This window comes from Cetorhinus maximus, chromosome 19 (assembly GCF_964194155.1).
Source record: "Cetorhinus maximus chromosome 19, sCetMax3.hap1.1, whole genome shotgun sequence".
NCBI classification, from domain to species: domain Eukaryota; kingdom Metazoa; phylum Chordata; class Chondrichthyes; order Lamniformes; family Cetorhinidae; genus Cetorhinus; species Cetorhinus maximus.
In genome coordinates, this window is record NC_135897.1 from 35,140,141 (window position 1) to 35,428,498 (window position 288,358).

At 43.6% G+C, this 288,358-nt stretch overlaps 1 protein-coding gene across 3 annotated transcripts; it reads right to left on the minus strand.

Moving 5' to 3' along the window:
• Positions 1-38,759: 38,759 nt before the first annotated feature.
• Positions 38,760-171,759, minus strand: LOC144693737 (ephrin type-A receptor 4). 3 transcript variants are annotated; one of them, XM_078563689.1, is made up of 18 exons: positions 171,554-171,751; positions 169,754-169,821; positions 166,048-166,711; positions 108,201-108,356; positions 100,532-100,867; positions 75,714-75,838; positions 74,930-75,089; positions 71,320-71,431; positions 62,229-62,293; positions 57,422-57,535; positions 56,162-56,347; positions 54,011-54,072; positions 53,673-53,882; positions 53,396-53,545; positions 52,335-52,531; positions 48,779-48,934; positions 44,904-45,753; positions 38,760-39,769 (listed from the first exon to the last, which is right to left on the minus strand). In XM_078563689.1, exons 1-17 carry the CDS (start codon positions 171,642-171,644, stop codon positions 45,639-45,641), a joined length of 2,967 nt encoding a protein of 988 aa, XP_078419815.1. In that variant the 5' UTR covers positions 171,645-171,751; the 3' UTR covers positions 38,760-39,769; positions 44,904-45,638. The 3 variants fall into 3 exon arrangements, with proteins under 3 accessions (XP_078419815.1, XP_078419816.1, XP_078419817.1); XM_078563690.1 differs by lacking the exons at positions 38,760-39,769; positions 44,904-45,753; positions 48,779-48,934; ... (10 more) ...; positions 100,532-100,867; positions 108,201-108,356 and adding an exon at positions 151,842-152,035 and having other exon boundaries at positions 171,554-171,759; XM_078563691.1 differs by lacking the exons at positions 38,760-39,769; positions 44,904-45,753; positions 48,779-48,934; ... (10 more) ...; positions 100,532-100,867; positions 108,201-108,356 and adding an exon at positions 157,998-158,188 and having other exon boundaries at positions 171,554-171,759.
• Between the last annotated feature and the right edge of the window lie 116,599 nt (positions 171,760-288,358).

Genomic DNA, 288,358 nt, shown 5'->3' on the forward strand with positions numbered 1-288,358 from the left:
TAGGGAGGAGGATCAGCAGGGGCACACTCCGGGGCCATCCATCCAGGTGACTCTGGGAGTGACCGGCCCATCCAAATCCCCTCTTCCTGTGACCTCTGGGCTCACGCTTCACAGGCCAAAGGGAGTGCCACTGACACACAGCAGGACCCCAAAAGCAGGCCAGGGCCCTCCAAGTCTCGGCCTTCCAGAGGATGCCCGCCAAAGTCATCACAGACAGGTCATCACAGTCAGCTACCTCCACCTCCACTGTGGATGTCCGGGGAGCACCAAGGCATAGCGGCAGGGTTAGGAAAGTTAAGTAGAAGTAACTCTTTCGAGTTATCAACAGTCACAGATTGCAACTCTTTTGAGTACAATCACAGTTCTTGGTTTCCGGGAGTGCGACATGAACCCACAACCCTCTGATTCAAAGGCGAGGGTGCTATGAACTGAGTCACAGCTGACACCTCCAAGTTAAGTAGAAGTAACTCTTTCGAGTTATCAACAGTCACAGATTGTAACTTTTTGGAGTACATTCACAGTTCTTGGTTTCCGGGAGTGGGACATGAACCCACAACCCTCTGATTCAAAGGCAAGGGTGCTATGAACTGAGCCACAGCTGACACCTCCAAGTTAAGTAGAAGTAGTTGCACAGCCTGGTACAGGTGTTAATCACTTGTACTTACTGTTCACTATTGTCAATAAACTCCTAAGAACATCTCCCTGCCTATAGCTCTTTGTTCTGATGAGCAGTGTTCATGTCACTTAGATGTGAAACCTTTCTGCATGAGATAAAAGGCAGGTGTCTCAGTCCAGGGCCTCTTCCCTGTGCTCTGTGCAGCCTTCAGGCCAAAGTGATGGTTCAGCCTCACACTCCATGGAAACATTACTGATGCCTGCACCTCAGCAGTGCTGGTCATTGCTGCCAGAATGTAGTGGGCAGGTGCCACAGAGTTCTCTCATTCTCTCTGTGTGCTCTCAGCACCTTTAAGGTGGGGCTGGCCCCCATCACACCAGCATCTGCGACCAGTGATGCTGTGCACCAGCTCCTGAAGGGCTGAGGTGCTGAAGGTGGACACAGCAGCAGATGCATCTAAAGTTTCATGGCTGCGTCTCTGAGATGGCCCTGATCACGGAGCGCAAGCGAGCTGCCCTCGGCCAGACAGGAGTCAGACATTCTGAGACACTATGTGAAGCCCTATGCAGTGTCCTCACTGCATGTCGTCATCATCCTCCTGTGATTAAACGACTATTCGGGCCTCCTCTGCGTCTCCATGGCAGGGGCATTCTCACAGAGGGTATTGACGCTGCCATAAGCCAGACTGGAATCAAACATTCACAACTGTGATGTGAGGATCTATGGGGACACCTCGCTGCATGTCGTCATCATCCTTTACAAATCTGGCAGCTATGAGGGCCTCCCTAGCGCACCGGCCTCGTCTAGCCAGCGTAAGAGCCTCATCCCTGTCATCGTCACCATCAATGGGCCTACTTACCCTCAACCCCGTCAGCGTCCTCCTCATCCGAGGAGACTTGCAGCTTCTCCATCTCCACCTCAGCCAGCTCATCTCCCCGTTGGAGTACTAGGTTGTAAAGGGCACAGCAGACGACGATGATGCGTGACACCCTCTGTGAACAGTATTGCAGGGCTCCGCCAGGCCGGTCCAGGCACCAGAACCTCATCTTCAGCATCCTGATGATCTAATCCACCAAACTCTGAGCTGCTGCATGAGCCTCATTATAGCATCGCTCTGCTGCAGTCTGAGGCTGCCGCACGGGTGTCATCAGCCACGGCCTTTGCGGGTAGCCATCGTCCCCAAGGAGACAACCCTGCAGCTTCTGTGGACCCTGGAAGACTGTAGTGATCTGTGAGTGACTCAGGATGTAGACAGCATGCACACTCCCTGGAAATTGTGCACATACCTGCAGGATGCGTTTCTGGTGGTCGCATACCAGCTGCACGTTCAGTGAGTGGAAGCCCTTGCGGTTGATGAAGTCCACTGAGTGTAGCGACGGAGACCTGAGCGCCACATGAGTGCAGTCAATCGCACCCTGCACCTGTGGGAATGCCGAGATCTGGGCAAATCCAGTGGCCCTTGCACCCTGACTGTCCCAGCTCCGAGTGAAATGTACAAAGTTGTGTGCCATGGAGAAGATGGCATCCGTGATCTTACGGATACATTTGTGGGTGGCGGATTGTGAAATCCCACAGAGGTCACCTGTGGAGCCCTGAAAGGAGCCACTGGCATAGAAATCAAGCGCCGCGGTCACTTTCACAGCCTCCATGTCCCATTGGCACCAAGTCCTGCAGTAAGTGGCAGATGTGAGCACTAGTTCCCTAGATATCCACAGTCATCAGCCACACTGGTTTTTAGTCATCTGCAGGAATGGCAGGCGGTGTCTATAGACCCTGGGTGTCACGAGGTGCCACGACTCACTGTCGCTCCTGGGCAGTGTGTGTGGGAGCCCCTGCTGCCCCTTCTTCCTGAGATTGCTGCTCCAGCCTTTGCGCAGCCAGGAGCCTCAGTCACTCTCTCCTCCGTCTTCTATGGTCTCTGTTGTCCATCAGGCATACAGCTAGATCACCACGATCCATGATCCTGACGTGGTCCTCCTGCAGCATGAAAGAGAGAGAGATGTGGTTATCATGGCTGTACATAGCACCTTTCCTGGCCCTGTGTGAATGCCCCTTAATGCTTCCTGGAGAGTGCTGGTCACCCCTTGGATGGCCAGAGATGAGTGCGCTGCATGGCTGCCCTGTCAACCTGCGACATGGGGGAGACAATCCCAACTGGGATGCTGATATTGTAAAGGGCTGTGGAGCGCCTCCAGCAGTGACTGTTACATGGCCAGCGTTGGGGAGGAGATTGTACAATGTGTGCAGCCCAACTGCTCCGCGGTTCAATAAAGCGATGGTGGACTCGAAGTCTGTGCCAGGTAGGGGGCGCGGTGGAGGGTAAGGTATGGAGCACTTGGTGGCCCTTTGGTGCCTCCGTGTTGCTTGCATAGGCGGGCAGACTAGGAGCTTGACCCCAAGCATATCACTGTGGCTGCGCCTGATCTGTCTCAGTTGCAGAGGGATGGTCAGTTTATACAGGTGTCCCTAATGCGTGGTCACTTCCCTCGCTTACCCTGACCCCTGCCTTGATTGCCTGTGCACGAGATACAGCACCAGGGCAGCACTTGACCCACTCCCCCTACTGACAACGGTTGCCTCTGAGGCTAGCCAGCACTTGCCCCCCAGACACACCCCCCACCCCCCCCTCCCCCCCAGCAGTCACCTCTGAGGCTGGCCAGCACTTTTCCTTGGTCACCCTGCCCCACATCAGTCACCTTCAGGGCCAGGCATCAGTTGCCCCCGCTCCTCGGTGCCCCTGAGGCCTGTAAACAATGGGTGAGCTGTGGAGAACGCTGCTGCTCACTCATCTCAGTTCCCCCAAAGTGAAGGCCACCAAGCGCATGTCCCTTGTCCGCTGTTGTGAAACACATCACCGTGCTTTCCCACCGATGTGGACAGACGATACGGTGGGTTCCAAGAGCCTGGTGGGATGGCCTTTTAATTATATGCTGATGTATTACAATTAGCTCCCCGCCGACCCATGGTGGGAAACGAGGTCCGCTATCGGCGGGCTGAGCAGACAATCGCGACCTGTCTTCACGCCGTCGTGAAGTGGGTCCCGCCATATTTTCTGCACACACTACCTATCACACCCGCCGCCAGCAGGCTCAGAAAATTCCGTGCTCTGTTTCTCTCTCCACAGATGCTGCCAGAGCAGCTGAGTTTTTCCAGCACTTTCTGTTTTAATTTCTCCAGCATGCACTGTATTTTGTTTTTGTAACAAAAATGTGGTCAGTTGTCAAAGTCACAAATCAGATATTAATTTTAGCTGCTGTGACAATATTGGCTTGCAAACATCACATAAGATGACTTTACTTAACAATATTCCAGGAAACTAATAATGGAAAAGTACGTGAATTCATTAGTATGGAATTACCTTAAACAGCATTTTTGTGGCAGCAATAATCACTAGTTACACCTGATCTAATTAAAGATACAGATGACACAGGTATTTTCATAATACGGTAATATGAACTGTACACTGAACTGGAGTATGAAGGCATCAAGAATCAATTATCTTTGCAAATTAACAACAACACAAATTTCCCTTGCATTCATGGCACATACAGATATCTCAAGAGTGCTCATCACACACAGAAGAGACTCAGGGTGCACTTTACATTCAGACAGATGTCTCTGAGTACTCATTATGTAAAGATATCTGAGTAACCATTACAGAAAAAAGAGTTGTCATGAGTGTTCATTACATGCCATGAGACAGCTCCAAGTACTCATTACATGCACAAAGATGTCTCAGACTGCTTATTATATAAAGAGAAGTGTGCCACAGTGCTTGTTTTATGCAGAGAAACAGCTCTGGGTGTTCATTGCAGGCAGATAGACATCTCCAGATGGACTTCACATAAAAAGGCAAGTCTCACAGTCCTTGCTACAGGCAGAGACATATCTCAGAGCACTCATTACATCCAGACAGAATTCTTAGACAGTTTATTACAGACAGAGAACACTCCAGATGTTCATTACACACAGAGAGACATCTCCAGGTGTATATTACACAAAAAGAGACATCTCCAGGTGTTTATTGCACACAGAGATCACCTCCAGGTGTTAATTACACTCAGAGGGACATCTCCGGGTGTTCACTACACCCAGAGAGATATCTCCGGGTGTTTATTACATGGAGATAACCCCGGGTGTTTATTACATACAAAGAGAAATCTCCGGGTGTTCATTACACACAGAGACATCTGCAGTTGTTTATTACACATGTTGAGACATCTCCAGATGATTATTACATATAGATAGATAACCCCGGGTGTTTATTACACACAGAGAGACATTTCCGGGTGTATATTACACACAGAGAGACATCTCCAGGTGTTTATTACATGCAGAGAGTCATTGCCGGGTGTTTATTACATGCAGAGAGACATCTCCTCCGAGTGTTTATTACACACAGAGAGACATCTAGGAGTGTTTATTACACAGAATCATCTCCAGGAGTTTGTTACACACAGAGACGCATCTCCGGGTGTTTATTACACACAGACAGACATCTTCAGGTGTTTATTACACGCAGAGATCATTGGATGTTTATTACACACATTGAGACATCGCCGGGTGATCATTACACACAGAGAGACATCTCCGGGTGTTTAATACACAAAGAGAGACATCTCCAGGTGCATATTACACACGTGGAGATATCTCCGGGTATTTATTACACACAGAGAGCCATCGCCAGGTGTTTATTACATCTTGAGACATCTCCGGGTGTTTAATACACACAGAACGACATCTCTGGTTGCATATTGCACACAGAGACGTCTCTGGGTGTTTATTACATACAGTGAGACATCTGCAGGTGTTTATTACATACATTGAGACATCTCCGGGTGCTTATTACACACAGAGAGACATCTCCGCTTTTTTTATTACGCACAGAGACACATCTCCAGGTATTTATTACATGAAAAGATACATTCCCAGGTGTTTATTACACACAGAGACATCTCTGGGTGTTTATTACACATACGGATACATCTCCAGGTGTTCATTACACACAGAGAGACATCTCCGCCTTTTTATTACACACCGGCACATCTCCGGGTGTTTATTACATAGAGAGATATCTCTGGGTGTTTATTACATGAAAAGATACATCACTGGGTGTTTACTGCACACATGGGGACATCACCGGGTGTTTATTACACACAGAGATACATCTCCAGGTGTTTATTACACATACAGAGACATATCCCGGTGTTTATTGCACACAGTGAGACACCTCCGGGTGTTTATTACATACAGATAGACATCTCTGTCTGTTTATTACACACACGGAGATATCTCTGGGTGTTTATTACATACAGAGAGACATCTCTGGGTGTTCATTACACACAGTGAGACATCTCTGGGTGTTCATTACACACAGTGAGACATCTCCAGGCGTTTATTACACACACAGAGACATCTCCGGGTGTTTGTTACGCACAGAGACATCTGCAGGTGTTTGTTACACACATTGAGACATCTCCGGGTGTTTATTACATACAGATCGATAACCCCGGGTATTTACTACACACAGAGAGACAACTTTGGGTGTTTATTGCACACAGGGAGACATTGCAGGGTGTTTATTACATATAATGAGACATCTCCAATTGGATATTACACACAGAGACATCTCCGGGCATTTCTTACACACACTGAGACATCTCTGGGTGTTTATTACCCACGGAAAGATGTCGCCGGCTGTTTATTACACACACACTGATATTGCCAGGTGTTTATTGCATGAAAAGATACACCACCGAGTGTTTATTACACGCAGAAAGGCATCTCCGTGTGGTTTTTACACATAGACAGCTATCCCCAGGCGTTTATTATACACAGAGAGATATTGCCAGCTGTTTATTACACACGGAGAGACATCTCTGGGTGTTTATAACACACAGCGAGGTATCCCTGGGTGTTTATTACATACAGTGAGACATCTTCAGGTGTTTATTACATACATTGAGACATCTCTAGGTGTTTAATACACACTGAGGAACATCTCTGGGTGTTTATTACAGACAGATAGATATCTCTGTCTGTTTATTACACACACAGAGATATCTCCATGTGTTTATTACACACATGGAGACATCTCCAGGCGTTTATTACACACAGAGAGACACCTCCGGTGTTTATTACACACAGAGACATCTGCAGGTGTTTGTTACACACATTGAGACATCTCTGGGTGTTTATTACATACAGTTAGATAATCCCGGGTGTTTACTACACACAGAGAGACAATTGTGGGCGTTTATTACACACACGGAGATATCTCCGGGTGTTTGTTACACACATTGAGACATCTCCGGGTGTTTATTACATACAGTTAGATAATCCCGGGTGTTTACTACACACAGAGAGACATCGCAGGGTGTTTATTACATACAGTGAGATATCTCTGGGTGTTTATTACAAACGCAAACTGGGCAACCGTTTTGCGGAACACCTGCGGTCTGTCCGCAAGAAAGACCCAAACCTCCCTGTCGCTTGCCATTTTAACACTCCACCCTGTTCTCTTGCCCACATGTCTGTCCTTGGCTTGCTGCATTGTTCCAGTGAAGCCCAAAGCAAACTGGAGGAACAGCACCTCATCTTCCGACTAGGCACTTTACAGCCTTCCGGGCTGAATATTGAATTCAACAACTTTAGATCTTAAACTCCCCCTCCCCCCATCCCCACCCCGTTTCTCCCCCCCCACCCCCCCCCCGCTTTTTTTTCAATAATTTATATAGATTCTTCTTTCCCCACCTATTTCCATTATTTTTAAATCTAAAACTAAAACCTCGTTAGTCTTTCCACCCCACCCCCACTAGAGCTGTACTTTGAATATCCTGTCTTCCATTCTTAATTAGCACTTTTCTTAGACAAATATCACCACCTTCAACACCTCTTTGACCCTTTTGTCTGTGACATCTTTTGATTATCTGCTCATCTCCACAATCACCACACCCTCAATGTCTCTCTCCCCCCCACCCACCTTAAACCAGTTTATATATCTCCCTTCTTCTAACTATGCTTCAGTTCTGCCGAAGGGCCATGAAAGCTCGAAACGTTAACTGATTTCTTCTCCGCCGATGCTGCCAGACCTGCTGAGTTTTTCCAGGTAATTCTGTTTTTGTTTCACATCTCCGGTTGTTCATTACACACATGGAGACATCTCCAGGTGTTTATTACAAGCAGGGAGACATTTCCGTGTGGTTCTTACACACAGACAGCTGTCCCCAAGCATTTATTATACACAGAGAGCCATTGCCGGGTGTTTATTACACTGAGAAAGACATCTCTGGGTGTTTATAACACACACGGAGACATCTCCAGGTGTTTATTACACACAGGGAGACATCTCCGTATGGTTCTTACACACAGACAGCTGTCCCCAAGCATTTATTATACACAGAGAGACATTGCCGGGTGTTTATTACACACAGAGAGACATTCCTGGGTGTTTATAACACACACGGAGACATCCCTGGGTATTTATTACATACAGTGAGACATCTGCAGGTGTTTATTACATACATTGAGACATCTCCAGGTGTTCATTACACACAGAGAGACATCTCCGGGTGTTTATTACACACAGACGGACATCTCCAGGTGTTTATTACACACAGAGAGCCATCCCCGGGTGTTTGTTACATATTGAGACTTCTCCGGGTGTTTCATACGCACAGGGAGACATCTCCAGTTGTATATTATACGCAGAGACATTAGCTGGATGTTTATTACACACAGAGAGATATTTCCATGTGTTTGTTACACACAGAGCACCATCCCCGGGTGTTTGTTACGCCTTGGTGTTTATTACATACAGATAGATAACCCCGGGTGTTTACTACACACAGAGAACATCTCCAGGTGTTTAATACACACTGAGAGACATCTGCAGTTGTTTATTACACAGACAGAGATATCTCTAGGTGTTTATTCCTTGCAGATAGATAACCCCAGGTGTTTTTTACACATGGAGACATCTCCAGGTGTTTGTGACATACAGATAGATAGCCCCGGGTGTTTACTACACACGGAGAGACAATTGTGGGTGTTTATTACACACATTGAGACATCTCTGGGTGTTTATTACATACAGATAGATAACCCCGGGTGTTTATTACACACAGAGAGACAATTGTGGGTGTTTATTACACACAGGGAGACATCTCCAGGTATTTATTACACGCTGAGGAACAGCTCTGGATGTTTATTACAGACAGATAGACATCGCTGTCTGTTTATTACACACGCGGAGATATCTCTGGGTGTTCATTGCACACATTGAGACATCTCCATGTGTTTATTACACACATGGAGACTTCTCCAGGTGTTTCATACACACAGAGAGACATCTCCAGTTGTATATTATACGCAGAGACATTAGCTGGGTGTTTATTACACACAGAGAGATATTTCCGTGTGTTTATTACACACAGAGCACCATCCCCGGGTGTTTGTTACATCTTGAGACTTCTCTAAGTGTTTAATACACATGGAGAGACATTTGCAGTTGTTTATTACACACAGAGAGATATCTCCGGGTGTTTATTAGATGCAGATAGATAACCCTGGATGTTTATTACACACACTGAGACATCTCCGGGTGTTTGTTACGCACATTGAGACATCTCCAGGTGTTTATTACATACAGATAGATAACCCCGAGTGTTTACTACACACAGAGAGACATCACAGGGTTTTTATTACATACAGTGAGATATCTCTGGGTGTTTATTACACACATGGAGACATCTCCAGGTGTATATTACACACAGAGACACATCTCCATGTGGTTATTACACACAGAGAGGCATTCCTGGGTGTTTATTACACACAGAGAGACATCTCCGGTTGTTTATTACACACATGGAGACATCTCCAGGTGTTCATTACACGCAGGGAGACATCTCCGTGTGGTTCTTACACACAGATAGCTGTTCCAAAGCGTTTATTTTTCACAGAGAGACATTGCCGGGTTTTTATAACACACACGGAGACAACCCTGGGTATTTATTACATACAGTGAGACACCTGCAAGTGTTTATTACACACACGGAGGCATCTCCAGGTGTTCGTTACACACAGAGAGACATCTCCAGATGTTTATTACACACAGAGAGCCATCCCTGGGTATTTGTTATACCTTGAAATTTCTCCAGGTGTTTCATACACACAGAGAGACATCTCCAGTTGTATATTATACGCAGAGACATTAGCTGGTTGTTTATTACACACAGATAGATATCTCCGTGAGTTTATTACACACAGAGTGCCATCCCCAGGCATTTGTTACACCTTGAGACTTCTCCAGGTGTTTAATTCACATGGAGTCACATCTGCAGTTGTTTATTACACACAGAGAGATATCTCCAGGTGTTTATTACACACAGAGAGCCATCCCTGGAAATGTATTACACCTTGAGAATTCTCTGGCTGTTTAATACGCACAGAGAGACATCTGCAGTTGTTTATTACACCAGAGACATCTCCAGGGGCAGAATATTCTGGATGGCGGGGTTGTGGAGCGGGACTGGGCGCGTACCTGATCGCCACTCGGGAGTGGACGGGCAGCGGGCGCGCTCAGCCCGCCGAGTCCAATGGCAACCCGGTGGCCTGTATAAAGGAAGGCCTGGCTGCCTTGGAAAGGCTGCTCGCAATGGTTGGATGAAGGGCTTTGCAGAGGGGCAATGGAGGTTATGCAAGTCCAAAGGGTAGGCCATGGGGGCAGACCAGGCCGCAGGGTAGGGCAGGGGCCAGCGTGCCCCTCGCTTTTCTGATGACTGACTTGCTGCCCTCCTCGAGGAGGTGGCAGTACGGCGGGAGGTGTTGGTCCCCCAGGATGGGAGGAGGAGGCCCCTCCCCACATGATAAAACGTGCCTGGGGGGAGGTGGCGGAGGTGGTGAGCTACTGCGATATGGTGCGGTGCACCTGGATCCAGTGTCGCAAGCGCTTGAATGACTTTAGCACTCTGGCAGGGTGAGTACCATATTGGCATAGGTCACTTAACCCAACAGGTCAGTTTACCACCCCGCACCCCCCCCCCCCCCCCCCCCACCACTCCCCAAGTCTCAGTGTTGTGACTGCATTAAATCATTGACGGCATGTGTCCTTTGCTGGATGGGCCAGCAGATATTACCCATGCTGAGGTCAGCCTGAGAGGGTGGTGAAGAGATGTGTTTTGTCCGGTAGCATATATTACACCAAGACCCACATAACTGGTTTGGGGCAACTAGGAGGAGCTGCATCCTGGACGCTGTGCTTGAACTGCAGGACATCCAAGTCAGGGTGATGACATGCTGGGAGGGGAGCTTCAAGGTGGCAACGAACCATGTGCTGCCCTCTGCATTCCACGTGCTTGTGGCTAACGTGATGTAGGCAGCATGTGTCCAAGGTGGGTGGGGCGGGTGGGGGGCGGGTGTGGAGCAGGCCTAGCATCTTTGTGTGGGTGTTCGGCAGCAGCGGGGTGAGGAGGCACTGGAGCCCTGATATGTCCCACTCTGGTTGGGTTGGGCCATGCGCGAAGAGAGTCCATGTGCAATTTGTACTAATCAATGTTCGTCTCTCATTTTCAGGAGAAGAATGCACATAACGCGGCAAAGCGTGTGAGGACTGGCGGTGGCCAGGCGCAGATCGCCATTCTAAGCCGGTTTGAGCACAGGAGGCCCTGGATTTGGAGAGGCGCCATGCGCCCAGGTCCACTGGTGTCGGTGAGGCTGGGGTGCCACGGCCAGGTATTTATGCCCAACAGTGAGGTCAGCATTGTTCTCCCAACAGCCATGGCACTGCTGAATGTTAAGCGACTTAATTTTGCAACATGACTTGACCATTGCTTATGGAAGGATGAACATATAATGATCCGGGGGACAGGGACGCACTTTGTCATTGTCTCCATGTTAACTGATCCACTGTCCTTGTTCTTCCTCTCAGCATCATTGGAGCAGGGCCGGGAGGAGGAGCAGCAGAGGCCCCCTCTCACACCTGAGGGTCCTGAAGTCTCACCAGTGTCACACCATCTCTGCGAGGCAGACATCAGTGCAGATACTAGCACTTCGGTGGGAATTTAAACATTGGCTAGTATCCCGGGGCACAGTGGTGAGGGCACTTCACAGTCGCTGGAGGAGCTGGCAGAGACAGAGAGTGCCCATGGTGCCAGCAGTCAGAGGACTGCAGGGGACCAGGCACATGCTCAATCGGTGCCTGATGATGTGTCTCTGGAGTTGTCCGCAATGCAGCAACTGCAGGAAATGTGGCCGGGTGTGCAGGCGCATTTGGGGAGATACATGAGGCTGTGCTTGGCTTGGTCTCCATGGTGGAGGAGTCCATGCGGACGCTCACCGAAGCAATGAGCCTCATGTCCGAGCGCCTTGCGTCCTCCATGGAGAGAGTGGCAACTCTCGTGGAGAGGCTACTCTAGAAGACTAGTCAGGGCTTCCTGGGGATGCGCAATGACCAGCAAGCCCTCACATTGGCATTGACCTCAGCTGGTCAGTGCCAGTGTGGGAGATGGTCTGGGCACCAAGTTTCTCAGCTCAGTGCCCATCCATCCATGGTGAGCAGGGAGGTCGGAAGCAACCTCACATCAGTGTAGCAGCTGCCTGTCGTCTGTGTGGGCACCTCTCAGGGCGTTCTGAATGAGGGCACCAGCTCCTCCGCCCCTCTCCCAGTAACCGTAGCATCTGGTGAGGCTGCGATGACTGGAGAGATGCCAGCTGTGGAACTGGCAGCTCCCTCCCAGGTGGGGCCAGCACAGGCTCCAGGGGCCAGAGGACGACCGCCAAGGTCATCGAGGCCAATAGGACATCAGAGTCAGCAGGCTGTCTCAGAAGCAACTCCGAGCGATGGGGCAGCACCAAGACGTAGCACACGGAAATGTAAATATAAGGCACCTTAGGCACACCACGGATTCATCACTGGTGCTTTTGTGTTGGCCTGAGATGAGGTCTTTATGATTTGCTTTGAATTGGAACACCATTGTCATTTTGTTTCATTAAGTTTCTTTGCCTGTGATATTAAATTCAGACATGTGACCATGGCTGGGGGTGCCTCTTTTCTTCTGCATGTGTAAGGTTTCCAAAAATGTTCCGAGTGCTTTGTGGGACATTCAGCTTTATTAACAAGGTCCTTAGTTACTGTTCATAACTTGGAAGATTTGGCACTTTGGTATCGAGCATGGAGCCTACAGCCCAGGCTTGTCCTGGAGGTCTTTATGTGATGTGCTAGCTGAAGTTTTGTTGGATTAAAGCCTCCCGGGTGTCCCTGCCTCCCTGGAGTATGCCCGGGTCAGCGTCTACCCCCTCAGCATTTCCCTGTGCATGCTCATCCTCAGACTCACTGATGGACTCATCGTGTGCAGCCGCAGCCACTACATCGACATCTTCATCGTCCACTGCGTCCCCCCTTTCCAGCGCAAGATTGTGGAGAGCGTAGCAACCAACCACTATCACCGAGACATGATCTAGGAGGCACCGGAGTGCACCGCCTGAGCGGTCCAGACATCAGAAGCGCATCTTGAGAAGACTGATGGTTCTCTCCACCACAGCCCTTGTGGTGCCATGGCTCCTATTGTACCGCTGCTCAGCTTCTGTTCTTGGATGGCGGAGAGGGCGTCATGAGCCACCTTCTGAGGGAATAGCCCTTGTCACCCAGCAGCCATCCATCAACCCGGACCAGATCACAGAAGAGCCCCGGCACCTGGGAGTGTCTGAGGATGTAGGCGACGTGGGAGCTGCCTGGGTACCTTGCACAGACTTGCAGAATCTGCATCCTGTGATCACACACTATCTGCAGGTTCATGGAGTGGAAGCCCTTCCTGTTGACGAAGGCACCGGGCTCACCTGCTGGCACCTTGATGATCACATGTGTACAGTCTATTGCACCCTGGACACGGGGAAGCCAGCAATGGCCGCGAAGCCTCTGGCTCACTGTGTCTGGCTGGCCTGGTCCCAGCAGAAGTGGATAAATGTCAACGCACAGCTGAACAGAGCAACTGTAACCTGCTTGACACAAGTGCAGACAGCTGATTGGGAGACACCACAAAGATCACCCACCAAGCCCTGGAAGGAGCCAGAGGCATAGAAGTTGAGGGCAGCTGTGACCTTTAGAGCCGCTGGCATGGGGTGTCCACCCACACAGTTAGCGGAGATCTCAGGGCCTATCATCTGACAGATAATGCTGACTGTCTCCCTTGAGAGATGGAGCCTCCTTTGGAACTGCACCTCAGATATATTGAGGTAGCTGCTTCATCGCCTGTATACCCTGGCAGCAGGATAGTGGCATCTTCTGCGGACCCTTCCACCTTGGTCTACCTCCTGGTCCTGCACCCCTTGTGCTCTGCGCCTGCCCTTCCAAAGGTGGCTCCCCTGGAGGCTGAATGTGCACTCCTGGCCTCCTCCCCCTTCTAGCCCTCCCTTCCTCCTCAGTGGAGCTGCCTCCAGTGGGCAGTTCAGCTCCCAATCCCAGGCTAAGGTTTCCTGAAACCTGCAGGCCCAAAAAAGATTCCTCACTGCAGAGTGCTGACCTGAAGGTTGAGTCCAGTCCAAGCAGCTGGTATGTGTTTTGAGGTATTGCAGATCACACAGGCAAATATCAATAACTTTGAAAAAAACAGTACTTGACAGTGCATACTCACAACCCCACTGAACCCTCTTATCCCGCCCATGGATGAGGTCCATAAAAATGTCTCCTACCTGCCTGGCCGTTGCGCCTGTGTGACGACCCAAAGATTGCAAGGGAGCCGATAAATCGGCGTCGATTGGTGCGTCAAGGGCCTTAAGTGTCCCATTAATTAATGGCGGGCGTGCATCGGACATCATCGCACACCCGCCCAGCAAAATATCGCAATGGCGCGCGGTGACATCAGGATGCTCGCCTGACATGACCTTGCGATATTTTACGTGCGCACATGCGGGGCCCGCCCCCACACGCCAACGGGAAAACTCTGCCCCAGATGTTTATTACATTAAAAGATACATCACCGGGTGTTTATTACGCACACCGAGGCATCCCCGGGTGTTGATGACACATGGGGATACATCTCCAGGTGTTTATTAAACAGCGAGAGACATCTCCAGGTGTGTATTACACACAGAGAGACATCGCCAGGTGTTTATTACACACAGAGACATCTCCGGGTGTTTATTATACATAGAGAGACATCTCCGGGTGTTTATTACACATATTGAGACATCTCCGGGTGTTTATTACACATATTGAGACATTTCCAGGTGTTTATTACACACAAAGAGACATCTCCAGGTGTTCCTTAAACACAAAGAGACATCTCCAGGTGTTTATTACACACTGAGATCATCTCCAGGTGGTTATTACACGCAAGGATACTTGTCCTTCTCCAGATTTTTATTACACGCACATGCAGATATTTAGGTTCACTGATCTATAGATAGTTGTCTCAAAGTGTCAGCTTATTTTATTGCCAACATTCTTGCCTCACTGCAGGTCCTAGGGACATGGAAGCAGGAGTAGGCCATTCACGCACCTCAAATCTTTTCACCATTTAATGAGATGAGGGATAATCAGTATCCTATCTCCATCTTCTCGCCTGGAAAAAATCCATCACTCTCAGATTAAAAATGATTAATTGAGCTAACATCTACCAATTCTTGTGGCGGAACTCCACACTTCTACAGCTCTGTGAAAATATTTTCTAACTTCTCTCCTGAATGCTCAGGCTCTGCATTTAATGTTAGATGCTGTGCCACCTGACATACCCTCACACTTGAATCTTCAGAATGTGAAAATGCCTTATGTCAACAGATGATTAGACCTAGTCAAGCTTCTTCTTCCCAACACATGTTGGAACACTAGATCCAATGCCATCACTGAGATATAAGAATACCAAGTTGTAATTCTTCAGAAATGTTTAAATCAAATTATATCATGCTTTCCATGCCACTGCATGGAAGAAGGTATGCCCAGCAATGAACAGCCAGTGTTCCTGACTGACTGTACCCATTAAGATGCCACCAGCTATTTCTGCTGACACCTGGCAATGGGATGTGTCATTTCAGGGTGTGGGCCAGCAGAGAGGCAGTTTCAAAGCTGTGCCATCTGCTGCAAGGACATTTGCAGTTACTAAGCAACATAGCACTTGCACATTCAGTGACAGTATTGGCCAGCTGTAGTATTAACTGGGGCTTCACCTCCTATCGCACATTGCAAATGTATAAAGATGGCGCCATGCAGCAGCACTTGGAGCAAATATTCTCACCATCGATCGCACTGTATCACCTCCACTCCACCAGCCATTCCAGTTGATTATTTTGCTGCTCCATCATGTGACTGCAGAAACACCCCTAAGCAAAAGCTGACAATGGGCTGAGATGCCATCTCATGCTTTCCAAAAGCTATCAGAAATTTGTCCCCTTAGTAAGACATTGTCCTTGAATTATCCTCAACTCCTTTAATGTGCTTGATTTTTATCGGTATGCAAGATTAAACAATCCAATTTCAAAGATAATATAAAACTCACATGCTGCAAAAATTGGAGAGTAATATTACTTTGGCCTGGTAATTGTACATTATGCTGTAGGGACCCAAGTGATCGGCTGGCTCATTGGTTAGTCACTGACCACCTTCCAAGCAGCTTCAATGAAGAAATCAATACATTTGTTCTAGAAGAGATGGCTGTTGGTAACAATTCAGTGTTTTAATCATGTTTGTAAGCAACCACAAAATATGGGAGAGTTGTTAAGGATGCAATTTGGAATTCTAGTAAGACAGCATTAGCAGAAAGGGAGCACTACTTTTACTCCCAAAAACAGCTTATTATAAATCTGCTCAACATTGATGCAGTTAAATCAGGCCATGTTGTCAACTGAATCCTCTCCTATAGTATGTATTCTATCTAAATAAACCAGGTGATTGTCCATCCATTTTATTATGAATTCATGGGCTAAGAAGTGAGATAGCCACTGTCTGTATGATAGCAATCCAAAAACGTGTTCTGGCTAATTTGCCTGCTACAGCGGGAAGGGACTGAGTCAATAGGAAATGTTCAACTCTGGGCAAAAAGCCATAGCAGGCCTTTAGTGAAAGCTCTGCTATAAGGCTGGCCCTTTGGGAAAATTTGTGTTGCAATCAGTGCTTTTATACTGTTCCCCTCCCATTTCCTCCATTTTCTACCCTTGTTGAAGATACTGGAATATGCAGGATTGGGGCTCCATGGGTGTCTGGAGCTCTCTGGGGCGGCACCAAGTGCTCACTCTTCATATATGAGCTTAAAGGAGTAGTGATGGGCTTTTTGGCTGCTGTGAGATATACTGGCTCAGCCACTCAACTTCAGGCCACACGAGGAGTAATTTTAACTTGCAGTAGTGAAGTGGTAGAAGATCAGCTACGTACAGCTTTGTCCAATTTTTCTTTTCCATTTTCTTCAATGGTGTAATTAGGGCCCTGATTTGGAAAATGAAGAAGCTAATTTCTGGACATGGGCAGGCACCATCCCTGCGTGAGGGATGTCCCCTTTCAGATTGGTATTAACTGATGCGACAATGGTAAAAGGGCAGTAAGTCTACAGAGCTCACTTTGAGGCCACTGCTACCCTGTTAGCACTGATTTTTCTGAAGCTTATGTCCTCCTAAGAATAAGAGGAAGTGAGCAGTTTTTATGAGCTAGAACACAAGCTAATTAACAAATGCTAGGAAATAACCACCAGTACAGAGACTTCCATTACCTTGGAATAAGGATTTGCCTGAATGTATTACTCTGCAAAGACTGCCATTTAGCCAGACTTGAGGCTGTGAGTGGATTGTATCTAACTTACACTGAGCCCCATTACACCACACAGCATTCACATCTGCTGTTGCCTCTCTATAGGGAATCTCCAAGCAAAATTATTAATATTTTCTTGGCACAGGAAGTCTTACACATAGATCACAAAGTTAGGAGAGAGTGACAAAGCATTGAGACAGCTCCAGCTTTTTTCCCAGTAAAATGGTTGGTGTATATAACACTGTGTGTACAGAATAGCTTTTATGGTGTAAATCTATGCCTTATAACTTACTGTTATGGACGATATTAAATATAATGGCATAACTGAGCAGACGTGAGAAGTGTTTTCACCTCCCAATCAGTCTTTTTCTTTCCCTTCTTTCTTCAAGGCATGAATTCCTATCTGGGATGCAATTCCACAGAAAAGCTCACTGAAGTGAGCCCTGATAGGGGGCAGGACAGCCGAGCTCAATCCTGTTCTAACCACATGCCCACATGTGAACAGGGTAATAATCAGGAGTAGGAGATTTGGCCAGGTTTGTGTATGAGAGCCACTGAAGCTGCAAATGAAGGGCTCTCAGCTTCAGCTCAGTCGATCAGAGGATCTTTCTGCTGCCTGGATCTCCAGGAGAGTTTCCAGATTGCTTCTTTCACACTCCTTGTTGCCCGATCAACTCAGAAATATGTCTGTGCTTACTCTGGGTTTCTATGCCGTAAATTCGCCGTAAATTATGGTTAGTTTCTTAGGGCAAAAACATTCAGATGGAGGGCAGTCCCAGCAGCAGCTGTACCTATTCGAAGACAGCAGGTGAGAGCGGGCTGCTCGAGCGTGCAACAGCGAAAAACACGAACAAGGAATACAAAATCGCACAAGGAGGTGCACCTCATTGGCCTCGGGTATTGCGCCAGAAATTGTGTGCAGCGAGTGGGGGTTACCTGAATCACAATGTGATCAGGAGGGCCCATCAGTCAAAAGGTAATTAGGACCAGGAGTTAAAATTCCCCGGTCCTCGGGCCAGCAACATCATGGGATCCTCCCACCCCGACCTGTCTGATTCCTGCCTGACTTAAAATTGGCCCTTTGGCAAATCTTTCATTAATAATTTCATTCCAGTGGGGCACTGTGCAAAATTAGACAGTCAGGAAGTAGGAAGAGGTGTATGTATTGTGGTGCTAGTCTGCCTGAAATAGTTTACACATGATGTGAAATCAAGTACTCAAATGCGGACAAGCACTCCAAGTTCATTACCCTGAGATTAGGGCTTTTATGATAACATTTTAAACTTTCTTGCAAAGCAGAGGGTTTCACGCCGACGTTTAAAGTAAGTGTATTGCTTGTGAGCAGATTTTATGTCTACTGGGTCAGTCAGCAAACTTCTGAAAATTAAAACTTTTTCTTTTTGAAGGAGTGGAGACAGAAAGCTGATTTATTTGTTTAATATATTTGAGTCCCTATAGAACGCTCTAACAAGCCAGTTAGGAAAATGAATAAAAGCACACAGGTTTGAATGTTTTAAATCATATTGAAAGCTCTGATTTGATTTGATGCAGAGTAAAGCTCCCACTACTCTGCCCCAATAATTTACCTCAATCCAACTGCAGAACAGCACTCTCTATTGTACCATTGTGATCCTTTCCATTTTTCACACCAGCTATCCTGTGGCTTCAGACTGAGATTGCTAATTTAGTATTAATTAATACTTTCCAGTTTCCTGTCCAACATCAAGTGGATGAACTAAAACTTTCTTTAACTCAATCTTGGGAAACCAGAAGCCATCCTTTGTGTCTCCTATGAGAATTTGCACAGCTCTGGCCCTGATTCAATCAACCTGCCTGGCTGTCTCCTTCAAGCAAAACCCAGTGATTTACAACCTTGACATTCTGTTTTGATACAGTGTTATATTTTCTACCTCATATTCAGTCAATTGCCAAGATCGCTATTTTCCACCTCTGGAACATTGCCTACTTTTGCCTCTACAATTCCCCCATCACCTATGCTGCCCTACATCCCGCCACAGCTGTTGAAATTCTACTCCACGAATGCAACACTCAGGATTCCAAAACTCTCCTCACTGGTCACCATGTTACACACTTCATAAATCCCAGCTACTCTGGAACTCTGACACCCAGTATTCTCTCCCACACAGATTCCCGCATGCTCATCTTTGCCAAGTTCCAAGGCCTCCTTGTAAACTAGGGAATCTATTTTACAATTCCTTTCTTACTTGCAGATTTCTCCATTGCTTCACTCATCCTACCTGAGCAAACCATTCTAGTCGCACTGTAACGTGAGATTAAAGCACACAAACTGTAAGAAGGTTATGAAACAGGGGTTCTTTATTCAGCTAGCATCAAATCATCATAAAATTAATGGAAAAGCTTAACTTAGAGGAACAAACTATTTACAGTGGATATTCACAGTCAACACTCCAGATCCACCAGGATACTCTCGAGAGCTCAACTCCTGATCTTTAATCAGCCGGGTAACAAAGTTCAGTTGATGGAGCTGCTATTGCTAGTTTCCCGTGACCATTTCAACCAGATTACCTTGTCTTCCAGCCAAGAAGGGAATCTCCCTCTCTTTGGGGCTTCTCGGACTCAGGGGTGTTGTCCAGGCAGTCCGCCTAGATCTCCAGCAGCTGTATGCCTGCTGCATTGCCACTTCCCGGCTCTTTAGCCACTGTCAGAAACTTTGAGCTGCCCTATTCGTGGCCTTGGCTCCTGACACATTGTGACTCACAAGTCCTGAGTTTATGTTCCTTGCTGCTTACTGCAGGCCTTGTGTTCTCCTCATGGCCTCTGGCTCCAACCCTCAGCCTGCCAAAGACACTGCTTCCTGCAGGGAGGGGTACACAGGGACGGACCAGTTCCCCTGTTCAGTGGTCTCTCCCACCTACTGGCAGAGGCCCCACTACACATTTTCCTGCCTGGGAGTTACCATCCCGTCACGTGATCAGCAGGTTCAGTTGAGCTACAACAGCTAGAATATCCGAGTCCACATTGGTAGCAGCATTCCCTTCGTTCATCCCCAATTTGGGCAAATGGACGGGATTGGGATGATATCCAGGATTTTCTCGAAATGACTTTCTTAGCCCTACCTGGTATTTTCAACAGAAACCAGGCTGTGTGACAGGCCAGCCACACAGGGGTCTAGATCAGTCATGTCTCCAAGGACTGCATGATCAGCAGCACTGATTACTCCAGTTGCAACATCCCTGCCTGACGCCTTTGTATCTCCTACCAGCATCAGAGTTGGCCTCCTCACACTGGATGCGCCCCTGGAACCCCTGACACACATATTCCAGGATTCCCCATTGCTATCCTCTTCATCGAGACACTTCAGGCTCAGCTGCCTGCCTCCATGTCATCCACCACACTTTTGACCTCGGGTAATTCCCCTCTGTGAACCCTTTTCTGAGGCTGCCCTCCAGCTAGCGGTTCAACAACGTAGGTGTGACCATCAGTGTCAAGCCTTGGTGACTTTGTGGGATTCAGAATCGCAGGCATCCTGTATCTTATTCCAACCCCTGATATTCCTATTCCAGGATACTCTTGTGTTGATTGGAAGGTCCACCTTGTCAGCCTTGTGATCATGTAGCATTTTTCTCCGCAGCACTTCTTTCTCGGTCTCCTTGGACGCCATCTTGGATGCCTGGTTTAGCCTCGTGTGATGCTCAATGATCGACTCGGCAACTTGGCCATCTCCGTATGAATGTGTGGTGAGCCCAAGGAAATGATCCATGGGATTCTTCCAAAGAAGAGGTAGTGTGGAGAGTAACCCATGGAAGAATGTGGGGTACTATTATACTCTCAGGAAACAAGGTGCGCAATCGATCATGCAGAGTACAGTTGAATTGATCACACTGTCCATTAACCTTTGGATGATAGAGGATAGTGAGGCTCTTGTCAATGCCACACACCTTGCACAGCTCCTGTAGGATCTTACTCTCGAAATTGCACCCTTGCTCACTGTGGATCCAACATGGGACACTGAAATAAACAAACCAACCACACACTAACACTCTGGCTACAGCTGTAGACTTTTGGTCACGGGTGGGAATGGTCAGTGCAAACTTGATGAAGACGTTAGTGAGTACGGGAACATGCTCGGTCCTGTTGCTACTACGGTCGAGGACCATGAAGTCCAATGCGAGGACCTCCAATGACCTAGTGGCAATCAGGGATCCCATGCTGGGGTGAAGCTGCTTCCCTTCTTTGGCCACCTCTCACAGTTTCGGCAGTAATCATCAACATCAGCAGTCATCCCAGGCAGTAACACCGCTCTTTGGTCAGCATAGTTGTCTTTTCTGATGATTGGTGCTCACCTGATCATGAACTGCCATCAATACTTGACACTTGAGACTGCCGGGAAGGATGAGTTGCTTCGCCTCTCTCCTGTTGTCATATGCCAGCAGATAGAGAAATCCATCCTCCTCCCTGTATCTCAACAGTTTCCATTCCTGTTTAGACTCCTTCATCAGGTGGTGCCAGGTTGGTGAATGTTGGGTGGTGATGTCTACTGATGTCCTCATCGACCAGTTGAAGCTGCCCAAGGCCCTCTTTTGAGAGGATGGCAAAGGTGAAACCATACATGGCTCTAGCCCTCTAGGTAGGATTTGGATCTCCCTCATAAGCACATCAGAGACACTTTGTTGACTCCCGGCCCAGATTCCATGGGGGGGGTTGGTGGGTGAATGCTGTCACTTGCTTTAGGTGTGGGTATGCATCAGCCAAAATCCCCTCTAAACTGGCACAGATGTGTTCCCTTCAATGGTTATTCTTCCAACTGAGGGTCGCAGCATTTCCAATGCCTTTTCTGGGCCTGTAACTTCTCTGATGAAGGGGAAAGGAATGTAATTGCGCTGGACGGGGCTGCTGTTCCTGCTGGTTGTGGGGTCTGAGGTTGCTGGGGGCAGCCTCGTTTAGAGAGCCCAATCCCATTACAAGCTAAACACTTCTTGGAAGTATCCCTTGGGTGGGCTCAGCCACAAGGCTTGGAGTAGAAATAGGAAAGCAAGGGTTGGATCTGTGCTGGCTGTGCAACAATCTGTTCGCCTATCTCTTCAGCCTAAGGTCTACATCCCCTTCCATGAAGACAGTCACCTCCCCGATGGTGGCCCCTTTCCTGGTCTTTAGGAGTCCAGTCTTTCCCCATGATCCAGATGATGTCATCTTATGCATTAAAGAAGGACAGTCGAGGTTTGTCACTGCTAAGTCTCCTCAGCTCCATCTGAATGTCTTCATCCCTCACCACTTCAATTATGCAAATTTTCAGTTGCATGCCCCTGGTTTGAAAAAGGAGTCCAGGAGGATAATGCAGTCGAACAACTTCATTTGGGCCAGGGTTACGGAGACCAGGTCCTCTCCTTCGGATTGCTTGTACTCATGAAACCTCTGCTGTATCTGTGACAGGCTACTGCTATCCCTTTGTCAGGACCTCAAAGATCCGCTGCAGACTTCTTTGGACATCCGTAACGCTCCCCAGTATTTCCCGATGGGCAATCGCGCTCAGATATTCCATCACAAATGCTGCCTGCTCCCTCTCATTGAGGTCCCTGGATGCCATGGCCAGCTGCACGCCCTTGACCTAGCCCTCCCTGGTATTTCTTCAGATCTGTCCAGCTTCCAACCCATTGGTATATAGAATATCCATGCTGCAATATACTGTCCATCCTCTGCTGCAGTAAGGGAGGGCACCCTGGAATCCACTTCCCGGTCTCAACTTCGAATCTCGGCTTCACCCTGTGAAGCCTGCGCCTCTGCTGGAGCTGCAGCTACTTCAGCCTCCCTCAGTAACAGGCCCAGTTCCAGTTCTTTCACTATCAGCTCCATCTCAGCAAGGCACATCTCCATTGTGTTTGAACCAAGACTGTAATGAAGTCAGGAGCCGAGTGGCCTTGTGGAACACAAGCTGAGCATCAATGAACAGGCTATTTCTAAGAAAGTGTCACTTGATAGCACTGTTGATAACCCCTTCCATCACTTTACTGATGATCGAGAGTAGACTGATGGGGTGGTAATTGGCCGGGTTGATTTGTCCTGCTTTTTGTGTACAGGACAAACCTGGGCAGCTTTTCACATTGCCGGGTAAATGCTAGTATGGTAACTGTACTTGAACAGCTTGGCTAGGGGTGTGGCCAAGTTCTAGAGCACAGGTCTTCAGTACTATTGCTGGAATATTGTCAGGGCTCATAGCCTTTGCAGCATCCAGTACCTTCAGCCGTTTCTTGATATCACGTGGAGTGAATCGAATTGGCTGAAGACTGGGATCTGTGATGCTGGGGACCTTCGGAGGAGGCCAAGACGGATCAACCAAGTGGCACTTCTGGCTCAAGATCATTGCAAATGCTTCAGCCTTATCTTTTGCACTGATGTGCTGGGCTCCCCCACCAATGTGGATGGGGATATTTGTGGAGCCTCCTCCTCCAGTGAGTTTAATTGGCCACCACCATTCACGGCTGGATGTGACAGGACTGCAGAGCTTAGATCTGACTCATAGGTTGTGGTATCGCTTAGCTCTGTCTATCACTTGCTGCTTATGCTGTTTGGCACGTAAGTAGTCCTGTGTTGTAGCTTCACCGGGTTGATACCTCATTTTTAGGTATGCCTGGTGTTGCTCCTGGACTCTTCTGCAGGTTTCATTGAACCAGGGTTGATCTCCTGACTTGGTGGTAATGGTAGGGTGGGGATATGCCAGGCCATGAGGTTACAGGTTGTGGTTGAGTACAATTCTGCTGCTGCTGATGGCCAAAGCGCATCACAGTTACCCAGTCTTGACTTGCTAGATTTGTTCAAAATCCATCCCATTTAGCACCATGGTAGTACCACACAACACAATGGAAGGCATCCTCAATCTAAAGATGGGACTTCATCTCCACAAGGACTGTATGGTGGTCACTCCTGTTGATACTCTCATGAACTGATGCCTCTGTGACATGTTCCCTCACAACCTCCCGCAGACCCAGTCTAGCAGCTATGTCCTTTACGACTCAGCCAGCTCGGTCTGTACTGTTGATACCTAGCCACTCTTGGTGATGGACATTGAGGTCCCCCACCCAGAGTGCATTCTTGCCACCCTCAGTGCTTCCTCCAAGTGTTGTTCAACATGATTCATCAGCTGAGGGGGACGCTTCATGATAATCAGCAGGAGGTTTCCTTGCCCATGTTTGAGACTTCATGTGGTCCAGAGTCGATGTTGAGGACTGCCAGGGCAGTTCCATCCCAACTGTATACCACTGTTCCGCCACCTCTGCTGGGTCTGTCTTGCCGGTGGGACAGGACAAACCCAGGGATGGCGATGGTGGTATCTGGGACATTATCTGTAAGATATGATTCTGTGAGGATGACTATGTCAGGCTGTTGCTTGACTAGTCTGTCAGACAACTCTCCCAATTTTGGCACTAGCCCTCAGATGTTCATAAGGAGGACTTTGCAGTGTCGATGGGGCTGTTGTTGTTTCCGGTGCCTAGGACAATGCGGGTGGTCCATCCTGTTTCATTCCTTTTAAACATTTTAGTCGTTTGGTACAATTGAGTGGCTTGTTAGGACATTTAATTTGAGTCAACCAAATTGCTGTCAGTCTGAAGTCATGTGTAGGCCAGACCAGGTAAGGATGGCTATTTCCTTCTATAAAGAGCATTAGTGAACCAGATGGGTTTTTCTGCTAATAAATTCATGGTTATCATTAAACTTTTAATTCCAGATTTTTATTGAATTCAAATTCCACCACCCAGGTCCCCAGAGTCCTGGGTCCCTGGATAACTAGTCCAGTGACAATACCGCTATGCCATTGCCTCCCCTGACTGCAGCTCCAACAAATCTCAAGAAGTTTAACACCATCCAAGACAAAGCAGCTCGCTTTATTGGCAACCCATCCACAAACACTCACTCCCTCCACCACCGACACACAGTAGCAGCAGTGTGTACCATCTACAAGCCTCCCTAGACAGCACCTTCCAAACCCATGACTACTACCATCTAGAAGGACAAGGGCAGCAGATAGATGGGTACACCACCACCTGGAAGTGCCCCTCCAGGCCACTCACCATCCTAATTTGGAAATATATCACCGTTCCTGCAGTGTCGCTGGGTCAAAATCCTGGTACTCTCTCCCTAACAGCACTGTGGGTGTACCTACACCACATGGGCTGCAATGATTCAAGAAGGCAGCTCACTATTGCCTTGTCAAGGGCAATTAGGGATGGGCAATAAATGCTGGCCTAGCCAGTGATGCCCAAATCCCATGAATGAATAATAAAAACAAATTTGCCCTCCATGATTCGATGCCGGTGTTGTGAAATCCTGAGACTGAGATGTAATGTGCCATTCAAGCACACAAACTGCAAGAAGGTTATAAAACAGGGGTTCTTTATTCCACTGGTGTCAAATCTTCATAAACATTAATGGAAAAGCTTAGCTTAGAGGAACAAACTATTTACCATGGATATTCAGAGCTGACAGGTCCACCAGGATACAGTCGAGAGCTTAACACTGACCTTTAATCAGTCAGGCGGCAGAGTTCAGTTGGTGAAGCTCCTGTGACATGAAGCTTTCCATGACCACGTGAACCAGGTTATCTCGTCTCCTAGACACGAGGGGAACCTTCCTCTCCTTGGGGCTTCTCAGACTCAGGTGTGTTGGTCCAGGTGGTCTGCCTAGATCTCCAGCAGCTGTATGGTCGCTCCACTGCCGCTTCCCCGTTCTCTAGCCACCGTCAGAAACTTTGAGCTGCCCTATTCGTCAGCTTGGTACTTACCATGCTGTGATTCACAAGTCCTGGGCCTCTGCTCTTTGCTGCTTACTGATGCTGACTGCAGCCCTCACTCTCTCCTCATGGCCTCTGGCTCCACCCTCTCAGCCTGGCAAAAGAAACTACTCCCTGCATGGAGGTGTCCAGAGGGGCGGACCAGTTCCCCTCCTCGGTGCTCTCCCCCACTATCGCCATCTGCTAGCAGAGAGCCCACTACAATACTGTTCTGGTAGGATTCTCCACTGACTGCAAGAGATTTCTTGTTCTCTGCACTCTCGGCCTCACCAATGACTATGACCCTGTGATCCTGAATTTGTTCCCGCTTCAACTCATTACCTCTGTATGTGCTTCAAAAACCTCCAAAATCATTCCTATTTGTGCATTCAATTCTCTTCTCTGATACAACTAGAAGTTATTCTGTTTGAATTGTTGAATTAGAAGCAATTCTGTGCTGTGAGTCCAAACCCACAAGAAAACAGATTGTGAATAATCAAACTTATTTTACAGAAGACCCTGACAGCAAAGGAGACTTTCTTTTGAACTAAGAAATAAAAAAAACATTTTTTAACCATTGCACCCCCAATCTCCGTGCGTTTTCAGTTGCCTTGATCCCATCATTGTTATAGTTCTGCAGACCAGTGAAAGGCTTTAAAGCTGAGTAAAACGCAGCATTAAATCATCACAGGTTTAATATTTTACCTGGCAGCAACAGTGAATTGCTTTTGTTGCTGGCAGTAATCAGTTACGGCTGAATTGTCAGAACTGGGTGTGGAGATTGGCAGAATTACCCACCCAGCACTTAGACTTGACAGTTGCTCCATTTTGACGAAAACATAGCCAATAAAACACAAATGAATCCTGCCTTGAAATGAATAAATTATGATTGGAACCAAATTCATATTTTAATGTTACCAGTAATCACTCAACTAAGAATGCTACTGAAGTCTAAAGGAATGAGTGTTATAGTTCCCCTTTTATTGAATGCTGGCAAAGATTTTGTCTGTTCACTAGCTGTGGTGAAACCCTAATTCTGTTTCTCAAATGTATGTTTAGGATTTTACACTTTCCCCAGAGGAAATCTCCTCCATAATAATTATATCTTGTATGTTAATCACTGGATTATTTCCATTGTCAGCATATAGCCAGTTCCATGTATCATGCAAAATTGAATTCTACTACCTTTTAATTTTTCTACCTTTATATCATATACATTGTTTACTATTAAGGCTGCAATATGCTTTCAACTGATGTGTTCATTTATCAAATAATCTCCACAATGAAGCACAAATAATTCAAGATGACTTAAAGATTCAGAAAGAAATGAATTTTAACCTTTAGCTCCTAGCGATTAACAGGCGATAATGTTGACGCCAGGAAATGTTGAGGAACTCAAAAGGGATTACAAAGGTTGGAGAATCATGAAACTCCTCTTTAGCTCCTGATGTACTGGTGGGGAGCGATCAAGGCGAACATGAAGAGGTTCTTTATCCTCACAGGTGTTCAGAAGACGAGACAGAGAGAAGGAGAGAGAGAAAGATGGGGGGTATGTCTCAACTCCTGAAAAACATGCAGAATCTGCTCCTGCTGCAGCCGATAGGGGTCGATGTTAAGGGAGACTTTGAAGAGGTGAGAAGACAGCAGGCCTTGCTCTTTGTCTCGGAGGCCTCCAAGGTCATCTTCCGGCCCAGAGTCCACTCTGGAGCAGGATGAGATGTGTTCATGTTTCTTCTTTCTAAATACACAGAGAGAGATCTGTGATCAGCATGCAGCCTGAAGGAAGGAGATGGCTTGGTAATGTTATCGCAGTCTGACATATTGAGGATCAGAAAATCCTTTTATACTGTGTTGTACAACGCGAAGACCATGGACAGCATGTCCTCTCAGCTCTCTGTCTTCACTCACGAAGGCCTTGGATGACAGCAAGTGAGAGAAGCAGGACAAACCTTTAACTCTGGATGAGCTGACGAAGGCCTTCAGGTCCTTCGAGATGAGTAAAACTCCCAGGAGCAAGGTTAACCGCTGAGTTGTATTCAGCTCTATGGGACTGGATTGGCCTCGACATGCGGGGAGTGTATGAGAGCATGATTCTGGCCACAGCATTCCTGAATCCACGAGGAAAGGCATCATCACCCTCATAAACAAACTGAAGGGGAAAAGGGAAGAAATTAAAAAACAGCTGAATGTGAACTACAAAATTCTGCCCACGGTCCACCCTGACTAGACCTGCGCTGCACTCAGCAGCAAGGTCTCTGATAGCGTTGCACAACTCAGGCGTACAATCACCTATGTGCAGGACAGTGGGGTAGACACCTGCCTCATCAGCCTGGACCAGGGAGAGGCCTTTGACAAAATATCACGCGCCTACATGATGGATGTGCTCTCCAAAATGGGGTTTGGGCAGGGAATCCACAATTGGATCCAACTGCTCTGCACAAACATCAGTAGTGCAGTTTCAATCAATGGGTGAGAATCGGAAAGCTTTGCAATCAAATCTGGAGTCAGGCAAGGCTGCCCTCTCTCCTCTGTCTTGTTTGTGTGTTGTATCTTTTGAGCTTTTTGGCGAGTCCATCAGGAAGGATGCAGATATAAGAAGTGACGATCCCAGGCAGCGAAGGCACTCAGGTCAAAACCTCCCTAGATATGGACGACATTGCCGTCTTCTGCTCGAAACCGCTGTCCGTGCGCAGACTGACAGGATCAGTTTGAACTGGCCCTGGAGCCAAAGTAAATCACTGCAAGAGTAAGGCCATGTTCTTTTGGAACTGGGCCGACTGATCCTTTATCCCTTTAGCCTTCAGGTCAGTCTATCTGAAGGTACTGGGAATATGATTTGGAGACTGGGAGGAGCATATAGCCAAGGTGAGGCAGAAACTGGATTGGAAGCCCCACACTCCCTCCATTGCAGGTAAGAATCTGATCATCAGATGCGAGGTGCTCTCGGTGTTACAGTACATGGCACAGATCTGGTTCATACACTGATCCTGTGCCACAGCAGTTAAGAGAGCCATCTTCCACTTAATATGGAGGTTAAAGATGGATCTTGTCTGCAGGGACACCATGTACAAAGCTCCTGGTAGAGAAGGGGAAAACATGACCTCATCCAGGTGGCCACTTTTGTGTGCAGCTGCATCTAGCTGTGTATAGACCCTTGATACACAAACACCGAGTGTCATTATTTGCTGATGTTCTACCTGCCCCCAGTGTTGTGAAGAATGGGCCTGGCCACATTGCCACGGAATGTTCCAAGCAGTTGGACCATGCCATCCCACCTGCCCCTAATGGAAAGATTTGTGTGGAATAACACCATTGATCACAAGTCGATCAGACAGTGGTTCACATGTAATGTCCTCAATACCCTGTGAGAAAAGGAGATGGTGGATCCTGTCAGATGGTTCCCTGAGCAGACTGTGAAAGCCTTTTGGCAGAATGCCTCATCGCCAAAACTTTCAAAGACCAAGACATAGCTTGGCTGGTGGAGAGGTAGGCCCTCCCCATCAGATCATGCACACCCAAAGTCTCAGTGCCACTGCACGCTGCCCTCAAAGCAGCTGTGGTAAGGAAGACACCGCTGCCCACCCCACTCTGGAATGCGCTTTTGCAAAGAAAGTTTGGAAAGGGATGCAGTGGTTTTCGCTGAGGTTCATCCCAAGCAGTTCCAGGATGCAGGACTCTGTGCTCTACTGGCTGTTCCCAGGGACACTCCCAGGCTGTATGCTTGACATGAAATGTGTAAAATAAGCACCACGTGCAATTGTGCTTTAGGCACCTTGGAGTACAACATGTTGGAGAAAAGTTGAGTTTTATTGCACTTTCTGTAATGTCCAATTTGAAGTGTTTTTGAATGTACTTTTACAAATTTTATGAATAAAGTATAGTTTTGGAAAAAAAAATTGACCACCAAATCCACTTGAGTTTTTTTTCTATTGATTGGATGGGATATAAAATAGGAAACCATATTGCACCCAGTGATAAAAGTTAAAATTTCTCCTCCAAAATTATTTTTGATTTTACATATTTCATACAGGCTTGATAAGTTTCCTGAAAATGAAATAGAAAAGACAAATTTGCCTTTATGGAGCACTTTTCAGGAGTTTGGGACCTTCCAAAATGCTTTACAGCCAGTGAAATACTTTTGAAATGTAGTTACTGTTGTAATGTAGGAAACTGAGCAGCCAATTTGCATGTGGCAGTGATTAAATGTATTACTTTTGAGCAACTTTGGGCAGAATCGTCCGCTCCCGTTTGCGGTGGGCGTCATAGCGGGCGGAAGCGGAAAATATCGGGAGATCACAAAAATCGGTTCCAGGTCATTGTAAAACTAGTTTGTGATTGTCCGTTCCATTCACCAAAGGCGGGCTGTGTTTCCCACCGCCGCACATTGGAAGCCTAATCTCAATACTTTAGCATCTCATTATAAGCCCTGCTCGCCAGAATCATCCACCCATATGGATCACCCAGGCACATTGGCATTATTACACATCAACGTGTTTCACAACTGTACATGAACGTGGTGAGCTGCACTCCACTCAGGACTTTGAGGTTTGTTTGCCTACCTTGCTTCGGGCAGCACTCGGGATCATCAGCGCCAGGTCTCACAGGCAGCACCTCATCACTTTTAGGGGGGCTCAAGTGCAGGCCTCTACCTACCAGACCAGCTGTAAGGCGGGGGTGGCTTTTCAACAGCTGCAGGGCTAGGGCTTGCTTGGGGAAGGTGGAGAAGTGACCTCAGGAAAGGGAAGAGGCTGAAGGGCAAGGGCTGTACTGGTGATGGGGGGGGTATCCCAAGGTGTGTGTGGGCGAGCACAAGTTGACCTGTGTAAGTGGCTTCAAGATGGTGAGGACTGAGGAGGCAGTCTCCAGAGGAGATGAGGCCAAATGGAGATGTGAGGGTGTGTGTGAGTGGTGATGTCCCTTGAGCTGGCAGTGAGTGAGATGCCAGTGAATGTTTGATGGGCTTGTGAGTGTGTGAGCCTAGAGTGGTGAGATGGTTGCCTTACCCTGGCAACATGGATGAGATCATTCATCCTCTTTCTGTACTGGATGGCCAACCTCTTCTGTGCAGTGTTGGCATTGACCACCACTGCCACTGCCTCCCAAGCCGGAGTCGCGAGATTGCTGGACATCTTATGGCCAGGCCAGGGGTGAAGGACTCCAAATGGCATTCCAATGATGGGCTATTGAACTCTTCTTGGCTTTCAGGGCCGTACCTTCACTGGGGCAGTCCTGGGCTGCAATCATTGAGAGCTGTGAGTGCGGCTGCAGTTTAGATATGGCACCTGGAGTGAGGAAACAGTGAAGTAGTGATGTGGTGGGTGATTCAGAGCCTGCCTACTAGTGAGACAGTGTGTATCCTGTGGCTGCATAATTAATTAGGTGGGAAGCAGATGATACGGCGCAAAAACCCGTCATTGCGGCCGGCAGGTAAACATCAGCCAGAATCTTCGGGTCAGCGTGCGGGGGCGGGCCTCGCTCACCGACGCGTAAAATGACGGGCGGTAATGTCGAGCGTGCGTCTCGATGTCACCACATCTCATTCGGATCTTCAGTTCGGCGGGTGGACACCGGAGTCAGCTGTGCTCCCGCCGAACTGTCAAATGCCTATTAAGGCCATTTAAAAACTAATTAAGGTTAGCGGGCAGGCGAAGAGCCCAGGCAGCCTTTGCATTTATCATGAAACCTCATCCATGGGCAGGATGAGGTCTCATGAAGTGTTTATAAATTGAATAAGAACTTTTGGCCAGGATTTCCCACTCGCCAATGCGTAAAATGATGCGGGATGATGTCGGGCGGAACTCCCGATGTCACCACGCCCCATTTAAATCAGCTGTCCACCCGCCGACCTGTCAATGGCCAATTGAGGCCATTGACAGAGTCAATAAATTAATTAATGGACCTGCCCATCCAACCATAAGGTTGGCGGGCAGGCTAGGAGCCCAGGAATTAGAAAAAGCATGAAACCTCATCCACAGGCGGGATGAGGTTTCATGTAGGTTTTTAAAAATGTAATTAAAGTGTGTGCAAAAGTTATGGACATGTCCCAACTCATGTGACAGTGTCATATGAGGGGACATGTCAGGGATTTTTTAAATCTATTTTTCAGATTTTTAAATGCACAGCCGATCTCCCTGAGGCAGCACTTAGCCTCAGGGAGATGAGTGTGCTCTTTTATGTGCATGCGTGAAAGAGCGCACTCTCAGTTTAGGGATTCCCCCACCCGCCCGCACAGGGAGCTTCTGTGTGGACGTGATGCTGGGTGGGCCTTAAGTAGTCCGCCCACGTAAAATGGTGGCACGCCCCTGATTGGGGGCGCCAATCAGAGGCGCACCTCCACGTGCCTGCTCTTCAACTTCCCCCTTGACCGGGGGAAAATTCTGCACTTTATTACAGTTCATTGACATGTCCCAGCTCATGTGACACTGTCACATAAGAGGACATGTCTAAAAAATGTATTTTTTCTTTATAAAAATTTTTGACAATCGAAGTAATCTCCCTGAGGCAGCTCTGTGTCTCAGGGAGATTTCTGCACTCTTTCACGTGCAAGAGCGCAGGCCCTGACTCAGCCTACTCCCCCCACCCGCACAGGGGGCGCACAGCGCTTCCGGATGCACGTCACGCTGGACGGGTCTTAATTGGCCCGCCCACATAAAATGGCAGCACGCAGCCAATTGCGGGTGGCGAACGGTTGCGCGCCCGCCCACACCTGCTCAGCTGCCACGATGGGAAGAAAATTCTCCCCATCGTTTCTCATGCGCGCCACCACACTTAGTGCAATTCTGGGACGATCCTGACCTTTGTCTCTCCATTGTCTCACCCAGGTTGTCATGGACTAACTGAATCATACAGATCTAAATGATCAGGTTTGATTCAAATCCATGTACAAGAACATAAGAACTAGGAGCAGGAGTAGGCAATTCAGCCCCTCGAGCCTGCCCCGCCATTCAATACGATCATGGCTGATCTCATTTCGGCCTCAACTCCAATTTCCCGCCCTCTCCCCATAACCTTTCAACCCGTTACTAATTAAAAATCTGTCTATCTCCTCCTTAAATTTATTCAGCGTCCCGGCATCCACTGCACTCTGAGGTAGTGAATTCCACAGATTCACGATCCTTTGAGAAAAGTAATTCCTCCTCATCTCTGATTTAAATCTACCACTCCTTAGCCTAAAACTATGGCCTCTGGTTCTAGAATGCTCCAGAAGGAGAAACATCCGCTCCTCGTCTACTTTGTCTATCCCCCTTAGCATCTTATATGCCTCAATTAAATCTCCTCTCATCCTTCTAAACTCCAGTGAGTATAGGCCTAAGCTGCTCAATCTCTCCTCATAAGACGAACCCCGCATCTCTGGAATCAATCTAGTGAACCTCCTCTGAACCGCCTCCAATGCAACTACATCCTTCCTCAAGTAAGGGGACCAAAACTGTGCATAGTACTCCAGGTGCGGTCTCACCAATGCCTTGTACAATTGCAACAACACTTCTCTATTTTTATATTCTATTCCTTTAGCAATAAATGCCAAATTTCCATTTGCCTTCCTTATTACCTGCTGTACCTGTATACTAGCTTTCAGCGATTCATGCACGAGGACACCCAGATCCCTCTGCACTGAAGCATTCTGAAGTTTCTCTCCATTTAAATAATAAGCTGCCTTTTTACTCTTCCGACCAAAATAGATAACCTCACACTTATCCACGTTAAAGTCCACCTGCCAAATTTTGGCCCATTCACCTAACCTGTCCATATCCATTTGTAAATGTCTTATTTCTTCATTGCAACTTACTTTCTCACCTATTTTGGTGCCATCTGCAAATTTAGCGATAGTACCTTCTATCCCTGAATCCAAGTCATTAATATAGATTGTAAATAGTTGGGGCCCAAGGACCAAAACCTGTGGCACCCCACTAATTACAGCTTGCCACCCAGAAAAAGATCCATTTATCCTGACTCTCTGCTTTCTGTTGGTTAGCCAATCCTCTATCCAAGCTAATATATTACCGCTAATTCCATGTGATCTTACCTTGTGTATTAATCTTTTGTGCGGCACCTTATCAAAGGCCTTCTGGAAGTCCAGATATACTACATCTACAGGATCCCCACTATCCACTTTGCTTGTCACATCTTAAAAGAACTCTAGCAAATTAGTCAAACACGATTTACTCTTCATAAAACCATGCTGACTCTGCAGGATTGCATTTTGACTTTCCAAATGCCCCATTACTTAATAATGGACTCCAACAATTTCCCAGTGACAGACATTAAACTAACTGGTCTATAGTTTCCTACTTTCTGCCTCCCCCGCTTTTTGAATAAGGGTGTTATTACCATCAGGTCCTGGGGACTTGTCACCCTTTAATCCCAATAGTTTGCTCAGTACTTTTTCTCTAGTGATGGTGATTGTTCTAAGTTCCACCTTCACTATATCCTCTGCACTACCTGTTACTATTGGGGTGGTGCTAGTGTCCTCCACTGTGAAAACTGAGGCAAAATATTGATTAAACGTCTCTGCTATTTCTGCGTTCCCCACTATTAACTCCCCAGTTCTCGTCCTCCAAGGGACCAACATTCACTTTAGCTACTCTCTTTCCTTTTATATACATGTAGAAGCTTTTGCTATCAGTTTTAACATTTTGTGTTAGTTTCCTTTGATAATTTACCTTTGCTCTTTTTATTATTTTTTTAGTAACCCTTTCTTGATCTTTAAAAGTTTCCCAATCTTCCAGCCTGCCACTGACCTTTGCAATTTGGTATGCCTTAGTTTTTGCCTTTAAGTTATCTTTAACTTCCTTGCTTAGCCATGGATGCTTTTTCCCCCTCTTACCATCTTTCTTCCTCATTGGGATATATTTTACTTGGGAGGAATTTAATATCTCCTTAAACATCTGCCACTGTTCATCAACTGTCCGACCTTGTAGTCATCCTGCCCAGTCCACTAGGGCCAAATCTTCCCTCATACCTATGTAGTTACCTTTGTTTAACTCCAGAACACTCGTGTGGGACTTAAGTTTCTCGCTCTCAAACTGAACTTGAAATTCTATCATGCTATGATCACTCTTCCCTAGAGGATCCTTTACAATGAGATCATTAATTAATCCCATCTCATTACACAAAACTAAATCCAGAATAGCCAGCTACCTGGTTGGTTCCACAACATATTGCTCCAAGAAACAATCTCTAATATACTCTATGAACTCTCCCTCGAGGCTACCCTGGCCAATTTGATTAGTCCAGTCTATATGCATATTAAAATCACCCATGATTAGTGCCGTGCCTTTCTTACATGCTCCCAGTATTTCCTGGTTTATACTGTGCCCTACTGCTAAACCACTGTTTGGGGACCTATAGATTACTCCCACCAGGGACTTATTTTCCTTGTTATTTCTTATTTCTACCCAGACTGACTCTATGACTTGCTCTCCAGTGCCTATATCATTCCTCACTAGAGCACTGATCTCTTCCTTTACTAACAAAGCTACACCACCTCCTTTTCTTTCCTGCCTATCCTTCCGAAACACTGAGTACCCTTGGATATTCAAGCCCAAACCTGTTCTGCCTGTAAGCAGGTCTCAGTAATCGCTACGTATTTATCTCTATTTGCACTTTTAACTCATTAGTTTTATTCTGAATGCCACATGCATTTAGATACAAAGCCTTTAAGTTTGCCCTATTGTCAATTTTCCCTACTCTTATGATTCTTTGGCGCAATATGGCGTTCACACTCTGTCCCTTCCTTTCACTTCTTGATAGCAATCAGCCTCGTCACTAACCTGCACTCTTACCCTCTCCTTAAACTTGTACTGCAGGTTAACCTCAGCCAGTGTATTAACAGGGGTTGGAGTACTTCAATCTCCCTCAGAACCCTTTGATTAGTGAGAGGGGATTTATGCAGGGATTTCTTCCCACTTACAGCTTAGCGACTCTTATGAGAAGGTATCACTCTGGAAGGTGGCTGACAAAATTGGGCTTGGCTACGAGACTGCCTGCAAGAAAACAGCCTGCTGACTTAGCCAAGGATCACACACCATTATGGCCACTTGTCAAGGTACTACAGCATGACTAGAGCCTAAAGAAATTGTTTTCCAAGAAGCAGCCAGCACTTCACGAGAGGAGGAAGAATACAGGAAAGTGGAGGAAATACAAATAGAAAAGACAAAAATGCATATACATTTATAAACTATTTAATTTGAATTGTTAGAGATGAGCAAAAATGAAATCAATTCTGAAAAATTGAGTAGAACCCATTGATAATTCACCAAGCCATGATACCTGTACCTGTTGTTGGAAGGAGTAGCAGATGTTCTGACCACATTGTCTCAGTCCCGTTGCAATGCATTCCTTGATGTATCGAAAAGTAGTAACCAGTGCAGTTTTATCCATACAGCTGAAAATGCATTTATCACCAAAAGTAAGCATTTTTAATAAGGGTGTCCAGTCCTCCACTCCTGAGTGACCTGGTTTAAAATCACTGAAAATGGCTTTTTAAAAAAATTGTACTGAATAATTTATTGGCTTCATTGGCATGTACTGGTCATTTTCTTTTTAAATTAAATATTGTTTAGATATGAAATAAAAATGCCTGCTAGTGCCTGTGTGTCTAAGAAAATGAGTGCAATTTGTGTAGCCTCCTCTAACCAGTGCAGTTAGCAGAATTTTGGAATTTCAGCCTAGAACGTGGCCAGGTTTGGGGTTGGTGGTGGCCAACAGATTTGGGTGAATTAAATCTTGAACCAGCATAAAAAGTTTCAGAGAAGATGATGTAAATGGTTTTGGATGTAACTTACTTACAATTAAAATTCTCTCATCTTTTGCTGAAAATTCACTCACCTTTTGCTTTGGTTTGGCTGATTCATCCAGATTATGCTGTATTAACTAATTTGAACAAGCAAAGCTGAACCCTTGAAAATGCGAGTGCGGGTAAAGCCAAATAAAAAATCCATTCGCATTTTGGAATTTTAAAACTAGAATACAAGAGCAATAAAAGTTATGATAAATTTGTGCAAGACAATAGTTAGATCATAGTTACCCTACTATTCAGTGTTGTGTACTCCATCATAGACATTAAAGGGAGATCTTATCATGTAAATTCACCAGGATGTTACCAGGACTATGCCACTGAAGTACAGAAAGCTAAGCAGTGATTTAATAAATTATGAAGAGTTTTGACAGTGATTAAGGAAAAACTATTTCCTCTGATTGGGGAACCAGTGATAACACGTCATCAATTTAAAATTGTCACTGTGAGTGAAGAGAAATGTTAGAGAATAATTTTATATATAAAGCTGTTGGAACGTTTAGTGCTTTCCCATTTAGAGTAGTTGAGGCAGAGGCTACTATATCTTTTAACATTTGAAGCAGGAGAGATACACGACTATGGGATATGGTTTGGATTACGTTACCAAAGTGAGATGATAGGCTGAACAGCCTTTTTCTGTGCTGGAGACTTCAATCGTTCCTTTGTTTACCTGTGACATATGAAGTTCATTGACAAAAGAAATGATCAGGTACACAGGAACAGTAGTAGGCCATTCAGCCCGTTGAGCCTGTTCCACCGTTCAACGAGATTATGGCTGGTCTGTGACTCAACTCCGTTTACCTGCCACAGTTCCACATCCATCAATAGCCTTGACTGTCAAAAATCTATCAATTTCAGATTTGTAATTATGGGCAGGATTTTGCCCTTAATGGGTGGGCGGGTCTGACCAACTCGGTGGCCGGCGGGCTGCCCGCCTGCCGCCAAAACGGGCCCCGCCGCCATTTTAAGTGGGCAGGCCAATTAATGCCCGCCCAGCGTGTTCCCCGATGGGACGCGCTTTGCGTTTCCTGTGCAGGCAGGGAGGGGGATTCCCCAACTGTCAGAGTGCGCTCTTTCATGCATGCGTATGAAAGAGTGTACATCTCCCTGAGGCAAAGTGCTGCCTCAGGGAGATCGCTGAAAGGCAGTGAAACATTAAAACTCGAAAAATAAAAAAATCATTAACATGTCCCCCCTCATGTGAAAATGTCACACAAGATGGGACATGTTAATGAAATACACAAAAAATTTATTACCATTTTTTAATTCCGATATCAAACCTCATCCCACCACTGGATGAGGTTTGTAAAAAAATCACTTACCCGCCTGCCCGTTGGGCCTGTGCGCTGACCCGAAGTTTGCATGGGCCCCTCAAAATCCTGGTCGATTGGTCACTTAATGGCCTTAACAAGGCCTTTAATTAATGGCAGGCGCACGTCGCGCTACATAGCGCGCCCACTGACCGAAATATCGCGATGCTGCGCGCTGACGTCGGGATGCTTGCACGACATTTTAAGCGCTGACGTGCGGGCTCCGCCAATCGCACGTCAGCCAGAAGATTCAGCCCTATGAATTGAGATCATATCTACTGCATTTTGTTGTGGAGTTTCACATTTCTACCATTCTTACCACGAAGAACTATGAACCTTCTCCCTCCTAAATGGCCCCTGACTTTAATATCTTGTCATTTTGACTCCCCTATGAGGGGAAAGGTTTCTTTATGTTGTTTTGCTCCCTCTCTTAACTCAACAATGCCTAAATCCTACCTCCTCCTACCACCACCGCCACTAGCAGCCCAGAAAAGAGTGGAAACCTGCCCTGCAAAGAATCAAAGTGCAGATGCCAATCTGTAATAATAATTCTCCCAGGCCAAGAATTGTGCTGTAACTACTTTATTTGAAATGCACTTCCCGTGCACTTGTTGTAACTATTTATTTTACAATGTACAAACTAGGTACAAAAAGATTCTCAAGACCATAAATAAATGACATAAGTTACATGTACCTAAAATTCAAATAAAAAAAAATAAAAATTAAAACAAAAAATTAATCTATGCCTAACTCATCAAAAGAGGGTACAAAGGAAAAAATATTGGGCTGTTAGAAGAATTCCAGTTTGAACTAAATTAAAATATGCTGTACACTTTTATTCATAAGACCACAGTCTTGCATATACCCAATCAGGTCCAAGCAGGAATACAAAAAATAGATCTATGTCATTTGTTTAAAATTAGCATTTAAGAAGAACACTGCTCAAGACAGAAGGATGTGAAATGTAATTGAAAATATCAGTTGCAGTTTATGATAATGTTGAAAGAATGATGACATATTTTCACATATTATAACAAAAGTGTACACCAAGCTGTTAAGTATCTAGAAAAATGGTCTGAAAAGAAAATGACCAAAACTGTTGAATATGACTGAGAATTTTCTGACATTATCAAATGTATATAAAACAATGGTAAATTCCAATGGCACATTTTGAAATGCTACTTCAATAAAATACACGCACACAGCTCAGTGAAAGGTCCAGGGATCTGTTCCTATATAACAGATTCCATACATTATTCATACCTAATAGTATTTTGAACAGGTTGTCACACTAGGCGCAGCAGTGACATGCAGAAGTCCACAAAGGTTAGTTATCTTACACAGTACATTCCTCTAGTGATTTTCCAGAACAGATGCTGAACTTTATATACTTAAAGCATGAGATCATTTTTTTGCTTTGAATTTGGGCTTGTCTGAAGCCGATGCTTTGAGAGCTGAAGTTCCTTCCTTGGATCTGATCTTTGTGGGACTAGGTCCTGCGGGATTTTCCATGTTCATTGTTGTTCGGGGTTCCCAGTGGCTGCATGCTGAGGTTGCTGAGGCAGTTGAGTCAGTTCTAAAGTAAAGCAATGGATAATTGATTTATTTTAATTGTTTCACAATATAACAATGCTGGTTACATGTCATATAAGAAGATTAAATCAATTTTATTTAGTTTAGCATTAATTTTCTTCCATGCCATTTTGCATTTATAGAATATTGTTTGTTGGAAACACTTATATCAGTTTCATATAATCCCCTAAATTGTCATCAATCAAAGTCACTACAGTTAATCACAATGTGCACAAGTCATGTTTGTCTGTTTTCGTGATTCTGTTATTGCAACAAAAACATTTGTGGATTAATGTAAGCAATTCCTTAAAGGATTTTTTTTACTAATACCTAGTTGTGAAGTAGAAACTGTCTTGTCTCAAATGCAGGTACTAAGCTGCCAGGACTATGGAATCTAGCGAGAGGCTGTGTTATTTAAGGAGGGAATAGACAGCCTCTTTTGTTGGAGATGATGTGGAGTTTATTCAGGTCAGGTACAATAGGACACTGAGGTTGAGTAACATCAAGCCCAGCCTGAGCAAACATCTGGAGAAAGGAATGTAACTGGGGAATGTGATGCAGAGTTTCTAGAACTTCAATTAGGTTAAACGAAAGGTGGGAGATAGAGGGTAGAGAAACATTTTACACGGATCTAATTCCTTTCCTTTCTCTGTCTGCAATAATCTCCAAATTGCAGTTCTATATCTGATATTTTTTAATGCTATATACTGAATGATGCATTTGGTTAAATCAGGGTTTTTACTGTTCAGGTGAGCCATTTACTTTTAAGAAATACATCCAGCCCCAGCTCCTCTGAATGTTTGCATGTTAAAGCTCCTCAGGTATCTTGCTCTCAATGGAAATCCAAGACTTGAGGTCTGTTAAGTGCTTTGTAAGTTATTTCTCCATTGAAAATAGTCAAAGCAGCAGCTCCAATGTTTCTCCTCTCAAATGCAAATAATTGGTTCCACCAATGGCTCAGCTGGTAAAAACAGCAGAGCCATTTGGAACATGTGCTGTGGATTTGATTTCTGATCTGTGCTTTGTTGGTTGACCTCAGCCATGGTGGTAACTGGTCTCTGCTTATTTCAGTTGTGGAGTATAAAAAATCAACTGCTTTTGATTATCATCTAATGAACCCTTCTGGAAAGTATTTGCGTCATCTCCCTGAGTAGCCTGATGCCGCTCACATATGAAGAATGGTCACTTGGGTGTGATGCTGGAAAGCACCAAATAGCAATGGGATACCACAGTAAAGAGTCAATGCCTCTGGGAGAGGAGAACAAAGTCATGTCATGAAGCCATCTTATTTGTTTATCTGGCTTTTTGGTGAGTGACCTAAATTTGTTCACTTGCAAATAATACATCTTGCTCGCAAATATTTTTATGGTGAAGGAAAAGAAAACAAATGTATTTATAAAATTAGGAAAAATTTTGTAACAATTTCATAAATTATCTAACAGCTCCACAAAAGCAAATGGAAATTGATATTGTTACACTAATACAATACGGATTATGAAGAATAAATTCAAAATGGACAATTTAAATAAAATAGCGTTGAGAGGTCAGGTGACCTTTTTCTTTCCTGCCAATATACATGGAACTACAAGACCCCTGAGATAATCTCCATGTATGGACAAGTCATTAAAATGCACATGACCTTTCTGGACATATCTTTGAGAAGTTATTAAAATGCAAAGGAGCTTTCCTGTGCTTAATGGCTACCCTTCTCAAAATAATTAAAGAAACGGTTTTCACAATATTGCTTGCAGACTTTCTGACTTCAGAGTTGAAATCCAGAGAATCGGTGCAAAATAAAACCCTATTCTATCATGATGATATGTGAATGGGCGAAACTCGGACCCCATTATTTGACAATGACCTAGCTATCAGAAATCATTTGTGAGGATGGTGGGCAGAAACACTTTGGATAAAAGCAAAATACTGCAAATGCTGGAAATCTGAAACAAAAACTAAAATTGCTGGAAAAACTCAGCAGGTCTGTCAGCATGTGTGGAGAGGAAGACAGAGTTAACGTTTCGAGTCCGTATGACTCTTCATTAGAACTCGAAACACTTTGGACACTGAAACCATGACTATGAAACTATGGGCTGCCTTTAAGTGCCTCCACCATCTTCCCACCCATCCTCGAGCTCACCCCCTTAATATGGACGGGTGGCGCTGAAATCGGCAGCCCACCCAACCTATTTAAATAAATAATTAGTTAACAAGCCAATTGACCCTGATAATATGCTGCCCACGCCATAAAATGGTTGTCGTGGGCAGTCAGGCAGGAATGAGCAGGCCAGGCCAATTTTTTAGAAAACATTGTTCAAAGGGTGGGAAGGAAGCGGGGTACTATCTTCAGGGCGTGGTTTGGGGTGGGGGGGGTTCCCTTTGCGCTCCAGGGGTCAGTCCCCTAAGATAGCACCCCGCCCCGTCCTTCCTACCCACCTGCCTTTTTAAAAACACACCAGCCCATCTACCTCCCTACCCGCCCAAACCCTTCCCACCCAAGATCCCGGACTTACCTGACTCCAGGATCCATAGGCCTTCTTCTTGTTCCTGGCTGCAGTCCCGACAGTGCCCACTAATATGCTCTTGGTGCTGGCGGGACTAATGGAGCTGCTCGTCAATCGGATTGGTTGACAGCTCCCGAGAAGGGAAATTCCTCCCCAGTGAGGTGCGGAAGTCCCACACTGTTCCAAGTTAGCCTGTGAGCCGCCCGCACCACCCCCCCTCCCCATATAATATGCTGCCCTAGGTTTCCGATACGGAGATATAGTAAGGCACATTTTTGGAACAGTAAAAGAAGAAACATCCAGACCAGTGAAAGAACAAGACCCTGACTAGGAACCAACAGTAGGCAGAGACATAGCGTTGGCCTTGACCCCTCCATTTGAGGAAACAAACCAAGGTTTTGATACAGGGCTTTGATTGCATCTCAACTGGAGGGGACCAAGAGAAATTTGCTGCTGCAAGTGATAAACCACAGTAATTCCATCTTCTGAAACTTCCAGACTTTTCTTCAGTGGACTAAAAGGATTATAGGCTTGCATTGTTTCTCAAGTCTTCACCCCGGGAAAAAGCAAGTGTGACCAAAGAACTCTTGAATGTTAAGATCTAAACGCATGCTACCTCTTGTAATCACAATCTTTCCTTGAATGTATGTGTGTGTGAGTGAGTGGGTGTGGTTGTGTGTATACATTCGGGTGTTGAATAATAAAAAATTTATTTTAAAACTTGCGAGAAAACCTATCATTTGTCCGATCCTGACAGTAACAGCACTCTGGAGTTAAAACATTTTCTTCCTTTCTACAAACATGCTGTCTTCGGTCAATCAAGAGGTGATTGACACTATCATCTCTCCCCTGCCTGTAACAACATAAAAACAGGAAATACTTAGCAGATCTAGCAGCATCCATGGAGAGTGAAACAGAGTTCATGTTTCAGGTACATGACCATTCATCAGAACTGGGAAAAGTTAGAGATGTAACAGGTTTAAAGTAACCGTGCTCAAAGTCTATTACATTTCTAAATTTTCCCAGTTCTGATGAAAGGACCTGAAACGTTAAACTGACTTGCTTAAAAACATAACTAACTTTTCCCAGTTTTGATAAATGGTCATGTATCTGAAACATGGGGAAAATTTTTCCCCCATTGCGGGGGTGGGGGGTGGGGGGAGTGCGGGAGCAGGTGTGGGCAGGCGCACCTCTGATCGGCGCCCCCATTTTACGTGGGCGGGCCAAGCGTGACATCTGCTCGGAAGTGCTATGCACTCCCTGTGCGGGCGGGGGGGGAGGGGAGTGCCGGGGGGGGGGTGGATTCCCTCAGCCGGGAGTGCGCTCATTCGCTCATTTGCAGGTCCCCCTGAGGCTAAGTGCTGCCTCAGGGAGATCGGCTCGGAATTAAAATTTTTAATACAAATGATAAATAATTTCCCTAACATGTCCCCTCATGTGACACTGTCACATGAGTTGGGACATGTCCATAACTTATATTGAAAGATTGGATAAAAATTTAAATACCCTCATGAAACCTCATCCCGCTTGTGGATGAGGTTTCATGCTTTTTCTGATGCCCGCCACGGCTCTCAGCCTGCCTGCCAACCTTAAGGCTGGATGGGCAGGTCTATTAATGACCTTAATTAGTTTTTCAATGGCCTCAACAGGCCGTTGACAGGTCAGCGGGTGCACAGCTGACTCGGCTGCGCCCCCACCGACCTGAAAATGGAAATGACGCAGGGTGACGTCGGGAGTTCCACCCCGCGTCGGCAAGCGGGCCCCGCCCCCGCTCGCTGCCCAGGAGATCCTGCGCATGAACTCTGTTTCTCTCTCCATGAATGCTGCTAGATCTGCTGAGTATTTCCAGCATTTCCTGTTTTCATTTCAGATTTCCAGCATCTGTAGTATTTTACTTTTGTAAATGGGAATTAATGCTGTTATTACATTGGAAATCAAACTTAATTTTGACAAGACATTTAATTTGCAAAAATATAAGGGCTGAGCTCATGTGGCATTCCATTAAATGGAAATAATCACATTTTCACTGTGTTGTGGTTACTGAGAAGTTATTTACATAACACTTAGTTCAGTCTGGTGCGATGCCCAGTTTCACCTGATGAGCTTGCCTGCTGTTGTTAACAAGGTACAACACCCCATAATGTGGAGAGCCTGGCGGGATGCAACTGAATGAGTTCATAGTACAAAAATAGGCTCTTTTTCTAAATATCGTTATGGATATAAAATTGGCTCCAGAAACATGCTACAGCAATTGGCCAAGTCTTGAACGTGGATCTGAGAGCACTCCTTCCAGGGAAAGATTTCAATAGATTTAAATCTTTCCCCTGCCACATTTCCTGTCACCATTTATAAACAGCTCAATGGGCTTTTTTTAGAAATCCTCCTCCCTCGTGGTCAAATAGGCTGCTAATACTTAATGCCACTCAGCTGAGGTATAACAAGGCTGCTGGGAACCTGTCGAACCATATCCAGCATGAATCAGAATTTTTAGCAAAGGAACAGGGGAAGAAAATTGATTTGATGGGAAGGGGGGAATCCATGTTGTGCCATTATTCAAAGCAATCTACCACATAACACTAATTTCAAATGATAATACTTGTGAAGACTCAGTTAGAGTTTGACCAAGTTTCACTTTACCTTGTTATCTTTTGCAGTTGGTTGGAGCGATTTCCCTTCGGCACACAAAGGGACCGTAAATTGGTAGTTCCTTAGCCAAAGTATGGGGGTCTTCCGTTCCAAAAATCTAACTAGACATTTCTTGATGGAAGGAATCTCCATGATGTTTGTGTAGGGAACCACTAGAAGCTACATTACATTAAAGTCATTATAGTTCAAACGGTAATCCACAAGGCTGCCTGCTCATTTCAGCAAATAATTGGAAGAACGTACTGGCAGTTTACAGAAACCTCCGTAGGATGCAGTCATTATAAGGGCTTCATTGTTTATCAATTCATTGCTTAAATCAAGGCTGTCTCGACTGGAATGCCTTGGAGAGCTTCAAATCAGCTTATACGGGTCTTCATTAGCAAGCCCAGAAAATTAAGTAACCTTCAATCCAGTGATTGTTTAAAAAAAACTGAAATCTGATAGTAATTATGAAATTATTAGATTGGCTCCTTCATGAGATTTCATCCAAGAGATGCAGGAATTTGAAAGCAAATATATATGTGATCCAGTTTCCTCTTATTTAGATGAAGGTCTCTATATTTGCCATACAGTGGTCATAAAGTTCAGCACTCTGTCCTCAAATCGGGCAAAACCGCTGACAAAATATCCTTATATCAAAGGGCAATAATGAAGTAAAAAGTGCAGTTTATTCCTGTTAAAGTGCATGGATGAGGTAAAATAATTTCATTTAGTTTTTGCACTGGCTCAGACGGGAACCATTCTTCCCTGCATCTGTTGCATCTGGGCCCTCATTCCCTGGACACTGCTCAGGATCTTGCTCTGATGCACCATTGTTGTGATTCCAATTCGTGCCAGGTCACTGTGGTGACAAATAATTGAAGACAAAAGTCAGAACATTGGCCATGTACAAAGCATATGTCCTATTCATAAAACAAAAACAACACCTGGCTATCCCAATTCCACCCAAACAAATCGGGTCCAGGGTTCCATCATATATTTTTATTTGGAGTTTCAATGCTGATGGTCGTTAAAGGTACGACCAGGAGTTTTGTACTGGTAGACATTGTTGGGAGTTGCGACAAACTTGCAAGTAAACTTAATCTCACAGCATTCTTTAACTCCTAGGTACTGGATTTTCTGCCCAATCATACTCAATAAGAAGCAATTTCAGGCTATTTACTCAGATTCTGCAGCCTATGTACCTGAGGTAACTGAAGGCTGAATGACAATTCTCCTCACCTTACCTCAACAATATAGGAGGTGCCTTCAGCTTGTCAGGTCACTCATTGATTCTGGGGAAGGAGGATAGGACAATACCTTACACCAAGTAACTGTAAGATGGTTGCAGCACAATTGAGATCAGGTCAGTGTACTTTAGGTGAAACTTTGAACTGAGAAGTCAGCCTTGGCTCAGTGGTAATACCCTTGCCTCTGCATACTTGAACACACAATTTAGGCTGACACTTCAAGGCAGTACTGAGAGAGTGTAGCATTGCCAGAAGTATGGTCTTTCAGATGCCATGTTAAACCAAGGCCATGTCTATCCTCTCAGATATACAAGAAATACCACATGGCAGTAGTTAAAGAAGAGCAAGAGTATTGTTCGTGTGTCTTGTGAAAATACTTAACCCTCAACCAACACCACCAAAAGAAGAGTCATTGACAATTGATCTCACTGCTGATTGTGGGACTTTGCTGTGTGCAAATTGGCCGCCCACAATACAAGAATACAAGAACTGCACTGCATCCTGGACAAGCCCTTGGTCTTGTCAACTGTTTAAGGGAGGAAGGGATAAACCAGGGAACTACAAGCCAGTCAGTCTAACCTCAGTGGTGGGGAAACTATTGGAAGCAATTCTGAGGGACAGAATTAATCTACACTTGGAGAGGCAGAGATTAACCAAGGACAGTCAGCATGGTTTTGTTAAGGGGAGGTCATGTCTGACCAATTTGATTGAATTTTTCAAAGAGGTGACTAGATGAGGTATTTGAAGTAGTCTACTTGGACTTCAGCAAGGCTTTTGATAAGGTCCCGCATGGGAGACTGATAACGAAGGTAAGAGCCCATGGGATCCAAGGCAATTTTGCAAATTGGATTCAGAATTGGCTGAGTGGCACGAAGCAGAGGGTGATAAACGAGGGGTGTTTCTGTGACTGGATGCCTGTGTCCAGTGGGGTTCCACAGGGATCGGTGTTGGGTACCTTGCTGTTTGTGGTATATATAAACGATTTAGACTTGAATGGAGGAGGGTTGATCAGTAAGTTCGCGGATGACATGAAAATTGGTGGGGTGGTAAATAGTGAGGAGGATAGCCTTAGATTACAGGAGGATATAGATGGGCTGCTCAGATGGGCCGATCAGTGGCAAATGGAATTTAATCTGGATAAGTGTGAGGTGATGCACTTGGGCAGGACAAACATGGCGTGGGAATACATGATGAATGGTAGGGCCCTGGAAAGTTCCGAGGATCAGAGGGACCTTGGTGTACATATCCACTGGTCCCTTAAGGTAGTGGGACAGGTAGATAAGGTGGTTAAGAAGGCATATGGGATACTTGCCTTTATTAGCTGAGGCATAGAATATAAGAGCAGGGAGGTTATGCTGGAACTGTACAAAACGCTGGTTAGGGCACAGCTAGAGTATTGCATGCAGTTCTGGAATCTGCATTATAGGAAGGATGTGATTGCACTAGAGAGAGTGCAGAGGAGATTCACCAGAATGTTGCCTGGGCTGGAGAGTTTTAGTTATGAGGAGAGATTGGATAGACTGGGGTTATTTTGCCTGAAGCAGAGGAGATTGAGGGGGGACATGAGTGAGGTGTATAAAATTATGAGGGGCATAGATAGGGTAGACAGGAAGGAACTCTTCCCCTTGGTGGAGGGATCAATAACCAGGGGGCATAGCTTTAAGGTAAGGGGCAGGAGGTTTAGAGGGGATGTGAGGAAGAACTTTTTCACCCAGAGGGTGGTGGGAATCTGGAACGCACTGCCTGAAAGGGTGGTAGAGGCAGAAACCCTCATAACACTTAAGAAGTATTTGGATGTGCACTTGCGATGCCATGGCATACAAGGTTATGGGCTTAGTGCTGGAAAATGGGATTAGAATAGTTAGGTACTTGATTGACTGGTGCAGACTTGATGAGCCGAAGGGCCTTTTTCTGTGCTGTGACTTTGGGATGACCCAATAAGATGAAAGATGCTATATAAATGCAGTCCTTCTTAACAAGCTGAGGGGGTATACCAGTTCCAATGAGTAGTCAGCATCAAATGCATTAGGGTAACTGGAAAGAGAAATATGTTCTAATGACTCTGTCCAAAACTCAGAATAACACACACATCTGCCATCCTTATGATCTATGAATGAGATTATCCATTTGCATCCAATTAGGATAGTTTGTGCTCTTAACTTATACCATGATCTGGGTTAAGGCTGCTCAGACATATTTCCAGTGTGATCTTTACCGATATCATTCAAGAGCCTTTCCATTCTATCAGCCTGAACTGGATCCCAAATGCTGTAAACTTGACCACACAATCACAGATACTGAACTCTTATTTGCAACTCTTTTGAGTCAAAACCAAATAAACTAAATTAACAAATCAGGGGACAAATTAAAAGGCAGCCCCTTAAAGGGAAACTGCAAAAACAAAAGACAAAATTTAAAGGAAACATATCAACATTAAATACGTGTACAACAGTAGGAAAGGGTTAAGTGAGCAAAAACATGTTTGTGGATATTCACAGGTGTGATATAAGTGGCTTAATTTTTAGGTATAACCCACTTTCCAGTGTTTAGGTTGTAACATTTTAAAAATCATTAAAACTCTAATGGCAAATACACTTGAAAATCATTCAGATCTGTATTTAACACCTCGGTACTTACTCTTGATTCATGTGTACCACTGCTTCTAGGGAGGTGTATCCTGCTGCTGTAAAGTTATCCTTGTATCTGTCCATCTTGATAACTTGAAGCCAATCACCAACAGATCCCAAAGCTGAGAAGTCAGGTGTGCCTGGGTCTAATAATGCAGTGGAGGGTCTGTATTTAAAAAAAAAGAAATATCTTAAGCAAAAACAGTCAGGGCAAGTACATCCGTGCACAGTATTTATCTATAATCTATACTTTAGTGGATATAAATGTTAAACAGCTGTAGCAAATAGCGAATGTGCTGCTGTGGTAGACCTGTGGAACAAATTGTTGGCTCACACACTGAGAATTGATTTGCTACATGCCTTCAAAAGAGAGCTGGACTAATTTCAGGTGGAATACTAAGTAAATGGGTGCAAATGGTGGCCTTGATTTTTAAACCCCACCAGGGCTACGACTGGGGGCAGGCAGGCATTAACAACAGCATTGCTGGTCTGCGCACCTATTCCCAGGCTTTAACCCGCTCCTGGACCATTTTCATGGAAGTGGGATGATGGCAAGCCTGCACGGCTTGTTAGTGAACTGCTAAGCACAATTAAAGGATGCCAGTTGGGATTTTCCAGATGGACTGCAGGCTTCTGGAGGCAGTGGGGGCCAGTTTAACTGCCAGGAGGCAGTCTCTGGGCAGCAGATGCTCCAGAGGCCAGAGCTTGAGGCATGCCTAGACACCCTCCCTGCCTGCTTTGATGGTTTAGCAACTACAGGCTGCCCTGTAGAGGACCTCCCCTCCGAATTACCCATCTCCATCGCCCCACACCCCTCCTACCCACACTGTTGGCCTCAATGCAAAAAACAACTTTTTTGTTTAAATTTTTAAAACTTGGAGAGGCACCTCCATTTTAAAGCCCCCTCTCCCTAATTTATTTTCTATTACAGCCTACTGCTACTTTGAAGCTGGGAGGCCTCTGATTGGCCCTCCAGCTTCAAGAGCTGCCCGCCATCCTTAATTGATTAGCCGCCTTGAGGAAAATCACATCAAGTGATAGTTTCCCACACAGGGATTGGGCTTTTTAATATACACTTTAGCCTGACAACAGATTTCAGAAGCCTGCAGGAAAAATCCTGTTGATGGTCTCCTGGAGTTTTGATCAGTTAAGGGTGTTGGAGAAGAATTTTATTGATTTTCTTTCCTCCCTAAATTGGCCATTGTTTTTTTTAAATAAACCATTTTTTCCCATTCCCAAGGGATTGCATGGCTTATGGTGGGTCAGAGTATTGTGAATCATGATGCTTGAGGCATGATGATCATGTTGGGTGGACCAGCTGGTCTTTTCTCATTTATCTCTTTTGTAAGTTAGTGTCAGTCTTGTAATCCTGGTTATTTGCCAAGTCATGTTCTGTGAATTGGACTGCACCCTTGCTCCTGTCTCATTGTATACTTCTTGCTGACATTATTATCAAAGAATTGAATATCAAAGCAGATAGCAGAGTGCATTTCGTAATTTTATAACAGTGCATTTCCTGTGATTAATGTTAATGGACACCTACTGTTAATTGTTTTATGACAAAGGATCAGGTCAGAGGACAAAAAGATGGTAGAAGGCATGAAGGAATAGATAATGAAGACAGCAGCAGGCAATAAGCAATTGGAGAATAAAACTTCAATATCCTAAAAAACCCCAATATTTTCTCTATATACACCATGAAAGACTTTGGGGTTGAGATTAAACTTCAGTGAAGGTGCAAAACAAATGCCAGCGTCCATCAGAGGCCAAGTCTCATTTGCCTTTTGATTGAATTTGGTGGAATCATGTGGGGGTTATAACAGGCGACCCATCATCTGTTTGCGCCTCTGCTAAAATCGAATTTCAGTCCTTCTTTAAAAGATTCCACTCTAAGAATGTAGGAAATAGAAGCAGTAGTGGACCATCTGGCCTCTCCACCCTGCTGCATCATTCAGTACAATCATGGCCAATGCCCTGCTCTCCTCTCTGTCCTAAATGATCAACCCTTTATCCTGAGACTGAGGCCCAATTTACACACTCTCTCATCTCAGGGGCCAATCTAGTGAACCTTTGCTGTATTGCCTCCAATTCAAGTATACCCTTCCTTAGATACAGAGACTAAACCAGCACACAGTACTCTTGGTGTGGTTTCACCAAAGCCCTGTACAATTGAGGGAAGACTTCCTTATTTTTCACTCCAATCTCCTTGCAATAAAGGCCAACATGTCATTTGCCTTATTAATTGTTTGCAGTACCCGCATGCTAACTTTGTGTTTTCAGTACACTCAAGTCCCTCTGAATATCAATGTTTTGAAGTTTTACGCCTTTTGAAAAAAATTCTGCTTTTCCATTCTTATTACCAAAGCCAAAATCCAGAAATTGTAACACTAGTATTATATGCATGCATATTATATTGAGCAGCTTTGTTATATTTGTCATTCACTCAAGATTTGTGACTTGCACTAATTACACCAGAAAGTAATTTTAGCAAACACAATTATGACTTTTATATCACTTAACAAAATTATCATTATAATAACTATTCAGTCCACAATCACAACAGGTACCTACCCATATACTCCTAACTGTTGGCAAACTTTAAATGGTTATGTTGAAAGAGAGCACATAAATTTACCCATGCTTCTGTTGATGATATTCTGTCATGTTTAGTGTCTTCTGGAAGCAGAAGTGCAGGAATTCTAAGGCGAAAGTCGATTCAGTTGAATAATGTACTGTGACATTAAATATTTATTATCTGTACTCTGAGTTGGGATTTAGGACAGGCTTACAAGTTTAGGTATTTGACTGGATAACTTCCTTCTTTCTGAATAATTAACTTGCATCATGTGGATGCATGGTGGGCCCCTGCCCTGCCACAATTAAATCAGTTTGAAGGAAGATATGCCAGCTAATGGCCCCAAGGTGGTTGTTACCTGTTCAAATCACGTAAAGGTCAATAATGGCCTCAGTAAGCTAGTAATGTATAACTGCTACACAACATAACAACATCAGCAAGAACAGTCTGCCTAGTGACATTTCTCACTGAGCATTCATGTGCAGTAAGGACATCCATTAAAATCCAAATTGATAATTACCCCAATCATTCATTGGGTATGAGGCACATTTAAGTGATAATGCCCATTGAAATATTAATACAAGACAAACAACTGTTCCTGCACTAATTACATGCTGAATCTTGTTTTTAATTGTTGTATTAATTCTGGATAAAGAAAGTTACCAATATTGTAGCATTTTGTGAATGAAGGATAGAAGAGTATCTGAAGGATTGAGGGGATTAAGAGTGTGGGTGATGGTTGAGCTCACGATAGATTAGTGGCAGTAGGAATGAAAATTACTGGCAATCAAATGAGTCCCGTGACTGAACATATGGATTTATTAGAAATAGTTATAATTTTAAAAATAAGCAGTACACAATGGCAATCTCCATGTACACTGTTGCTGTGAAATAATAATAAACAATTTGCAGAGGGGAATTTAAAATCTACTTTTATACTCAGGTATAGCTATAACATGATAACACTGTCCAAAGCATTTTAAATACTCACCTTGTACTCTCACTCACTGCTGTTCTTTTCAGGCTGCTTGGATTTCGGATCAGTTTGTCCAGCATATTTACAATCTGCACAAATTTGGGTCTGTCATTGCGTTCTTTTTGCCAGCAGTCCAGCATTAACTGATGGAGGGAAACTGGGCAGTCCATGGGTGGAGGTAATCGGTAACCTTCCTCAATCGCTTTAATCACCTGCAATAAGGTGTATGATTTATATCCATCTTTCCCACATTACAGTCATGTTCCTGAATTTCAACTCAGGCTAATTTCATATGAAAACAATTTATTAGATGTCAAGTTACCTACTTCCAATTCAAAGCACCCGTTCTTGGATTTCTCCCATTAACCCTACTTTCCTGAAGGCATTGATACAGAATGCAATATGTCGACCTGAGCACTAACAGATCAGTAATTGTATCTCACCCAAGTACATAAAAACACAGACCAGGCATATCAACAGCATGTTCCAATATGGGGGGCATTACAGTCAAGCCTGGACCTGTCCTCGGATACACAGAGGCATGCACTTTCCAACAAGAGTAACTGGGCAGCAATCAGCATTAAGAATAAGCACAACAACTTGCATTTATACAATGTAGTAAAATCCCTCTCAAGATGTAACCAGACAAAAATGGACACCATGCCAAAGCAGGAGACATTTGGTGAGATGATTAAAAACTGAGTAATGAAGGAAGAAAGGGAGGTGGACAGGTAGAGACGTTTAGATGGGCAATTCCAGAGTGTCCAGGTGGCTGAAGGGCTGGCTGCCAATGATGGGGCAAAAGAAATGGGGATGCACAGCAGAGGTTCTCAGGTGGTTATTGATCTGGAGGAGGTTAAAGAGATAGGAAGAAATGAAAGTGAAGAGAATTTTAAATTTAAAGCCGAATGGGCCAAATGGCCTCCTGTGCTGTAAACCTTTATGAAGGGAGGCTGTAATTTTAAAAGAGTACAATCTAAGGAAAAAAGATAATCAGTGTTAAGCTCTTTAAGCATGTAAATTCATGGACTACTGGGCCCCAATATAAAGAGTAGGACCATAAGAAATAAACTTACATCCTGATTGGACATATCCCAGTATGGCCGTTCTCCGTATGACATTACTTCCCACATAACAATGCCATAACTCCAAACATCACTCGCTGAGGTAAACTTGCGATAAGCAATTGCTTCAGGTGCTGTCCATCTGATTGGGATCTTACCACCCTGTAGATGAGAGTTCAGTTATCAGTTAGGAGAAGAGTTCACAGCTCTGCCTGTGGACTCTGATTATTTTACATGGGCTCCCAGCACTAATTTCTAACTGATGATCTGCGAGTGTATGTTGCCTTACCCGTGTGGTGTAAGCTGCTTCTGGGTCGTCTTCAAGAACTCGGGACATGCCAAAGTCTGAAACTTTACAAACTAAATTACTGTTCACTAGAATATTCCGTGCAGCCAAATCTCGGTGCACATAGCTCATATCAGAGAGATACTTCATTCCCGAACCAATTCCTCGCAGCATTCCCACCAGCTGAATCACTGTAAACTGGCCATCATTCTTCTGTAAACAATACAAATCACATTCACTTTTGACATATAATGCAGTAAACTACCAATTAAGTCCAAACATTTTGGAAAATGACTGTTTCTGAAAAATGCACTTCCTTTGGAGTCTGATGGATGACTTACCCTGAGGAATGCATCCAAAGATCCATTTTCCATGTATTCAGTTATGATCATTACTGGTTTACCTAGAGTTTCAAACAAAAACAAAATTACATGCCAAATGCTTCCATTAATGAGATGAAAATGAGATATGGAGAATTACACTGTCTGTACCATCATTTATCTTGAGGGATCTAATTTAATTAAAAATGCCAAAATCTATGCCCTAGATGCATCGTAGTCTGGATGATTTATTGAACAACATGTTAGACACCATCTGTCAGATTAACCCTTGCTAGCCATATATTTACAAGGTCTCGTGTAATTTGGAGCATGTCTCCAGGGTTTATTTGCCTGAAGAATCTCAGCTTTCCCTCCCTTACTTTAACCCTGGCTCGTGGGATCATAATTGCATCTCTTTAGAACATGACGTGTTGCTAAATTGAATTCACAAGTTCCCTTTGAAGCTGCATCTATTTACCAGGGCTGTTATTCATTTTCTGGTGACGGTGATAAATAGACAGAGATTGGAAGGAATATTGGGCGCGAAGCATGGCCAATCAGTGACTGTCAGTGTACAGTCTATGTCAAAGGAAAAACTGACCACTCTCCCCACCCCCCCGCAAAACACTGAAGAGGAGAATATAGAGTAAACTTATACATGCTAGCAATTTTATTCTATGCTTACTTGCTGAGCCAAACTGCTTGCATTCAGATTTAAATGTGATGTTGAACATTATAAAGATTCATGTAGTTCCTGATACCTTACTGAGGATAACTCTCTTTTAATACACTATTTTTAAAAATACTTTTTCCCTTCATCCCATCCCCTGACTCTAATTTTCTCCCTGCTTTTGAAATTGGGCTTGTTTTGGGGTTCAATAGGTATGAGCAGCCCTCCAGCACCTCATCCAAATAGCCATTCTTCCTGAGTGACAGAAGCCAGTGTGTTTTAGCCGGCTATTTGGCTATGGGAGGTATCACAGGTAAGCATAATCCTATACAAGCCTGATGCTCACAGGCCTGTACTTATTCAGTACAAGTCACTGGATGGCAACTGAAACCAGGAAACTTGACTGAATTAGCTCTCCCTCTGCCGTTTACAGGTGCTAAGACCCACTGGAATATTCTCTATTACCACCCCAGCTAAGGCATCAGAGATGAAGGATTGAACTTGAAACCTTCTGGATCTTTATAGCTCAGTACCACAGCAGACTTTTAGCCCTTATTACAAACTTTATTGTAGGAGTTTTCCAAGGAATGGTTTATGTTACTCCATAAGTAGATGGTTCTTTTCAGGACAGTGAGAAAAAAAAGGTGATTGCAAATTGCAGCCCGGCAATGCAGGCCAGGTTGGTATTCAAGTCAGGAACAAAAGTTGCTGAAGCGACAGCTTGGAATCAAGCTTGAAAACAATGTTTGATGCTTCATTTGCATTTTCATTTTTGTTTACTAAATATTGTCATTTATCGTACCTATCAAAACCCAGACAGGAGCAGCTGATATGAATGCTTTATTAAATGACAGTCATTAGAAAAACCAGAGCTGAGGGAGGCTGGGATCATTACAGTTGGGCACTGCCTGTTGGGAATCAGGCAACAGGACACAATAGGTCAACTTCTACATGTTGCAAATTTAAATGACACTTTTAAAAAAGATTTACTGCCAACTACTTACGCAAATGAATCATTTTCTGTTACAACTCATCTGTAAACATAGCAGTAATGTTTAATTGTTGGTTTTGCTGGTAGGCTCACTGTTTCAATCGCTGAGGAAGAAAGGGCTTCTCATGCAAGAATACTTATAATTTCTCATCCTCTCATGGGCAAGTAATCTTTGGTATTGTTTGCAAAAATAAACAATAGTTTTGCTGCTTAATATCAAATTCCTTGCCATCTGTTTTCACCTATCCTATGACACCCTCAGCCCAGTCTGTCACAGTTTCAAAAATATCCTGGCCCACATAGACCTAGATATTAATTTCACTGCAAATCTTAATACAAGCTGTCTAAGGATAGAATGTCAATTTACACCATAAACTCATTTAAGTCTGCCACAAAGATTAATGACTTGTATTCCAGATCTTCTCCCTTGCTATTTATCAATAGATGCTCCATCTGTCATTTTTAGATGAATGCATGCAACTTTTATGCTCAGTCTCACCACTGGACCTACATTTTGTGACTACCCCCTCCAGGTGGATGATGTTGGGGTGATCAAACTGCCCCATGATGCTTGCTTCACTCAGGAAATCTCGCCTCTGTTTATCAGTGTAGCCAGCTTTCAAGGTCTTGATGGCAACACAGATTTCTCTCTTGCCTGGCATCTTCAAGCGTCCACTACATACTTCACCAAATTCACCTATGAAGAAGGATGGGGAATAAAATGTAATTACTTATCATAGCTACATTATCTCAAATCCAGTGCAGCTTAATGAGACAAATGTATTTTATGCCTGTAAGGGGCCTCTATAGAATGAAGTTGGGCAGTCTAATTCTAGGCATGGGCTCACATCCTAACTGTCCCTAATTTAACATTAATTGACAATCTCACTCAGGTTGGTCGCAAGATGGCTGATGTGAGAGCCAGAAATAAAATGTGACAAGTATATTGAGGTAAGGCTCTTGTGAGATTAGAACAAAGGAAACTTTATATCTAAATGTCATAGCCCTAACCTTGTGGTATTCACTCCTGAAACCAGGGGTTGAATGTTTAGGCCCTGGTGAGGCAAGCATGGAGGCAGGCGGGCGTAACTTCACGCCGCTGTCTTGCGTGCCAGTTCCCCAGCTCCATCCCGTTTCTGGGGAAATTTCCAGTCAGCCTCCAGTCCCCAGAGGAGTCAGGGAACAGTGTAACTGCCAGGAGGCAGCCTCCCAGTGGGAGAACATGGGTGGGGGGAAGCAAGCACTCCTGGTATGCTTAAAGGCCTGGCTTCAACTGCAGCCATACAATGTCCTATGGAGGGGATCCACAACGGTGGCCCGGCTGCTGAGGACAATTTTTAATTCAAAGTTAAAAAGTTTGAGAGCGGCTGTCTCCATTCTGGGGCATCCCCCTCTCTCACTTTCCTGAAAAGGCAGCCTCTTGCTTCTTCAGTACTGTAAGGTCTCCTATTGGCCCTCCTGGTTTGAGAGCCCGCCTGCTGTCCTTAAGTGGACAATTTGAGGAAAACCAGAGCAGGGTGATTGTTCCCCAAGCAGTGCGGGCTTCTGAGCTCCATTTGACCACGACAGTGGGGTTCTGAGGCTCACAGGGAAATCCTGCATCAGATTGTGCTAAATTGACGTTGTTCTGCTCCCTAACACTAACAGCCTCACTTTAATCAACACAAACTTCACAAGAAAACTTTTAAAAAAAAACTTTACACCTACCAGAAAACTGACAATAAATATGCTTTCAAGACCAATTTATAAATAATCTATCTCAATAACTTACCTACACCTATCACCCTTTCAATCTTTATACATGATGCATCAATTTCTTTGGCAAATTCACGGACAGCTTGATTAGGATCCTCATAGGTGAAAGGATCGACATACGTCCTCACTCCTTCAAAATATACAAAGACATTTTTACTTTTAAAAATCACAATTTACATTATCAACACAGAGATATTTCCTGTTGTATACACAACAAACCACCAAAGTACTATTATTTTTGAACTATTTAGAAACAGAAAATAGGAGCAGGAGAAGTCATTCAACAGTTCAAGCCTGCTCCTCCATTCAATGTGATCATGGCTGATCTTCTATCTCAACGTCATACTCCCGCTCTCTCCCCATACCCCTTGACAGCTTTAGAGTCTAGAAATCTAATTCCTTCTCAGTGACTTGGCTCCCGCTACCTTCTGTGGTAGAGAGTTCCAACATTCAACACTCTCTGAGTGAAGAAGTTTTTCCTCATCTCAGTCCTATATGCCTTACCCTATTTTCTGAGTATGTTACCCCTTGTTCTAAACCACCCACCCCCCCCAGCCGGAGGAAACATAATCCCTGAACTAAACCCAGTCTGTCCAGCTCTGTCAGAATTTTATACGTTTCAATGAGATCACCTCTCATTCTTCTTAACTCTAGTGAATGCAGGCCTAAAATCTCTCCTCATACGACAATCTTGTCATTCCAGGAATCAGTCTGATGAACCTTTGCTGCACTCCTTCAATGGCAAGTGTATCCTTTCTTAGGTAAGGAGACCAAAACTGCATACAATACTCCAGGTGTGGTCTCACCAAGGCCCTGTACAACTGCAGTAAGACATCCTTGCTCCCGTACTTAAGTCCTCTTAATAAAGGCCAACATACCATTTGCCTTCTTAACTATTTGCTGCACCTGTATGCTTGCTTTCAGTGATTTCAGTGAACACCCAGGTTCCTTTGTACATCAACATTTCCCAATCTATCACCATTTAAATAATACTCTGCCATTCTGTTTTTTTCTACCAACTTCACACTTATCCCCATTATACTGCATCTGCCATGTATTTGCCCACTCACTCAAGTTGTCTAAATCGCCTTGAAGCTTCTTAACATCCTCCTCACCACTTACATTCCCACCAAGCTTTGTGTCGTGAATGTGAATAGCTGGGGCCCAAGCACAGATCCCTGCAGTACCCCACTAGTCACTGTTTGCCACTCCAAAAAAGACCCATTTAACCCTACTCTCTGTTTCCTGTCTGCTAACCAATTTTCAATCCATGCCAATCCCATGTGCTTTAATTTTGCACACTAACCTCTTATGTGGGACTTCATCAAAAGCTTTCTGAAAATACAAATACACCACATCCACTGGTTCTCCCTTATCTATTCTGTTAGTTACATCCTCAAAAAACTCCAGTGGGTTTGTCAAACATGATTTCTCCTTCATAAATCCATGTTGACTTTGTCTAATCCTGTTGATATTTTCTAAGTGTCTTTTATAATAGACTCAAGCATTTTCCCTACTACTGATGTTAGGCTAACAGGTCTGTAATTCACTGTTTTCTCCCTTCTTTTTTAAATAGTGGGGTTACATTTGCCATCCTCCAATCCGCCATAGCTGCTCCAGGATCTATAACATTTTTGAAGATGACAACCAACGGATCCACTATTTCCATGGCCACCCCCTTTACTACCCTGGGATGTAGATTATCAAACTCTGGGATTTATCGGTTTTCAGTCCTATTACTTTCTCTAACACTATTTCTTTAGTGATACTAATTTCCTTCAATTCCTCCTTCTCACTAACCTTGGTTCCCTCGCATTTCTGCGAAGTTATTTGTGTCTTCCTCCGTGAAGACAAATCTAAAGTAGTTGTTTAATTGCTCTGCCATATCCTTGTTCTCTATTGCAAATTCTTCCATTTTGGACTGTAAGGGACCTACATTTGTCTTCACTGATATTTTTCTTTTTCCATACTTATAAGAAGCTTTTACAGTCCTCTTTTATGTTCCTTGCAAGTTTACTCTCATATTTAAACTTATACATTCTCCAGAACATTGATGGAGGGGAATTTTTCCTCCCTAATCTTTTCTCTTTACCTTGCTATTCTGAAAGCGCTGATTCTTGTTAATGTACACCTGAATAGGTGCCCATGTCTGTAGTACCTCATTCACATGAGAGTCCGGATAGTGAATGTCAGCTAGCTATTCAACCACCGAAGGTTTATAGCAAGCCCAATGCTGTTTTCATATATTTTAGAATATAGGTAACTGCTTAGTAAACTGGAAAGGGGACCCTGATTAATTTTTGTTCAGGGACCTGTGGCAAATTGTACTTCTCTAAGCTGCCTGAGCTGAGGTCAGCTAACTCAAGACAGATCTGGCATATAAACATTATCTAACCAAGCATCTTCTGGTCTATATGGCTTAGTGCTAGGATGGGAGTATTTTTACCTATTATCATTTTGCAGAGCATGAATGTCTATGCTGAAAACATTCTTTTGTGGTTTATTTTCTTCTTTTGTTATTTAATATGACCTGCTTTATTGAATAGATGTTGTGTTACAAAAAAATTCTGTCTGATTACACTTCTACGAGGCACCTTGGGACATTTTTCTACAATAAAGTGCTATACAAGTGCAAGTTGTCACAAAGCAGGCAAACGAGACAGTTGAATTTGAACTAACATCAATAATGAGATAAACTTGGCACCAAGATAGTGTTGCAACACAAGAAACCAATTGGATTTAAAGCAACATTCATACAGCTTTTCTGACTAGACAGTCAAGGACAGTGAGGAACATGCTTTGGTATTGGTGTTGGTTTTGGTGTAACACACCAACCCAGAAACTGGTACACAATGTGCACCCCTCAGACCAGAGAGAAGAATTCAGTGTGTGCTTCCTGAGGAAACAGGCTGATTGCACAGCAGGCTCCAAATTTCTCCTACCCTCACAATACCATTGGATATAGACGACTGTCACAAGGCAGATGCAAGTGAGATGTCACTAACTTTTACACACCTTTAATTCAACTCCTGAGAAAATGATGCTCATGAGCCAGCTCCCAGTGTTTATGGTGCTAAGTGCGCCTGCCTTATCTGGGAGCAGACTCATAAATGTTGCCTAAATGTGGGTTTACAACCTGCCATTGGGGCAAGGAAGTTGGCATTAGCACCAAAAACAATAAGAGGCAGGCATTGGGCATCTCCATGGAATCCAAAATAAAATGGCACCATAAACATATAAAAGTTATAACAAAAAACATATAAAAGCAGCTATTATTCAGTATGTTACTTTTCCCTACTGCCGCAGAATTGGAACATAGGGCTGAATTTTGCCGTCGGTGAGCAGGGGGCGGGGCCCGCTTGCCGACATGCAAATTGACATGGATGACATTGGGTGGAACCCCCGAAGTCATCCCGCCCCAGTAAATTTTCAGGAAGGCGGGCCCGCAGCAAAATCAGCTGCAGGCCCCCCGACCTGTCAATGGCCACTTGAGGCCGTTGACAGGATCATTAAAACAATTGAAGGACCTGCCCATCCAACCTTAAGGTTGGTGGGCAGGCCAGGAGCCCCAGCAGGGAATAGAAAAAACATGAAACCTCATCCACTGGCGGGATGAGGTTTCATTTCCAACAAGCACCAAGACATAGCTTGGCTGGTGGTGAGAAAGGCCCTCCGTCAGATCCTTCCTACATGCCAGGAGTCTCACCCCCTCTGCACGTTGCCCTCGAGGTGGCTGTGGTGGGGAAGAGACCGTTGTTCACCTCCTGGTGGATTGTGCCTTTGCAAAGAAGGTCTGGAGAGAGATGCAGTGGTTTCTGTCGAGGTTTGTCCCGAGCAGTTCTGTGACACAGGACTCTGTGCTCTACGGGCTGTTCCCAGGGACACACACCGAGACAAACATCAGCTGGAGGATCATCAACTCGGTGAAAGACGCTCTTTGGTCTGCCCGAAACTTGTTGGTCTTCCAGCGCAAAGAGTTGTCCCCGACCGAGTGTTGCAGACTGGCACATTCCAAAGTCCAGCACTACGTGCTGAGGGACGCACTAAAGCTTGGGGCAGCCGCCACAAAGGCGCAATGGGTAAGGGTCGCTGCCTAAGACCTTTCTGCCATAGTGCACCGAGGGACTGGGAACTGTTTAAATCCCCTCGGGCTGTACAGCTCAAAATGAATGTAATATTCATTGTATGTATCAATGGATTTCGTGATATGTGTTGTAAAAGTTTGAACCTGTTTGTATTTTTGCGTTGGTGATTTTGAAATGTTTTGGAATGTTGTTTGAAGATATTTTGTGAATAAAGTATATTTTTGCAAAAAAAATTTTAAAAATGTAATAAAGTTTTAGTGTAGATTATGAACATGTCCCCTCTCATGTGACATTGTCACATAAGGGGGACATGTAAGGATTTTTTTTTCTATTTTTAATGTTTTTAGAACGGTCAGTGATCTCTCTGAGGCAGCATTAGCCTCAGGGAGATGTGCGCTCTTTCGTGCGCATGCGCAAAAGCGAGCACTCTCGCTTTTGGGGAATCCCCCCGCCCGCACAGAAAGCGCATAGCGCTTCCCACCGGACGTCACGCTGGGCGGGCCTTAATTGGCCCGCCTACGTAAAATGGCGGCGGGGCCCGCTTCTCCGGCGGGGATCAGCTCCCCGCCCGCCGGAGATTGGGTCGGGTCCGCCCGCCCGACAGGCAGAAAATTCTGCCCATAGAGTTAATCTACATGCTGTGTAAATAACTTTAACATTAACTCCATAAATGCAAAAAGGCTAATACCTGCATCGTCTTTCTACAAATGCAATCAAATTCTGCTTATTATCACATACCTTGTCCATTATGTAAATGCTTCTCCTCATCTGCTTCCTGCTTGGCTTTACTGTATTTTCTACGCCTTCAGGAACAGGAATAAAGCATGAAGATTAATGACAATAGGGGAAAATAAGAATTCAGGACCACCTGCTTAGCTGGGAATGCACCGTATCTTGCTGTTCAAACAGTCAATTGTACCTTATTGCCTCATAATTACAGGTCTGGGTCTCGCTCTCCCCCCCCCCCCCCCGCCCAGTCCATACCTGCATGACTGTCACCTGTTGAAATCTGCCTGGGGCATGACACTGCCGTGTATCATTAACTACTGAGAAAGCTAGAGAACTCATTAGCCAGTCATTGAGCAAGGGAAATGAATGCTAATAGCCAGTTGCAGACTTGGAAAATAAATTGACATTCGGAGATGGCTTACCTGACTAAGCCTAAATGGAATAAGGAAGCCTTTGTAACGGATTGAATTATGTAATTAGAAAAGTTTATGCAGAATGACAGGGCACAGGTAGAGAGTGCTTTGATAAACAGCAGGGGTCAGAGAGGCCAGCAGGTCTGTAGGTGAGACAGAGGGGGGTATTCTCTGCAGGCTACTACAGCACAACACAAAAGGGCATTAACATGGTATTTGTGGATTCACTCAATGTGGCAGGGCTGTTGGTGTTTCAAGCTCTAATGCTTTGTTGTTAGACCCATTATCATTCACAAAAGCAAAGATAATGAACAGAATAAAAGATACTGGGGATGGGTAAACAGTTGATAACATTGTCAAGCCTCCAACTTTCATCTACTCTGCTAAGACAAAAAAAGCTAACTTTGATTACTGCTTCTTTGATTGCTGTAGCACATTGATGTAAGATTCATTACTGGAATATATTCTATAGCAGATAATCGAATAGAATCTGGTGAAAGGAATCAGGAGGTTTAAGCCATTCGTCAAGTTTCTACAAAATGAAGTTTACGTTGTTAGTTTTATGAAGAGGCTTTTCTTTGTTTGGAAATGAAGAACCAAAATAGTTATGCAATATTTTTATGCCCAAAGATGAAAACAAAAGATTTGCATTTATATAGCGCCTTTCAAATCCTCAGGACAACCCAAAGTGCTGTTGAAGGAAGTCACTGTTGTAATTGGGAAAATGCAGCAGTCAAATTGTAGACAGCAAGCTCCCATAAACAGCAATGTGATTGCCAGATTGATGTTAATAAGAAGTGATGTATTTGCATGATGTCTATATTTATATATTCAACAATTTGCTTAGCAAATGCCTCTTCAAGAAGGTGCCACACTTTTCATTTCTGTGAAATCATTTATAATTATCAGACGCTAGATACGCTTCACTGCTGGAACTCGATGCTGATCAGATATTTCAGTGGTTAAGCCGTAAACATGAAGGTAGTAATAGAAAGATAAATAAAAATCACAACATCCAAGGATGTTTTATTTTAACCAGAATCAATTCTCAGTACACACCCTTCTACTGCAATTCAAACAGAGTCTCTCTCTTGAACATAGTTGTGATTTAATTTTTGGCACAGTTCCAAAGACATCAGCAGGCTTTGATAGCTCACTCAACTGGGTGTGAGCAGTATCACAACAAATTATCCAACAGAAATCATTGGATAGAAGCCAGGAGTGAGAAAACCCTAAGATGCTACGGTCAGTTGGGTTAGCTTACTGCCGCATTGGTTGTAAGGGACTAATCGACAGAAGCAAGCAACCAAACATGGAAACTTTGTGGTCTGTTTAGCCAAATGCTACACACATTGCTTTTTAACATTTTGATGACACAGGAAACCATAGAAACATAAAATGAATCAGTATAGAAAAAGCCCATTTGTCCTATTGTGCCTGTGCTGGCTGGCTCTTTGAAAGAGACATTCACTTAGTTCCACTCATCTGCCTTTCCCCCACAGTCCTGCGTTTTTCCTATTCAAGTATTTATCTGGTTCCCTTTTTGAAGTTATTGAATCTGCTTCCGGCACCTTTTCAGGTAGTGCATTCCAGACCATTGTAACTCACTGCATGAAAAGAATATACCTCATCTTGCTTCTAATGCTATTCATGTTAAATCTGTGCTCTCTGACTGAAGGCCCTTCTGCCACTGGAAACAGTTTCCCCTTATTTACTCTATCAAAATCCTTCATGACTTTGAACACCTCTATTAAATCTCCCATTAACCTCAATACAAAAGCGAAATACTGTGGAGGCTGGAAATATGAAATAAGCACAGTTCTGGTGAAAGCTCATCGACCTGAAATGTTAACTCTGTTTCTCTCTCCACAGATGCTGCCTACCCTGCTGAGTATTTCCAGCAATATCTGTTTTCACTCCCTTTAACCTTCTCTACTCTAGAAAGAACATTTTTATTCCTATTAATCAGAAGGAGACAATTGTTCTGTTAACTGTTCTCTGTCAAAAGAAGCCAAACTGAATCATAAACAGATAGTTGCGGGGATATTTTAAATCCTTCACCCCAGATAGGAACAATGTGTATGGGTAATTCAGATGATGGTGGGATCTGAGTTATGTTCCTCCCCCAACCATTTTAACTAGCTTGCAACCAGGCCTGGGGAGATTGTTCACCCCAGAGGGGCAGGGACTAATTTAAATGGCATTGCCATCAGGACAAACACACACACCATTTTAGCTCTGGGCCTGACTAGAATCTTGCAGTGAAGGGTGGAGGGCAACCATGGCTTAGATAAGAGGCTCCTTAATGTGTTATTACTAGCTCAGCTCCAGTACCGCTACTGATTTACTAATGCACAAGGGAGCTGAGTTTCCGTTAGAGTTTAGATTCCAGGAACAAAAAGGCGATGGCTTATATAACTTACACCAGGGATTAAACAGGCACCTTCTTGGCTTGTGTGGTCTAGTATAACACTTGGGGCTGAATTTTACATCCCGCAGGTGGGCACACGCCTAACCCGATCGGGCATAAAATTGCACGAGATGATGTCAGGTGAGTGTCCCAACCTCATTCCGCACTTGCGCGATATTTTGCTTGGCGGGCGTGTGCAAAAGTCAGGAGCGCGCCCGCCGACAATTGAGAGGGCAATTAAGCCCTTAACAGCGCAACTGTCTCCGATTTATCGTGGCTCGTTCAACCTTACGGTTGGCGGACGGGGGAATCGGTCAGGCTAACTTTGTATTTATCATCAAACCTTGTCCAAGGGCGGGATGAGGTTTCCGTTATTAAATAAAATAAAAATCTGTGGACAGCACTTTTATCATCTGTACATTCAGGTGCCTGATTGTGATGCTTGGGCATTTTTTTCCTGATTTTCAAAACTTTATTTCCTGGTTTTCCGGTCTGCAGCTCTCTGCCTTCAGGGAGCTTTCTCTCAGCGCTCACCCGCTCCTGCGGAAAGGTCACCGTCCGCCTTCCTCCCACCCCCACTCCGGCAGCACTGAGCATTTCAGCGGTGCTTTAGTGTGAAATCACGGTCAGCGGGCGATCGCAGTTGGCGGTCTGGTAACCGACCACTCCTGCCGATCGTGCCCGACAGCTGAGCTGAAAACTCAGGCCTTGATGTATTTTACTGACTGATTTATCCATTGGCACCAATACACTGAAAGGAAAAAGAAATGAAATTATACGTAAGTGGCCTAATGACCAATACCCTTTATGTATGGTGTTCTTACTTGATCACCCTTTTATATCTCCTCCCCCTACCTGCAAACACCAGCACTTCACTCTGTTATGTAGATTATATTCATTCATGGGATGAGCTGGCAAGACCAGCATTTATTGTCCAACCTTAACTGGCCATGAGGAGGTGGCGGTGTGAGCTGCCTTCTTGAACCGCTGCAGTCAATATGATGTAGGTACACCCACAGTAGGCGTTTTGTGGTGCAGTGGATAGCGTTCCTGCCTCTGAGCCACCACACCAACACTGCTGTTAGGGGGGGAATTCCAGGAGCTTGAGTCACCCTTTCCAGGAAAATTATACTGTTTGCTGTGTTTCTAGGGTCAAGTGGGAAGTAGTACGAAAATTTCACATACGCGCCATCAGTGTTTCCTCTCATGTCCCTTCGCTGGCCATGGTCCCTTAAAGATTTCTGCGAGGCCATTCATGTAGAGTATTAAAGGGCTGTTGCTTTATGCAGCCTATTAGTCCCTTGCATAGCACATTTGTAATTGCTGTGTGGCCGCACATCCATGTGGCTTAGAGGGAAAGTTGCTCACTATTGCAATCTATTGAAATCATAATGATAAATGATCAATATTTTCCATTAATCCTCAAACCCTAGCCTTCACTAATTTAAACATGAAAAAGCTGCCCAAAAAAAAAAATCAGAACTTAGTTCACACATTTTTCATGCTCAGCTTTTTCAATAACTCACCCTGTGAAATAACAGCCCACAGGACACCTGCCTGTGATTTTTTTTCTTTAAAAATTGAACGCAGCTTTGGTTCACCTCCAGAGTGTCCCTGTCTAATGCTATTACTTATTCCACTTTTGACTTGTCCTGCAGTCTTGCAAACATTTCCCATTTGTTTCTTTCCTGGCTTATTACAGATTAGTTCTGCTGTCAATTTTTGGGTTTCGACAGATTAGTTGGCTGGGCAGTCGGTAAACAACACTGAAGTACTCTAAATACAAGCAATTTTTAAAAGGCAGCATTCAATTGATTTCTATCCTTGATTTATTGCAACCCACAAACATGGCTGTTATCACCAGATTTACGGCTCCTTTGCACTAATATAAACAGTAGTTCACCTTTGAACAGCAAATACGCAATATAACTGAACCCAGTACAAAAATTACTATCAACAATCGCAAATTTGCCCCTGACTTTGGTTCACTGCCAGCTTCCTTTGACAATTTTCTGTCTGACACAAAAAAAACTCAGTGAGGTGCCAAAGGTTGACATTTCATTTTCTAAAAGTGATCCATTGACAGACAATCACCCGAACCTGTTTATCAGAGATTGGAAATGACCATATTTATAGCACAAAATTAAGATCTTCTACACAGTGAATCTCAATGCTTTTAGGTGGCAAGTCATAATTAGAATTCTAATGAATTATGCCATCAATTCTGCCTTAAATAGTAACGTCATCAATATGAATGGATGTGATATTATGCCATCATCCTTGTCATTACTAGTTCCTATTACAGTAGGTTTTAATAAATTTATCTCACTGAATTACGCTGTCAGTTATCTTTTGTTTTTTTTTCCCCAAGAAGTGCTTCAGGTTAGAAGAGCTCTGTAAAATTACTATTCATGATATCATCCTCCAAGTGATAGAACTTCCCAGACGTTTCAAGGTTAACCACAATGATGTACAATCAAAGCTGTACCTTGAAAAACATCCCCTTACCAGAAAGCCGCAGAGTATTTTGGAAATTTTAAGTGATCAATGTAAAACTGCGCTCTGCTTTGAGGTGACTTCCCTCGTGTAGGCATAAAAGTAGATCTTTTTTGGTGTTGTAAGGTTTAGGGAATACAGGGAGATTTACAGAAGACTGAAATCTAGGTTTAGAAAAATACTTTATTGGTAACAGTTCGAAATTTGCTATTGAGAACTTCAACAACCTGGTGCATTCTGGACATAGTGAACTGGATTTTGCAATTAGTGACGAAGCGAGGGTGCTTTCCACTGACCTCGAAGAAATCTACCCGCAAAGATCTAGCAATTTCTCTGACATGAGTCCCCTTTTCCCGGCGCTAGTTTGACTATGGCGCTCAGTCAAGGTGATCTCCAGTCATATAGCAACAGTGAAGACACCTAGCATGGGTAAGCAGCCAATCACATTAAAGTTCCCAAAGAAAGCAAACCAGGAAGTTAAAAATAACACTGAATCCCTTCGCTTTTCATTTGCAAATTTTCCAGAAGACGAAATAAATGATTGGGACATACACATGGGATTAAGGTAGAAGCGAAAATATTATAAACAAACTTTTAAAAAAATATTTCAGAAGGATGTGGAATTTATTTTATCATAATGGAGAAATTCAACAAATATAAAATCACTCTTCGGGCCCGTGAGGCTGTTTGGCAGTAATTATGAACTTACTACGCTGTTGAAAACCAGTTACACCTCATTCAACATGATATAACTTTTTCAAGGGTTTTTAAAGAAAAACTAAGAGTGTAAAAGCTGAAATTTATATCAATTTAATTATTTTTAACTGATTGTGTTCTGGGTTGGGAGCGGGGGTGCGCAACAGATGGGCAGAAAATTGACAAATGGAATTCAATCCGAAGAAATGTGAGATAATGCACTTGGTGAGGGCAAACCAGGTAAAGGAATATCCAATAAACAGCAGGATACTGAGAAGTGTAGAGGAACAGAGGGACCTTGGTGTACATGTCCACAGGTCCTTGAAGGTAGCAGGACTCTGTGGGTAAGGTGCGTAATTTCCTTTATTAGCAGAGACATAGTGCAAAACTGGGATGAATCCGCTGTAAGTACAGTAGCGGGTGGGAAAAATCGATGTTTTTCCCATCAGCCGCAATGGCAGCTTTTCATGCCGTATTGTCCCAAACCCGCCACATTAATTTTGCATCCCTGGGATACACGCTGTTTCGATGGCGGGCGGGCTCCGATTCACCTGCCATGCCATCACCTTGTTGCTTCATCACTCTAGACACCACATTTAAAGTCTAGTCGCGCTCAGTGCTTCCAGCCCAGGGCTGCAGCAAAGAAGACATGGCTCCAAAAAGCAAGAAGACTGCAGCCCTTGAGCACCTTTTGGATGCCACTACATTACCACTATGGCTTGGTAGGCGATGGCAGTGGTGATCAGAGCCAATGCTGCACAGAAGAGATTGGCCATCCAATATAGAAACAGGATGAATGATGTCACCCATGCAGCCAGGGTATGGCAACCATCTCAGCACTCTAAACTCACACACTCAAACCATTCACTGGCATGTCACTCACTGCCAGCTCAAGGGACATCACCACCCATTCTCTCATAGTTGTCCTCTGTTGGTCTTTGTAGGCTTCCCAATCCCCTGGTTCCCCACTGCTCTTCGCCGCATTGTATGCTTTCTCTTTAGCTTTTATGCTGTCCCTGACTTCCCTTGTCAGCCATGGTTGCCTCGTCCTCCCTTTAGTATGCTTCTTCTTCCTAGGGATGAATTTTTGCTGTGTCTCCCAAATTACTCCCAGAAACTCCTGCCATTGCTGTTCCACTGTCTTTCCTGCTAGGCTCATCTCCCAGTCAATTCTGGCCAGCTCCTCCCTCATGCCTCTGTAGTTGCCTTTATTCAACTGTCATACCGTTACATCTGATTCCAGCTTTCTCCTCTCAAATTGCAGGGTAAATTCTATCATATTATGGTCACTTCCTCCTAAGGGTTCCTTCACCTTAAGCTCCCTTATCAAATCTGCCTCATTACACATCACTAAATCTAGAATTGCCTGTTCCCTAGTGGGCTCCACCACAAGCTGCTCCAAAAAGCCATCTCGTAAACATTCCACAAATTCCTTTTCTTTGGATCCACTACCAACCTGATTTTCCCAGTCTACCTGCATATTGAAAACCCCCATGATTACTGTAACCTTGCCTTTCTTACACATCTTTTCATAGACCTATGAGGCTGTTGCCCAGGACTGGAGAATAATAGACCTAAAGTAATAGGGTAGAAGGATTAGAGGGGGGTCAAGGAGAAACGTTTCCACCCAGCGAGTGAGGGGTCTGGAACTCACTCCCTGAAAGAATGGTACAGATGGGAAAATCTCATTGCATTTAATATGGACTTGGATGTGTACTTGAAGTGCTGTAACTTACAAGGCTATGGTCTAAGCTAGAAAGTAACTTTGGCTGGATAGTTATTTTTCAGCGGCCACACACACGGTTAGCTGAATGCTCTTTCAGTGCTGTAGATTTTTATGATTTTATTATTCTATGAACAGCGCACCATCTGAAATAACGTAGAATCACTGATGGAATATTCTGCATTTCCATGTTTAACGGCGCATGTGTGGACTCCAGAGGTCGTTGTCAGTTTCAAAGGAGTAATGATGGCAAACACTGGCAGTTTCATCATCCTTACTACCACAAAATCTGGACCATTTGTTAACTTTCCATCTTCTTGTCTTCTTTTCTCATCTGAAGTACAGCTCCAGAGGCACTAGTACCCCACATCCTTAAACTAATCAACAACGACCACCAATGTTCTCCAATACAGAAGATAAGCCGGCTGATAATAAAATGGACTCCTGATTCGCACTCACATATTTGGCTTTGACATCCAAGATGATCTTACCCACATTATCAATATAAAGTCACTCATGCATGAAGATTGCTGACCTAGCCAGCGACGCCCACATCCCGTCAATGAATTAAAAAAAAGATTGGCCACACAAGGGGTGGAAAGAGGATCACAGCCAAGCACAATCCTGTTTTCGAGGTTTAAACAGGGACATTTCCCAAACAAGTCATTGGATAGCAATCCTATGACTTAAAACCTTTTCCACAATTTTAGTGCATTTATGCTTTACTGGTTGAGATCAGCTACTTAACATAAGCCAGGCAATGAGCATCCCTTGAGGAAACATCCTACAAGTTTTGCAGCTGTTCGTATTAGTCCAATGTACTCTTCATGCTCTGAGATTATTTTCAGTGTGAGTCAATGCAATCTCAAATATAAAAGCAAAAAACTTCGGATGCTGGAAATCCAAAACAAAAATAAAAATACCTGGAAAAACTCAGCAGGTCTGGCAGCATCTGCGGAGAGGAACACAGTTAACGTTTCGAGTCCGTATGACTCTTCAACGATCTCAAATATACACAGCCTTGAGTGTTTTTTATTCACCTCTATCCATGGTGCATTTTGAATAATACTGCATTACTAGACCAACATAAAGACAATGGGCAGCATTGCAAAGCTGCTGAGTTCAAGCACAGTTCAGAAGGCCCATGGGAAATGTACATCTTCTCCACTGCTTGCATCATAACTGTTATAGTTTCTAGCTCTGCTAACAGAGTGGGGGGAAAGGTTCGCTATTGCACAAGTGCCTTATGAACGGTTTCAGTAGTGGGAATGTTTACATCAATAAATCTGTGGCAAATTTGAATTTTCAGCTGAGGTGGATTTTTGTTCCCTGTGCATCTGTTTAAAAAGCATCAAGTCTTACCTCCTGCTTATAATAAAGGCTGAGATCAGTATCACCACTAGCACTGCACTGCCAGCCACAGACACAAGCAAAACCGTGGGGCTGGCACCATCTCCAATGATAGCTGATGGAGCTGGAAATAAACACAAAACAGTACATTAGTGTCTTAATCAACAGATCTGATCTGATCATAGGACACATATCAAAATATTAAAGTAATTAATCTGGAGGGGTGCACTGGTGGTCAGAAATTGAATTTAATTAAATATTAAGGGCAGAATCGTTCCAGATTTGCGCAAAATCCGGAAGCAAGCGGGAAAAAGGATGTTTTACCCGCTGGCTGCAATGGCGGCTTTTTGTGCCATATCGTCCCCTTCCTGGCATGTCCTGCCTCATGAATAATGCACTCACAGGAAACATACCGGATCGCTAGCAGGCAGGCTTGGATTAGGCCGCCATGCTGTGACCTCAGCACTTCCTCGCTCTGGGCACCATATTTAAAACGCACCAAAGCACAGCCTACTTCATGTCTTCAGACCAGTACTGCTCCAGGCAACAAATGGCCCTGAAAGCAAAGAAGATGGCAGCCCCCAAACTTAGTGACACTTCTCTTGGCGCCTGCTGGATGTAGTGGAAGGCGCGATGCCCTCTATCCCCGCTCTGGCCACAGGAGGTCCACCAGAGTCACTAATCCGGCCTGGGAGGCAGTGGCAGTGGTGGTCAGCACCACTGGCGCACAGACGAGGTCACCCATCCAATGCGGGAAGAGGATGAATGCTTTCATCCATTCCGCCAGAGTAAATCAACCACCTCATCACTCTCAACTTACGCACTCTCAAACCCATCACACATCCACAGGGATCTCACACCTCAAGCGACAACACCACTAACTCTCACACACACCTTCACATCTCCATCAGACTCATATCCTCTGGAGTTTACGTCCACATCCCGTCCATTGCTCCACTCACCACACTGGCATTCCAGGCAGTGCCATGCATCCTGCTCACACTCTCTCCCTGTTTTCGTGCAGAAGCTGGTCCACAACAGCAAGGAGAGGTCCCAGGCTGGTGGTGGAGTGGCCCACATTAGGCCCTTCACACTTTGAGGAGAATGTCATTGCGCTGACTGGTGAGGGTGTGGACCGTGGCTACGGCGACAGTGAGGTCATCGGCGAACACTCACATGAGGATCCTGCAGCACAACATCCCTCTCTCAAAGCAACTGTGAGTGCTCTCTCTCCTGCTTTTGACTCTGCTGCCATGCACTAATTATCTCTACTTTGGTTCACAGGGAGCTCTGCCAAGCTACTGACGCCCTCAGCCAGTCAGTCCCTCAGCTCCATCCAGGTCCTCACCTCCAGCCAAGAGGACACCTCCTCCAATGAAGAGCTGGAAATAAGCAGCCTGGAAGATCTGTCACAGCACTTACCAGTGCAGAGACATGCATCTTGGTGGAACCTGGATCTACAGCAGGCTCAGGTTCACCATCTGGCGGTCACCTCTGGACTCAGCCTTCAACTGATCGTGGAGAGTCAGCAGAAGGCGGGGGAATGTCATGCACAGCTGTTGGAAGCGAGTCGGAGGAGTGCGTCTGCCTGCTCTCTGATTAAGTGGTCTGTATATGGAGGTCTCCATGGGAAGGATGGCAGCTGCCATGGAGGGCCTGGTCCAGCAAAATACGGAGATGCACGCAGACCTGCACTCCATCACGGCAGCCCATGGGTGAGTTCCTGCAGTGGCAACGTTAGAGGGAAACGAGGCACCTCAATGTCCCCTCAGGTGTTTCTTCCCTTCAAGGAGTCAGGCCAGGGCTCCCAGGCACCAAAAAGGAGAAATGGCAGCTAGACGCCCCTGGATGATCAGGAATCTCAGAGGCTGTCCACTTCACCCGAGTGCCCTTTGCCTGCGACCACCTCAACCTCTGTCACCGCAGACGGAGCAGCTGGCCCACAGGAGGATGGCCAAAGCAAGCTCAAGGCCTTAGCTCTCCAGAGGACTCATGCCAAAGTCATCAGAGGCAACAGGGCCAACCATTGCACAGGTTGTCTCCACCCCTGCTGCGGATGTCAGGGCAGCACCTAGAAGAAGTGGTAGGCTTAGAAAATTTAAGAAATTCTGGTCACAAGTGCTTGCATGGGTGAACACATTGTGTCACTTTATAATCTGAAAATATATTCGCTTTCACTGAATAATTGCAATGTTGTCTTTCAAGTTTCATTTATGGGCCTAGCGAGTGCTTCCATTGCAACAACCCCCCCGTCTCACCCTCTAGCAGTTCAGCCTCATACTCACCATTCCCTCCTACCACGCCCACCCTCAGTTCACTCCCCAGGAGGCAGTCATTGACTCCACAGACCCTTCCCTTACACCTGGACATCCCCTCACCCCTTACTCCCTCCTCCACCCTTACTCTTTCCTCCCCCCAGACACGCTTCTTCCCTTGGACTCTTTCCCCCCTCCAAACTCCCTCTCCCCCAGTACCCAAACTCCTTCCCTTAAACCTTCCTCCCCCTTACACCTACCTCCTGACTTGCCACATTCTCCCCCAACACATCCTCCCCCTTCCCAACCTCCCCACCCCCTAGACCTTTGTTTCCCCCATTTCCCAAGCTCACCACCCCCCCAGTACACCTTCCTCTCCCAGTCAAACCTAGACCTTCCTCTCCCTCCCCCTCGTCAATCATCCGTAGCAGCCCATGGCCAAGGCCATGGTGTTCCGAAGCAGACCCCAGACATCAACGGAGGCCTCCCAGCTTCCATGAGCTGCTTCATAGTGGACCCAGGTCCATGAGAATCCATCCAGTTGGAGGGCTCCAGCGTCTTCTGCTCCTTGGAGGTCCGCCATCTGAGCAAGCCCTTCACGGTAAGTCCCAACTTCTGCACATCAGACTTGTCCAGGCCAGGGTGTTTTCTTGTCAGCATAACGGTAAATCTGTCACGGGGATTCTGGTCAGTCCTTATTTTGCATCTCATTAGCGGGATGCAAAGTGGGTTCACGCCGGCTTCCAGCGGGATTGGCGTTCCGCCATGGTGGACACCATCGGATAATCCCACTGTGCCTTCACATTGGCGTGAAACCGATTTTTGACCTTCTCACCATATTGTGTGTCCCCCTCCCCCCCACCCAGACCGCCATGACGCCTGACGCCAATGGGGCCAGAAAATTCCGGCCTAATGTTTTAGCTCCTCCCAGGGCCCAACTGAGATAAGAATGTCCACATCTGTCCCTGGTTGGCTCTGGGTCTGTTGTATCAAGCTAAGCTGATCTCATCCAGGGCAAGGTTAGAAGAGTTATGATTGGTCTTGAGCTCTGTCAGCTAAGGAGATGAGCTAAAACAGCCAGTTTAACAACTGTTAGCTATTCACAAATCCCTGCTAAAAGTGCAAGTCTGTCTATTGGTTGATGGCAGTTTCAGCTTCAGCTGTGATGCTGGTGTAGTTGAATAGCCTGCTGATACCCATCGTCTGGGGTCACACGTGATAAAAGGCTCTTCGGCAAGTATCAAAATGGATGCTGTCTACAGATCTGTACCCAGCATGATTCAAAAAATAATATTTTAAATTTTGAAAAACTGAGAAAATCAATGGGACCAGCATTTGGCTGAAAAGATTTCTGAACTGCTTCATACCTGAGTTTGTTATGAACTGAAATGGAGCACTGAACTCGCCATATCCAGCAGCAGTTCGTGCACGGACGTGAAACATGTAGGCTGTTAAGGGGTTCAGGCCCTTGATTTCTGTGCTCCTCAAGAGAGTTTTAACAATCCTGTAACTGCGTTCATTCTGATCCTGTCCAAAGATATAAACCAAAAAGTGTATTAGAAGGGAAATAGTTAAAACAAAGGGCTGGTACTCAAATGGGAGTAAATGGCTTTAGCTTTGTCTTCAGGATGTGCGCATATTAGAGAAGAATGGGGATGTCCTGTGTTTACTGCAGTTAGTGCTCCATTCATTAAGCTAAAGCCAAATGCTTTTGAAGACATGGTCTCTGTAAAGACTGCTTTTACAAGATGTATAGAATGGGCAACACAGGAAAGGCAGCTATAAGAAATTTACATTAGAACTGAAGTTGTCAAGGTGAAAAGCTATTATACTGTAAATTCCAGTCAGAAGTTTACTGACACAATCTTCAGTTTATAGTGGAACTGCAATTGATAGTGAGGTGAGTTTATTAAACACCAATCTATAGTTAGCTGCTACTTTAATTATTAAGTTGTAGCTCTCCCTGGATCTTAACAAGAACTTTGAATGGAAACAAATCACTTAAAGACTGATTTAGATTCAAGATGCACAAGCACAAATGCTCCTCGGAAGAGTCAGAGCAGTCTCGATAGCCAAATTACCTCCTTCTGTGCTGTGCTGTTCTATGATCCTATGAAGTGTTGACAGTTTCAGATGTTGATCACTACTAACCTTTTCATAGTACTTGATCTCGTATTCTAGAATTACACCATTTGGTCGCTCAGGTTCTGGCCAGACCAAAGAAACCCCGTGTCTTGTTATCTCCTTCGCTTGTATTAGACCAACTGAAGATGGAGCTGAGTAGAATAAATATATTAGTTTACTTTTAAAACCTAACTTTTAAACTAAACAAAACATCTCAAATATATTTAATCCTTTATACACTCTATTCATTGAGGAGGCAACTTATTTTTAAATGTAGTGAAGTTTAGTACAGGTAGAGGGTTTAGAAAAATCTTTTATTATCTTGCGGAGTTTCCAGATAGGCTATATTCTTGGACAGGCTGAACTCAAAACTCTACATGCATGACACACAATCAAATCTGACTCATTGGTTTGCCATTTCCCAATATTCATGTTTTGCAATCCATAAAGCTTTGTACATTCTGAATCTACAAATTTTGACAGCAGGCCTCAAAAAGTGAACAAATGACTGGTGCTGCATTAAAAAAGAACACCTGAGCACAATGTGCTAGGCTTTTACTTTTAAGAATGTTGTCTACCCGGGAACCTCATTCACAGGTTAATTGATCAACAGGACTTTCTGTAGCTTGTGGAAATGAATTCTCATTGATTGCAGATTGATTCCTGGCTGTTAGAAGAGGCCTAACCCCTGCTGTTATTCGTCAGCATCCCTAGATGCACTGATGATCTGAGATCAACCAGAAACAACAACATTGGTCTGGTAGAGCCACAGTCTTTTCATCAAAAGCGTGCCAGCATTGATTCCAACTTCTCTGACTGGAAAAAGTCCATCCACTTCCAGACAGAAGTAAACAGAAAGCAATTGTCACAGCTTCCTAAGCCAAGTATTCTTGGCACAGTCTTATCAAAGAGGATGGTGGTGAAAAAAATGGTAGCCTAAGTCAGCAATTGTTAAGTTAATCAACAGGATTCACATTACAAATGGTAATAGAAAACTGCATCTTTTGTTAATTTTTGCTGTGTTTTGGAGGCAGTGTTTTGTAGCTACTGAATTCCATTACAAATATACTTCTAATTTGTCAACTCAAGAACCATCTCCAAGTTCCTTTGGTGGTGACCTTCAAGTAAATTTTAGTCAACAAATCATCAACAGAAGTATCCTGGTTTAGAGAAGGGAAAATCAATTTATGTTCCCAAATCTTGATCGCTATACATGCTGGAACCGTTAAGGACATAATCAGACTGGTCTGAGATGCCTCCATGTTCGAATAACAAGCTGAGGCTCACTGCCAAAAAATGGTCAGCTCGTCCATGTACCAGTACCCAAAATGTCATATCCCAGTCAAAGGTCAATGCCCGGAGAAGGGAATGGGAAAGGTTTGATGAGGAAGAAAAGCAAATCCAGGATGGAGGCATTGAAAACTACATTTTACAACTGCTTGTAACGCAGTACTTTTTTTTTACTCTTCTAGTTTACCCCCTCTGGCCTGCTTGAATACTGCTCTGAAATGGTTTGAAGTAAAATCTAGGCTGATGGAATGTTATAATTACCAGGTGGTTCCAATGTGCCTTTCTCATATTTCATTAAAAAAAATGCAGCACAGAATTTGGAATCTTCACTTTGTTCCATCCAAAGCTCCCCCAAACTGCACTCCCTGCAGATGTGAACAAACTCATTGGACTACATTCACTTCCTCAATGATCTGCTATTCAACACCGTTGATAGGTTTATTGCTCCCCTCCTAACCAGAAGATTTCCATTCCCAAATATAGGAGAGCTGCTTTATTCCATACTGCGAGTGCTGTAAAGTAACTCTTCAAGCAATTCAAGAATCAGAACCAGTTGGAGTTTCCCCAGGGACCAAAGTACAGAAGAAAGAAAACTGATTCAATAAAGAAACCTAAATAAGATAGAAAGCTGGAAATAAACAGCTGCAAACACTGGCTACCTATTGCCTGCCAGCAAATTCCTGGTTTCATAACCCAGTCAAAATTTCTGCAGCCCAATGTATAATAATTCATTTTAAGTTTCTGAAACACGTTTAGCTACTGTTAAGTTTTATTCTTTGTGATTAATCATTCTTGCTATGGAAAGACCATTGGCAACAGTGGGACTGTAGGAAAAGTCAGGGTGCCTTTATGAGAATGTGAGAGATCTCCCAACTGGCCGCATAAATGGTGCCATGATGCTGAATCCCTAAAAATCCTACACGTTTGAGGGAAACTAGTCTACTCCTGATTTTTGGAGAAAGGAGCAGATAAAACATGACCTTTGGGACAATATATTCCAGGATCAGCCTTTTTTGATTTAAATTGGTGAGTCTTAGAACAAGTAAAGCTTGACAGATTTAGGCTCAGAGATGTTTACAGCGCAGAAGGAGGCCATTCGGCCCATCATGTCCGCGCCAGTCAAGAAAGATCTGACTGCACTAATCCCATGTTCTAGCGCTTGGCCCATAGCCCTGTGGTCTATGGCAACGCAAGTGTATATCTAATTTTGTATTATGCCCACGAGGCTTATCTGATAGCTCAGTGGATAAAGGCATCATCTGGTAATATAGTTAGAAATACAAATAAGGAGGATTCAAAAACATTCACAGTTGCTGCCTGACCTGCTGAGTATTTCCAGCATTTTCTGTTTTTATTCCAGATTTCCAGCATCCGCATTGTTTTGCTTTTGTGTGAAGGACAATTCCTAGTTCGATCCCACTTCTGGGGCTGAATATTCATTCAGATGTGGAGGTGAGGCCAGGGGCAAGTGAGACCACAGCTTCCTGCTACCAGCCGGTGTGCCAGTTTGCCATGTTGTCGCCTCAGGGCAATTTTGGGACAGGCTGCTTTGGAGGTTGGGTTCACTGCTACCCACAACAGGTAGATGTCTGAACCAACTAATTGGCCTATTAGGGTCACTCTTGGAATTCTGACTGGAATTTTCCAGTCATCATGCCAGCCCCCACCCCGGTGAGGCTACAAGCCAGTTGATGAACAAAGGCAGCCTGCTGGTGGTCTCGTGAAGTTCCCTGTTCACAATGACAGTCTAATAGTTCTGGCCATTTTAAAATTTTTATCTGTTTGAAGTTTCTTCAGAAAGTGCCTCCATCTTGAGGTGCCCTAACCGGAAGATTTCCATTCCCAAATATAGGAGAGCTGCTTTATTCCATACTGCGAGTGCTGTAAAGTAACTCTTCAAGCAATTCAAGAATCAGAACCAGTTGGAGTTGCCCCAGAGACCAAAGCACAGAAGAAAGAAAACTGATTCAATAAAGAAACCTAAATAAGATAGAAAGCTGGAAATAAACAGGTGCCCTCTCTTTCCCCTGCCTACATTGGTAGCATCCACTTCTGACATGGGGCTGCCATTCTTTGAGTGCCTGGAGGGCCTTCTATTGGGCAATGAGCATGCCACCTGGCTACTAATTGGCCAGCTTATTGAAAATTACGTCAGGCACCGAGGTAGTGCAGGGTCAGGGCCCAGAAATGCTCCTAATGTTGGGGTCCTAACCCCAGAACAAAAATGCTGTCCCCGTTCTCAGTGAGGAAAATCCCGGGAGACACAGCTAGACTGATCTTACTGTGCATTTTAAAAAGAAGAGCAGAGAGGAGGGGCAGGTGGAACTTCTACTGGAATTCTCACTCCTTCTCATTGTCAGTGGCCGCTGGAGGAGATTCTCCTTCCAAGGGTGCTGGGGTAAGGATCAGACTACAATGCAATGCACTATATGATTGAATTTCTGTTGTCAAGGCTCACCCATTCAGTGATGTGAGGTACGAAGGGATAAGTGGCACCTGTCAACCAAATGGGAATCACTGCTTTCAAGGCAGAGGAGAAAAGAAATGAGATTTGGGGAAGAGAAAAGTAATTACAATTAGTATAATATTTAAATTTGAAGTGGGCTATAGACAATATGGACAATACTTAACACTTCCCTTTAACTACTGATAAGGTTATTCACTTTGATGACATTTTATGTGAAACTATGGGTAATGTGTAATGTGACAGAATTTCTGGAACTAACATTAGATAAAGTGCAAAAACAATCTAATCCTAATTAACTGGATATAAATTAGAACTCAAAAGTCAACTTTGCCATAATAACGACTAAGGAGTGATGTACTTTATATTGTGCACAGCAACTGTTTACTTGCAAGACTGAGATGTGGAATTGACATTATTTCAATTTTAGATATTAATCTCGAGGGGGTTTTCACATTCCTGCATTAAAATGTACTTCTACTAAGCAAAACATTATTGCTTTGTTTCTACTACTTTTCTCCATCAAATGCAATGTGTTTTCTTAAAATCTGGTAATGAAGACGTATGGCCTGCCAAGAGAAACATGGCATGCTACTGCATATATTTCCTTCAGAGTTTGCCTTGATTCTATACTAAATATCAAAACAAAGCATTCTGCTGGAAAGCAATTTGTGGGTGACAAGTTTTTAAAGAACTGCTGCATTTTCAATATTTGTTTGGCTGTTTCATTTTATTTAACCACACAAGTGCATGCTTTTTTGTTAATTGAGCTGAGAAAAATAAAATCAAATAGCAGAGTAGGAAAACAAATGTTGCTGCTTAAAATCAAATTGCAAATTCATTAATTATTCCAGCTTTTAAAAAAGTAATTGCAATTTATTGAACAGAATCCTAATACAAACCAGGAGGTAAGGGGTTAATCTATTACTGCACCTTTCAGTCAAGAAATGCAACCCATCGATCATTTTGCTGGAACTGCTGTTCTGTTCCAGTAAATAGATTTGGTCGAAATATGTCATCTGTACTTCTAATGTGTTATGGCTATCTTTAACAATTAAGCACTGCCATTTGTGTTCTCAAATCAATCATGTCAAAACAAATCAGCAAAAAATGAATTTGAGAACCTCTGGGGACACTGGAAAGTGTACAACAATTTGGATTTTTACTCTGATTGAGCAGCACAAGGCTAGAAACAGCTGGTTTGAGCATTTTTCATGTTTCTTGACTGTTGTTCCTGAGTGATGCCTTCCGCTGTATCTTATGTTCTAGTGATTCTGTACTAAAGCATGTTACATATTGTTTATTTACAATATGTAACTACAGAGTTACTGATGTGAAATAATGAATAAATGGGGTGGAGCTGTAAAAAGGTAGTAGCATGACTGAAGTCTCTTGATTACATAAAGCATAAGGGTAAACCTGAACAAAAACAGAATTACCTGGAAAAACTCAGCAGGTCTGGCAGCATCGGTGGAGAAGAAATCAGTTAACGTTTCCAGTCTTCATGACCCTTCGACAGAACCTTCGGTAAACCTGAGGCTATTCCTAAACGTTAGGTTGAACCACCCTACAGTATGCTGCTACATTTAACTCATTTATTTTGTTGCTTTTTAAAATGCCCATCAATTTAATCTTTATTCATAAAAAATGCCAATTCCTGCTAAGCTGCCTCATTCCTTGCCAAGGGTGTGTCACTGAATGCATATGGCAAGCCCCTGTGGCAACTGAAAGGTATTTTTATATTAAATGAATTCAGCTCACGGCCGACACACCATTCTTCATACATTGGTTGCAGTCCATGTGTAAATGACACATAACATTGAAGTGCCACCAAAATCTGACTCTTAATCTGCCATCAGTTTACGATTGTGCCAGTTTGTAAAGTAAAAGTTAGAGAACATCTACTCCAGGGAAGCAGAAATCACTCTTCAGAGATGCAAACAGTTTTTCAGATAGTATGAAAACTACTAGCAATGTTTTCTGTTAGAAGGGCGATATAAAGTCCCGTGTTTTAGCGAGAAGTGCTTGGCTACTTATTGCATGTTTAGATATTAGATTTCTCGGTCAGAAGTTTATAAAAATGAACGTTAAAGGGTTTTTCTAATTTTAATTCAGTAACTATACATAGATAAATCCCTAAATTAGAGTCTGGAATTGAACCTAACATTTCGAATTTTGAATATTTCAAATGACCATTTTTCATAGGAGAGTTTAGATAGTGATTTCCATCAAGCTACTCCAAGTTCAATCTTGCCCTTGAATGAATTCCATATTGAAACTTCCCAGCAAGAATTATTGCATTGTGATCAAGAAGGGAAGAAGACAGATTCACCATCCCACTGCTATCCACAGCCACCCTCCCCCAAAACCGGTCCCCCAGACCCTGCCCCATCCATGTGTGCTGAGGCTGTTTCTAGTGCTCTTCCCACAACCCCTGCTAAAACTCATCATAGATTGGGGATCAAGCCTATGACTTCTATGACTTTCCTGATGTGCATGGCTTAACACCATGCTGGTTGGAGGAAAAGAAAAGAAAGAATGAATCGTGATTATAGATTCCAAGATCAGGTCATCTTAAATGTTTTACAATGAAGTGCTTTAGAAGTGTAGTTATTGTTGTAACAAAAGAAATGCAGCAACCCAAAATGAGCAGAGCAAGTGCCCACAATCAACAATGTAATGAAGGACAAGATTGTTGGTTTTAGGTGTTGCTTGAAGGAAAGAGGACACTGGTACAACTCCCTTGTTCTTCTTTTACATAGTGCCAGGACACTTTAATATCCACCTGAGAGGGCAGATGAGACTTTGTTAAATGTTTCTTCTGAAAGTTGGGCCCTCTAGCTTCACAGCACTCTTTCAGTACAGCACTGATGTGTCAGCCTAGACTATGTGCTCAAGTTTCCAAAGTGGGACTTGAACCCACAACCTTCTATCTCACGAGGTAAGAGTGCTGCCACTGAGCCAAGGCTGACACAAATTATTTATCAATTGAGCCTTTGGAGAGCAGCAGTATGGATTCTTTTTCAAAAAGAAAGCCAGCTAAGTCAAATGTTCCTAAAAACATCAGTCCATGTGCATCTGTAACTATTGAACTGCCTGGACATCCTGTGCTTGTTATTGGGTCAGACATGACTACAAAGAACCAGCACTGAATTTCTGGTCAATTTGCTGAGTTTAAAAAAATACACCCGGAAAATATTTCTAGAAAACATGACCAAATATTCTGACTTGGAATATCACTGCAAAATAATATTAAAGATTAAAACTAAAATCATTTTTGATTCTAAGATGAGTCTTCATTTTAAGTACCAATTCAATCATATAAAAAAGAAAACCACAGGGCCTGGTTCTAATTCTTAACTTAAGAATAATTCTGTGATATCTGAAAATAAATGCCTTGGGACTTTTTTCTACATTGAAAGCATTATAGAAATGCATGTTGTTGCTGTGGTACTGTATCATGAAAGGTGATGAGGGTTAAAATACCTCAGTCTTTTTTCGCTGCTTTGAGGTAAATATTCTCAAAATCTCTAGATGTGGAATCTTAATGGTTGTTTGGTTAACCTGCTTTCCTATTTGTCATATGCAGGGTCAAGTGGTTGCTAAAGGACACATCAGGTCAGAAATACTGCTTGTGAAAACAAGCACAGTGAGTGAACCTTGAAAAGTGAATTGTTACCTGGGTTTCTGCATGCACACCTCAAATGTGTAAGCCAATCTAAACAAGACAGCTTTATTTTCTGTACTTTAAATGGATGGAATATACCAATAACTCTCATTCATAGGGACTCCAAACAACCCAGGTTAAACTTTTATCAGCATCACAAAGCATTAGTACCATGTCAGCACTGTGCTGGCATGAATAATCTGTACTCTTACGAGAGAATGGCTCTCTTTAGAGAAAATAACCATTTCTAAGAACTTGACACTCATGGTAATAAGCTGTGATTCACAAAAATAATTCCAAAATGACAGATTTATTAAAATACAGAGATTATCATTGAGTTCTCATTGCCTTAAACCTTTCACAGGTTCTAGGAAACATATCTTTATTGCCACAAGAGCAAAGAGCAAATGTCTTTACTGTTGTCCAGTCTCTGGAAATGGGCAAAGCAGCTATTCTGCTCAGCCACGATATCTACATCAGGTATAATTACTCAGCCAATGTAGGATAGTAATCGTAAAATTAGGAATGTTTCCCTGAGGAATACTAATTCAAGGCCAGATCTGTTTTGGAACAGAGCCAATGAAACCGCTGAAGCAAAAAAAAGACAGCTGAAAATCCTGTTTTGGCAGTTTGTTAATAGTTTCTCTGAGAAATGCCCAACACCAAAACAATAAAAGCAACTACCTAACCATAACTAGTTCTTAAAAACAGCAAGAAATGCATTTAGTGCGCCAACGCCTCAGCTTTTATTCGTCATGTTCTTGCTTAGAGCACGTTGTTTACTGTGTGAAAAGTGGGAAAGGTTTTGAAAAATACTTCCAGAAAAGTTATTTTTTCCTAAATAGGGCTATGATCGAAGCAAGGTAAAAACAAAAGGATTTCATCAAGTATTATGTTCAGTGCAAGCATTATTCAGTGGGGATAAATTATTATTCAGCAGCATTATTCAGTGGGGATAAATTATTATTCAGCATAAATATGCAACATGTGAAATTTATAATTTAGTTTCCTTAAAAAAGAAGTGCTCTTACATGTTATGCTGTTAGGAATCCTCTGCTGTAATATAGCCATACACCGGTATTTTGGTTGTGTTTGGGTGCTCTTGGGCAAGTTATATTTTGGAGGAATGCTTGATGCAAAAAGACAAAAAAAATTGAGCTTGTGACTCTGTACCCTCCTCTTTAATGATGCCCTATGTATTCTGAGAAACATTTCACCCGAAACTATCTCACCATCTGTTCTGTTTGCAATCAGATGACACAAAGCTTTTTATGAGCAATAAAAATTTCCATTATGCACCAGGAAATCAAAGATATTTGGGATGACCGCACGGCGAGATAAACCTGACTGTGAGCTAATTGTTTGGATCCAGCCTGGCTTGTTCTGTTCACAGAATGAATTATTGGTGAAATCAAAAGATTATTAATCACATCAAACATGAGTCAAGAGGAGTTCGATTAAAAGATGCTTTAATTCTCCTATCCAATATTTGCTGCCAGTCACTGAAAGGAAATTGGCAAGGGATTTTGTTCAAAGTATTTCCTAGTTCAAAGTTGACTGATTTCCCAGCTGATTTCATACTGACGCAGCCTGAGTGCTATGCGATTAATGTAGAAAAACTTCCAAAAGCGCTTTACAGAGATGTAATAATAAACAAAATTGGATGCCGAGCAAACAGAGGTATAAGGAGCGGTGACCAAAAATTTGATCAGAGGTAGATTTTAAAGAGGCTCTTTAAGACGAGGATGGAGATGAAGAAGCATGGGCTTTAGAGAGAGAATTATAGAGCATGGGAGCCACATAGCTGAAGGCATGGCCCACATTGGCAATGTTGCGGGGAATGGGGTGGTTGTCAATGGGAGTGGGCATTAGAGAGGGGATAATGAAAGTCTTCTGGTGACTGCATTTAGCTCTAATCATTTACAATGTTTTAGTCCATTCAGCAGCAATGAGTGGTAGCTGAGTGTGTCAATCACCTTATAACAGTTAATACCAAATGTGCTTTTGTAAACCAGCGTCAGAACTATCCAGTTCCTCAGTGGGAAATGTCGCACATTGTGTGACAAACAAAAGACTATTTCACTGTGATCTTTGCTGGATCAGTGGTAAGGGTGACTGCAGTTACCTTCAGTGTTTCTCTGCTTGGAGAAGAGGATAGATACTTCTGCCTGGATTTATGCTTGTGATATCTAACCTGTGGCATTTGGTAGGAAGAGTGCTTATGTGGGCAGTGAATGAGGACAGGATTGCACTCAGCTTTGATGTCCCTCACAGTCAATTTGTCTCCGAACAGTCACTGTCTAGCTTCCCACAAATTAAATGGGCATTTGTACAGGGTTCTTGTGGGGTTTTAGCACCAAACACCTGCACCCCAGCATGAAGCATCGATTCCAGAGCTGGTTTAGTGGTCTAAAGTAGGAATAAATTTATCACCACATCCATTTACGAGTGTAGAATAACAAAAGGTTTCCATTTCATTTTGAGGTCTTTTTTAATTATTTAAAGTTTTAGTTTCAAACCTATTTTTAGATTCCATGCCCTACCCAGTGTCAAGAGAGCATCCAGAAACCTGTTCTCAGACCTCATTCTTATTGCTGAGGTGAGGATGGTTCATTATAACTGGTCCTCTTGTCTCCCTCACAAACTATAAGAAATTCGTGTGCTTCCTCCTTCCTGGTTGCATGGCAAAAAACAACAATTTGCCATTTTGGGAATCAGGAGTGTTGTTTTGTAGCCTATCCATCATCATATTTATTAAATTGAAGGAGTGCCTTTGCCAGCAGCCATGCAGCACTTGGTGATGTTCTACGGTAAAGGAAAAAAATGCTAGAGATGTAACAGTGCTAGGCACTTATATTTTTGTGAGTCTTGCAGCCCCAGAGCTGGATTCTCTTGTTTTTAGCAATATGAGCCATGAGCCTTTACCCTCTAATTGGTTTTTATTTCAAGCAATAGCTGTACCTAAAGAACTGCCCAATCATTATATCACATGCCCAATCTTGAGTCTGACTGAAGTGAACAAAACTGAATACCGGGGGAAATGTATAACAAGAGACCAAAGCAATTCCATGTGCTTTGCATATCTGCCCATGTCCAATTTCACTCCGATGGCAGAAACTTCGGCTCGGCGAGGGGGGGCGGGGCCCACTCGCTGAGGCGTAAAATGACACGCGGTGATGTCGGGCGTGCATCCCGATGTCACCGCGCGTCATTCAGATTTTCAGTTCGGCGGATGTGCACCCGAGTTGGCTGCACACCTGCCAAACTGTCAAAGGCCTATTAAGGCCAGTTAACTATCAATTAAAACAATAAACTGAGCTGCCCGTCCAACCTTAAGGTTGAAGGGTAGGCAAAAAGCCCAGGCGGCCTTTGCATTTTTCATGAAGATTTTTAAAAGGTTTGAAAAAAGTATTAATAAAATTCATAGACATGTCCCAGCTCATGTGACCGTTTCACATGAGGGGGCATGTCCTAAAATTTTTTTTTGCCTTTATTAAAATTTTATAAACTTAAACTAATCTCCCTGAGGCAGCTCTGTGCCTCAGGGAGATTTCTGCGCTCTTTCGCGTGCATGTGCAAAAGAGTACAAGTCCCGACTCAGGCAACCCCCACGCTGGCACAGCGCTTCCGGGTGTGTGTCACGCTGGGCTGGCCTTAATTGGCCTGCCCACGTTAAATGGCGGCACCCAGCCGATTGCAGGCGGCGATCGGCTGCGCGCACTCCCGCGCAACCCCCCCCCCCCCCCCCCCCAACGGGGAGAAAATTCTTCCCCTAACGAATCTTTGTTTGAGCACTGATATCAGAGGAATCCTATATGAGAATGTAAATTTTAGGCAGACCAAAATATCCTGTTGTCCTGGCATCAACACCATTCTCAAATAAAACGGATAAAAGCTCTTGTGGTCTATTGATATTGGAATCCCATAAACTGCTGTCAGATTCACTGAGCCCTGAACACATACACTCAGGCAGCTATTGTGTGCACTGAAAACTCCACTGGAACTTAGCCTCAGTCTCACTAATGGTCATTGTGGGGTTATGTCAGGTGATGAGTATAAATCAGGGAAGATTTCTGTTGTTATTGAAGGTATGGCCTTTCCTACTGCCTATTAGGGGTCACGTGATTGTTCTTGACGAATGAGTCCTAAGCGCGGGTAATCTCTTAGTCGTGGGCCTGGTTCAAGTATGTAGCTTCTAAAAGAGCTCTGTAATAAAGTTATCTGTTTCAAGTAGAAACCTGTCCGGAACTTCAAGTTATTATATTTGGCGATGAAGGTCAAATAGCGCTGATGCTGCACCTCGCCATGTGAATGTGAGTCCAACGGTGCTCAAGAAAAAAAGAAAAGTATACTCACCAGTCATGACACTCTTCAGCAGAATCGGCCCTTATGACCTGTCCATGGAAGACTGGAGCCAGTATGCAGAGCGCCTTGATTTTTATTTAGTGGTGAATGAAATTACCGCTGAGAAGCAGAAAGCAATTCTTTTGAGTGTATGTGGTAAACAAGATGTACAATCTCAGCCGCAGTCTGACAGCCCCAAACGTGCCCAATTCTAAATCTTTTAACGAGTTGGTAGACGTCATGAAGACGCATTTTTAGCCAAAGCCATCGGTAATAATGCAGAGATTTAAGTTTAACTCCAAAGTAAGGGCTCCGGGAGAGTCCACTGCAACCTATATAGCGAAGTTGAAGCAGTTGACTGATCACTTGGACTTTGGAAACACACTCAATCACATGTTGCCAGAACGATTAGTTTGTTCACAACGATGCCGTTCAACACAGTTTGCTCGCAGAGATAAACATCGATTTGAAGTGAGCCATGGAAAGTGCTGCGAGAGACTTTCAGGCTTTACAGAGTGTGCAACATGGCGCCGTTCTTTAGGTGGGACAGAAGCTTTACCATTAGGCTTGGTGCTAAAACCCGAGACACAGCAGCGAGACGAGAGACAGTCTGTGCTGCTCAAGAAACAAAAAGGCCTAGTGGAAACATTACAGCAGCAACTGTTATAGATGTGTGGGTAACCACATACCAGACACCTGCAGATTCCAGGAGGCAGAATGCCATTACTGCCATAAGAAAGGTCACGCAATAAAGCACTGCAGGGTGAAATCGAGACAGCCCATAAGACAGCAGACCCAAAATGATTGAAATGAATAATATAACAGAACTGAAGCTGCCGATACCGATATCTATTCCCTGTACAATGTCAAAGCAGTAAAAACCAAACCAATAATTGTCACAATTCAAGTGAATGGGAAGTCACTAGTAATGGAGGCAGATATAGGAGCCTCAACCACAGTGATGGGAGAACACACATTAAAATACCTAAATGAAGGTACCCAGCCACTGAATCTGAAGCAAACCACAGCTCAATTGAAGATATATACTGGAGAATCAATATAGATAAAGGGCATCGCCACAGTACTTGTGTTCTATGGGCAACAGACAGCCCAGCTTCCAGTGATTGTAGCGACTAGGTGAAGGACCTAGTCTTCTGGGCCAAGGCTGGTTAGAAAAAATTAAGCTCAACTGGTCTGAAATATTTCAAGTGTGAACAGGAGGAGTTCCTGAGTTACTAAGGGAATATGACAGTGTGTTTTGGAAAGAGTTAGGAGAATCGAAGGACCTTCACATGATGCAAGGATCCCTCAGGTCAGAGTTGGTGCTGCTGGAAAATCATGAAGAGAAACAAAATGAATTTAGTGCCACTCTGAACAAACTGAAGAAACAGTTGGCAGAGAAAACTCAACAATATTCAATATTCCAGGAGGAAGCCAAGATATACAAGAAAGTGACTGAAGAGCTGAAGAATCAGCTGAATGAAACAAAAGAGGCATTAGAAGGAAAAATTGTGGAACTTTCCAAGATGCAAGTGGATAATGAAGCTATCAAACAGCATTAAGTTAACATTTCACCAGAGAGAAATTTGGCTGACTGTGAAATCAAAATGGAGGACAAGACAAAACTCTGCGGCAAACAGAAGAAAAAAAGACGGAAATCAATTCCGAAAGGTCAATTGGCTACGTCTTCAGAACCCTCTCTGCAGCTGAGAAGGGTTATTCCCAACTAGAAAAGGAAGGTTTATATGTGATATTTGGAGTGAAGAAATTCCATTAGTACCTGCATGGATGACATTTCACCATTGTGTCAGACCCATAAACCATTAATGGGTTTATTCAGTGAGGATAAAGCCATTCTGCCAATAGAATCAGCAAGGATTCAACGTTGGGCTCTATATTATCTGTGTATGAGTATACCTTTATGCACCATCCTTTATCCACCGACCTGCATATTCCAAATGCGGACGCACTTGGTCGTGTCCCATTACCAAATAGCATTGTACATGCTCCAGTGCCACTAGAAGTTGTGCTTGTACTGAATTTTTCGGACACTTTGCCTGTGTGTGCAAAGCAAATAAGGAATTGGACGAACAGAGATCCAATTTTGTCAAAAGTCCGAGACCTGATAGTGCAAGGGTGGTCGAATACACCAGTCTGAAGAGATGGGGCCATTCCATGCCCGAGAAACAGAGTTAAGTTGTCAAGATGGAATATCGTTGTGGGGATCAAGAATCATCGTCCCTTCGCAAGGAAGAGAACCACTCTTGGCAGAGCTTCACAGTGCACATCCAGGCAAAGCAAAGGCAAAAGCGCTGCGTAAAGCTATGTCTGGTGATCAGGCATAGACAGTGACATTGAAAGCATGGTCAAGCACCGTCTCCAGTGTCAGCAACAACAGAAGTTGTTCATTTCAGCTCCACTGCACCTATGGGACTGGTGTGGTCTGCCTTGGGTCAGACTACATATTGATCATTTAGGTCCATTCTTAGGTACCATGGCCTGAATTTTTAGCTTGGTGGACGGGCATGATCGGCGGGCCTGGGATCGGCCTGGAAATGGACTGCTGGCCCCGATCAGCCCCTGACTGCGATTTCACATCAATGGCCAGCCAGTGTGAAGCGCGTGCTGAAAAGTTCAGCGCTGCTGAAGTGGGGGCGGGAGGAGGCCGGGCGATGACGTCGATGCGGGCGAGCACCGAGAGAAAGCTCCCTGAAGGCAGAGAGCTGCCTCGAAAATGTTCCAATTAAATTTTAAAAAGCAGAAAAAAAATGTCCGAGCACCTGAAAATATAGATGATAAAAGTGCTGCCCACAACATTTTTATTTTTATTTTATTTCATTACGGAAACCTCAACCCACCCTTGGATGAGGTTTCATGAAAAATGTAAAGGCCGCCTGGCTGATTTGCTCGTCTGCCAACTGTAAGGTTGGACGGGCGACAGAAAATAGCAGATAATTGTGCAGTTAATGGGCTTAATTGCCCTCTTAATCGTCGGCGGGCATGAAGAAGATTTTTGCGGAAGACTTTTGCGTGCACACTGAGCGAAATATTGCGCGAGTGCACGGTGACATCGGGACGCTCGCCTGACGTCATCTTGCGCAATTTCATGCCCGATTGGGTCAGCTACACGCTCGCCCGATCAACGTAAAATTCAGCCCCATGTTTTTATTGATTGTAGATGTGCATTCTAAGTGGATGGATGTGTATGGAGTTAGATTACTGACATTGAGTGCAAACATTGAAAAGCCGAGGCAATGTTTTAGTGTACAGGGCCTACCGGAAGTGATTGTTTCAGATAACGGTACTGTCTTTACGGGTACAGAATTTCAGAGATTCATGAGTGTAAATGGAATCAAACATATTAAAACAGCACTACGTCATCCCGCATCAAATGGTTTAGCTGAAAGAACTGTGCAAACTTTCAAATCAGGAATGACGAGGTTATCCAAAGGTACTCGAGAAACTCGACTTTCCTGCTTTCTTCTCAGTTATCAGACTTCATTCAACCAGGAGTTCAAAACCATCTGAATATTGATGAAGCACCACCTTCATACAAGGTTAAGCCTGTTGTTTCCAAACTTAAGAGGGGAAGGTAGAGAAGAATCAGAGTAATCAAAAATTGGATCACGATATTCACAGCAAAGCTCGAAGATTCACTGTAGGAGATACAGTTTTCGTGCGGATTTTTGGAAGAGGACCTTGTTGGGTTCCTGGTATAATTGTCTCAGAAACTGGTCCCTTCTCCTTCCAGGTGGAAGTGGAAGATCGAATTGTTCGAAAACATGTGGATCATTTTAGGAGTAGAGAGACATTCCAACAACCAACTATTCCGCCTGTGATTAACATCAAACCATTAATCCCTGAGGTGACAGATTGACTGACTTAGAATAGACACACCTGAAGACTCTGTGGAGATGTCTAACTCTAAGCTGCCACTTTCTAATAATGTCCCTGATGCCGCAGTTCTTGATCATGTCGATCCAGTGAGAGGACCTCAAGTGGTAGAGCTACACCACTCTAACTGAATTAGAAAACCACCTTAGAGACTTAGAGCAGAATTTTCTGCCTATTGGATGGGCGGGCCCGACCCAATCTCCGGCGGGCAAGGAGCCAATCCCTGCCGGAGAAGTGGGCCCACCGCCATTTTACGTGGGCGGGCCAATTAAGGCCCACACAGTATGATGTCCGGCGGGAAACGCTATGCGCTTCCTATGTGGGCTGGTGGGGAGTCCCCAAAAGTGAGAGTGCGCTCTTTCGCGCATGCGTACGAAAGAGCGCACATCTCCCTGAGGCTAAGTGCCCGCCCGATCAACGTAAAATTCAGCCCCATGCTGACACTTTTAAAAATATGAAAAATAGAAAAAATAAAATTCCCTAACATGTCCCCGTCATGCGACAATGTCACATGAGATGGGACATGTTCATAATTTGCATAATAAATTTATTAAACTTTTTTAAACCCTACATGAAACCTCATCCCGCCGGTGGATGAGGTTTCATGTTTTTTCTATTGCCCGCAAGGGCTCCTGGCCTGCCGCCAACCTTAAGGTTGGACAGGCAGGTCCTTTAATTGTTTCAATGATCCTGTGAATGGCCTCAATTGGCCATTGACAGGTCAGCAGGCGGACAGTTGATTTCGCTGTGCCCCCGCCTACCTGAAAATTTAAATGGGCCGGGATGATGTCAGGGGTTCTGCCCGACATCATCCCACGTCATTTTACACGTCGGCGAGTGGGCCCCGCCCCCTGCTCGCCGACAGCAAAATTCTGCCCTTAATCTTTAATCACTAGACCTGTACATATGTATATGTTATGGATTAAACTGTTCTTTGTAAATAGGAAATGTAAAAAAAACTAAAGGCGGAGGAAATGTAATGGTTGAAGGTGTAAACTTTCCTATTGCCTATTAGAGGTCATGTGATTGTTCTTGATGAATGAGCCCTAAGCCCGGTTATTATGGAGGAGCGGCTTTCTAGTCGTGGACCTGGTTCATGCATGTAACTTCAAAATAGCTCTAATAAAGTTATCTGTTTCAAGTAGAAACCTGTCCAGTACGTCAAGTCATTACAATGTCACATAGAGGGTGTTACAGTGCTGCTCTTCCAATGTCAGCCACTAACATTTCATTCATTCATTGGTATCATCTCCTTCTCAGAAAGTTGATTGTTATGGATCACCACCACAATCTGTGCTGTGTTGCCCTTACACATTCCACATAAGTCAACTGCATCTAGTCCATTATATCAGTCATCTATTTTCTCCTCTGCTTCCCTCTCCTATATTTCCCATCAACGTTCCCAGCCAATAGCTATCTCTGTCTACTGTCTGCTGTAATGGTATGACTGAAGTATTGTACCTTTCTCTCTTTGATGTTATGCACTATTTTCCTTTCCTTCTCCAACAATTTTCAGCACTTCCTCATTAGCTTTTTTGTCTATGTAGGGATACGTGGAATATCCTCCTATATACCCAAATCGCAATTAGCTTATCAATAGTTGCCATGTCTTTGAGGCATATAACATGGAAGACAAAATGTAGAACCTCGACATTCTTTCTTTGGTGTTAACACTTTCTTCATTCTGACAAAGCTGGGCTTGGCTACCTCAAATCTCCTTCACATTTCGTTATCACATTTCCCATTATCTGTGTTAATCTGTTCTAGGTATATGAACCTTTTCAGTTGTTCCAGGATGAACAGTAAAAGGCTGTCAAATAGAGAGGATTGTTTGTAGGTAAAATAATGCAATATATGTTTAAGCTCTTCCCCTCTGTATCATTGCATTATTTTACTACAAACAGTCCTCCCTATTTGTAACAATGGACATTGTCTGAGTTTGCTTTGTCGGGAACATTTACAGAGCCAAATGCAAGAATCACAACCACACCTCCCCCCACTACCAAGCGAATTCTGGAAATGTAAAACAAAAAAGCACAGTGGGTTCGTTAGCACCTGTGGAGAGATTTTAAGCGCGACTGATGAATGGTACCACATTAAACTTCAATTTGCCTGTTCTGATGCTGATTGACCGGCTATGTGTTTCTAATATTGCCGAGATTTGTTAGTAATCAACAGATTTACCTTCCTGAGAGTGGATCCAAGTATTAGCATTTTAGCGGCTGTAGAGTCTGCCTATGTAGTACCTTAACAAAAACAGAATTACCTGGAAAAACTCAACAGGTCTGGCAGCATCGGCGGAGAAGAAAAGAGTTGACATTTCGAGTCCTCATGACCCTTCAGCAGAACAGTTCAGTTCTGCTGAAGGGTCATGAGGACTCAAAACGTCAACTCTTTTCTTCTCCGTCGATGCTGCCAGACCTGCTGAGTTTTTCCAGGTAATTCTGTTTTTGTTTTGGATTTCCAGCATCTGCAGTAGTTTTTTGTTTTTATCTCTATGTAGTACCTTATGTTGACTTCCTCCGTCCTTTATAAATAGCTGGCCATCTTGAAAGCTAATGAGTCACTTGTGCTAAATATATGGGGCTACTTCACTACAGGTTGCAAATGAATGATCTATGTTCCAATGACTTGCTGTTCATATTATGGGCTGTTCCTATAGTCATTACTTTTACATGGCAGCTGTTTTAAAGTTGCAAACCATAGGCTTTTAGCTAACTCCCCCACTGACTCCTGCCACCCTTTCCTCTCCCGATGCATATGTATAGAATCATACAGCCATACCACACAGACGGAAGCCATTCAGCCCATCGCATCCATGCCGAATATTTGAAAGAGCTATCCAATCAATTTTATTCCACTGTTTTTTCCCATATAGCCTTGCAAGGTTTTCCTTTCCAGTATTTATCCAATTCCCTTTTGAAAGTTACAATTGAACCTGCTTCAACCAACCTGTGACCTGGAGCTTAAACACAAAAACAAACTGCATAGGCATTACCACTTCTTTCGAAACAGTTACCCCATCTCTGCTCCCTGCTGCTGCTATGGCATTGCTGAAATAGATGTACCTGCGATTGCATACAATGAACATGCCCACTTACAGTCTTGACTGTGGCTATTTCCCAAAAACTTCCATGATGATTGGGGAAGATCCATGCAGGCCAGCAGAAGCAAAATGATTTCACTGACCTCTATAATGTTTGTGCCAGTGCTTAGGATGATCAAAGAAAATGGAGGCCAGGATTTTCTGTGCCCGCTGGCGTTGGGCATGTTTGGTGGCGTGAGCGGACAACATGGCGTGATCGGTTTCACGACAGCGTGAAACCAGTTTGTGATCGTCCGCTCAGGCTGCTGATGGCGGGTTGCGTTCTCCGCCATCTGACGTCTGAAACTTCATTGTAACACATCAGCATATCATTATAAGGCCAGCCCGCCAGAGTCAAACCAAAACCCATTGGATCATCCACCCACATTAGTGGGAAAACACGCCATGTTTCACAGCAGCACATAAGCGACATGCACCTGGCGGGCTGCACATCGCTCGGGACTTCGAGGTTTGTTTGCCTACCTTGCTTCAGGCAGCACTCGCAGTCATCAGCGCCAGGCTTCACGGACAGCACCACATCACTTTTAGGGGGGCTCGTGGGCAGGTCTCTGCCTACCAGACCAGCCATATATGGGTGGCTTTTCAATGGCTGCAGGGCTAGGGCTTGCTTGGGGAAGGGGGAGTAGTGGCCTCAGGCAAGGGAAGAGACTGCAGAATGAGGGCTGTACTGGGGAAGGAGGGTGTCCCAGGGTGTATGTGGGGGCACATGTTGATCTGTGCAAATGGCCTCAAGATGGTGAGGGCTGAGAAGGCAGTCTCCAGAGGAGATGAGGCCAGATGAACATGTGAGGGTATGTGTGTGAAAATGGGTGGTGATGTCCCTTGAGCTGGCAGTGAGTGAGATGCCAGTGAACGTGTGATGGGCTCGAGTGTGAGATTTTAGAGTGATGAAATGGTTGCCATACCTTGGCTGCATGGATGAGGTCATTCATCCTCTAACTGCATTGGATGGCCAACCTCTTCTGTGCAGCTTTGGCACTGATCACCACTACCATTGCCAACCAAGCCGGAGTGGTAACGTAGCTGCCACTCCTACGCCAGAGCTGGGGTACAGGACATCACAGCCGGCTTCCACGGCATCCAAAAGATGCTCAAGGGCTGCAGTCTTCTTGCCTTTTGGGGCCATGACTTCTTTGCTGCAGTCCTGGGCTGGAAGCACTGAGCGTGGCTGCACTTTAAATGTGGTGCCTGGCGTGATGAAGCGGCGAGGTGACGGATGGCGTGACAGGCGAATGAGAGCCTGCCCGCCATGGAAACTGTGTTTCCCAGGAATGCATAAGTAATGCGACGGGTTTGGGACGATACGGCGTGAAAACACGCCAAGGCGACCAGCACGGAAAATGTCATTTTACCTGTCCACTATCGCATTTAGTGCAAATATGGGACAATTCTGCCCAGTGTCTCTGCTGCTATTAGAGGGGTAGGCCTCTGCCAAAATGGCCAGCGCCCAATTACATGACTTGTTTGCTACCTGCAAACCAACAATGTAAATGTGCAGTAAAATACTAGGAAGCATGCATTTGTAACAGTTTAATGGTTATGGGTTCAAAGCTAGAGCTAGGAGTGGCTTTCAATTCTAACCTTTAACAATGCACCCTGTTAACTCCATCCTGCAATCTTTTCACAATTTAGTTATTCATTACAATTAAGACTTTTAATTAGAATGAAAACATTAAACACTAAAAACTGGACTTGTTGCCATTTCCTAGTTTGTTGCAGAGGAAGTTTATATGTCGTCTATATATCATTCATATAATATATAAAGTAGAGAAGCAAACATAACCATTGCTACAGAATAAAAAGCACATAGCCAGGTAGCAGCTAAAATTGTTTAATTAACAGGAATGATTACTCTGGTGGTGGATTGAAAATGGTTCGGATTTTTCACTTTGTACAGAACTACCTGTTATCCCTTCAAGATGGTCAGATTTACTCCATTCTGTTACTCCATACTCCAAATACTCCAATACTGTGATGAATTTACTATCAGCTTCCCTATCAACTATCTGGAAGGCAGAATTTCACAGAATTCGGCACTGGAAATCAGAAAGCTTATTCTGCTGTATGAAATAAATTCGACTTTACTAACTTCTTTAAAATCTATTACAAAGTTAAATTTACCCCTGTTATAGCAATTACTGCAAAATGTGCCTCAGCAAAAACAGTTTTGTCAATTTCTGGAGTCATAATCCAGAAGACTATTGTAGTTATGAGGGGGTGGAGAGAAGAAAGAAATCTAACATTTAGTCACAGTAGTACAATTTTACTGGAGGAAAGTGACACTGATAGCATCCATCTGCTGTCAACAGTACTTGCAAGCACAAAGGGTGCTCATTCTGTAATTCCAAAATTGTGAATCTTCTGATTTCCTGCCAGATTAAGCAATTCCTGTGCTAGCCCACTAAATATATGGGTCTGATTCCGTGCTTCTATGTCACAATGCTTTAAAGATGATTGTTTTCAATTTTACTTCATCCCGAGTTAATTCTATCAGAGACAACAATAACAAAAAGTGCAATTTTTCATCAGGAGGTACATTTATTTCAATTTCCAAGTGAATGCTAAATTGAACGGATAACCAGGACTCTCATGTGCAACCACAAAGGGTTTTTGTCCTAGGGACCATCCACCAAATGGCTTACAGGAAAGTGGAAGTTGCACATGAAGGCTCAATCCTATGGGGCTCGATCAGTAATGTGAAAGAACCTTTAATTCATACAAACTCAGTGGATGGGTCTGAGGTAAATCCAAACACATTGTCAACATTGTAACTGCTTTGCATGATGTGACAACCTTAGCAAAGAGATGCTGCACAAACTGGAGTATCAAGAGCCAGTAACACTGCATTCTATTTACTGTGTAAGTGGATGTCAACTGTGTTTCTGTTGGCTGGAAGAAAAACTCTCCTGATTATGCCAGGGATCCTGTTCAGAGCCAGAAGGTAAAAAAAAAATTTCCAGCATCCAGTCAGTGACCCCATGGAACCCACTCCCCACACCTACCAATGCAACTTTTCAGACCCCCGCAACCCCCACCCCCACCCACCATCCCCCAACCTCTAACTTGCTTGCAGTTTGGGGGTGAACAGTCAAATTAAGTTCAAGAAAACATAATGCACATACAAGAGCATTCTGCATTTCTGGTTTGATATCATTAGCTGGTTAACTTGATGCAGAGCTAACGAATCTGAGTTATACTTCCAGCTCTATATATTGCTTTTATTTTGAATGTTACAAATGCTAGGGCACAGCTGACCAGCTTGCGTTTGGCAAACACTAAAATGAGATCCACAACATTCCCAGGTGGTCCATGTTTCATTACAATTGCAGTTACATTGTGCCTATTGTGAAATATAGGCAAGGCGGAACTGCTTCCTCAAGGACACTTACTCTTAATTTGCATTAAGTCACACCCAATTATACTACAGATTTGTGATGTGTATGAAGTTAAAACAGCCTCACATCTCACCAAAAGGATGTAAAGGTTTGTGAGCTGTACTTTATTAATTCCACAGGAGATGGGGTGTAACTCACTGGGAGGACATTCACTCCCATCCATGCTCAGTAATAATTCACTTCATTAAAACCAGTTACCATTGAATACTGAAATTACTATACTGGGCTTGTTTGTTAGGGGCAGATAACGGGAGTTATTTACATTTTCAAATATTTCTTACTCTCACACAGTTTAGAAAACAGAGGAATAACAAACCTACAGGAACTAGTACATAAAGATATTTAGCATTAAAATTTGTTCAAATTCTTGCTCAAAATTAGACCATGAAAACAGAAGCATTACCACATGCTGTGCAATGCCTTCAACTGCACTGCGCTGTTACCTTTAGAAACACTTGAATTGTCATAACATTGTTCTCAGAGTATGTGAAAGCACTCACACAGAAAATTACTTTACTGCAGTATTATACCAAATATAGTCACTTCTTTTGCTGCCATTGTTCAGTTTGGATCTCCAGAGGCTAAAATCTCTGAGCTAGCTTCTGGGATTTACAACATAAAACTAAGTCCTGACACCAGTATAAAGAAGCTGGCTCACAGCTTCTTATCTCTTAGAATCTGACCTAAAAAAGTATAAAAACATTTTTAGTTGAAATTACATTATTGGCAAGGCTCTGAAGTTAGTGGTTGATATCCATACCAGACCCCGACTTAGTTTGAGGTCAGCCTGGCCAAGAAAATCTTGGGTTCTTGCATCTGTCAAACTCCACCGGAAGACCGCTGAATCAACTTCCTGGCAACACATTTATCAATGTGCTCTAAAAGCTTAACAAAGTCTTTCCCCATTATTCTGCAGAGGCCTTGAAACACTACACAGGAGAACTTTGTAGTACAGAAAGGGAAAATGGGCTAGAGCCCAAATTGATCAGTGACTTGATTCAGCACTGGGATTTTGACCATGTCTAGATATACTTCAAATTTCAGCCATGTTACTTCCTTTAATATTTATAGCATGAAATCATAAAATTGTAGGAAGTCAAAGCAGCTAAATTTATGGGTTTTTTTAAATCAAATATCAAAAGAAAGCAAAATCTGCAATGAGCACAATACTTAAATGCAAGTGTTTCAAATATTAAGTCACAATATTTTTGGAAGGCTTGTTTTTAAAGTCTTCATACGTCTCAGCCATGATCAAAATCTTTCCCCTCCTCATATCTTAGAGAATGAAAGCTTCAGGGTACTTGCTCACAAATCACTATCAGCTGATTATTACTCACAACTCATTACTGAGGCCAAATGATTAAAACAGTCTTTACCTCGTTGCCAGAATGGTAGATGGGCAGCTTTCTGCTGAATTATGCTCGCTTCACTGAAGTAGTGCCTAGACATCTTAGGAAAGAACCTTTCAAGAATATCCAATTGTCTGCTGATTTCTCTACCACAAAAATACTATCTTGGATCTTTAAAAATTAGTCAGTTTCTGCACAGTTGTGTTTTAAAATAATCTGTGTTTTAAATAATGATTATTGGCTCTATTTTGTAAGAGGTAAACCACATCTAGTAACTAGAGCAGTCTAGACATCGTACAATCAATAAAAAATTGATACTTGCATTACTGAGCTTGCATGAAAAGCCACACTCCCAGGGCATGCTCAGAACGAGTATCTAAAATGGCTGCACTGCTTTGAATTTCTTTCTATCCATAGCAGGAAATACACAGAGGATGGAAAATAATTGCAGTGTTTCATAAATTAGCAGATGGATATCTTCATAGCATTGGTCCTTGTTCAAGTGAGGCATGGAACCAATTCCAACAATTTAATCTCTAATTGTGGCATTCAAGTATGATTCATTTAAGCAGAACTTCATGTCCATGCTCACTGCTCGAATGTGCCCATTTAGTATTATTATTATTCTTGAATCTGTAACATTATCACTGGTTGGTAATTCAAAGCATAGGCTACACTCTCAAGAGTCATAATATTCTGTAGGTCATGTTTCTTTACTATGTGTGAGGGTCAAACATGATTCTGTTGAATTCCCAAATAAATCACTTTTAAAATTTATTCACATTGGGAACCTGGGGTTTTACACTGCCCTTTGCCTCACAGACCTGGGTTCACATCCAGTTCACACTGATAGGTTCAATGCCTTCATTGGTTATTGGCCAATATGGAATGAATTTTGCAAGTATTAGTAAGTTTAACAATGCAAAACTCTTCCTGATTGGCAATCTCATTTAAGAAATGGGGAAAGATGTTACAGTGGCCTAGAAGAAGATGCTCCTCTGAGGTTGGAGCTGACACATACTGATGGAATAGTGTAGGAAGAGTATTACTCTGCACCTGGCTGTGCTCTACCTGACCTGTTGAGTGCTTGATGCAGCCCAGAGGGTACTGAAATGGGATTCATTCCATTCCTCAATACCAACAGCCCTCATCTTGATAAGCATGAAAAATTAAAAAGAAAGTATTTGATTTAAGTTTTGAATGTCTGTAAAGTGACCTCTGACACAGTGCAGGTTTCCTGCTGATACTTCTCAAAAGACCTAAAAGCAATAATGATTAGAATGTCAAATAATATAGCAGCAATTGCAGGACTTATTGTGTAATTTCATACTCTTACCTGCCTGATTGGTTGTGACAGTGACTAAGACAGATTGGTCATGGCTAGGATTCAAGTTTGTGACTCCATTTACTGCAAAAACTTCAAAGGTGTAATTGGTGTGCGCCTGAAGATCAGTGATAGAGACTTTGGTATTTTTCAAGCCCGTCTGCTGGGGAACGAAATGAATCCCGCTCCCACATGGATGGCATCGGCTGAGATCATTGGTACATTTCTTACAGATAACATTGTAGGTAACATCATGCCTGCCCCCGTTGTTCTGGGGAGGGCTCCACTCCAGGATCACAGATGTCTCATTGATGTTGGAGATCAGGTTCAGCGGAGCAGAGGGTGGTCCTGGTTAGAGTGGAGAAATCCCGTGAATGACAACTTTATTGTGTTTGAAAAATTTGATACAATATTCAATCCACTTAATCCTTTTTAAGACATCTTAAGGGCATTTGTTGAAAATAAATCACTGTCAAATATTTTAAAACATAGACATGAAGCTTTTTCTTATCATCTTGGTTGCCGTACTTCCTTCCAGTTCATTCATATTAACTTGGTTATCTTGGATTTCTAATACTTTATGTAATGGCCAAGGGCAGAAAACAAGTAAAAACATACAGCTGCCACAAGATGCTAACAGATACTGAATATAATCAGTGTTCCTAGTGACATCAGCAAAACTGGTGATGTTCTGTGGTGCAGCCTTACTAAACACTGTCAAAATTAACTATTTCTGTAACTTTGCAGTCTCTTGTACAAAAGTACAGCATAAATTACTGCAAATCAATCTTTGTTCAGATACAACAATTGACTGCACTTGGTAAACCTTTCCGTTGCATTCTGAATTGTAAGCAATAAAAATAGCTTTAAGATGCTCAATACACAAGAGCAAGGATCGTGCTTTCAAAACGATAATCAGAGGAATAAACGTGTAGTTAAAAGATTGGAAGGAAATATTTCTAGTTTATTAGAAGCTCATTTTGTGGATTGGACTTTTCAAACTGCACCACAACAGAATGCTCTGTGTTCACGTGGGAAAATGTCCCACACTGAATAAGAGCTTTTTGGAAGCAAAAGTCAATAATTATTATGTGGGACAGGGCACGACAGTGTCTAAACAGGGAACCAGTGAGGCGTAAAACTGGGAAGCAGCTGCTTGCAAGAGTTGAGGAGCAGCGCACTAAAGAAGGGAGACATGGTTACACAACAAAGTGGAAGCATGAAGCTCAGCGAAAGGAAAAGCTGCATTATGCAGCAGCTTGTAGCAAATGGGTAGCCATTTCTAAACCAACTAGAGCTGTGAGCTTTGCACAGCTACAACCATCCCAGTATTAATTCAATTAAGTTTATAAATAGCAATTAAATTCTCTTTTTGCGGTTCTTGTGCAATGAAATTGTTTAATATTAAGTAAAACAAGCATATTGACATTTCTAAAATGCCTTCCAGGTTGTTTGCTAAGCTCCTGGAAAAGCATAGTTCGCATTCCAAATAACTTTTGAAATATCATTACCAAACCTTGTTAGCAGACTAGGAACACTTTGAAAAGGGAGTATGCAGCTAGTGCTGAACAGTTATTTGGAAACGAAATGCAGTTCATGCAATATGTAACAAGATTTTAAAAATCTCAGTGAGAGAATAGTTCTCTTGGACTACTTTTGCTGATATGGGGTTAATGCTCCACTGTACTATAATTACATTTTGTTCCAACCTACATGCACAAGCCTCACTATGAAAACATATCCTTCCAGACAGTACCCTTATAATTCTTTTATCACTAAAGGAAATCAATACTGGTAACATGCAGTTTGTGTTCAGATTTCTTGGCTCATTGCTAGGAACTGGGTTCAAAGAGCAAAGCTCAGTTGCATTGATGTGTTCTTACCACTGGTATTGATCCTCATTGAGAGGAGAAAGTAAAGATAATTAAGTGGAATAATTTTAGAAGGAAATCGTTTATCAAGTATGCATTTTTCACCAATACTTCCACAACTTGTTACAGGGCAATAACAAATAGATCAAATATTAAAGCAGATCGAAGATGGCTCCTGCCATCTTGAGGGTTTACTTTCTTCTATGCACTCTTTTTATGCCGCTGGTTAATGCTTTGTGCTTATTTTAAATGAATTAATGGCTACATTAAAACATACAATTATGAATTTAACAAAAATGCATTAACCAGTACCGTAGAAACAGCACACCATTGAAATAAAGTCCCCTGATTTACTTTGAGTGAATAGGGTTCCTACCAGGAATCAATCAAAATTTGATATAGTACAATAATCTGCATAAATAGGGCTTAAATATGGCTCTCCATGATGATTAATAGAATCAAAGAACTTGCATTTATATAGTGCCTTTCACAACTTCAGGATAGCTCAAATCTCTATATAGCGAACTGAATATTTTTGAAATGTAGTCACTGTTGGAAACACAGTAGCCAATTTATTAGGTAAATACTCAGTGACACATTAAATTGCATTCAAGTTATATTGGGTGGAATTTTGTCAGTGACAAGCCGTTCCAGAGAGCAGAACTGGAAGCGTGTAGCATTTCCACCCTCTTGCTTTTTCCTTTTTTTCCAAGCGATTACAATTAAAATTTAAAGTGCCAGCAGTGTACATAGGAGACGTGAGCAATTCCGCAGTGGGAATGCTTTTCAGTGGTAAAGCCCACTGTCAGCTGACAGTGCTGCAGCAATGGGTGGGCTATAAAAGAGCCTCCTGGTCAAACAGGGATGCTCTGTGTCACAGCCAAAGCTTCCTTGCCCAATTCCATCCAACATCAGGCTTGAAAGCACAAAGGTGGCACAGGTTTTTTCAAAATTAAATTTCACTTTACATTAGTTTCACTTTATTCGTGCATGCATCATCGTTATTTGTTGCGACTAGCTTAGTCAGAGGGCTAAATGTACTGTCATGCCTAATGGTTGGCATGCATTGATGGTTACAGAGGAGTTAAGAACATTTCCTTTATTGTGGAAGAAACAATGTTGTGGGTTTTTTTTTTGTTCACTCTTTATTGAATGCTCATGTTCGTGTCCAATGTTGTACTCGCCACTCTGTGGGACAAGGCTGAACTTGCAGGCTCAGCTGGGCCTCCCTTTTTATGCATTGTAAACAACATTGCACTAGATCACTCTCAGCAGGAATCATTGAAATGTTGTAAGTGAACTCAAAGCCTTGTAAGGGCTTTGCCAGCCAACACCCTGAGATGGACACACATTTGGACAGTACTGACACCCCCTTTAGTCCCCCCATTTTCTTACTTTGACTGGCTGCTCCCACACCGTCCCCCCCACCAAACTCCATAAAATCCCCCTTATTGATCTCTAGTTAGTGTTAAGTTAGTTGCATCCAGCTGAAGTAATGATAGGTTACTACAATTGGACTTGGTGCTCCTGGCTTAGCATAAATGACAGCAAGTGTTGTGATTTCCATGTTGGGATGTGAATATGGACATTTTGTGATGACAGGGTTTGGCAGGTCTATAAATGGCCTCATGACCAAATGGTCTACCAACACTCAATTTCCCAGGCTCGAATATGAAGAATAGCTACTCTTGGTCAAGGTACCAGAGGGCTGCCTGTAGATCTGGAACAGTACCTCAACTGAGCCACTGCCTATGGTAAAGTAATGGAAAAAGTCATGTGTGGAAGATGGGGGACGTGAAAAAAAGGGAGAAAATAATATTGTCATGCAAATCCTACTATTTCACATTTGCTCTATGCTTTATCTATGGAAGCTGATTGATATGGAGGAGAAAGAGGTTCCAGCACTGGAGAAGATTGCAAGTATATTATGCGAATGAAATGAGAAAAATTTCAATTTAAAAAAAACGTTTCCTGACTTATATGTCTCATTTTAAAGCTGGGCTTATAAAGGCCCAGTTCTTGAGCTTGGCTTTGAAGGGAATTTTATGAATGACCTCAGAATCTCTTGAATTTCATCACTTCCAACCAACACCCTACTATACTCAACTATGGGCTGATATGGCTTGTACAATCAACTGATAAATACTGACAACTCATTAAAGCAGAAGGGCACATTTCTGTGAAGATGAATGATGGTGAACAAGAGAAATAAGTTCCTTTCATACTCTTAAAGGATCGCTTTTTTTTTGCTTCTTTTCTGACAGATCCACATATCACCAGCATTAATAGATTTCTTTCAACAGATATGGAAAGTGTTTAGTTTGCTGGAGGCCAGTTTATTCAAATGCTAGTGCTCAGATTACATTACCTGTTAGCAAAAGTTTCTTTGGCATTCCGCACCATTTATCATTCAACATGAGAAGCAGATTTACATTTAATGTTTCATTCCAATTTCAGGCTGGAAAAGGGTAATAAATTTCTTTCCAAACCTCTGTTGAAAAACATTTTGTGCATAAGGTCTTGTAGCCCACTTAGCAACAACAAAATAGGCTTTGAGCATGTCGATTTTTTTGACTGTTTTACCATAAATGTCACCATTTTGAACAATCTTACAGCGGAATTATTGCACAAGGCTGAAGGAATGAGTTCTAGAAGGCAGGGTGTGAGTGCCTGAGAGAAAGGTCAGTGATGATGGAAGGTATAATCTAAAGGGCAAAAGGTACAAGCAAGATTGCAACCAATAAACTCCACATAACAGGCAGCTTTCGGGAATGGTCTTTCACAAAAGCAAAATTTAGTAGTTAATAAAATTGGGGGGGGGAAATTATGTCAGGAAAAGAGGTTAAAATCAGTGAAATAGGGTCTATAATATTCCTAGAAAGCCCGAGGCAAGTATGCACTGTTAAAAAGTAATCAACCTTTGTACTATGTCAGATTATTGTTGTATGATAAATGTTTTGGAAACACCTACTGTGAGTTGGTCTAAAGGATTGGGCATACCATCTATCCAGCACTTCAGAGGAGCCCTTGTGTTTTAACCCATCTTCCCCATCACAAAGACTGACTAATTCCAGCTCCATAATATTGTTCATCTTTTTATTACCTCAGCTGAAACTCCCATTTCTCCCTTTTGTCACCTCCAGACTCTTCTATTTCTCCAATGCTCTCCTGGCCAGCTTTCCCACCTCTTGACCTCCATAAACGTTAGCTCATTCAAATCTCTGTATCTTATCTTATATGAGGTTATACTCATCTATTACACCTGTCCTCAGTGATCGACACTGGCCTCAGATGTGGTTGTCAATATTTGCTCTCTAGGTGTACACATAAAGAATGGCAATGTGGACAAAATACTGGGAAGTTTCTACCACTGTAATCTGTTGCATACCATCAATCAATGCCTTCAAGAAATATTTGTTGGGATTAAAGCAAATTAAAAGAAAACCTTCTTTGAAAATTGTTCCTTTAAAAACATACAGGTTCTGCTCATTCTACTGTAAAATTTGAAGTATTAAAGGCGCAATAACATTTCCACAGAATTTGTCTTTGTACCAACATTAGCTTACATGGCTCTTTATAGATACTCGAGGTGAAAAATTTTCCCCCCATTGTGGGGGGAAGTGCGGGAGCAGGCGCGGGTGGGCGGGTTCCCAATCGGCGCCCCCAATCGGTGGCACGCTGCCATTTTACGTGCCAATTAGGGCCCGCCCAGCGTGACATCCACTTGGAAGCACTATGCACTCCCTGTGTGGGCTGGGGGGAGGGGAGGATTCCCTCAGCCAGGAGTGTGCTCTTTCATGCATGCGCGCGGAAGAGCGCACAGATCTCCCTGAGGCTAAGTGCTGCCTCGGGGAGATCGGCTCGGAATTAAAATACAATTAAAATACAAAATGACACTGCCACATGAGTTGGGACATGTCCATAACTTTTATTGAAACCTTTAATAAAAATTTAAATACCCTCATGAAACCTCATCCCGCCCATGGATGAGGTTTCTTGCTTTTTCTTAAGCCCACCAGGGCTCCCGGCCTGCCCGCAAACCTTAAGGTTGGACGGGCAGGTCCGTTAATGACTATAATTAGTTTCTCAATAGGCCGTTGACAGGTCGGCGGGCGCATAGCTGACCCAGCTGCACCCCCGCCGACCTGAAAATGGAAATGACACGGGGTGAGGTCAGGAGTTCCACCCCGCCCCCGCTCGCCAACCGGAAGATCCTGCCCTAGGTTCCCTTTTTTGAACGTGTAGGTCAGGAAATTGTGGGCACATTGCGGTTTCTAAAAATCAGCTCCTTTGTGTACAGGTTCCCACAATTCAATTTCATAATTGAATAATCAATAAATTATCCATAAAAAAGTTAAATGTTGAGAAAATTGTATTTGCAGCTGTTAGGTTAAAGAACATATGCAAATTCGGAACATTGCAAAGAATCATTCAGTTTAATATCGAACAAATGAATGTGATGTCTTTTCTGAATTGAAAGTTGAAAGTGTAATTAAAATGCAGCATTGCATTCTATAGTCTATTATTTAATACTGGCAACACATATCAAACCTATTTGATAGGTTGATACCAATTCCACCCTATTGCAATATGATAACCATATTAGCACTTCCTCTTCTTGTCAAAATCACTGCATGTTTACATTTAATTACTGTTCATTTTTAGATCTAATACACATCCAATGAGACAAATGGAGCAGTCTGATGTACTGCAAAACTCTAGTTACTTTGACATCATTCTGGCCATGCTTTAGTGAATTGGAATATCTCAGTTTCATGCTTAAACTCCAAGCAATTTTCAATTAAATAAAATTGATTTTAATTTTAAAAACATAGTACCATTGGTACAGAAAGTCTGCTGATACTGAACTATCCGTTAGACAGTTTCCAGAGTCCAGGTTAGCATCTCTATCTTGGGTAACGCTCAAACAGCTTCCCCCTTTGGTGTTACTGGAGTTTCCAAAAGCTAAGAATTCCATCTGAAGGGACAAGAGGTCCATCAATCATACATTATAACTAAAGAATGCAATTTACAGACTTAACCCTGTCAGTCTCTTCTCCTGGCTGAGTTCATCACCACCTTCCTACATCTCAGCATGTGTTCTTGATTCTTCCAGCTCTGGCTTACTGATGCCTTTGCCCATCCTCTTGCTCCATTCTGTGCACCAAGTGTGATCGGTACTTTGGTCATGAACACAACAGGGATCTCAATAGGGATGATCTTTGAAAATGCCTCACAGTGCAGTATGCAGCTCCATCAACCAGTCATGATTGCCAGAAGAATTGTTAACCACCGTGACCTTGAACTCTGGAACTCCTTTCTCTTAATAGTTCTTTCTCACTTTCAAAAGCCTCCTGAAAGAACCTCTTTCATCATGCTCTTGGCCATCTCCTGTGGTTCTTTTTCGACTACTACTGCTCCAGCGTCTGTTTCCCCCACTCGCCTCTTCTTGAATTGAAAGTGTGATTAAACACAATGCAGTTTTCCTTGTTTACACCCCATTACTCTACTAACACATAAATATCCACTGCTGGCATCTCATTTCAAACTAATACATACTCTGTCCTACTTTAACTGCAAAATTTAATTAAATATGCCAGCTATCTCCTTTGTTGTCAAAAGATGAAAATCCACTCAGATTTAAATTCCATTAAAGCACAACTGTTCATTCATTTTTTAGATCTATAATGCACCGTAGCACATATATTATATTAAAATTGCTTCATAGTAGGAATTATACGCAGAATGAGGGATCTAATTGCACTTCAAAAAAAAATTGAGACAAAATGTAAAATGAAAATGAGACTCACTTGTACAAGGCATAGACAAGGGATCATTTTCAGCTCTGAAGTAACCCCTTTCACAAATGCAGTATGTGGAAGCTTCCTGGGTGGAAAAGCTGTGCAGTGGACATTTTGAGCAGCTTGGATCTGTCGACAAGGCCTTGTAGTATCCAATTTTACAAGCTGGAAGAAAGAATGGGAGTGTCACTATGTAATTTATATCACTTTATGTAGAACTTACTGGTAACATTTTTGAAGTCTCCACAGTGGGATAACACTTGACTTTTAATGGAAGAGAAATTGAGTGTTAATGTAAATAACCAGAGGAGTAGAGGGATGGATTTCAAAACATTTACATGCCATTAGTTTTTGTGTCTCAGATTTAATAGTTCTGCTGGTCTGAATGTCATCATTTTGGCATCACTAGACTATCTTTGGCCTTAAACAGGCAGAGATTTGAATGAAAGCAAAAAGAGGGATTTAAAACATTTATGTCACCTGAAGGTTATAAACTCATCTCCTCTAGTTACTCACCCTCCCCGCTAGTTACAAAATTATCCAGAGTTTTAATTGGTACAATAAACTTCTTCCGACTGCACAAAAACTGATTAACTGAAACAATCAATCCACCGTGGGCCTGCTTTCAAATCCATAACTGATGTGACTAAGATTTACATTGTTACATACAGCTGCAAGATGCTTTTGGCTATAGTTTAGCAGCTTCAGGATTGTGTTGAAAAAAAATCAAGAACCACAGAAAAGTACAAAGTATAAAGGTCAAAGCCTTCCCTCCACATCAAACAACGCTAACCTAAGCAATCCCAAAAACAAATAATACAGCTCAAGTGGGCAAGGAAGGCTGTCAGATTAAATGGAGAGTGTGAAGCACATTGTCCCATTAGTACTGAGCATTCCAACGCATTGAGTTTAACAGCTGTATCAAAACACTATAGTTCAGTTGCTCATACATTCCTCATTTGGTTCAATTTCAAGAAAATAATGGAATGTAAGCTGCTACAGTAAAATCTCCTGGAAATATCTTAAATATGCATAAAATATTGCATCCTACTCCTAAACTACTCTAACTAGACAAACCAAAGGCAAACTTTATTAGCTTTTTCCTGTATGAAAGTCTTGATTGTTAACAAATCTAAACTGAACATTCAAAAGTATACACAATTGTTATAGGGTGGCAGAGTCGCTGTATTAATGTTAGGTTGATCAGCGGACACTTCTCGGGTGGAAACATTAAAGCCAGGATTTTTCCTATGGCGGGCGGGCTGGGCGGGAGTGGATGGGCACGGAGCCTATTGCCACCGGCGATCGGCTCTGCACCACCATTTCATGCGGGTGGGCCAATTAAGGCCCGCCCAGCGTAACGCGCGGCTGGTAGCACTTAGCGCTACCTGTGCAGGCGGGGGGGAGGAAGGAGAGTCGGGACCAATGCTCTTTCGCGCATGCACGTGAAAGAGCACAGCAATCTCCCTGAGGCACGGAGCTGCCTCAGGGAGATTGAATGGATATTAAAATAACTTAAATGATTTAAAAATGTATTTAAACATGTACCCTCATGTGACTGTGTCACGTGAGTTGGGACATGTTTTTATATTCACGAAAATTTATTTATTTAATAAAAGCTTCAGGAAACCTCATCTGTCCGTGGATGAGGTTTCCTGAAAAATGCGAAGGCCGCTTGGGCTGTTCGCCTGCCCGCCAACATTAAGGTTGGACGGGCAGCATTACTAATGACAATAATTGCTTTCTTGATGGCCTTAATAGGCCGTTAAAATTTCAGTGGGTGCACAGCTGATTCCAGCACGTACCAGCTGAACGAAATATCGCGATGACGTCAGGATGCATGCCTGGCGTCATCGTGTGTCATTTTATGCGTTGGCGTATCGGGCCTGTCCCCACAAGCTAACGGAAAAATCCTGCTCTAAGTTTATTTATAATACTCAGCAGCAGCTACACGTGTGCTTTCAACTCCAACTCCAACTCCACCCCTACACTGACTGCTAAGGTAGCTCACGCTACTCTCCCATTGGTTACTACAGATCGTGTGATCTTCCTTAACAGGTATTATTCTTAAAGGTCCATTGCACACTAAATAAAACCATAATTGCCACTTTCCTCCCCCTTTAACTCAGTTACACGTATTATATTTACAAGTACACATTTTTCAAGGCAACATAGTATTTACACTGGGTAAAGAATTTATAACTTCAGTCTTTCAGGCAGTTTCCTGCTACATGTGGAACGTCGCAACTCCACAACTTCAGATCCTTTGTCAGGAACCTCCTTTTCCGGAGTTACCTGAACATCAGGTGTTTCGGTGGGCACTTACAGTTCTGTATCCTCAACTCTTACAGGAACATTGGACATATCAGTCCTGGGTTGAATACCCTCAACAGGAAACATAAACCCAGTCATGATCACTGGTAGAACCAAACCTTAGTGATTTGTCTCTCTCTTCCTTAAACGGTCCACATGTTTACGGATGATCTGGCCTTCCACCTCCACCTCCAGAGGTCCAGTCACTGCACTTATTTCACCCGGTAACCACTTTGGTCCTTCCTCAAAGTTTTTCACATATATCGGCTCTCTCATGGTAAATTTCCTCTCGCAACTATGCCAGTCGTGTCTAATTTTCTGGCTTCCCTGTCTCCTTTCCACTTTCCCCTCTAAATTCGGCATTATTAAGCTTAATCTCATCTGAGACAGCGTTTCAACAATAACTCCGCAGGTGCGACACCTGTTGTTGTGTGAGGGGTAGACCTGTAATGAAAAAGAAAGTGTGCTAGCTTGGTTGCCAAGGAATCGCTAGTTAGCCTTTTTATGCCTGCCTTGAACATTTGAACTGCCCTTTCAGCCAGTTCATTTGAGGAAGGGTGGTACAGTTTTCACAAGTGATGCCGTTGAGGCTGATAAACTGTTGAAACTTAGCACTTGTAAATGCCGTGCCATTATCGAAAATGACTACTTCTGGTAGTCCGTGAATGGCAAAACTCTGACGTAGTTTCTCACTTGTAGCGGCTGACGTAGGTGACTTCATCTCATATCAGTCCAACCATTTTGAATGAGCATTAATAATGAGCAGGAACATTGTTCCCAGGAAAGGTCCAACATAGTCAATGTGTAACTTCACCCAGGGTCTACCTGTCCACTCCCATGGGTGAAATGGAGCTGTCACTGGTAACGTTTGCAGTTGCTGGCATTGCACACGGTGCTTTACTAAACTCTCTGTTTCACCATCCTTCTCAGACCATCAAAGATAGCTGCGTACTATGGTCTTCATTTGGGAAATTCCTGGTTGGGCACAATTAAAAGTGGCTCCCTTCCCTTTGGAGGAACAATCACTCATGCTCCCCACAATAAGATGCCATCCTGGCTGGTTATTTCATGTCTTCTGTTGAAGTACAGTTTCATTTCGTCAGATACGGGCTCCTGTAACCAGCCATGCAGCACTTGTTCTCATACCTGAGATAGGACTAGGACCTGACTTGTCCAGTCTCTGATCTGTTGAGCACATACTGACGAGGAATCTAAGGAATTTAACAGTAAACAACTTCCTGTGGAACTGGGACGTGCTCATCATTTTCTTGTAAAGGCAAATGACTAAGGGCATCAGTGTTTGCGATTTGATCGTCAGGCCTATGTACGAAAGTGTATTCGTATGCTGCCAGAATTAAAGCCCATCGTTGTATTCTTGCTGAGGTTATGGATGGTATAGCCTTGTCCTCACTAAACAATCCTAGCAATGGTTTATGGTCTGAAACAATTGTAAAATGACGGCCGTGTACGTACTGGTAAAATTTCTTGACACCAAAGATGATGGAGAGGCCTTCTTTTTCTATCTCCGAGTATCCCTTTTCCACTGTGGTGAATGTTCTTGATATGTAACCTATTGGCCGTTCTGTGCCATCATCCATCTAATGAGATAGCACTGTTCCCACTCCATAGGGAGATGCGTCACATGTCGGCACCAACTCTTTCATCTGGTTATAATGCACTAATAGATTGGACGAGTGCAACAATTGTTTCACCTTTATGAAAGCTTCTTTCTGGGGTGCCTCCCTGGACCAACATTGGTTCTTTTTGAGTAGAGAATGCAGGGGGGCCAGCACTGTAGACGAATTGGGTAAGAACTCCCCATAATAGTTAATCATTCCTAGGAATGACTTGAGCTCTGAGGCGTTCTTTAGCACAGGTGCCTCTCTTATGGCTCTCACTTTCTCCTCAACCAGGTGGAGGCCCTATTAGTGTTTCTGTATCTTCTTTCTCCGTGCCTTCTTCTTTCTAGCACAGACTTTAATCTCAGTGTTTTTTTTTACTTCACTATTGGCCAGACTTCTCTCAGATGCAAGCTCAAACTTGTCTGAGCTCAGTGGCTGAGTCTCCCAAAATGTCATTTACCTGCCTGCTTCATGGAAAATTCTGCGACTTTTGTTTCCAAAGCCTCTTTGGCTTCATTTAGCTGATTCTTCAGCTCTTTACTAGACAGCTAGCTCCCGTCTCCTGGCTATATCCAGCTATACATGACTCCCAGGGTTTCTTGTGAGCCCTCTCTGATTACGATGGCTTCCCCCGAGCCCCCTTTGATCACCAGGGCTTCTCCTGAACCCTCTTCGATTTTCATCTGCTCTGCTTCCATTCTACTGTTTAAGACAGTTTTCATTTCTTCATGTTGCTAAATGGTGATACATTCCTTTTGCATTTGATCTTGAAGGACAATCAACTGTTCTTTTTAATTTTTTGTTGCCCACTCTCTGGGGTCTCTTGTTGCCTTCAGCAGAGTTGCCTACTCTCTGAGGTCTCTTAATGCCTTTGATAGAGTTGCCCTCTCTCTGGGGTCTCTTGTTCCCTTCGGCAGAGTTGCCCTCTCTTTGTGATCTCTTCTAATTTTCTGTCCATAGCCATCTTTCTTGTATTTACCACTTTAAATGTATTGCTGCTTTAAGAGCAGTCACCATTTTTTTACTAGGGCTGTCTCTGCAGCTGTTGGCTTTTCTGTGCTGTGTTTCCTGTGCTGTTCGAGTTTTGGCGGAATCCACGCCAAAACTTTGTAAAACGTTGTTCCCGTTCATACAAAAAGACACAGCAGCGATTTCTTCTTCCTTTTCTGGGCAATTCTGCAGGGTTTTTAAAAATGTTTTGCTCACCCGTCTTGTGGTTCTCACTCAGGGGTCTTGCAATTTTGGTATTATATTTAAAATATTGGGAGATTTCTCAGTCATTTGGATCGGGGCCCGTTTTTTATTTAACTTAAAGTGACAGCATACCTGGTGACAATATCTTCCTTTCTTTTTAATTATCGTAGGTACAATCGCTAGGCAAGAGACAGTACCAGATCTGATTTATCCTCATCGCCTGTTTGTTGTAGGGTGGCTGAGCTGTACTATTAATGATAGAGTTGATTAGCAGATACTTCTTGGGTGGAAACTTTAAGTTTATTTACAATATAGTCAGCAGCAACCACACGTGTGCTTTGAGCTCCAACTCCATCTCCATGCTGACTGCTGGGGTAGCCCACGATACTTTCCTATTGGTTACTACGGATCATGTGATCTTCCTTAACAAGTATTATTTTCTAAAAGTTTCATTGCACACTAAATAAAACCATAATTACTGCAACAATTGAACAAAAAATTTATTGCTCTAAATCGCCAAATTCTAATTGAAGTATTTCCTTAATAAATAGAAAATAAGACAAGAAAAAAATATGCAAATGCTGGAATCTGAAATCGAAAATACTGGGATTACATAGTAGATCAGTCAGCATCTGTGAAGACAGAAAAATATCTTGCTGTGTGATCCTTCATCAGAACCGCTCACACATGTTGGCTGACCTGCAGCGTATTTCTAGTATTGTCTATTTGAAATGTGCTTATACTAAGAGAAATACAAATTCTAAACTAAATCTTTCTGAGGGAGATATCAGTTCTATCTTTATTTTAACGGTAATAAGAAAAGTGCACTGGTTTATCGTTTCAATAGAAACTGGCAGTAGGCTACTGATGGAACAGGATTAGACTCTTCGTGATGCTATCATTCAGAAACTGGACTGAATCACAATTTTTACAGCACAGGAGGCCATTCGGCCCGTTGTGTCTGCACCAGCTCTCCGAATGAGCAATTCACCTAGTGCCATTTGCCCACCTTCTCCCCATAACCGTGCACATTCTTCTTTTTCAGGTAACAACCCAATTCCCTTTTGAATGCCTCAATTTAATCTGCCTCCACTGCACTCTCAGGCAGTGCATTCCAGGCCTGACCACTTGCACTTTTGCTTCGTTTGCCAATTGCTTTAAATCTGCGCCCTCTCGTTCTCGATTCTTTCACAGGTGGCAACAGTTTCTCCCAATCGACTCTGTAAACAGAACTGTAACGGAAACAAAAAAGTATTCCGATTTCCAATGGAGAACACAAATAGGGAAACAGCAATATATAACCTGCTAACCAAGAAAACAGAAAAATTCCCCTCTTTTCTGGAGAAGAATTTTCTCCCTGTCAGGGGGGTTGTGCAGGGCGGGCACGCAGCCCATCGGCTGGGTGCCGCCATTTTTTTTGGACGGGCCAATTAAGGCCCACCCAGTATGACGTGCACCCGGAAGCACTGTGCACTCCTTGTGCGGGCGGGGGGTGAAGTTGCCTGAGTTGGGAGCGGGCTCTTTTGCGCATGCCCGTGAAAGAGCGCAGAAATCTCCCTGAGGCATAGAGGTGCCTCAGGGAGATTAGTTTTAAGTTTAAACAGTTTAATAAGGTGTTGAAGAAATTTTTATCACATGTCCCCTCATGTGAAACTGTCACAAGAGCTCAGATATGTGCATTAATTTTAATAAAAATTTGTCTGAAAATATTAAATCACTCATGAAACCTCATCCCGCCCATGGATGAGGTTCCATGAATAATGCAACGGCCGCCTGGGCTTTTTGCCTGCCCGCCAATCTTAAGGTTGGACAGGCAGCTCAGCTGATTGCCTTAATTACTTTTTAACAGGCCTTAATGGGCCTTTGACAGTTCGGCGGGCGCACAGCCCGATGTCACCCTGCCCCCAATCGCCGAACCGAAGAATCTGCCCCTGGGATCTTATGTTTGCAAATCAGGACTCCCGCCATTCCGCGCATGCGTAAAATTCAGCATCATGACGTCGGGTCGCGAAGCCAACGTTAACACGCTGGTTTCCCATCATATGACAGGCCGGCAAGTGGCCAATTTTGGTGCCAGCCGCCATTAAAAAAAGTAATTAATGGGCAACTGAGCTTGTTAACAAGCCAACTGACCTGAATATTATATGACCACACCATGTTGCAGTTGGCATGGGTATGTGGCAAGATTGGAGCAACTGCTTTTTTGAAAAAGTGGGAAGGGGGGGTATATCCTTTAGGGAATACCCTCTGCGCTTCACAGACATTCCCCCCACAACACCTTTGTGCCACCCCGCCTGGCCTCCAAAACCCACGTCCCCACCCCTCGGTTGCCTGCTCTCACCAGGATGCCTCATCCCTCCCCGTACAAAAACCCTGGACTTACCCGAGTCTGGAACCTTTGGGATCCATTGCCCATGCCCACGCAGAAGATGCAACACCTGCCCCTTCACTTCCTCTCTCCTCACCGTCCAAGGGCCCAAACACTCCTTTCAAGTGAAGCAGCATTTCACTTGCATTTCCCCTAACTTAGTCTACTGCATTCGTTGCTCCCAATGCGGTCTCCTCTACATTGGAGAGACCAAACGCAAACTGGGCGACCGCTTTGCAGAACACCTGCGGTCTGTCCTCAAGAAAGACCCAAACCTCCCTGTCGCTTGCCATTTTAACACTCCACCCTGTTCTCTTGCCCACATGTCTGTCCTTGGCTTGCTGTATTGTTCCAGTGAAGCCCAACGCAAACTGGAGGAACAGCACCTCATCTTCCGACTAGGCATTTTACAGCCTTCCGGGCTGAATATTGAATTCAACAACTTTAGATCTTAAACTCCCCCTCCCCCCTTTTTTTTTCAATAATTTATATAGATTCTTCTTTTCCCACCTATTTCCATTATTTTTAAATCTAAAACTAAAACTTTGTTAGTCTTTCCACCCCACCCCCACTAGAGCTGTACCTTGAGTATCCTGCCTTCCAATCTTAATTAGCACTTTTCTTAGATAATATCACCACCTTCAACACCTCTTTGATCCTTTTGTCTGTGACATCTTTTGATTATCTGCTCCTATCACTGCTTGCTTATCCCCACAATCACCCCACCCTCAACTTCTCTCTCCCCCCGCCCCCCACCTTAGACCAGCTTATATTTCACCTCTCTCCTAACTATACTCAGTTCTGCCGAAGGGTCGTGAGGACTCGAAACGTCAACTGATTTCTTCTCCACCGATGCTGCCAGACCTGCTGAGTTTTTCCAGGTAATTCTGTTTTTGTTTTGTTACTTACTATCTTCTTTTAACAACCTTTCGATTTCAATTTAGATAAGAAACTAGAAATGAATCATTATCATAGCCTTTGAAACTTTAAAATTAAACTTTTATTTCTCATTAAATTAATATTACTTTTCGTTAGATGAATGTTACAACTGGTTAACCAAGTAATCTAAAGCAGGAGCAATCACTAATTATGTAACCTTGCAGTGCCCAGAGCAACAAACACCTGACCTAAACACTAAGCAGCTGTTTAACCACTTCAGATAATCCATTAGTTCCACCGAAACATCACAGAGCACTGAAATAAAAACAAACGTGTTGGAAATACTCAGCAGGTCTAGCCACACCTGCGGAGAGAGAAACGTCGTTAATGTTTCAAGTCCAATATGACTCTTCTTCAGAACTGTTCAGAAGAAGAGTCCCATTGGACTCGAAACATTGGGCAGAATTTTTGCTTTCTCTGGTGGCAAACTTAGAGGTGGGAAGGACATATAATTAGGTGAGACGGTGGTATACCTGAATTCCGCCGCCTTCCCACCTTTACCAGAATTATGCTGTGGGCGGGTAGGCCCATGTTTCACCTTCCTGCCCATCAGCCAACTGAGGCCCTTAAGTAGCCAATGAATGACTACATATGGGCCTCATCCCTCCACCGTTGGTATTAACCCAGCTGCAGGCAGGCCTGTCGCCATGGCAACTCAAACCATGTGACCAGCTTGTCACCTCCAGGGAGGGGGTGGGAACTCCACAGATCAGAGGCACTCGGTGCCTGATCGAGGAACTGGACATCAGGAAGGAGGGGGGTCTGCTGGGATCTACCCCCTGACCTTGCTGATGACTCCCCTGCACCCCTCTCTCCATGACCTTCACGCCGCAAAACCCTCCCCCCCCACAACACCCCACATTACTTACCTATGGCCTGGGTCCTTCCATAATCCTGGGGCTCCAGTGCCTGTCCTGGCAGCAGCTGTGGCCTCCCCAATGGTGCTGCTGAGCAAATGAGCTGCTGGCCTCTGACTGGGGTCTTGATTCCAGGGCTAGGTCCATCACTGGTCTTGCCATTGCCTGACTGGCTCGTGGTTCGATGGGCTTTCCCAAAGCCCCTCAGCTTGCTGGTAGCGCTGGTCTCTCGCCAGATCCCCAGTCGGCAGGTTAGACCCTCAACACCTCAGCAAGACCCGCCCTTTAAATCTTACTCTCTCCACAGATGCTGCCAGACCTACTGACTTTTTCCAGCACTCTGTTTTTATTTCAGGCCTGCAGCATCCGCAGTATTTTGTTTTCACATAGCACTGAGTTATGAAACTTAGATGACAATTTAATCACTTGGATGATCACAAGAATAAAACAAGGCAATGGCAAGTACAGTATTGCAGAAACATAGAAAATAGGAGCAGGAGCAGGCCATTCAGCCCTTCGAGCCTGCTCCATTATTCATTATGATCATGGCTCATCATCAACTCAATAGCCTGCTCTCCCACTTTCTCCCCATATCCTTTGATCCCTTTCACCCAAAAAGCTATATCTAACTCTGTCTTGAAAACACACAATGTCTTGGCCTCAACCATTTCTGTGGTAGCGAATTCCACAGGCTCACCACTCTCTGGGTGAAGAAATTTCTCCTCATCTCAGACCTAAATGGTCTACTTTGTATCCTCAGACTGTGACCCCTGGTTCCAGACTCCCCCACCATTGGGAGCATCCTTCCAGCATCTACCATGTCTAGTCATGTTAGAATTTTATAGATTTCTATGAGATCCCTCCCCCCTCATTCTTCTGAACTCCAGCGAATATAATCCTAACTGACTCAATCTCTCCTCATATGTCAGTCCCGCCAACCCAGGAATCAGTCTGGTAAACCTTCGCTGCACTCCCTCTATAGCAAGAACATCCTTCCTCAGATAAGGGGACCAAAACTGCACACAATATTCTAGGTGTAGTCTCACCAAGGCCCTGTATAATTGCAGCAAGATATCCCTGCTCCTGTACTCGAATCCCCTCGCTATGAAGGCCAACATACCATGTGCCTTCTTTAACGCCTGCTGCACCTGCATGCTTACCTTCAGTGATTGGTGTAAGAGGACACCCAGGTCTCATTGCACATTTCCCTCTCTCAAATTGTAGCCATTCAGATGATAATCTGCCTTCCTGTTTTTGCTACCAAAGTGGATAACCTCACATTTATCCACATTATATTGCATCTGCTGTGCATTTTCCCACTCACTCAGCTTATCCAAATCACACTGGAGCATCTCTGCATCCTGCTCACAGCTCACCCTCCCAACCAGCTTTGTATCATCTGAAAATTTGGAGATATTACATTTAGTTCCCTCATCTAATTCATTAATATATATTGTGAATAGCTGGGGTCCCAGCACCGATCCCTGCGGTACTCCACTAGTCGCTGCCTGCCATTCGGAAAAAGACCCGTTTATTCCTACTCTTTATTTGCTGTCTGCCAACCAGTTTTCTATCTATCTCAATACATTACCCCCAATCCCATGCGCTTTAATTTTACACGCTAATCTCTTATGTGGGACGTTGTCGAAAGCCTTCTGAAAGTCCAAATAAACCACATCCACTGGCTCACCCTCATCAATGCTACTAGTTACATCCTCGAAAAATTCCAGTAGATTTGTCAAGCATGATTTCTCTTTCGTAAATCCATGCTGACTCTGTCCGATTCTGCCACTGTTTTCCAAGTGTTCAGCTATTAAATCTTTTATAATGAACTCTAGAATTTTCCACACTACCGACGTCAGGCTGACTGGTCTATAATTCCCTGTTTTCTCTCTACCTCCCTTTTTAAATAGTGGGGTTACATTAGCTACCCTCCAATCTGTAGGATCTGTTCCAGAGTCTATGGAATCTCGAAAGATGACCACCAATGCATCCTCTATTTCTAGGGCCACTTCCTTAAGTAGTCTGGGATGTAGATTATCAGGCCCTGGGGATTTATCGGCCTTCAATCCCATCAATTTCCTCAACACCATTTCCCTACTAATGCTGATTTCTTTCAGTTCCTCCCTCTCACTAAACCCTGTGTTCCCCAACATTTCTGGTATGTTATTTGTGTCCTCCTTTGCAGAGACAGAACCAAGGTATGTATTTAGTTGGTCAGCCATTTCTTTATTTCCCATTTTAATTCCTCTCTTTCTGACTGTAAGGGACCTACATTTGTCTTCACCAATCTTTTTCTCTTCACATATCTATAGAAACTTTTACAGTCAATTTTTATGTTCCCCGCAAGCTTACTCTCGTACTCGATTTTCCCCTTCTTAATCAATCCCTTGGTCCTCCTTTGCTGAATTCTAAACTGCTCCCAATCCTCAGGTCTGTTGTTTTTCTGGCCAATTCGTATGCATCTTCTTTGGATCTAATACTTTCTCTAATTTCCCTTGTAAGCCATGGTTTGGCCACCTTTCCTATTTTACTTTTGCGCCAGATAGGAATAAACAATTGTTCCAGTTCACCCATGCACTCTTTGAATATTTGCCATTGCCTATCCACCGTCATTCCTTTAAGTTACATTTCCCAATCCATCATAGCCAACTTGCGCCTCATACCATCGTAGCTTCCTTTATTAAGATTCAGGACCCTAGTCTCAGAATCAACTACGTCACTCTCCATCTTGATGAAGAATTCTATCATATTATGGATGCTCATCCCCAAGGGGCCTCGCACAACTAGATTGCCAATTATTCCTTTCTCATTATACAATACCCAGTCTAGGATGGCCTGTTCTCTAGTTGGTTCCTCAATGTATTGGTCCATAAAACCATCCTGTATACACTCCAGGAATTCCTCCTCTACAGTACTGTTACTAATTTGATTTGCCCAATCTATATGCAGATTAATAAACAGTCACCCATAATTACAGATGTTCCTTTATTGCATGCGTCTCTAATTTCGTGTTTAATGCCATTCCCAACATCACCACTACAGTTTTGGGGTCTATATACAACCCCCATTAATGTTTTTTGCCCCTTAGTATTTCTCAGCTTTACCCATACAGATTCCACATTGTCGGAGCTAATATCTTTCCTCACTATTGCGTTAATTTCCTCTTTACCCAGCAATGTAACTCCACCGCCTTTTCCTTTTTATCTATCCTTCCTAAATACTGAATACCCCTGGATGTTCAGTTCCCATCTCTGGTCACCCTGCAGGCATGTCTCCGTAATCCCGACTATATCATACCTGTTTACATCTATTTGCGAGGTTAATTCATCCACTTTCTTGCAAATGCTCCTTGCGTTAAGGCACAAAACCTTAAGGCTTGTCTTGTTAACATTACTTGTCCCCTTCCCACTATTTTTCACTGAGGCCCTGTTTGATTCTTGCCCTTGATTTCTCTGTCTATCACTTTTCTTATTCCCCTTTGTCTTTTGTTCTTGTCCTAAATTCCCCCTCCTCTGACTCCTTGCATTGGTTCCCACCCCCCCGCCAATTTAGTTTAAACCCTCCCCAACCACTGTAGCAAATATTCCCCCTAGGACATCAGTCCCGGTCCTGCCCAGGTGTAACCCGTCCAGTTTGTACTGGCCGCACCTCCACCAGAACCGGTCCCAATGTCCCAGGAATCTGAAACTCTCCCCCTCACACCATCTCTTCAGCCATGTATTCATCCAATATATCCTGCTATTTCTACTCTGACTAGCATGTGGCACTGGTAGTAATCCTGAGATTGCTACCTTTGAGGTCCTACTTTCCTACTTACTTCCTAACTCGCTATATTCTGCTTTTAGGACCTCATCCTTTTTTTACCTATGTCATTTGTACCCAATGTGTACCACGACCACTGGCTGTTCACCCTCCCCTTCAGAATGTCCTTTAGCCGCTCTGAGACATCCTTGACCCTAGCCCCAGGGAGGCACTATACCATCCTGGAGTTTCGTTTGCAGCCACAGAAACACCTATCTATTCCCCTTAAAATTGAATCCCCCATAACTATTGCATTCCCACATTTTTTACTCCTCCCCTGTGCAACAGAGCCAACCATGGTGCAATGAATTTGGCTGTTGCTGCTTTCCCCTGAGAGGCCATTCCCTTCATCAGTAGCCAAAGCGGTATATCTGTTTTCCAGGGGAATAGCCACAGGAGATTCCTGCACTGCCTGCCTAGTCCTCTTTTGCTGCCTGGTGGTCACCCATTCCCTTCTTGCCTTTGGGCTCTTAGCTTGCGGTGTGACTGCCTCTCTATTTGTGCTATCCACAATACTCTCTGCCTCACGGATGCTCCACAGTGTCCCCAGCTCCAAGACCCGGGCTTCCAGGAGCTGCAGCTGGAGACACTTCTCGCACACATGCTGGCCCCGGGCACTGGAAATGTTCCCAGCTTCCCACATAGAGCAGGAGGAGCACACCACAGCTTTGAGCTCTCCTGCCATGACTTACCCCTTTAAATTAAATTAAACCTTTTGGAAGATAGTTAATAACAAATAATATCAATTACTCTAGGGCCCTTCTTCCCTGATCCTTGTTGTTACAGAATATAGCCCTTACAAACGATGAACCAAAATAAGACCTTAAAAACTATAAGCGATAAAAGTAGTAAATACTTACCCGACCATACTCACAGTACTCAAAGGATCACCTCATTCCCTCCTCACCAAACTCTCTCAGTCACCAAACTCCAACTTAAGCACTCTACTGCAGCCCAAAGCAGCACTCCAGTGCAAACAAAGTTAGCACTGTAAGATGGCCTGTTTTTATATTCTCTGAATCTAGCTCCATTCTCCCTGCCCCTCAATCTTTTTAAAATGGGTCACAGTAAAATCTTGAGAGCTTTAGGCTGGGGATTCAATAAACAATCATTACAAAGAAAAAATTAGGAAACACAGCTGTTCTGCTGGACTACAGCTGGAACTCTGAGAGAGATGTAGTATTACAGGTATGAGGTTTATAAGATTGATATGTTTTGGGACTGCATCTTTAATTTAGGATAAAATGGAGGCATGTGACCTGTTCTGAATTCTGCTGACAGCAAACCTGGGCGGCTTGATTGTTAAATATTAAATGAGAGGTGCATGTTGTCTACTGGGAAGAAGGTGCAAGATATTCAAACCTATAAACATTGACCAGAGTAGCTCCAAGTGTCAGGGAGATGTAGGAATATCAGGTTTTGTAGATTGTTATACTTTAATTTGTCTATTTAATCCCAAAGTAGAATGGAGTCCAGAGGATAGCTAATTAGCATTTCAACCTGGATACAAGGCCCATGTGATTTATACTGCCATGGAGATGGGCTTAGAGAGGGGAAGAGTCCATAGAAAGCCATTGTGGGATTGGGTTACAAGTTTTCCTAACGGAATCCCTGAATCTCACAAACAAGTCAGTCTGCAAGAATTTGGGAGACAGGGAGCGAGAACAGAGAGATAAAGTCAAATCCCTATTGCTCACCACACAAAATGTGGGAGGGAGCTCTTGCTCAGATCGAAGAGACCAAGGTTGTGAGGGATTGTACGAAGCTAGAAGATTCACCCCACTTTGGCTATCAGGAAGGATCTTCAAGGTAATGCACATCATGAAAGTCAGTTCAGGGAGTAGAAGTGATCTAGCTAGAAAAGGGGAAAGGAGTTAGGGATAGCATTGTACTGGTTCCTTGAGAATGAAATGCCTGCTTAAAGAACAGAGTAAAGTATAACCATGGAAGGAGATTTTTGGTCATTTTAAATGTTAAATGGGGATCTTTCCTGTAGTTTAGGGTCTAGGTTGCTTATTGAAATAGCGATTAGTCAATGTTGCTTTTAGTTTGTGTGTTACAGTAAAAGTCTTAAAAGCTTGAAATATTGTGTAATCCTTTCATCCATTCACTAGCAGTTCAAATTTCTTTTTATAAGTTATCACTTTCTCCCCAGATCATAACCTTAGCATAGCTGCAGAAAATGGTCAGGATCTGGATACACCAGGTGATGACCTTATTCAGAAAAGTATACTCAGGCTTATAAGGGACAGAGCCTCCATCCACCTTTTGTGAGGTCAGTTTTGACAGAGTGGTTGGGGTAAAAGACAGAGACTTCATTGGAAATTCCTGCTTCCCTGGCCCATAAAAAATCCACCATGAGATTAGTCACTATTATGCCTGGCCAGAAGAGACATACCAGCGTCTCGGAGGATTCAATGAGTACAATCAGGGTTAGGAGTCCAGCGAAGGGAAGAATGTTAGACAGAAAAGATGGTAAAATTATTTTTTTGGAAAGAGAAAACTAAGAATTGGCTCCCTTGTTCACAGCAACCAAAAGGAGCACAGAATGGTTGGTCTTGGAGAAAGAGGCTGCATTATCCCCCTGGATAGCTGTGGGGAGCCGGGTTCAAATCCCACCATGGCACATGGTGGAATTTGAATTCCAATAAAAATCTGGAGTTAAAAGTCTAATGATGACCATGAAACCATTGTCGATTGTTGTAAAAACCCATCTGGTTCACTAATGTCCTTTAGGGGAGGAAATCTGCCATCCTTACCTGGTCTGGCCTACATGTGACTCCAGGGTCACAGCAATGTGGTTGACTCTTAAATACCCTCTGAGCATGGCCTTGCAAACCACTCAGTTGTATCAAACCACTACGACGTCTATAAAGAATGAAACCAGATGCACCGCTCATCATCGACTTAGGCATCAGAAACGACAATGGCAAACTCAGCCCTGTTGGCCCTGCAAAGTCCTCCTCACTAACACCTGGGATCTAATGCCAAAACTGGGAGAGCTGTCTCACAGACTAGTCAAGCAACAGCCCGACATAGTCATAGACATGGAATCATACCTTACAGATAATGTCCCAGATACCACCATCACCATCCCTGGGTCTGTCTTGTCCCACCACAACACTGACCCAACAGAGGTGGGGGCACAGTGGTATACAGTTGGGAAGGTGGTGGCCTCGGAGTCCTCAATATCATCTCCGGACCCCATGAATTCTCATGGCATTAAGTCAAACATGGGCAAGGAAACCTGCTGATTACCGCGTACTACCCCACCTCAGCTGATGAATCAGTGCTCCTCCAGGTTGAACACCACTTGGAGGAAGCATTGAGGGTGGCAAGGGGACAGAATGTACTCTGGGTGGGGGACTTCAATGTCCATCATGAAGAGTAGCTTGGGAGCACCACTACTGACTGAGCTGGCTGAGACTGAAAGGTAATAGCTGCTAGACTGGCAGCAGGTGGTGAGGGAACCAAGAGGGAAAAACATCCTTGACCTCATCCTCACCAACCTGCCTGCTGCAGATGTATCTGTCCATGGCAGCATCAGTAGGAGTGACCACCGCACAGTCATTGTGGAGGTGAAGTCCCATCATGTTGTGTGGCACTACCACTGTGCTAAATGGGATAGATTTCGAACAGATCTAGCAGCTCAAGATTTGGCATCCATGAGGTGCTGTGAGCCATTAGCAGCAACAGAATTGTATTCAACCGCAATCTGTAACCTCATGGCCCGGCATATTCCCCACTCTACCAGGCCAAGGGATCAACCCTGGTTCAATGAAGAGTGGAGGGCATGCCAGGAGCAGCACCAGACATACCTAAAAATGAGGTGTCAACCTAGTAAACCTACAACTCAGGACTACTTGAGTGCCTAACAGCGTAAGGAGAATGTGATAGACAGAGCTAAGCGATTCCACAACCAACAGATCAGATCTAAGATCTGCAACCCTATCACATTCAGTCATGAATGGTGGTGGACAATTAAACAACTGACTGGAGGAGGAGGCTCCACAAATATCCCCATCCTCAATGATGGGGGAGCCCAGCACATCAGTACAAAAGATAAGGCTGAAGCATTTGCTACAATCTTCAGCCAGAAGTACCGAGTGGATGATCCATCTCGGCCTCCTCCGGAGATGCCCAGCATCACAGATACCAGTCTTCAGCCAATTCGATTCACTCCACGTGATATCACGAAACGGCTGAAGGCACTGGATACTGCAAAGGTAATGGGCCCTGACAATATTCCAGCAATAGTACTGAAGATTTGTGCTCCAGAACTTGCCACGCACCTAGCCAAGTTGTTCAAGTACAGCTACAACACTGGCATCTACCCGGCAATGTGGAAATTTGCCCAGGTATGTCCTGTGCACAAAAAGCAGGACAAATCCAACCTGGTGAATGACCACCCCATCAATCTACTCTCAATCATCAGTTAAGTAATGTAAGGGTTCATCAACAGTGCTATCAAGTGACACTTGCTTGAAAATAACCTGCTCACTGATGCTCAGTTTGGGTTCCACCAGGATCACTCAATTCCTGACCTCCTTACAGCCTTGATTCAAACATGGACAAAAGAGCTGAGCTCCCGAGGTGAGAGGAGAGTAACTGCCCTTGACATCAAGGTCGCATTTGACCGAGTGTGGTGGCTAGGAGCCCTAGCAAAACTGGAGTCAATGGGAGTTGGGGGAAAACTCTCCTGCTGGTTGGAGTCATACCTAGCACAAACGGAGATAATTGTGGTTGTTAGAGGTCAATCATATCAGTTCCAGGAGGTCACTGCAGGAGTTCCTCAGGATAGTGTCCTCGGCCCAACGATCTTCAGCTGCTTCATCAATGACCTTCCTTCCATCATAAGGTGGGGTGTTTGCTGATAATTGCACAATGTTCAGCACCATTCGCAACTCCTCAGACACTGAAGCATTCCATGTCCAAAAGCAGCAAGGTTTGGACAATATCCAGACTTGGGCAGACAAATGGCAAGTAACATTCCCGCCACACAAGTGCCAGGCAACGACCATCTCCAACAAGAGAAAATCTAATCATCTTAACATTACCATCGCTGAATCTCCCACTATCTAAATCCTGGGGGTTACCATTGACCTGAAACTGAACTGGATTAGCCATATAAACACTGTGGCTACAAGAGCAGGTCAGAGGTTAGGAATCCTGATTCCCCAAAACCTGTCCACCATCTACAAGGCACAAGTCGGGTGTGTGATGGAATACTCCCCACTTGCCTGGTTGAGTGCAGCTCCCACAACACTCAAGATGCTTGACACCATCCAGGACAAAGCTGCCTGCTTGATTGACACCTCATCCACAAACATTCACTCCCTCCACCACCGTCACACAGTAGCAGGAGTGTGTACCATCTACAAGATTCACTGCAGGAACTCACCAAGGCTCCTTCAACAGTACATTCCAAACCCATGACTACTACCATCTAGAAGGTCAAGGGCAGCAGATGCACAGGAGCACCACCACCTGGAAGTTCCCCTCCAAGTCACTCACCATCCTGACTTGGAAATATATTGCCATTCCTTCATTGTCACTGGGTCAAAATCCTGGAACTCGAACAGCATTGTGGGTGTACCTACACCACATGGACTGCAGCGGTTCAAGAAGGCAGCTCACCACCACCTTCTCAAGGGCAACTAGGGATGGGCAATAAATGCTGGCCCAGCCAGTGAAGCCCACATCTCATGAATGAATAAAAAAAGTGACAGACCTTCCAACAGTGCAGGGCAGATGACATTTGTGATGTGCCGGTAGTTACATGGGCATATTTCGGACCCACTAACCTCACAAAATCTGATGGGGTCAGTGCGGGAGTGCACCAACCCGTGAATGTTTGATCTCCATATATATGAAGGGCAGTTTAAATGGGAACATCCACAATTCAACATGTGGATCAAAACTGAAAGATCCTAACGTTCACCGTGACACTTTTTTAGCCGTTCTGATAAAAGGTCATCGACATGAAACATTAACTCTGTTTCTCTGTCCACTTATCCTGCCAGAACTCAAGTGTTTTCAGCATTTTCAGTTTTTATTTCAGATTTCCCTCATCTGCAATATTTTGCTTTTACATTTTTAGGTTGGTTTTCTCAAGGGCCCAATGCTCAGATATGATTGGACAGCTGAGCTGTACAATCAACCTTTCAGATTGTTCAGCTGTCCCAGGGACAAATACTTTCCGCAGAGATGCTTCCAGCCTGTGTCTTGTGTTTAAATAGCACAGGCAGGTCCTGTACCTTCCTTCATACTAATGAGCAAAGTATTTACAGGACACTGCTAGCACAAGATTAAATCCTTTTTTTGGAGAGAAAAGGGAAAATGGGAACATTTAAATTAGTGGAAATAATAGGGCATGCCAGAGATTAGGCATTCTGCTTGCTAATGTAAATAAGCCTTATTTGAGACATAGAGAAAACGCCTCACAAGTATCAAAGCTAACAATCAGTGTAGTTTGTGTTAGGACCACACATCACAGTAGTTTATGAAATAGAAGCATATCATTGTTTAAACTATTCTCCCCTCCTGCTTTGGCATTTTGTAAAAAAACAAAGTGAAGCCAAATATGAATTGAACAGGTAGTTTTGGTTTACAAAACACTACCCATTAATAATGTAGTGCAATAATAAATACTCACTCTAAGGAACCATACTGATTTCACACTTGTGACGGGAGAATCATTTACATGATTCCTGCAACAATGAAAAGTGAAGGAAGCATAGATCCATATCTTAAAGAGCTGGCTAGTCTGCCTGGGATTATCTCTGATCTTTTAAATCGTACTGATCCTTAAAAAGCCATTTAACTCCCAAACTCAGAGAGCAGCTGGGATCAACCTGAGTAGCTAAGTTATTGAAACAAAAGACAGCTACTATTCAATGATCCAGTCGGCACTGCCATCATTCTATGCCCACGAGATATCATCACTGGAGTGCAGCAAGTATTTTTTTTAAATTACATACATTCATGTAGGTACACTCATGGTACAGTGATAATGTTTGATGTGCATTGAAGAGGTAAATGGTGAGGGGCCGAAGGCCTAGATAGTAAGGATGCTCATTCTAAATCATTTGCCTATTTCTCGGGTATTTATGTAACATTCATTGCCCTGCTGTGGAAGTGAACAAGATATGAGATAAAGAAATATATACACTGGTTAATCTTTTCTCAGTTAAAAACCTAGTATCTTGACACCAAAGGTTAAATATGCTCTCCCCCTCCACACTTAACTAAAATCAAACACCAAAATAGTATTAGGTCACTCACTAAGTATACAAATTTCAACACAAGGAACTTGTTACTTACATAATTGATGGTTAAACTAATAGACTTTGTCCATTTTATTCTAAAAGTTAACAATCACGAGGTAATGAATTATCCTTCAACAAACAGTGTGGAACATTCAATTTAGATAGTACCTTAGATCTATGTGCTCACTTTATTTTATACTCAGCCACACTGTTTATATTTAATGCTAAAAGTTGGAATTAATCACATTGAGATTGATATGTCAGCACTGTGATTGGCTGGCACAACATTGTAAAAGCTACATTATAGCCATAATTTCCATCAACAGGAATGATGCTAAGTGTGTGTGGACAGTGAGGTATGCAGGCACTTTATCATGATCATCCTCATTAGGGAAGTGACATGTGTGTAAATGCTTTGGCAGACTGAGCTACAGAATCTTGCAGCAAGATTCAAATGCAATGAATGTTTGACCCACAGAAAATCAGGTGGAATTCAGCTAACAAAGATGCACAAAATAATTCAAATTAAGGAAACTTTATTGGCACCTCACATATTTGTGGCCAATCTGTGCAAAAGCAATGGGCAGTCAGGTTAAGTACAGAAGAATCTCTGCCATAGGCATAACCAAGGTCTAGGATAAGTCATCATCTGCAGGAGAGGGAAAGAAGTTATTTTTCTTTGAAAAAAGGTGTTCTCTGAATTTTAACCAAATTTTTAATTTAATGTTTCTGCTCCAACCTCAAAGCTAGATTTGATATAATTCTGAAGAGCTATAAACTATAGAAGTTTTCTGTACCATATAGTTATCTAGAACTAATTATTTTCTTCAGGTACTTTGAGATGAAACAAAAATTCATCTCAACATCTCCTGCGGTTTTTGCCAGTATAATTAACTAACTCAAAATTAGAGGTAAATCTTTCTAACAAGCACTTGAGTTTAAACCTATTTTTTGCTAAGTCTGCTGAGAAGAAAAGCACAGCATAAAATAGATGGCATGGTACATTACAAGCTCTGATTCCATTCATGTATTAACTTAATGGCAAGCAGTTTTAAATCAAACATTATAAAACTATAGATAATGAAGTCCTCTGTCAGTGGAAAACCACTTGAAATTTTTGCAGATATAATTTGTGGTTATTGAGGTGAGCGGCATCAGCGTTGGGGAACCCTTTTCACCAAACGTCAACATCAAGCAATCCTTATGAATGTAGGGTAAGCCTCCCTTAATCTACCCCAACAATGCACTTTGGTCCCAGAAAACCACCTCCTACTGCTTAGTGTGACATTTCCATTACCAACACCAGCTATTCTTGTGTTATCTCTGATTGAGACATGTATTGGAGTACCAATTAATACTGAAATATAGCAGCTTTGTACGATGGACTCTCACCAACCACGAGGTTGAGAACAGACAAACTCATTTCACTCATAAGCCTTAAACGAGCAGAGGAAACTTTCAAACTGGCTTGGATTTAACTGCTGTTTTCAAAGGTGAAAGAACAGCAAATCCATTCTTCAGAAAATCATTGGGAGAAATTATAATTTTACTTCCAGTATTGCAAAAAGATGCAGCAGGACAGGGTGAGTGCTTTTAGGTTGCTGTTCTAACTCACTCAGAACTGATATTTGAAGTGTTTTGATTTTTCACCTTGGGGCTAAGTAAGGATTTTTTTTGGCAGGTTTACATAGCTCTCTGTATTAAAGCAACTCCCTGGGAATGGGCCCTTGGCCAATATTGCTAGCAGGTAAATTCCAGTTCTATGATAATCCTTTGATTTATACTGTGCTGACTGAAACAACTTTATCTGCCTTCCTGAAGAGTTCATTAACCACCCCTGTGCACCACCCCACATGTTATGCGATGAGTTGTTTCACTGTTTCCCAACTATGTGCCTGTAATCTCCTTTGCTGATAAGAAAATGTTCTAAAAATTACAATTAAAATTCCCCACAATGACATTTCTTCCAGAGCAACTGCATCAACAATCCGGCAGATTTTTCAACTGTCCTACTGAATCCCAGTAAGTTACATAAAACTCAATATTTTTTTCCACTTCCACTTTACTTGCCTTATGACTATTTTCTGAAAAATCAGTACCATTCTCACCTTGCTCCCCAACTATATGTAGCTCTTCATCTATCATATATCTTTGAATGCATCTGTCAACCTCATATGGCTTTATATGTAAGATAACTATGTTCAATTTAGAAGTTCTGCAAGTTTTAAAAATGTATTTTTTGAAGGAATAATCAGCATTTAAATAAAAAAATTAGCTGATCTTATTGCTTTCAATATTGTTATTGCTTTCTTATTGTTTTCAAAAATGTTTAACATGAGAAAAATATCAGACAACATTTTCTCCCCATCGGAGGGAATGTACGAGAGCGGGCGGGTTCCCAATCACGCCGCCATTTTACATGGGCGGGCCAATTAAGGCCTGCCCAGCGTGACGTCCGCCAGGAAGCGCTGAGCGCTCCCTGTGCAGGCAGGAGGGGATTCCCTGAGCCGGGAGTGCGCTCTTTCATGCATGCACGCGAAAGAGCGCACAGGTCTCCCTGAGGCAAAGTGCTGATTCAAGGAGATTGGCTCTGGTTTGAAACATTAAATAAAGATGAGAAAAAAAAATTACTGACATGTCCCCTCATGTGCCACTGTGTCATGAGGTGGGACATGTCAATTTCTTTTATTTAAGAGGTTTCATACAAATTTTAATAACCTCATGAAACCTCATCCTGCCCATGGATGAGGTTTCATATTTTTTCAGAAGCCCACCTGGGCTCCCGGCCTACCCGCCAACCTTAAGGTTGGACAGGCAGGTCCATTAATCACTTTAATTACTTTTCCAATGGCTTTAATAGGCCTTTGACAGTTTGGCAAGCGCACATCCGACTCGGCTGCGCGCCCGCCGAACTGAAAATCTAAATGACACGGGGTGATGTCAGGACGCCCGCCCGATGTATCCCCGCATCATTTCATGTGTTGGTGAGCAGGCCCCGCCCCCCGCTCACCGAACAGAAGATCCTGCCCATCATTTTCCTTATTTACGTGAATTCCTTATTGAATAATAATAATGAATTTACTGAAACTAATTAAGCACTATTGGGTGAATTTTCCCATGGACCTCGGGACTCCAATGTCAGGCTGAAAAGCAAGTCCGGGCCCACACTTGCTGGCAATGGGACTGCTCAGCAATTTTACCATAGGCGGCCCCCTAATTGGCTGCCTCTAGGCTCACCGCCCAATCAAAGACAGCAGACAGGTTCCAGATGCTGTCGGCCCAATCAGGAGACCGGCAACTCTGAAGCCTCAGCAGTGCCACTGGGAGAGATAGGCACTGCTGAGGCAGCTGGGACACTGCTAGGGCACTTCAACATGGAGGCATCATCAGATAGCGATGTAAAAATTTAAATTTAGGGGGTGGAGAGCAATAGGCTCAGTAGGATTGAGTGAAAAGCCCTCCAGGATGATTGTTGGGGCCACTGGGCTACCTTTTCTGCCGGCGGCCTCTTTTTGGATCATGGAGCCCCAGACTCCGATGTCCCCCTGGCCTGTCGCAGGGATGCTATCTCTATGAAGCTGGTGGCTGCCTCATTTGCTGGGGGTTGCTCCATCCCCAGCAAAATGGTGTCAGCCCCATAAAATGGCCTGAAACTGGGCCTTAATTACGGAAATCGGTTGCACTCCTCTCTGAAGCAGGCAGCCGGTCTGCCTCGCAGCCTGCCCCCTGTCCGCTGTCAGGAAGCCTGCCCGGCAGCAGGTCAGCGATGGGAAGCAGTCCTGACATGCTTTCCGGCTCTCTTACCAGCCCCACCCCCTCCTCCTGTTCGGGGGTTGATAAAATTCAGCCTTATGTCACTAATGGCTCGATTGTAGCAGGAGTCTTTGAAAGGTTCGTAGAGTCTGACTTTGCCATATCAATGACAGGGTCAACTTACCACCTGAAAAATAAATGAGAATGTTCTTCTGCACAAAAGGGGAAATTAGAAAAGAGCTGTGCATTCCAGCTTTAAACACACAAAGCGATTACTTGTGTTCCAAACACAGAACTCCAAGTTAAATTTGGTCGTATTTCTTGACTGTCTTGCTATTTTAGACTTTTCCAGATTCTGTACAATAGAATTTTACGAAGTACTTACAAGTTAGTTTTAGAAGTTGTGCTGAATGAATGCTTTCTGTCTCGGAATGTAATTTTACTTTGCTCTGAACGTAACCACTTGCCTAGTTTGGGCTCGATTGGGTTACGATGTAAGTTTGTCTTTTGCACGGAAAATTGTATCATCAGGAAAATATTGAGATGTTGTGAAATTACTGAAATATTGTGCCAAACCACCAAATGAATGTTAATGTTCAGACTGGATCCTGCACTGTCTGAGGGAACAACTGGTGTATTGCAAAGAGTGTTGTTACAGTCCAGTATCACCACCCATACAAAAAAAAAATTTATACATATATATATATAATATATTTCAATTCAATGATATGTCTCAAACACTTCGTACAATTAGCTTTGTTACTCTGCAGTCATTCTTTGCATTACTTAGGAAAGAAAGGAAGGAAACTTGCCCATGCTAAATTTACTGGATTGTGGCTTGTCAGATATCTTATGAATCTCCTCAAAGAATAAAGCACAAATATCAAAGCAAAATATGAGCAGCCTTATCAAATGCTATTGGGCTCAAACAGTGAAGCTGGTCCATTTTTTTTTATCTCACTACTTTCAAGAAAACGGTGCTAGAACAAACTGTGCATGCTTTCCTCCTGCATTTATAATATCCACTGACACGAGACTTGCTGATCGGAAATTAATTAAGTAGGCTGGAGGCTATTCCTTCACACATGCCAGTGTTGTTACACCACCATGGGCTCAAATGATGACATGTTGTTGTTGGGAGATACAGCCTTCCATTATGTATCATTGTCCTCAACTGGAATCAGATAAGCTGCTAGAGGAGCAGCTTCCCTGACAATAATTTGTTTATTTTTAGAAAAACTATCTCTGAGAATCTTTGATCAGCCAGTGTGAGATATTTAGCAGCAACTGTGTCCAAACTATCTGTCTCCATGTCTTCCAAAAAAATAGTAGCATATGGTGAAGACAAGCTTCCTTGCTTATTAAAACAAACACTTGCATTATCATAGTGTCTTTCCTGGCCTCAGGGTGTCCCAAGTATGTTTGAAGTTTAGTCACTGTTATGATGTAGGAAACACAGTAGCTAGCTTGCACACTGCAAGATCCCACAACAGCAATAAGATAAATGACCAGATCTGTTTTCAGTGATGTTGGTTAAGGGTTAGTTCTTGGTCAATTCACTGGAAAGAACTCCCTTGCTCTTCTTTGAATGGTGCCATGAGATATTTTATGTCCACTGATGCAAATGAATTCCAGTGAAGCCTAACGCAAACTGGAGGAACAGCACCTCATCTTCTGACTAGGCGCTTTACAGCCTTCCGGACTGAATATTGAATTCAACAGCTTTAGATCTTGAACACCCTCCCCCATCCCCACCCCCACCCCCTTTCCGTTTCTTCCCCCTCCCTTTTGATTTTTTCCAATAATTTATATCGATTTTTCTTTTCCCACCTATTTCCATTATTTTAAAATCTATAACTGTAATGCCCTGTCAGTCTTTCCACCCCACCCCCACTAGAGCTGTACCTTGAGTGTCCTGCCATCCATTCTTAATTAGCACATTCTCTTAGATAATATCACCACCTTTTACATGTCTTTGTTCCTTTGTGACATCTTTTGATTATCTGCTCCTATCACTGCTTGCTTGTCCCTACAACCCCCCCCACCCCCCACATCTTCTTCTTTCCCCCCCCCCACCCCCCAACCCTAAACCAGCTTTTATTTCACCCCTCTCCTAACTTTACTCAGTTCTGCTGAAGGGTCATGAGGACTCGAAACGTCAACTCTTTTCTTCTCCGCCGATGCTGCCAGACCTGCTGAGTTTTTCCAGGTAATTCTGTTTTTGTGATGCAAATGAATTGTCAGTTTAACGGTTTAACTAACAGGTATAGTTTATGTATTATAGTTTGTATTGCTGCATGTCTCAAAATTTACAAATTCTGGTTACATGGGTGTGAAATAAAAATGTCAATGTTGCGCCATCCCATCAAAATCTTTTCTTGCTTTGGAGTCACGGAAGGAAATCAAAGACTAAACCCTGCCTAGGCTGAGGAAAATGGCACCATGTCAGGATGAAGCATAGCATTTTCATCCAATAATTTAGGCGAATGCAATTGATTTATTTTTGTTGAGCTCATAATAGAATTGATGTCATGTCTGATTAATTGCAATAGAAGTTGGATGGATATTACCCCCATTAGCTCTGCTTATGATGCAACACCAATGGTTGGACAGTTTTACAACTTATCACTGGGAATAGCAGTCATCCTATATAACTGAAATGCATTTTTCCCATGGGTTTACCTAACTGTTGGCATTAAGAGAAGACATAGTTAGTCCTGGCAGGATTAAACAAACATTTGCTTGATCTGTGTGTCTGTGATTTTCCCTAGCCATAGGCTACAATTTATTGTGTCAAAATTAAAGGTACAAACCCCCTGATGGGTAAAGGTAACTGCCAACAAGCCATTTGATCAGAAGGTCCCGAGTTTGAGTACAAATCCGCACTAAATTAGCTAATTACAATGAAAGCAGGAGTTGAGAGATTACAATTGCTCAAAACGTAATTAAGTTTTTATGGAGAAAATCGCCCTGGGTTCCCACCTAATTGTTACCTAGTGACCACCGCTGCATAGTAAATGTGTGTGGATATTCAATTGGGATTGGATCAGGTTCAGTCACAATGGGTGTAATCGTCCCAGATTTGCACTAAGTGCGCTAGAGGGCGGGTAAACCCGCCGGCCACAATGGCATGTTTTCACACGGTATTGTCCCAAACCCGCCGCATTACTTGTGCATTCCTGGGAAACACGCCGTTTCAATGGCAGACAGGCTCTCATTCACCTGCCACATCTCACCTCACCACTTCATCACGTTGGGCACCACATTTAAAGTTCAGCCATGTGCGCACATCTCAGCACTTCCAGCCCACGACTACTGCAGGGAAGATGTCCACAAAAGGCAAAAAGACTGCAGTCCCCAGGTTTAATGACGCATCACTGGAATGCCATTTGGACACCATGGAGGCCCACCGCGATGTCCTCTATCCTTGCTCTGGCTGCAGGACAGGCAGCGGCATCATGAAACCAGCATGGCAGGCAGTGGCAGCACTGGTCAGTGCCAATGCTGCACAGGAGAAGTTGACCATCCAATGCAGATGGAGGATAATAAGTTCATTCGTGCAGCCACTGCCAGCTCAAGAGACACCACCACCCATTCTCACACACACCTCATATCTCCATCTGGCCTCATTTCCTATGGAGATCACCTCCTCAGCCCTCATCATCTTCAGGCCACTTGCACAGATCAACATGTACACCCACACACACCCTGGGATAACCCCCTTCCCCAGTACAGCTCTCATCCTGCGACCTCTTCCTTTGCCTAAAGCCACTTCTTCTCCTTCTCCAAGCAATAACTTGCCCTGCAGCCATTGAAAAGCCACCCACATATGGCTGATCTGGTAGGTAGAGACCTGTCTGTGAGCCCCCCTAAAAGTGATGTGGTGCTGCCTGTGAAGCTTGGCACTGATGACTGCGAGTGCTGACCGAAGCAAGGTAGGCAAACAAACCTTGAAGTTCTGAGCAAAGTGCAGCTCATCAAGTACACGTCGCCTATGTGCTGTTGTGAAACACGCCATCGTGTTTTCCCACCAACGTGAGTGGATGATGCAGCAGTGTGGGGGTGGGTGGGGGGGGTGGCAATGAGTCCAGTGGGCTGGCCTTATAATGATATGCTAATGTATTACAATGAGGTTCCCGACGTCCAATAACAGGGAACGCGGCCCGCCATCAGTGGGCAGAGCAGACAATCACAAATTGGTTTCACGACATCATGAAACCGATTTTTGGCCCTCTCACCATATTGTCCGCTCTCAGCACTGAACACACCCAGTGCCAGCGGGCACCAAAAATCCCAGCCAATGCTCTCCACAGTTGAACAGGCCCAGAGTCTCAACTCACAGCTAAAGAATGACCAATTGAATGAGATTTAGTTCAATAAACAATCACTAATACTGTGAAGTAATTAAAAACACACAAGGATGGCTTGATGTTGCAGTGCACTGGTGTGCCAGTGTGCTACAGGGCAGCATTCAGATCCATTATTCCATTCATCATGAACTTGAGGGCTCAAATGAGCTCTTTTATGTGTTAAGTGGTTTCTTCAAGCAAGAACCAGGTCAAATACAATAGCCTGAGAGGGGAAGTTAAGAGGAAAATAAGACTGGCAAAAAGAGAATATGATAAAACTTTTCCACCGATGTGTAAATAGCATGATGATGGTGGGGTGGTGATGGTGCCCATTAGGGACAAGGAAGGTGATATATGCCTAGAGGTGCTGCCCAAGGCTGGAATACTTAATGAGTATTTGTATCAGTGTTTAATAAGGAAGAGCAAGCTGACAAAATGCCAGTCGAAGCAGAGATGGTAGAGTTAATGGATGGGGTGAAAATTGAAAGGCAGGAGGTAGTTGAAAGGCTGGTTATGCTTTGAGTGGGTAAGTTACCTGGTCTGGATGGCTTGCTTCTCAGGTTGCTAAAGGAAGTAGGGGTGGAGATAACAGATGTGCTTACCACAATTTTTTATTCTTCCCTAAATAAGTGTAGCTGTCAGGGGATTGGAGAGTGGCAAATGTGACACCTTTATTCAAGAAAAGAAGTAAGGACAGTCCTAATAACTACAGTCCTTTTAGTTCAACATCAGTGGTGGTTAAGGTTTTAGAAACAATAATTAGGGGAAAAGAAAAAATCGACATTGGGAGAGGTTTGAGTTAATTAAAGATAACCAGCACGGATTTGTAAAATCTAATTGAATTGTTTGATGATGTAACAGAAAAGGTTGATGAAGGGAATGCAATGGATATTATATATATATATTATATATATATATAGATTTTAGGAAAGCATTTGACAAAGTAACACATAAAAGGCTGGTTAACAAAACTGTGGCTCATGGAATAGGACGGTCAGTGTCAGCTTGGATAAAAAATTGGTTTAAGGACAGAAAATAGTGAGTTTTAATAAATGGTTGTTTTTCAGACTGGAGGATGATAGACAATGGTGTTCCCCAAGGGTCAGTTCCAGGACCAATGCTTTTATTGATATGTATAAATGACTTGGATATTGGAATACAGAGTAAAATTTCAAAATTTGCTGATGATATCACATGTTGAGGTCTGGCAAACAGTGAGGATGATATGAATCAACTGTAACAGGACATAGGTGAGTAAAATGGGCAGAAAAGTAGCAGATGGAATTTAATACAGAGAAGTGTGGGGTGATGCATTTTGGCAGAAGGGATAGGGCAAGGCAATACAGAATTAGTGGCAGAGTTTTATAGAGTGTGCAGGGACAGAGGGATCTTGGGGTTCATGTGCATGGAACTTTAAAGGCGGCAGGACATAGTGGGAAAGTAATTAGCAAAGCATATGGGATCTTGGGCTTCATAAATGGATGTATTGAGTACAAAAGCAGGGAAGTTATGCTGGATCTTCATAAAGCTCTGTTTACGCCACAACTAGAGCATTGCATCGAGCTCTGGTCACAACATTTTAAGAATGATGTGAAGGTCCTTGAGAGGGTGCAGAGGAGATTTACCAGAATGGTTCCAAGGATAGGGTTTTTAGCTAAAACGTTAGATTGGAGAAGCTGAAGTTGTTCTCCTTAGAGCAAAGGAAATTGAGGTGAGATTTGATAGCAGGAAATATCAAAAAAGGATGAGGACAACAACAAATTTTATTTATATAGCACCTTTAACATAACAAAACATCCCAAGACGCACCACAAGAGCATTAGAAAACAAAGTATGACACCAAGGCACAAGGAGATATTAGGTCAGATGACTGAAAGCTTGTACAAAGAGGGAGGTTTAAGAAGTGTCTCAAAGGAGCAAACTGCAGTAGACAGAGAGGTGTAGGAAAGGAATTCTAGGTCTTGGGGCCTACATAACTGAAGGCGTGGCCACCAATGGTGGAATAATTATTACTGGGAATGAACAAAAGGCCAGAATTAAAGAAGCGTGGATATCTCAGAGGTTTGTGATGTTGGAGGAGGCTACAGAAATAGGGATTTGAAAACGAGGAAGAGAATTTTAAAATCAAGATGTTACTTGACTGGGAGTGAACAGCAAGCACAGGGGGTGATAGGAAAACAGGACGTGCTGCGATTTAAGACTTGGGCAGCAGAGTTTTGGATGACCTCACATTTACAGAGGGTAAAATGTGGGAGGCCAGCCAGGGATGTGTTGGAACACAAGTCTAGAGATAACAAAGGCATAAATGAGAGATTCAGCAGCAGGTGAGTTAAAACAGGGGCGATGTTACGAAGGTGGGAAAAAGGTGGTCTTAGTGATAACATCAACATGAGGTCAGAAGCTCATCTCAGAATCAAATGTGACACCAAATTTGTGAGCAGACTTGGACAATCTCAGATAGTTGCCAGTGAGAGGGATGGAGTCAGTAGTTAGGGAATGGAGTTTGGAGCGGGGACCAAAAACTATGGCTTCAGTCTTCCCAATACTTCATTGGAGGAAATTTCTGTTCATCCAGTACATGATGTCAGATAAGCCGTCTGATAATTTAGCAGCAGCGGATGAATTGAGAGAGGTGGTGGTGAGATAGAGCTGGGTGTTGTAAGCATACATGTGAAAACTAATGCCATGCCTTCTGACAATGTCGCCAAAGGGCAGCATGTAGATGCGAAATAGGAGGGGGGTCAGGGGGAGGGTGCAGGAATAGGAAGTGAAGCCACTGCAAGTAATTACAAGAACTCAAGAAATAGGAGGAGGAGTAGACCATATGGCCCGTCGAGGCTGCTCTGCCATTCAATAGGATCATGGCTGATCTTGGGCTTCAACTCTATTCTCTGGCTATGATTAAAGAGATGAAAATGGAACCAGGTAAGAGCAGTCCCTCTCAGCTGGACCACAGCGGAGAGGTGTTGGAGGAGGATGACCAACCATGTCAAAGGCTCCAGACTGGTCGAGAGGGGCGAGGAGGGAAAGTTTACATTTGTCATAGTCAGGTAGGATGCCATTTATGACAAAGACAATGACTATTATTTGGCAAGTCCAAGTTGTGTGATCTGATTGTTCACTACTGCCAAAGCAGGTAAGGCATTTTTTAATTATGGTTTGCTTTCCTCAAATAACTCTACAGTTAATTTGAATGCATCACTTGAAAGTTCCATGTTTCACGTACCAGCTGTGGTTTGGTACTAATTTGGAAGTTGCTAACTTTGGAAGATGTAACTGGTCTAAAAATTCAGTTGAGAAAAATAACTTTATGTTGAAAACTCTCCAGCAATTAACAAATCTGCACTCCAAGAAATGAAACATCTACTTCAAGGCAGTACAAAAAGAAACATCTCATTGAAATGCACTTTTCAGCACATAGAAAAAATTAATAGAAGCTGAACTGAATCTGGAGCCTAAGGCGAAAATTCCACTTGTAATAATGCAGCTTGGTTTAAAAACAATACTGAGCATTCAGAGTTAGCGATAAAGAGCATTATTTTCAGATGTTAGTGGGGCGTCTCTTTCGAAAGGTAGATGTTCATGTTATTACAACAAAAGTTGTAATGCTGTTTGTCATGCTGTAATCGCAAAACAAGTTTGACCTGCTACTTTGTTGCTTCATAATTTGAGTGGTAATCTTGAAAGATGAGAAACTCTGCAGCAGTCTTTAATAATCTGAATTTTGAAGTAATTATTGAATACTGTTATTAAGGATACATAAGGGTAAAGCTGTGTGTGTGTGTGTGTGTGTGTGTCACACCTTGGGATATATTTGAACAGTGATGCTTGGTTATTATCTGATACTTCAGAATTAATATGTTTAGTTAAAAATCAGTCTATGATATCCATCTTTCTGAAATACCTGGTGTGTTATGTGAAATTGGCATATGAATATTACAGAAACTGATTGATGCAATTACAACCCACTTCAAAGACATCCAAACCTGCAATTTACAAACTTGACCTTTAATATTAAAAGCAATGAAAGATAAATGTTGGTTAAAATACCAGGAAATTCCCTGCTTTGCATGGAATAATGACTCAAGACTAATGCAAATACCATCATCTGACAGGACATGCTTCCAACAATGCAGCTCTTCCTCTCCCTTGCGAAATATTTATCACTCAATCACCATCACTAACAATAGAATATCTGGTTATGATCACATTGCTGTTTGTTGAATTGCTGTGCACAAATTGGCTGCTGTGTTACAGACCTTGCAACAGTGACTACATTTAAAAAGTACTTCATTGGCTGTAAAGCACTTTGGGACTGTGAGGTAGTGAAAGGTGCTATATAAATGTAAGTTATTTCTTTTACTGCACTGAAGTGCTCAATCTCCAGAGTGGGGCTTGAATCCATGACCTTCTGATTGAGGAGGCTAAAGTGCTACCATTGATCCAAGCTGGCCATCAAGATAGTAATGCTCTCAGCTCTGTGAGTGGATTCTGATGTGGCGTAACTTAGGGACATATTAGGACAGGTTTTCCTCTTCTAACACTTCAGTGTAAAAAATCAATCAGCTGGATGAAGCGCGTGGAAAATGATAAGTGGACAGGATCACACATCTATAACGGAGCCGACCCAATGTACTGTCCACCTGAACTCCCGATGTTAACCATTTTAAACTCAGTCTGAAAGTGTCATTCTTCTTTGCTACTTTTAATTGAAAATAACTTCATGCCTCTAAAGGAATTTGTATTCCAAACAAGGAAAAAAAATCTTTTATGAAGTGTCATATTCGTTGCTCTAGTTTGAATATTATTACAGGAAGTGTGTCAAGGTTTCATAAATGCTTTAGTTACCCATGCCTAATCTATTCTTCTTCAGTACATTGTAGATAATGCTGTCTTTATCCTCAACATTATAACAGTTACTGCACTTCAAAAGTAAACCATTGGTTCTAATGTGCTCTGGAACATCCTGACGTTGTGAAAGGCACTATATAAATAAATGCTCTTTTATTCTTCCTCGGCTTGCTTTCTCCAGAAGTCCAGTAATGGCCAGTCAGCTTTAAAGGAATCTCACATCTGATCTAGTGTCTGTTGCACCTGGAGGGTCTAGCTTGAGATCAGGAAACCTGGAAGAATGGGTTGCCTGATGGCCCTGACGAACTTAATATCAAGACCTGATTAGCATTTTTGGTTCCTCTTCCCAGCCCAGTGGCTGGGGTTTGGAGGCATGCAATACTGGGGAGGCTGGGGTTGGGGGATATCATGGTCCCAAGGCCGTTCAGAGGCCAGGGTTAATGGAAAGTGTAAGCTAGAGACAGTTTGAAGACTTTATGGAGGAAAATGGAAGGATCCAGTGGGCGGGGTGCTATTTGGCAGGGAGGGGGAAATTTGTCTGATAGTAGTAGGGGTTGGATTGGACGAAAGTTATATTGGATACAGCAGTTAAGTGGAAAAGCATTTACTGCATGGATCCAGCAATCCTCACCTCGCATTTTGCCAGTGCGTTTCCTGAAGCCCCAAAAACTTGGCCAGCTGGCGTTAAATTTAAAATTGTGCTTAAATATGAGGCACTCCAACCTCATTTTAATATTTAAATTGACAACCCACATTCTCTGAGGAGGTTGGTTGCCCACCCCTGTGCAACCTCAATTAAAACCAGAAATGGCAGGTTGGATCGGGTTTCTGATTTTTAACATCCAGGTTGACCAAAGCCTGTCTGGTTTGGGGGGGTTAAAATTTCCCCTCACCTTCACCCCAACTAAGAAATATAAACTAAACTTAAATTGTGTACGGAAAGTGAAATAATGATTGGAAAAGAAAAATGGGATTCTAAAACCAAAAAATATATACTTTAATTCTTATACAATTTCCAACACTAATTAGCAGCTGAAGGAATGAAACTCCACACTTATAAAATGAAGTTTTCAGTGCCAGAGAGGTGGTTTGGTAATAATTATCACTATCATGTCATAAAAATTCACTTACTAAGGAATGCGTCAGCCCTAACTTTTTATGGTCTGTTTAGTGAGTAATTAGTAGATACGGATCCCAATTTAACACCATTGCATGAACTTTAATGCTGTGTCTACTGACACAGTTTTGTTGTAGCGCAACCTCTGGATTTCCACGTTTAACTGCACATGTGCATACTCTGAAAGTTTCTCTTGGACTTATTTCATATAACGGTGAGCACTGTTAGCCTCATCATTACTATTAATGCAAGACCAGGCCAATACATTATTTGCACACAAAACACTCAAAACCCTATGCTGCTACAAATCACATTATTTCATCAGCAAAGAAATGGAAGGGATTATTAACAGTTCTACCATGCAGCACTTACAAATAAACTCCCCACTGATGCTCAGTTTGGTTTCAACCAGGACTTCATTATAACCTTGGTACAGACATGGACAAAAGAGCTTAATTCTAGAGATGAGGCAAGAGTGAGTACCTTTGACATCAAGGCACCATTTGACCAAATGTGCATCAAAGAACACTAAGTCAATGGGAAATGTTTGGTGGGGGAGCAGTGGGAAAATCTCCATCAGCTGGAATTAAACTAGGTTATTGCAAGCCAATCATCCTCAGCCCCAGGACATCAATACATCAATGCCGTGGTTCCTAAAGTCATGCCCTAAGCCCAATCAGCCTTACTTCTTTTGTCAGTAAATTTCCCTTTATCACGAGGTCAGATGTGGGGATGTTCGCTGATTATGTAAGGTTCACTTCCATTTGCAATTCCTCAGATAATGAAGCCATTTGGTCCATATGCAACAAGAATAGGACAACATTCAGGCTTGGGCTGAGAAGTGGCAAATGGCATTTTCAACACAGTGCCAGGCACTGACATCTCCAACAAGAGAGAATCCAGCTATCTCCCCTTGATGTTCAATGGCATTACATTCAAAGAATCCCTCACTGTCAACATCCCGGGCATTACCATTAGCCAGAAATTTAACTGGACAAGCCATATAAATACTGTGAATACAAGAGCAGGTCAGAGGGGGCATTCTGTGGTGAGTGACTCACCTCCTGACTCTCCAAATCCTTTCAACCATCTACAAGGTACAAGTCAGGAATGTCATGTAATAATCTCTAACTCTTGGCTGAGTGCAGGTCCAACAACACAAAAAACTTCAACACCTTCCAGGACAAGGCAGCCTGCTTGACCTAAAACTTTCACACCCTCCAGCCTTGGCGCATCATGGCTGTGGTATGTACCATTTACAAAATGCACTCCAACAATTACCAAGGCTTCTTTGACAGTACCTTCCAAATGTGTGACCTCTACTGTCTAGAAGGAGAAGGGCAGCAGGTGCGTGGGTACACCACCACCTCCAAGTCACACATCGCCCTGACTTGGGAATATGTTAGAGTTCCTTCATCATCACTGGGTCAAATTCCTTGAGTTCCCTCCCTAACAACACTCTGGATGTACCCTCACAACTACGACTGCAGTGGTTCAAGAAGGCAGTTCACTACCAATTTCTCAATGGCAATTTGGGGTGGGCAATAAATCTTGGCCTTACAGTCTTGTATAGCAGCGCACTTGCATTGGCAAAGGCCAAAATATTAAATCAGAATCCATTAGAAATAAAAATAAATAATTTAATCTCTAGATAACCCATCCTGATGTCTCATCTCAGGTAGCACTTTTTCAATGAAGTCTGAAAAGGGAACCTGATATACTTTAATCACAATAGCTTCATCCTATTACAGGAACTTGCTGAATCTATTTGTTTTGCATTGAATATTTAACATCTAGATCCAGAGTTGAATTTCCCAATAACATACTTCAACTCCAAACTCATAAGAGCATTACTCAGTGCATCAGTGCAGATTTTTCCAATTACCGCATTAGCCACCTTTATGGCCTCTCTAAGACTGTTATTTTGTGAGCATATTTTTAATGCTACTGCCAATAAACATTGAGAACTGAGCCGAGATGAAAACCATTAAAATCACTAAAATTATTATTTAAAATAATTACAACTGGTAAAATGAGGTGACTTTCACTTCTTTCAGTTTAGGCTGTATTCTAAAAATAACTGGATTAAAACATTGCTTAATAGGCTGCGATGTCTTTCCAGATTCTCCTGAGACTTTCAAGACTTTTTCCCCCTATTGTGACATTAATGCTTAATTGTCTATATTGCCTTGAATACCAGTTCTACTCAATTTTCTGTCTACATCACTCGTGTGCTCTCTGGACCCATCCAATTCCAAACCTAGTTATGTTGATAAACTGATCTAGGAAAATATGCTGTAAACTGACCACTTCCATTTGAATCTGTCTAAAACCCACCACTAGCCATTCTACTATGAACAATGCTAATGCTGAAAATGTAGTGCCAAGGAGGAAATTATCACAGCATAGCAGCACCCACCACAAGGTGCTGTATATCTTCCAGTCAAGCATCATGCTACTTCAACCTTGCAACCATGCTCAGCATGCTGGAATGTCAGAATGATTAACTTTATACCATTCAGCATTGCTGTATTATATCAAAAACAATAAATATCTGGGGAATAGTTGAAGGCTGTAATCCATTCTCAGGGTTCAGATGACATCCACAAACCAATCAAGCTGTATTTGTGTAATCTATGATGTATTTGAAACGTTTCATTTGGATGACTGCCAAGTCACTGACTCCCTCCCGCATTTCAATGCATACCTTAGTTTAGAAAATGCAAGTATGCTGTAAACTATACATTCATTTGGTTTGTTGCTATGGATGTGTGATTACAATTGGAGACAAGTTAAATTAAGCATGGAATGTTAATTTTAATGTGGCTCAAAGGACCAATGCAAAGTTAAAAGTCTATGGAACAATCCCCACTGCTCACTTCAATTCATCTCCAACTCAAATACTTTTTCCATAATCTTTTGGATTGGTTTATCAACAGCTGGCAATAATACTATTCTTCTAAATCTGGATGAGGAATCAGTCAAATTAAAACCAGAGGTAAGTTTAGTAGAAGGATGTGGTACTTAAACACTGAACTGAAATTATTCATATTGCTGCATGCCATTGCAATTAGGATTTACTCTACCAAGAGTTGACTCAATAACTGCTCCTTTTTGAGGCTATCAGAGGTTGTTAACTATGTATTGATTTCTATTAACAATGAGCACTTATGGTGTAAAGTCAAATGGGAGGTTATATTTAGCCTGCATCCCAATCCTCACTGGCACAGTATCTGGAATGTTTCACTTTTCACATAAACCCATTTACAACCAGTTTATTGATTTCTGTGCTAGGGCTCCAACTTCGACAAGGAAATGGTTGTATAAAGATTTCTGTGGATTGCCACCCACTAACCTTTCATACTGATTGGTTCTTAATGGTACCATATGGCCCAATTACTGATTACATTTTCTGAATGCAGTTGCTGTCTACGATGCCAAAGATGACTTTGAAAATGTCCTGGAAGTGAAGTATATTTGGAAGATCTAAACTTCCCAAAGTAAAACAGTTTGTCAGCTACAAAATACAATAACATTCCACAATGGCCCAGATTTTGCATTAAGAATAGCCGTGAGGCTAACAACATTCACCATTATTTTGAAGCAAATCTTACCATACCTTCCAGAGCCAGCAAAATGCAGTCAAATGTAGAAATCAGAAGTTGCAGTCCAGTTTTTGCTTTGCTCCTACACAAGCTGTGCTACACCGCTGCCATTGACTTGGCACTGAAATCTATGTAAAGCCATTAAGTTGCTATGCCTGACCCATTAGTTACCCACTAAGCATGCTAGATGAAGTTAGGGCTGTAGCATTGCATTCAGATGCAAACTAATTTTTAATAGTGATAACGCTTAGTTACTGTCAATGAACCTCACTGGCATGGAAATTTAATTTTACAAGTGTGGAGTCTCATTCCTTTTATATTTAATTATTGTTAGAGATTTAATTATTTTTTTACATTTTCTTTCAGTTCCTTGTACCTTTATCTCTCACTCCCATCTTTCTTCTCTGTATTATGCACATGATTTTATGCTGAATTAAGCATTCTAATTTATACTTTTCATGGGATGTGGCAAGGTCAGCATTTCTTGGCTATCCCGAACTGAGTGGCTTGCTAGGCCATTGCAGAGGGCAGTTAAGAGTCAATCACATTGCTGTGGGTCTGGAATCATGTATAGGCCAGACAAGATAAAGATGGCAGGTTTCCTTCTTGAAAGGGCCCAGATGGGTTTTTACAACAAATCAGTATTGGTTTCATGGTCACCACTCCTGAGAATGGCTTTCAATTCCAGATTTTATTAATTGAATTTTAAATTCTACCAGCTGCCATGGTGGGATTTGAACTTGTGCCCCCAAAGTAATAGCCTGGGCCTCTGGATTACTAATCCAGTGACATTACCACTATGCCACCATATCCCTACCATCTTCCAGGTTTATGCTCCACAGCACTGATATTAGCTTGTAGTTAGGGAGGGAGTTGGAGTATTATTTTAAGGACAGGAAAGTTGGGTTTCCCTCAGAGTCCTACTGAATTTAACGGCAGAACCCAATAAATATTCTTAGCTCTGTTTCCAACCACAGAGAGATTGAGAGGATAGTTAGCTGTCGGGTGGATGTGTTTTAAGCACTAGGAGAGGAGGGAGGGATCAGAGATCTCAGAAGAGGAGAGATTGAAGGGGCTGGTGGTGGAGGAGATCAGAAGACTTTGTGGGAGAAGGCCAGGGTGGGGGGATGATTGGAAAGACCTTGAGGAAGGTCAGGAGGGCGGGTGGTGGAGGGGATTGGAGGCTTATTGACATTAGAAGAGTCGGGAGAAATCAGAAGGTCTGGAGAATGTTCAGTCATAGGAGAGGAGAAATGAGATGCGGAAAGAGGGGATGCAAATAGGTGAATAGGTAAACTACATCCAGCAGGTAGGCTGATAGACACTCATTTGCCAGATCCAACAATCCTCACCTCCCTTTAACTGCCTTTAGTGTTTTCAGAGGCCAGGGTTAAATTTAAAATCATTTTTTGTTCTGAGGCATGCCGCCCCGTTATAATATTTAAATGACCATCCCACCTTCTGTCAGGGTGTTGATTGCCTGACCCTCTGCATCCTATCTCCATTAAAGCTAATCATTGGTAGGTTCTGGTTGTATTTCAGAGTTTTGTAATTCACCCACCCCAAAGTCACTGTTCTTGAGGGCTGAGGTAGGTTCGACTATTTCAAAACACTTTTGACTGGTCTCCCACATTCTACTATCCATAAACCGAAGTCATCCAAAACTCTGCTGTCTTAACATGCAGAACATCCGGTCCCCTATCATTCCTTTCCTCCACCACTTGCTCCTGGCCAAACAAAGTCTCGACTTTAAAATTCTCATCCTTGTTTTCAAATTCCTCCATGGCCCTGTCCTCCCTATTTCTATAATCTCCTCCAATCTCACAACCCTCCGAGATATCGGTGCTCCTTTAATTCTGGCCTCTTGTGTATTCCCAATTTAAATTGCTCCACCATTGGTGACAGTGCCTGCAGTTGCTTAGACCCAAACTCTAGAATACCCTCCCTGAACCTCTCTCCTCTCTACCTCATTTCTTGCTTTAAGACACTCCTTCAAACCTTCCCCTTTAACCGAGCTTTTGGTCATCTGATCTAGTATCTCCTTACATGGCTTGAAGTAATACTTTGTTTTATGATGCTCCTGTAAAGTGCCTTAGGATGTTTCATTATGTTAAAAGTGCTATATAAATATAAGTAGTTGTTGTTGTTGATAAACTTCCACCCTGCATAGCCCAATGAGGATTCTTCAAACTGATTGGTTGAAAAGACAGGCTGTTGCCTTCTCTGTTCACATAGACCACAGATTCCCTGTAGAGGGCACCGCACTGAATCAGATGCCCGGTCGCAGCAGGTTGCTGCTCAAAATCATGGATAAAGTCTGCAGGAAACTGTAAGCGTGATGAATGTTGAGTGCGCTCTTTTGCTGTTGACATCAAAATCCAGGTCATGCCACTGCGTCAAGAAATATGCGGTACTTATAAAACTGAAAATGGCTCTGATTTTTCTCTTAACTTGTTTTTATTTCTTTGGTTGAAAACATGATACTGAGGTATAGAATTCTTTCACCCATAAAAGAAGCTAATCTGATATTGTATGAGGATAATGTCAACAAAGGGTCCATTAATCCTCTCCCACTGAACAATAACTTTCTTACAAAAAACCCATCTCAAAAATGTGGTGCAAAGATGCAGAGTCACACAGGTAAATAGGATAACATATAACAGAAGAAGCCAAGATAAACGCTTTGTTCTGTTCAATATAAAGAGAATTCCACAAAGCAGGATCAGATACTGTATTTTTATATCTTAAAGAAAAGTATATTCTTTTTTATTCTGTTGGTATAGCATTGATATTGAAGCACAATGTATTAGTTACTGCAGAAGAAAAACAATGGACTGTAATTACTCCAGAAGGCTCATATTACAAGAACCTTTTCCGCAATGCATTAAATAACAAACAAGAATTTTTTCAACGCTCTCGCACTGTTGTTTATAAGTGAAACTCTAATTGGCATAAACCTGCTTTGCATTTCAGAGGGAAAATTGCAGTCCCAATAAGAGGCAAAGGGTGAGAAATTGGGCTCATTAGCACCCATTTATTATTAAAACTTAAAACGCCAAAATGGTAACCAAAATGCATGCGCATACTTGAGAAGTGACTCACACCCAACACCATACTGCTTCAGGCTTTAGTGCACGCCCAGTGAATATCTACCAGAAGTTTGCAGAGCAGGCAGATCATGACATCAATTAGCGCACAACGATGTAGCCAGTGCCACTACACCAGCAATCCATGAGGTGTCAGCTGTGGCTCAGTTCATAGCACCCTCGCCTTTGAATCAGAAGGTTGTGGGTTCATGTCCCACTCCCAGAAACCAAGAACTGTGAATGTACTCGAAAGAGTTACAATCTGAGACTGTTGATAACTCGAAAGAGTTACACCAGCAATCCTACTGATTTGTTGGAGGATAGATTGCTGGAAGGCTATGATACCCTTTGTACACTATAATTTACACCCATGATGACAGCTGTCTGTCTGAGTTTCCACTGCAGCATTCGGATGTTGAGTGGCTGTTGTTGGTGTCACAATAGAAGCCAAGACATCAACCATCTTGTTTGGACCGGCAACCATGTGAATGGAATTAGCTAGTTCTTTCATGTTGGAAGGGATGGGCACCAAGCTCCGCCAAGTTGGTGCCAGACTCCTCCATGCACCTTAACACTGCCTCAAGCTTTCTGACAGGCTTCCAAATGCACCAAATATTTTGATGTGCATGTGCACCAGCATTCTTCGGTAGGCTGCCCCATCAAAGTCCTCATCAGAGGCCTCGGCAGTGGGATCTGTGTGCAATTTCTGGTGAGCTGTCGCCTGTGCCAACCTTGCCCCCAGTCCTGGCTGCAGCTGACTCATGCCCAGTGTCTCACGACATGCAAATCACACCTAAGAACATAAGAAATAGGAGCTGGTGTAGGCCATTTGGCCCTTCAAATCTGCTTCCCCATTCAATAAGAGCATGGCTGATCTTCTACCTCGAATCCACCTTCCTGCGTTATCCCTATGTCTCCTCAGTATCGAAAGGTCTATTGACCTTTCTCTTGAATATACTCAAAGACCAAGCATCCTCAATCCTCTGGGGTAGAGAAATTCCAAAGATTCAGAACACTTCTAGTAAAGAATTTTTCCTCATCTCAGTCCTAAGTGGCCTACCGCTGATTCTGAGACTATGACCCAGTGTTCTAGATTCCCCAGCTAGGCAAAACAACCTCTCAGTCTACCCTGTCAAGCCTCTCAAGAGCTTTACATGTTTGAAGTAGATCACCTTTCAATTTTCTAAACTCCAGGGAATCTAGGCCTAGTGTACTCAATCTCTCCTCATAGGCCAATTCCCTCATCCCAGGAACCAATCTATTGAACCTGCACTGCAATCCATAAGGGGAAGGTATGTCCTCCCTTAGGGAAGGAGCCTAATTCTGCACACAAAACATGACTGAATTTAATGGCCAGCAATGGTGGCCCCAGTGGTAACCATTTCTGGGAGCCCCAGTGCAATTCTATGGCTGTCAGGCAATTAATTGCCAGGTGTTGTGGTTTCCGTTTCTTTAAGGGTGGAGATCGCACCTGCAAGAGCTGCCGGCCTATTGGAGGGCCAGCAGCTGTTCAGCCCCAGAAGTGCCACGGGGAGTGGTAGTCACCGCTGGGACTGCATCCGACCTGGAGAAGCCACTGTGGAGGTGGTCCCGGAACCCCGGCATGGGGGAGGGGCAGTGTCATTGCTGAGGGCGGGGGGGGTGCCAATGCCTCCGGGGAGGGGAGGGAGGGGGAGCTGCTCTCCATGGACCACAAGGTATCCGGTAAAGCTGAGTCCGCAAGGAAGCCGCTGACTTTTACTGGGTGGCCCCATCACATGGCAGAAGGTCCTACTCCAACGCTGGTAGAATACTAGCAGTGGCAGGATGAGGCTCTTCATTGACCATTTACAGCCATCAATTGACCTCTGGGTGGGGAGGCCGTCCTCAACACTCCCCGCTCCTGACTGAATCAGAGGGAATCGGGAAAGTGACAAGAACTCCATTCCCTACCTTCCCTCTTGATTCTATGCACCCCCGCAAACCCCAGCTCCCCAGCCTGGTCCCAAGGGCCGGATTAAGTTCTTCCCAGTATTCCAAGTGTGACCTTATCATTACCTTGTATAATTGTAATGAAGCTTTGTTATTCTTATCCTCCAATCCCTTTGTAATAAAGGCTAAAATACCATTTGCCTTCTTAATTGCTTGCTGTACCTCCATGTTTACTTTCCATGATTCATGTACAAGGACATCCAGATCTATTTGAATGCAAGCGTTTCCAATCTCTCACCATCCAAAAAATATTCTGCTTGTTTATTTTTCCTACCAAAGTGGAAGACTGCACTGGCTACATTGTATTTCATCTGTCGTGCCCTTGCAAACTCACCTAATCTATATCCCTTTGTAGCCTCTTTGTCATGTGTCTTCACCACCTCTCTCCTCTTCGTGTTCGTCCACTGCCTGGTGAGGCTGCATATCTTGGGCATCTGATAGGAAAAAGGCACAAGGTAAGGGTTGTGGTACAGAAGGGGATGGCAAGGGGGGAGGAGTTCAGGGAAGCAAGGGGTGCATGCTTACACCATCTCCAGTTTGTAAAGAGGAAGTGGAATGTGAGAATGAGGATTAGGTATGAGGATACCATCATCTTTGGTGGTTTTTAGCCTCACTGCTGGCTGCAGCCTCAGCAATAGTCATCCAAATAATGGTCAGCACTGTCTCCTCCATGGGGTTTAGGATATGCAAGGGTGACTATCCTCCTCCGATTAGCTTCTGCTGCCTCCGGTTCTGTACCAACTTGTCCTGCAAGAAAGAGGGAAGGGTGTCAAGTGAGTGTTGATGCAATGGGTTTGGTTGATGTGGCTGCCATGGTTGAATAGCTGGCAGTGTGTGTAAGCTGTGGGATGTGAGTGGGAGGCTTGCAGCAGTTCCAATTGTTTGAGGGTGAGGTGAAGCATATGAATGTTCAGTATGAGTCCTCATTGATGGAGATTGTTGGCAGCTGAGTAATGAGTGTGAGATGATTTGAGCAGCGGCTGAGGCTAGTTACAGTTGGAAGGATATGGCATTTGAAGATGCACTCACTGACCATGATCACTTGTTTCAAGGTCATTGAACTTCTTGCAGCACTGCTTGACTCCTGGAATTCACAGCTATCTGGCTCCCACTGCCTTTTGATCGGGCATCTGAAGAGCCTCCTTCCCCAATGCAAATACATGATATCTCTCCTCCTTTCCATCTCATCCACCTAGGCCTCCAGTGCAATCTGTCCCCAATTATACCATTCATTTCTCTTCCAGCTCAGACTCTCTTCAGCCATGACTCCCAGCATCTGCTCCAGCCACAATGCATATCCCCTTTAAAGTTGCAAGCTAGCTTGTGGTGTTGCTAGTCAATTATGATTTTGCCCCAACCCCCACCCGCCGCTGCGCACCCAGCCAATGAATAGCATGGTTGGCATGCTGCCTGATTGCAATCAATGGGTGAGGGCTAAACATGTAATGCGATCCCTATACCATTTTCAGGGGCTATCCAACTTAGCCCCCAATTTATCAATTGACAACTTCTGGTCACATAAGCAACACTAAAGAATGCGCAGTAAAGCTGCGCTACTTACAAAATGAGGGCTTGAGATAGCAACAACTACTTCCCACTCAACTTTATATGGTAGAATGCACAGTATTCATTTGAATAATATTTTTCTCTACTTTGAAGCATTTTCACACAATTTAAAATTCATCATCCTTATGAAAACATATTCAGCAAAACCTCTTACAAACACATGCCATAACGACGCAAACACTATCAAAACACATCACCGCCGTGTCAAACAACATACATTTCTTCCACTCCCACTGCGAATGAGAATTCGAACATTCTTTTCAGTGTGGCTCATTCACATTGCTGGGCAGAATTTTCCCACCCTCAGGTTGCGGTCAGAAAGCAGGGGGCTGCCAGAGGCTCTGATGTGGCGCCAATGCCGCTGCTGGAGGGGTTGGCACACCAACCGCAAGGGCCTGGCTGCCTGGTCCCAGCAGAGAGAAAAAAATACTTTCCCGCAAGGAGGTGCTCTCTTGTTCTCCTTGCAGCCTTGGCAGTGGCCACCTCTCCTGGTGGCAGTGCCGAGGCAGCAGAACTGATTGGGCCAGCAGCATGGAGAGCCAGCCAATTAGCCAATTAAGAGGCCGCCTCTGGGGAGAATGCTGCTGTGATCCCACTGCCTGCCTGTGCAGGCTCAGGAATTGCACATGGGACTTACTCCACTTTCTTAGATAATCCCAGCCGCGTTAGCAGAAAATGAGCAGTGCTCTTTAATGAAGCAGCAACAGCCCAACTTTCTCTGCTTCCACCCAAATAAATGAGGAATACAAAACCTTTAGTTATGCTCTTTTTTCCCAGTGCCAGCCTAAAATACTTCTGTATACTTAAATGTGAATAATTTTTATTGCTTACCCTAGAATATAATTCAAATTTCAAGAGGTAGTTTAATCAATTTAAATTTCTGCAAATTTGAATTATATTCTAGAGAAGACAATAAATAAAATTCATATTTAAACACACAAAAGCTAGGTTACAAGTAGCCATGCACTTTAGTAAAAATGCTTTCAAATATTATGTAGTTGTTCCTACTTACACTGGATTATAGTACAATAATCAAATTTTAACGTGCAAATTGTGTTTTACAATTGCTGTCACATCAAACTCAACTGAAATGTGCTTGTTTACCAACAAGTCGTTCTCAAAAGGTGAAACATGCCTAATAGAGAGTGTTCTGCTAACCATTACTGATTAAATCAGGCTTTTTAAAAATTTACAGTATGTCACAGCATGCTATAAAGTAACATTGCTGTCTCCATACAAAAACAGCAGAAATATTGACCTCTCCAAGATTCCACATTGAAGTATAATTGATAAAATCTTGTTAAGCCATAACTACTGTGTATTAAACCTTATCATAAGCCAGCTTTCACAGGGTATCTGATAAGAACAGGTTGGAACTGTGTTTGCAGCACTGTGTCCTTTACATGTTGATATTTGTCTGCTGGTCACTGTTTATTCCAGTCATTTGAAGAGAAAATGGGCAACTTGAATTGTGGCACATTGATGCTCTGCAGAATAGAGTATATCAAAGGCTAATTTTAACTCTGGATGAACCAGATTTACAATTGTTCAATTGTTTATATGCACTAGACTCCCCAGAGTCCATTGCTCCATTTGTACAGTCAGCGGGGAATTTATTTGCAGCCAACTGATGCACTTTGAAATTGTCTGCAGTGAATTGGTGTATTTACTTGCAACAAGCTCCAACCATAGCAAAGAATTAGTAGAAAAAAAAAGTCGATGTGCTCATCCGGTAATAGTGATTCAAAATTATTTATGTAATTACACTAAAAAGCAAAACATTGCAATGCAGCAAATTTTAGAAACTGCAAAGTTACACGGCCAGCAAAGCTATTAAAATCCAGTGTAGCAGATTTTTTAAAATCACACTCCTGCCAGTAAGGATCTACGTTCTGCCAAAACAATTCTCATGTGCTGTCTTCAGATAATGTTAGATTGCGCTGGTGTCAATGGGACCCTTGAATCTTGGGTCCTGTGCAGCTGGTTTAAAATCACTTGTACCGCGACTAGAACTCACTAAGAATGGCTCCTAGCACCTTTGGTGGGTGTTTCATGCCACTGCTCTGAGCTAGCTCCAGAGGTTTTACCATTTGGCTTGCAATGGCTGTATGGAAGCTGTGCTTGGGGAATACTCACAAGTCCCATGAAATATAAAAGTGCCCCTTTATTTATCACTACAAATAGCTTTAACCATACCACACACAATACTGAAAGCCTACAACCACCATTACTTCTGTTTAGTGTTATACAGCTGTTAACTTCATACTTCAAAGCACAGCCTAAACTTGGAAGGTCAAAATCCATAAATATTTTGCCAGGTGTTTGCCCCAGTAAAAATGAACATAGTATTAAAATTTCACGTATTGACTATTATAATTTACTGAAATGTTCATGTCAACACTTATTTGTATGCTTCAAGATGGATTGTGATTTTGTTTTGAGAATTTCATGTGCTGAACAGACAAGATTTCTACTGTTCCGGTAACCATATTTCAGCATGAAAAATTGCTAACTCTGGACGATCAAACTGGGGAGAAACCATTCAGCTCATGCTGATATTCACAATGAAACAAGTTACCTTCATGAATGGGCTCAAAGCTGCAGCCTGGATTAACAGGGAAAGTGTTCAAAAATGGATTCAAACCCGGAGCCAATGTAGGTCAGCGGGCACAGAGCCTATATTCCCATTGTCCAAGTTACTTTGCTGAGGAGGCTAACTGAGTCTGTATCACAAAGTGAAATATTCAGCTCACAAAATCTCATAACATGTTGAATCCTTACGATTGAATCCTGTGCTGTTTTCAACTCAAAAAATACATTTTCAAAAACCATAAATTTAAATGAACTTCTTCAACTTCACAGGTGTCACTGGATCAATGACATGGTCACTACAAATGTCCCCTGTCATTTTTTTGTACTGCATGGGCCCTTTCAAGCTGTTTGTGTAACTGCACACATGCGGTAACTTAAAGGGGCCAGCTTGTGTGCAGCCTTTGTTTTTATTCATTCATGGGATGTAAGCTTTGCTTGGCTGGGCCATCATTTATTGCGCATCCCTAGTTGCCCTTGAGAAGGTGGTGGTGGCTGGGCCATCATTTATTGCGCATCCCTAGTTGCCCTTGAGAAGGTGGTGGTGAGCTGCCTTCTTGAACCGCTGCAGTCCATGTGGTATAGGTACACCCACAGCGCTGTTAGGGAGGGAGTTCCAGGATTTTGACCCAGTGACAGTGAAGGAACGGCGTTATATTTCCAAGTCAGAATGGTGAGTGACTTAGAGGGGAACTTCCAAGTAGTGGTGTTCTCATATCTGCTGCCCTTGTCCTTCTAGATGGTAGCAGTCATGGGTGTGGAAGGTGCTGTCGAAGGAGCCTTGGTGAATTCCTGCAGTGCATCTTGTAGATGGTACACACTGCTGCTATTGTGCGTCGGTGGTGGAGGGAGGGAACGTTTGTCGATGTGGTGCCAATCAAGCAGGCTGCTCTGTCCTGGACGGTGTCAAGATTCTTGAGTGTTGTGGGAGCTGCTCTCATCCAGGCAAGTGGGGAGTATTCCATCACACTCCTGACTTGTGCCTTGTAGATGGTGCACAGGCTTTGGGAAATCAGGAGGTGAGTTACTCATCACAGGATTCCTAGCCTCTGACCTGCTCATGTAGACACAGTATTTATATGGCTAGTCCAGTTCAGTTTCTGGTCAGTGGTAACTCCCAGGATGTTGATAGTGGGGGATTCAGTGCTGGTAATGCCATTGAACATCAAGGGTCGATAATTAGATTCTCTCTTGTTGGAGATGGTCATTACCTGGCACTTGTGTGGCACGAATGTAACTTGCCACTTGTCAGCCCAAGCCTGGATATTGTCCAGGTCCTGCTGCATTTGGACATAGACTGCTTCAGTATCTGAGGAGTCGCAAATGGTGCTGAACATTGTGCAATCATCAGCGAACATCCCCAATTCTGACCTTATGTTGGAAGGAAGGTCATTGATGAAGCAGCTGAAGATGGCTGGGTCGAGGACACTACCCTGAGGAACTCCTGCAGTGATGTCCTGGAGCTGAGATGACTGACCTCCAACAACCACAACCATCTTCCTTTGTGCTAGATATGACTTCTGCATGGAGGCCTGCATGGGAACTTTAAGGTTGCTATGCAGCTTAAAGGGAACACTGGTAAACTCTGTGGACACATCATTCACTTTCAGCTTTGTGCAACATGTATATAGTACCTATATTGCATCTTTAACAGAGTAAAACATGCTAAGGCACTTCATAGAAGCAATTACCAAACAACTATTGACACTGAGCCATAGAGGGAGATATTAAGATAGGTGACAAAAAGCTTGCTCAAAAGGTAGGTTTTGAGAAGCATTGTAAGGAAGAAGAGAGGATTATGGAGGGAATTCTAGAGTTTATGGCCTAGACAGCAGAAGTCATGTTGGAAGAAGGAAGTGGGGGATGCAAAAGAGGCAAGAATTGGAGGAATGCAAAGTTGTCGGAGGCTTGTAAGGCTGAAGAAGGTTACAAAGATAGGAGGGGTGAGGCCATGGAGGATTTGAGTATTTAAAAATCAAGGGATTGATGGACTAGGAGCCAATAAGGGCCAGCAAACACATTGTCCAAGTTACTTTGCTGAGCAGACTAACTGAGCCTGTATCGCTTGTGAAGTATTCAGCTAACAAAAAGCTTGCAAGAGAGGTAGTTTTGTGGAATTAACAATAGAATGAAAGTTTGCTGCTGCCAACTAAACAGGGTATACCTGAGTCAACTGAAATGAAGTTTCATGCAACAATATGACACAAATGTATGGCCATCGCCAAAACAAAGTTTCAGCAAAGCAAATTTGAAAGATATATATAAAAATGATTTTCAATCATTACAAAAATAAATTCACGCGTTAACATTATTTGTCAAATCTAGACAGATTTATAAATTCAAGTTCAGTCTCAACCTGAAATGCAAGAATTGAATATTTACCTATGATCAGAATTATGATACTGAAAAATATTAATATACCAAGCTCTTTGTTCAGGGCTTGTCTTGTTTAATTATTTCTACAAAAGATGGGTGGAATAAATATTTAATGCAAAGTATATCAAGTGTTGGCTCTATACTGACCACCAATTGTTTTCTACATTGTTCTCAATTTCTCCACCATGAGCTGTTGAGGCAATTAGGTCCTTTTGAAGTAGTTTTCAACTAATCTGCTCTCATCGTTTTTTGGGATTAGCCTCGCTGCTAGATCATTTCCATGTCTGCATTACCATCGACAGCCTCTTTTACACATTGGCACAGCTGTCAAGAGGTTCTTGGTGCTTCTCAGGCTTTTTCCCGCTGCATCTAGTGCAAAAAGTACTGGTATTGATTCAAAGCTTTTGACATGCTAATTTGCTTAGCTACTGCATTAATCACTTTCCCATTCTGGCACACTTCAAAATGGGACATTTTTCAAAGCTGGGATGTCTTCTTCAATCAGAATGCACTTATTTTCAAACAAATACATTCTACTGTCAAGTTCACTAGCTGGAGACTTTTAGACAATCTATTTACAAATCATTACTTTAGTATTATTATTCATGAAAGCAAAAAATGGTGAGCCTTTTGTTTTGTCTTATAACATCTTTCAATTTAAAACAGAACAGCCCCCAAGACTTGAAAGTATAGAAATAGCGGTTTCAAATGAGAGTCTGTTAGAAATGTATCACTTGCAATTAGGAGCTATTCAATGCAACATTAATTATAATTGTGCTTTGTATATTTAAGGAAGTCTTGAGTTAAGTTAATTAAGTTAAGCACAATTAGCACCTTAATTGCAGTGATTTGTTCATCAAAATTAGCAGGAACAGTGCCATCATTAACCCACAATAGAGCAAAAGAGGGCCCATGTTAATTTTATAATTTGAACTTTTTTCATAATCACCACTCAGTTTTGGAATGAAACCCTAATTTAAAAAGTCATACTTTTAAGATGTATAAAATGATGATTGTTCAGTCATTACAAAAATAAATTTGTACCAAACACTAGCTCATACAGATATTCAAGTTTGAGTACTGGCTCAATCAATTCAGAAATATAAGAATTGAATATTTGCCTATTTCCAAAATTATCACCGCTGAGGAAAGATGAGTTTTCAGTTAACCTCTGACCCCTGTAGCTGAAAGAAACAAAGAGAAGTTCTGGAGCCATGTCAGAACACAGTCAAATGGCAAACGGCAGGGGGTCAGACTGTCAAAACACTTGGCACTCTATACTGGACAGTCTCTGATGCTCCTGCTATTCAGAGACAAACCATGAAAAATGATCTGGAAAAACCCAGGCAAAAACAACATTAGTGGCACTTGTTTGTGTTGCTGAAGTCACTTTCACTTTCGAACTTGATGCTGGACATTAATAGTTACGAAATGGCCAGTGAGAAACTGTTTGCAGCAGGGGATAATTATGTTTCTCCCCATATTGTATATGGTTGACAAATCTGATTTTCCATTGCCCATAAATTAAAGTAACTGTTAACAAAAATGTTTTATAATCCTCAAGGGGCACGGTTGTTAGTTATTGCATTTAACTTGGAACCTGTGAAGCCAATTGGATTATCTGCACTATTAAAGTAAGCAATAATTCTGCCCTTTGTTTGCCAGATATGTTGCAGCAAAATAAAACCAAGACTTATTTATAAGGCTATTATGTTTTGCTTGTTTCCATTTTGGTCCTCATCTTTGCCATAGTCAACAGTGACAAACATACATAATATTCCAAGGGCATTAAGTTAACCTAAAATCTCCTGGGAAAGAGTTCATGGATAAAAATTGCAGTGATAATATACAACAGTGCAGTGCAGTGTTACACACAGACAGTCAAACAAGTAATATCCAGAGCAGTGTGCATTCTGGAATGGAAATCAAATTTACACAAAGGAACTATGTAGAATAGCTACAGCAGGTAAATTTTGGCTGCAGTGCAAATTCAAGTAATGAAAGGTTGCTGGAACAGTGCATCAATTTTAACTGCCCATCACCACCCCCTCCCCTGTAGTAGGAATGAAATGTGGGAGGAGTTAAAATCCTGAGAGTACATTTAGTGAGCCTGCTTCATTTTCTCTTGGCAACATTTAATCTCTGAACTTTCAAGTCAGCCATGGCACCCGCTGCAAGCAGACAAATGCCTCCTGGGTACTTTGTAAATCTGGGTCCTATGATGTAATTGGGACCTCAATGATATTTTAACACAAAAAACAGAACTCTCAGTTCATCAGCCAGCCTAGTAGGGAAAACCTGCAGCGATTGGCTGCAGAGTGCATTGGCTGCAGGGCTGCAAGTGGTCACATGCTGCAGGCACTCAACTCAGCTGTAACAGATAGTATTTGAGTATTTTGGCTTTGGAGTGTTCGGGAAGTTGATTAATTGTTTATGTTGGGCACTTAGAATTGAAGAGGTTTATGACAATTAATTTTCAAGAAGCTGAAACAGATAAAGATGGGGGCTGCTCCACATGCACTGCACTGGGTGCAGGAAGAAGAAGAGCAGCAGTGTCAACAATACCCTCAACATGCAGGAGCAGCTGCACTTGGACCTCTCCAAACACATCAGTCAAGAGCACCTGTTTGCAAAAGGGCTCACCCACCCAATAGGGTCTACAGGTCAAGTACCGCCTTTTTTAACCTGTATGAAGCGCAGTGGCAAAGGAGACTACACTTATCCAAGCAGTCTCTCACAGCAAAGCCTGCTGCTTGGTTTGCCAGGAGCCCATGCAGTACCAATGCCTGCCAAAGTTATTATTACTCTCAGTTCTTATGCCTTTTAGGCAGTTACTGCTTATTTAAGCAGGTTTTCACATTTGGTTGCTTCGAATAAGCCACCAACGCACTATTTTCAAAGATTAGCCAGTACATTTCCTTTCCAATGGATGATAATAGTCACAATGGGGACAATAGAATTCATAGCAATGGTACACTTCCCCTAAGTATGGAGTGATGAGTGGAAATGCTATGTGAGACAACTGTGCACAAGCTAAAGGTGGACCTTCCATATTTTCAGACATGGTACTCAGACTTTAGCAAGTTTTCTCTTGCAGGGGGAGTAAAGAGTTGTGTGGCTGCTGTAAAAGAAAATACAGATGAATGTGTGACTTGTGTATGTAGCAGAGAAGCTGAGAAGAGAATGATGCAAAATGTTAAGAGAATGGGATTGTGTTGAGTAGGGAATGAGTGGCTTGCCTGTGAATTAAGGAGGCAATGCCAAGAGAGAGTGCAGTTGAGTGTTGATGAGAAAAGCATTCCATTAGTGGGAAGAGTGAATGCAGCAGGTGACTGTATGTTAGGAGAGCTTGTAAATTTTTGACCAGTGATGAGGGAAGGTCTACAGATAGAGTAATTGGTCTGAATGGTGGAGGAGGGAGGTGAGGGTGAGCAGAGGAATGCAGGAGATTGGCAAAGGAGGTGTACTGACCATTCCTGATCTACTGATGCCAATGAATCCAGGCACTGTATCCAGATGCATGGGGTGATTCCCTTGCTACTAACTTCCTTTGCCACCAAAAAGCAGACACTCCCAGTGATGCTGTTGGACATTCTCTTGCCACTTTGTGCAAAGGGCACTTCCCACCTGGCACTGGCTGCTGCAAATTGCCCTCCAGGGATGCATCAGAAAACCTGGGAACAAATCTTCTCCTCTCTTCAACCATCCCCAAGAAGCAAGTCAGTAACAGGGCTCAGATTGAATAAATGCAACCTGCTGTTAAAGAGGTAGGTTCATCCTTTATATAGCTGCCTGTGATTCCCAATGGAATATGTGGGCTCGCAGCCTGCTGCTGGCATAATTGTTTAACCTGCCCTCTAATCAACAGTCAACAAGGGCTCAATCATTTTAACAGCGAGGCCTCATGAGCTTTCAGAATGCCTGTTCCCTGTTTCAGGCATTTGACCCCATCCCCCTTCCCACACCCCTCAATCCAAGCAAGATCCTGTGCTGAGTTAAAATTGGCCCCAATGCGTCTACGTACAGACAGTCTCCAAATTGCATTCTTCTTCTGTGAGTGTTTTGGCCATAATTTGCAATGGAAGTTCCTTTCCTTTGCGGAATAGGAAATGGGATGTATTATTTTGCATAATGCAGTGTAAGATATTTGCAAATGAGGACACTGATATATGCAAGAGAAAGCTGGCTGGCCTGTTGACAATGTTCATTCATCAGACTAGATGAATGGAGATGGAGGGTCGGGGGTCAGTATGACGTTGACATTGAGAAAGATCATATTGATCTTTCAGCATTGATTGACAGTAAAACACGAGTGTTCTGCATGTGAATCCAACGTACTAAGTTCAGAAGGACTTTTTTCAGCTGCAGCATTTATAATTACAGTCAGTCACAGCACTAGTTTGGTTCAGAAATTTAATATACATCTTGAATCCTGAACAGTCATCATTTGGTAAAAACAAGCCATTTCAATAAGCAAAATTTCTGGGGTTTTTTCTCCAAAATTACATTAATAATATAATTAAACTCTGCTTTGTTCTGATATCTTACTAGCTATTTAATAGAGCACGGATAAACAGCTTTGATTTACACATTAAACAGGATTATATTCTGCATGGTTATCCCTTCAATCTGAGCAGTATTAAGAGATTTTGAACTGTTTATAAAATATTATCCCTAAATGTACCAAATAGCAGGTTTTAAAGTATAGCTACTATACTGGAGTTGTAATGATATGGGAAGAACAAATGTAACTGCCTTTAAAGAAACCACACCTTGATGAGAAAAACATTTGGCAGTTCCACCTACATATCAGCAAATTTATCCAGTGAGTAGCTGAGCCACAGAATAGAAATGCTCCAGATTCCAGGCAGACCATGAAAGCTGCAAATTTATTTTCATCAAAATATCAAACACAAGTTAAAAGTGATCATTTCATACGAATTCACATCAGCTGCAAACATGACTTCGTAAATGCAAGCAAGGAGATTTGTTGAACATTTTCCCATAAAGACAGTTCCCCTTTAAGACTGCTGGAATATTAGACAGAACGCTGCCATTACTATCTTTTAGTATAAGTGCTGCTTACAAAACCTTCTGGCTGTTGATTACTCGTTCCCTAATTTGGCCGTAATTGTACCTTATGGTGCATTGGTACCATTCTATCACTCCTCAGAAATGGTGCAGCCCCACATTTCTGACTTGCCCGATTTCATATGTGAAGATTTGAAGTTGCTTCCTAACATGTCAAAACAAGTCGTAAACATGCCCGCAAAACTGGTGTATTTTCCTTAGTGTTATAAAGCCTAGCACTCTCAACAAAAGACAATTGCTGCTCAATAACTACAACTTTAATAAATTTTCTTTGGATTAATAAAACCCACAAGACAAAGCATCATATTTAAGAAATTGCATTCAAACGCCAATAATTAAAGAGGGATCAATAGGGAGTTTCTGAACTGATGCAACATCCTGCATAAAGCAAGTGGAATCTACTCTGTAAACCACATCAAAACTCTTTGGGAGCCCTTGTGTTGCAGCACATGCTAAAGTTGTGAAATTTTGCAAGGCAGTATTTGAGTTATTTTCTTAGCTCCTGTTAAACCAAATGTTTTGATCAGTTTGCAGTAACACTTGATCAGTGATACAATGATATCACTGGACTCGCTTCTACTTGCTGTCTTATCAGACAGTCTGTCAGACATCATTGCCCCTTTCAGATGAACTTGCAGGTGGCACAGACAATACCCGTCTGTCATTTTGAGGCCTCAGATACGTCCCTTCCAATCTTTCAATTCTTTCAAGTATTAACACATTCTGTTGAAAGTGACAACTGGAAGAGGAAATGTAATTCTGTCCCTTAAGGTCTCAGGCCCCAGCAGATGACCAGCGTTGGTGACTGCAATAACAATAAGCACCCACCACTGCTGATTGCCAGGCCTTTGTCACACCATGAGATCTTAATCAATCTAACGCTGACCCCGAATGACAGGAGGAAGATGGATGAGGAAATAAGTGACCCTTGACCCCTGGTCCATAATTGTCCCGTCAGAGATCTCTCATGCAAAAACAATAGGGGCAGTTCCTATTCAAAAAGGCTCAAACACAGTCAGTGTTACTTGAATTAAATGGGGGTGAGGTGATGGGGGAGAGTTCTGGTTCCCTACTGTGACACCTTGTCAGTTCTGTCATAGCAAAGGTGGATTTTTACATCTACAAAAAGCGATAATCTATTTACTTTATAAAACAAAATGAACTTCAGACTGAAGATAAACGAGAAGAAAATTACCCTTAACCTTTCAGGAATGTGCACCATCATTTCATTGCACTTAACATAGCTGACTCTTCTTGACCAAAAAGCTACAGTGCAATAGAAGTGGTTACAATTTGAAAAAAGTCATTAAATATTGAATTATGTCTTTAAGTCTCGCTTCCTCCTATAACTTCTTTACTTTATTTTTTATTTAGTAAGAACTAGAAAATCGGGTCTGAAAATGGGGAGCAATTTATCACTAGATTACCAAACACATAATTCTGATTCATCCTTTTTCAACGATAGCATGGTTACAAGAAAGGATCAGATGAGGAATTCTGTTTGTGCTGTATCTGCACCAAGTATTAAGAGTGACCTGGACTTTGTCATTCAATGAGACCTTTGGCTATGTTCAAGGATTTGTTGGGGGTTGTCCTATCTTCTGTACTGTTCATCAGTCTAAGTTATCAAAAGGTTCTTTTTGAACGTTGCAAAGCAATTAGCTACACGAAACTTGGACACAAAGCTAATAAAAGAGTAAAAAACTTTGTTATTCTGTCATTAATCAGAACAGGCCAATGGCGACCCATTTTGCTACATATCTTGCGCTCTTGAATATCCCCTGTATGGCCAAGCCGCACAGATCACATTAAGTCTATAAATATATGAAAGGTAACTTGCATTTCTTTTACTACACTGAAAATGCAGAGAAGCTAATATAGTAGTCTTTAAAAAAGCGAATGTAGGAATATTTAAAGACAGAAAGCACATAAATACAGCACTTCTAGTTAACACTGTTAAATTACTTTGACAGACTTTGTGATTTCATGGTTTTCTGGATTCTTCGTAAAGTATAATAAGTTTACTACACAGGCAAATGAATTATGCTCTGCACAAGCACAATTATGTTATTTTTCTTTTTGTTAGTTCACAATCAAAAATTCTCCAAAGATTTCTAAAATTAGATTATTCCCAGTAAAAAAGAATTGTTTCGTGCTATTCTTATTGATCTTTGAATTATATCCTGTATGTTTTTTTTATTTAGCAGAAATCAAATTACTTTCTGCTGAACTGAGTGTAAAATTTCTAATTTAAACCCTCTATTAAATCTGAATCAATACCATGTTTACTTTGTTGCTTCCAATAAAAAGTCATTTTGGTTTTACACTTACCTTTAGATGCATTAACTACAATGAAAATTCAACAGGAAAGTTGCAGCAATAGTTTCTCATCAATTCAACAAAACTTATTATTACTTTACTGAATTAGGATGATTTTGAGAAATGTGATACAGCACTCCACCTTAACTGTAGTGCAACAGTGAGGGAATTGTGGCAATTTGAAAATAAATAATTTGAAAAGCTCTGCTGTTCTATCTTATTTTGGAAATTACATCAGCTTAAATTGTCAGCTTTACAAAAAATATCGAGGTACTAAAACTTAATTGTGAGCTGTCTCTTTTTGAATGGTGCAGTGTTGGAACAAAGTCAATAAGGCATCACCATGACCAATTATTTACAAACAATACAGGGTTACATTAAGGAATAGGATACAGGCTCAATGACATTATCATTGGCATTGAAATAGGTATTCAACCCAAGTCCTAAATATTAAATATGTAGGAGTGTACTATATTAAATTATTTATATGACAATTGATGCTTTTTTAACTTTGATTCCTTCATGAAATGATTTAATGCGATTTCTAAATCTCTAATTTTTGATGGGCAGAATGAAATTGTCAAAGCTATTTTTAAACAAGTCATTTTCTTTCTGTACTTCAGCTTGTCTGTTACGCTATGGAGTCAAAGAAACACCACCTGGAACTGACAGAATTGTTAATCACATTGTTCCGTCTTATATGTCCCACTGGACCAGCTAATTATCCCTGTTTACACCATATTGTCCCATCACTAATTAAATTACTTATGTATAAAGTCAAAATGGAATTAGTCCAAACACACAGTATTATATCCTACCTTGGCACTCTCCATTCTGTTCTTCATAGCCAGTGTTGCACAGGCAGTTGCCAATGGGCACAAGCCATTCTCCATCCGCACCACAATACATTTTTGGCTCATCTTTCTCCTCAGAGTTGTTCACACAAGAACCACGCACTTCCACAAGGGATGAGGTGTCAGCGCCTGTGATGGTGTCAGGGAACTGTGCCAAGTTGTGTACTGTCAGTGGGCACTTCTTGTAGAAAACACGGACAGATACCAAGGCAATGCAGGCACCTACATCTTGAAATGCCAAGTAGAAGCCTTTCTTAGTCAGTGGCCCTACATCCCGGACCTCGGTATTCAATTTCATCACCCGATCGCCAATGTCCACTTGTGTAAAACTCTCATCAGCTGCAATGGTGTCAATCTTTATGTACCGGTTTTCTGAGATATACCACTCATTATCATTATTTGACTCAAAGTAAAATAGGTTAAAGGTCTCTTTGCATGTTCCCATGACACCTGGCAGACTGTTGCAGTCCCTAAGGGTAAATTTAATCTCTATGTAAACTCTCTGGGCTCCCTCACGAGGGATCCAATCAGTCCGCAGCCAGTTATTTTGATTTGCCTCCATCACATTGCAGACCTGGTAGGTACGGATCGGAGTATTCTTCTCATCCATGATACTCACTTCCTCCCACTGTTAAAACAAAATACACATATCTTTTTACTTCTATGTATACATATTATTATGGAATGCAGTTTACCTTTATTGACTAACATCAAATGTACATTTTTGAAGGAATGTCTGCCAAAAGAAAGTGCTCTTACTGCATCCCCCAAGGCTTGTCTAATTCTGCTTTGTGTATGTGCAGTAATGATAATAATAAATGGAGCTAGTTGGTTAAAGCGAGCATTTTAACAACTGCATGCATTTGTATTTCACCTTTATTAAAGTAAACATCCCAAGATGCTTCCTGGCGGAGAGGCAGATGCCAAGGAGCACTAAAACATTAAGGGAGATGACTGATGGTCAGAGCTAGGCTTTCTGAAGGTTCTTGAAGATGGGGTGTGAAATAATAATGCAGAAGGATAAGCGAGAGAGTTCCCAAGGGAGGGGAGAGTGTGCAAGAAACCAGAGTTGGAACAACAGAGGATGTGAGCAGGAGGAGGCTGCAGAGAAAGGGTGGGACACGGCTGGGGTAGATCTGTAAAAGCAAACAAGGAGTTTGGGGAGCTGTGGGCTAATAGCAACAACAAGGGAGAGGGTGATAGCTTGAAAATAGATGAGTTGGAATTTATGTAGAATGGATAATGTACTGAATAATAACTTGTTTCCATCCGGTAAAAAAAAACCTATCTTAAATCAGTTGTAACTATTGAGCTGAATGTTTTTTATGATAAAAACCCTGACATATAATTTTAAAATGTTAGCTATTAACTGAATACCTACAAACGTTTACGTACAAAATCGTCTTCCCATATTTGTTCTTCGTGCAGTGTAGAGTGTAGACGGGAGTTGGATCGTATTTAGCCGTAGACTGAGCAAAACCCACCATTCGGCATTTGTCAATGTGGCTGGTTGCGTTTAATTAGAAAAAGTGGAGACGGTGAGCTGCACCTGCTATCTCCGCAGCTCCACACACATGAATCCTCATGGCAGCCCCATAATCTCTCGCTCATTACTCTGGCTTGCTCGGGAATTAATAAAGATTCAGTGACCATCTCGTCATCCCGAGCTCCCGGGAGAATGGGTTCCAGGGTTTAATTCATCAGCCCAAAGTATTCAATCTTGTTAGCGACAAAATGATAAACTCTAATTAGAAGCTGGCTTCAAATGAAGCGACACATCAGGGTCATGACTGCCCCTGCTCCACCACCTCCATCAACTGCATGTGGGTGACTGGGGCCTCGCTGACCGTGTTATTTAATTTAAAGCGCCATCATTTGTTTTCAACGGTACAATTGTCATTTTAAACAACATTTTTGTTTACTGTAAATCCCGCCTTTCCATGTATACATTGTCCGTGTTCATTGCTTTAAATTACGTGAACATGTCATTAGAGCCTTTATTTCAAAATGAGAGCCACTAGACTATTTCCCCGTGTACCATATTGTAATAAAACATGGACCAAGAGAAATCTAAATAAATGCTTCAAGTGCACTTTGTGCAGGGAGAAGCAAGGGGCTGTTTAATTTTTCACCAGTTTATAAATAGAACTGAAGTGCATGTTATGAAAGCATCCAACCTTTCAATTAGGGGGAAAGTGTTTCAACATTAAACACCGTTTTGTAAATAAAGTGCCTTCCTCGGCTATCGCCACGACCAGCTTTAATTAAATAGCCCACCAATCAAACCTAAAACCTTTCGTCTTGGAAATCTGTCCATTCGAGATGACCATCATTTGCAGTTTAAACTCCTGCCTCTGCAAGTCAGTGACCTTGCCAGGTGCTTGGGTTCGAGGGGAAATCTGGCTTTAACTGAGATGAAGCTGATGTCCCGTCCCCTCCACTCACACCGCCCCCCCCCCCCCAGTACTTAGTGAATGGGACACACTCGCCAGCAAAGGGTGTTTGTACTTGTTCATTCTCTGTCGGCTGGCTGTCAATCAACCTGTAGTTGGGAGCATAGTCCCAGAGCCAGTAACGTGCAAATACACACGGTGCACAGGAAATATACAGCCCAAGTTCAGCTCACAGCAGCCACTCCAGCCCTGTCAACCTTCTCCTTCACGTCTGCTATTTCGCGGGTCTGTATCAGTTGAAATCGGATCAGTAATGCAATCGCTATTAGAGATAGGAGGTGTTTGGTCAATTACCACTAAAGCATTTTGACTGAGGAGCCTTTATTACACTTCTAATTCGAAGAAATCACTGGGAAACTACTTGGATGCAAACAGTCGTTTAATGTCTTCATTGTATCTTTGCAGTATTTTGTTGAAGGGGAAGTGGAAAGGAACTGCCCCTTTTTGTTTAGGTGCCTGTGGGTTGCACAACCCGCGTGTTGTAAGAAGTTACAAGCGGTGGTGAAGCGACCCGGAGATGTCTGGTCACTGGCACAAATCTCAGCCGCGCCTTTTCTTTCTGTTTTGACATTTTCCACTTATCTGGAAATGGAGACTGGTGCTCATCCCGCCCTCTACCCCAGGCTCCGATTCCAGCTCACACAGCAGGTCAGCCTGCCTGTGCCTCCCCCAAAAGCTGACCGCCACCCACCCCCCACCACCCCTCTCTCTCTCAGAGCCCGGCTGCACCTGGAGAGGTGGCTGTCTACCTGCTGGCATCGGGATCCCTCCCACACTCTCCGGGTCTAACGCCTGGCTGGCTGCCCACACACCTTTGGCTAATCGCAACCTTCACTAAACTGTGGAAATGGTACATTCTGTCAATGCAAGGGCTATTTTCCCGGCGATCTCACACCCTTTCGATTATCTAACCTTGTATAGTTACAAGGCTCCCGGGTTTTATTTATTCGTACAACGGTTCCCTATAGTTACTCCTGACAGTTCAAGTGGCTTTTCTGAATCCTGTGGTCACCACAAAAATGATCTTATCCGTTTTCTACTTAAGCAGCTCCGCTTTGCCCCTGCCCTTTCGGCTGGAGGTTCCCGATGGGAGGATATGGTGTCTCCTGCCTCACAAAGAGGAACTCAGTTTGTGGAAACCTGACCTTTCCGCCCGCGACCTGCTCCCATTAGCCCGGCAATCGAATACCTCTCACTTCTAAGTTGTTCATACTCACCCCGCCTTCGGCAGGGAAGGCCTCCCAGCCCAGCTCCCCTTGAACGGACCGGGAATCCAAGAGAATAACTGTGGGGAGTAAAAGCAAGTCATTAGGAGAGGACAAGTGCAGCAGGGGACAATGGCTCTAACTCCCCCCTTTCACCCAATCTGTAAAATGTCACTGTCTCCAGAGCTCCAACACTGCTTCATTGTGAATCTACCAGCTAAATCATTGCACTAGAAACCAAGCAACCAAAAGCCATGCGCTGCTTTGTACTGTTGCAACTTTATCTATTTGAATATTGGAGCCCGACATGAATCTACTGATATTGCTGCAAACATTCTTACACTGCCTCAAATGTCACTAAACTGACTTTCAGAGACATCATTACATCCCGTCACCGCGTTATAGTGTTCTGCAGCATTTGAGGGGCTCTGTTTGGGACTGGTTGAGTGAATGAAAGCAAAATGATAAGGCAGGCAGTGCCAGCTTTCTTGGCTGATTTTAGTGACAATGCGGGAGCTGTAGAGAGAGGAGGTGGCCCGGTACTAATGCCTGCGATGCACACACACACACAGTGGGCAGCCGCTTGCACTCTCCCGGTATCCCGGTAAGTACACCCCTCCTCCACTGACAAGCAGGGGCATTTAAAGAGAAACCTGCTCTCGGGCTCTGCGAAAGGTCACCTCTTTGTAACCCTGCTCGCTTTCAAAAGCTGGGGTTTGGTCAGGAGGGGGAAGGGGAGGGGGTATTCTCCAGGAGCGCAGAGTTTTTCCCAAGTTCTCAAGCGGGTTTTGAATGGCATCCGCGGGGTTGATGGGCTTGTGCCGCAGACCCAGAGACACAATAATAAATCTTATTTAAAGGACCCACAGTCTGGTGACTGGTGTCTGGGTTCCGATTTGCAGGGGAGTGGAGGAGCTGAATACCAGGCCTTTCACTAACCCCCCTCCCCTCATGCCAGATCCATGTGGATGAATGGAAGGTGGGTTCCACTGCGGGGAGACAATGAGGGACTCAACCGTGCCTCAGGAAACAGGAGGGATGTGGGCTGAATGTTAAGAGCGGTGGCCACACACCGGGCTGACCCCCTCCCACACAGCGAACAACTTGTGCCGGTTCTCGCAATGAAACCTCCCCGGCGAGGAGAACCCGCTCTGGCTGCGTTTCATCCGAGGGAAAGTGCGCTTTAGACTGAAACCCCTCCAGCAAACCCCATTGGGATGAGAGTCAGGGCAAGGCGCAGTTACACTTGCTGCACTACAGGGTTAAAATGATAAGCTTTCTCTCCCAGCCCAACTCCAGGTCCAGTCGCCGTGTAAAGAAGCGATAAAGGAAGATTTTCGCGATGTGTGTCCCCTTGCTCTGGGCTCTGGGCTGTAACTGGAGCCTGTCACACACACTGTGTATGTGTGTGTGTGTGTGTGTGGGTGGGGAGGGGGGTTCTGCAGGGATGGGGACACTTTAACAATCTCCCTGGGAAGGGAGCTGAGTTCTCTAACGCTTCAAAAGGCAACTCCATAGAATTGGCCGGACAGGCAGCAAAGTGCATTTCCAGGCATTGAGTGTGTGGTGCGGTCGGAAACAAGGCGAGTTATGGAGCGCACCACGTCCGGACCACACTTTACCCGGGCCAGGCTTAGCTACCTGCCTGTCCCCAGCGCAGCCAGCCTGTCCCCAGCCCCCTCCCATGGCAATCTGAAGCCGGCTTTGGGGGGGGTGGAGAGGGGGGTGGGGGGGGGGGACCCAAGTTGGCAGCTCCGCCAGTTTTGCCGCGGGCGACACCTTAACCGCGGCGGTCCCATCGCCCCCACTTACCTTGGTTGGGCGGGTGGAGCTTTGAATGATAAAAAGCCGCAGTAATCCCGAGTGTTAGAGCCCAGGCGGTGAACGCTACCATCCCGGCCATCGCTCAGCTCGCGTTATTATAAACCCGCAGAGTTCCGCTTCACTTTGGAGCGCTCTTTCCCGGTGGAATAGTGACTGGACTTTGGAAGCTGCAGTTTGTAGACATTGCCAAGGGGGCGGGGCCAGCGCCTGACGTCAGCCGTCAATCAGAGGGATCCAGTCAAAATAACTCCGGCCGCAGCTTAAATCCACTTCCTTCCCCACAACCTGTAACCCCGAGGAGTTCTCCAGATACTGACGGGGATGATCAGTTCCTCCCTGTACTGGATCACAGACCCACACACCAGCAACACTCTCCCACTATCACACTGGACAAACCTCCTCCAATCCGGACCCAGTCACTGGCTGCAGACCCACACACCAGCAACACTCTCCCACTATCACACTGGACAAACCTCCTCCAATCCGGACCCAGTCACTGGCTGCAGACCCACACACCAGCAACACTCTCCCACTATCACACTGGACAAACCTCCTCCAATCCGGACCCAGTCACTGGCTGCAGACCCACACACCAGCAACACTCTCCCACTATCACACTGGACAAACCTCCTCCAATCCGGACCCAGTCACTGGCTGCAGACCCACACACCAGCAACACTCTCCCACTATCACACTGGACAAACCTCCTCCAATCCGGACCCAGTCACTGGCTGCAGACCCACACACCAGCAACACTCTCCCACTATCACACTGGACAAACCTCCTCCAATCCGGACCCAGTCACTGGCTGCAGACCCACACACCAGCAACACTCTCCCACTATCACACTGGACAAACCTCCTCCAATCCGGACCCAGTCACTGGCTGCAGACCCACACACCAGCAACACTCTCCCACTATCACACTGGACAAACCTCCTCCAATCCGGACCCAGTCACTGGCTGCAGACCCACACACCAGCAACACTCTCCCACTATCACACTGGACAAACCTCCTCCAATCCGGACCCAGTCACTGGCTGCAGACCCACACACCAGCAACACTCTCCCACTATCACACTGGACAAACCTCCTCCAATCCGGACCCAGTCACTGGCTGCAGACCCACAACCAGCAACACTCTCCCACTATCACACTGGACAAACCTCCACCAATCCGGACCCAGTCACTGGCTGCAGACCCACAACCAGCAACACTCTCCCACTATCACACTGGAGCAACCTCCTCCAATCCGGACCCAGTCACTGGCTGCAGACCCACAACCAGCAACATGCTCCCACTATCACGCTGGACAAACCTCCTCCAATCCGGACCCAGTCACTGGCTGCAAACCCACAATCAGTGTCCAACACCCAGTCCAACACCCAGTCACACACACCCCTACTGACCTCTCCCACTAAACTCAGCGCAACTTCTCAAGTTTCCGCGCTGTTTCTTCCCTGTACCGTTTGTAACAGATTGGGGAGAGGGTGTGGGCCACCAGGGGTTCAGACAGTATTGGAAATGGTTTGAGATACATGTGAATGTAACACATAAAGGGATCCACGTGTCTCATTGTCCCCCCCCCCCCGCCACCTCTTCTCCCATCTTTTAAAGCTTTGACCTATCTGCTGTCACTCTCTCCTCGGTGGATGAACGTTAAGCGCAGTAAAGCGTCCATTCTGCTTTAGACTTGAAAAATCAAGCGCTTTTCATTTTTTAGCAACCCTAAGAGCACCTAATGATGGGAACACTGCCCTGTCAATTCACAGGGTAGTCAGTAAGCGACGATTCAACCGTTTTTCACCTTGCAAAAGATTATTCAGACTGAGCAGCAGCTCTCCAGGATCACTGCACTCTCCCAGTCAGGCACTGCCCTGGCGCTTTCATCCCTTTGCGCCTGATAAATATTTCAGTCAAATCCACACATTGGAGCATCTGAACACCAGCAATGAACTCTCGTGATGTAAGAACTGTACAATATTGCTACATTGCCAGCATGATATGACTGTGGGATTTACAGGTCTAAGCTCCTTTCCAAACTGAACATTCTATAGGAATAACTGTTTCATTTAACTGGGGGGGAAAACAAAATTCGCTTCAAAAACTCAAGTGGTGCAATCCTTCCGAAGTTGTTGCAAAAATATATTAAACTCATGTCCAGATGGCTGCATCTAACGCCTGTTTCCCATCTCACCCAAACCTGTCTTCTCAACTTGTCGTCTTGCACCATTTCCATCTATGTGACGAATGATTGCAGGCCGCTAAGTACAGACTCAGCTTGGCTTAAATAGCTGAAACCAGAGGGCGAGTCGGGTTTCTCGCCTGCGAACTGACCCGCCAGCGCCACCCAGTGGAATCGTTAGAGTCATTCGTGTTCAATACATTTCAGGATCTCTCGTTGATTTATTCAAAAGCCAAACCCTAACGTATTATGACCGGAATCGAACTTTAGGTTCATTTGCGAGCAGAAGTCTGTGGATGGCAGTTCATTCGACATGTTTTTCACTTACAGCGGAGTGTGAAGACATAGAAACAAAACTTGCATTTTAATGAACAAATATTAATTAACAGGAGGCTGATGAGTTATAACAATACAAGCACATCAACTGCATCACATTTTCAATTTAGTATTGCTTAATCATTTGTGGGATTCACATTTATTTACTGTAAACGACTACAGATACATTCGAGGTCAGCTGATATCGAGACTGAGTTTCTTGCCCATGTAAAGAGTTGCCAAGCTACAGAAAATAATAACAAATGTGGTATCATGATTAAAGAAATGTTACTACAATTTAATACTGGAAATAATCAGCCTGTATATGAATTATGAGTCCTTTTCATAGGATGTACTCATAAGGATTGATTTAAAATCAAATGAAGGTTGTGCAGCAATTTAAACAAATGTGCTACTAATAAATTAAAGAGCCAACTTTAAAATATAGTATCTTTTACCAATTCAAGTCACTATTTGAATTTATCTACACCAATTTGAGTGAGTTGGCAACATTCTTCCTTCCGAGTCTGAAGGTTGTAGCTTTAAAAACTAACTTAGAACTTAAACCCTAAAACCTTGGTTGCCAGTCCAAGGGATTGTCGACTATCTGAGGTGATGTCGTCTGGGCATAAAGTTAAAACAAGGCCCTCTCTCCTGGTTTAGCTGAATGTTAAAGATCCCATGGCATTATTCAAAGATGAGCAGGAAAGTGAGCTGGCCAGCATTCCTTCCCAGCCACCCGCTCCAGCCCCAACACTCCTCCTGACCACACCCCCCACCCCCGCCACCACCCCCGCCACCACCTCAAGCAACACCTCTCCCTTATCAAGCACCACACAAAAACATATTTACTGGTCATTTTTGGGATCCTACTGTGCATGATATGGGTCCTTATCGGTCAATAGAATTAAAATTAATGAATTGATTGTGGTGTTCTTTGGAATGTTCCTGAGAAATGTGATAAGAGACTGCTATACCTTATTTAGTGGCTTGTTCAAGCAAAATTTGGTTGCTAAAATTTGGATTCCAATCCAATTGTAATTTCTGCAGCACTTGGACACCTCCATTTTATTCATTTTAATATCTCTGAAATTAGATATCACAGGTTTTGAGCGAATTGACTAATGATTATCAGACAAATGGACATATTTTTACATTGCAGTGCTCCTTTAGACTTTGTTACTTCAAGACTAATTAAGAGCAGTGGTGATGCTTGTTTTTTTTTCATTTTTCTTTCAGTTACTCTTCTAAATGCAGCTAACATACTCCTACTCAGAGCTTTACATCTCCCCAGCAGATCTGTCCTGTCAGCCAATGACAGGCACCAGCCCAGCGGGAGACTTTGTGTGTATGCAGGCCTCCCCCAGGCCTATTCCTGAATATGGATGATAAGAGACACAGAAGTGTTTGCCTCGATATGCAATCTCACAAACTCCAAAGTGTCAGATCAGTCACTTTATTCACTTCATGTTGTGCCCACTTGGCTGTTTTACCACCTACTCACTTTGACCCTGTAGTGCTTTATTCCGCAAATACATTCCAAGGCCTAATGAATGCAAGTACAGTTGTCCCACTCCACAATTGCTATAATCACATCAGATTTGCTAGTGAGAAGTTAGTTCCATTTCGAGTTTCCCCTTCTGGTGCAAAATTTCTTTTTAAAAAAATGAAACATAATCACTACAGGGTTAAGCAATCATCTGTTTTGAAAATGTCTGGCCTGTTATAAATTTGTACAATGCAGAAACAATATATGGTTATTCAGCTATATTTATAAATAATTCATGACAAAAACTTCACACTGTAGTGTTGTAACATTATCCCAACACAAAATAAAACAGAACTGGTAAAAATAGATAACTAAACAAGAAAGCATGGCTTTTTGTCAACTCTCAGTTCTGCTTCCCCCTCCCCCTCCCCCTCCCACTCACCCACTACATCCAACCCCACAACAAAAAAACATGCATTATGTTTTTAAAAATCAAAATATTGTACTTTGTTAACTGCTTGCTTTTTTTAACCAAACTATAGTGAAAACTGATAAATGAATTAATTGCTTTATAAGAGTGTATGGAAAGATGGAATTAGAAAGATTACTTGACTAATTATACCCAATCCTTACATAGATCATGCACACCCTCTTCTACTGTGGACTCTACCCAACCAATCAATCTCCCTATTATGATGAGTTAAATACCCTAAGATAGCTTATTGCTGTAAAGTTTGCTTATGATATTGGAATTGGTACAACAATGTCAACAAATCACATTGTTGGTTAGAAAAGTTGTGGATTTGGAAAACAATGTTGAACTAATCACATGATTCCTCCATGCTCCATGGCATCTGCATTCTCCATGGCAATGCATCTACCAATCAGAGTCCACTTGCCAACCAATCAGCACTCCCTTCTTATACAGTATAAATTGTTGTTTTCCCCTTATATTGGTTTTCTTGTGAGGTGTCCTGATGAGTGCAAGACAAAAAGTTTTGACATGTCTCTTTTTTTGGCAAAACACATGATTTTTTTCTGAAGTTTACATTTGTCTGAAATACAGTGTTTATGAATGAATAATATAAAAGTAAGCTTTTACTACATACTGCTAACAGAATTTATATGATAACTTTTTTTAAGCAAGTTGAGCCTTGCTGGATCCAAGACCTACAAGGTGTAATCTGAGTGAGTGATCAGGATCTGTCAGGGTCTATAAACTTTGATATATCTCAGCTGAACGCTTTGGTAAATTTGCTAATGTGCATATTTCAATTTGAATCAACAGTTTTTGGCAACTGCTGTGTCTCTCTATTTGAAACTATGCCTTTAGGTAACCTCATGTGTAACTGCCAGGACTTTTAATCATGCAAGCCTCCATCAATGCAGCAAAGGGCAATTGTCGCCAAACTTTTCCCTCCTAACCTACTGTGGCCCCCATCTATCTGCCCCATATCAACACTATCTTTTAAATCATTCAAACATATGAGATGTTGAAAGATCTTTCTCTTTCCTTCACTTTCCTTCTGCCATGGCCTTGGAAATCGTATCTTGAAAGTTTTCCTTATAATTATATTTATCGTATGATTTCCTAAATTCTTTCTGTAAATTCAAATTCTGAAGCACTCAAGGTAGGTAATAGTGTTTTTTTTCTGCACAAAGTACCTTGTACAAGTATTATATGGATGTTTGGTTCATTTAGTCTATTAATGAGGAAGAAGTAAAAAATTTTAAACATGTCCAACTTCAGGTTTCTTTTTCTGTATTTGCCAAATCACAAATCAAATGGTAGGTACAGATATTTTAGTATAGTTGTGTCAAGTTTGGACCAGAAAGTGTGATAAGTAGGTAGTGAATTTCTCACCCACACACTGAATGTAGGAGAGACTAATACCAAGATTTCCAATGTGTTGTGCTTTGCTGAGTATTGAAAAAGAAAGCGTGCAATCGTATTGTGTTGATAATATAGACTAGAAGGTACAAGGTGCCATCTTCTGTGTTTTGACAATCCAAACATAAATGTGAACAAAAACTTTTTTTTAGTGAATGCAGTTTTTGTTCAATTCAGTTTTACTTATAATCTACTTCAGGCAGTCTATTAATTTGAAAAAAAAGTGCATTAAGGAATAGAAACCATATGTAGCCTTGTTTGGTAAAGCAACACAGATAAGTTTGACATGCCAATTTGTTATTTCAGATAATCAGCTTGACATGTCTCCAGGAAAAATGAAGCTTTATTTATTTTTGATTTGTTACATTTTAGCTCTTTGTGTTTTGCAATCGCACAAAACCACTCCACAATATATGATTACATTGTAAACAACGCTTACAAAATGTAATTATCTTCTTAAACATTTTCAGTTTAATATAGTACCTTCAAAATAACAACCTGGAATATTGCCACTTTAGAAAGTGGCCTAACTTTGTAGGCCTCTGCAGTTTTTCTTTCTTTGTCTGTAGCAGAATTTTTGAAACCAATCCAGAATATTAAGAATCTTTTTGGTTGTTTCACTTTAATTTTCTGATTATTTCTCCTGGACAATGTTCTCCTTCATCTCTCAGTTATGTTACTATTATTTCCAGGTGTTTAGTCAAGTAACCAATATTGAACAGCTGCTGGTGCTCCTATCACTAGTAAAGTAGCCTTTTGATTCAAATTACCCACTTTTATTTTCTTTCAAAAATATACTGAAATGCCCAGAACACCCATTATTTTTTTTAAAAATTGCATTAAGTCCATATTTGGCATTGCCACGACAATGCAGGGGGAGTCTTACAGTGCATGCTATGACTAAGTATTTGTTGCTGATACTATTAGTGAGACAATTAAAAACTTATTTCACCTTGGCTGACAACATGAAATAAAGAAAAAGTGAAAAAACTTGCTTTTTCATGGAACTCTTTTTCAGCCTTTATTAAACAAAAACACAAGGAGCCAACTGTAAATAGGAGTTTCAAATTTCTTCAGTGTTCTGTTTAAGATTAGGAATTAATTATGTGTTACTACCACAGGAGGAATATTTTTGGTATTTGGTGCAAACTGTGTTGGTTGTTAATCTAATCTAAGATGATTTTTCAGATGGTCACAGGTCAGCGTAAAATATTTTTGCTCAATGATTTGAGAATGCCAAGGAAATTTTAAAATATTAATTCAGATTACTTCTGCATTTCACAGCAAATGCTGGAACTAAGCTCAGAAGTCAGTGTATTCAGTGTCTAATGCTACATCACACCAGGATGTTCACCATTCACATTTGAAGTTCTGAATGATTTATTTAAGGTAGTTAAGCTGTACTGCATTAATTTATTTTCTAATGTTCCACAGTTACACCAGTCACAAGTACAGAACAATCAGTGGTGGGCTGTTTTTGAAATTGATAAAATTGACAAGCAGTCTGTTGGAAAAGAGGGACTGGTGCTTTAGGGTCAAAATGTCAGATAAAAAGCTGATTGAATTTAGAATCTGGTGACAGGATACATGGAACTCCAAAATTAGAGCAGAATAGTGATGAATCTGCACTCGTGAAAGGTAGACTGAAATAATAGTGATCGACTCTTTGACATTGACACAGAACAAAAGCACATTTCCTAGTATATTATTGTCCTTGTGATTCCTGTCTATATTTCTTTATGGAGCCACTCTATATTAAACATTCTTTTCTCTTTGGAGAATGTGAAATGTTTAGTCGATCAAATTGCCCATAACCACACCATCAAGATTTCCTTGATTTGCAACTAAAAAGTGCGATCAAATGTGAAACAAATGTTTCTCGTCTCCTGGATCTTATCTTCTTCTTATTTTTAAATATACCTCCCTACAATATGTAGAAACAGAACTATTCAAGCTTTGTTTTTTATTGCACTAACAATGCTCACAAATACATTCTGAAACGGGTGATGTAATAGCATGGCAGCACAATTGCCTTGAATGTTCTTCGTTTGCATTGCAGATTTTTTGGGGGGGTTTTTTTGGTGTGAAATATTTTTTGAAAGTTATCACAATTGTGTTTTCCTTGAAAAAGAGCGAGAAATAGAAACTTTAGTCAAGGAGAAAAGCTTCAGGCAAATTTGTGGAAAACGCGTATTGTGTCAGTTGCTGAGGTTTTTTGCCATTCTTTTGTACTTACGCTTCATCTGTATTGTTGCGGGATTGTTGCTCCGTTGAAATAATCCCTATGTAATTGTGGGACTGTGCAACATCTGGTGGATCCAGCATCTTCCTTACAAGTGACTGTCAACGTTGGTCAAAAGATAAATGTACTCAAGCACGTAAGGCTGCGCAATGATAAAGATCGTGTTAGGAGGCGCAAGAAGAGGCAGCAATGCTTAGTTGCATGGGCCAATGGAAGTGAACTTTGGTTAATTTCAGGGGTGCAATACATAAAGCAAAGGTACCCTGGGGACTGACACGCTGCGGGCGATGCTGACATCTAGGACATCTTGTCGCATCAGCGCTGTTGTGTTTCACCATTTGTGTCACTGTCCTGATTGATTACTTTCAGTCCTTCACTATTATATCTCTGAGAAATTCTCTTCATCGCCCACATTTTTTGTTTCACTTGCTTCTATGTTGCAGATGGCACCAACCCACACATCTGCATTGTTTACAACCCACATAGGCATGCCACTCACCTCCCATGTTCCCATTGGGGTCGGCAAGATTCCTAATATCCTTAAACTTTTCTGTTGTCCAAATTAGTGCGCACAATTTGCAAGTATAGAATTAAAGTAACTGAGTTACCCCAAATAAACTTTGTGAAGTATTTGGTATTGAAGACATTTTATTTTCTTTCCCATCCTTAAAGATAAAATGGGTCTTTTACGGACTTCAGTTTAGAAGTTTCAGTCTTGCGACACTACATGGAAGCAGTACCCAATATTACAGCTGAAGAATATTACAACATAAACCAAAGAATTTAAGAGAAGTTGTGACTCACCCAGAAAAGTTGAAATGTCTTTAAAACCAAATACATTACAAATGTGTTTTGGGGTAAACCTATTCTGCTTTAATTACAAATGCTAAATACAAGGATATATTTCTAGAGCACAATGGCTTTTAAGTTCTGACTTGTAATACTTGAAAAAAATATGTCAGTAAAACCACACCAAATATTTCTTTTTTACCAATAGTAATTATACTAAGTGAAAGATTTCACTTATGGTGCTGTGCAGCACAGAAACTTTGTCTTTGCCAAAAAATGGTTCACATTTTCTTTGATTGTGTTTCTTACTTGAATCTTTGTAGCTTTCTAATGTGGATTAATTAGTGTTTTAGCGTGTCTTAGACATTAAAACAAGTCTTGAGATAAAGAGTAACATTGGATAATGCCATGCTTCTCTGCAAAGGAGATATATAAACTTTTGTCCTTTTTAATTGAAAAATGAAAACAATAAGCATTTCAAAAGCAGATTTCTGGCAACAAGGGATGTGCTTGGCAATATCTAACTGCTGAAGATTAAACACAGAGTTCTAACTAAATGAACAGGCAGAGTCAATATGCAGTGGTTTCAGAAATGTCACTATACTTCAAAGTTTAATTGAATTGGAATTGAAGGGCAGCAGTCACAGGAGACAGAACAAAAATTATGTGTGCCTATCCCTGATTCTATTTGGTATTGATTTTGTTCAGATTGTGATTTGAATGTGAAAACTTGGAGTAATGTTGTGGTATTGTAAATACTGCTTTGTCCTTTGGAAACTGCAGGATAAAAAGCAGTCCAATTATTAACCCTTTTACTCAAGATCTGAAGGTGCACTTACATCAAGAGACTGTCAATGTGTGGGTCTCATGCAGCCAACAGCACTCCTAAATATAAGTGACTTTACCTACCTAGGTGTGGCAGCTGTGGAGGTGCATGTTCTTTTGGACCTCCAGACCTGATAAACAGCTTCCTCTTGTGACCTGGGAACATGCTGTGTTGTCCTGAGATTTCAGCATGCTTGCATCAGGTTACAAAAAAGTTTCATGACACAAGCAAGTTGATGCATGGGACTAGTTAAATATCAATATTTATAATTGTTGATCGGCTTCTGGTTTGGAAACCATTTTTTATAACATTTAATGTCAATGAAATTATTACACTGTCATTATTATGGAAAATATAATGATTCTGGATACTTCACATATGTGCAATGGGATAGCCTGTGCATGTATAAATGGCCCATGCACCCACGTGATCTCTAGTGTACCTCCAGGAGATTGACAGAAGATTTAGAAAAGGAAGGACATGCAGGGAATCAGTCTATCCAGATCCTAATGCACCCAGCTATAAGCATAGAAGTATTTTACTTTTATGTGCTGATGGATGGAGCAAACAATACTCATACACCTGTGTTGGCATCAGTCCAATGTTCCTTGTCCCAGGCTGTCTCTGTGAGGAGACACTGCATAAAAACCAGGCACTTCCTCCAGGATGAGGTACTCTTGTACATATCACAATAGCCAATTCAGAGTAACATTTGTAGAGGCTGAGAATAGCTACTCAACCAAGTGGCTGTGTCATACATGGAGATGAAAGCAGAAAATTGGAAGTAGTGGGAAAATAAGATTTCTAAAAAAAAGTTTACTTTCTCTGCGGAAGACGTTGTCTAATTCTGCAATACAGTACCTTGGACATTGGTAATATTCTAGTATCCTATCTAATGACCCTGTCTATCTTTGAATGCAGGCAATGAGCGTCAGCAGGCCATTCAACAAGGGTCAAATTTAATCTTATCCTCATCTAACATTAACAAACATGGGACAGAATTTTACACTCCGCCATGATGCGTTGGCAGACAGGCTGAGGGTGTAAAATTGGGCATAATGCCACAGGTACCATACCTGGGGCCTACCCGTCCGCTCCTGACTCACAGCAATTTCATGCCTGGTGAGGTGGCGTCAGCCCACCCACCCTTGGGCCAGTTGAGACCCTTAAGTGGTCAATTAATGCCATTTAAGAACATAAGAACATAAGAAATAGGAGCAGGTGTAGGCCATTCAGCCTCTCAAGCCTGCCCCGCCATTCAATAAGATCATGGCTGATCTGCCCCAGGCCTCAACTTCTCTTTCATGCCAGCTCCTCACAGCCCTCAACTCCCCGATATTGCAAAAATCTATCTACCTCCTCTTTAAATACTTTCAGTGATCTCGCCTCCACAACTCTCTAGGGTAGAGAATTCCAGACATTCACTACCCTCAGAGAGAAGAAATTCCTTCACATCTCAGTTTTAAATGAGTGTCCCCTTATTCTGTAACTATGTCCCCTAGTTCGAGATTCCCCCACTAATGGAACATCTTCTCAACACCTGCCCTGTCAAGCCCCTAAGAACCTTATACGTTTCAATAAGATCACCCCTCATTCTTCTAAACTCTAATAAATAAAGGCCTAGCCTGTTTAGCCATTCTTGATAAGTCAACCCCTTCATCCCAGGAATCAGCCTAGTGAATGTCTTTTGAATTGCCTCTAATGCCAGTATATCCTTTCTTAAATACAGGGACCAAAACTGTACACAGTGCTCCAGGTGCAGCCTCACCAACACCCTGTACAGTTGTAACAAGACTTCCCTATTTTTAAACTCCAACCCCCCAGCAATATAGGCCAAAATTCCATTTGGCTTCTTAATTACTAGCTGCACCTACATGCTAACTTTTTGTGTTTCATGCACTAAAACACCCAGATCCCTCTGTGCTGCACTTTTTTGGAGTCTTTCTCCATTTAAATAATAGTCTGCCTTTTGATTTTTCCTACCAAAGTGCATGACCTCACACTTTCCTACATTAAACTCCACCTGCCAAGTTTTTGCCCATTCACTCAACCTGTCTCTATCCCCTTGCAGATTCCTTATGTCCTCATCACAACATGCCCTCCCGTCTATTTTTGTATTGTCAGCAAATTTGGATACGTTACACTCTGCCCCCTCCTCCAAGTCATTAATACAGATAGTAAATGATTGTGGCCCTCGGACTAATCCTTGTGCCACTCCACTGGTTATGTCTTTCTAACCCGGAAAAAACCCATTAATCCCAACTCTCTGTCTTCTGTGTGTTAACCAATCCTCAATCCATGGCCTCTGCCCATCACCGCCACGATTTTTCCTGTGGTGGGTGGAGGCTGGAGCCAATGTGAAGCCTGCCAATTTTGTTCCTCAGGCTATTGGCGGGAAAGGGGGATGGTTCCTCCTTTATGGTTGGATTTGGCAGCCCATCAGAGGCCCCCCACAAGATCTGCCTCTCCCAGGGATTCCCTTCCCCCTTGGCCTACGCACCAGTCACACCCCTCTTTGCCCCCCTCACCAGGGCTCCCTAGCCTGGCCCTGCTGTAATCATCCCCCCCAAACTCCCTTGCCATCTGGATCTAGTGATGACCTCCATTGGGGTCTACCTGCCCTGCCAAGTGTTATATGGCTGTTACCCACAGCCTGCCAGACCATGGTGGGGGGAGGTGGGGGGTGCTCATTGCCGACTTTATGCTGGGGGCGTGGGTTCTGGAACCCCAGCGCAATGTAAAATCGTGCCCATGAAATTTCTAAACCTAAACCAGTCCATAGTGATTAAGAACAGGAAATTTAGCAGTTTCTATTTCTAACTCAGGGTCTGTAATCCAATTGTAAAGTTCCTGAAATTACTTAGCTCAGCACAGTACAGTGATTCAACCTGCGACTGTTCTTATCTGTATGGTTTGGCTACTCACTGTATATACTGGATGAAATGTTTGGCTAGAAAATATTTTCTTTATTACGAGGTAGCCAGCACTGTGGGTAAGTAGATATGTTGGGGGTTGGGGGTTGGGGCTTCTGCCATCCAGTTTCCTGTTTTCAGATGATGCAAAATCAAGGACAATGCAGGATGATGTATCAACAGAAAAGCTAACTGAAAGTGTTTTATTTCTGTTGTTTATTATCTTCTGTTTATCGCCTCCATTCATTCTACATAATGCACCATTTCTATCCAAGGTAGCAAGCAGATAATCTGCTCTCTATCACCACTGATTCTTCTGCATCAGCTGCTAAAGTTGTGTGAAAGTGCCCTGAGCCCATCTGATTTCCATTAATCCCTGTGAGAAGGTGTCTAACCTCCACTTAGCTCCTTCCTAAAACACTGCAGCTAGGGTTGGAATAAATGTGTAAGAAACTGCAAGTTTGTACTTGCATTCTGCTGCTCCGCACGCAAGACAGTGAAATGCCAACACTCTGTTCCTCTAGTTCAAAGGAAGCAGAATTTCCATAGCATATTTTAGATGATTTCTTGTTAAAGGCAGAATGAAAAGCATGTGGCCCCATTGCCACATCACAGAGAGGATAAATATGAATGTATTTCCTGGAGAAAATAACATTGCAACTGTGGTTAAATTATTTCATAGACACAATACACACATTGAAATACATAATTCATTTAGAGAATTCCCACATATAAACATTTGGGAGGAAGGCCCATGGATCTTAAGGGCATCCCCAGTGAAATTCTAACTGATACACCTACTGGTATCCTCAGGGTCTTTGTGTACTGATTTACTCAAAGTATTATGAGTGATTCCCTCATCTTTAAACATCACCAGCGTGGCTTTTCTGAACTCATTGGTAAGCTACTATAGGAAAGATAGTGTAATCACCTCTTTGTTTGCCATCTGTGGACTTTTCTCAGCTCTGGCCAAACTATACAAGCACATGGAGTTGGCCTCAATTGGCTCTTATTTGTATGTGGAGGTTTTTGTTATAAAGCCCTTGCAATTTAATTTGGACTAAAGGTCGCTTTAGAAATTAAAGTCTTTTGCAAAACTAGTACTGGCTAAATTTTTCCATGTGTTTATTATCTCCCATTCATAATGACAACAGTGATGGACAGTATCTTCACCCTCCATGCACCTTCTTTGTTTATATGTCAATTATTGTTTTGCAACCTTTAGTGGTCCATACACGTATCATATTTTAGGACAGAAACCTAAATCCTAACTGTTTTCATGCTTACATTTATAGATCCAAATGGATTTAGAAAGGAATTAAACTTATTGTCCCTTCAGGCTCTATTCTATAGCTACAAAAATGGCCTGGTGTATGACATAACAGTATGAATATAATTGGACATGCTGCATTCCCCTACCAAAAGAAAGTAGCAAGGATGCCCTCTGGAGGATAATTGATATGGAAATCTACCAACAGGAAAAGACCAGCTGGCCCATCGTGCCTGCCCCACACCATGATACCTGGAGCATAATAAGTAGATACTTCCTTACCTCCTGTAGCCATATAATCTCCTGGCAAAGAAAGAAAAAGCAGAGAAATGCTTTCAAAATTCCTCTCCGACCACCTGAGGTGATCAAAACCTCTCCAGGGCATATAACATTACTTGCAAAATTACGGTAATGATAGAAGGTCAGAATTGTTCTGATGCCGACATGTAGAAGGTTTTGGGGGTAAATTTTTGCCCTCCCTGTCTGGACAGTGATACAGTTGTACCTGCCCAATTTTAATTCTATTATTTTGGATGATCCTACCTGACAGATTATTACCAAGGCAAAGACAAAAAGTATCCCTTTCAATGCATTCCAAAAAAGAGCATGTTTATGGCCTTGCTACATACTGAGTGATTGTCCCCGTCCTGAAAAAGAAAGGGTGATACTGTTAATAGTTTGGATGATGTTAAGCAGGACATTTTGCACAAACTCAAATTAACATTCAGATATTAAGAGCCAGGGGTCCATATTCCTGTTTGCGCTACCAATTTCCACACCCTTATAGTTTCCCTGCAGCAAATCGAGGGTTACCTTTTAAAAGGCATCATGGCGACAATACTTTTTCTTAAAAGTCAGAAAAATGACGGCTTCACACAACAAAAGAAAAAGAGACCTGAAAATGCATATTTGTTTTCCAGCTTGCTAAGTAACGTGATTAAAATGTTGGAGGCACAGCAAAGGTGTCCCTATGCTCCCTGACAGCTGTCAGAGCTATTGAACAGCACCATGCAGCTGAGGAAAGCTTTATTGGTAAACTGTTCCATTGTGTCATGGAGGTAATTTCTCTATTTCACCCAAGCATCTGTTGCCATATTTGTGGCCGTTTTTCTTTCAGCATTGACAGCAGCAAAGATTTTGTGACATAGGCAATAGTTTTTTTTAAAATATAAATAAGAACATGTGGTCCATGAATTTTTTCTCTCAGTTAAATGGTTGCTTTTGTCTGAGAGCAAATGAAGTAGAAAATACATTATTCAATGGGTGTCTGCAGCTAAGAGTGGTTGGGGTTTTCCCTGTAGTATTACAGTCCTCAAACAACTCATTTCATATGCAGGCTAGGGCCAGAGCACCATTTTTTGATTTTTTTTCTCTGCAGCAAAACACATTTATATCCGATTTTTATTTACCTGTGCAATATTTTACTGCAGACAGTAAGTGAAAGAACGTTTGACTTTAGAGCCAAGGTGAGATTCAGAAAGCACATTTTTTCCATGACTTTGGTTGTTAAAAATTATGCCTTAAGGGATGTTAAATATAATTCAAAATCATCATGTTTCTTGAATCGATCACTTAGAACTGCAAGTATTCTTTTATTAGCGAATGCAATAGATATTTTTCATACAGTGAGGTCCAATGAACAGTAACATATTGAATGATAAATTAATCTGTTATTGGTAGTGTTGATTAAGGAAATAATGTTGACTAGGGCTCTCGATGACTCTGAGCAATGCTTTGGGATCTTTAATATCCACCTGAAATGCCAGAACAGGCAGATTGGCCCATGATCCAAGGTTGAATCTGAAAGCTGGCACCTCCCACAATGCAACAATCCCTCAATTTAGATGCAATGATGAAGGAACACTCGGATCTGCAATATCGAATGGGAAGAACAGCTGAAATTAATAAAAAGAAGCTTGACGGATCAGCAAGTAATTTTAAATTACTTAATGGTGCTTTGTAGGTGAATTTTCTTAGGGCTTCCTCTGCTCTAGGGCCAAAGCCCTGTTTACGCATGCAAACTTGATTTCCACTGAACCTCTGTTTTAATGGGGAAGCAGGAAAATCCCTGAGGAAATTCACCCCTTTTTTCTCTCAGACTGTGGCCGTTTTGCCACAGTTTGTACTCACTGGATATGATTTCTGCTGGCATTACTTTAATCACATTTTTGGGAATACATGAACACGTCTAATTTAAAATCCTTGGCAGGCACGTCAGTGATCTTCCAAGGTTACTTCAGCTCTTCTTGTTCTTAGGCAGTCCCTCAGGATCAAGAATGACCTGCTTCCACTCCAGTTCAATAGATTCTGAGATGTCTGATAAGTCCAATGTGCGATCTGCAGACTCTGCCACATGCAGGGCAGGTTGGGTACATGAATTGTTTGGAGGTGCACGTGCTCTCTCCAACATTTTGACTTCATTTCTGTGTGCTCCTAACAAAGTCTATTGATTTGTTCAGTGACAAGCCAGAGACCACCATGAGTCAGCGGGAATGTTTGACCTCTTCAGGGCTGCTTTGAGGGGTTTCTACTGCCCTCCTGGGAGTCTTCTGCTGCGACTGAGTTCTGAGTAGAGCAGTTGCTTCAGAGTTGCAGCACAGTTTTCACCCATCAAGACGCGCCACAGGCATGACCTTCACTGTGCGGCAAATCCAAGAAAAATGTAACGAACTGCACCAACCACTACACATGGCCTTTCTTGAACTCACAAAAGCCTTTGACTCTGTCAACCACGAAGGCTTATGGTGTATCCTCTTCAAATTTGGCTGCCCTCAGAAATTTGTCATCATCCTCCGTCTACTGCATGATGACCATGATCACTGACCGAAGCCATAATCTTCACCAACGGAACTACCATGGAACCCTATCTCAGTGAGGACTGCGTTCAAACAAGGCTGTGTCATTGCACTAACCCTCTTCCCCCTCTCCCTCACTGTAATACTACATCTCACCTTCAGCAAATTACCCACAGGGATGGAGGTAATTTACAGGGCAGACAGGGAACAATTTGATCCATATTGACTTCAATCCAAATCTAAAATCTCAGCAGTTTCAGTCATTGAGGTCCACTATGAAGATGCACCAGCCTTGTATTACCACCACACCACACCAGCACAGAATAATAGGTAGTGACAGCACTAGCTGATTACAGAATTTATTCTGTCTTCTATCTCACAGGCCTTTCAATGCTATCATATCCCTTAGGTAAAGATAATGAATCAAAATATTTTACACCCCCACAACCCCCATGAGTGACACTATGAAAAATAAAATTCATAGCAGCAAATAAATGATGCTGACTGGTCACTTTTGTAGCTTTTTTGGGGTAACACTTGCTTAAGTTTCAGATTGAACTGACTTTCCAGAAAGTAGCTTCTTTCTTGAATGTGCTGATTTATCAGGTGAGATGGTTTCATATATCCTGACTGCCCTTCAGCATTTTGTTCAACTGGCCATTCTTTATATTTGAACCCAGACAGTTTGAGCAGACTATGTGATTGTGGAGGCATCACAGCCAAGTTTGAACCTGTTCTTATCCAATGCCAGTCCCCTCCCCAACATATTTTTCAAAAGGAGTCATTAGATTTGGAATCCTGCCTAATTTATCCCCCCTCCCCCCTTCCTGGGCCAAGGATATTGAGCCCAGTTGCAGCATCACTACCACTGCCTTGACTTTTTTTTAAACAATTTTCTCCCCACTTCCCCTCCTTGAAGAATCTTACTGGAGAATGGTTCCACTGTTAAACGTCACTGTTCATGTGTAAATCTTGATGATGAGTGTTGGCATTTTCTTGCTGTGGCTCAGTTGGTAATATTCGTGTCTGAGCTAGAAGGTTGTGGGTTCTAGCCTCACTTGAACACATAAATATAGCTGACACTGCAGTGTAATGTTGAGCAGGGAATACTGCTCAGTTGGATGTGTCATCTTTTAGATGAGACATTAATTCTAGGTCCATCTGCCATCTCAGGGCAATGTTAAGGACCTCATGGCACTATTTGAAGAAGAGCAGGAGTGTTTTCCTTGGTGGTCTAGCCAATATCTAAGTTGCTTTAGTAATGTTGATTCAGGGGATAGATTATCTGATCATTACATAATTGCGTGTGGGAGTTTGCTGTATGTAAGTTGACCACCATACTTTCTACATTACAGTAGTGGCTACACTTCAAAAAGTACTTAATTGGTTGTGAAACACTTTGGGGATAAACTTGAGGTAATCCAAAATTCTGCTGCCCGCGTCCTCACTCACACCAAATTCCATTTACCTATCACCCTTCTGCTCACTTCCCATTAAGCAGTGCCTCAATTTTATGACTCTCATCCGTGTTTCCAAATCCATCCATGTACCCATCCCTCCTTATCACTGTAATCGCTTCCAGCACTACAACCCTCAGAGATATTTGTGCTCCTCCAATTCTGGCCACTTGAGCATCTCTGGTTTAATTGTTCCACTACTGGTGGCCATGCCTTCATCTGCCAAGACCCTAAGCTCTGGAATTCCCTCCCTAAACCTCTCCGACTCTCTCTCTCTCTTTCCTTCTTTAAGATGCTGCTTAAAGCCTAAGCTTTTGACCAAACTTTTGACCATCTGCCCTAATATCACCTTGTGTGGCTTGGTGTTAAATTTGGCTTTATAACATTTTATAACCTTGAGATATTTGATTATATTAAAATGATTATATAAATGCAAATTGTTGTTGTTGATTCTGAAAGGTGCCAAATAAATGTTACTCTTCCTTTTTTGGCAACTGCTTTGGGCATCATTCCAAACTTGATCTTGTCTCACTATTATGAACTGTTACGTTAACGGTTGCCTCATAGCAATCAGGATTGGGAACACTGGGCGATTTTCAAATCTTGAATCCAAGGACAATGATGGTAATTCTAGCACCCTTATTGCTGCCCCAGCTGATATCAGTCAATGCACTGCAAACCAAAGATCAAAACTGGGATATTCCTGGTCTGCAGATCTCAGCAATTTACTGAAGAGCTATTGAGAAACTAATATATAATTTTTCACTGGGAGTCATAAAAATGAAACTGAGTTTTTCCAAGTGTGTTATCCAGGAGACAATTAGTTGACTTGAAAGCTAAAATCTGCACTAGATGTAAACAGATAAATAATATTTTGAATGAGAAACCAATTATTACTGCCAATGTCACAGCACTGAAAATGAATGGTGACTGAAATATGCTGTGTTCAGGACCAGGAAGCTGGAAAATAAGTAATTAAACAAGAAATCACTATGAAAAGCCCATACAGACAATCAATAGCTGCAACTGATCACCTATTTCTCAAACATAGCAGCTATACTGTAGTGATCTGCTTAGTAAGCAATACCAATGGGGTTTTAGTGCTGCAGCAGTCGTTCTTCATTGCATTAGTTACCAGTTAACAGTTATCATAATGCATAAGGTACAATCAATTTTTAAAATGCTAGCACTGTTATTTATTGTATCTAAAAAGATGTGTGCCCTGAGCCACCAGGTACTTTGCAATAGAGATTTAATATTGTTGGGAAATGGACAAGTATATGTCATAAAATCTAATGCATTTATCATGCCCGGATACAAAGTTGTAAAAGTGACATGCTGTAAAATCACTGCAAAGTTTCACACCCAGAACTGCAGGTCATAAAAACCTGCATGAAAGTGTGACTCACATCACCAGATGGTCGTGCTTGTAGTTCAGTGAGCAACATTTATTGTTTCTTCCAGTGGAGGTGATATATGATCAACTTTTAGTCGCTGCAAAGCACAGCATGATTTCTCACACAGCTAGACTGTTCCTGACATTCCAACATTGTTATGATATTTATCACAAGCATCTAAAACAATAGCACCAAGATTGTGAGCAATAATGTAACTACTGTGTGAATGTAACTTCTCTTTCAATGCACCTTAGTTTATAAATATTAAAATGAAAGAGAACAAGAGGAATGGAGGAGATGTGAGTTCACTCCATTATCATACTGGTAAGATTTGAAGTAGAGTATAAAGACTTAAAGAGTTATATGTATATATATTATGTACATAAAATATATAAATTCTATAGAGAGAATATATATTATATATATATATGTATATATATATATATTTATGCGTGTGTGTGTGTGTGTATACATATGGGCAGGATTTTACATCCTGCCAGCGGGCATGTGCTCAACCCGATCGGGTGTAAAATTACGCACGATGACATTGGGCGAGTGCCGTGACATGATCGCGCACTCCCTTGATACTTCAGTCGGCAGGCAGATGCGCGAGTCGGCAGCGTGCCAGCCAACAATTAAGAGACCTATTAAGGCCCTTAATCAATTAAGTTAAGCCTATTTTTCGCTGCCCATTTAATCTTTCGGTTGGTGGGTGGGCGAATCGGCCAGGCGGCCTTTGCATTTTTTAGGAAACCCCATCGACGTGTGGGATAAGGTTTCCAACAGTAATTAAAAAGAATTTTAAAATGTAAACGTCATTTTTAATACGTCCCTGTTCATATGATTTAGTCACACGTGGGGCATGTTTCTGTCGTTTTAAAAATCTTTATTTTTGACTCCACAATTCCTCAGCTCCCTGAGGCAGCTCTGTGCCTTCAGGGAGCTTTCAGTACGCCCTCCCCGGCGCATGCGCAGACTTTAGCGCCTTTCACGCTGGCTGGCTGTTAATTGGCCAGCCAGAGTGAAATCGCAGTTGGGGGCCGATCGCGGGCGGTGGGCCATTTCCTGGCCACTCCCAGGCCCGCCTGCTGTGCCCGCCCACCGAACGGAAAGACCTGCCATAGGTTTGTGTTTAATGGGTATATATAGATGTATACTTAGATAGATGATGGGCATTTCTACACTGCAGGAAGAACATTCAGTTGAACGTTTGATTCAGTAAACCTTATTCAACTGTTAGGCTCACACAGCATCCACTTGTTGAAATGATTGTCTTAATCTATATTCAGTCCACTTTTCACAGAAGTCATACTGGGGATATAGAGGCATCACTCATTTCTCTGCAAAAGTGAAAAAATATGCAGAAAACCAAAGCTTTCAAATTCAAATGGCTGCCCTCTTTCAAACCGATGTCCTTGTCAGTTTATAAAAACATTTAACACCCAGAAGATGAGACAGTTCTCAAGACTGAGGACAATTTACCTTTCTTGTGCATCTGTCAAAATGCACCGGTTGGTTTTACATTTTGTAAGGTTAAAATGAAAATTTTTTTTTGAAAAGTGGTATTGTTGCTTTAACTGCAAGTAATTGTGAATTGTTCGAATGTTTCTGGCTGCAGTCAATGTTTAGGAAATGGGTATGATACTTTCCGTTAAAACCGTAACTGGTTAGTTTGGCAGCAGGTTGGAATCGGGATGATTCCACTTAACCCTTTAACACTTTAACACTTTAACCTCATCCGATCCAAACTTACCCTGAGTACAGAGTACAGTGATGTGAGCAACTTTCAGGTAAGATGTCTCATGCCACTTAGGTTTAGGTTCCTGTGTAGTGTGAGGAAAGCTTTAAAAAATATGCAGCTGCCCTTGTTGAACCTCTTCACTACTTTGCAAACTTAAGAGGAACATATTTTTCTAAACTTTTGAAAAAGCCAGATGGTCCCACCTGCAGTCTTATAATATTTAAAATGTACCTCTAGGAGTGAAACAGAGTGCTGTCTCCTGACAACCAGAATAGGATTCGCTGTTACTGGTTGTCTGCATTATTCCATCGGCATTGTTGGCACTGATTGGAATTAAATAGATAGGACAGCATAGGACCATCAAATACATATTGTTGTCACAATTTATTTCTGTATAGAAATCACTTTTCTCAAACAAATTTCAATGTCTGTGTCAAAAACAAAAATTGCTGGAAAAACTCAGCAGGTCTGACAGCAACTGTGGAGAGAAAGACATTTAACATTTCGAGTCCGTATGAATCTTCTTCAGAATTCCAGCATCCGCAGTATTTCGCTTTTACTTCAATGTCTGAGTGGTTGATTTTTCAAGTATTGTTGTAATCCTTTATTACAAAGGTATGAATATCGCTGAATTTTGATAAATATACAACCACTATAATTTACCATGGAATGTTATATTTGGATCAGGGGTTCCAAGGATTATTTATAAAAATACCCACTCATTAAAATTACTAATTATTACTTAACTAAATTGATTGGTCCCAAAATTTGGTTGCATAGTGTCTACATTTTTAGTGCTATGGGTGCCAATTCAGGTTTAACACAACACTCATGCTACATGTGCACATTTCTGTGTGGGCTCCATCAGATGCTATTTTGGTAAGTTGTTAGCGCAGGTACTGGGAGCATGCACCACAAGTATACATAGTAGACAAATTGCAATGTCAATCAGCACTGATTTGACTCTAGAGATGCCATTTTCTACCTCAATGCTCCAGCTAATGCCCCCTCTTAATCTCACACAGCTGAACGTGTGTTATCTGTAGAAAGGACCCCTTTCTGGTTCTATTTAAACGGATCAGCAACCACTTTCAGATTAGGTGCTAATTGACTATTACTGGCAATGGTTATTAGTGAAAGTGTTTTGAGGTTTGTACAGCTACTGAAAATTGGTGAAGTCTGTAGGGAGCGGTGTGGCACGTTCTCGCTTCATGGTTTCTGCTGGGTCCGCTTGCTCCCAGACTTGGCCGCAGTAGGGGCAGGTGGGGGTCTGGGGAGGAGGAGATGGCCTCTCAGCAGGTGGCCACGTACAACCAGGCTCTTCAGGGAGCAATTCTTCTATCTCAAATGTAGCAAGGAACACCAGGGGAAGAAGGTTCCCCCCCCCCGTCGGGGCGGAAGTTCAGGAACGGGCATGTGCAGGCGTGCCTCCGATCAGTGCCCCCAATCGGGGTCGCGCAGCCATTTTACGTGGGTGGGCCAATTAAGGCTATGCGTTCCCTGTACGGGCGGGGGGGGGGAGGATTCCCTAAGCCGGGAGTGTGCTCTTTCACGCATGCGCGCGAAAGAGCGCACTCATCTCCCCCTGAGGCTAAGTGCTGCCTCAGGGAGATCGGCGCCAAACTCAAAAATGTGAAATATTGAAAAATAAAATTTTTCTGATATGTCCCCTCATGTCACATGAGTTGGGACATGTCCATCACTTTTAATTAAACTTTTATTACATTTTTAAAAACCTACATGGAACCTCATCTCGCCCGTGGATGTGGTTTTATGCTTTTCCTGAAGCCTGCTAGGGCTCCCGGCCTGCCTGTCCAACCTTAAGGTTGGACGGGCAGGGCCATTAACTACTTCAATTAGTTTTTAAATGGCCTCAGTTGGCTGTTAAGAGGTCAGTGGGCACACAGTTGACTCGGCTGCGCCCCCGCCGACCTGAAAATTGAAATGACGCGGGGTGATGTCGGGAGTTCCGCCCAACGTTATCCCACGTCATTTTACGCATTGGCGAGTGGGCCTCACCCCCTCACTCACCGAACTTAGTATCCTGCCCCAAGAGGAATTTAATCCAGACCATCGAAATGGGCTAGGAGGAGGGGGGAGGAAGCTGTAGATTTGGGAGGGATAGCGGAGGTGGAGTGCCCATCGTCTTTCTGCCTTCCTGCATTCAGTCAGGGGTGGGGACGGCCTTCCTGTCTAGAGGTCATTTGATGCCATTAAATGACCAATCAATGGCCACTTAAAAGCCTCACCCCACTGCTGCTGGTAAAATACCAGTGGCAGAGGAGCTCCATGTCAACTAGGGATCCTCCCTAGCTGGGATCCTCTTTATCCATTTGGTGTTGAGGGGATTTCCCTCCTGATCAGGGATCCTATGGTCCATGGATGTACCCCTCTGTGGCAAGGGCTGCCCTGCTGAAAGACCCTGCACTGCCCTCACCAATGACCCCTCCCCACTTCACCAGGGCCTGCCTGGCTGGCGCCAGGGGGCCTGACCCACTTAGCTGGATTCCAGAGCCCCCTCCACTGTTGCTGGTCCTGGCTGTCTGCAGTCCCAGCAAAGACCACTGCTCTCAGTGGTGCTGCTGGGGCTGAAGAGCTGTCGACCCTCCAATTGGTTGACAGTCCTTGGAGGCATGATCATTGCCCTCAAAGACATGGAAAGTCCAATGCCAGTTAATTGTCTAAGGGGCTTGGAATCAGATTGAAGCTCCTGAAAATGGCTGTGGCAGAGTTGTCCCAGCTCTCCAGCCCACCATTGGTTCCATCGTCGCCAAAATTAAATTTAGTGCACCAAGTGTGACACCTTTGTTCCAGTAAATAGGTGCTCATTGTCATTTGCCACCTGTTACAGGCAGGCGTGTGGCTTCAGAGCAGTTGGAATGTTATATTTAGATCAGGGCAGGGCAAGACAGGGCGAGGGTGATGTTGCCAGTGGCTGTGAAGATGAGCATAGCTGTGATATTTTTCACATTGGGCTCCTTGGAGCAGGTGATGCTTCCAACATCACACAGTTTGTCATCCACTGTTGTACATGAGAGGTGACTAAGGCCCTGTGCAGTTTTGTGCCAGCTTCTCTTGCAAGAGAGAGGAAAGTTTGTCAGTGACTGCAGTTCAATTTGTTTGGGGGACGTTGGAAGTGTGTGCAGGATATGAAATGTGGGTGTAAGTCTGCAGCAGTGCTAAGTTTGTGAGGGTGAGGTGAAGCTATGTATCCAAAGTATGAGTCCTGGTTGATAGAGGTTGTTGGTAGTTGAGTGAAGGCGGGGAGTGGTGGTGAATGGAGCTCTGCGTAAGGCTACTGCTACACTTGGTGGAATATGGCATTTGAAGGTGAATTCATTGACCTTGACCACTTGTGTGAGGTCATTGAACTTCTTGCAGCACTGCATCCAGGTCCTCGGGGTTACACTGCCAGCATAACCCGCAAAAGCTGGTCCCCTGTGGATAGAGGACCTCTCTTCTCCTCTGTGCCTCCTGCACCATGGCCTCTAGTGCTGCTTTGAAGAACTTTGAAGCACGCGCTCTGCCATTTCCATGTCATTCCTGGGCCAAATGACTTTCAGACTGATTTCTAGGACCTGCTCCTTTAAGAAGTGCAGTCTGGCTTTAAGTAGTGCAGGCTAGCTTGAACTCAGGCTACCTTTCATGATTTTGCACCCCCTGATCAGACATATAACCACTCAACAGCATACTCAGCCCTGGCTGCACACATAATACTTGCAGTAGAAGGAACAGGCACAGCTTAATTATGCATTGCAATCCTCGTGCCCATTTTCAGAGGCTATCCAATTTTGCTATTAGTTTTTCACAATCATAAAATTCTGAGAAAAATTTGATCTGCTCTGAGATGGCTGCTAATCAGCATGCAACATAATATTACCTCCCCGTGAATTCCCCTGCCTGTGGCATCTCAGTGGTATGAGAGCACGTGGTGTTGGGGCACAACACTGAAATACCACTGTTTTGGAGTTCATTGGTAGTGGGGGACCCAGATTCAGTCCCACATATCTTGAGAAGACAGCCTCAGTTAAAAAGAAATAAAATGAAAGACTTGCATTTATATAGTGCCTTTCACGATCTCATGACATCTCAATTAAATCATGACCATCTTAATTTCTTTTACTGTTGTTGGTTGAGAGTTAAATACTGGCTCAAGCACTGAGGAAAGCTCCCAGGTTCTTCTTCAAAATTGTGATCTTGGATGTCCAGGCAGGGCTTCGGTTTAAAGTCAAACCTGGAACACTACACCTTTGACAGTGCAGCACTCCACCCAGTGCAGCACTGGAGCCTTCGCCTAGATTTTATGCTCAAACCACTGGAGTGAAACCCAGAACCTTCTGACCCATAAGAGAGAATGCTAGCCCTGAGCCATGGCTGACACTTTAAATGTTACAGGCTGCAAGAGGAAGCTAGGCCCAATGTCACAGGGGTCAGAGGGAGCCATCTCAGACTGACTATTGCATGCTGATGAGCAACCATTGTAGAGCCTAGATAGGAGGCCTAGATAGCTGCAAACTGCCCATTAGAGGACGTAACTGCATATATGGTCTGCAGGAAACTAGAGAAAAAAAGCCTCGCTTGGTGTTACAATGTTAAAGAACAGTGGCAACAAGAGCTAAAAACGCTATGCGAACCAATTTACAAGAAGCTGTTAGTCTGAACATAGCATCTAACATATATTGAGCTGACAGACTCCTGTGTGTCAAACATTAAGAACATGAATTGCTTAGGAATCATTGTTATGTCTGAATTAGGAGTTGTATATAATGAGAGGAATGAGAGTGATTTTAGGTTGGAATGCTGTACTTGGATCAGATTATGTTTCAATCAGATAATTGTGCATCTGGAGCCAGCTCTGTTTGCTGAATGACTTGACTGCCAAGCCTATGAATTTAGCGGGGCCTTCTCATCAACAGTTTCAGCTTAGTTTATGTACTTGATCTGTAACATTTTGACATCCCATTTTCCGTGCTGCCAGTCTGATAGTCTGCTGTGATTTTGTTTTTAAATATAGATGCCTTTGACATTTCATTTTTTAACAGAGCAGCCTTTAAATAAAAGCCACCCAGAGGGCACCAGTGTGAATGATATAATGTGTGAGGTGGACAACTGTTGGATTCATTTTGTTTTCAAATTCCAAACATCCGGATCTCAGATGTTCTTAATCTAAAGGGTGAAAATAAAAAGGCCACAAGCTGAGGGCGATCAGAATGCTCCTTAGATCGTTGTGATATTTGAACAACAAGGATCACCCCAAAGAACACATGTACAAGAATCACCCCCTTCTCACCAAGCTGCTATAAATGGTGGATAGAGGGGATAGATCAATAACAGAACGGAAAATTGAAAAAAATACCTGGAGTTACTTGACTCACTCCATTCACGTTGTGACTTGCTGTTCACCAACAAACCAAGAAGGGCACTTCATTGTGCGGTTTGGAATATGGAAAGGATTTAAATCAACAAACCACTGTTCTTCTGCACTTGTGGAAAAATTGGATGTGGCCTCTCTTAGACTGAACTTGAAGGGGCAATTTTGAGGCCAGGATGGGGACATCCTGACACATCACTAACCAGAAAGATAGAGTATAATGGAGCTATAAAGTTTCCTCAGTATGTATGCTGAAAACACCGAGCTCAGCCTCCATACAGCTGCTCATCATCCTCTCATTGCCATTGTGGTATCAGGCTGATTGTGATGCATCCAGTCTTGGATAAGCTTCGATTTCCTCCAGCTAAACATTAGGAAGACCAAAGCAATTGTCTATACCCTCGCTACCATTTCCATTCAGAGTCATATAATTATAGAATAGTACAACACCAGAAGAGGACATTTGGTCCATTGAGCTTATGCCAGGTCTTTCAAAGAGCAATCTGATTAGTTCCACTTCCTCACTCTTTCCCCATATCCCTGCAATTTTTTTTGAAATATTTATCCAATTCCCTTTGGAAGACTAATATTGATTCTGTATCTACAACCCCATCAAGCAGTGCATTCCAAATTCTAACTACCCATTGCATAAAAACGCTTTTCCTCATGTTGTCTCTGATTCTTTTGCCAATCAGCTTAAATCTGTGCTCTCTGGTTATCAACTCTTCAGCCATTGGAAACAATTCCTCTTTATTTACTTTATCTAAATACTTTACGATTTTGAACACCTCTATCAAATCTCCCCTTAACCTTCTGTGCTCTAAGGTGAACAATTACTCAATTACTCAAACCCAATTACTCCAGTCTATCCACGTAATTGTGATCCCTCATCACTGGAACCAGTCTGTTAGATCTCCTCTGTACCGTCTCCAAAACCTCAAATCTCTCTTAAAGTGTGCTGCCTTGAATTAGACACGCTAGCCTACGTGTTAACAGGGGCAAATTACACAGCTGGGGGTGTGTGATGGGGTTGGGGGAAGGGGGGAACATGGCGTTCAGGTTTCCCTGCATGCTGTGGAGCCTGAATCACAGGCCTGGATCCCAGTTGAGTGGGGAGAATGCTGGAGAGGGCCGCAGGATGAGATAGGTCCAATCCAAGCCCCTGGGAGAGGAGGCTCAAACCTAGGGGTCTCATTCCCAATGAGGGGATAAGTCCTATCCTGGGGGAGACATTCCAACCCTGATCTGGATTAGTGGGGGTGGGGGTGCGTTGGTGGGGGAGTCGCTGACCTGGGGGCCTTTGTTTCATGGCGGAAGCTAATGGTGGCTGAAGCTGGGGGTCAGGTGGGCAGCACTCCTGTTCCTCCTGGCTCAGAATCAGTGCTATAAAGGTCCTTTCCTTCTCCCTGAAGCTGTTCTCGCCTGACCATAGCTGTTGGGTTTCCTGAGGTTTGCGAAACGTGGTCATACATGGTTAAACTGTAAAACAGATTAAATCAGAGGCTGCCAACCTCATTAACATATTTAAATGACCAATTAATCTGCCTTCTGTGAACACATTGCCTGTCTGCCTCTTGTCCTGTTTCCCAAAACCTGGAAGCGGTTGGGGGTCTGAGTTCAGAATTTTCAAATTTCTGCTCCCATACCACCCATTTTTACGTGTTAAAATTGCTTCCAATGCTTGAACTGGGGCCAAACTAGTGTTTTATACCCTTAAACTATTTATTTGGCCCCTGTCTCAGACTGAGCCAGAATGTTCACAAACTTAGTGTCCTGTCTGATCCCCAGCTAAGTTTCTAACTACATATCCCCTCCATCAAAGAACGACCTACTGTCACCTCCATTAAATCACCTGTCTCTGTCCCACCTCAGCTCACCTGCTGTTGAAGCCGTCTTTCGTGTTTGCATCATTAGAGTGAGTTACACCAATGCTCTCCTTGCTGGCCTCCTAATCTCCAGTGTCCATACACTTCAGCTACAAACTTCAACTACACCAACCTACATTAGTTCTTGGTTCTCCAATGCCTATAAAATTTAAATCCAATATTCCCGTCCTTGTGTTGAAATACCCACAAGGCCTTGCCCCTCCTTATCTCCGTAACTATTTTCAGCAATGCAAGCCCCCTTCCCCCACACCCCAACCCACATGGTTTCTTTCCTTCTAATTTTAGTTTCTTGTGCACCTCCTCTTCTTCTCTTCCCATCGCCCAACTAATGGTGCTTATGCCTTCAGCCACCTGGGCCCATGCTCTGAAATTTCCTCACCAAACCCCCACTCACCTTGTCACCTCCTTCTCTTCTTTTAACTTACTCCTTAAAACACAGTCCCTGAAGCATAATTTCTTGAGTCTCCATCAATTATTTCATTTCACCTTTGGATGCATCCTTTCAGATCCTGGTACATTATCCTCCTTTAGCTTAACTAAAACTCATCTAATATTTTCCCTTTGTTTATTATATTATCTCAAGTTTTGCAGAAGTAATGATGGCAACACTGTTAGTGTTCACCATTACTCCACTGGAAATGACAGCAATTTCGGCAGCGTCCACACGTGCAGAATTATGCTGAAACCCAGAATTTGCTGTCAGTGATACTATACTCTCCCAGAGTGCAATCCCTAAGCAATCAGGAAATTGACAAGTACTTCCACTTTTATACTGTCAGCCTTGCTGTAAAAACTTTCAAAAAAATAATACCTTGTTCAATGAGGCTTTTAATGGCATACTAAGTTCATAATTACTGTGATACACCACCACTGGCCCTGAGGAGATAATTTTATGTTTGTGGAATGTCAAATTTCTCAATTATGAACAAAACAATTTCCACACTTTTTCAAAAATATGTATTTTTATAAGTTTGTTTACAATACTCTAGCTTCTATCTTAATCCAGAATCCTAATAATTTATTTTGCTATCTGAAAAGTTAAATTCAAAGTGAAGAAATTCAGTGCTTTTAACTTCCTGGTTTGCTGTCTGAGAGAATACTTCAGTGTGATTGGCTGCTTCTCCTGCTTGCTGACATTATTGCCATTGGACGCCAGGAGATCCCTTTGATTTGACGCTAGATCTAAACTGTGTTGGAAAAGGAGAAGTCTGTGCCACAGAGATCAGTGGATCTTTGTGGGCAGCTGGCTTCGAGGTGAATAGCAAGAAGGTTGCTTTGCCGCAGACCGCAAAATCTAGGCCAATATCTCTCGTCACAACTTTAATTAATCCAGGTTTATCTCCTTCCCAACATCGCTTACTACATCCATGTGAATGTCTCCTTTTCCCAGAGCAGCTAACTTTATAGCTTCATTGAATTAGATTATTGATTTAGCAGCAATTTTGCAGTGAATTGTGGGCAGTTTGTGTTGTGGATTCACACCCGCCAAGCATTGTGTTGTGAGCATTTTAAATCCACTTCAAACAGGGCTTTAACACCAGCAGAGAAAAATACTTCCTATATCAGCATAGGCTGAGAAGTCAAAGTGCAGCATGTTAGTTGACAATAATGTCCCAGTCTTCTTCCAGAATATTCATATAATTGTCTGAATTTCCAACAATCTCAACATCAGGAGAAAGGGTTAGGAAGATTTAACCAGCATGGAATTGCATAAACATAAAAATACTGTTCCCTTACAAAGTAGGCTCCACAACCCCTCCAACCTGCTCCTTTAATTCCTCCCAAAATATTATCAGAATTCACAGTTTAAAGAAAAAATATCAAACACAACAACAAAAATAGATCAATAAAATGAAAAGGAGGGGAAATTTCTCTGGATTCCTCTTCAATCCAGTAATGAAATTACAAAGTAGAGGAAATTTAACATTCCTATTAGCCGAATACACCATTATCCACTTTGCCATCAACGATTTCAGCAGGAAGCATAGGACAAATCAACAAGATGCACACAAGAGCATGGTCTTGCTGGATGGGGTTATAACATTTTTTTGCCCAATTCTCTGACCTATAAACCTGTCCAATTTGGTTACGCTCTGGGATCACAGCTTAACTGAATTTGCCCTTATACATGAAACAGACACAGCAGTATTCTGAATTTTTAAAGTAAATTTTATTCATTAATTGGAGATATAGGAACAGGATCAAAATGATCAGTCCTGGACGGTATAAAATCATGCGAGGAAGCATAAGGCACTTCATAAATATGTTCATTTTAATTCTGTGTTATAGGTCACTGTAGCATGCTTTTACAAATTACATTGAAAGGACAGCATTGACTCATAAGCTGATACTGCAGCCTCCAACTCATAATACATGGTTTAATCTTTAACTTTAGACAAATACCTTAGGGATTCTACTATCAGCCTAGCTGTTAGGCGGCATTGCAATTCTATAAAAGGTACTTGGAAAGAACTAGTATCAAACTGATTCAGATTACCTCTCAATCACTTTTTTGTTTTAAGGCTGTTTACATTCTGATGATGCAGCAAATTCCATTAATGATAAGGTACAGTGTGGAGGTAAATGTGTGGGGCATCACAACATAGAGCAGGAAAGTGCTTAGGAGGATCTGTCCTGTTCAAATCATTATTTTATACTCAAAGACTTATGGTCAAATGACTCAATTCATTTTAATTTACAAATCAAAGTTTGAATATTAAAATATTTGACATTGTAGCAATAAATATTAATTTGAGTTAATGCAAACATTTTTGTGTAAATTGAACAACATTTTATGTTTAGCTCTCACTTTCCAACACCTTTTTCCAGACTGAAACTGGCATAAGTCCAATACTAATAAAATTCATTACGTATACCCCACCCTTTTGCCTCACTAACACTCCTCCCCCGCACTTCACCCACCCATCCACCCACAATACACTAAAATTGTGCTGATGCAAAAATTTACTGATCTGGCTGTACGTTTTATATGGTAACAATGAACTGATCAAAAGTAGTTATTTTATTAGGGTAAATTGCACCATGGAATGATACTGATCTTGTGCTTTCTGTATTGCTTGTCTACAGTGAAAAAGGCCATCATTATGGTGGTCTGGCTTTACTCTAGTGCCACCTGTCAAACGCAGCTCTGTATCAAGATTCTAATTCCTTACATAGGGAAGTCCAAAGTGAGATTGGCTCAAAATTTTCTGAATAATTGTGAAAATAATGTTAAAAGATCAATATTCAAAAGGGCTGATTACCACTTTGGGCAGAATTTTCCCGTTGGTATGCGGGGGAGGGCCCCGCACGTCCGCCGGTAAAATTACGCGCGGTGACGTCGGGCGAGCGTCCCGACGTCATTGCGCGCCATCGCGATATTTCGTTGGGCGGGTGCGCGATGATTAATTAATGGGCCACTTAAGGCGCTTGAGGCGCCAATCGATGCCGATTTTTCGGCACCCATACAATCTTCAGGACAGCACACAGGCGCAATGGGCAGGTGGGTAGGACGCATTTGTATAAACCTCATCCACGGGTGGGATAAGAGGGCTCAGTGGGGTCACGAGTGTGCACTGTCAAGTATTTATTTTTCAAAGTTATTGAAACTTGCCTGTGTGAACTGCAGTACTTCAAAACGCATTCCAGCTGCTTTGTCTGGACTTTTAACCTTCAGGTCAGCACTCTGCAATGAGTAATCTTTTCTGGGCCTGCAGGTTTCAGGAAGCCTTCCCTTAACCCGGGGATGGGAGCTGAACTGCCCACTGGAGGCAGCTCCTCTGAGGAGGAAGGGAGGGCTAGAAGGGGGAGGAGGCCAGGAGTGCAGATCCAGCCTCCAGGGGAGCCACCTTTGGGAGGACAGGCGCAGGCACAAGGGGCGCAGGACCAAGAGGTAGTCCAAGGTGGAAGGGGCTGCAGAAGATGCCACTGTCCTGCTGCCAGGGTATACAGGTGGCGAAGCAGCTACCTCAACATGCCTGAGGTGCAGTGCTGAAGGAGGCTCCGTCTTTCAAGGGAGGCAGTCAACTATATCTGTCAGATGATATGGCCTGAGATCTCCACTAACAGTGTGGGTGGACACCCCATGCTAGTGGCTCTGAAGGTCACAGCTCCCCTCTATGCCTCTGGCTCCTTCCAGGGGTCGGTGGGTGATCTTTGCGGTGTCTCCCAATCAGCTGTACACACTTGTGTCAAGCAGGTTACAGATGCTCTGTTCAGACGTGCATTGACCTTCATCCACTACCATTGGGACCAGGCCAGCCAGACACAGCGAGCCAGAGGCTTCGCGGCCATTGCTGGCTTCCCCCGTGTCCAGGATGCGATAGACTGTACACATGTGGCCATCAAGGCGCCAGCAGGTGAGCCCGGTGCCTTTGTCAACAGGAAGGGCTTCCACTCCATGAACGTGCAGATAGCGTGTGATCACAGGATGCAGATTCTACAAATCTGTGTAAGGTACCCAGGCAGCTCCCACGACGCCTACATCCTCAGACACTCCCAGGTGCCGAGGCTCTTCAGTGCTCCAGCCCGGCTGGATGGATGGCTGCTGGGTGACAAGGGCTATCCCCTCAGAAGGTGGCTCCTCATGACACCACTCCACCATCCAAGAACAGAAGCTGAGCAGCGGTACAATAGGAGCCACGGCACCACAAGGGCTGTGGTGGAGAGAGCCATCGGTCTTCTCAAGATGCGCTTCTGATGCCTGGATCGCTCAGGGGGTGCACTCCAGTACCCTCCAGATCATGTCTCGGTGATAGTGGTTGCATGCTGCGCTCTCCACAATCTTGCGCTGGAAAGGGGGGACGCAGTGGACAATGAAGATGTCGATGCAGTGGCTGCGGCTGCACACGATGAGTCCAGCAGTGAGTCCGAGGATGAGCACGCACAGGGAAATGCTGAGGGGGTAGACGCTGACCCGGGCATACTCCAGGGAGGCAGGGACACCCGGGAGGCTTTAATCCAACGAACTTTCAGCTAGCACACCACAGATGGTCCACCAGGACAAGCTTGGGCTGTAGGCTCAATGCTCGACACCTAAGTGCAAAATCTGACAGGTTAGGGACAGTAACTAAGGGCCTTGTTAATAAAGCTGAATGTCCAACAAAGCACTCATTACAGTTTTGGAAACCATACACATACAGAAGAAAAGAGGCACCCTCAGCCATGGTGACATACCTGAATTTATTATGTCAAGCAAACCGACTTATTCCAAAAAAAAGAGAATAGTGTTACAAATCAAAGCAAATTATAAGGACATCATCTCGGACCAACACAAAAGCACCAGTGAAAAACCCATAGTGTGCCTAAGGTGCCTTATGTTTACATTTCCGGGTGCTACGTCTTGGTGCTGCCCCATCGCTTGGAGTGGTATCTGAGCCAGCCTGCTGACTCTGCTGTCCTGTTGGCCTCGATGACCTTGGTGGTCTTCCTCTGGCTGTGGAGCCTGTGCTGGCCCCGCCTGGGAGGGAACTGCCAGTTCCACAGCTGGCATCTCCCCAGTTGTCACAGCCTCACTGGATGATACAGTCACTGGCAGAGGGGCGGAGGAGCTGCTGCCCTCATCCATAGCGCCCTGAGAGGAGCCCGCAGAGATGCCAGACAACTGCTGCGCCGACACGAGGTTGCTTCGGATCTCCCTGCTCACCGTAGATGGTTGGGCACTGAGCTGGGAAAGTTGATGCCCAAACCATTTCCCACACTGGCACTGACCATCTGAGGTCAATGCCGATGTGAGGGCTTGCTGGTCAGAGCGCATCCCCAGGAAGCCCTGATGGGTGGAGGAGCCTCTCTGTGAGAGTCTCCACTCTCTCCATGGAGGATGCATGGCACTCGGACATGAGGCTCATTGTTTCGGCGATCGTCTGCATAGACTCCTCCACCACGGAGACCAAGGCAAGCACAGCCTCATGTATCTCTCCCAAATGGTCCCGCGCACCCGGCCGCATTTCCTGCGTTTGCTGCGTCGTGGACGACTCCAGAGGCACATCATCAGGCACCGACTGAGCATGTGCCTGGTCCCCTGCAGTCCTCCGATTGCTGGCACCATGGGCACTCTCTCTCTCTGCCAGCTCCTCCAGCGACTGTGAAGTGCCCTCACCACTGTATCCTGGGACACTAGCCGATGTTCGAATTCCCACCAAGGTGCTAGTATCTGCGCTGGTGCCTGCCTGGCAGAGATGGTGTGATGCTGGTGAGACTTCAGGGCCCTCAGGTGTGAGAGGGGGCCTCTGCTGCTCCTCCTCCCGGCCCTGCTCCGATGATGCTGAAAGAAAGAACAAGGACAGTGGATCAGTTAACATGGAGACAATGACAAAGTGCATCCCTGTCCCCCGGATCATTATCTGCTCATCCTTCCATAACCAATGGTCAAGCCATATTGCAAAATTAAATCAATTAACATTCAGCACTGCTATGGCTGTTGGGAGAACAATGCTGACCTCACTGTTGGGTATAAATACCTGGCCGTGGCACCCCAGCCTCACCGACACCAGTGGACCTGGGCGCATGGCGCCTCTCCAGATCCAGGGCCTCCTGCTCTAAACGGCTTAGAATGGCGATCTGTGCCTGACCACCGCCAGTCCTCGCAAGTTTTGCCGCATTATGAGCATTCTTTTCCTGAAAGTGAGAGACGAGCATTGATTAGTACAAATTGCACATGGACTCTCTTCGCGAACGGCCCAACCCAACCAGAGTGGGACATATCAGGGCTCCAGTGTCTCCTCACCCCACTGCTGCCGAACACTCACACAAAGATGCTAGGCCAGTTGCCCACCCCCCCACCCCACCCTGGACACATGCTGCCTACATCACATTAGGCACCACACGGTACATCCTTCCATAGCAAGGAGGCGCAAGCACGTGGAGCGCAGAGGGCAGCAAATGGTTCGTTGCCACCTTGAAGCTCCCCTCCCAGCATGTCATCACCCTGACTTGGACATGTCCTGCAGTTCAAGCACAGTGCCCAGGTGCAGCTCCTCCAGGTTGCCCCCAAATTAGTCATGTGGGGCTCAGTGTAACACATGCTGCGGGGGCAAAACACATCTCTTCATCACCCTCTCAGGCTGACCTCAGCATGGGCAATATCTGCTGGCCCACCCAGCAAAGGACACATGCCGTCAATGATTCAATGTAGCCACTACACTCAGACTTTGGGGGGGAGGTGGGCAGCAGGGGGGAAAGCCGACCTGCTAGATTACCTGACCTATGTTAACATGGTACTCAACCTGCCAGAGCGCAACAAGTCATTGAAGCGCTTGTGACACTGGACCCAGGTGCGCCGCACCACGTCGTGGGAGCTCACCACCTCCGCCACCTCCTCCCAGGCACGTTTCATCATGTCGGGGGGTCTCCTCCTCCTCCTATCCTGGGGAATCAGCACCTCCCATCGTGCTGCCACCAACTCGAGGAGGGCAGCAAGGCAGCCATCTGAGAAATGAGGGGCACACTGGCTCCCCGCCCTACCCTCCGGCCTGGCCTGTCCCGCTGGCCTACTCTCTGGCCTGACCTGTCCCACTGCCCTACCCTCCAACCTGGCCTGCTCCGTTTCCCTACCCTCCAGACTGGCCTGTTTCCAGAAGCCCTCTGGTGAGTCCTTCCACTTGCCATTGTGACCGGCCTTGCAAAGGCTCCCAGAGCTTCAGATAAACAAGTCACCGGGTCGCCATTGGACCCGGCGGACAATGCACTCCCACCGTCACCCGTCGAATCCTGCTATCCTCAGGAGTCGAGCATTACGCTGGGCAGGCATTAATTGGCCCGCCCGCGTAAAATCGTGGCACAGACCCGATCGCAGGCAGCGATCGGGTACATGCCTGCCTGTGCCCGCTGCCACTCTGCCCCCCTGCCAACCAGAAAATTCAGCCCTTTATCTTTTTACAGAGAAGTTTTGTTTTAGAATCTAGACTGCGTTTAGCAAAGTCTAACCTTTCATCTTGTCCAGCTAATTGCAACAGCACCGATTGTAATTTCAGATAATCTGTACACGTAGGCTACGACACACCCGTGAAGACATTTACTATTCAGTGACATCTTAGCAGACTCAGATTCCCATTCACTTCAAATGGAACTGCACACATCAATTCACTTTGTCAATTCTGCTGACAATATGCTATTTGAGCTCGAAAGAGATCCGCTTCCTGTTCAAATCAATGAGAAATGAAATCTGATATCACCCAGGTAACCGATGTACATCATGTGGAGGAAAGGGAAGAGTATTCCCTATATTTATTGCCAAGATGTCAAATATTTTAATATTCAAACTTTCATTAATAGCATGTTTATTTCTTCGACATTACCATAATCAAACATGGGTCTGATATACAAGTACACACAGGGGAGGATTTTTCCCTTGTCAGGCGGGCTTGGTGGGGACGGGCGGGATTAATCGGGAAGCCGACCGCTGCCCACGATTGGGACCAGAAGGCCATTTCGCGGTAGCGCAAGCCAATTAAGGCCCGCCCAGCGCTGCCTCTGTGGGCAGGAGGAGGGAGGAAGGCAAGCACAAACTTCACGCATGCGTGTGGATGCCTCAGGCAGCTGAAGAGTTTAAGACATTAAAAATAAAGGTTTTAAAAATGTTATAAAACATGTTCCCTTAATGTGACTCTGTCACATGGGGCAGGATTTTCCCCCCATCAGGGCAAAGTTGAATTGCGGGCGCGCACAGGCACACCCCTGATCGGTGCCCCTGATCGGGGGCGCGGCGACATTTTACATGGGCGGGCAATTTATGGCCCACCCAGCGCGATGTCCGCATGGAAGCGCTATGCGCTCCCTGTATGGGCGGGGGGGGATTCCCTAAACCTGGGAGTGTGTTCTTTCGCACATGCACACGAAGGAGCGCACTCATCTCCCTGAAGCTAAGTGCTGCCTCAGGGAGATCGGCTGTTCTGTGACAAAGATTAAAAATAGAAAAAAAAAATTCCTGACAGGTCCCCTCATGTGACACTAGCCAGGATTTTCCCGTCAGCGATTTGGGAGCGGGGCCCGCTCGCCAAGGGGAAAATGATGCGGGATGACGACGGGAGGAACCCCCAGCTTCACTCGGTCCCTTTAAATATTCAGGAAGGCGGGCAGACAGCGAAATCAGCTGTCCACCCGCCGACCTGTCAATGGCCAATTGAGGCCATTGACAGGATAATTAACCTTATTAAACACCCAGCCCGGCCAAGCTTAAGGCTGGCGGGCAGGCCAGGAGCCCCAGCGGGCTGCAGATTATTAATGAAACTTCATCCACTGGCGGGATGAAGTTTCATGTCCGTTTTTAAAAAATGTTATAAATTTTGTGTGTTTATTATTAACATGCCCCATCTCGTGTGACATTGTCACTAGAGGGGGACATGTTAATAATTTTAATATTTATCTATTTTTAGAGTTTATTTACCTCTCACGAATCTCCCTGAGACAAGACTTTGCCTCAGGGAGCAGTGCGCTCTTTCACGTGCATATCAGAAAGAGCGCACGTTGACAGTTGGGGAATCCCTCCCCCACCCCCCGGCACAGGAAGCGCATAGCACATAGCGCTTCCTGTCGGGCAGGCCACTAGGCGGGCCTTAATTGGCCCGCCCATTCAAAATGGCGGCGGGCCCCATTTCGGCGGCGAGGTTCGGCTGCCCACCTGCCGCCGAGTCGGTGGGGCCGGCCCGCCAACCAAGGGCTAAATTCTGCCCAATGTAACATGAGTTGGGACATGTCCATAATTTTTACAAAAACTTTATTAAAATTTTTTAAAGCCTACATGAAACCTCATCCCGCCCATGGATAAGGTTTCATGCTTTTCCTAATTCCCGCCGGAGCTCCTGGCCTGCCCACCAACCTTAAGGTTGGACGGGCAGGCCCATTAACTAGCTAAATGACGCTGTCAATGGCCTCAATTGGTCATTGACAGGTCAGCAGGTGCACAGCTGATTCTGCTGCGTCCCCACCTACCGCAAAATTTAAATGAGGCGCGGTGACGTCGGAAGTTCCGCCTGACGTCACCGCGCATCATTTTATGCGTCAGCGAGCGGGCCCGCTTGCCGATGGGAAAATCCTGCCCATGAGCAGGGACAGGTTATGAATGAAATGTAAAAACTTTTATTTTATTTTTATTTGCTGTTGGAAACCTCATCCCGTCCGTGAATGAGGTTTCCTAAAAAATGCAAAGGCTGCTTGGCCTTTTGAATATTGTATGGCTTTCCCAATTTGTTCAAATATAATAATCCTGTGGCCAGAATTTTTAACTCGTTGGGCGGACACGCGCCCAACCCAACCGAGCATAAAGTGACGGGTGATGAGGTCAGGCGAGCGTCCCGATGTAAGGGTGGGCGAGCGGCGAAAATCTTTTTCCAATTATAACTTTAATGGCCTTAATAGGCCATTTAATTGTCAGCGGTCACGCTGCCAACTCTGGCATGCGCCCACTGACCGAAATATCGTGTGAGTGCGCAATGACATCGGGACGCTCGCCTGACCTCATCACCCGTCACTTTATGCTCGGTCGGATTGGTCACGCGCCTGCCCGATGAGCTAAAAATTCTGGCCACAGGATTATTATATTTTAACAAATTGGGAAAGCCATACAATATTCAGCCTTTACTTACATTTCACATCTGTAAGCTCAAGGCCTTGATACACACACACACGCACACACACACAACACACACACAACAGGCGAGAACTGGTTTGGTGTGGTGGATTAAAATGTAAAACTGGAGCATGTAACCCCAATCTGCCACATTACTACCCACTGCCATTTTAATGGCAGCAGGTTTTAAGGCATCTGAGTTTTTGCCATGGGGAGACGGGTCACTTCATTAATATATTTAAGTGGAAATTACCTGCTCCACAAGTGCTGTAAAAGTGCCTTTTAAAGCATTCCTTGTGAGTAATGTTCTCTCTTGTTGTTTGACCATGCAGCATCCCAAAAATTTCCAAGCAGGCTTCTCACAAGTTGACCACTTTAAGTTATCGTGCAACAATTTAAAGGGGCTGGGCAGTTAAATTGCCCGTGCATTCCAAAATAAAAATAGGGGATACATTGCTTTCAGGCAACGATGGATGGGAATGCTCCTCCCAGCTCCTCCAGGAAGCTTTCGACCTCTTCCCTGTTGATTGTGGCTTCTTGCTCCTCCTTGCTGCATTCACTGGTCACACCTTCCATCTCAAATCCCATTCACGACCAACCTTCCTCATCATCCCCACTCCAATACCCTGAATGAAGACCTTCTCCCCTTCCAATTACTAGGAAATATTTCCATAGGCTTTTGCCCAGTTTCAATTAAGCTAGTTGCAGCCAGGAAATGGAAGCAAAATAAGTTGATGAGGTTTTGTGGTAACATTCGCCTAGATCTCCATGTACCTGGTCTTGTTAGGCTCTTCAGCTGTTTTCAGCCTGCCCCAAATGCCACTCACCTCACTATAAATATAGATGTTAACCAAACATCGAGCTAATGTGCAATGATGGAAGCCAGATCACAAAATGCTACATGTCACATTTGTTATCAGTTACAAAATAGAATAGTACTGAAATGAGCAATGTTTGCTAACACTTTACTTTAAATATGCTTTATTAAATGACAGCAAAGATATGAAAAGAAAATGACTGCCAGAGATGCCTTTTTATTTAATTTTTTGTTGCATAACACTTCTATTGAGTATTATCAGCAAACTAAAAGCCTTATATTCCATTATAAATTTAAAGTAATGTTTTAATTGTGAATTGTCTCCTGCAATAGCAATTATCCTACTACTGGTGTCAAGTTTTGTTGAGAGATTTTGTTGAAAACTGAGTAAATCTTATGTTGTGAAATGGCCTAATTCATTCTCATCATCTCTTGAAGAGAATCATTCATCTAGTACAGTGGCTCAATGAGACATGAGATTAAATGTCAAATTTCAGCCCCTCAACTGTCAGACCAAATCGAGCCTAGCAGAAGAATTTGAAGATAATTCTGTAAGAGGTTCAGATCGAAGTGTAACATAGAACTTGCGTGCGTGCGTGCAGTGTTTTGTCCTCACCATGTAAAACAGATTATGTTCTTTACAGTGATATGTATTGACTGATTTGTGAGCCAAACTGGCGAGACTGGTAAAACCAAATGCAGGTTAATTATGAAAAACATCTCATTCTTCAATGCAAAGAGAAGACCACAGACCTTCCAATTCTGTGGAATTGGGTTACACCTCCAGTGTGATGGGATTTATGTCCACCACAAATATATGTCCTTCATCCGGTCCAGTCTCCTGGCCTGAAGATCATGACTATATTCTTGGCAGGCTTCACAGCCCCTGCCAGGGAGCCCATCCAGAGTATGAGCAGCCTTTAGTACCATAACACTGCCAGCACCTTCCAATCTACCAATTTGTTTAACTGATGCAAGTGCTGACACCGTAAATGTTAACTTGGCTCAGACATGGATGATCATTAACTACTTTTGTTGCCAAGCTGAAGGGAATGTGGGCTCACTTGTTGTGATTGACATGGAAGAGGGATACTCAAGAGGACCCAAGACATTTAAAGGCAAAACCCAGCCAGCAAAACCCAATACAAAATTCAACTTTTCTTCTAGCTCGGTTCAGAATCATTTGGAAAACTAAGTAAGGACCTATCCACTGAGGAAATGCATTTTCAATAAAGAGTCACTGTTTTGGATTTCTAATTATAAACAAAAATGCACACGTGTTGTTAATCTTTGACTGATTTTATCTGATCCAGGCTGTCTCTCAGAAATAAAGCAAGCAGTTCATGGTAGATTAAATAATTGGTAACAATTTAAATAGTTTACATTTACCTGACAGAAAAGTCAAAAGTGAAAATTAATTCTCCAGCTTGTTTGGGAATCATTCAGAAAAAAGAAGCTGTGAAATGCATTTGCACAGTGAGGAAGCACAATCTTCTGCATGTACTGAAAGAATCCTTTCTGGCCTTTTGTGCATCCCAAGTTCCTTCACACCACCACTGGGTGTTGTGTTTTCAGCTGCAATTCTCTCCTTAAACCTCTTCACCTCCCCCACCTCTCTCTCCCCTTTTAAGGAAATCCTTGAAACTTACCTCATTGACCAAGATTTTGGTCAGCTGTCCTAATGCCTTCTTTTTTTTTGCCTGGGTGTCAATTTTTCTCTGATTACGATCCTGTGACATACCTTGGAACATTTTACTACGTTAAAGGTGCCATACAAATTCATATTCTTTTTGTTGTTGTGCAGATACATGTTCAAAACTGTTCACACAACACATGCAGAAACTGCTGCAATATTTTTTCAGCTGATGGAGTAATAACTCGAGAGAAACATTTGAATTTCAAGCCAAGCATTTTGAGAGAACCTAAGTTAAAACCTAAAGGTATATCTTTTTCAAAAATATTTTGAGTCACTTGATTGGCTCAACTTCTTTGATTTACTTGTAGGTATTCTTAACTTGAAATGAAGGAATGATTGTTTCCATTGCAGCAATTCTTGTCTCATTATTGCCATATTTACTTCAGCACAAATATCTAGGCTGACACTCCAGCGCAGGACTGAGGGAGTGCTGCAGTGCTGGAGCACAAATATCTAGGCTGACACTCCAGCGCAGGACTGAGGAGGTGCTTTGCTGCCGGATGCTTTGTCTTTCAGATGTGATGGGACCAAGGTCCCACCTGCCCTCTCAGCTGGATGTAAAAGATTCCATGGTAATATATAAGAAGAGCAGGAGAATTTTCTCTGATGTCTTGGCCAATACTTATTCCTCAACTAACTTCACTGAAAAAGCAGATTATCTAGTTATTATCACATTGCTTTTTGTGGGAGTTTGCTATGCACAAATTGGCTATCATATTTCATTCATTACAACACAGTGATTACACTTCAAAAGTGCTTTGTTGGCTGTAAAACACTTTGAGTTGCCCTGAGGTTGTCAGGGTTGGTGCTATATAAATGCAAGTCTTCTTTTTTGGTTTCTTTTTAAAAGTGGACCATAACCACATGGAGACAGAAACTTTGGCTCACTGGTTGTCATCTCTCCATTCCTATTTTTGGACAGACCTCAATTTAGGTGACCAGAGCTCATTTCAAAACCACGTGAATATACTAATATACATAGTGTAATTGGGGTTAGATGGCAAAGCCAGAACCATCAAAACCGTTTCTGTTTCTGTCCATTCTGATCCCACCCTCTAATCATGTGCTGTACATGTTGGTAGGCGGTTATTTCCAGTGATATTTATAGGGTCGCTCAGCTGCTCTCAGATAAAACACTGGAAAGTTTGGGGAATTATGATACTTCCGCTATTTCAGATAGCCTGTAGTGCTTGCAAAACATTCTGAACTCGTGGGAGGCTCTTTACAATGCATTTTTTTTCTTTGTGGATAAGACGATGGGGAGAGACAGAGCAGCAGTAGGAAAAAGAAGCTGCAGCTGCCAAAAATGCAAAATCGCCGCTGAGATGCTCACAATAACCCCACAGAGGTTATTGGCCCATGACAACATACTCACAGTACACTGAGGAGCAATGCAGAAGAAGGAAGGCACAGACACGATGGGCTGAATGGCCACCTCTGTGCTGTAAATTTCTATGGGAAGAATTTTCGGGTCGCTCGCTGACGAGTAAAATGATGCGCAGTGACATTGGGCGTGCGTCCCGACATCACCACGCGTCATTTAGATTGTCAGTTTGGCAGGCACGCAGCTGTAAAAGGCCCGTAAGAAAGTAATTAAAGTTGTTAAGAATGCTGCCCGTCCAACCTTAAGGTTGGTGGGCAGGCGATGAGCCCAGGCGGCCTTCACATTTTTCATGGAACCTCATCCACAGGCGAGATGAGGTTTCATGAAGGGTTTATTAATTAAATAAAACATTTTGAAAAATTAATGGACATGTCCCAGCTCCTGTGACAGTTCCACATGAGGGGAATGTCCTTAATTTTTTTTTAACCTTTCTTCAATGTTTCATAAGTGAAAGTAATCTCCCTGAGGGTCCTCTGTGCCCCCGGGAGATTTCTGCACTCTTCAGTGCGAAAGTGCGGCAGAGCGCAGACCCCGACTCAGGGAATTCCGCCCCCACCGCCCGCACAGGGAGCACTCAGCACTTCCGGGCGCGTCGCGCTGGGCGGGTTTTAATTGGCCCGCCCACGTAAAATGGTGACGCGATGCCTATCGGGGACACCAGTCGGGTTCGTACCTGCCCTCGCACAACCCACCGACGCCGGGAAATTTCTGCCCTATAATTCTATACTTCTCCTTGGAGGCTGTCACAGAGTTGAGTTGCAACTTGCAACAGCTTTTCAACACACACCCACACACATATGTTTTTATATATATTCCTTGATGAAGGAATAGGCAATCATACAATCAAGCCTCCAGATAACACTAAGCTAGAAGACATCATAAGTTGTGTGGGTGAGAACAGAAAGTTGCGAAGGGACATAGACAGACAAAGTGAATGGGAAAAGCTATTGAAGATGGCATTCAATGTGGGGAAATCATTCACATTCGAAAGACAAGTTGGAATATTTTCTTAATCGTGAGACACAAGGAGGTGCAAAGGTGCCCAAGTACACAAATCACTAAAAGCTAAGGCACAGTAATCAAAACCAAAATGGCTAATAGAACATTTGTCTTTATCTCAAGGTGGGGTGTGAATTCAAATGTGAAGACATGACGCTTCAGTTGTATAGAGCCTTGGACAGACCCCATTCATTCAGCCTTGAGTATCAAATCTCAAAAAGACCTTGGAAAAATTATACCAAGACTTAAAGGGTTAAATGGTTAGGATAGGTTGCATAAACATGGCATATATACCCTGCATGAATTCAGAGGAGAGAGAGCAAGGAGAGCTCCGATTGAGGTTAAAATCCTTAAGGGTGAGGAGCTGCTCAGTGCGGAGGCTGAGGGAGGAATGGAAGGAGGCTACCTGAGGGAGAAACTTGAGGTAGAGTTAGAGGGCCAGTACACAATGTGGATTTTAAAGGAGACATGCGAGGAGTGGAACAGAGTGAAGTGTTCAAAGGAGGAACAGGTGCCAAAAGAGTACTTTGGGGGTTGTCAAGGTATGATCTGGTCAACTCTGATTCTGCTATGTCCAAAATTAAAGGTGCCAACTCCTCCATATTTTACTAAATCATCTATTGTTCCTGCGTGAGCTTAAACTATGAGCGCCACCCAGCTATTTGACCATCAATAGCATCCATATGAGCTCAATCATGATGTCCACATTTGCAGACTTTCTACTAGGCAAGGAAAGCAATTAGGGGTGGGAATCCTAATGCTGAAGTTCATTGTAGCATCCTTACTGCAGTCTCAGCTGAAACCAGCAAACAGCAGAGATAAACAGTTAAACCCAGGATCTTCTGATCTGTATGACTTAGTGCCCTCCTGGGTGGTTCTTCACCTCACTAGGTCACAAATCTATGAGAAAATCTGTAATGTATGCACATTCTGAAATCTGCATTGACAATATAGACAATTCCATTGGCCCCAATATTTACAAAGAAGTGGGTAGAAAGCAGGCTGGTGGACATTGCCGCGATGGGGAAACCTTTAAATGTGGGTAGAAGGGAGGTCCAGTGAATTTAATGGCAGGTCCTCATTTGAATTTTTTTTCTCCATTTCCCAGCTGGCAGCTAGCCAGCTTGGGAGGTAGAAAGGTGTACACTTGTAGAGAGCAGCCAGGGAGTGGAGAGGAGGAAGAAAGGGAGCAACGGGAGTGAGGCAAGTTGTTTAAGGGGCTTGGGGAAGCACTCCTACTCCTCCTGGCCCACAAAAAATTCCTAGTAGATATTTACCTGCAGAATCCAGCCTCCCTTCAGCTGTCAGGTTTCCTGAGCAGTGGGAAACCCAGCCTACAACCACTAAATCTAAAAGGTCATTAAAAATACACAATCTCATTAGAATACTTAAGTAACTGACTTGCCTCTGGGTAGCCAGTTAGTCTCCTGTCCTCCATTAAATCCAGAAGTGGTTGTGTTTGAGGTGGGTTTCAGGTTTCAGATTTTTAAAAATTTAATTTAATTTCCCCAGCCCTTTCCCACCTGTCGGGGGTGGTGGGGTATAGGGGGAGGGTAGGGGGTGGGTGAGGAGCAGGGTTAAAATTCCTATTGTTTTATATTGGATCAAGCTGTTTAAATAGCATTAAAGGTTACTCATAAGTATAAATAGCTTGTTCTCATATAACAAGCTCTTCGGTTAACAATACACTTAAAAAGTTTTAAACGGGAACCAGTGACAAATTCTCAAATAGTGATGTTCTTTAATTATAATTTTAGTTATCATTCTGGAATTTAAATTGGCACTGTCTTCATACAATAAACTGTGACCAAGCCTGATAAATGATCCACAAACACACCGAGGTGAGATAACTTGCACTGAACTGTATCAATGTACTTATCGCCTGCACATAATATCGTCATGACTTTTGGCTCTCTTGACTCTTTTCACTTCTCAAACAATAACTTGCTGACAAAGACACTGCGCGTCCCTTTTAAGAATCTGAACTTGGAATGTGCTTCAATCTGGAACAAATGAAATAAAAATAAAACCCAATAAAAATGTAAATCACAAAAACATGTTGCTTTGATGCAAGTACAAGTTTTCCCAGATAAATCAAATGATACTATATTTATGTTATCACTGTTTATTTTCCTGGGATTTTCAAAGGATTTACAAACACTTTAAATTAAGAGAACAACTAATTATTTATTTTTATATTAAACTGGTAATCACAAAGGCAAGTTACATTCCCCAGCCCCGAGTCAGTGCAATCACAGCATGGATAATAGCCAGGCACAAAACATGATTATTTATTTATTACAGTGCATTTCCCCAGAGTAGCTAAATTAAAATGGAGAGATTTTGTTTGTGCTGGGTCCTCAGGATTACTACAGTGCTAAGTAGGCACATATCTTGGAAATGTACCCAGCTCTAGTTTCTAACAAAATTAATGTGCTTTTCTGATGTAGTACGGCATCTGAATATTATGTATTTTCTGTTAAGAAAGCAGAATGGTGTCGTAAAAATATCTTAATGACTAATTTCTAAGGTTGGCGCAACATCTGTTTGCTTTAAAATGGGTATTAAGTTCAATCTGAGATATTTAAGAAAGCTAAGAGCAGATATTAGATCTGGTTCCCTGCAAGGTACTGATCACAGCCAAACTGCTTGACAGAATTGCAGAACAAATGCTTGGCACATTCCCATAGGAATCAAAGATAAATTAGTGAACAAGTGACACAGGGACATTTTGACAACCCATTTAACATCTAGTTCAAGAGTAGTACGGGGACAAATTTGGGCTTAGGTCATATGTCTACCCTGCTGATCACAGAATTTTGAGTAATGTATGACCAGCTAATGAATGGAAGTAAATAAAATGTATTTTTACTGGTATTAAATAAATTAAATTATAATAAAATATACCTTATGCTGGTGCTTTGCAATTTAGTAAAAAAATATAATGGTGTGATAGTAGGAGTTATCATTACTGACTGTTCTTGCCTTCCTTTCAACAGCAGAATGGTACGTTCCTGCTGCTTAACTTTCACCACAGTACTACACATTTTGCACATCGAGCCATAAATCTCAATGTTTCTTTTTTATTCAGTACCAGCCCAATAAATTAAAACATTGGATTTATTCTATTATTTCACCCACACCATTGCATGTCCACAGTTAATCTCCTCATTCGATACACATTCAGAGGGAGAAATGTGCAATTCAGACCCTGACTTTGTCGATGTGATCAGCAACTTAGGGATGCATAACCCCTGAAAATGTAATTTAGTTAAACAACAAAATAAGGTCAATCATGAAATGCTTGTAATAAATAAGTCTTTAACACTTCTTGAGTTGCTAAAAAATTAAGCAATATGAAATCTAAAATGCTGTGAATCCAAGTTTGCAGTAAAGTATTCAATTTGTACATAACATATCTCAATGGCAACAGAGAATAATAAATTTACAGACCAGGCACTAAATGTTCTGGCAACTATGGTAATGAAGTGTCAGCCATTTTTCCGTGGGGAGGACAGCCATCGCTCCCCACCTGCCCCACCCCCAGCAACAATGCAATGAAGGCAATAAGTGCAGCAGAAAATCATGGGCACAATTTTACCGTCGGTGAGCAGGGGGTGGGGCCTGCTCGCCATCGCGTAAAATGATGTGGGATGACATTGGGCAGAACCCCCGACGTCACCCCGCCCCATTTAAATTTTCAGGAAGGCGGGGGCGCAGCAAAATCAGCTGCGGGCCCGCCGACCTGTCAATGGCCACTTGAGGCCATTGACAGGATCAATTAACCAATTAAAGGTTTTATGGCTTGATTTTATGACTTGCCCCCCGCCCGCACAGGGAGCGCATATTGCTTCACGGCGGATGTCACGCTGGGCGGGCATTAATTGGCCCGCCCACGTAAAATGACGGTGCGGCCTCGATTGGCTCCTAACCCGCCCGTGATTGGGTCAGGCCCGCCCGCCTGACAAACGGGAAATTCTGCCCCATGGATAGAGTCAATGACCAAGAATTTGACTTTGCAACAGGGGGCAGAATTTCCCGTTTTTCAGGTAGGCGGACCTGACCCAATCGCGGGCGGGTGCGGAGTCAATCGGCACCGCCATTAAAAATAGAAAAAATATTCTCTTACATGTGACAATGCCACATGAGTTGGGACATGTTCATAATTTACAGAACAACTTTATTACAATTTTTAAAACCCTACATGAAACCTGGGTGAGGTTTCCTGTTTTTTCTATTTGCCGCCGGGGCTCCTGGCCGACCCGCCAGGTTGGACGGGCAGATACTTTAACTGGTTAACTGATCCTGTCAATGGCCTCAAGTAGCCATTGACAGGTTGGCGGGCCCACAGCTGATTTTGCTGCGCTCCCACCTTCCTGAAAATTTAAATGTGGCAGGATGACGTCGGCGTTGCGCCTGATATCATCCACATCATTTTACGCGTTGGCCCCACCCCCTGCTCTCCACGGTAAAATTCTCCCCAGGGAAAAGTTGACAGAGTAACTACTTTACTCACCCATTTGGTCCAACGTGAAGTCTGAACCAAATTTAGATAATTCCCAGGCCTACCTTTCTTTCACTTCCCCTGATTCCACCGCCACCTCAGTCTATCCAAAATCGATTTAAGGTAAATTCAATTTTCCAGCTTCCACATTGATTGTCTCATCAGCACTTTGGTTGTCTTTGGACTAGATTTCTCCAATTCTCTCCTTGCTGCCTTCCATTCTTCCTCTTCATACACTTCTACACGTTCAAAGTACTGTCCCACATATCTTGTCTCACAATAGATACCACTGGACTATCACACCTTGCCCTTTCACTGGCCTCCCCTAGCTCCCCATCATCTAATTCATTCAATTCTAAATCCTTATCCTTGCCTATGAATAAGTTTGGACAGAATTTTACGCCCTGTGCTGATGTTCCACATGGACTCCTCCATAATGGAGATCATGGCATGCATACCCTCATGGATCTCAGCCAGGTCCTCCCACGCATCTCACTGGGCATCCAGCATCTGCTGCCCAATGGGCAACTTCAGAGGCTCATCATCAGCCTTCGATTGAGCATTGTCCTAAACCCCAGCAGTCCTCTGACTGTCTACCTCTGCCTGCACCTCAAGCTAGTATGAAATGCCCTCACCAATGTGCACTGAGATACTAGCCGCTGAACTAATGCCCACTGAAGTGTTGGTATCTGCGCTGGTGCCTGCTTCAGAGAGTGGATGTGATGCAGATGCAAAAGAAGCTCAGTAGTCCTCCAGCATCAGGGGTGGCCCTTCGGGGTCCGCAGAGTGAATGCCTGCTGGTGACCCTAAAAAGGAGAACAAGGACATGTCATTAGTTAAAGTCATCACACTGTCGCTGTGAGACAATGAAGATCTGCATCACAGTGCCATTGTCTTTCAATGATCAATGGGGACTCCAGGCTAGAGGCTCACATCAATGAAGAGACTACACTAGAATGGTTACACAATCCAAAACTCTCAACTCTGTGCAATGCACTCTTAACTTCATCTGGCACCCTCACCTCTCCACACCCAGTTGCATGGGGAGTATGCCAGCTCTCCAGCTCCAGGGCGTCCTGCTTGAACATACTGAGCAGCAGGAGGTTGGGCTGCCCTCCACCTGTACGTTCCCTCTCTGCCTGGTTATGGCTTGTCCTCCCCTGAAAGAACAGAGGAGCATTGATTAGTTCACTCTCTACCTGCAGCGCCATTACAACCTGGCCAACCCCAGCTGAGGACCACCTCCCAGGGCACAGCTGAGTCATGGCCCTCGAGCCACAAGGCACACAGCCCAAGCAGCCAGGGCTCACCCACTTGGCCAGCTCTGGCATCATTGACAGTTGGCACTCAGACTCTAACACCCCTGATCTCCACTGGGGGACGGCCAGCCCTTAACACATCTGAATACTGACCCATGCCAACATGGTATTCACGCTCCCTGAGCGCAGCAGATCATTGAAGCGCTTCCGGCATTGCACCCATGTGCGCCGCACCACATCATGGCTGCTCACCATTGCTGCCACCTCCTCCCATACCCTCTTGGTGAGGCGCAGTGGCTTCCCCCTTCCATCTCTGGGGACAAGGGTGTCCCTCCTGGCAGCCACCGCCTCCAGGAGGACGGTGAGGCATTCGTCGGAAAAGCTGGGAGCCAAGTGCCACATGACCTGCCCTCCCGCCTGTCGTGTCCAGCCGCACTTGACTCTACAGGGAACACTGAACACAGGTCCTTCTGCGGCAGCTTTCCAGGGGCCGGCCTCCAGGTCACCATTCGACCTGGCAGCCAATAGGGCCCGTCCCCGCCCACCCCTTCTCAGCCAGTACGGAGCTGTGTTTCACACTGGCAGGCCTTAAATGGCCCGCTAGCGTGAAATTGTGGTTGGGGGCCGATCAAGGGAGGCGGGCCGTTTCTCGACTGCTCCCAGGCCCACCCACCAAGCCTACCCAACGACCTCAAAATCCTGTCCTTTGTGAGCTTGCGCCATGCTAACACTGCAGTTTTCTGATGCCCAGTGTCTCCTCTTGAATATTCCATTCACTGAACTTTGACCTTCTGTGCTTCCTAGGCCCACTTTACCCCACCTTTGGATACAGAGCCTTCAGCTGGCTTAGTTCTCCACAAACCCCTTCACAACGCTTCTCTCTTCATATTTACAAGCTTTTCAAAACCAAGCTTTTCACTCAAGATTTTGGTCATTTATTTTAAATGTTCAGCCATGGTTGTGTGGAACATTTTCCACATAATAAAAACCACACAAATGAAAGCTACTTTTGTCTCTAAAAGCAGTAAGCCCACAGTGCCTATTTCAAAGGAGACTCTTGTCACACTTGACTGCACTTCATAAGTACCCATTAGATTGGAACGTCCTGAGGTCACAAAAGATGCTATATAAATGCATGTTCTTTCTTTCTATTCACTTCTGTCAGCACTATACTGATAGTTCCAAATCTAGCTGTTCATTAAGCTCACTAACTCTAGAATAGAACTAAAATAATTTTTGATTTGATTGTCATGCTGAGGAATTTTCAACAAGAACCTTGTTCAAAAGGGTGTAAACAAATAATATGTTCAGAATTTCTCACTAATCTTCATTTTTAGGAAGAGTAGATGGACTTGGAACAGATGAACAAATAGTCAACTGTGCTTTCTACCAGTAGTTAACCACTGTTACACACACACATGGGGCTGAATTTTGCACCCCCTCTCCAGGGCAGGTTGGCAGATGGGGGTAAACCATAAAATTGGACAGAATGCCATGGATGCCATTCCACTGCATACCACCTGCCCTCACCCACACCATAACTTTATTCATGGTGGGGTAGGCAATATGAGGCCTGATCACTCATGGGCCAATGGCAGCCCTTAAGTGGCCATAATTGCCACTTAAGGACCTCTTTCTGCTGCCACTGGGATTTAACCTGCAGCAGTTGGGGACCTATGCCAAATGTGAAGACTGGCAGCTTTCGATGCTGGAGCTAGTGGCAAATGGGAGGGGGTGGAACCTCCTTTACAAGACCCCTCTACTCGTCGGATGTTCCCCCCTACCACCAACCCCATCCAAGGTCTCCCCCCACATATTTCCCCTCCCTTTCCCCGGCCTGTCTACCTTGGACCCCGCTCCCTCAACCCCTCATCGCAGCCTGCCAGCCTGACCTCAGCGATACCCACCCTACCTGCCTTTGCAACCGGCTCCATCGGTAATCCCTGTTGGAGACTGGATGCAGTCCCAGCAGTGGCCACTGCTCCCAGTGGTGCTGCTGGGGCCAGGGAGCTGCCAGACAATCTTTCAAAGCCAGATGGAAGGGTTGTTTCAAGCCAATTAGTGGCCCATTGACCATTAAATGGCTGAAGGGCGAGTCAGTAGAATGGGGGCAGGATCTCCCTGACATTTATGCTGGGGGAGGGGTAAGGGGGCCCTGGCTCAGCATAAAACCCCAGCCATAATTGTTCGCTAAATAGCCAATTAGCGGTAAATATACCTCAAATATTCATGTTCCATGTGCTATTTTAAAAGTCTGCCCAATATTTGGAAACATTCTGTGCACGGTGTTGTTATTAATGGAATCTATGCACAAGATGATCCTAGTGATTAGGCTTGTCTCTCAGTATGGTCAGGAGAATTTTGATTTGGCGTACTCCAGAATTAACCAACATATTCAACAAGTGCAAAGTTTTGGAGATAATAATTCAGAGGGTATGCAGTGATGAATTAAGATCAATTTAAGGCTATACTTTGGAAAGCACATGAAAATACTGTAAAATGTCCCTATTCCTATTACAGTTAAAAATATTGCCCTAGTCAATCTTAGTTCCATAACTTTGGTCATCCTCAATTTTACAAGACTAAATTTGAGGGTGAATGACATGTTTCCTTAACGTTTAAATCAAATGTAACAAAAGCATGCTCTGTTTGTGATAGAATGTAAGAAGGTCGGAATGGGAAAGGGCTATTGAGTTCATTCAGCTCACCCTTTTATTTAGACCTCACTCAGAGTTCACACAGAGCATTTTCATCTCCCTCCTGCTGTTCCCATCTGAGAAACCCAAAACATTCACTTCATGAAGTTGTGCACACCTTCTGTTTTAAATTTATTTCCATTATCTCATCTAACCAAAAAATTGTTCTTGCTAAAATAACATAGAGGGTTACAGTGGCCAACCAATGAAAAATAGATGTATTGGAAACTCATTAATGTGCATTGGAAACATCAAGGAAAGGATGAATATAACCCCAGCATAAATATTTTGTGTGGATTGCTTAAGAGTGAATTAGGTTTTACCTACACATTGCAGGCAGGTGTGATTTAATCATTTTGGCTAGCAAGTTCATCAGAGGCTGTCAAAATACAATCCATCATCACATATGCATAATGGAAACAGAAGAATTAAATTAGTGATGGAAGTCTATTAGAAGTTTGTATGAGAACTATTTTTACATATATTTAGGGTAGCCAAATAGCCTTTTCTTCTTTACTTTGGGATTAATCTACAGTAAGTAGGGCCAATGTTGGACATATCTATGTTGTTATGCTAGTGTATGGAAAGGTGTTTTTGCTATCATATTTTGGGGCAATGGGTTTTCTGGACAATCAAGATACAAATACCACATGATATGATATGGAGGAGGGAGGGAGAAGAGAGAGAGCGCATTTGTACGGTTGTAAGAAATTTAGAAAGCTTACATAGGATATACTTTGAAACATTTTATTGTAGGACAAAAATTAATAACAGCAATGATCTTGTTAATTTCCTCCTCTCTTTGTTTGAAAATGCTGACTCTTTCTGTTATAGTTCATCAGTGAGGCTCAGTGATGAGTGTCAGTAGGTTATTACTCTGTGGAAAAAGCACAGATCCAAGTCAAATTCTGTGTTCCCCAATATTCACACAAAGATACCTTCAACCAGCATACTGAATAGAAATTAGGAGCAAGGACCTAGTTTATTTTTTCCCTTCTCCCCAAGGTCAAGTGGCTACAAAGGTCACTCTACACTTCCACCCAGTCAACAGAAGCCAGGAATTGAACTGGTGGTCATATTTGGTCTGTATGGATCAGTATTAGAGCATTTGCTGCACATACCCCATTAACCCATTCGGAAGGCTGTGTTTCAGCTCCAGCTGGAATCAAGTTCTGCTGCTGAGTAAGGAGAACAAGGGGAGATGCTGCTACTAGCTTCTAACAGCACTATACAGACTTACATCAATTCCCTGGGGCAGAGAGTGCCGCTCGCCACTCCCTGCATAAGCTGTGCAGCTTTCTTCTTTGATATCATTGAAGAATATCATGCAGGCTACTCAGGTAGTGGTCCATGGCATTGCCTGCCCCGCGGTATCAATGTAAGTACATGCAGTGCCATTAGAAGCTAGAAGTGGGACGACATAAATGAATTTCACCCCTACAGTTTTTTCTCAATTTTAGCTATCCAATGTCTTAAGAAGTTTTTTCAGTTTAAAAAGCAGTAAATACCACTGATATAAAATTGGACATGACAGAATCATTAGTTAATTTCTCACCACATCTTGTGATTTTAGCCACAAATACAGATTATGCCTTCAAATGTGCATATTTTGGTTGCCGCTCTGGACCCAGGCCCACCACTACCTGGAAGTTCCCCTCCAAGTCATTCACCATCTTGACTTGGAAATATATCGCCATTCCTTCACTGTCGCTGGGTCAAAATCCTGGAACTCCCTTCTTAACAGCACTGTGGGTGTAATGACACCACATGGACTGCAGCAGTTCGAGAAGGCAGCTCACCACTACCTTCTCAATGACAATTAGTGATGGGCAATAAATGTTGGCCCAGGCAGCGAAGCCCACATCCCGTGAATGAATAAAAAAGAAAGTCCAACAGCCAGCAGCTCTGGCACCCTGGCGATCTCCAGCGCCATTTGCTCCATGGGGAACATAGGGCCCAGATAGGCTCTCCCACCCCTAGTCCAGGCCATCTCTCTTGCATTCTTGCATGAATTTATGCCACCTTCATATATAGCTCATGCAGAGATATTGCTCTTCAATGTGTCTGATCATTATACTGCCTATTCACATCTGTTTAACATGCAGCCAAATGAGCTGCTTACACAACCCTCTGCTTCAGGATTGAGGATTGTATGTGTCACGTCTCGCACCTTAACTCCAGCATGCAAATGTGACCCTTCCCTTTGACCTCTGTGTCTATAAGTCAAGCTGCTCACCTTGCCAGAATAGAGAAGGCCACTGAACCTTTTGTGGCACTGGATCCATGATCTTCTGTGGTCACCAGCGGCTCTCACCGCCACTGCAATCTGCATCCATGCACTTTTGCTTGTGGCTTCTGGTATTTGACAGCCAGCCGGGTAATGATGTCCCTTCACCTTTCTACCAGCACCTCCAGTTCCGGTGAGTAAAACGTGGGGCAGCGGGCCCCATATCCCTTTGGATGCATCTGATCTGTGCAACATTCTATGAATGAATAAATTAATTAATGAAAATGTAAAGTGAGAAGGGTCATGAGCAACTCAAAATACATTGCTATAATTCACTTCTGTTTGCTTACATGCACTAGCCATGCACATCATCTCATCTATGAATACTCTTAACACTGTGGTTGAGAGAAGACCTCTGCATATACGCTTGGTGCCATGCATAAAGCAGCTGCCACTCCAAGGTGACATCCTGTGCTTAAGTACAACTGACAGCCCAACTGGCTTACTCCATCTTATTCAGACTGTTCTACCACTGCACTGTGCAAACGTGAGGGAGCTGGTCAAAGGTCCACAGTGCGGGTGCATCCAGAGAGACGAGTGGCAACAGGGCTACTGGATAGGATAATGAGCACAGCAATGCTGTTCATTCATCCACCGAGTCTAGCCAGCTTAGCAAATTGCTACATAATACCTGCAGCAAGTTTTGGTGGCAAGACAATGCCATCTCCATGGCTATGTCTTGGAAATCCATTCAGTGGTTTAAGTCAACACAATTTTCATTAGGAAGCATCAGTGAAAGTTCTCCCATAGGGAAAGTCCATGATGGGCCATCTATTCTATGATTATCTAACAGTTGGACAACACTTACAGCTTTGACACTCACACAATGTCCCCTCCAAGTCTCTAGACATGCTGCATTCACTAGGACTGAACTCAGAGGGCACGCTTTTTATATGCACCTGAATCACCCGACCCACGCTGGACCCACATCTGAACCCTCTCCATTTACGGGATCGCCCGCCCTGACTCCTATTTTGTCCACCCCCGCACCGCCACCAACCCTTCCCCCCACCCCCGACTGAAGGTCCGACCTGTGAGTGGACATTTTTAAAGGTCGGGTTGGCAGAACCAGGAAATCTCCTGCCTCTGTGCGCCCAACCCGGGGACGAAAATCTGAGCTTTTGTGTCTAAATTTGTTGTGAAGTATCTTGTGACATTTTATTACTTTCAAGGCACAATATAAAAAAAAATAGTTGCTGTTGTGTTAAAATTGAGTTATATAGTAGACAACCACTAAAAAAACAGGATGGGGTATTACAGGGGATTTGGAAGCTTAATAAATGTCACATTAACCAACTGTATAGTAAGTATTTTAAACCATTGGTGTTTACTGTGTTGGGGACATTTGGAGGTGGTTATAATAACATCAGAGCAGCCTAAAAGAGCTCAGGATCTATCCAATAGCATTGGGTGCTTCCAAAAATATGCACAAACCCTATCAAGCCATTTGAAAATGCAGTATGTAGTGCTCCATGGTGCTGCTGGCAGGCTCTGATAGTCCATTTAAAGGCTTGTAAAGATTTTAAGTGAAATAAACTGGTATCATGCAGTGCTGCAAAATTCAGCTCGGGTAAACACATGTACATGATGACATTTAGGACATATCCTCTAAGTACAATTCCCCCCGCCACCCCCCCCCCGCCCCCCCAGAACATGGCCCTGAATGTGAAATAAACTGTTTACCACATAAGTTACCATAATTGGAGTCGCATCACTTCATTTCTGGGACTTCATGTGGTTCACTTGCTTCATTTTCATGACCTCTAGTTTGGTGGTAAATTGATGAGAACCACATGTGCATGCTTGGATATATATTTGCACATAACACAAGCAGTGAGATATCAATCTAAACAGCACTACAAGGGCAAAGATTTATTACCCAGAGTGTATGACATTCAGTTCTTGAAATAATCTCTAACTGGTTCACAAATGTTGCAATGAAGCCTTAAATACAGCATTTGAAATTTATTAATTAGCAGGAGAAAGAATCATACGCACTGTGAAGTTCGAGTCTTTGTTGCCTCTCCCTCTGGATTCCTGCAGACAGGACACACTGATGCAGCCTTATGCTTAAGTTATTGCAAGAAGGACTTTGGTTTTGAAAATGTTGGTCGAAAATGTGGATTGTTTTAAGATTGCGCAGCAAGCTGTCTGAAGTATTAAAAGGAAACTGTATCTGTGTATGAGAGCTGAGTTGGGGCTTTTTCTACTCCTGAGAGAATATAATTTGATATTATTATAGAGCTACATCCATTGTCTTATCTCATGTTGCATATAAAATGTAAATTAATGTCCTCTCTGCAGTATGATCTTGATATATATTATTTATTCTCATGCTGCCTTGAACAGAAAATTCTGCATGACACAGAAAGAGACTACAGTCCCTGGAAATTTCATTCTCAAGTGTGTTATGAACTGATGTTCCTTCAGCCTTGACCATAATTTGACGCCAATGTAAATACTCTTACTTCGGCCCTACAATCGAATATGTATCCTTTAAATAAAGGTTTCAGAACAAACCACAGTTTGATTTATATTTTATTGAATTTCTTGGTCTAGCGCCCATGCTCTGTTCCTTAGCATTAAAATGACCTTCAGTTAGTTGATAGATTCCAGTCAGGTAGTGGACCACTGATTGGATTATAAACTGTTTAATTATGCCACTCAATATGTAAATATCCTGGTAGAAAGGATGATGAAGGCTGTAAGCTTTTATTTTTATTCATGACCTGGGGCAAGAATGTTTAGAAATTTCAGGCCAAAGACATTCCAATGCAACCAACTTTATTTTCCTCACAACATAAAATGTTAGATATTGGTTATGTTCTGTATCTATGAAGTGACAATATGACCTGATCTACTGTGTTTGTTCTTTTATTATGATCAAATAAAGCATTCCTCAACTGATATGTCACGTGATATGTGATCAATGACCTGCTCCCTAATGCTCAGTTTGTGTTCCACCAGGGCCACTTGGCTGCTGACCTTCATATAGCCTTGGTCCAAATATGGACAACAGAGTTGAATTCTAGAGTTGAGGTCTGAGTCATTGCTCTTGATCATGGCAGCATTTGACCGAGGGTGGCATCAAGGAGCCCTAGCAAAATTGAAGTCAAAGGGAATCAGGGGGAAACCTCTCCATTAGTTGGAGTCATACCTAGCAAAAAGGAAGGTCATTGTGGTTGTTAAAGGCCAATCACCTGAGGCCCAGAACATCACTATGTGAGTTCCTCAGAGCAGTGTCCTAGGCCACCCATCTTGAGTTGCTTCATTGATGACCTTCCCTCTAACATAAGACCAGAAGTGGGGATGTTCGCTGATGATTGCACAATATTCAGTACCATTCATGACTCCTCAGATACTGAGGCAGTCTGTGCCCTTATGCAGCAAGACCTGGACAGCATTCAGGCTTGGGCTGATAAGTGGCAAATTCCTGTTACACAAGTGCCAGGCGATGACCACCTCCAACAAGAGAGAATCTAACCATCTCCCCTTGACATTCAATGGCATTACAATCACTGAACATCACAATTACGAACTTACGAATAAGAAGCAGGGGTAGGCCATTCAGCCCCTGCAAGCCTCCTGTACCATTTAATAAGATCATGGCTGATCTGATTTTGGCCCCAACTCCACTATATAAATACTGTGTCTATAGGAGTGGACTGGAGGCTGTGAATTCTACGGTGAATAACTCACCCCCTGCCTCCCGCAACGTCTGTCCACAAGACATAAGTTATAAAGCACCAGTTATGTGTGTGATGCAATTGTCTCCACTTGCGTGGATGAGTGCGGCTCCAACAACACTCATAATGCTCGACACCATCCAGGCAAAGCAGCCGGTTTGATCGGCACCCCATTCACCACCGTAAAGATTCACTCCCTCCACCACTGACACGCAGTAGCAGCAGTGAGTACCAAATACGAGGTGCACTGCAGCAACTTACCAAGGATCCACAGACAGCACCTTCCAAACTCGCAACCTCTGCCACCTAGAAGAACATGGACAGCAGATGCATGGGAATACCACCACCTGCAAGTTTCACTCTCAGCCACATACTATCTTGACTTTGGAACTATATCACCCATTCCTTCAATGTCAATGGGTCAAAATCCTGGAACTGCCTTCCTAACAGCATTGTGGGTGTACCTGCACTAGATGGACTGCAGCAGTTCAGATAGGCAGCTAACCCTCCCACTTTCTCAAGGGCAATTAGAGATGGGCAACAAATGCGGGCCTTGCCAGTGAAACTCACATCCCATGAAAAATTTTTTTTAAATGAGATGTGTTATGGATGGAGAGAGATGTGAGGGTTAATTGTCCCCTTTTGTTCACCTCCCAACTGACTGCAGCAAGATGTATTTTTGAGAAGGAATGTTTTAACCCTTTTGAGCGCTGTGACTTTAAAGAACAAACTCAAACAGGCTTTCTTTTAAGTTTAAACCAAAAGAAAGCATTGACATTTATTTTCACAACTCCCAAAATTTAAATGCAACAAACATCAACTCCTCAAACATACAGACATGCATGCAAGAAAATGTGTTTTCTAGAGATGTAACATGCACTTAGATTGTTAACAGGGTACACAAAACACGTTACTTGTTCTCTATCTTTAAGATGGTGGTGGAAATGGTGCAGGACTGAAGGATTCTCTCCTGGTTCCTTGAAGGGGAGATGGTGGCATAGTGGTAAAGTCACTGGACTAGTATTTTAGCGGCCCTGGCTAATGTTCTGGGGACAGATGTTTGAATACCACCATAGCAGCTGGTGGAATGTGAATTCAATTAATATAATCTGGAATTGAAAGCTAGTTTCAGAAAATGTGACCATGACAACTACCATTGATTGTCGTAGAAACCCATCTAGTTCAGTAATGTCCTTTAGGAAAGGGTATCTACTGGTCCTCACCTGGTCTGGTCCACATGTAACTCCAGACTCACAGCAATGTGATTGATTCTTAACTGCCCTCTGAAATGGGCTAGTAAGCCACTCAGTCTAAGGGCAATGAGGGATGGGCAACAAATGCTGACCTTGCCAAGGATACCCACATCCCATGAAAGAATAAAGAAAGAAAGACAAACAAAGGTTTGAGGTTTCTGGCTTTTTCAGATAAAATTGCAGTTGAGCTTCTGTGACGAAGAAATATTATCTTGCAGGTAAAAGAAATTAGCCCCTTTTCACTGCCTGAGATGACAGTCTTTTCAAAACAGGGTCCTTTCCTTTTTCTGGGTGATCTCTCTGCCTCTGAGGTGCCGGTCTCAGACTGCCTTGTTGGGCTGCCCTTGTTGATTAATAAAATATCAACTGCCTCTCCAGGCAGTTTCAGTAATGTCATGGCAGTATCAATGCATTCCATTGTCCACATAATGGTGTGAAGTTGATTTAATTGACTCATAATGAGAAAATATTTGAAATCCTATCAAAATTCCAGCTATGATCATCACATTGAATGACTTTAATTGAAATCCAATCTTCATGGGACTGCAGCTTTAGCAGCCATTGTCATTTCAAAGCTTTTCCATTGAAATGGTGAAGGATAGTCAATTAGCACCTGGGAAGCCTTTTGCCAGTAACTTCCCAGGCATTTAAGAGCACAATGTGACTGTCACAGATAATCAGTTGTGGATTTACTGACATAACCCGTGAAGTTGTTTAAAAGGTGAGGTTTTAACCTTAATTTTCAATAGAAATAAACGAAGAGGGATATAATGTCCAGCTATTCCGCCTCCAGAATCCAAAATCGTGAGATTTTAGCCAATCTCTTATCTGAATGTTTCCCCATGAAGCTGTGTAGGCTCCTACCACAGTTCATGACAATAAGATCTAAGATCCAAAATCCTGTGCTTTTCGGACCTCCCCATTTCAGGGTGCAGTGTGAGCACTCTGCAGCTGAGGTGCCAAAATGGAAGCTACTGAATTTCTAGGCTTTAATGTTTGATTTTGATCCATTAAAGTTGAGACAACTTAGCACTTTTGTAACTTCTGAGAGGCTCATCTTCTTTTCCTTGTCTAAAGAATCTAGAATTTAAACAGATGATGATGTAGACTTCATAAGGTATCTCTATTTAATTCTCAACCTTTTATTTCGGTAGCAAGAATGTGACTAGAGAAGTACTTGCATTTGACTCTATAATTGTTAGTTGACTATTAAATTACCTCACAATTCCTTCGAAGAGTGAGATAAGGTGGCACAGTGGTAACATAACTAGAATAGTAAACCAGAAACCCAGGCTAATGGTCTGGGGGCAAGAGTTCAAATCCCACCATAGCAGCTGCTGGAATTTGAATTCAAGTAATTACACGGAATTGGGAAGCTAGTCTCACTGATAGTGACCATGAAACTATCATTGATTGTTGCAAAAACCCATCTAGTTCACGAATCCCCTTTAGGGAAGGAAATCTACCATCCTTACCTGGTCTGGCCTACATGTGACTCCAGATCCACGCAGTGTGGTTGACTCTTAACTGCCCTCTGCAATGGTGTGGCAAGTCGCTCAGTTCAAGCGTAATTAAGGATGGGCAAGATGTGTTGGCCTTGCCAGTGACACCCACATCTCATGATGGATAGATGCAATGCATTATGTAGTAGCAGTACTTATATGTGTGCATATTACAGAAAATGAATCACATGCAACACAACGATCAGATCTTCAATCATATACTCAATAAGTTGACCTGTTAAAACTGAAGCGAGAAGACCTCCCTGTTTATGATACTATTCCCACCTCTTCATAACAGTTGTGGTGGAATCATCCAGTCTATTGGCGGCAGGTGCATGGCAGGCAGAGGTTGGGGGACAATTCAGCGTTGGGGCAGAAATCGGTTTCACACTGTGGAAGCACAGCGGGATCACCCGTTGGTGTCCATCATGATGGAACGCAAATCCCGCTGGAGTCTGGTGTGAACCCACTTTGCATCCCGATAATGGGAATCGTCCCCACATGCCCGATTTACGGTTATGCTGGTGGGAAAACACGCTGGCCCAGAACGCGTCTGGACAAGTGTGATATACAGAAGTCGGGACTTATGGTAAGGGCCTTGCTCAGATCGCAGGCATCCGATGAAAAGAAGAAGCTGGAGCCCTACAGCTACCGGACCCTGGAGGAACACGTGCACCGGATGCTGCTTGGATTCTCATGGACATGGTTCTGCCACAAAGCAGCTCACAGAAGGTGGGAGGTCTCCGTTGATGTCTGGGGTCTGCTTCGGAACATCATGGTCTTAGCCATGGGCTGCTACGGATGAACAGCGAGGGATGGGAGAGGAAGGTTTAGGTGTGACTGGGAGAGGTGTACCAGAGGGGGTTAGGTTGGGAGGGGGGAGTATGTGGGGAGGAGGGTGTTATGGGGGAGAATGCTGCACCTGGAGAAGTAGGTGTAATGGGGGTAGAAGTGTGCAGTGGCAGGAGTGGGGAGTGTGCAGAGGGGAAGGTATTTGGGGGAAGGAGGGAATAAGGGTGGAGGAGAGAATAAGGATGGAGGAAAGAGTAAGGGGGCGATGTCCAGGTGAACGTGCAAAGGTGGGGTCTGTAGACTCAATGACTGCCTCCTGGGGAGCAAACTGAGGGTGGGATTGGTGGCCGGGAATGGTGAGCAGAAGAGGGGCAGAGGGAGCCAGAAGGGTAGGAGAGTGAGGGTGCATTGGTAGCAGCAGAAGGAAATGCACAGGTGGTTGGTGGGGACTCGAAGGCAGACACGGGTCCTGGGGGTGGAAAGGAGGAGGCCAGGGAGGTCAATGTGGATGGGGGTGGGATTCTCAGGAAGGTAGGGAATGTGCATGTTCACCTGGACCTCCTGGGAAGGCATAGGTTTGAGTTGGTAGGTAACGATGGGGAGGTGAAGTGATGCAGGTGGGAAAGGACATGGGTGACTGGGGGAGGGGTAAGGATGAGGGAGCTAACAATAAACTTGACCATGACCATGATTGTCAAAACCGAAAATGAGCGGAGCCTCATGTTGGACAGGCACAGGTGCTGCATGGAAGTGTGATCAGTGGATGGGCGGAGATGCAGGTCAGCTCAGATGGACAACTGAAAGAGAACCCCAGCGGGCAGCATTGAAAATGCTCGGGACAGTGAGATGAGTGTGATGTATGAAGGTGTGGGAAAGTGCATGCATGAGACTCCAAAAGGCCCTGCCACTTCCGCGTCTCTTTCCAGAATCACTCGTGGTTCAGCTGTGCGTAGCTGCACTGCTAGTGTGGTGGTGGTGGCGGGGGGGGAAGGGGGGTGGTGCTGGGGTTTGGGGTGCAGGGGGAGGACTCACGAAGCTGTCAGTGAAGCTGAAAGACAACATTACACATTATTTAGTGAAAGCAAATATATTTTCAGATTGTAAAGTGACAAAATGTGTTCACCCATGCAACCAATCGTGATCAGATTTTCATAACTTTTCTAGGCCTACCACTTCTTCTAGGTGCTGCCCTGACATCTGCAGCAGGGGTGGAGACTGCCTTTGCAGTGGTTGGCCCTGTTGCCTCTGATGACTTCGGAGTGTGTCCTCTGGAGATCCAAAGCCCTTAGGGCCCAGCTTGCTTTGGCTGTCCTCTTGTGGGCCAGCTGCTCTCTCTGCAGTGACAGAGGACGAGGTTGAAGAGATGACAGACAAAGGAGAATCGAACGGAGTGACCAGCCTCTGAGATTCCTGAGTGGATGACCCAGAGGTGTTCAGTTGCCACTCCTCCTCCCTTCGGGTGCCCGGCCTGACTCCATGAGGGGAAGGAGCACCTGGAGGGACATCAAGGTGCCCCGTTTCCCTCTTATGTTGTCACTGCAGAACTCACCCATGGCTACCGCAATGGAGCGCAGGTCTGTGCACATCTCCGCATTCTGCTCGATGAGGGTCTCCATGGCAACCATCATCCTCCCCACAGAGACCTCCATGCGTGCACATGTGGCACCGCTTCATCAGAGAGCGGACAGACGCACTCCTCCGACTCACATGTCATTCTGACAGCTTCCAAGAGCTCTGCATGATGTTTCCCTGCCTTTGCCGTCTTTCCAGGATGAGTTGGAAGACCAAATCCAGAGGCTCGTCAACTGACTTGGACCTCAGAGTTGCCTCTTCCCCAGCAGTTCTCCGAGTGCTGGGGAGCTGGGCTGAACCTGCCTCCTCCTGCTTCAGACACGTGTCCATGTGGTGATCACCATATTATGAACCTAAGCCTGCTATTTGCAGCTCTTCAATGGAAGAGGTGGCCTCTTCGCTGGAAGCGAGGATGTGGATGGAACTGAGGGCCTGGCTGGCTGAGGATGTCGGTTGCTTGGCAGAGCTCCCTGTGAACCAAAGTAGAGATAATTAGTGCATGGCAGCAGTGCCAAAAGCAGGAGAGAGAGCACTCACAGTTGCATTGAGAGAAGGATGATGTGTTGGATCCTCACGTGGGTGCTTGCTGACAACTTCACCATCACTGCAGGCACGGTCCACGTCCTCACCAATCAGCACGATGGCACACTCCTCAAGGTGAGTGAGGGGCCACTCCACCGCACCCGCCCCCACCCCCCCACCCCCGGTGTAGGACCTCTCCCTGCTGTTGTGAACCAGCTTCTCCTGCATGAAAACAGATGGAGAGAGTGTGAACAGGACGCATGGCACTGTGTGGAATGTGAGAGTGGTGAGTGGAGCCATGGATGGGATGAGGACGTGAGCTCCAGAGATTATGAGCCTGATGGAGATGTGAGGGTGTGTGTGAGAGTTAGTGGTGTTGTCCCTTTAGCCTGTGGGGTCCCTGTGGATGTGTGATGGGTTTGCCATTGTGTGAGGTGAGAGTAATGAGGTGGTTGACTGACCCTGGTGGAACAGATGAGAGCATTCATCCTCTTCCAGCACTGGATGGCTGACCTCTTCTGTGCTCTGGTGGCACTGACTGCGGCTGCCACTGCCTCCCAGGCCAGATTGGTCACTCTGGTGGACCTCCTGTGGCCAGAGCAGGGGTAGAGGACTTTGCAGCGGCCTTCTGCTGCATTCCTCCAGGTGCTGGTCCTCCAGTTTGTGTTGACCTTCACTGGAACATTGTAGCAGGCCATGGACATAAATGTGGGCATGAGAGCAAGATGGTGAATTGAAATGGCAAGTGACAGAATAAATCTATGTGATAAATCTATTTACTTCATCATTTCAAACAGATTTACGCACTTTATTTTGCTTTACATTTAAGGCATTTAGGGCCAGAAATTCAGCACCACAGTATTAGTTTTCAGTGCTACTATGTTCAAAGTGGCATCCAGGCTGTGCACGCACAATTATGGTGTGGGCCATGCCAGATGCTATTTTGGTAAAGGCCAAATAAGAGGTGTCCTTTGCCTACTTCAGAAGCATACGTTAGGGCATTTACATGTGGTAATAAGGGACCTATTGCCTGCTTCATCTCCGCCTTGCAATATTGTTTTGTGCCTGACGCAGCCAACGCTAACAGCATCTGAGAAAATTAATGCTAGGTAATATGGAATTAAAAATGGTCAGTACTTAAAATCATTGCTGTTCTTGATCCTGAGACCTTTGAACTCACTCAAATTTTCAACCTTCAGATTAACCCCCACGATCTTCCCCTGGCCATGGCTGCAATGTTCCAGGACCCTCCAATAGCACTCCCAACCTCCTCAACAATACTTCGGACGCCTGTGATCTTCTTCTGCACCACCCTGCCCCCACCAATCCTCCAATCACATGGCGAGGACCAATTGTATTTGACTCAATAATTATAACTGTTAAAGGGAAACGTATTCCATTAAATTACTTCATAATTCCTCCGAAGAATGAGATATGATGACTCATTGGGCAAATGCAATGCATTGGGCAGAATTTTGACCTCAGCGGGCAGGCTCGGCGGGGGCGGGCAGTGGCGGTCGGGAAGCCTGCAATCGAGGCCGGAAGGCGATTTCATGCTGGCTGGCCAATTAATGCCCGCCCAGCGGGAGACGTGAGCAGCAGCGCTCAGCGCTGCCTGTGAGGGGGGGAGGAGGGCAAGTGCAAACTTCGCGCATGCACCCAAGTGTGCGCCTGAGAATCTCCCTGAGGCACAGAGCTGCCTCAGAGAGATGAAGAGCTTTCAAAAAAAGTAATAAAGATGTGAAAAATGTTATAAAACATAACTCTGTCACATGAGTGGAGATATGTTATAAGTGAAATTTAAAAAATTTTATTTTCTTTTTGTTTGATGTTGGAAACCTCATCCTACCCGTGGATGAAGTTTCCAAAAAAAATGCAAAGGCCGCTTGGCTTTTTGCCTGCTCACCAACCATGAGGATGGACAGGCAACGAAAAATTTAACTTAATTGGTACTTTAATGGCCTTAACAGGCCTTTTAATTGTTGGTGGGCGTGCTGCCAATTCCCGCGTGCCCCCGCCGACCGAACTATTGCGCCACTGCACGTTGAAGTCCGGACATTCGCCCAATGTCAACGCGCATCATTTCACGCTCGAGTGGGTCGGGCACGTGCCTACCTGCCGAGGTGAAAATTCTGTTCATTATGCAGTAGCCGTATTGAGCCACTCAGAGACAGCCCAGAATAATCCCTGAACTGTGTTAGGTTAGCTACTTGCATAATAGTAGAGTAATAGTTAGCATAATAGTATAGCGATAAGCGATTTAACATCCCTGAGCTAGAAAAGGAAAGATATACCTTGACAATGTTGCTGCTTTTTTTTGCTATCTAAGTCCATACACTGTGCATCCTCAGAGATTAAGTGAGAATAGACGAGGAATTTGTTGTGATTCCCATCACTACCTAAAAAACTGTCTAAATTCAATTTCCAAGCTCATTAATGAAAAATGACCTTTAGGGCACTGGGGAGCTGCTTAGTAACTGTAGAAATGTGCTGTTGGTGAATGACTCAGTTCAGGAGAGGCAAGGAGAGAAACATTTTTAAAATGAAAGAACTAGTGCTTGGGTACCTCAGAGTTACCTGCTCTCTTGGGAGAGTTAAGAAATCCCTTCGATTTCTCCACAGCTTCTAGTCACGCCCATTAAAACAAATCCAATTTGTTATTCTCAGACCTAAAGTGGACGACATCATGGCCAGGATATTTCAGATGGCAGGGTTCCCCGTCTTGCCATCTGAAGAGTCAGCGGAGAACACATCCCCGCCAGCACTGTCCCCCCCCGCTGCTATTTCAAGCTCGATTAAGTGTTAATTTGCTGCAGACGGCATTTCCATCCATCGCTCGGGACAAAGTCTTGCCTTAGAGAGCTGCCGGTCGATCTGATTGGCCGGCAGCTCTCCAGTTTCTGCAGCTACAAAAATTGCAGTGGACAGAAGTGGAACTTCATGAAGTCGACGGGGCTTAAGTCCTGGGAGTGGACAGAAAGCTGAGTTTTCAGGTCTCAGGGCGGGGATGGTAAGGAAGGCCTGGGGGGGTGGTGAATACTGGGGGAATGGGATATCTAGGGAAAGGTTGGGGGCGGGGAGGAGGGTCCAGCGACCATCAGACCTTAAGGGGAGAGCACTCAAATTTAGAAGAGGGCATATGATGGAGGTGCCTCCTGACCCCCTTCCCGTCTGAGGCCTAAACCCAATCATTTTTAGGCTCCCCCACACCCTCCCGCCAGCCTAAAAATTGAGGCTTGGTAGGAAACAGCCCTTAAGTCATCAAGAATTGGCCACTTAAAGGCCTCAATTGGGACAAGAGCAGGCGGCCCAACATAAAAACGCTGAGAGCTCAGAGTGGGCAGGAAGCTAGCGGAAGCCCACTTGTTCTATTTCACACTCCTCCTTGCCTAAAAACATGCCTGCCAGGTTCTGTGAAATTCAGGCCCACATTTCCTCACATTGAACTTCTTTTCACACAATTTTTCCTGTTCACTTAGCCTGCGCTCAGTCGATAGCATTCTCAACTCTGAATCGCAAGGTTCTCGGTTTAAGTCCCACTCCAGGGCTTGAGCACAAAAATCAAGGCTGACACCCCAGTGCAGTACTGGAGGAGCACTGCACTGTCGGAGGTGCCATCTTTCAGATGAGATGTTAAACTGAGGCTCCATCTGTCTACTCGAATGGATGTAAACGATCCCTTGGCAATATTTTCAAAGAACAGGGAAGTTATCCCTGGTGCCCTGGCCAATATTTATCTCTCAAGTAACATCACCAAAACAACTAACTGGTCATTATCACATTGCTGTTTGTGGGGGTTTTCTAAGTGCAAATTGGCAGCCACATTTCCTACATTATAACAGTGAATACATTTCAAAAATATTCCAGGGGCTGTAAAGCAATTTGAGACGTCCGCTGGTCGTGAAAAGTGCAAAATAATTGCAAGTCTTTCTTTTCTTTTTCTATTTACATCCTTCTGTAACTTCTGGTTCTCACCCAAAGGTACATTTGGGTGTGAGATGTGTGAGGTACATCTTAATGTACCTCCTAACTTTGTGTCACTTGCAAACTTGAATTTCAGTACCAATACCAAGCACTGTTTGAACTAACATCCAAGTCATTGCCATATACACCTGAGTAATAGTCAATCTCATGTAAAATTCGACACCCAACCTTTGGGCAAGTTTCTTACTTGTTCAGATGTTATGTCTCATGTATAAGTCAACCCTAGTTTTAGAGGGATGTTAGAACAACTTGTCCTTTTCATAGTTTTTGGTGTACAAGTCCATCCTTATGATGAGCACCTACTTTCTGCTTCCGTACAGCAACACAGCTGAAATCAAACTCACTCTGGTGCTAACCTACCCATTCATAGGATCATAGAATAGCACACCATCGATGGTGGCTGTTCAGCTCCTTGTTTCTGCACACGTCAACATATGCTGTCAAGGTTACCATCTCATTGGTGTGCTACCAGCAATGTTGTCAGGTTGGAAACTGTATTTCCACCAATTCCACCCTCCAATATGACAGTATGGCATCAAAAAGGAACAGCAGGTGCGCAGCCCATTCCAAACTTAAAGTCACTCTGAGTTTGCAGGGCAGACAAATAATTGTACAGCAGCTGGACAATTCAAGATATCGAAGAAGAACATTAGAGATTGGAGGAAACTCTCTATAAAGCTTAGGCAGAAGCCTAAGAATAAATGTGCAAACAGAGGAAAGCCCAGCAAGTGGCCACAGTTGGAAAATGAAGTTGCAAAACGCGCCAATGAAAATTGCCAGAATGGACTCTCATTGTTGTGTCAATATGACATGAAAAGAAATCCAAAACTCTATGTATTAAAACTTTATTCTTTTTGCTATTTTTAAAATGGAATTTCTGATGAATCAAAAAGGATGGCTGTTATAAGTCACATGACCACAAGATTGGCCTTTTGTTCTGAAAGCTACCAACAGGAGCTACAAGAACAAAGGAAAACTCCTCTCATCATTATGGAATCTCACACCCAAATGTAAGGATATTATAATCACAAAACCAGGGAACTCGTAGATCAAAACTTGTTATGCCTGCAGAGCTGTAAACAGACCCATCTCACACCTGGGACTGCCCAGGTCCACTTCAAAAGGGGACCATTGAGGGGACAATAGATGTCATTTGCATCTTGATAATTTTACCCCTCTAGTGGAGTCAGAGGGTCTGCATAGACAATGGCTCCCCAACACAAGACCCTCAAAATGGATGGTAATGCTTTCAAAAGCTAATGGCAGGGACATTATCAGTTCTGAGATCAAATCCAGTTCCAGACACTGGATAAACATCCCTCTTGAAATCATTGTGGGGAAAGAAGGTCACATGACTCAAGTGGCCATTTTTAAATCTCTATATTCCTTTGAGAACTGAGAAATCCTCAGTCTTCTGTTTAATATCCAACAGCTGAGCACCAAGAAGTGGAACTCTGGGCTGAACAAGCACAGCCTGCTCCTCAAAGCCTATCTCTGCTGGAAGATTTCCTACTATCGCCTGCAGAACTGAACAAGTGTCTGTGTACCAATTTCATCCTGTGGCATCAGCATCAACTGCAAAGAGAGCTCTACACCCCTGGTCTTCAACTAGTTGAACTCGAGCTCCTACATGAAAGAACTCTTCATTGGGCTTTGACCCTGGACTCTGATAATCACATGAACTAACTTTCATTTCTGAGGTTCTTGTACTATTACTAGCCATAGTTGTAAATCTTTCTTTTTGCTTTATCCCCCTTACTGCGTTTGTGTGTGTAGTGGAGTGGGATGTAGCAAATAATCCTCTCCTGAGTTTTGAATGTGAATAAACTAACCTTCTGAGTTAATCATAACATGAGTTTGCTCTGTGCTATTAGTAAATTGGATCACACAAACTGAGGGTTTGGGAAAACACACCACAGCCTACTTTAAAAATAATTCAAAACACCTTCTGCTCATGGACAGCTGGTGAGAGGACATAAGCTCAGTTTGCTTGTCTCTCCTGTTCACAACACTCACGGATCTATCTAATTCTTTGCTCTGAAATAATAAAAAATATTAGGCATTGCAGATTTCAAAGCCAGCCCTGGATGGTGTACCAGCTTTATGAAGAGAAACAATTTTGTACTGTGACACAAAACCAAGATTTCACAGTGTCTCCCAACAGAACTTGATGACAGGCTTATCGCATTTCAGCGGTTTCAAATCAAACATCGACAAAGGAATGGCTGCAAATTGGGCTGTATTGGGAACATGGATGAAACCCCCATGAATTTTGATATGCCAACCAGTCAAACGGCGAGCAAAGTTGGAGATAAAACAGTGTTAGTGAAGGCAGCTGGTATTGAAAAAGTAGATTCACGGTCGTGCTGTCGGAAATGCCCAACAGAACAAAGCTTAAGCCAATAGTGATATTCAAGAGAAATATCCTCCCAAAACAGCAATTCCCAAAGGAGTATTTGTTCATGTTCACAGTAAAGGATGGATGGATGTAGATGGCTTGAAAAATGGCTGAGGAAAACTAGGAGTTTCTGGTGAGGAGGATTACGTAAAGAAAAAAATGTTCTTATCTGGAACATTTTCAGATGATTTTGTTGCTGAATTTATATTGTAAAACGTTGATATTGCAGTGATTCCCAGCAACCTAACCAGCCTTGTTCAACCATTGAATGCCTTGCTAAACAAGCCTTCCATGGACAGCATGAGAAAAAGTGGAATGACTGAATGATTGGAAGAGAGAAGACATTTATCAAGGGAGGCAGCATACCATGTAACCTCATGGCCCAGCATACCCTCCACGCTACCGTTACCATCAAGCCAGGGAATCAACCCTGATTCAATGAAGAGTGCAGGAGCAGCACCAAACATACCTAAAAATGAGGTGTCAACCAGGTGAAGCTGTAACACAAGACTATATACATGCCAAACAGCGGAAACAGTATGTGGTAGACAGAGCTAAGTGATCCCACAACCAATGGATCAAATGCAAGCTCTGCAGTCCTGACACATCCAATTGTGAATGGTGGTGGACAATTAAACAAATAACTGGAGGAAGAGGCTCTACAAGTATTCCAATCCTCAATAATGGAGAAGCCCAGCACATCAGTGCAAAAGACATGACTGAAGCATTTGCAACAATTTTCAGCCAGAAGTGCTGAGTGGATGATTCATCTCAGCGCCCTTCTGATGTCCCCAGCATCATAGATGCCAGTCTTCAGCCAATTCGATTCACTCCACGTGATACCAAGAAACAGCTGAAGGCACTGGATAGTGCAAAGGCTATGGGCCCTGACAATATTCCAGCAATAGTACTGAAGACTTGTGCTCCAGAACTAGCTGCAATCTTAGCCAAGCTGTTCTAGTACAGTTACAACACTACAACTACCTGGCAATGTAGAAAACTGCCCAGGTATGTCCTGTCCACAAAAAGCAGGACAAATCCAACCCAGCCAATTGCTACCCCATCAGTCTACTCTGGATCATCAGCAAAGTGATGGAAGGGCTTGTCGACAGGGCTATCAAACGAAACTTACTCAGCAATAACCTGCTCACTGATACTCAGTTTGGGTTCTACCAGGGCCACTCAGTTCTTGACCTCATTACAGTCTTGGTCCAAACATGGACAAAAGAGCTGAACTCTAGAGGTGAGGTGAGAGTGACTGCCCTCGACATCAAGGCCGCATTTTAATGTGGCATCAAGGAGCTCTAGCAAAACTGGAGTCAATCGGTATCAAGGGGGAAACGCTCCACTGTTTGGATTCATACCTAGCACAAAGGACGATGTTTGTGCTGGTTGGAGGTCAATCATCTCAGTCCCAGGACATCATTGCAGGAGTTCCTCAGGGTAGTGTCCTTGGCCCAAACATCTTCAGCTGTTTCATCAATGACCTCCCTTCTATCATAAGATCAGAAGTGGGGATGTTTGCTGACAATTGCACAATGTTCAGCACCATTCACAACTCCTCAGATACTGAAGCAGTCCATGTCCAAATGCAGCAAGACCTGGACAATATCCAGGCTTGGGCTGACAACTGGCAAGTGACATGCGTGCCACACAAGTGCCAGGCAATGACCATCTCTATGAGAGAAAACCTAACCATCTCCCCTTGACTTTCAATGCCAATCCCATCACTGAATCTCCCATTATCAACATCCTGGGGGTTGCCGTTGACCAGAAACTGAACTGGACCAGCCATATAAATACTGTAGCGACAAGAGCAGCTCAGAGGCTGAGAATTCTGTAGAGAAAATAACTCACCTCCTGACCCCCAAAACCTGTCCACCATCTACAAGGCACAAGTCAGGGGCATGTTGGGATACTCTCCACTTGCCTGGATGAGTGCAGCTCCAACAGCACTCAAGATGCTTGACACCATCCATGACAAAGCAACCACTTGACTGGCACCCCATCCACCACCTCCAATATCCACTCACTCTGCTACCGATGCACAGTGGCAGCAGTGTGTACCATCTACAAGATGCACTGCAGCAACTCAACAAGGCTCGATCGACAGCTTCTTCCAAACCTGCCACCTCTATCACCTACAAGGACAAGGGCAGCAGATACATAGGAACACCACCACCTACAAGTTCCTTTCCAAACCACACACCATCCTGACTTGGAACTATATCACCGTTTCTTCAGTCGCTGGGTCAAAATCCTGGAACTCCCTCCCTAACAGCACTATGGGCATATGTACACCACATGGACTTCAGCAGTTCATGGAGGCAGCTCACCATCACCTTCTCAAGGGCAATTATAGATGGGCAACAAAAATGGTGGTGTAGCCAGCAACATCCAGGTCCTGTGAAAGAATGAAAAATATACGGGCTCTGATGTTAGCAGTCATATGTGAGCGGGTTGTGGAGGCTTGGGTTGAAATCAGAAATCAGTGGGATATCCTATGCACTTGATGGGACAGAAGATGATTGTGGAATGATATGGCCGATGATGACATGATTGCCGACGATGATGATGTTGATGATCCTTATGATGATGTCATTCAAGAAACAGATTGGGATGAGTTATTTGGTCCTGAAGACAACAAGGAGAGTGATTTTTATGGATTTTAATATACATTTAGTGCTAAGTAATATTGTTTTCTGTATTGTGATAAAAACTGTATAAAATTGTGTACATTTGTATATGGCTTATTTTTGATAAATGTAGTGTACACAAATTAATGTCTCCCTGGAGGTTATGATTTTATAAATAAAAATTCAATAATAAAAATACTTTTTCACATCATCCTCTGCCATCACTATTCACACTACATCTTATTAAACTGTTTGAAAGGAGAAATAAAAATTTTGCCATTTGGCTACTTTTTGGCTAGTTGTGGGGATGGGCTTGGCAGGAACAGTTTTCATCCTGGTGATGTACTACCATAAACAGTTAGGTAGCGAGATGATAGAAGAGGATGGATTTCAACACCTCAAAAATATTACTTGTGCAGGAATCGATTCCTTACACTTTGCTTAAAGCTTTGGCCTAATGGTATACAAATGCTGAAAAGCTGAGATGCCAGTACAGATTCCTGGAGAGCACAACTTGTCAAACCCTACCAATCAATTCTCTTTACCCCACTGTCTTTACCCTACTCTCAATCTCCTACCTCCCAATCAATTGCCAAGTCATGCCCCAAGATTAATACTAATTCTATGCACTCTCAATTTTGCAAATAATTTCTTATGTAGAATTTTAGGAAATACCTTATGAAAATTTATATATGCTACATCCATCGACTGTCCTCTGTCTACCATGCTAGCGACACCCTCAAAAGAATAAATTAGATTAGTCATTTGTCACCTACCCTTCATAAATCCATGCTAAATCTTTTTGATCAGTGCTCAGTCATTCTACCTGTGATGATAGATTCCAGTGATCTCCCCAAAAATTGATCTTAATCTTACAATTCAGTAGTTTTTGAATTGGTCTCTCCCTCTCTTCTTCAATAATGAAGAGATTTTTGTAATTTCCCAATTCAAAAGCACAGTTCCTAAATCTAGGGAGATTTGGAAAATTATGATATCTAAATTCATGGTGCTGGGACTGTCCACAGCTCAGACACCACATAGCGCTAACATGATCCTTAGCTCAGGCAATGCATAATGCTGGGACTATCCAACAGGTTAGATAATGCATAGCACTAACACTGCCCAGATCCCAAACAACGCACACTGCTAGCACTGCCCACAGCCCAGATTATGCATAGTGCTAATGCTGTCAATAACACAGGCAAGACATAGCACCAGCACTGCGTACAGCTCAGACAACACATAGTGTTGGGAATGTTGATCATTCAGAAAATGCATAAGATTACCATTGTCCACACCTCAGATAATGCCTAGTGATAACGCTACCCAAATCTCAGAAAACACACAGTGCTAATGCTCCCACAGTTCAGATAATACACAATTCTAATATTGCTCCCAGTTCAGAATATGTACATTGCTAACATTGATCACAGTTCTGACAACATGAAGTGCTGATATTACTCACAGGTTAGACAATGCACGGTGCTAACATGGCCCACCAATCAAATTAAAGTGTTAAAACTCCCCACAGTTCAGATGAAATGCAATTCATACAGCCCCCAAGGACTTTCAATTTCCTGTTTTATTTAGCATGTGTGTTAATTGATTTATGCTCAAACATTGCTATCTATGAACATTAGCATAACTAATGATATATAATGCTGATTTGGTCCTTTTCTTTAAAGCACATGTTATGTTTAATAGATTAATTTTTGTTATTCTTTCATGGGATGTGGGCGTCGCTGGCTAGGCCAGCATTTATTTCCCATCCATAATTGTCTTTGAGAAGGTGGTGGTGAGCGGCCTTGTTGAACTGCTGTTGTCCATGTGGTGTACGTACACCCACAGTGCTGTAAGGGAGGGAGTTCCAGGATTTTGACCAAGTGACAGTGAAGGAACGGTGATGTATTTCCAAGTCAAGGTGGTGAGTGTCTTGTGGGGGAACTTCCAGCTGGTGGTGTTCCCATGTGTCTACTTCCCTTGTCCTTCTAGATGGTGGTCATGGGTTTGGAAGGTGCTGTCGAAGGAGCCTCAGTGAGTTCATGCAATGCATCTTATAGATGGTATACTGTGCTTCGGTGGTGGAGGAAATGAATCTTTGTGGATGGAGTGCCAATCAAGTGGCTGCTTTGTCCTGGATGGTGTCAAGCTTCTTGAGTGTTGTTGTAGCTGCACTTACCCAGGTAAGTGGGGAGTATTCCATCACACTCCTGATCTGTGCCTTGTAGATGGCGGACAGGCTTTGGAGAGTCAGGAGGTGAGTTATTCGAAGAGGCGAGTGATCCTCTTGACTATATGTGGGAGCAAAACCTACAGTTTGATTCGAAGCTTGATGGCACCCAGTCCTCCAGATTCGAAGAATTTTGGAGAATTGCTGGACCTCGTGAAGGAACATTTTCAACCCAAGCCTTCAGTCATGTTGCAGAGGTTTCAGTTCAACTTGCGAAATAGAGCCCCAGATGAAACAATTGCTAGCTTTGTGGTGAATTTGAAGCAACTAATGGAACATTGCGAGTTTGGTGAGACTCTGAATGACATGCTCAGAGATCATTTAGTGTGTGGTGTGAGAGAAGACACTAGTCAGAGAAGATTACTGACTGAAGCGAATCTGGATTTTAAGAAGGTGTTAGAAATAGCTCTGGCCATGGAAAGTGCTGTAAGAGATTCACAAGCAATAGAAGGAGCGCAAAATGGCACCGTACTCCAAATCGGGTGGGAACAGTCTGTCAAAAGTGACACAAAAAAATGACACTCTGTCGCAAAGCGGGAAATAAGCTTACCGAAAAATAAGAAGAAATAATTTAACAGCTAAATCGAAGAACAACTTTAATTGGTGTGGAAACAATCAGTCTTTTAGCGATTGGCAGTTTAAAAAAGTAGAATGTTACTTTTGTCACAGAAATGGACATATAATGAGACAGTGCAAAGAGAGATTTAAACAGGCTTGCAAGCAACAGAAGAAGCCCAATGAAAACTACAGTCTAAAAGAGCCTGAAACAACAAATTCTGACATTTATTCATTGCTTAACATGAAAGTTGGGAAGACAGAGCCAATACTTGTTGCAGTACAAGTGAATGGTAAACCAGTAAAAATGGAAGTAGACACAGGAGCTTTCAGGAGAGCTGAAGAATCGGCTAAATGAAGTCAAAGAGGCTTTGAAAACAAAAATCAGAGAGCTTTTCAAGAGGCAAGCAGGTGAAGTTTTGGGAAAATCAGCTACTGAGCTAAGACAAGTTGAGATTTCAGAGGGAGGTCTGGCCGACAGCGAAGTCAAAATGAAGGACAAGACTAAACTCTGTGGTAGAAATGAGAAGACAAAATGGAAGAAATTTCCGAAAAGACAATAAAATGGTGGCTGGTAGCACCTATAAACACTCGAAGGAGGCAATAAACAAATTACCGAACTGCGCCTACTTTGATATTATTCCAGTCCCTCACAATGGATGATGATGCTGAAAATAAAATCAAAGAGGTGCAAGTTACTTCCAAGGCCTTATCTGGAAAGAATTCTATATGCTGTAGACAAATATGAAAAAGTTAACAGGTGATTTGTTGGAGACCAAGCTTGCACAATTTCTTTTTCATTACAGAACAACCCCTCACACGATGACAAGAGCAGCACCTGCAGAATTGTTGATGAGATGCTGTCTTAGGACAAGACTGGGCCTAATATTTCCAAATTTGGAGGGGAAGGTGGGAAGAGTCAAGGAAACCAAAAAGCTGCACATGACTTGCATAGTCATGAGAGGCAATTTACTGTTGGAGAAGCAGCATATATGAAGAATTTCGGTGGAGGACCGAAGTGGTTACCGGGTAAAGTAAGTTCAGTGACCATTATCATACCATGTAGAAGTGGAAAGCTGGATCACCCGTAAGTATGTGGGCCATTTAAGAAAAAGAGAAGTACTTCAACAAGATATGGTTCCACCGGTAACCATTACAGGACCAGTGTTTCCTGTTGAAGGTGCTCAACCAAGGACCTACATGTCTGATGTCTCTGTCAGAGTGAAAGACACTGAACTGCAAGTGCCCACTGAGGTACCTGATGTTCATGCAGTTCCAGAGAATGTGGTTCCAGAAAAAGAATCTTAAGTCACGGAACTGTGACGTTCCACATGAATCAAGAAACCACCTGAAAGACAGAACTTCTAAATTTCATGACCTGTGTAAATATTATAATGTCATGAGATAAATATGCCTTTAAATACAAAATGTACAGCAAAGTTAAAGGGGGAGGAATGCAGTAATTATGGTTTTGTTAAATGTTGGACTATACCTTTAAGAATAGTCCTGTGATGTAAGCAGCACGGGCTACCTCCACAGTCAGTGTAGAGATAGAGATGGAGCTAAAAGCACATATGTAGTTGCTGCTGGCTGTGTTGTAAATAAACTTAATGTTTCCTCTTAGAAAGTTGTCTGCAGGTCAACTCTATTACAAATAGGCGACAAGGCCACACTACCACAATGTTGATAGTGGGGGTTCAGCAATGGTAATGCCATTGAATGTCAAGGGGTGATGGGTTAGGTTCTCTCTTGTTGGAGATGGTCATTGCCTGGCACTTGTGTGGCACAAATGTTACTTGCCACTTGTCAGCGCATTGTCCAGATGTTGCTGCATTTGGACATGGACTCCTTCAGTACCTGAGGAGTCATAAATTGTGCTGAACATTGTCAGCGAATGTCCCCACTTCTGACCTTATGATGGAGGGAAGGTCATTGATAAAGCAACTGAAGATGGTTGGGCCTAGGACACCACCCTGAGGAACTCCTCCAGTGATGCCCTGGGACTGCGATGATTGACCTCTAACAACCACAACCATCTTCCTTTGTGCTAGGTATGACTCCAATCAGCGGAGAGTTTTCCCCCTGATTCCCATTGACTCCAGTTTTGCTAGGGCTTGCTGATGCCACGCTCGGTCAGATGCTGCCTTGACGTCAAGGGCAGTCACTCTCACCTCACCTCTGGAGTTCAGCTCTTTTGTCCATGTTTGAACCAAGGCTGTAATGAGGTCAAAAGCTGAGTGGTGCTGGCAGAACCCAAACTGGGGATCAATGTGCAGGTTATTGCTAAGCAAGTGCCGCTTGATAGACCCCTTCCATCACTTTACTGATGGTCAAGAGTACCTGAGTACCTGACTGCATAAAATGGCCCAAGTTGGGCTCTTCACCCCAAGATTTGGAGATCTTAGTTTCTACCAAGGGAGAGAGGAAACTGAGAAAATAAATTAATCCAAGGTAATCTTGCAAATCTTAAAGTGGTCAATTTAGGGCAGTCAAAGCCTGGATCAAGTCACTTGCTCGATTGTTTTGTGAATGATGTACAGTATGGAGAGGTCAGGAATAATCTAAGGATGCCATTGAGAATAACTCAAAAAGGTAAAGAAGTAAAATGCTGCTGTATTATCTCCTCAAAGCTGTATTACTGTGCTGTGGTCACAAATAACACTATCATTCTTCAGAAGCAGCGCTGACAACCAAGTGATTGTTTCCCCAATGCTCAGTGTAGCAATGCACCATTTGATGGTTTCCATTGTCTTTGCATTCTGTTGAATCAGGACTGTAATTGCAAGCTTGGCATTAGGACAGAGAACAGGAAAAGATTTTTCAATCATTTGCCTTGCATTTCAATTGAAGGCCCTTGCTGTAGAACAGTAGAGATCAAGCGTAAACCCATTTAAGTCCATAATAGTTTTGCATTCAATAGATTGTGCTTTACAGCTCCCAAAAGACCTCCATCTATCTTCCTTAGCTGCAGAGGTGTGTAATTGAACTGAGGAAAGGATTGAATAATAAGGTTCTGGATGGCAGTTCCGCTGCATTTGCTAATGACATTACGCTGCACTACATCCTGAATGCTACCCAAATTGTCCAGAGTTCAGTTGTTTAATGTGATACTTGTAAATAACCCTAGATTTAAAAGTCTGGTAGAATAGCACAAAGTAACAGGATGTAGTTTTTTTTAACAAAAACAGAATTACCTGGAAAAACTCAGCAGGTCTGGCAGCATCGGCGGAGAAGAAAAGAGTTGACGTTTCGAGTCCTCATGACCCTTCAACAGAACTGAGTATAGTTAGGAGAGGGGTGAAATATAAGCTGGTTTAAGGTGGGGGGGTGGAGAGAGAAGTTGAGGGGGGGGTGGTGGTTGTAGGGACAAGCAAGCAGTGATAGGAGCAGATAATCAAAAGATGTCAGACAAAAGGATCAAAGAGGTGTTGAAGGTGGTGATATTATCTAAGAAAATGTGCTAATTAAGAATGGATGGCAGGACACTCAAGGTACAGCTCTAGTGGGGGTGGGGTGGAAAGACTGACAAGGTATTAGTTGTAGATTTTAAAATAATGGAAATAGGTGGGAAAAGAAAAATCTATATAAATTATTGAAAAAAACAAAAGGGAGGGGGAAGAAACGGGGTGGGGATGGGGGGAGGGAGTTTAAGATCTAATGTTGTTGAATTCAATATTCAGTCCGGAAGGCTGTAAAGTGCCTAGTCGGAAGATGAGGTGCTGTTCCTCCAGTTTGCGTTGGGCTTCACTGGAACAATGCAGCAAGCCAAGGACAGACATGTGGGCAAGAGAGCAGGGTGGAGTCTTAAAATGGCAAGCGACAGGGAGGTTTGGGTCTTTCTTGCGGACAGACCGCAGGTGTTCTGCAAAGCGGTCGCCCAGTTTGCGTTTGGTCTCTCCAATGTAGAGGAGACCGCATTGGGAGCAACGAATGCAGTAGACTAAGTTAGGGAAAATGCAAGTGAAATGCTGCTTCACTTGAAAGGAGTGTTTGGGCCTTTGGACGGTGAGGAGAGAGGAAGTGAAGGGGCAGGTGTTGCATCTTCTGCATGGGCATGGGGAGGTGCCATAGGTGGGGGTTGAGGAGTAGGGGGTGATGGAGGAGTGGACCAGGGTGTCCCGGAGGGAACGATCCCTACGGAATGCCGCCAGGGGGGCTGAAGGGAAGATGTGTTTGGTGATGGCATCATGCTGGAGTTTTACCCTGTGATTCCAGCACATGCTAAGTGTCTGATCCAGGCTGGTAGCAGTGGAAGCAAGGTGATGTCTCATGGGGATTGAGTAGATTTCAATGGACTCCTGAATAGTTAAATTAGGAGGATTACTTGCCTAAATTTGGCTTATATTCAGTTGAGTTTTGCACATTCAAAATGAGTGCCACAAAATCAAGTTCTAGCTGCTTGCTAGGTGTTCCTGGCAGCCACTTAGAACAGGAGACAGAATGATTTAAATACATTAATAAGAGTCATGCGCCTGAATCGGGGACCTTTTGTTTGGTGTTTTTGAGAGTTTACAATGTCATTTCCTTAAGCTATCCAACGCCTTGTGGCAGGAAAAATTGGCAAGCAGTTTTCACAAATAGTATTTAAAGGGAGCTTCACTTCCGTTAAACTAAGTCCACTGAGCTGTTTTAGGCTTCTTTGGTGCTTTTGGGCCAAATGGCAATTAGGATTGGAGGTAGAGGAACATTGAAAAGGTGTATTATACATTTTTCGTTCACTGTTCCTCAGTTACTGCAATCTTAACCCATCCCCTCACAGCAGTCACCATCACCACCACCACCTTCCACCCCCCCGCCCCCCACAACACCCCCCCTCCGCCCCCCGCCATTCCCGATTATGATAGGACCTCCGCAGACTGGCCAGCAGTCGCTGTCAGCAGTCGGCCTCCTGGCAGGGCAATTTTCCATCGCTTCCTACCTTTAATTGGTAGGAAGCCAGCCAGTGGGATTTAAGGAGCTCCAACCAAAACTGGAGGGGTCTCATTCTGTCATGGGTAGGTGGGAAATAAATTCAACAGCACACTTTCCCACCAGAAATTTTCTGACAGTTAAAATAATGACCCATACATTTTTGGCATGTGCTTCCGTCTTTTACATCTGCTGCTAAATGCCATGAGTGCAGCCAGAGAGGGAGAAAGATGCTCCTGCAGTTGGCTGAACTCCTGTAATGTGAAAAGATACCTTAAGTGTGAGATTGGCAGAGAATTGGGAGGAGGTTGCAACCTCTTCATAAAAGCATGTGTTACTGGGGAAACCAAAATGATGGAAGGAAATAACTCACAAAAGCATAGGGAAGTAACATTTTGTTAAACATCAAAGCCCAGTGTGGCTCCTTCCATGAGTCTGTTGGTAAGTGCACTGTTTCGTGCAGGGATGACTGATACAGACCAGATGGCTGCAGGTTCAACCCTCAGTCTGTGCTGGGTTAATGGGTTGTGCCTGGAGCGGTAAAGCACACTTCTCATGGCTATCCATGAACCCCTGATCAAACCTGCACATGTGGACATTGTGTGAGGACAGAATTGGTCTTGGGTGTATTGGCTCTCCCTCCCCCCAGTGCTGAGTAGCTTTCCAAAATTTAAGGTCTGTGATTATTTGCCTTACTTCTGACCTCCCTGATGAGCCACTGGTGGCTTATTTGTGAAACCAAAACCCAAGAAAAGTGGCCACCTCTCCCTTTCTTCTGGCCCTAACCGTTAAACTGACGAGGGCCTTGACCCAATGTCAGGCGTAAAAGAAAAACAGAAAGCAGATTTCCTCTGAAAAGAAAGATTTGCATTTACATAGCACCTCATAACCACCAGATGTCTCAAAGCATTTTACAGCCAATGAAGTACTTCTGAAGTGTGGTAATGTCTGGTGTGGGGTGTCTTATAAACAGGATTGTGTCTATACTGCCCAGCATCTAATTATGCAACATTGTAATCTTTGGGGATATAACATTTGTGCTCTGATTTGTGTATGGTATCTTTCACTTAAGTTCTCACATGTGCTCTTCCAATTTTTCCAAAAGCAAACTGAAACAAACGCTGCAATGAGGTCAGATACAAATCTTTAGGCTGCTTTATTTTACTCACAGGAAGTGAACATGGAGAGTAACAGATGTAATGAAATCTCATATTCAATCAACTACAGAGTCATTTACAAAGAACAAGAAAAATAATTTTAAAAATATGCTACATTACCCTGACTAATGGGCTTGATTAACATTTCCTGGTCAGTTATCTGATTCTGACAGCTCTGGGCTTGAGTTGAATGTGTTTCCCCTTGCTAGGCCAAGCTTCCTTGCCAGACCTGGTTGGCTGACTGCCCTTATGTCCCTTGATCCTTTTCACTCTGTTCCCAATCAGTGGGAGACCAGTTCTTCAGACTTGTTCCTCTGCCCCATGATTTACCATGAAGTGTGTCGGTAAAACCAGCTCCCTCACTTTCAATTTGGAGAACAGATTTAAAATTTATATTTTCCGTGATTTTCAAAATTTATAGAGACAAACATGGCTTTGCAAATTTGGGATGAATCAATTGACTCTTATTATGTCTAGCTTAAAGAAACTCGGTCACTAGTATGGGCTCAGGGACCTTAGTTTATTTACTTATGTTGTAGTCTTGAAGGTAACCTGACAGAGTTGGGTAGCTTCCCTATTGATAGATTATTCCAGTTTAACAGGCTGGGGAGGGCCAACCAACAAGGAATAGACTAGATGTTCAGCAGCTCTTCTTTTCCAGACAATAGGGAACCTCTGAAATGTTATGCCAGCTAGTGTCCTTCAAGAGGGAAATGGTCCAGTTCTTGACTGGGGTAGAGATCAGATCCTGTAGAATGTAAGTGCCTTTATAGCGAGCATTTGATCCATGTCCTCAACATTGACTCCAGACTCCGAAAGTCTCACGGTATCAAGTTAAACATGGGCTGGTAGCCTCTGCTGCTGCTAACCCACCTCCAGGAAGATCGACTGGAAACGGAAACATGCCAGCCTCTGAAATTCCTCCTGGTGCCACCTTGAAGCCTGCTTCTGTGGGATCGGGATGATTCCACTCTACATCTTGTTATGATCCTTGTAGAGACCGATAACTTTTAATAAGAAATTTGAATCCCCAGTGACCAATTCAAAGGATCACATGACAAAATATTTCACGTTTTAAGACTTTCACTGTAACAAAAAATTGAAACCAACATCAACTAAATATTGCTTAGTAGACAGCTAATATACTAAACTACGGAAATGATATCGACCTTTACTCCCTAGCATGACTGAACATCTCCATAATGTGTTCATATGTTACACCACACTCCCTGCAGAAGTGTAGCCTTTACAGGAACCTGTCCAAAGCTGCTTTCAGCTTCCAACAGCCTTGCTTCTCCCCATTTGTATGATCTAATGTCCATCGAAAGTTGTTTCCTCCAGCCTTCTGAGAATCCCTGAATCAACTTCCAGCAGTAAGGTCCATTCAAGTGACTCCTTCTCCCAGCCGCATCAGGTGAATCTTCCAGTGACCTTAGATCTCCACAGGTCTTGTCTCTGCAGTCAGATGAGCTCCCACCAGAATCCTGCATGGTGATCAACAGAAAACAGTCTTCTTCCTCTGCTATAAAAACAAAAAACTACTGCGGATGCTGTAAATCCAAAACAAAAACAGAATTACCTGGAAAAACTCAGCAGGTCTGGCAGCATCGGTGGAGAAGAAAAGAGCTGACGTTTCGAGTCCACATGACCCTTCAATAGAACTGGTCAACAGCTTGTCAACAGACAAATGTTGGCCTTGACATCCACATTCCATGAAAGAATTTTTAAAAATAGGGTTTGACCTGGGCTCCTGTATGCATGGGAACCAGGTCACAAAGGCTTATCACCAGACAGATTGTGCCACTCTCCACTACTCCATTTTGCCTTGAATTAAAAGAGATGGTTTAAAACATAACCACTTTATAAAATTTTTGATTTGCACTAATCTATCACAGTAAACACTGCAGATATCCAACTGCATATTAATACTGAGTCCCATTTACAAGATGATGTTAGAGTGTAACACTTAGAATTGATAGGAAGGATAGGAAGGGATAGGAAGTCAGTGAACATTCACACTGATATAGCATTAAGTAGCAGTGCATATTTTGGGTAGCAGACTCTGAGAATACATTTATAACTCTATGATATTGGGCTCTCTTATTTTCTACTGCTCTGTATATTTAATGAAATAGATCTCAGAAACATCTTAAGATTGCTGCTCTGAATTTATCTACAGTAAAGTGAATCTGGATCATCTACAAATAAGGCGCATTTTTCTTCAGATTTAGTTCAAAATAAAACCAGCTGCATCCTGTTAACTGGATCAACATTTCATTCAATGAGAAAAGTAAAGCTTGATGACATTGAGCATGTCATATTCCATTGAAAGCAAGTGCTGATTTAGTTTGGACGATCAGCCCCTTTACTAGGCATTTGACGAATGTATTACCTGAAATGTATAATGTAGATGTATAGTAGTTAATATAATGCAGAGGGTGAAAAGATTATATTTTACGAGGAAATCACATAATTAATGTGAAGTTTCAATATATGTGAATTCAATGGTGTCATTCTGTCAAGCAGCAGAAAAACTGAATAATGTCATGCAGGAAGTCAAGCTAAAATCATCAACATACAATAAGTAAAACTACTGTTCAAGCAAGTGCATTTTTCTGTATCTTAGCCTTATTTTTCCCCTGGTACCAATCATGTGATGCCATTCGATGTGCAGTCCTGCAGTCATTCCTATTTCTTTTTATCCATACATAGGATGTGGGTGCATTGCTCATCCACAATTGCCCTTGAGAAGATGGTGGTGAGCTACCTTCATGAACCATCGCGTGCTGTCCATATGCTGTTAGGTAGGAAGTTCTAGGATTTTGATCCAGTGACGATGAAGGAATAGTGACATATTTTCAAGTCAGGATGATGGGCGACTTGGAGGGGAGCTTGGAAGTGATGATGTTCCTGCATGCCTGCTGCCCTTGTCCTTCTAGGCGGTAAAGCTCACAAGTTTAGAAGGTGCTGTTGAAGAACCCTGGGTGAATTGCTGCAGTGCATCTTGTAGATGGTACATTCCGCAACCATGGTGTTCTGGCAATGGGAGCTTTGAACTTTAAAGGTTTTGGAACATGGAGTGCAAATCAAGGAGGCTGCTTTGTCATGGATGGTGTTCAGCTTCCTGTGTGTTGATGGAGCTGTAATGAGGTCCCGAGCCAAATGGTCCTGGTGGAACCCAAGCAGAGCAGGTTATTGATGATTAAGTGGCACTTGATAGCATTAGCAACTCCATCACTAAGCTGATGAGTGAGAGTTGACTGATGGGATGGGAAGTTGCCAGAGCCCATAGTCTTTGCTGTATCCAGTGAGCTCAGCATTTTCTTAATATCATGTGGAGTGAATCAAGCTGGCTAAGGTTGGCTTCTCTGATGTTGGGTCTTCAAGAGAAGGCTGAGGTGGATCATCCACTTGGCACTTTTGACTACAATTGTTTATAACTGCTTCAGCCTTGTCTTTTTCCCTGATGTACTGGATTTACCCACCATTCAGAATGGGGATATTTGTGTAGCTTCCTCCTCCATTTAGTTGTTTCATTGTCCACCATCATTCATGACTAGAAGTGGCAGACTGCAGAGCTTTGATTTGATCCATTGGTTGTGGAATTGCTTAGCTCTGTCTATAGCATACTGCTTGCACTGCTTAGCATGCATATAGTCCTGTGTTGTAGCTTCACCAACTTGAGACCCCATTTTTAGTTATGGTGCTGCTCCTGGCATAATCTCCCACAATTTTCATTGAACAAGGGTTGATCCTCTTGCTTGGTGGTTAAGGTTGAGTGAGGGATATACTTGGCCATGAAGTTACAGATTGTGGCTGAGTACAATTCTGCTGCTGCTGACTCACAGCAACTCATGGATGCCCAGTTTTGAGAAGATTTATATCTAAATCTGCTACATCTGTACTAGATTCTGGAAGTATCCAGCAGATTGGAAAAAGTAAAAATGTAACATCACTCTTCAAGTAAGGAAGGAGACAGAAAGCAGAAAACTATAGGCTATGTGTCATTGGGAAAATGCTAGAATCCATTATCAAGGAGGTAGTAGCAGGACATTTAGAAAACCAGAATATGGTTTTGTGAAAGGGAAAATGTATTTAACAAATTTATTAGAGTTGTTTGCGGATGTAACAAGCAGGGTGGATAAAGGAGAACCAGTGAATGTAGTGCATTTGGATTTCCAAAAGGCATTTGATAAGGTAACATATTATCAAATTGCACCAAGTAAGAGCTCATGGTGTTGGGGGTAATATATTAGCATGAATAGAGGACTGGCTAACAGGAAATAGAAAGTTGGGATAAATGAGTCATTTTCAGATTGGTAAACTGCAATGAGTGGAGTGCCACAAGGATCAGCGTTGAGACCTCAAATATTTACAATACATGTTAATAACTTGGATGAAGAGACCGAGTGCACTGGTAGCCAAATTTGCTGGTGATACAAAGATAGGTGGAAAGCAAGTTGTGAAAAGGATAGTCTGAAAAGGGATATAAATAGATTAAGTGAGCGGGTAAGAATTGGCAGATGGAGTATAATGTGGGAAAATGTGAGGTTGTCCACTTTGGCAGGAAGAACAGAAAAGTAGAATATTATTTAAATGCAGAGCGAGTGCACAATGCTGCAGCACAATGGGACCTGGGTGGACTTGTAGATGATTCACAAAATGATAGCATGCAGGTACAACAAGTAATTAGAAAGACAAATGGAATGTTGGCCTTCATTGCAAGGGGGGTGGAGTATAACAGTAGGGAATTCTTGCTACAACTGTACAGGGCATTGGTGAGAACACCTGGAGCACCATGCACAGTTTTAGTCTCCTTACTGTGTGATGAAAGTATAATAATTTTCATAATTTATTTTTGGTTTATTGTGAAGTAGGTTTATGGGGGTAAGTATAGTTGAGTCTGTATGGGTGATTTAATTACATTTGGAGACAAGTAAACTGCAAGCTTTAAGTCATCAAAAGATGCTAGGTGCTTGACATGCTAATGAGTAAACATGGATGCAGGCTTCACATGTAAAGGGTGAAGGGAATTTGCATTTTTAGATAAATGAAGAGATTTGGATTTCAAAGGTCCATTTACAACTAGCCAGATAAGCAGGGCTAAGGAGTGTGTTTATTTTTCCCAATGGTTACTGACAATATTGGCAACATGAAAGTTGTTATATTATGAGGAAGATAATTTAAAAAAGACATATGGAACAAAAGAGTTTACATATTAGAAAGAGAGAAACATATATAAAGGAGGATGAAAGGCTATGTGGGAAGAAGGCCATGTAAGATCTAACAGGGGTGTGAAGTAGCCTTAATGAAGCCTCCAGTCATGTATGCATGAGTCTGCTGTGTAGTGAAACTGAAGTTGGGGGAAAACCTTTTGGAATTCCACTGTCAAGTGGGTATTGTTTTACCATGCTCATTCTGTTTTAAATCTAAAATCTATTTTGGACTGTTGTCTTACTGGGAGTCATGTAAATTAGGAATTTTAGGATTTGTTATAGTAGTGAGTAATTGTAGTCTCATGTATATGCTTGAAATCATTTCTTTTATTAATAAATATTTTAATTTATTTTTTTAAATCTCTAAAGGTCTTGATGGACTCATTACTTTTGAATTCAGTGCACATGTCTTCTCATAATAAATACAAATTGCAAAACCATTGTGATAGCATGACCAAGTTTCCCGTGTGGATTTGGTCCACCTGGCACACATCATCTGCAACATCATAACAACTGTTAGGAAATAGAGATAGTTTAAGTAAGTTATATGTGTATTTTGGTGTGTTAAGAATAAGACACAGAAAGGAGGGGTCCCAAGAAGACCTTGTAGGCAAAGAAGGGACAGGAATCTGAAAAATATCCTGTTCTGTGGAAGTGAAAATAAGGAGCAGAGACGAAGGCTGCAAGCTTCAAGCTTAAGGAGAAGAAAAGCTGCAGGAAGCAGATTTAAAGCAAAAATGGCTTGTGCGAAGTCAGAAGATCCAAAGAGACAGCTGAAGGTCTGTAACTCTTTACTATGGGCATGTGAAGCAGTGCTGTTCTGTTGGCATGGCTGTGACTCACTGACTGTGAGAGAGAGTGCATGAAAGATGGTTTGAATGCACATGGTGATCCAGGGGAGAGGAACATCGAAAGGAGAGTTCAAAACTCTGGAGGTAGACCCTTGTGGAAGGCATCCGAGAGAAAATGTCGGTTTGGGAGAAGACTCCAAAGCGAGATCTTTGAGAGAGGAGATTGGAAACCCTTGTGTGAAAGATGGAATTCAGTGAGACCGGTTGTCTCACAGTGTGACAAACGGCTGAGGGGAGTTGAGGAGAGGTCCATAGCATCTGTCTGGGGTGGCATCTGTCACTTGGTTTCAGAGTGTGGTGTGCCTGACCACAGGTCAACTATTGGTTTACATAGACTGTGTACTTACTGTGAACATTAGAGTATAAGATATCTTTTGTAACTTCTGTTATCCTTACAAATCTGTATGTATCTGTAAAGGTGTAGTTGCGGGTGAAGCAGTGGTGTAATATAGTTCATCATTTCTTGTTTAAGAAACGTTTTTTTTTAATTCATCAACTGACTCCTTTGACTCTGTTCAGTAGCCACTCTCCACATATCTAAACAAAAAATATGAGTTAGGATCTATGAAGCTGGGTTCCACCTTGGGATCAGGCTTGCCCAGTAATAATATTAGGTGGGATCATAACATTACTTAAAGAAGAATATGCTTGCATTGAAAGCAGTTCAACAAGGTTCACTAGGCTGATTTCTGGGATGAAGGGGTTGTCTCACGAGGAAAGGTTGAGCAGGCTGTGCCTACACTCCTTGGAGTTTAGAAGAATGACAGGTGACCTTACTGAAATATGTAAGATTCCGAGGCGGGGCTAGATGCTGAAAGGATGTTTCCTCTCATGGGGAAGAGTTTAAAAATAAAGGGTCTTCCATTTAAAATGGGGCTGAGGAGGAATTTCTTCTCTCAGAGGGTCATTAGTCTTTGAAATTCTCTTCCACAGAAAGCAGTGGAGGCTGAGTCATTGAATAGATTCAAGGTTGATTTAGATATGTTTTTGATTGACAAGGGAGTCAAGAGTTATGGTGTTCAGGCAGGAAAGCAGAGCAGCTATGAGCTTATTGGATGGTGAAGCAGACTCGATGGGCCAAATGGCCTACTCCTGCTCCTATTTCTTATGACCTTATGATCTATCCCATTTAGCACAGTAGTAGTGCCTTGCTACACGATGTAGGGTTTCCTCAGTGTGAAGGCAGGACTTAATCTCTACAAGTGCACATAGGCAGGACTCCACTGCGCACTGGCCACTCCTGCCAATACTGTCATGGACAGATGCATACCTGACAGATAGATTGGTGAGGATGAGGTCAAGTAGGTTTTTCCCTCTTGTTGGTTCTCTCACCACCTGCTTTAGGCGTAACCTGGCAGATATGTCCTTCAGTATTCGCTGAGCTCAATCAGTAGTGGGGCTACTGAGCCACATTTGGTGATGGGCATTGAATCCTCCCCCAGAGTACATTCTTTGCCATTGCTACCCTCAGCCCATCTTCAAAGAGATGTTCAACATGGAAGAGTACTGATTTATTAGCTGAGGGAGATGGTGGATCATAATCAACAGGAGGTTTCCTTGCCCATGATTCACCTGATGCAATTAGACCTCTTAGGGTCTGGAGCTAGTGTTGAGGACTTCCAAGGCCACTCTCTCCCAGCTATAATGTCATCATCTCTGCTGGCTCAGTCCTGCCTGATGTACGCAAGGATGATGATGGAGGAATTTAGGGTCTTGGTTGAAAGTATGAATCTGTGAGCATGACTATGTCAAGCTGCTGTTTCATTAGCTACTGGGGAAGCACCATCAATGTTGGTATTAGTCCCTAGATATTAGTGAGGAGAACTTTGCAGGGGCAACTCGGTAGGTGTGCTTTTGTTGAGTCTGGTTCATAGGGCGATGCTGGGTAATCCATCCAGTTTGATTGCTTTTACACTTCTTTGTAGCATTTTGTTACATTTTCACCCTATTTCCAACATGACAACCCCACTTAAAACAAATAAGAATAGGGAGTTGATCATGTTCATGAATTTCGGGGTGCAGATTACACACAAAATTGCACTGATTTTAAGATGCAGCAAGTGGATGATACGGTGTGAGAACCTGCCCTTGAGGCTGGTGGGTAAAACGTCCTTTCTCCCGCCCGCTACCACACTTAGTACAAATCTGGAACGATTCCTCCCTGGGCTTCACAGTTATAAATACAAATTTGATCTCATTGTGTTTGACTAATGTTGCTTTTATATTAGCTTCTTAAATGGATTCAGTGAGATTGCCATATCTAAGCTAGCTCTCAATGTTTACTCTATGAAAATCTTGGCCTTGGGGAGTGTCTCCTTGGGACATAAGTTTTATTGGCTGGGAGCCAGCACACAGACTCCACCCTCCTGTAATCCAAGTTAATACAGCATTAGTAAGTAGTTTTAGACGCAACAACAGTGCTACTCCCTCTAGAAACTTCAGAGGAGGAATTTTCCTGCTGTTGGGGGGGTTGTGCGGGGGGTGGGTGGGAGCGAGTGCGAATCCGATTGGCGCCCCCGATCAGGTACGCGCTGCCATTTTACGTGGGCAGGCCAATTAAGGCCCACCCAGCGTGACACACACCCGGAAGCGCTGAGTGCTCTCTGTGCGGGCAGTGGGGTGATTCCCTGAGTCGGGCCTGTGCTCTTTCACACGTGCGCACAAAAGCGCAGAAATCTCCCTGAGGCACCTCCATGCCTCAGGGAGATTAGTTTAAGTTATGGAAAGTTTAATAAAGGTGGAAAAAATTTTTAAGGACATGTCCCCTCATGTGAAACTGTCACATGAAATGGGAGATGTCCATTAATTTTTCAAAAATTTTTATTAACAAACCCTTCATGAAATCTCATCCTGCCCGTGGATGAGGTTTCATGAAAAATGCGAAGGCCGCCTGGGCTCTTCGCCTGCCCGACAACCTTAAGGTTGGACGGGCAGCATTCTTAACAACTTTAATTAGTTTAATAATGGCCTTAATAGACCTTTGACAGTTCGGCGGGCACGCAGCCGTGTCGGCTGTGCGCCCGCCGAACTGACAATCTAAATGACGCGCGGTGACATCAGGACACACGCCCGATGTCACTGCGCATCATTTTGCGCGTCAGCGAGCGGGCCCCGCCCCCTGCTCGCCTACGGCAAAATTCAACCCATTATCTTTTACTCCTGCAAACTGAAGTAAGTGCATTAAAGAATGCGATTAACTTCCCAAAGGTCATTCATGATGGAGCAACACAGGCATTTTCCCTTCTTCTGTTAAAAGAGAAATTTCAGAGTCACTGAAATATTTCTTTAAGCCACTTTTTAAAAGTGAAATAATTTTTCACATTTTTTGAACTTAAAGTTTAGTTTTGAAACAGCATATAAGAGAACAAATCATGAAACTATCAATTCACTTCAGTCTCACTGTGCTTCATGCAGCATTTACTGCCACAAAATACACTCTTCCATGTGTGTTAAGGACCATAGCAGGACTGCAACATGCAATAAATGAATGTAATAATATCAAAGCTGTTAAAATATCAAAATCAGAATAATTAGATTTTCATCTTCCTTTAAATCTCCGTCTGCAGTCACTTTCTTCTAATTGTTTCAATGATGCATGGGCATGAACTGTTATAGAATATTACACAGATTGTACAGCACAGAAATATGCCATTTGGCCCAACCAGCCCATGCTGATGTTGTGCTCCACTTGATCCTCCTCCCGTCTTTCCTCATCCAACTCTATCATGATCACCCTCTATTCCCTTCTGTTTCATTTGCATGTCTAGTCTTCCCTTAAATGCATCTATGCTATTTGCCTCAACTACTCCCTGTGATTTCCCCATTTTCACCACTCTCTGGGTAAAGTGGTTTCTTCTGAATTCACTATTTAATTCCTTGGTGACTATCTTTTGTTGGTAGCCTTGAGTTTTGCTTTTCTCCACACGTGGATACACTTGGCTGAATCTAAGCTCTCAAAAATGGATGGATTGCAATTGTGCCAAAATTTAAAAAGCAAAAAACCCGAAACTAGAGCCACACCCGACCCAATCCCACTCAATTTTAGATGGGCAGGTATCAACCCGCTTGAGGAAAATGGGTAGGCCATTTAAATATTATACTAAGGCTGTATGCCTCCATTTTACCAGTTACTGTATTGGCTGTGGTTGCTGCCAATGCCACTCGTGTGCAGTTCTACTATTTACTGTTTTACACACTCACGCAGCCATCAGACTGGCAGCAGAACAGGATTCATAGACCTGACACTGCTAGGCTGAAATTCATTCAGTGTCAAAGAAAAAAAGAAGCTTTTGCACCATTTTAATGCAGAAGTATAGCGGATAAGTTAAAGCAGCAAACTAATGAACAGAAAATCTTGGAGACACTCAGGCAACACCTTGCATTGAATGGCCCAGGGGTGTTTGTTTCCGAGTTGCAGCATCAGCAATATTTTTCTTGCCTCTTTTGTGAATTGTTAATGATGGCCCTTTGTCAATTATTCGATATAATTCAGAGCCGGCCCGGTCGTGGTGGGAGTGTAGCTATTGAGACCTGCATACATATCCTGCCTACAAAACACATGTTTTGGGCACAGTAGGGTGATGTCTGTGAAGACTAGTGCACTGACGGCCATATTGCGTTGGCAGTAGACTCAGTGTCTTCTATTTTTATACACAGGTACCCAGGTTTCCCAAAATTTGGGAAAATTGACAGCTGAAAGCAATTGAGAAGGACTGACTCCATGATGTAAGCACCTTTGTAGTATTGCTTGTTGGACAAGAGGAGCAGAAGCGATTCCTTCAGGCCCAACAAGCAATGCGGTAAAACCCCACCACAATCTCCCTCTATCAGACTCCACCTCAACCCCACCCCCTGCCCCTTGGATCAGCATCATGCCTGGGCCTCCTTCATTTGTGTAAAGGGCTTTGCTGCTTGTCAAGTCTTACTTATGTTCAATAATAAGTACTGATGAAAAGTCATCAAACTGAAATGTTAACTCTGTTTCTCTCTCCACAGATGGTGCCAGACTTGCTGAGTATTTCCAGAATTTTCTGTTTTTATTTCAGATTTCTGGCATCCACAGATTTCTGCCCTTCTCACTTATGTTCAGCTTGGTGATTCTTAAGGAAATGAGCAACTTGTATCAACTGACACACTGTCACTAATAAATAAACTAGCTAAAAGAAGGTTGGCACTATTAATTTTTACTGATATATGAGTAACATAATACAACAGCATTAAGACATTTCTTTGCTTTCTGTTGCAATTTTGATATTTTTATTTAAGCTTTTGTTGATACCGTTTCATTTCACAGAAACAGAAAGTGTTAATACAGACAAGGATATAAATGAGTATGTAAGTGGGTGCTTGGTCGTTTTCCAGATGTTGTTTATTTGGACATCATAGGTACAAGATAAATGAACTTGAATTAAGTGAGTATCAAGAGAGGCGATAATAATTTAGTCTGAAAGGCCTGGCAGAATGCTGCTTTTCTTCAGATTGCCCTGGAGCTGACTGATCTGGCCAACACCCTATTTGAAGGGTTTAACCCACTCACATGTAAATAGCCCCGATACTTCCCCAGCCGGTGTTAATTTAGGCTGTGTGTGTAAAATATATATGTACAACATCAATTAGAAAAAAGGTCTAAAATGAGAGTTTAAGCGTGGAAGGTGAACTCCAGTAAACAAATCTGTAAAATAGTTGAAGCAGATTTCTATCTGTGAGCCCTTGAAACAGTCAATGAAACTGAGATGCAGAATAAGGCTTTTCTGTTGCTGTAAACATAAATATCTGGTTTGCTTGCTGATTTAGTTGCAACAGTTGTTTGAACTGAGTATGGGGATTTCAGAGGAAGTGACCTCTATGTAATGCCTGGTTTCACTCTGTAGTAATCATCACACACTGTTGGAAACAATAAATGAAAAAGAACATAAAAAGAAAAGCCACAAATGCTGGAAATTTGAAATCAACCAAAAAAGGTGAGTTCATTTTGCCGTGAATTGGCCAAGTTTATGCAAAAATGAAATGAAGAAAGAGAACGCAGTCAGAAACTGGAGAGGTAGTACTTCTCCCGATGGCTCAGACAGTTCGTCAGAAAATAACTAAGCGATATAGACCAAGAAGTTTCATGTTGAATCCCCAATCTGTGTTGAGTTACCTGCTCTCTGCAGGGCTGGTGATAGGAACACTACAAGCAGAGGTGGACTCACTCTCGCACGAGCATGCTGGATTCTGTGGGATTCTTGCAACAAAAGAGTGCCAATAACATAGGGCAGAATTTTCCCCTCGTCGGGGGGATGTTCAGGAGCGGGTGCGTGGAGGCGCACCTCCAATTGGCCCCCCCAATTGGGTCCGCGCTGCCATTTTATGTGGGCAGGCCAATTAAGGCCTGCCCAGCATGACGCACACCCGGAAGCGCTGAGCGCTCCCCTTGTGGGCGGGGGGGATGCGGTTTCCCTGAGTCAGGGTCTGCGCTCTTTCGTGGATGCATGTGAAAGAGCGCAGAAATCTACCTGAGGCACAAAGGTGCCTCAGGCAGATTAATTTAAGTTTCAAAAATCTAAATAAAGAAAAGAAAACATTTTAAGACTTGTCCCCTCATGTGACAGTCTCAAATGAGCTGGGACATGTCAATGAATTTTTATAAAAATTTTTATTCAATTTATAAACACTTCATGAAACCTTTTTCTACCCATGGATGAGGTTCCATAAAAAATGTGAAGGCCGCCTGGGCTCTTCGCCTGCCCGCCAACCTTAACGTTGGACGGGCCGCACGGTTTATTATTTTAATTGGTTTTTAAATGGCCTCAAAAGACCTTTGACACTTCGGCAGGCACGCAGCCGAGCTTAAAATCTAAACGACGCGCGGTGACGTTGGGGTGCACGCCCGACGCCACCCATCGTCATTTTACACCTCGGTGGGCGGACCCCGCCCCCGCTCGCCGAGCCGAAAATTCTGGCCCTGGCGGCAGAGGGCATGGCTGAGGTACTAAATGAGTGCTTCGCATCTGCTTTTACAAAGGAAAATGACACTGCCAAGATTATAGTGAAAGAGAAGGTAATTGAGACACTGGATGGGCTAAAAGTTAATGAAGAGGAGGCATTAGAAAATCTGACTCTACTTAAAGTTAATAAGTCACCAGAACTGAATGGGATGCATCCAAGGATACAGAATGAAGTAAGGCAAGCAATTGTGAAACCACTGGTCATAATCTTCCAATTCTCCTTAGATTCTGGAGTGGTACCAGAGGACTCGAGAATTGCAAATGTTATACTCTTGGTCAAAAAGGATGTAGAGATAAATCCAACTACTACAGTTTAACCTGGGCGGTGGGAAAGCTTTTAGAAACGATAATCCAGGACAAAATGAACAAACACTTGGACAAGTATGGGTTAAAAGCTAGTTTAGGTAATGACAAATTGTATTTTACTAACTTGATTGAATTTTTGATGAGGTAACAAAGAGGCTTAATGAGAGCAATGCGGTTGATGTGATATCCAAAATGCGTTTGATAAAATACCACATAACAGGCTTGCCAGCAAAGTTGAAGCCCATGGAATAACAGGGACAGTGACAGCACAGAAGTTAGCTGAATGATAGGAAACAGAGAGTAGTGGTGAATATTTTCTTTTCTGCCAAGGGGAAGGTATGCAGAATGGTTCCCCAGGGGTCAGTACCAGAACCATTGCTTTTCTTGATCTATATTAATGACCTAGATTTGGGTATACAGAGCATAATTTCAAAATTGGCAGATAATACAAAACTTGGAAATATGGTGAACTGTGAAGAGTATAGTGATAGGCTTCAAAAGGACATAGATAGGCTCGTTGAATGGGCAAACATGTTGCAGAATTAATTAGAAATATAATTCAGAAAAGTGTGAGGTGATACATCCTGGTAGGGAGAACAAGGAGAGGAAATATAAAATACAGGGTGCAATACTAAGGGAATGCAGGGATAAAAAAAAAATCTGGGAACATTGTTACAATTATGTGGTTCATAAAGTTGTTATGTTTTGGGACTGTGCCCTTAATTTAAGGTAAAATGAAGGGGGTCATGAGATCTGTTCTGAAGTCTGCCAAGCCTTGGTGGTTTGATTGTTAGAGATCAAAGGTGCCCAGATTGTTTTACTGGGAACAAGTGCAGTGTGCTTATGCTTAAAGACAATAGCAACAGCCTGTGTGCTAACAGTGGATAGACTGTGAGTCTTCAAAGTCCCAGAAAAGTGTTGAGGATGTTTGATTATGCTTTATATTGTCCATTTACTTCCAAGCTAAAAGAGAGTTGTGTCTCAAGGATAGCTAATCAATATTTCTACCTGGATACAAGGCCCATGTGATGCATATTGCATGGTGATGGGCTTTGACAGGGGCAGGGTACAGAGGAAGCCATTGTGATATCAGGATACAGGCTTTCCTAAAATATCACTGAATTTCACAGACAAATTAATCTGCCAGGATCCGAGAGAGAGAGAGAGTAGCAAGAGGCTGAAAGTCTCTATGGTTCACTGCACCAGAATGTGGGTGGAAGCTCACCCTTGGATTGAAAAGACCAAATTCGTGAAGGGTTAAATGAGACTGGAAGATTCGCCTAGCTTACACTAGAGCAAAGATCTCCAGCAATACTCCCAACCTGAAGGATAGTTCTGGGGTTAGAAGTTACCAGGCTGAGAAAGCAAAAGAACAGAACTCAAACCTCAGGAGCTAAGAATCACTTTGGGCTGCTTCTGGGAGAATTGAATATCTACTTAAGGACAGCATAATGTATACCTGATAGTTGGCTTTTTAAGTTGTGCTAAAAATAAGAAGGTGGGGGTATTCCATTCTGTAGTTTAAAGTATAAGTAGCTACAAAAATAGTGTTTAGTCAAAAGTATTTTAGTCTGTTTGTTACAGTGAACATCTTAAGACATAAAATCCTGTGTCAGCCGTTCAACTATTTCAAATTTCTTTTTAAAAGTTACCTGTCTCTACAAGGATCATAACAATATATGTGCACAAATCATTGCAGGAGACAGGGCATGTTCAAAAAGTGGTTATAAAGACATACAGGATCCTGGGTTTTATAAATAGAGGCATCGAGTACAAAAGCAAGGGCCAGGATATTCTGTTTAAGGTTGTGACCCCAACATCAAGGTCAAATGCAGGTCCCCACCCAATACATGTGTCCAGAGCAGGGCACCGACATTTATTTTTCCTGGGTTGTCCAATAAGCGGCCAGAGGGCACACTCACAATCCAATTAAGCCTATTGGATGGGATCCCAAAGCAAGAGGGCCAATAAGTAAGGGAACGAGAAGGGTGCCTCAATTTTGAAGCGCCCTCTTAACACTTTTAAATGTTTGAAATAAAAACTGGCCACAGCTACCACACCATCATTCTAGAGGGGAAAGCCCTCCATAGGATAGCCTGTAGCCACAACTGTGGTCAGGTAAGCGGTCCTCAAAGCCTTCTTGGAGTCTGGCCTCCGGGTCTGATGTGAGGAAGCTGTCTTCAGGCAGCTGCCATGCTCCCTATGCCATGGAGGCTGCAGGTGGCTAGAAAATTCCATTCGGCTCTGATCAGCGGTCTTAAATGATCTTTTAATTACCTTAAAAATCTAACCGCCATTTGCAGACAGGTAGCTGTTCTGCCCCAATTCAGTCTTCCTGAAAATAACACAGGGATAGGATGGTGCAGACAAACCAGCACAGCAGCTGGCAGCATGAAATTACTCAACTGCCCCCCTCCAGAGGGGCATTTAATCGGGTGGAAGAGTGGCAGCTGGGGTTCTCGCTGTCTTCCCGCGTCTGTCCCGATTAAGTCCAGGGTTGGAAGGCTCATGGCCCTTTCCGCCCTTCTGCCAATTAAGGCCCCAGTGCCCATTTAAGGGCCTCATCCTGATGCTGCTGGTATTAACCTAGTGACAGACAGGGACTCGCCATACAGGGAGCCTGAAAAGTAAACCCTGTCGGGTTTGCTTGCGGGCTTCTGGGGGTCCCTTGTTCAAATGCACTCAATATTTTGGAGGAGATTTGGTAGGAATGTTCAAAATTATGAGGGGACTAGACAGAGTAGATAGAGGGAAACTGTTCCCATTGGTGGAAGGATCGAAAGCCAGAGGGCACCAATTTGAGGTGAATGTCAAAAATCCCAACGGCGACGTGAGGAAAAGCATTTTTACACTGTGAGTGATTAGGATCTGGAATACACTGCCTGAAAGTGTGGTAGAAGCATTTCCAGTCATGGCTTTCAAAAGGGAATTGGATAAGCACCTGAAGGGAAAACATTCACAGGGTTTCAGGGAAAGGATAGGGGAGTAGGGCTAGCTGTGTTGCTCTTGCTGAGTCAGCATGAACATGATGGGCCAAATGGTCTCCTTCTGTGCTGTAACCATTCTACGATTCTATGATTTATTCACTTTAAAAATGTGGCATTCCTAAAGTCAAGATATTTTGTTGTGAAGTTCAATGTTTCATTTTTATTCACATCGAATATTCTCATTTAAGTGCACTGTAATGTGGGACTGTGGTAAATTTCATATGCAGTACAATGCACAATAATCTATAAATATCACTCAAAGCACAGCCCTCTGCACAATAACATCTGTATTATACAATTCTATATTCCACAGTATAAGTATTATTTATACTATATATATATATAAATTACAATACACAATCCTCTCTGCCACAGCGTCAATATACAGCAATACATCAAACATATACACTATAAGGTATATGCACAACAGTTACAATATTCAGTGGAGAAGTGAAGGGATTGTTGGTCATGTATACAAGTAACTAAAAGCTAGTGCACAGATACAAAAAGTAATGAAAAAAGCTGATTCAATGTTGCCCTTCATTTCAGGAGGGTTAGAATGCAAAAGTGAGGAAATGATGCTGTAGTCGTAGAGACTTTTGATCAGATCCCATCTGGAGTACTGTTTAGTTCAGTTTTGGGCACCAAGTCTTAGGGAAGATATATAGGCCACAGACAGGGCACAGAACAGATTCGTCAGATTGATATCAGAGCTTAAAAACGTAAATTATAAGAAAAGAAAGACTCTGATTTATCAAGACCATCCGATGTCTCAAAGAGCCAATCAAGTACTTTTGAAGTGTAGTCACTGATGTAATGTAGGAAACAAAAGGAGAGATTTCAAGAACATGTCTTGAGTTTAGAATGTTGAGAGGTGATTTCATTGAGATATTTACAATGATAAAGTTATGTGATAGTTTCTCTTTATCTAACCTATTTCCTCTGGTATGAGAGTCCAGAACAAGAGAGCACAATCTTAAAGTTAGAATTAGCTATTCAGGGTTGAAATCAGGAAGAGCTTTTTCACATGAAGGGTTGTAGAAATCTGGAAATTGTTTCTGCAAACAGCTAAGAATGCGAGGTCAATTGCAAATTTTAAGATTGATATCATTAGATTTTTGTTGGAATAAATCAAAATATTTGGAACACAAGTGGATAAAAGGAGTTGACGAACAGATCAGCTATGATCTAATAGAATGGTGAAATAGGGTTCAGTGGCTTAGGAGCCTATCCCTGCTTCTAAGTTCCTATGAATGGAGGAAAACAGAAATCTAGGGCCATAAATACATAGGTCTTTAAAGGTGTGTATGTGAGTAGAAAAGACCATATAAAGAAAAATAGAACTCCACATTTTATACACTGAAGTATTGAATATAAAAGCAAGGAAGTGCCTTTGAATTAGTGCATTGATTAAACCACAGGAACAGCATGGTGTGCTATGCATTACGCAATCCTGTACACCATAGGGGAAGCAGCGGTGTAGTGTTAATTGTCACTGGACCAGTTATTCATAGACCCAGGGAAATGCTCTGGGGACCTGGGAAGAAAATTTGCCGCCCTTACCTGGTATGGACAACATCTGAGACCAGGCCCACAGCAATGTGGTTGACTCTTAACTGCCTGGAACCTACATGACATGGACTTCAGTGGTTCAAGAAGGTGGCTTACTACCACCTAGCCAGCAACACCCACATCCCATGAGTATATAATCACTAACACTGCAGTATACAAATAATATATCATCTTCCAGTGCAGTTTTCCAGTTTTCCCCCCATAGGGGTGATATAGAATAAACATAAATATGTAAATGATCTGCTAATAGGTGTCCATACTGCAGCATTTTTCTTATCATAATTGCTGTACAACATGCAAAACACAATTTATTCCGCAGAGATTCACCAACAATCTTTCTCTTATTTTTCATTTCCATTCGCTATTATTCAATTTGTTTTCCTAGCTCAACTACAGCCCAGAGTACAGCACTCTATTGCTGTATCCAGCCCATGAATACCCAGGGTATTGTCTTGGCTGCCATGGCAATGTTAAGATCAACTTCTATCCTGTCTCTAATAATAAAAACAGTAAGTGCTGGAAATACTCAACAGGTCAGGCAGCATCTGTGGAAAGAAACAGACTTGGCATTTTGGGTCGATGAACTTTTTCTGTTCTACCATGACTCTGTTCATTTTCAATGGCAATATGTTGGAGAGTGAATTGTTCAGGCCAAATTTACTGAAAAATAGTTGCAATTATTAATGGCCAAAATTTTCCATTTGGCGGGCGGGTGGAGCAGGAGCGGATGTGGACCGGAGCGGACCAGAAAAGCGCTCGCAATCGGGGCCGCGCTGCCATTTTGCACGGGCTGGCCAATTAAGGCCAGCCCAGTGCATTTCCGACTCTCATGGAAAGCAGGAGTGTTCGGGCTGCGGCGGGTGTGTACAGATCACTGGGTCCAATGGCGACCCGGCAGTCTGTTTAAAAGAAGGCCTGGCAGCCTCCTGTAGGCTGTTCGCTATGGCCACCTCAAGATCCAGCTGCAGGGGGTCTGCTCAGCAGGGCAATCTGGAGGGAAAGGCAGAGGAGCAGGGCAGGCTGCAGGGTCTGCCACAGGAGCAGGGCAGGCTGCAGGGTCTGCCACAGGAGCAGGGCAGGCTGCAGGGTCTGCCACAGGAGCAGGGCAGGCTGCAGGGTCTGCCCCAGGAGCAGGGCAGGCTGCAGGGTCTGCCACAGGAGCAGGGCAGGCTGCAGGGTCTGTCACAGGAGCAGAGTAGGCTGCAGGGTAGGCCAACGGGAGGGGCGGGGGGGGCCCAATGTGCCCCTCGTTTTTCTGATGATTGACTTGCTGCCCTTCTCGAGGAGGTGGGAAATAGGTGGGAAAAGAAAAAATCTATATAAATTATTGGAAATAACAAAAAGGAGGGGGAAGAAACGGGAAGGGGGCGGGGATGGAGAAGAGAGTTCAAGATCTAAAGTTGTTGAACTCAATATTGAGTCCGGAAGGCTGTAAAGTGCCTAGTCGGAAGATGAGGTGCTGTTCCTCCAGTTTGCGTTGAGCTTCACTGGAACAATGCAGCAAGCCAAGGACAGACATGTGGGCAAGAGAGCAGGGTGGAGTGTTAAAATGGCAAGCGACAGGGAGGTCTGGGTCATGCTTGCGGACAGACCGAAGGTGTTCTGCAAAGCGGTCACCCAGTCTGCGTTTGGTCTCTCCAATGTAGAGGAAACTGCATTGGGAGCAACGAATGCAGTAGACTAAGTTGAGGGAAGTGCAAGTGAAATGCTGCTTCACTTGAAAGGAGTGTTTGGGCCCTTGGACGGTGAGGAGAGAGGAAGTGAAGGGGCAGGTGTTGCATCTTCTGCGTTTGCATGGGGAGGTGCTGTTGGGAGGAGGAGTAGGGGAGTAGGGGGTGATGGAGGAGTGGACCAGGGTGTACCGGAGGGAACGATCCCTGCGGAATGCTGCCGGGGGGGTGAAGGGAAGTTGTGTTTGGTGGTGGCATCATGCTGGAGTTGGCGGAAATGGCGGAGGATGATCCTTTGAATGCAGAGGCTGGTGGGGTGATAAGCGAGGACAAGGGGAACCCTATCATGTTTCTGGGAGGGAGGAGAAGGCGTGAGGGCGGATGCGCAGGAGATGGGCCGGACACAGTTGAGGGCCCTGTCAACTACCGTGGGTTGAAAACCTCGGTTAAGGAAGAAGGAGGACATGTCAGAGGAGCTGTTTTTGAAGGTAGCGTCATCAGAACAGATGCGATGGAGGTGAAGGAACTGAGAGAATAGGATCGAGTCCTTACAGGAAGTGGGGTGTGAGCAGCTGTAGTCGAGGTAGCTGTGGGAGTCGGTAGGCTTGAAATGGATATGGGTGGACAGTCTATCACCAGAAATTGAGGCAGAGAGGTCAAGGAAGGGAAGGGAAGTGTCAGAGATGGACCATGTGAAAATGATGGAGGGGTGGAGATCGGAAGCAAAATTAATAAATTTTTCCAGGTCCCGACGAGAGCATGAAGCAGCACCAAAGTAATCATCGATGTACCGGAGAAAGAGTTGTGGGAGGGGGCCGGAGTAGGACTGGAACAAGGAATGTTCCACACACCACATAAAGAGACAGGCATAGCTGGGGCCCATGCGGGTACCCATAACCACACCTTTTATTTGGAGGAAGTGAGAGGAGTTAAAGGAGAAATTGTTCAGTGTGAGAACAAGTTCAGCCAGACAGAGGAGAGTAGTGGTGGATGGGGATTGTTCGGGCCTCTGTTTGAGGAAGAAGCAGAGAGCCCTCAGACTATCCTGGTGGTGGATGGATGTGTAGAGGGATTGGATGTCTCGAAACGTCAACTGTACTCTTCTCCGCTGATGCTGCCAGACCTGCTGAGTTTTTCCAGGTATTACTGTTTCTGTTTTTGTTTTGGATTTCCAGCATCCTCAGTTTTTTGTTATTATCTCCTATTCACGGTGATGAGATTGTGGAAGGGGAGCCTCAAGGTCTCGTGGCCAAGATCCATCTGCTGTCTTCGACGCTGCACCTGGTTGCGCCTCCTTGCCATGGGAACTAAGACAGTGTGTTTCTTAAAGTGATGGAGGCAGAATGTGTGCAAGGTGGCTGTTTGGGGGGGTTGGGAGCAGGCGTACTATATTTTTCTGACCGATCAGCAGTAGCAGGGAATGGAGACACTGGAGGCCTGAGATGGGCCACTGTGGTTGGGGTGCGGCGTGCGTGTGCAGAGTTCATGTGCGTTCAGCCGCAATGAATGGTCTTCTCTGTTTTGCAGGAGAAAAATGCTCACAATGCCTCTGAGCATTCGTGGACTGGAGGCGGCCAGGCCCAGTTGCTGATTTTGAGCCGTTTCAAGCAGGAGGCCCTGGAGCTTGAAAGGCGCCATGCGCCCAGGTCCACAGGTGTCGGTGAGGCTGGGGTGGAGAGGCCAGGTATTTGAGGTCCACAGTCCCATCCGCTCTGTCTTCCCACCTTCCAAAGCACTGATGATTGTTGGAATCGTTAATGTAGCAACATTGCTCATTCACAGACTGATAGAGTCAGACATGTGGGTCATAGACAAAGGTCCCTCGGCCCTTCAAAGATGCGCGTGTCCAGCACCTTCCAAAGTCGCCTTATCCCATTTCCCACCACTATCCCCATGGCCTTGTATGCCATGGCATCGCAATTCCACATCCAAATACTTATTACATGTTAGGAGGGTTTCTGCATCCACCACCCTTTCAGCCAGTGTGTCCCACATTACTGTGTGCAAGAGTTCCTCTTCACCTCACCTGTCAACCTCATTCCCCTTACCTTAAATCAATGCCACCAGGTTACCCATCCCTCCGCCAAGGGGAAAAGTTCCTTTCTGTTGGCCCTATCTATGCCCCTCATAATGTTATAAAGCTCAATAATGTCACCCCTCAATCTCCTCTGCTCCAGGGGAAATAACCCCAGTCTGTGCTATGTCTCCTCATAAGTCAAACTCTCCAGCCCAGCCAGCATCCTGGTCAGTGACCTCTGCACTCTCCCCACTCCAATCACATCCCTCCCGTGAAGCGCATTTCACAACTGCACACAGAACTATCGCTGTGGCCTAGGCAGCATTTTCTGCATTTGGAACATTACCTCCCTGTTCCTATATTCTATTTCTCGGCCAATAAAGGCAAGCATGGCATTTACCTTCTTAAGCACCTTATGTACCTGTCCCGCTACCTTAACGGGCCTGTCGACATGCCCAGGAAGGTCCCTCTGATCCTCCTTACTTTCCACAGTCCTACCATTCCTCGTGTATTCCTGTACCTTGTTTCTCCTGCTCAAGTGCATCACCTCACACTTATCCACATAACATTCCATTTGGCATTCCTTAGGCCATCTGACCAGCCCGTCTGTACCTGCCTGTAATGTTTGGGCCTCCTCCTGAATATTTGCCACCCCACCAATATTCATCTCCATAGGTTCTGGAAGGTTGAACGCATATTGAGCCAGGGGGAAAGGGATGAAGTGTGTCACTGTGTGGACACTAACTGATCCACTGTCCTTGTTGTTAATTTCAGCATCATCAGAGCCTGTCCCCCATGATCAATTCCAGATTCCCCCGCTCACGCTTGAGGGCCCTCAACTGTCACCTGTGTCACACCCATTTCTGTGAGGCAGGCACCAGCGCAGATACTAGCACATCCATGGGAATTGCAACATCGGCTAGTGTCCTGGGGCACAGTGGAGAGGGCATTTCACAATCGCTGGAGGAGCTGGCAGAGACAGAGAGTGCCGATGGCGCCAGCAGCCGGATGACTGCAGGGGACCAGGCACATGCTCAGTTGGTGCGTGATAATGCGCCTCTGGAGTTGTCCACAACGCAGCAGCTGCAGGAAACGTGGCTGGGTGTGCGGGAGCGTCTGGGTGTGATACATGAGGCTTTGCTTCACTTGGTGTCCATGGTGGAGGAGTCCACTTGGAGTATCACTGATGCAATGAGCCTCATGGCAGAGCGTCATGCTTCCTCCATGGAGAGAGTGGCGAGTCTCGTGGAGAGGGCTTCCTAGAGAACAAGTAGCTTCTCCTGGGGTTACGCTCGGACCTGCAAGCCCTCACAGCACCAGTGGCTTCAGCTGGTCATTGCCGATGTGGGAGATGGTGTGGGCTTCAAGCTTCCCAGCTCATTGCCCATCCATCCACGGTGAGCAGGGAGGTCTGCCATCCACAGTGAGCAGGCAGCAGCTGCCTGTCATATCTGCGGGCTCCTCTCAGGACACTCCAGATGAGGGCAACAGCTGCCCCGCCCCTCTCCTGGTGACCATATCATCCGGTGAGGCTGCGACGACTGGGGAGGTGCCAGCTATGGACCTGGCAGCTCCCTCCCAGGCTGGGCCAGCACAGGCTCCATGGGCCAGAAGACGTCCGCCAAGGTCATCGAGGCCAACAGGACAGCAGTCAGCAGACTGGCTCAGATGCCACTCCGAGCAATAGGGCGGCACCAAGATGTAGCACCCGTAAACATAAGCATAAGGCACCTTAGGCACACCATGGGATTCTCACTGGTGCTTTTGTGTTGGCCCAAGATTTGGGAGTTATTATTTCTTGATGTTTGAAAAACGTTTTGCTTTCATTTTGTTTGACCATATGTTGGAGAAAATTAAATCCAGATGTGTTACCATGGCTGAGGGTGACTCCTTTGTGCTGCATTTGTATGTTTTACATACATGTCCTGAGTGGACATTGAAGCTTATGTCCAAAGCCCTTAGTTGCAGCTGATGAAGTGGCAGATTTAGCACTTAAGTGCCGACTATGGAAGCGCCAGGCAAGGCCGGTCCTCCTGATCCATTTGTGTGGAGCTAGCTGAAGGTTCACTGGATTAAAGTCTCCCGGGTGTCCCTGCCTCCTTGGTGTAGTCCCGGGTCAGCGTTCAGCCCCTCATCATTCCCCTGTGCTTCCTCATCCTCAGAATCAGTGCTGGACTCATCGTGTGCAGCCGCATCCACTGCATCAATGTCTTCATCGTCCACTGCATCCCCCTTTTCCAGTGCAAGATTGTGGAGAGCGCAGCATGCAACCACTATCAGAGAGACACGATCTGGGGGGTACTGGAGTGCACCCCCTGAGCAGTCCAGCATCGGAAGCGCATCTTGAGAAGACCGATGGTTCTCTCCACCACAGCCCTTGTGGGGGCATGGCTCCTATTGTATTGCTGCTCAGCTTCTGTTCTTGGATGGCAAAGAGGGCGTCATGAGCCACCTTCTGAGGGGATAGCCCTTGTCACCCAGCAGCCAACCATCCAGCTGGGCTGGAGCACTGAAGAGCCCCGGCACCTGGGAGTGTCTGAGGATGTAGGCGTCGTGGGAGCTGCCTGGGTACCTGGCACAGACTTGTAGAATCAGCATCCTGTGATCACACACTATCTGCGTGTTCATGGAGTGGAAGCCCTTCCTGTTGACGAAGGCACCGGGCTCACCTGCTGGCGCCTTGATGGCCACATGTGTGCAGTTAATAGCACCCTGGATGCGGGGGAAGCCAGCAATGGCTGTAAAGCCTCTGGCTCGCTCTGTCCCAGCGGTAGTGGATGAAGGCCAGTGCACGCCTGAACAGAGCGTCTGTAACCTGCTTGACACAAGTGTGGACAGCTGATTGGGAGATACTGCAAAGATCACCCACCGAGCCCTGGAAGCAGCCAGAGGCATAGAAGTGGAGGGTAACTGTGACCTTCAGAGCTGCTGGCATGGGGCGTCTGCCCACACAGTTAGGGGAGATCTCAGGCCCAATCATCTGACAGATATAGTTGACTGTCTCCCTTGATAGTCTTCGGCGCTGCACCTCAGTCATATTGAGGTAGCTGCTTCGCCGCCTGTATATCCTGGCAGCAGGATAGTGGCATCTTCTGCGACCCCTTCCACCTTGGACAACCTCTTGGCCCTGCGCCCCTTGTGCCTGCGCCTGGCATCCCAAAGGTGTCTCCCCTGGAGGCTGATTGTAAACCCCTGGCCTCCTCCATATTCTAGCCCTCCCTTCCTCCTCAGAGGAGCTGCCTCCAGTGGACATGTCAGAACCCATACCCAGGCTAAAGGGAGGCCTCCGGAAAACTGCAGGCCCGATAAAGATTCCTGACTGCAGAGCGCTGACCTGGAGGTTCAAAGTACAGAGAAAGCTGCTGGAATTGGTTCTGAACTGTTACAGATCACACAGGCAAGTTTAAAAAACTTTCTGCAATAAATACTCACAGACCAGATTGGCAATCCCACTGAGCCCTCTTATCCCGTCCGGGGATGAGTTTTATTAAAAAGTCACTTATCCGCCTGCCCGTTGTGCCCGTGCTCCGACCCGAAGATCACACGGGCACCTGAAAATCAGCGTCGATTGCCGAGTTAAGGGGCTTAACTAGCCTGTTAATTAATGGCAGACACGTGTCGAACTTCATCGCACACCCGCCCAATGAAATATCGCGATGGTGTGTGGTGACATCGGGCCTGCCCCCCGCACGTCAAGCAGAAAATTCTGCCCAATGTGTAGCAGGCACATGGGAATAGCACCACCTGTAAGTGCCCCTCCAAGTTGTACACTGTGTTGACTTTGAAATATATCACTGTTCTTTCACTGTCACTAGGTCAAAATCCTGGAACTCCTTCCTTAACATCAATGTGGATGTATCTAAGTCACATGTGATTTGCATGAACAGCATCTCTCCATTGGGTTCCACATTATTTTAAGAACTTGCTGGATTTGCAAATTAATTGCCCATTAAACTTTCCCCGGAATGTTAATTATGAACATGCAAATTAGGAGCAGGAGTAGGCCACTCGGTCCCTCAAGCCTGCTCTGCCATTCAATAAGATCATGGCTGATCTGATTGTAACCGCCCACCTACCCCATTAACCTTTTGCCCCCTTGTTTATAAAGAATCTATCTACCTCTGCCTTAAAAATATTCAAAGGCTCTGCTTCCACTGCCTTTTGAGGAAGAGAGTTCCAAAGACTCACTACCCTCTGAGAGAAAAAAATTCTCCTCACCTCTGTCTTAAATGGGTGACCCGTTATTTTTAAACAGTGACTGAAAGGTCCAAGGAATACTCTGGTACAAAATTTCAACACTTGGAGTCCAGATGCAATATTCAAGTGGTTCCTTTATTACACATGCAGGGAGAAAATGCTGGGCAGTCCAGATGCTTCTCCAACGAGGTTCAAATGAGCACAGTTTATATATTTTTTACTATCAGTTACAACTTAATGGTATTAGTTATACAAAGGCCACAGCACAATGAGCCCCTGGTGGGCTGATAATTGTGTTCTTGTACAGTAATTGCATTGCAGAGACTGCATATTGTCATTTTGGAGAAAGCAAAGAATGTATGTTTGTTCTATACAAAAGGTTTACGGGGGATGACTGGGTGTGGTTCGAGGCCATCAGACGGTGTGAAATGGCCTTCCCCATTTCTTGATTGAGTTACCCTGTGTCCTTGTTTGTGTGTGTCTCCCATTTTCTAATAGAAAATTTACAGCTGAGCCCTTTGTACAAGTTTTTAGCTTTCATGTAAGGCTGTGATTGCCTGTGTATGCTTTGGCACCCTAGCTGCTGGTCCTGGCTGGCACTTTAAAATAAACCCATTTTCTGCACCTTCAGTGACCCCTAGTTTTAGGTTCTCTCACAAGAGGAAACATCCTCTTAACATCCACCCTGCCAAGACCCCTCATGATCTTATATGTTTCAATAAATGACTGCCAAATAATCTTTCTGACCCAGAAAATAAAAATTTCAAACTGTGGAGTCTCATTTTTTAGAGTAATGAATAGTTGTTGGAGATTTAAAAAATCTCAAATCCTAATTTTTAACCTTTCCTTTCTGACTCTCTTTTTTCTCTCTCTCTTAATACACTCTTTCTTTCCCTCTCTTTATTTCTCTTTCTGTATCTGATTTAATTCTAATTCATCCACCCCTCAGACCTTCACTGTTTATTTCCGAATCTTTAAATCTCACTGGTTAAGAAGATACACTATTGGTTCTGTCATTCAATAATATGCCAGATGCTCTGTTGTCTTCACCCTGTCATCATCAGTTCCCACTTCTAACAAGTTGGGTACAGAAGATTTTGAGCTGAGAGATGCAATAGTAAACCAACCAATAGCATACACTGTGAGATATCCTGTTCCAGCAAATCCTGGCCGATTATTTCTTGGCAGGAGATCTTTCTCAACATTTATACTTAATTCTGTGAGCCATTGGGTTGGCTGCCAACTACTGGCACTCAGAGTATGGGAAAAGGGTGAAAAAATTGCTTGCTAAGTGCAGCTTATTTACAGCTATCAGTAATTGGAAACAAATGTATTAAGGCTGTCACTGGTATGAGACCCATGCTTGGTTATCATCAATGACAATATTGTGGCATAGCACTGGTGGCTGTAAATTTTACAGTTAGATTACATATGAACATTCATACATACAAACATATGAATTCGGAACACAAGCATGTCATTCGACTGCTGAAGCCTGCTATGTCATTCAATAAGATGGCTAACCTGATTGTGGCCCCAATGCCACTTTCCTGCCGATCCTCTATACCCTTTGACTCTCTTGTTAGCCAAGAATGTATCTACCTCTGCATTAAAAATATTCAATGGCCCTGCCTCTACAGCGCACTGGGGAAGAGAGTTCCACACACTCATGTCCCTCTGAGAGAAAAATTTTCTCCTCATCTCTGTCTTAAAAGGGAGACCCCTTATTTTTAGACTGTATTCCCCAGCTCTGATTCTCCCAGAAGGATAAACATTCTCTCAGCACCCACTCTGTCAAGTCCCTTCAGGATCTTTATGTTTCAATAAGGTCACCTCTCATTCTTCTAAACTCCAATGGATACAGGCTCAATGGCAAAGATTTTCCAGCCCCCCCACTCCACCTCAACGGGGCCGGTGAACCCTTGAAATCTCTACTCACTTCGGTGGGACCAGAAGATCCGCCAGCGCAAGGGGCTAGAACATTCCGGCCAACCTGTCCAACCTTTCCTCATAAGATAACTCCCTCATCCCAAGAATCAGTCGAATGAACCTTCTCCGAACTGCTTCTGGTGCAATTATGTCTTTTCTTAAACAAGGAGACCAAAGTTGTACACAGTACTCCTGATGTGATCTCACCAAATGCCCTGTAGAATTGTAGCAAAGCTTCCATACTTATGGGAAGAATTTTCCCGCCATTGGGGGGGAGGTGCAGGAGCAGGCGCGGGCAGGCGTGCCTCTGACCGGCGCCCCTGATCTGGGGTGCGCCGCCATTTTACGTGGGCGGGCCAATTAAGGCCCGCCCAGCGTGACGTCCGCCAGGAAGGGCTATGTGCTCCCTGTGTGGGCGGGGGGATTCCCTCAGCCACGAGTGCGCTCTTGCGCGCATGTGCACAACAGAGCGCATTGATCTCCCTGAGGCTAAGCGCTGCCTCAGGGAGATCAGCTCGGAATTGAAACTTTGAAGGTAAATGTTTAAAAAAATGTCCTTGACATGTCCCCTCATGTGACACTGTCACATGAGTTGGGACATGTCCATCACTTTAACTCAAACCTTTATTAAATATTTAAAAACCCTCATGAAACCTCATCCCGCCCATGGATGAGGTTTCATGCTTTTTCTGAAGCCCGCCAGGGCTCCTGGCCTGCTCGCCCACCTTAAGGTTGGACAGGCAGCCCTGTCAATTACCTAAATTGGTTTATTAATGGCCTCAATAGGCCGTTGACAGATCGGCGGTGCACAGCTGACTTGGCTGCGCCCCTGCCGACCTGAAAATGGGAATGACGCGAGTGACGTTGGGAGTTCTGCCTGACATCATCCCGCGTCATTTTATGCATCGGCGAGCGGGCCCTGCCTCCCGCTCGCTGACCTAAAGATCCTGCCCTATATATTCCATTCCCCTTGCAATAAATAACAACATCCCATTTGCCTTCCTAATCACTTGCTGTACCTGCATACTAAATTTTTGTGATCTATGTACCAGAACACCCAGATCCCTCTGTACATCAGAGTTCTACAATCTCTGTCTATTTAAATAATATGTTGCTTTTCTATTCTTTCTGCCAAAGTGGATAAGTTCACATTTTCCCACATGATGCTCCATCTGCCAATTTTTTGCCCACTCACTTTACCTATCTACATCTCTTTGCAATCTCCTTATGTCCCCTTCACAACTTATTTACCTACCTACATTCGTGTCTTCAGCAAATTTAACAACTATACATTTGGTCCCTTCATCCAAATCATTGATATGGATTGTAGATTGTTGAGGCCCCAGCTCTGATCCCTGTGACACTCCACTTATTACATCCTTCCAACTCAACTATGACCTTACTCTTTATTTTCTACTAGCTACTCAATCCTCTATCCATGCTAATATGTTACCCCCTATACTTTGAGCTCTTATTTTGTGTAATAGCCTTTGATGTAGCATGTTGTCAAATACCTTTTGGAAATCTACACCACATCCACAGGTTCCCCTTTATCCATGCTACTTGTTTCTTCCTCAAAAGACTCTAATAAATTAGTCAAACACAATGTCCCTTTCCCAAAACCATGTTGACTCTGCCTGATTGCATTACGATTTTGCAAGTACCCCGCTGTAACCTCCTTAATAATAGAATCCAGCATTTACCCTATGGCAGATGTTAAACTAACTGGCCTGTAGTTTTCTGCTTGCTGTCTCCCTCCTTCCTTGAATAGAGGAGTTATAGTCACTATTTTCTAATGTGATGGGAACGTTCCAGAATCTAGGGAATTTTTGGAAATTAAAACCAATGCATCTACTATCTTAGCAGCCACTTCTTTTAAGACCCCAGGACGAACTCCATCAGGACCTGGGGACTTGTCAGCTTTAAGTTCCAATAATTTTCTCAGTACCTTTTCCCTGGTGATTGTAATTGTTTTAAGTACCTCCCTCCCTTTCAACTTTTGATTCATAATTAATCCTGGGATGTTATTTGTATTCCCTACAGTGAATGCAGATGCAAAATACCTATTCAATTCATCTTCCATGTCCTTATTTTCCATTATTAAGTCCCCAGACTCTCTCTCTAGACTACCAATGCTGACCTTAGTTACTTTTTTTTCTTTTTAAATACGTATAGAAATTCTTACTGTTTTTATTTTGCTAGCTACCTTTCTCTCATACTCTAATTCCTCCCTCCTTATTCTTTTAGCCATTCTTTGCTGTTTTTTATATTCTGTCCAAACATCTGACCTGCCATGAATCTCCGTGAAATTGTATGCTTTTTCTTTCAGTTTAATACTATCTTTAACTTCCTGAGTTAGCCACAGATCGTGCGTCCTTCCTTAGAGTCTTTCTTTCTCACTGGAACGTATGTTTGCTGAGTGTTATGAAATATCTCCTTAAACGTCTGCCACTGCATCTCTACTGACCTATCCCTTAACTAATTCCCCAGTTCACTTTAGCTATCTGTGTCTTAAAACCCTCATAATGGCCCTTATTTCAGCTTAAAACCCTAGTCTTAGTTCCATTCTTCTGTCCCTCAAACTGAATGCAAAATTCAATCATGTTATGATCACTGCTACTTAGGGGTGCCTTTACTATGAGGTCATTATTTAATCCTGTCTCATTTCACATTACCAGATCGAAAATAGCCTGCTTTCTGGTTGGCTCTAGTACATCCTGCTTTAAGAAACCGTCCCAAAAATGTTTCATGAACTCATCTTCCAGGCTACCTTTGTCAATCTGATTCACCCAATCTATATGTTGATTAAAATCACCCATGGGTATCACTGTACCATTGTCACAAGTCCCCATTATTTCCTCCTGTGTACCCCATCCGACAGTGTGGTTTCTGTTGGGCGCCTGTAAACTGCCCCCACAATGACTTCCTACCTTTACTATTTCTTAACTCTACCCAAATTAATTCTACATCTTGATCTTTAGAACTAAGATCGTCCCCCTCTAATGCACTAATGTCATCCTTAATTAACAGAGTTACCCCTCCAGATTCCAAAATGTCATTTACCTTTGAATATTCAGATCCCAGCCATTGTCATCTTGTAGTCATGTTTCTATAATAGCTATCAGATCATACATATCTATTTCTAATGAGCTCTCAATTCATCCGTTTTGTATCAAATGCTATGTGCATTTAGATACAGAGTCTTTAGTTCTATCCTTTCACTATTTTCGCAATATCTAGCCTTATCTGTGGGCTCACTCTTAAGTTTGTATGCTCTGTCCCTTCCATGCGGTAATTATCATCCCCTTTTGCTACCTTACTCTGTTGTCTTGTCTTCTCTCTTTAAAATATTACCTCTTCCCACACTTGATCCCTCACCCACCCGATCCCCATACTATTACTGTATGAGAAAATATATTCTAGAATTTGTGCTCCCATCCTTGAAATATAATTTTGTAGTTTTCTTCATTATGGATTTAAATGACAACCTTTGCGGGGATGTTACTGTAGATGGAGGCAATATTATGAAAAACAATTCTTGACTTGTTTTCTATTATCTCTGCACTATATCCTCTCAATGAAATCAGGCTAGCTCTATTATCTGGCGAGGTTATCAAATCTGTTGTGCAACAAAGATAATTTCAAGTGTGGTCACCATTTAGTTTCTGATTAGTTCAGTTGTAAATCTTGTCGTTTAGACTTAATGCTGGTTGCTTAACCAAAGAGGATAAATACCTTCTCGAAAACAAGAAGCTCAGTCTAAAAAAAAGTTGTCATTTAATGGATAAGCAAACAAATTAGAAGTGAGACAGAGAAAAACAGTGTCTATAAACCAAACGAGGAGCAAGGGCAGGTACTCACTGGAAGGAACACGCAAAAGAGAGACCTCGTGTTAAATCAGAGAAGCAAAGGAAACTTGCAGAAAAGCATAGCAACTGAGGCCAAACATAACAATAAGAATTTTTTTCAATACCACAACGATAAGAGGTGAGTTAGAGTGGAAGTGAAAACCATAAAGGATGCAGGCCTGAATTTTAGCCCCAGGTCAGAAGAACAGAGTCGGGACAATTCCCTGCTCTGCAAACCCGAACCAGGAAAAAGTTCCCTGGAACTTTGGGTTTTGGATCTGGGGGGCGGGGGGGCCCAGGTTTTATGGGAACCACGGCGGGCGACCCCGGAAACAGCGCAGAGGCTCCCGAGTGCATAGGTGGCTGGGCGGAAGGCCTGCTTCGGTGCAGCGGCACTCTGTCAAATCAATGAAAACAAAACAAAAAACACCCCTTCAGCCTTCACCCCTCACACCCCTTCACACCCCACACACTCCCCATGGCCCATCCATGCCATCCCATGGCTCCTCATACCCTTCATGCCAACCTATGCCCCTCTGCCTACCTCCCATGGCCTTTTATAGTCCCTATGCTAATTTAGTGCCAACTTATGCCAACCCATGCCCCCACCCACCACCCTTTGCCCTTACACCTACCATTCCAACTCACCCAGCATGGGCAGGCCTCAGGTCCCCTGCTGAGATTGAATAAAGTTCTTATGTGTCTATTGATGAATTCACCTGTTCAAAAAAAACTACTCTTATTGATAAAAACCCACTCACTACATTTAAATGCCTTTAATCCCTTATTAAAAAACAAGCATTGGAATTCACAGTCCCACATCAAAGAGTTTATATCTACTTGGAGCTGTCAATCAAACTGTGAACTGACTGGCACTGCACTGTGATAATGGATGGTTGTGAAATCTGTCATGCAGCACTAATCCTGTATAGGTAACCCTCAGGCTTATGTCAACAGCCAATGGCTGGGATTTTCTGTGCCCATTGGTGTCAGGCGTATTCAGTGGCACGAGCGGGCAATATGGCATCTCGCCAAAAATCAGTTTCATGACGTCGTGAAACCAGTTTGCAATCGTCCGCTCTGCCCGCCAATGGCGGGCTATGCTTCCCACCTTTGGACATCAGGAACCTCATCATAACACCTCTGCATATCATTATAAGGCCAGGCTGCTGGAATTGTACCCCCCCGCCCTCCCCCACTGGATCATCTACCCGCACACCAATGTGTTTCACAACAGCATATAAAGGGCATGCACTTTGCAGGCTGCACTTTGATGGGAACTCGGAGGTGAATGCACAGTAATGTTGCAGAGCCCTCGCCCAGGTTGCCTGTTGGACTTCAAGATTGAGGCGCATTGGGGGAGGGTGCAAGGGCAGCCCTGCGGTTGAGGTGATTTGCGGGGGGAGCAGGAGCTGCCCTTGGGGGGTGTGGGGGGCAAAGGCTGCCCTGTGGTTGAGATGACTTGTGGAGGGGGAAGTGCAAGAGCTGCCCTGAGTTGAAGGAAGTGCACTAGCACATGCGTGCAGGGTGGGGAGGGGAGTGTGGGTGTGGGAAGAGGCCACGCATTAGGGAAATCTTGCATAAAGAGACCATTCCTCTACAGCTGAGACAGTTCAGATGCAGCCACATTGACACGTGTGGAGTCGGGCCTCTAGCTTATCTGCTCACTCAAGCAAAGTGCCACCAAGTGCTCGAGGGCTTTTCACCCCTCAGGCAGAATCTGCAAAGTAATAAGCGTTTTAGTGGACTGCAGAATAGTTGGATGACTGAAAATGTTGTAAAATCTCCTTGCTAAAGCTGGCTGTGGAACAATCACTGGTGGAGGCGCTCACAGCCCCTTGCAATGTCGTCAGCCCGGTTTGGACCTGTCTTCCCCATGGTTCAAGCTAACAGGGCAGCCTTGCATTGCAGGTCATGAGAATAACTGTGCCTGAGTTCAGAGCACAGCATGCAGTCCAATGGCCAAAGCTGCCACCAATTAGTCTGGTGGAGTGACCATAAGACCAGAAGATGTAGGAGCAGAAGTAGGCCACTCGGCCCATAGAGTCTTCTCCATCATTCAGCGAGATCATGGCTGATCTGATAATCCTCAACTCCACTTTCCTGCCTTGTCCCCATAACCCTTGATTCCCTTACTGATTAAAAATCTGTCTATTTCTGCCTTGAATATACTTAATGAACCAACATCTACAGCCCTCTGTGTTAAAGAATTCCACAGATTGACTACCTTCTGAAAGAAGAATTTCCCCCTCATCTCTGTTTTAAATGGACGTCCTCTTACTCTGAGATTATGCCCTCTGGTCCTTGACACTCCCACAAGGAGAAACAACCTCTCAGCATCTACCTTGTAATCTTATATGTTTCAACAAGGTAGCTTCTCATTCTTTTAAATTCCAATGATTACAGGCCCAACCTACTCAACCTCTCCTCATAAGAAAATCCCTCCATACCTAGGATTAATCTAGTGAACCTTCTCTGGACTGCCTCCAATGCCAGTATATCTTTCCTTAGATAAGGGGACCAAAATTGTTCACAGTATTCTAGGTGTGGTCTAACTAGTACCATGTATAGTTTTAGCAAGACTTCCTTATTTTTATACTCCATTCCCTTTGAAATAAAGGCCAACATTCCATTTGCCTTCCCTATTACCTGTTGAACTTGTATGTTAACTTTTTGTGATTCATGCACAAAGACTCTCAAACCCCTCTGTGCTGCATCCTTCTGCAGTCTTTCTTCATTTAAATAATATTCAGATCCTCTATTCTTCCTACCAATTCCATGACCTCACATTTTCCCACATTATATTCCATCTGCCAAGTTTTTGCCCACTCACTTTATCTGTCTATCTCCCTCTGTAGACTTTTTGTGTCATCCTCACCACTTGCCTTCCCACCTATTTTTGTGTCATCCGCAAACTTCCCTCATCTAAGTCATTAATATATATTGTAAAAAATTGAGGCCCCAGCACTGATCCCTGTGGCACTCCTCTAGTTACAGGTTGCCATCCCAAAAATGACCCGTTTATCCCAACTCTCTGTCTTCTATTAGTTAGCCAATCCTCTATCTATGCTAATATACTACCCACAAAACCATGGGCTCTTATCTCATTAAGTAGACTTATGTGTGGTTCTTTATCGAACACCATTTGGAAATCCAAATTAATTACATCTACTGGTTCCCCTTTATCTATCTTGCTTGTTACCTCCTCAAAGAATTCTAATAAATTTGTTAGGCATGATTTCCCCTTC

Bases quoted from the DNA above. Each gene is read 5' to 3' on its own strand.
- LOC144693737 (XM_078563689.1), bottom strand. From the start codon at position 171,644: ATGGCCGGGATGGTAGCGTTCACCGCCTGGGCTCTAACACTCGGGATT. The intron at 169,822-171,553 runs GTAAGTGGGGGC...TACTCCCCACAG, and splicing joins GCTCCACCCGCCCAACCAAG to TTATTCTCTTGGATTCCCGG. The intron at 54,073-56,161 runs GTAGGTCCAGTG...TTGAAACTCTAG, and splicing joins GGAGGGGGTAGTCACAAAAT to GTAAACCAGTAATGATCATA.